At 38.7% G+C, this 264331-nt stretch overlaps 3 protein-coding genes across 7 annotated transcripts; 2 read left to right on the forward strand and 1 right to left on the reverse strand.

Annotated features, from left to right (window-relative positions):
• Positions 1–11476: 11476 nt before the first annotated feature.
• Positions 11477–226352, forward strand: LOC113493028 (nephrin). The gene is made up of 14 exons (XM_026870802.1): positions 11477–13175; positions 66311–66473; positions 116498–116633; positions 169495–169703; positions 176881–176994; positions 182112–182315; positions 182393–182553; positions 212998–213142; positions 213498–213628; positions 221716–221875; positions 223146–223335; positions 223408–223511; positions 223660–223798; positions 226109–226352. The coding sequence occupies exons 2-14, from the start codon at positions 66395–66397 to the stop codon at positions 226275–226277; spliced, it is 1941 nt and encodes a 646-aa protein (XP_026726603.1). The 5' UTR covers positions 11477–13175; positions 66311–66394; the 3' UTR covers positions 226278–226352.
• A 21014-nt stretch (positions 226353–247366) lies between these two features.
• LOC113493029 (arrestin homolog) lies at positions 247367–251668 on the reverse strand. Of its 5 annotated transcripts, none has more exons than XM_026870806.1 (8): positions 251600–251668; positions 250215–250456; positions 249779–249957; positions 249207–249342; positions 248974–249131; positions 248704–248847; positions 248446–248575; positions 247367–248117 (listed from the first exon to the last, which is right to left on the reverse strand). In XM_026870806.1, the coding sequence occupies exons 2-8, from the start codon at positions 250356–250358 to the stop codon at positions 248019–248021; spliced, it is 990 nt and encodes a 329-aa protein (XP_026726607.1). In that variant the 5' UTR covers positions 250359–250456; positions 251600–251668; the 3' UTR covers positions 247367–248018. The 5 variants fall into 5 exon arrangements, with proteins under 5 accessions (XP_026726607.1, XP_026726605.1, XP_026726604.1 ...); XM_026870804.1 differs by lacking the exon at positions 251600–251668 and adding an exon at positions 251280–251412 and having other exon boundaries at positions 250266–250456; XM_026870803.1 differs by lacking the exon at positions 251600–251668 and adding an exon at positions 251280–251412.
• A 1999-nt stretch (positions 251669–253667) lies between these two features.
• LOC113493097 (glutathione hydrolase 7-like) lies at positions 253668–257908 on the forward strand. Its single transcript, XM_026870916.1, has 9 exons — positions 253668–253848; positions 254503–254559; positions 254732–254895; positions 255352–255503; positions 255790–255981; positions 256429–256574; positions 256862–257033; positions 257114–257224; positions 257770–257908. Exons 2-9 carry the CDS (start codon positions 254511–254513, stop codon positions 257906–257908), a joined length of 1125 nt encoding a protein of 374 aa, XP_026726717.1. The 5' UTR covers positions 253668–253848; positions 254503–254510.
• The last annotated feature ends 6423 nt before the right edge of the window (positions 257909–264331 follow it).

Below are 264331 nucleotides of genomic sequence, written 5' to 3' on the forward strand. Positions count from 1 at the left end.
ACGTTAACCTTGCGGTTATCAAGGTCAGCAATTTTTTGTACCGATCTGTCTGTCTGTTTTAATACACTTTCCATAAACTTATAGAACTAATAATAAACCTATTAATTCCTTAACCATACTCATTACTTTTTATAGACATTATTCATATAAATATATATTGGCTGTTTAGCGGCCCCGTGCTGGCTGGTCACACGTCAAAACAATTCAAATTAAAATAAGAACACGTTTTCCTTCTGGCATTACTGAAGTAATTAAATCAATGTATATTAAATCTCAATAATATGTCGCTTGTGTAAAATTTTGTTGTGCTGATGTATACCTAGTGCAAATAGAAGAAAGGTGGAAAGTAATGTAACTCAGTATTTTTTTTTATTTATTCTCATTACAACCAATCCTTGTACAATTGGAAATTTTCAAACTTCATATTTCAACCGTGCCTTTAACTTCAACGAGTTGCCATTTTTACATTTTTGAGCTATTTTTGATCGGATCTTAGTCACTGTTAAAAGTGAACCCAATGAAAATGTATCATATTAAACTATACTTAACGGCAAATCCAAATTATTTTTAAGCAGAAATGATTATTTATAATCCATGGTTTAATTCATTCGTAAAAAAAATGCGCGAGCTTTTCAAGTTACCCTTAAAAGACAAAAGACTAGTTATATACGAAGCTTTGCCCACAACGTTAGCCTTCTTGCTGAAAGGACGGCAGCTAACTAATGGCCACTACCTCTACCACGATCCCGTATACGACGATAGTAGTCGCTGAGGAAACGAGAGCCGCAACATAAGATACAGCTGCGATACAGGTCCATATGCCATCTAATACAGGACTCTATGAGATGGTGAAACGGTTCACTCACGCGTATTTATCGGGATTGCCCGACCAGTTTCGAATCCAATCGGAGTCCTTAATCATGAGATGATGGGCCATTAATCATCACTTACTATAAAAATATGCGATAAGCCGGGTTTAGGAGACCTCAGTAGCGGCACTAAACGGACAAGTCCTAAATATAATGGAACTCATAGTCGTTTTGTTTAGAATTGGAAGTATTACAAATATTAATGTAGGACATTTTTCGCATGTTTGACGAACATTAATGGAAATTGGCTATTTTAATATAGCAATACTGTTTGAGGAATTTTATTGACTTTGCTTTATGTAATAGTAGTATTCGATACGACATTTATGTGTTTTTTGACCTCTAGATATTAGGAATGTCATTGTACGTGGATATTTACTTGTTTTTCATATTTTTCTCTTATAATAGTTCACTTCATTTCATTTCAGTTAAGGTTGAAAAGGCTTATTTCTGATTTTTTTATGTATGTAATATAAGCTTAACGTGTAAAAAACAATTTATTTTGACTAAAATAATATTATGTTAGCGAAATTCATATCTTAGTTAACATAAATTATCTGAACGTATCCGTACGTTGCGATAGTAAGTCAATGGGCAAACTTCGGTTTGTGTTCAAATCTAATCCCGTGAACTATTGTGAGCACGGTCTCAAGTGAATAACGTCGTAACTACCGCCGTTAGTAATGCATGCTTAGTTATGTTATGAAGCGAATAGTTCAACCAAAATCGAATTAAGAAAGTTACACAGAAATTATACGCAAGATTATCGTGTAATTGTTCTCTTTACACGTGTCTGGAAATCTCCTCAATAGCTCTTTATTACCGAAATCCCAAAGTATTAATAAAAACTGTATCTTTTTTAATTAAGTCACTAAAGGAGAGCACGAAAACGGCAAACAGTAAATATTTTCCTAACAAGTCAACACTAAACACAGCTCAATATTACCAGGATCGCAGCACCGCAAAGCGGTAGCAAAACTCAAAGCTACTCCAATGAGACGATGGATAAATATTTAAATATTCATAGCGTGTAAAGGAGAATAGACCGCGACCGTCGACTGAGTAAATTGACAGACACACAGCTAGCTATTTGTGGTAAAAGATTGCGTTTCAAACGCTAATACGATTTTTATATGAAATATCCGGCGCTACGGAGTAACCGTGACGGCGCACTACTGGAATAGTGAAGAGAAAATTATCATAATAATCGATGTTTCTATGTGTATTATGTACTTACATTCTATGACAAACTTTGCTTATGAGTTCTAAAAATTTTCCCGTAGCTTGTCGACACGTCGTCATGTGTTAAATATATTAAAAAACGAAATCGTTACAATGATCAAAAGCAGAACAGTTTTTTCTCAGAATAAATAACACCTTGAAATGTTAACCTGGGAATTAAACTAATAAGTTGTGATTTGTTTCGTGTGTTTACTACAAGTTCAACACTGTTGTTGATCGATAAAGTTATTAAGGAACATTCCGGTGTAGTTATAATTAGACAGGCAGTTGTGCGTGTTATATAGTTGGTCTAAGAGATTATCTGGCTACGAGCAAGTATCTGTTATTAAGACTTAATCCTTTAGAAGCATTATATGTTTATAGTTTACGAATTGGAATTTCTACGATCGTAATTAGTGCTGATGTACTCAAGCGGTTTAGTTTGATGCATGGTTTAGTTTCGGATTTTCTCAAATGTAATTATGTTCTGTAACGTAACCACTCGATGAGTAACTTAAGCTTATAATTGTTGGGACTATTTACGAACATGTTTATTTGTTTTGGTGTTTAATATTTCACAAATAGTTCATTTATCGTTGTGTTAATACGTTTGAATGCAATCGGTAGGTATAGTTTTATTGGATGCAATCGCACCTGAAAAAGTGAAATTTGTATCTCAACAAAATTTAAAAAACCTTTCACTATACAATATTTGCTATCGGGCTTACCTCTGCTATCTGGCCTGACACAATCTGAACGATGAAAAAGAAGCATAAAAAATACTACATTTGAGAGTTACAGCTCGTGTTATCGATATAAAAGATCGCTTCGCATCTCTAGCGGGCGCTGGCGCACATTTCCGCTTGCGTGATGAACGGTCGCGGCGATTCGTGCGCTCGTCATACAGCGAACGTCTATTATGTGCACACTGGCCACTGAGCCGATCTGCTACGTTTGGACTTTAGGCTTTCATGCTCCCACTGACGACCATTATCAGCTGACAGAACTTGGAATTGTTTAGCATTAGTTGGATTCGGTAGTTGTTCTCTAAACACTCTGTGAAAAGGTCACTGATATCTTATAACATACTTTGTTGTATATTTTTTTTAATTTGACATAGAATACTTGAAATTGCTGACATAGGTATCCTACTTCCCTTTAATATAATAAATGTAAAAGTTTGTATTTATGGATATTTGTTCCTCACGCACCCAAACACAACTGCACGGATTAAGACGAAACTTGTATACAGATTGATTATAACCAGAATTAACACAGGTTAGTTTTAATCCTAATTAAAACTTCCGGTGGGACTATTTTTGATTTGTAGCAGGTAACCATAGTTACCAAATAACTATGATTTTAGATCGCATCATTTAAATTAATTTACATCAAAACCTATCTAGTTTTGTGTATATTTGTCTCTTACAGATATATTAATAGAATCAAATAATTGTTTTCTACATTGTGGTTGCAATTATCATTGCTAATATCACGATAATTGCCTCCCATATACAAATAATCGTAAATCCGTGCCGGTAATATGCAGTGTAAACGTTTGCTCGCAAGGCGCCAGGCGCCAGGGCGCGCGATATTAATGTCGTTTGTTAATTGCAGGTTTTCAATGAATTGGTATCATGGTTAGCGAAAGTAATAGTTAATTGCATTAAGCCTATAAAAAAATGCAATTAAATAGATTTTTAACTTTTGTTCTATAACGGGTCCTCAATATATAACATAATAATCGTCCAAATAATATAACGTTATTAAAGACAAAATCAAAAGTAGTCTAAAATATATACATAAAGCTATCCCGGGAATGTCTGCTTACATTATTTTTAATATTCATAGCATCAATCGTCGTGTCCAGAGTACCGTTAATGCTGAGTTTCAAATTAAAACTTTTCATTATAAATCCGCTAAAGCAATTCCAGTATTTGCTCGGCTATATGAGACTGCCAAGACTGAGTTTTCTCTCAGCTTAGCTCAAATATAAACTATGTTACATTTGTATTTTAATAGACGTATGTGTAATATAAATATTTAATCATAATTACCCAGAAAATCGTATTAGTATGATAATTAATTCGTGAAGCCAAAGGTTATGTCTGACTATGTGTTTACGAAGTAAATATACTCGTCAGAATATTTTGAAAACCTTTGCTCTGTGTTAAACAGACAGGGGTGGATAATATCGATGACGAAAAACCTTAATAATTGGAAGCTGATACCTCGAAAACAAAATCGGTCGCAATAAGTGAACCTGATGTTCTGCAACAGTCGGCTAGCTATTAATAATTGACCCGCAGCGATGCAAGTGCCGTACATAGCACCGTTATTCCTTGGACATGCGTAATTCCATTGAGTTTCGGGTACTGTGATCATTTCGTTGATTCTATAATCTTCGAGACTTTCTGTATTTACTTATATGCGAGTTTGTGCGTGAAGTTTTGAATAATAATATTAAGAAATTTCAATGCAAATATAATGTTTATAGTGATAATTTTGGAAATCAGTGACTGTTACAATACTAATAGGAAAATAATTATTTAGCTGTAAATAATGTTGCGACTGGTGTAATTTATTTTATGTATGTAAGCGTTCAGGTACACATCAAAATGTACATGTACTATAACCTTCTCAATTACTGATGTAGGCATTCAGGTCATCGTGACAAAAAGTAAGTGAGCTTCTACTATTCTTTATGACGACAAAATAAGTTATTTAACAGCCATGTTATTGTCATTAAGTCCGTCCCATAAATGTCCCGTCAGCGAACAGTTAACATGGACAGCGGTGTATCGGTAGGAAGGCCGGGCGCGGAATCTGACCGGGGCATTTTTCTCGGACCAACCCTCCGCAGAATATTAACGGGATCTCCAGATACTTTGTGTGCCTCATTTACTCGGGCGCACTGGCAACTTAACGGGTTTTGAAGTATAGGTTGCATTTTTAATCCAGATTAAAAATAGCACTTTGGTTTAAACGTGCAAAAATTGGCAAAGTGATTACTGAAATCATTTTTTAGTTTAACTATTACGAACCTATATTTTAGTTACACGAATACACTGTTCAATTTTAGATAAGGATTTGCCACCCGCAGGATTCATCGAATACCAATTTTTAATATAATAGTCAGACCAAAATCTAAGCGTAGCTAACTCATGAAAACTCCTAAAATAATTTTATATTAAAGTAAGTACAACATAAAATAAAGAAAACAAAAACACAGCAACGAAAGCAAAAAGATATAAGTTAGGAACACATTTCTGCGATTGTTTTCGCTCCCATTAAAATTTTATTTGATCCTGAAAAATTAAAATGTGACCTTTTCACGGTGAAAAGAAACGTTTTTTTTTATGTTACCGGGATTTTAGAGGTTTAATCCGTAAGCCCGAATATGCAGAATTGAAAAAAAAAAGAGAAAATTACACTGCCCGGTGAATGTATTATGTCAGCACGTTAAATGAGTAATTTTTAATTTTTGCTTTATTTTGATTGTTTTTATGTATGCTACGGGGAGTCTTTTGTGGTTTGTATTGTCTTAGTTTCAAGTATTTAATATTTTTATTTTATTTATATCTTTTATAATAGGTTGTCCTAACAAACTTGGTACGTAGGTACTGAATGTTTATAAGTTTTAAGCTGGCCGTTTCTAAGCAGATTAGGCCAGACATTCATGAAATTATATAAAGTTTTTGTCTAAAAAGAGCCTCGAAAAATGAAATTATTAATACTTGTAACTGTATTATATCAAAGTCCTACTAGTAATTAGACGAGACTTGACGTAACGTAATTAATATTCGTTGTAACTTACTTATCTAGTGATGTTCTAAGCGTATTCAGTTTTCTAGTTTCATTAAGTTGATATTCACGGAACGATAAACACTTGTTTTATGTATAGACTGGAATTCATTAATTAAACAGATGAAATCATTTATTTACCATTGTTTGAAGAAAGTATAATTGATCTGGGTAAAAATTAAACAACAATTGATTTTAGAAAAGCTAAGCAACAGTTTTAGGACAATACTTCTGGATTCTTTAAAATCTAGGATATTGTTAACTTTTTTAATATAAGACTCCGATATTTTTATAAAAAAAGAGAGGACTTCCACACTGAGGATTTTGATCCTTGAGCTGCGAAAGTCTTCACAAACAATCAAGTTACTTGCACAAAGACACCCAGTCCCAGATCAAGCATTCGTAGATCAAACACAAAGGCTTGTCCTACGCGAGGATCGAACCCGAGACACATCGCTTATGGTGGATTTAGCCTTGCAACTTCAACCACTTGGTTATTCGCGTAACCATCTAAGTTAACGATTGACAAAATTTTAAAATATGTAAACAGCTCTTTTTCCAAGTGCTAATTTGCCCAAGTATTTACCTACCATGAATAGTACTATTTTGTTACATTCGTTTAGTACATGAATGTTAATGATGTCACCGTAAGGAATTAGGAAGCCCTGCAAGTGGACACTCGTACAGATTTCCAGGCTAACAAGCCACTTACCTGGCGACAGTCAATCAAGATTAGCTGATTGACAAACTGACCATATAAATCAGTTTACAGGTCAACTGTTATTATATTATTTATTCCTATTTCCACACAACAATCCAATTCATTTATCACTTAAAAGATTTTTCAGAAATATTTTTAGTTCAGTTTTTCTGTTCAATTCATAAAATCAATTTGCAAATGCCGAATTTCTATTAATGTTTTTTCACGGTAATTTGTTGCATAATGAAATCATCCGAATTTCGGATTCGGATGATTTTATATACGGATATAGTCGTGGAAATTTGTGCAAAAACCCAACTTAATAAAGTCAAAACAGAGGAATAATATGGAGATATTTCTAATGAAGACTTAATTTGATAATTACTTCTATAAATTTCTAGTCCTATAGGTGTACGACATACAAATATGAAATGCACGAACAAGTAAACCAGGTCTAAACACCCGTAGGCTGTTCGTACGTTGTTTAACCGTGGCCTGTGTATTTGTATCGCTACGCCTGTTAGCCGCGGGGATCAGCACAGGTGAACTGTTCTTGTTGTAACTAAGTTTCGTTAGGCATTAACAGTCTGTACGAGTTGTGACTCTTCAGACATGATTCTAGTGATTGAGTTCATGCAAATGTTCATTATTACATAGTGTCTTTAAAATAGCCTAGAAGATGGAGATGACGCGTTGCAACAGTTACGCTTAAACGGTTTCTGTAAAACCAAAAGCAATGTGTTACTGGTTGATTCAAACCTTATCATGCTTGAAACAAAAGTTTGTTGTCTTGTTTACGAAGTTTGTAAAGTGATTAGCACGGTTTTTTTTTATAAATAAGTTTGGCACTAAATTGAAGTTCAATTAGAACATTTTTTTTTGTATTTGAATATAAAATTGACATCGTATATTGGATAAAATGATAGAGCTAGTAAGGTTTGTTATGAACTTTATCATTTTATCCGATATAACTCTGAAATATCTAACTAATATGAATTTGATACGCCAGCCTGTGTGGGAAAACCTAAATTCATTTATTCAGTCATGCAAAAAATGCGTGTATACACGCTGTATAACATGGTCACAACACGATACAGCCGTGATACAGGATGTAACAAAAAAGATTTTGTCATTTTAAAACACGGGATGAAAATATAAGTTGCATATAAATGTCCAGCCCAAATACGTAGAACACTATTCAATAAACAAATCAGATTATAAAAGTATTTGCAAGCTTTATTTCTATTTGCAACCAATTTCAGTTTAGACTATTTTGTATGCATCAGGGATAGCTGATTAGAATCAAACAATGATGAGTAACTAATTGTGGTTTCTTTTAAACCGTTCAAGTGCTAGTTAGACTCGCGACACTGAGAGTTCAGAACAAATAGGCTAAGATACTCACTTTAATTTATTTGTCACCCAACAAAGTCGTGACCGCAAACCGAAGTTTAACCAAGATCTTTATTGACAATTTTTGTTAAATTTCGACTGTCCAGCTGTCACGGTTTATGAGCCTACAGCCAGGTGACGTACGGAAGAACTGCCTCAGTAGTAGGGTTCCGATTTTACCTTTTTCATGCGGACCTCAAATTCAAAAGACCAATTTCAAACATTTGTTAACAGCAAATAGATAGACATAGATCAAATACGTGCCTATAAAAATGTATTGATCTAAAGCTCACCAAATCAGAAGTAAACAGTTTCTTGTAACGTGTGATCTGATTGATGATCTCACGTCACGCATTATGAATTACGACCGAGCTTAGATAACATCAGACCCCATTACTTTTATGGCATACTAAAGGTTAATAAATGTCTCAGGTCATTATTAAAAGGACCATCAGTCATTAACCCCTCCAACACATTATGGAAGTTAATAAGTATAAAGTATTGAGCTATATCTATCAGATACTTTGTTAATGCCCTATCTTTAGTATACTCATGTTGTACTTTTTGTTTTGGTTGTACTATACCCAAGTATTTCGGTTGACGATCTCAACGACAATCCAATTACGAAGGTAGCTTATACTTAGTCTATTACTTTAATATAATAATGACGTCCCATACTGGACTCCAAATAATTTTCCGAGTAAATCAATTTGGTATGGCACGCAAGTAGGTACGGGACAGTACAGGTATCTTGCGGTGGCGACCAGTTCTGGTTGCTTTCCATATATTATTCAGGACGGTATCGAGCTACAGTCGCTGGGATATTAGGCGGCTGCCGAAATAAGGTGTGACATGACTTAGTGTAGCCTTGTCCTAACCAGAATAGATATTGTCCATGTTTATGGTGTCGTTCTCAGGGGAATTTCGTTATACTGGACGTCGATATCAAATGGTATTTTCCGAAATTATTATGTTTATTCGCGTTGTTGCCATTTGTGATTCTCGTTACGTTTTGCGGAATAAATATTGGTCAAAATAGATTTGGGTCAGCCCAATATTTGTGAAACTGTTTGATGATCACGAAAAGTAACGAAAGTAAAAAAAATATGCCAATTATTAGTTCATAAAAATAATGGTAAGACCATAACTGTTGGGAATTTGGGATAAGTTATGCCATGGCGGCAATTCAACAATAACTTCTTGAATTAGTTGGTGACGTGTTTATATCTTATGTGCTACACAATATAATAATCGTACAATCCACCAACAGTTTAAATCTGGAAGGTCATTACTCTCTCGCACACTTTTATTTGAACCAAGTACAATAAAGTGCATTGTTTTTGCGGCCGCCGGCAACGCACGTCACACCGCGGACACACTGAAATATTCTTGCCACCGCCGGCTAAATCAAATAGCTTTACGTGAATCTCTAACAATTAAATGTAGCTTTGGTATTAAATGGCTACGTTATATACAGCAGTAGTAACTCAGATTAATATGATGCTGTTAGTAGTATAGTGCTCTGCGTATTTACTCTGGTACACTTTCATTTTGGGTAGGATTGTTGCCATTCTAAACATCTACGCTAAAAGTAAATCTAAATCTAATCAACGCTTAAAATCTGGTTCTTTAAAATAGACTTTAGATAACAAGACTTTTAAACTGACTTAGAGAAGTAGTTAGCGGTTCTGTCCAGTGCGACACAATATTTACTACCATTTGGAGATTGTCATGAAGCCGAGACATGCTAGTGGCATTATATCTTGGTGTCTGCGTGGAGTGGCGACGCGTGTGTGACAACAGTTGACACTGAGATGTGTACTCTCCGTCACTGGGGACCACGTGTACTCTGCAGGTCACTTAGCATTAAATACCCTGAGAACTGGAACACTACATATTATGACAGATCAGTTAAACTTAGATCTAGTTAGAGTTCATATATTTAATAAATTATTTAAATAGTTACTCGTACCTAATTTGATTGATAAGGTTCAGATGAATCTTCAAAATATTGAAATTCCAACATGTAAAATAAAATAAAAATACTATGAACAAAAATGCAATCATGTGAAATTCATAAGAAACAGAGACAGACGCAACTATTTACTACAGTTTTGTGAATTAGAGTTGAATACGTACACGACTTGAACAGTTGCGGTACAAAAATATTCTTGTTATCTTGTATAATGCAAATAGTTTCACGAGAACAATTCAAAAGGATTTCCAGTAATTTATAACCGAGTACAATGTTAGTGCAGACAAAACAAACACTTATAATTTATGAATTATAGGAATAATACGTAGAGCTTGCCTATCCATATTTTTAGTAAAAGACTAAGAAATCAATGGAGTTACCAAGCCAGTCATAAATGAGGGTTCAAAACCTTTGTTCACATGAATCTGTGTATTTACTTAGCCATTCAAGTAATATAGTTGTCATAAAGATACACTACATAAAACCTTTTTACCGAATTTTATGGCAATCGTTCAGCTAGTTCAGTATGATTGAGTTATTTATTACAACATATGGAACTAGAAAACTACTCATAACAGCCGTAAAGCCGAAGATCGTAACCCTAAGCTGTACTATACCTACTATTTATAGTATAAGATTATTTTAAATTTCCAGTTCACGAAACGAAAGGCTTCGTATCTATTGGTATACTTTTTTTAATAGTGTTTAGATTTTGATAGACTTGTTTTATTACGATATCAATAAGTAATGACTTCTTATAACTGTCTTTAGCATTTAAACGCAAGACCATGAACTACGTGAGTCTAAAGGTTACAGTACACTTTTCGTAAGCGAAAGTGTATTAGCCAAACTTTTGCTAAATTATGTTGTTCCCCAAAATTACAATAACGAAAAATAAATATTCCAGGTTATTTATAAATAATGGCAAAAGATCGGTAACCTTTCCATTTTCAGATTTCATATTGCAAACATTACAACATGGACCTAACAAACAACTTACCTTTCAAAAATTATGAGTCAATAACAAATAATTTGGGAATCCAATAAGCAGTTTGAAACCTAAATAAAAGGTCGATATAGCTGAAATCGGAGTTTAATCCGGCGTCGTCCGGCGCGAGTCCGGCGCGCCGTCCGATTATAGCGCCGGACAGTGACGGATGACCTTATCACTATTTGACATAACTCTCGGAGCACGCGAATGTCAGCCGACTGTGCTTCTCACTATTTCAGTGGTTCAACTTGTACTATTCAAATGTACATAATGTTTTGATATTTATCAAACCACCTGTCTAGGCACTAATTAAATTAAAGAAATTAGTTTATTTTATCTATTTTAATAGACTACGTTTGGAGAATAGGTGTTAATGAGGAAATTTAATTATTGTTAATTAAATAATTTTATAGTTGTATTTGCCTTTTATCTTTTTTAACAGACCACCAATGATTAAATTTTTAACAGATCGAATTTTTGGGTAAAAACAAACATGAATATTTATTCTGTGCATTCAACACAACAATACTCTTAAAATGTTAAAATATTTATCTGACAATCACAAGCATTAAGTCCAACTGGCAATAAGAAAAATGTTATTCACTTTGTGAGCGCGGGTCCGGAGCCCGCGTTGTTTATCTGCGAAGTCTTTGTCTCATTTGTCATCCCATCGACATTAAAAGCGGCGATCTCCGGCTTTGTGCGCAACAATTCTAAGCACAGGTAAACTGGCTCTCAGCCGAGACACACTAATTTTTCATTCGCGCCGACGGGTAGCGGTATCTCTGTTTGCATCCTATTTACAGCTCCCTTGGACAGTTAAAAGGAGTCAAAGAAAAGCCTATCTTTTCCGTTTACACGTTTGCTGTGCTAACTTCGCCGGGGCATCGTCTGTGCATGTGTGCGTGTGCACGTACGCGCGCCGCGCTGCAGGCGTGCGCGTGTCGCGAACAGGGCTGCCACTGGCCTACTTTGGGCGCCGCGTCCGGGAAATGGGACGTTTGTGAAGATCCCTGACGCTAATTACAAGCTTCCTTTCACACGCCCGATGGAGCTTTTTCGAATGTTTATCACGTATTCCGTATGTCGCAGAGTTTCTTTGGAATTTGGGATTTGTTTAACGTTTTAATCAAGTTTAGAGCGGGAACCCTACGCGTATGTTTGTGTGTTAATGTGAGCGTCAGTGAGAGATGCTTTGTCGTAATGCACACAGCGTCATTAGAGCCGGCAAGTCGTGGGTGCACTCATAAAAATTTCATTTGTCAATCTGCAAGCACGGCTAGTGCGGGCGGAAGGCGGGAGTCGCCTCGTGTGCGAGCACTTACACCCACACACTGTAATATAATACAACAGTTACGAATACAGTTTTATAATAACGAACTGTTAAATAATTAATAATTAAAATGCTGTCGCTTTTCCAAGAAGTATTTTGCCCCAATCCAAATAATTTATTTTACTTGCTGATGGAAGTAAAACTCAGTATTGAACGAACAAAATTGCTACGATCGACATAATTAAAGTGACGCTGAAAATAGCTTTGATGAATATTATCGAATTATCCGGTTTCATATCTAATCTCTTCATGTTTTCGAAACTGAGCAAAATGTCAATCACTATCCGTGGGACGGTGCCTGCCTCAAGCCCGGATTAATTAATCCAAGAAAAAATATAGGCTATAATGTCAAAGTAACAGTGCCTACGTATTTATGTGGAACCATACGATGTTTGTTAGCAATGTGCAATTATAAATAAAGTAGAGATATAAATATTATCTATTATTATTGTCCTCGCTTATTAAAAATGGATATTTCCACAATATAAATAGGTTTAACATTTAAGCACATAATTGCCGCATTCCAGTACAAAAAAAACCGGGTTGAAAACATTAAAAAAATCGCGAATGATTAGTGTGCGCTATCATCTAACAATTCTACCAATCCGAACGGTCGAAATACTCTTTGACGCGGGCCGCAGAAGCTTGCGCGGCGCCAGTCAGTAGTCGCCGCGAGTTGGTGCGGAGCGGATGTGCCGCGCGCTGCTACACACCGCTTGCATATCGCAGCGAGTGATTTGTGAAACGAAAAAATAAAACAACACCGCAGTGAAAGTGCATGTGTCAGTGGATTATGATATGCATCGTGTTTAATGTGTATCACTAACGTGGATTGAAGGTACAGTGTTCGCTAATCCAGTAGTTTACTGTGTCGGCATCTCGTATCACAGGTAGGTGTAGATTTAATCTTAAATTAGAGAGTAATATGAAATTGTGATTACTCAAAATGGTGTTAAAAGCTTTATATAATCATACGCAAGTAATGGAAATTCGATTGCTAGCAGTTTCCTATTAAAATATCACGATGAGTATGCGGATTTTTACTATGCCTGTTTGAAAGGAAACCAACTTAAATAGCGAGCATGGGTTAACTACTTGCGGTCCCGCGGTGGGCGCCAATTTTCCTTGGGTCCCATGTTGGGCGCCAATTACTTTTTGCGCAAAGGCACATGCAAACTTAAAGAGAGTTATTTTGCTAAAAGGTTCAGATATACATTTTCGGCGTATGTTACGAGTTTACGACACAATTTAATTCTCTTAACATTGTAAAAGCCTTTTAAAAATAAATTATTTTAGGAGCATGCATTATCTAATGCCTTGTTAAACAACAAAAGCCTTCATAATCGAGTAAATAAACCTTTTACGTGTGTTTTAACCTGTATTACGTGCGTAAAAAGGTAGGGAACATCGTCAGTCAGAAACATTAAATGTTTAAGCGAATTATCAAAGTATTCGCTGCAACATTTGGCTTTCAATTTAGCTTTTTGGTATTTGGTTCGTCAGATTACTTTATGAGGGTGGGCTTACCTTCAATTCTCTCTGTCTTCGCGGATTTGGAAATAGAAGGAAGCATTTCGTGAACGTTTTTATCATTCTTATAATTTCATTTAACGGGAGAATTTTGGCAACTTCGTTTCTCTTGAATATTGTATGAAAACGTGACTTAACATTTAATGAATTTAATATCACAAGTTTTAGAGTTTATAAAATGTTTTATTCAGTTTAGAAACGAACTTTTTACCGTCCTAAGATTTTCTAGCTGAAATTATGATCCCTATAGTTTTATTTTTGAGACTTACTATGTAACTTGACAGACTGAGATATGATTTATATCCCTAATCATCAATATAAGTAAATTAATTTTAATTTTGTACTGTGTGATATTTGCCTGCAAAGGCATGGTAAAATTATTGTAATCTATACATGGGTGCAGCTTGGCAGAAACAATCGTGTGGCGTGTATAGTTAGGGGTTTTAAAATAACATCGCTACCCACAAAAAAAGATCACATACTTACTACGCATGTATAGGTCATTTTTATTACTTTGGTGAAAATACAAAATGTCTATTAATAGTCTCCTGTCGAATTACAGTGAAATAAAATATGCTGGAGTCCTTCATTATTCAACTTCGCAGCTATTTAATGTCATGGTGTGTGCTTTCAATAATTGATGAGACACTCGATGAGCCTTAAGAATAAGAACCTAAGAACGAGCCATTAAATTAAAATATTTGCGACTGTAGTTTTATGAATATGGATTATCTATTTTTTCCTATTTTGTAATTGAATAAGACTGTCGCAAAAATCACAATAATATTCATGATAAGCTCATTAAACATTCTCGTTTTTCTCAAGAGCCAATATTTTTCTCTTTATCTTTATGCCTGCAGTTTGAACTCCGATCATTACCGAACTTTAGAAACGTGTTTTAAAATATTTGATCAATTTATCCGATGTAACTTTTTCTTGAGCGCACAACGTTGTTCCGAAGTTCGGTTTTATGTAAAATGTGACCGGGGCAGTAGGTTAGCGAAACTTTTTAGCTACATTATGGTTATCGAGGATGATATTAATGCTGCTTTTAAATACTCACTTCGCTGGCGTGTTTGTTCGTTGAGATAGGTATTATAAAACCGTAAATGAATTAATTGTTACTGTTTTTGTTGAATTCGTACTAATGTGAAAACTGAATTGACTGCATGGATAGCCGAAAGATAAAAGTCACCGCTTAATTTTCTGTAGGTTCGCATGTCGTGGATTCGATTCCGCGAATTAGAACAAGCAATTGTGTGATTTACGAATGCTTGTCTTGGGTTTGGGTGTTTTCGAAATCCCCCGCGACACCCGGCTAATTTCTTAATGCGAAAGCGGTTTTGAAAAAAAAGAAAAAAATACATAATTATGTTCCTTTTTGCTGTTTAATTATTTGGGAAGCAATGATGTACAGGTGAGAACAAAGGTTAACCTAAAACAAAGAAGGGCCGTTAACAATTGTCATGTCTATGCACAGTATCATACACAAGCTCATCTTAATATTCTCGAAGACTATAGGAATACAAATGAAAACTATCCCTATTCACTAATTCAGGGAACATGGGCCTAGATTCGCATCCAGAATTCACGATCAAAGGCCCCTTGAGAACCGACCGCCTTATTAAAACAACATCGAAACGTTGATAGCTGTACGAATAGAATTATTATTTCTATTAATAACTCTTACAAATACCGAAGACATAGAAATTCACTTAAAACAAATCTAAAATATTTGAACAGAACTAAATTATAGTGAGAATCTCTTGAGCATGAATGTAGCATTAGAGTTAATTGGGACGTTTTGCCCGAAGACGCCGCTAGTTGTTAGTATATATGTACTAATTGGTTAGGAGAATATATTTAGTGATATTAATTGGACCCCATAGACAGGAGGCACAATCGCTAATATAAAGTGATCAATACAATGAAGGTTATAATTATTGCATTTTTTAAGAAAATCTAACTAAAAACCCGTCCATTTTCATACATTTTTTTTTATTATGATACTTTTCTTTCAATATTCTTCGTGCCTGCAAATTATGAGGATTTCATTGCAGATGTTTTAGGAAATTTATAATAACTTCACAGTAACAACTGTAAAGAATTTCATAGACTTGTGATGAAGTTGTCTCCTCTACGGCAATACGAATAAATATATCTTAAATATTCTTAGCAGAATAGTAACAAGAAATAATTAAATATTTTTGAAGAAAACAATGGAGATGAACGATAATATTAGTTATAAAATTAAAATTCAAGAATCCTAATTATAAAGTTTAAGTAAAACCTGTTTTTTTAGTTTGCTCGACTAAACTTAGCCTGATTTCATTGTATCGAAGAAATAAATAAATTCTGAACATCAGAACTTTACTGAATTTTCTATGAAACTTTCGCGACGGTAAAATTTTCAAGATTGTGAACATTTTTTTGTTTTACTTCTTGATCACGTATTCTCGCTCGGCGGTTTGAGGCTATTAGGGTTTGACCTTTGGATGAAACACTTAATTAAGTAGAAACTGTGGAAGGTATCTCAGTGCTTTGTTCGAAGAATACTATCTAGATTGATTTCATTAAATTTCCAAAACGATTAATCAGAAGTTTCCTAGAAAGACGACAATAAAGTAGACCTTAAATATACTATAACAATGCAGTATTTTTCTTTCTTCTAGATTTAGGTTATTTTATGAGCTGATTTTCTGTTTAAATTCTATATTCTATAATAACTATATAGAAACTGTCAGAATTAATTTTATTAAAAGCTGGCAGTCTTTTAAATAGTCGAGACGTCAGTCCGTCACAAAGCGTCAACTCTTCATTTTTTATTTGATCACATTGCCGTTGATATAATTGATCGGCGCTTTAATTAATGGACAACACTATTGGCCGGTTTACACGGGACCGATTAATCATTCTTCGTAATACTTTATAGCAAGTGTCATCGTGTTGTTTTCATTTTAATTTCGTTCATGGTTTTACAGTGAACGTCAGTTTTCTCTATATTGAATTTTGATAGTAGAGATATTACACAGAAAATTATAATTTTTGACGCATTTTATTGCTCATTTTGGCTTTTTCAGCTAGTCTCAGCGTTTTCAGCGTGGATGTCAACAAAACCCAAATTCTCTTCATTGATATTCCCAGGTATGAAGCACAATTTGATTTCAGGTCTCTATAGTAGTTAGCGCTAACTTCCTATGGACTCATAGGTATCTATGTCGATACGTGCACCGCGTATTTTGCCAGCTCTTATAAATAGGTCAACGGCACCATCTTCATATTGACTAGTCGAAGTCAGGGAACACACGAACCTAGATACGTGAAGTTATTTCGTAAAATAGTCGACAGTTCAGTTTCAAGACGACTTTTTGTTGTTCGAGATCTTATTACATTACTGGAGGGAATTCACTTCATTACTATTCAAATAAATACGTTTCAACAAACTTGTCTATAGTAAATAGGTTACACGGGAACAGGCATTTTTACTAAGCAGAATAATAAGATAGATACCGCACCCATCTTTTCAGAAACATGTTTTTTATTTCTTGGTTGTTAGAACTAAGCTCACACGTGTTTTAATTAAGCTATCAATGGATTCAAAATATCTTAAGGAAATGCCAACACATGAATCATTGATAGCCCAAAAATAACGAAGTTGAAATACATTTTCATCGATATAAGATATGTATATTGGCGCATAAAGTTAAGGGTCGCCATGATCGAAGTCGTGGCACCTCATCGATTACTTTCACAGCCAAGTTACACCGAACTTGTGGGATGTCAATAATTTCCCCATTCATATTACAATTCGAAAGTTCTCGAAACCTCGCCCGAGTATTTTTAACAAATATTTTCATTCGACTTCAAACATCACATCGGAGCCGAAATATACTAAATTGTATCGAGTACAATCTGGGAAATTGTAGCAAATATGTTTCCATGTTTTATTTTACTGTTAACCAAAATTGCTTGTTTGTATTTCACTTCAAAAACAGTTTTCGGAGTTATTAATATTTGATTTTCGTGCAATTTTCGTTTCGCATATTTCTGATATCTTGTGTGGGAATCAACTCTTTACTATGCAAATATTAATTAATTATAGATAACATGCATGTATGAGGGTGTATAGCTTCATTTGCAATAATAATGTCATGAGATTTCCGACCAAGAAAGTCTGTAGGTATATTGTTACGATTTTGAAGCCCAATGTGGATTTATAATAATAATAAATAATAATATGTATATACGGACAACATCACATACATTGTTCTGAACCCAAAGTTAGTTGATTAAGCACTTGTGTTATGGAATTCAGATACAACGAAGGTACCACAAACACCCAGACCCGAGACAATGTAGAAATGTGAATTTTTACATTGACCCGACCGGGGATCGAACCCGGAACCTCAGAGCTAGCGACACCTTGAAACCGGCGTGTACGCCACTCGACCACGGAGGTCGTCGGTTCAAAGAAGGTACATTCAAAGAAAATCCAAAAAAGGTTATGAAATAAGAAACCAGACAAATGGTGAAGTCACCAGTTTATTCAACTCATCTAAATTCTGCTCATTATCATTAAGAATCCAATTCGAAGCAGTTTTCTAAGCGATTTCATGAAGCACATTTGGGCGTGAAATCATTATAGTATTTACTTATCGATAGTAGAGACGTGGGAACGTTATTTGAATGTATTATGAGTATAACAGAACGACGCAGTTGAGCGTTAGATTAATCCTTTAATCCATCGATCGCTTATGCATTTTTCGTCGGATGGCTTTTTGATGACGTCAGCTCGTGCTGTCACTCCGCTTTTGACGATCGACTACTTCTTATGAATTTGATTCTAGTCTAGATTCAAACAATCTTTGTTTTAACTCCAAGCTATTTTTTTAACAATTTATAAATATTTTACCAAAAATTAAATCAGTGAAGTTTACGTCATTCATACTAAAATTATTATAGTCATTAGTGAAATATTTTTCATCGGAATTTCTTTACTTGATTCAAGATTTCCAAGAATCAGTTTCGTTTGCCATATGAAAGGCTAATTTCTGCTTAAAATTTTCTAGGAACGAATTAAAGGGGGAATTATTGTCTCTTCTATTTAACTTGCTTTAAGAGCATTTTGACAAGGACAGGTTTAATAAGCAACGTAAGCAGCAGTATTTGCCAACTGGCGAGGGAGCAACAACGTGACATTTTACATACAAATTTCAACATTCACAATCTCAAACAGTGACTACGACTTGCATGTCACGTTGGTGTTGCCAAATCCAATCATCAAATCAAAAATCATTTATTTGATTGGATTTGATCTCACGCGGCAGAAGCGACGTGACATTTTAAATACAAATTCCAAAGTTCTTTGTGTCAGACAATGACTTAGAAAAACATAATACCTGAAATACATTTCCCTAATAAGAGGCCCACTTGAGCACGGCCAGCTATATTAAGAGCACTCCTGTCAATTTAAGTAGCATTTTCATAAATCTAAAATGGTTTGAACATTGGTATTTTATGTTTTGGTTTTTGACATTCTAATCCTTCATTACTTGTAATAAAAGTAGATATTATTACCTGCGTTTTTTGCAGTTCCGTGACTAAACAGTTGAAACTTCTTTAATGTAGTGTGTGATAGCAAGACAGTATAATTTTTCTCAGATGATGAATTTCTGTTGATGTTATTACAACAAATTTTGAAATTAAAAGTAAAGGTCGCGGTAAAGCAATGGTTGTTAGGCCATACAGTTCTATTTAAGACCCTCAAATTTATTTGTAATCCAACCAATTTGTTTTTGTTACGCCTATCGTTTTAATAAAATGTTTAAGTAAAATAAATCACGTAAATCGGATCAAAAAATTACCATTAATTAATGTAGACATATTAAAAAAATCGTCCAAATTGAGAACATCTTCGTTGAAGTCGGTTAAAAGGGGAAAAAACCCAAATTCTAGCCTAAACACTATGTATAAAAACAACAGCAGCGTGTTTGGTTGTCACCATGTCTAATAAAGTCAATTTACTCCCGTAATGTTTAAATTCACAGGCACACGTGCATGCTACTGACTAGTTGAGAACTTTTCAAATCTAATATGGTTTGATACACAAAAGTTCGGGAACTAAACAGCTGAACCTATTTGTGTGCTGCGACTTTACCAGTGTTAGACGTGGTTTTATTAACGAAACCAAACGCACGATGCATTCACTGTATTTTATTTTTAGTTTGTTGTTTTGATAGTTTATTATGTTATGGATGAAAATAAAAAAAAGACATTCACGATGGTAAAAATTGGCCCGAGAGTCATCCAGAATCTGTTAAATTTTTAGATAGTGCATAAATTACATTGGCATTTTTCAGCCAATTATCCATTAGTAACAACAGGAGGTTTTTTTACCAATTTTATAATAAGTATTATGGTTAAAAATTATAACAATTTTCAAGGCTGGAATGCGAGTAACCCGCTGACTCCACACAATAGCTTGCATTGTATTTCACTCTCAGACACTTGTTTGACTTTGGTCGGCCGTTTTGTTCCACGATAAAGTTTTATTGCTTTAATTAATGTGGAATCCCTTATCCTACAATTAATTGCACGGATTATTTGGAGTGCCTCAAGAGATACCTGATATTAATCTTAATGAACTTGCCTTTTACACACAGGCTGTTTTATCTTTATTTTTGTTTATAACTTTACATAAAACAAAGGTATTATCCAACTGACATACTGTATTATGTGTTATTATCACAAGAACTGATTTATGTCTTGCGTAGGTATAGGCAGCTGTATTTTAATGCATGGAGTAACAAATTAACTCATTCCAAGGGTTTTGTACACAAAGGGTAATAACGGCCTTATTACTAAGGCTGTCTGTCTGTCCATGTAGTTGTATGCCGTCCATTTGCCAGCTATTTCTCCAGCTAAACAGTTCAAATTTGAGACAAATTGTGTATTTCTGATGATAACAACAATTAAAATCAAAATCGAGGACGTTAAAGTCATAAATTTAATGAAAGACCATTTTCTTTGAAAGTTCATTATGAGCTCTCAAGTGTCGCGAATCGATTTTTACGTATTCAAAACGAATAGATATCCAAACAAGGCAAATAACTTCGCCTCTCTGTGTCGGCCAAATATTTTGTAACAGTATCGAACATTGAAGCAAACAATAATTACTCTGTCTCAAGGGCTCTCCAAAAAGTTTCAGCTATATAATTAAGTTGTATTGAACATAATAATTTTCCTCATAATGGTTGATTATTTCTGTGTTCTACCCACAGCGACAAAGATATATTGCTTATAACAAAACCTGCCGTAAAATAAATTATGGAACATGAATAAAACAAAACGGTTTTATTGTTTCATAATATATGTAGATATTTCCTAAACCGTAACCATTTATAAACTCAAACTATTTAAAGTGTAATAATTAAAATCCCAACAAAATATTACTGCTCACCTCGGTTATAACAATTTCCAATCAAAACGTTTCGTTACGAGTGTTTCCCGAACAAAAAGTTTGACCGCTGTAGGTATTCCGGTTATCCGGAGTATTGTTCGGTAGTATATCAGCTGGAAATAATCCTTATGGGAATATTAGGAGTTAATAACCACGTCGAAGTGTAATCACATTATGTTGTTATTAGCAAACATGACGATTCTATTCACGGCTCGATGTCCCCAGCGGCACTTGTGTGCTGCGTTTATGTTCTGCGTGTATAGCGAAGTTCAAATGCAATGGTATTTTCGTCTAAATGTTCATGCTCGTTGTAGTAGTGCGTGAAATATTGGTTAATTAGAAATAAATCGAGATAAAAACATTAACCATATGCAGCTAAAGAACAAAAGGTAACGATTTCGATTTGGATCTCATGTGGGTTATTTCAAATCGAACTCCAACGAACAGAACATAATATCATTCCCTCTTTCACTGTGCTATAAGCTTTCATTGCTCGTTTACCCTCTCATTTACAAAAATAAGTGAGACAAATCTTTTAAGAAACTTCATAAACGTCTCATAATTTCAAAGGAAAAGGCAACAAAAGTTAAGAGTCAGTTCTCGTTCAAAAGAATTATTAAGAGTCCTTGACGTAATTATGAAGAGCTTTGTTGCGAAGCTGCAACTGAACACGAATTACTACTTAATTTAGGAGATGAAATTATAACTGTCCGCGGTCCTTTCCTAACGTAATAAAATGATATGAATAAGGAAAGCTTGATAGTAGCAAACACAAACGTAGCGAATAATATTATTGCAGATGTGAAAGAGACATACCATCATAATAATGTTACTTTAAGTCGTGGTGGTAGACTCCCTGATAGTTTAACCACCAAGCGACCACATACCGTCTTACCACTCATCGCTAGAGACTTCTATCATAAGGTACTTGAATGTTCCAAACCCGCTAATTGATACAAGGAATTATTAAGAAATTACCACTGATAGACCGTTTCAGAATCATTAATGAAATATTTTTCATAATTCCTAAAATATAAAGTGTATTAGAAGGCCGGACTTATTGTTATCTATAAATAGGGTTTGTTTATCCTTAGATAATAATATAAATGTTTTGAACATAATGCGGCCATTACATATTTCGTTGGTCTCTCGTTTGATGGATTTTGACCTTGTTTAACGTACTTATCCTATTACGCCTACTGCCATGGCTTTGACTTTGATTCCTTGGGTCTACGTGAATTTTATTTTTATAAGCTTTGTAAGTAACGTTTTTGCTTTAATACAATAGGAATTTCACTGAGAAAGTTTATAAATATTGTATTATAATTATAAATGTCCTAAGACAATAAATGTTTTCATATTTATTGGAGAGAAATATAACGGCGTGAATAATATTACAATTTTCAAGAGACAAACAAATTATTTCCAGCTATTGATGACATTAATGCCTTTAAAAAGAAGAACAATTAGAACTGAATGTTCTCATATTACAAACACTACTCCAACAAAGCATTACGTTGGCTGCGTAACATTCCCTGGAAATTATTTATAAGATATTCAGCACATTTCTATAATGTCCTTAATGTAGACATATTTCTTCATGAATAAACAAATTTTCTCGTAGACGAAATCGTTTAATTATTGCTTTAATTAATTTTATCAACAATAAATTTTTACTTATTCCCGTAATTATTAAATTCTTTTGTTTCGGCCAAAGTAATTAATGTATCTGAGTAATTACAGTCCGGTACAGTTTCATGTATTATTTTACTTGTTATAACTTTGCTTGGATAAGTTTTAATTGGGAAAAAGTCCAGGTATCGGGAAGTTCATGGGTGCCATTAATTGGGATGTGGGACTCGATATGAATAATTCCCGGTAGTTTTCAAGGAAAACCGACGGCTTTAAGTCTCATTAGTGGAGTTTCACATCCTTGTTTCGTTTTTTCTTTGTCTCTTGGCTTTTGTGACGAGTGCTATGAATATTTTAACTTAGTTTGAAAAGATTCGCCTCACTATTCAATCTTGGACTTTTAACGGATTTTTAATGGTGATGTTTATACAACGTAGAGCAGTTTAGCTCATCATCTTTTCATTTTTTTAATTAGATAATGTATGTTAGAAACTTAATTATGAAAAAACATTTTGTTGGAGAGTTGTAGAGGCAAATACCGTTTCTCCGAGCGCTAAGGCGAGTAGCTCAAATGTATTAAATCTGGCAAGTCGAAGACACCTCACTTGTCAAAAAGTAATGTCATTCCGATACTTTTTAAATTTAAAATTTTTTACTGTCCTGTTGGTCTCGTGGTATAGTGGCTCTGACTGCTACACCGAAGGTCCTGGGTTTGATTCCCACTCAGAACAAATATTTGTGTAATGATCAAGGTCATGTGTTTTGTGTTTTTTATAATTTATCTATTTTATGTATGCATTAAGAATTATTAATGTAGCTTTTGTTAGTTGACTAGTACTAATAATATAAGCTCTGCCTAGTTTGAGACTAGGTGGCGTTGTTTGAAACTTGTGAAATATTATATTTAGTAATATTGTATTCAATATTGTATATTTTTATACGATGTAACATTATCGGTAGGTAGTAGGAAATGCTGATTCCAAAGAGCTCAAACAACAATTACGTAACTCGGTAACAATTACGTTGTTAATCCTAATTGTTTAATTTTAATGATAAAATAACTTTAGTATCACGAAACAATAAACGAATACTTGATACCTTCGTCCATTTCCATTTTACAACACAAAGTAGACAAACCGAAGCAAACAAAAAAAACGTTAGTCTGATAAAAGAAAGTAAAGGGAATGTTAACAAGTAAATAGGTACAAAAAATATTCTAATATCGGTATTCTCGGGGGCTTTTCGGCAAGATGGTATTTTTAATTTAACTGAACACATCTCGTTTCGTTCCTTAAGTAGTTCTTTCCCTTTTAGATCGAGACCCTTCGGTAGTCTTATCACGCCTGATACTGCACTTTTTTAATCAGCTTCTGGATGTAGACTTTTTAATTAATTCAGCGGAATTTACATGTTTATTTAGATATGACTGTGTCGGTAACAGAAAAATGAAGCGATATTGGTTGTTTCATGTTTTATAGTAGAGTTTACATTGGAGATATAATGCTTTATACATAAAATTATGAATATAATTACTTTAAAAACAAGCAGCGTAGTATTGCATTTATCTGGTTATTATCGCGGTAAATGCCCAGTCAGCCCGATGCGCCTTTCATGTTCTCCATCCTCTCGCAAAATATTCCGCTGCTGTGGTTCACCGAACATACATATTTGCACATACATTTTCTTACATATGCTTACATTTAACGTGGAATTTCAACACACACGTAGGTATTTATTTATAATAAGTACACATCGTTCATTCTAACTGTTCGTGGTTTGACAGCCCTTACCCTGATCCTTCCAAAAGAATTCCTCTAATGAACCCACTTCACGTATTGCCTACGTACTCGTATATCCGTTTGCTGAAAACCTAAAACGGGATCCATGTTTATGTTAGGCAACTTTGTGCCATTCTATTTTAACGAGAACTAATTATATACCGTTCTCAGGCGAACCCACTTAAGGCTTACGCAGCAATACATCCATGGTGAGAACTGCACGCCCGTCCCTTTGTTTCCCAACGTAAACTTGGAGGAAATTTGACAGTTTTACGGTATATAAAGGATGTAATGGATGAGAGGGTGTTTAGCTATAATTAGCGAAGCAACGGCGCGTGCATAAATCATGCGACCGTCCATTGTTGGGCGCGCGGAGATCGGCGCGGAGCCGGGGGCGGGGGGGGGGACACTCTTGTAGAGTGCGTAGAATATTCCAACACTAAAACATCTAAACATGAACTCGTTATGAATCGTGCTCGTAAATTCTAGCGCGCATTAAACTTTGAATTAGGTTTTTCAGAGTCTTTTCTTTTAGCTCCATTTATAAAAATAATAGTCGCCTCTTCGTTGCGAACTTTGCGTTTATTTTTCTAGGCTTATTATATTTTATAGTACCTTTCATGACTATAATGCATACTTAAATGATACAACGGTTTACTTACGAGTTACGGGTATATATCAGGATTGCCCGAACAGTTTCGGACCCAGGATGAGTCTTCATTCTTTAACTGACGCGGCGGCGGGGCCGCGATTCGAACTGCTGCTGAAACATAGAATCCTGTTTTAATTCTTGATGATACAAAGAAGTTTCATCATCATTTCACAAAGCACCAAAAACGATACAAAAAACCTTGTTATAATGAGTTGACAAGCTCCAGTCCGCTCCGTATTCGTGAATCAGTCCTAAACTTTTCGTACCTGGCATTGAAAAACATCCGTTTGCGTAGTGCCAGCAAAATGGTACGAATTTTGAGAGGCTTTCACATTTTCGTCAGAATATCGAAATAGGATTGTGTGTTTACTGTATAATGTGATCTGTCCTCTGCTTTTCTTTGTCATAGTATCTACACTATACATATAGTATGTACGAAGTGTTCGCTATAGGCCCGATTCCAGGAATACATGGTACATATGAGCGTACCGAGTGGAATGAGAAATTGAGTAACACATGTTTGTGTAGCCTGCCCCGGATTTGAGTTATGTATACGTTTTTTTACGTAATAAAAGTTATGTGAAGGTCAATCATCGTCTCTGGTGAAATGTTACCGTTTGTTGTATTTTTTTTATTTTTTTTTGTTTTAGGGAGGCAAAAATACACTAATTTTATATTTAGAAAATCAAAATTACTTACTGTAATTAAGTTTTTTTGTAAATACCCAGATAAATTCATTTTGAGTTTACATTGTTACGCATAATAAATAACATTTAAGAATCCTCTGTAGATTTTATAATAGAAATTGTGTACAATCATAACGACACACATTGTTCCTAAATACATGTGGGCGTACGTAATATAATATCATAGCAGATGAAACACGAGACGAAGGCATTAAACTAAATGAATGGTAATAAGTAAAACACGTTTACCGTGAGTGGTTTGTCGCCCACAGCCAAGCCTTCAGCAAACACTAAGCCCTTGAAGCCCACACAACGAGAACTGCTTCTAAATATGTACTGGTACTTGCGTAAAACGTTTAACCTTGTTTTTCTTCAAAGCATTTACAAAAGCTAGTAATCACACTGATTATATTAATGTTAAACAACGTAAGTGTTTTTGTGTTTGTGCTCATATATAAAAAGGTAGGTAAAATACATTGATGTATTAAAAAACCCTATAATATATTAAAAAAGGCGTTTTTTATACATCAATGGCACAGCTAAAACTCTAAATTAAATCAGTATAGACTGCTCTATATCCTAGAGATAATGTTCCGGTACCGTAGGACGAGCTAGAGATAGCTGATTACGCTATTACTCATGTTTGAAACAATACACTTCGAAAGGCATCTTAGAGCCGGGTAAAGCATCGGGGCGCAGCTTGTTCTAATCATAAAACCTAAGTAGGCTGACCTTGCTCTGGTTGCTGGACTATCTTTTTACAAGGTTTGTACATCAAGCATGAAAACGATAATTAGGATTTTTGTAAAGTAATAACTACTGTACGACGAAAAACAACCGCTCGTGTAACATGAAAACTATAAGTTGTATTTGTTGTTATGCAAAGTGGCGCATGTCTCCGTACTATTTCTGCTTTATCGGATAGAACCAGATCCGAAAGATACCGCCCGGTATGTCTCGCTTACTCGACAGATTTATAAGTTCATACTACATTTTAAACGAAGTATGCACTCGTGTTGCTTTCAAACTATTTTCTTTTATGTTCTGCGAATGCTCTGCTCAGCATGCAAAAACTTTATAGTGAAACGTTACTTACTGTATATTAAAGTTTTACAGAAACAACTTTGTTACATGTGTCATTTATATTAAATACGTCGTTTTAAGAATGACTGGCATTTGTCACATAGAAATTACCTATCTGTTTTTTTTGATAACAGAAAGAAGTTAGGTTTTAAGTACACGATATGGAAACACCGAACCTGGGACTTATGTTTTTTTTAGGCAGTCATGTTTGCTATTACTAATTTAAAACATTAATTACGTGCTTAAAGGGTTTTTGGAGAGTTTCTGCCGAGGCTGGTCGTGTTACGGCAGACCCTTGCTTACAATACAGTTTATGCAGTTGTTTCCAGTATGAGGGAAAACCTTATAAGCATGTTTCAAACCAATGTTATGTGAGGTTCTTGTTTAAAAATCTGTCCGGGATAAAAAATTAGGATGAAATAGTATTAAATGCCAAACTATAATATAATTTACAAAAACCCCGAGACCTTTCCAAGCTATAAGAAACGAGCTAGTTGTTACTACTAACTGGTATCAATCCGACATTTCGCATATCTTTATGAATGCAATATATCAGCGCCGTTCCATCTTACGAGCTCTCAAGTGATCAGATAGAGGAGGCGAGGGTCGCAATAAACACATAATAACGCGTGGCCACTCGGGCCGCGCCTCCTCGCAAGAAACGCGGGACGTGGAGGATCGCGGCCGACACGTGCGTGGACTCGCCTCCCCTTCCCCGCGACGGGTGGAGACGGCAATTCTTGACTCGTGAATAACGGACGGTGATTATTTCGAATGGCTCTAGATTTGGAGATGGACGCATAAAAATAATTGCTATTATTGTAACTCACGCAAGTTGCCAGTTACTGTTCGTACATAAAGTAACAGAAACTGGCAGATCCTAATATACTTACGCCCTAACGATATAGTATTAGTGGGGAAATAGAGGCGATGAAAACAGCTGGTGATATCATTTTACTTAATGACTTTTTAATATATGGGTACTATGCAAAAAGACTGTTTCTAAGAAAGTTTCAATTCAATTTAAAAAAAATATATATTCCCGGAATAATATACAAAGTATATTATATTATATTCACCTTCTTGAAATATGATATTGATAAATAAAATGAGTGAAATCTAACTGTTTTAAGGAAACACGAAAGTTTCTGAGAAGTGCAAAGGCGCGAGAGGTTGTGACCTTCAAGTAAATCATATCTGAAGGGTCCCAAATGTCCCAACCCACTTGTCACATAACTCCCGGGGCACGCCGATCATCGGGTGCTATGAAAAATATTCACATATTTCATATCTTACATAAGATTTTAGTTGACGTTAATTTTTGAAGATGTTTCGCTCAATCTTAGTATTCTAATAATATTGCGTATCATTACAATATATTTTTATTTAATGTGATTAGAGTTATTCCGTCATGATTTCATTTAATGTACAAAAACATGAAAACTCTTGTTAAAAATATTTCCCTGTTAGAGAAAAAAATAGAGTAAAAACTAAATGGCACGAACAATTAAAAATAGACATTCAAATGAATGTAGAGTTTTTCTGTAAATATTGTGCATGGTTATAAACAATCTCCCAGCAGAACTGTGAAGGAGAAAATTGTAACAACGCAACGTGTAGAATATTCCCAGAGAATTATCTATTTTTAAAAACACATTTGTCATTGCGAAAAATGTAACCGCGCACGAGTTGTAATATTTATGTAACCTACGTAACCTTTGAAAATGGAGACGATAATTAAAAATGTGCCGCAAATCCTTTACATAATTCAATTGTTGAAAGAGTAAAGCCCGGCTTTAATAATTGATATATGACCGTGGAATTTCAGAATTTCCGTTCACGTTACCCTAATGTTTTTTGTTTGTAGGAGTTAAATTATAGCGTGTTTTGATTTGAGTTACATTCACCTTAAATGTGCTGTAGTTTGTAAACGCTTGTCAAACGAGTTGGGAATTACCTTAAGTGAATACTGTGGCAGGCAGCCGAGGATTTTTAGACTGCTCTGAATAATGGTTGGTCTTTTAGTCTATTTTAAATAGGACATTAGCTTGAATATTTATGTAGTTTTAAGTAAACTTCTAAATATAATATAGGTGCTTAAGTAAGTTAGGTAAGTGTATGAAGTAAGTGATTTATAAAAGAGTCTACATTAAAAAAGGTTTTTTTAACAAATTTCTATGCATTCGGAATCCAATCTACAAGTGGTATCAATGACAAAATATTTAGGCGTGCAGGCATGCTGTCAATAACTTTACCTATACGATGTAACGAATTTTAACATAAAATTGACGGATATTTTCCAACATAAAATCTCTGATGCGAGAGCCTGTTGGAAGTGGGGTGCGGTATTATTTCCAACGCGTGTCGTCGACTGAAGTAACGGTATGATTTTAAATTGTAACATTTACTCACGTTTTAAACATGTTAAATATAAATACAAAGTATTCACAATGATTTGTAGATGTTCCGTATGTTTTAAAGGTGTCTCATGTTTGTGATATGAATACTATTTTTTAAACTTAATATTATATCTTAAATATCCCTTACTTAATTATATATAAGGTCATCTTATCTTTATCAGAAGGGCTGGGCACTTGAAGGTGTATTTTTTCTATATTTCGCAACGCTGTGCCATTTTTTTACTATGTAGTTAGTCTGTCTATTTATTCTGTTAGTTCTGTTTTCCAGTTTTATAATATTTGTAATACATGACGAATCAGTTCACTCTCCCCCACTTGCAGTCTTTATGTTACTACTACTTACTACGTTAGAGTCAGTTTTAATATGATTACGAATTAAGCTATAACAATAAATATAATCTTCCATGAAGCGATATGCTCTTTGACGTGAGTTGCTCAATTTGTCATGGTTGATATAAATTTAATCGACTGCTGGTATCTTTCTTGTCTCTTATGTCTTCCTTGCTTGGTTTATACAACATGATCGACAAATAAACGACAAATCTACGATCAGTACAATAGAACAATTGTTGTGGCATTTTACCGTCAATCTTTCACTTTACCTCGGGTTAATAAATCTTATACAAAGCTGAAAGATAGTTGTGAAGTCTAAAAGCCGCTGCAGCTACACGCGGCTACAAAGTCGCTAAGCACCGTCCATTCAGAGACATTCTTTATTCTCGTATCGAGCCAATAAATAACTTAGCAGCACATTCTTACTTACTCAAAAATATTAACATAATTCACATGAAAATATAAGTCATTATTATTGGCGGTGTAGTGGGTATATATCAGTTTATTTCGACCGGCCGGCCTTTTATTGCCTCGGTTATGGCTTATGGACATTTTCGGCTCGCATGTTACGTCACTACTTGCCAGATATTGAGCAGAGTACGGTGACCAGGATTTTGTATTATCATACGTTGTGTCTGTTGCTTGGATTAGATTTATGTTTTGCAAGAACATTTTTGTTACCTAGTTGTTGCAAAAAATAAAATGACTTATAAAGGTACTTAAAAAAAAAGTTGTTTTAAAACCATTATAATTCAGGAGTTAACAGGTAGCCAAATTTAGAATAAACGTGTTTCAAACATACTCGAAGTCTTTAATCACCTTCATGGTATATTAATTCCCCTCCTACTTCTGAACTCTAAATGCTCCAATTACGTGGAAAATTACCTTAACTTGCTGAATAAAGTGCCAATTGTATTTTCAGTATACAGAATGTGTTTTAATTCAGAAATTTTAGCATGAATATAATATGTGCGTGGTCTCGGTCTTGAACACATATTTCAATTGCTGTATTCACAATAGCCGTCTCTCTCTCTCTGTGTCTCAGTCTAATGTTGACTCCAGGAGAGACAAATAAACGTTTGAGAAAATCATAAACTAATGAGCAGTTTAGAATAATCGGTCTTATTATATAAGCAAAGTTTCTACAAATTATGTCATATATATACAAATCATTATATTCATCATGTCATCTTAATGTTTACTTGCGCATAATGTAATATAGAAACACAGTTTATTCAAAAGAGAGATGGTCACCCTACTAACATGTCGAGAGTAGGCCAAGGGAATAATATATGAGAAAAAATATACACCCTCACTATAACTTTAGCCAGAATACCGGCGCTTACGTTACAGCACTGGTGATATCGTTCTTACCACATTGGAATATGACAGGCTGTTTTTGTAGGCTTTGTTCTTAGCTGACGACATGATAATATTTTCGCCAACCTTTGAACATAGCAGAAGTAATGTATTATCGACATTCGTTAAAGTTTCCTATGAACCTCAACTCAGACTCGCGACACTAAAATTTTTGTAGAAAAAAGTAAGTCGTAAGACGTCATCTATGAACATTTCAGCTATGTAGCTGTTACGGCTCATGAGATACAGCCTGGTGATGGATGGAAAAACAAACTGAAGGACTACGGACCCTCAGTGATATCATACCGTTTTTAAGTTTTGGGTACGGAACACTAAAAACATTACTCATAAATAACTAGTGGTTTCTTAGGTTTACGCGAATGTTAGACGGGCGGACTCAAGTCAGTCTGCCCGTGACCATGATACCTGCAAAGGTTTCGAAACGAAGGGAATCAAAATCTAAAATTAAACCGCGATAAAATCCATAAAAGTAGTTTCATTTCAATCATAATAACTATGCAAGCACTATTTTCTGCATTAACGAATTCGCTACGCGTCGCATGTAGTACAGCTACGTCGCGCGTAGCAGTACGATATGAAATGCTACGATACGCGTAGCATATTACGTTACGGTTATTGACACGAGAATGTTTGTATTTAATAATGATTGATACGTGTCTGTTTACTTATGCACTTGATATTTTAGACGTTTCTTGGCTCACATTGGAATAGCGAAATAAGTATTTTTGCTCCAACTCTCTATAACGTACATTTTCTTGTTGTTTTTGCTGACCTAATCTTCGTTTGCTATTAGTCTTATAGTTTAATGAAGAGTTTTATGGTATGATATTTTTTTTCCTTTTAAAATTTTGCTAAGAATAGGCTTTTACCTTTTAAGAGGAGGCTTTTGGTTTAATTTATGGATTTTTAGACAGACCATTTCTTTTTTTTCGTCTAAAAGCCTTGCATTTTCATCGTATATCTATGTATATGGAAATGAAGAAACAATTAAAAAAGGTACTACAACAAACTCAATTAGTAAAGATGTTCATTATTCTTTTTAATTGATAAAGAAAGTAACCTCAGCACTGTGGCACTTTCTATAAAACAGACATTGTTGGAACTTACTGAGAATTTCACTAAAAATAAACATTTTATTTTTGAAATTATTATTATAAGTGTTGTAGCTTTTACACTATGTATTTATTTTTTTAATATTTCAATAAAATAAGAGTAAAGCACACGATTAGAAGGTACATATTTTATAAATTATACACTTGGTTTACCGTCGAATAAATATTAATTATTAACCGATTGAATTTATTACCCGGATACGTAACCTAGTTTAAAGTTTGACTTTGATTAACCTATATTTCAGCTTAAATAAAACCGCTGCTGCACCAGTCATAATGTGATTAACAAATTCGATCATCAATTTTGTACAACAGTGTCATAGTAGCGAATTATATAAATTACGGTTTATAAAATAATTGGTTTTAGCAAACTGTTTACCCAAATAAGGCGTTGTTTAAATTAAAAGGTAACCAAACCTTATTACAATTCCATATTACGTTAGAACACGTTCTTAATAAATAAAGAGTAACTTGTGAACACTCGTGCGAAGGTCTCCTCGTGCCGACAAATGAATAAAACAAAACTTTCAAACTGCGTCGTTTAAAAGTCCTCGTGATTTCGTCGAGTTTAAACAAAGTTTCTTCAGGCTGGTTCAACCTAGAAATAGAGCCGTGTTTCTCAATCTTAGTTACGTTATGTAAGATAGCTTCCCATACCGAACTTGGTAAGCCTCAAAATTTATTCGAAGACGCGAACTCGTATGATTATAATGGGATGAAGATAAGCTTAAGTTTAATGCTACAAAGCCGATATAGAACGGGGTTCAGTGGTGTGCTGAGCGGCGACGCGGCGACGCCGAACCAGCGAGAGTGCCCGAGAGCGCCGCGAGCTCCGGGCGCGGGCTGCGCGTAGGGCATACTAACGCTAGGCTGAATGTTATATCGTCAAAATAAATTATTGAAAAGCCTTGATGTTGCTTTCCAATTGAATTATTCGAATGTAATGAAACTGGAATATTTAAATTACATCTAGACTAGAATTACATCTTATTAAATATTTTTTTAGGAACAAACGTGAAGCAATAAAAAAATCAAGTAGGTAAGAATAAGTGAAAATAACCCTCAATAAAATGAACAAGCATCCTCCAACACCACAAGGAGTGACTAAATATCAATGATGCATTAACAAGACTCGCGCCGCTCACGCTGTTATATACGAAAGCTATACGCGGATTGGTATTGTTTCCTTGCTTAAACTTTGAATATTCATAATTCACGCACGCTATAAACATTTAGAGTACATGGTAGAAACTCACGTTTGATTACTGACCATTTGAACAGTTTTTGGATTAATTGGAAAAAAAATGATCTGGTATTTCTAAATCCTTTCTCATTCAAAACTATCTCTTGATTTATATGTGTAAAATATTTACAACAAGAAAAATACATTTTCGTACTGCAAAACACGGTTTTATTTTTTGAAGTTTGAAATTTTAATGGTGGATGACCCTACCTGGCAACCATGTTCCCATAAATCAAGAACATCCTTTTTTATGGAATTACAATATATTACGCCCTTGCCGTGATCCGTTAATGGCTTGGCGAATTTTAATGTGGCGTGGAGTGAGAGGGCAGGCCATCAGAATAAATTCATACTAGGCGGTTTTAGACACCCTGTTACTCCCGCCTGGCAGGTGTCAAGTTATCAACAAACATGCAATGTATTATGGATAACATTTTTAATGCTATTTACGACATTTTTATGGAATCGGCGCTTTTTTCGCAAGTATAATACCCTGAACCTGGCTCACCCCTACAATAATTGCTTCTTTCTATTAGGCTTTGGTTTAGAAATGAAAATGACGGCACGACAACAACGATGTTTTATTTTTGGGCATTTCTGCGTTTAGCATGTCATCATAATTGAAACCTAAAATAAATTGTAAACCATTTTTATTCAGCTGAACATTTTTGAAACATTTCGTTGTTGGCGTTAGGGACCGCGACGCGACGGCGACGTCAGTATCACCGTCACCGCTCGCGTATTATTTAATAACCTCAGAGATGATGAATTTAAACGCTGACAATAACAGGTGCGAGTGAGTGTGACGTCACACGGCGTATCAATTCGATCCAGGGGAAATATTGCGGCGTGTCGCGCCCAACGCAAATAAACTCGCTTTTTATTCCATCCGTCAATTTATCGAATTTAGCCACAATTTATTGTTATGTCTCAACAATAAAAATATTTATGGGCCGTTTGTCAGTTTTTTGAGAATTTAGAGCGAGTTTCATATTGATATTATGAATTTGCGACTACGTTATTTGATAGCCAATCTGTGTATTGGTCAATGATTTTATTTTGGAAGGATGATCATTTTAGTGCAGCGATGCAATACCCATCGTATTTTTTGTGTAATGGGATTTTTTTATGGACAAAGGTTTGAACATGTTTTAATAAATATGTTCTGTGAACCGAAATTTGACAAAAACAAATCAGATTTTAGTTGCGGCTGCTTTGGGCTCCACTAAAAAAGTTATTATTAATAACATATTTCGACCTATAAAGAATGGCAATGTCTAGACGTAGTTTTAGTGTTATAACCCGTTGTGAGTCGATCGTTAAACTAGATATTTGAGTCTTCAGAAAAGCTTTCATTTTGAGAATCGGATCGTAAAGTCGAAATATATGTGTCGTTGACTGATTTGTTCAATGACCAGAGTAATCGGGTCTCTGAATTTATGCGACTGAAGACGCTGCATTGACATCCCTAAGAGCTCAAATTATATTATTAAAAACACATTATTTCCATATGACTGAGTTGGCAGCTACTACTCTTGCATGTTTTAAAAATAGCAGGTACGTTTTATAGGTAAACGGGTGATGTATTTTAGTTAGGACGTCAGTTTATCTGTGAAGTTTAACTGACTGAAATATATAATCCTAAAACCTCATATCTAAAACGAAAATGTTGGATGAAAACTAATTTAATCTTCATTTTAACAGGATTAAATGCATATGATAAATATCGTATAAATCATTAGCAAAATTTCGTCGAGCGCTTCGCTTCTTAAGTCAATTAGTCAAAAAGCAATTTGTTCTATCCACCTGGCTGTGTCCAGCCACTTTCTACTCCAATCCTCTTAATTAAACCGTTTGAGGGGTCCCAGGAATTAAGGCCGTCCTTGTAACCCAACTTCCCTTTTCATAACTTCTTTAATTTCGCCGCGGATTTGCGGAATAGCAATGCCCGTTGAATATTCCATCGCCATTTTATGCAGGTACGAATAAAAGTTTTATCGTTTTAAGAGTTCCGCTAGTCGCGGTCATCCTTTTGGGTTTTTGTGCAAGTTCCAGTGTGCCGTACAGTTGGCGCCGGTTCAGGGATGCGTTCTAATTGTACGGCTCGCACTGTACACGCTACGGGGGAAGGCGCCATTTTTTCAAAGTGCTCCGGTGTATTTTTAGCGGTTCAGTGGATTGATCGTATTTTTAGTCTAAAAAAATCTTTGGGTACAAAGTTTCTGTTCAAATAGGTGACAGACGAAAAGAACATTTATTTTTTCTTTCCTATTGCGTTGTATATGTATGAATGTGTTTAGTATTTTATCATTTGTTTTCAACTAAGAGATACTGTAGGTGATACGAATATCTTTCTTTGATTATGACAATTCAAATATTCACATGGAAAGCTCAACATTGTGGTAGTAGCAAGTCGACATAAAATCTTATATAATATTGATTGACATAATGATTCAAGTATTTCAAATAAATACTCCGTGTTCCGAGTTTCCAAAAAAGCAAACTAATGCATACGATTAAGAATTAAATATTCAATGAAATGGATATTTGGAAGTAGCAGGCAGGTCTACTTGGGATGTATTAAAAGGTCTGCGTCGTGACTTGCCGGGGACGTGATAAATATGCTGGCTTCCATCTCATTAGGATTCTGCCCAGGAACATGCTGATAGGGGTCAAGGTCCACTGCCCCACTTATAAAAGGTCTCGAACAGGTAGTGTGGGTATAGATGGAAGCCATCTGTACGAATGATTCGTTGATTTGCCTAGTTACGTGTTCGCATTTGGCTTGCTTGGAAAGGAGCTTCTGACAGAATTAGTTTAGAATGAAAAATGTCTACATGTTCTACGTGGAATATTTCATTGTTCTTTGTATCCACTTCAAAACAATTCAAGGTTACCGCCAGTGCCCTTACAGTGACCCATATCAGCGTACAGGCGAGAGGATAATTAAATCCCATCGCCGCAGCCCCTCCCAAACAAAAGCTCACACAATAAATAACGAAATTAATCCGCTAATTTGTTACGGCCGTCAGTCGCGCACTCGGTCGGGTAGCTCACAGCCCCGCGCGTTACTATTGCCAAGCTTTTAGCGAAACATTTGATTCGGTGATACCACGCTCAAATACGGCAGGTAATTTTAGATTGTTTTAATTAAAGGTTTTAATAGACAGCGCCGACTTGTGCGAGACGATCATGACTTCACGTTTATTTTGCTAATCCTGGCTATATTGTTTCATGAGAAACTCTCAATATTCTATTTTTATTTAAATTATTAGAGTTCGAAGGCGATATCTGTGTGTTTTATAATAAAAGCAGCATAGTTTATAAACGAGACGAATAATTCTTAGTTTTTGTCTAATTTATATTTCCCAGGAGAACACTATCAAAGCGAGTTATATTAGAAACTCCTTGCGAGCTGATCAACCTACATATATATTATGCTAGTAGGTTATTTTGCGAATTTGTCTTTAAATAAAGTCTTAATGCTTCAACTGTTGCTTCTTAACTTCTCCGGTATTAAAGTTAATTCGCCTCGTCGGGCTTGTCACTACTTGAGCCCTATTACAATTTGAAATTCACTGTTATTACTTTATGTAAAAGTTTTCTTTAGACGAGGGTCAAACGGTTTTCAAGAAAATAACTTTTCAACTTATTTTACCTTTAAAAGTAAAAACGCGTACGTCAGATTCTGTACTTAGTTTTGTTGGTAGATTTGTTACTGAACTTTTGAACGTTGGTTAGCCTAAGATTGAGCAAAGCCTAGGTATATAATAGTGCTTTCAAAATGAAAAGCACAGTACTATACAGAGGGAACCAATACTCATCAATATCCCGAAAATAGTAAAACAGTTTCGCACTAAACAAGCTCGCGTCATTGATCTCAGAGCACACTTATTGTTCACGAGTCACATGCTCCCGAGGCTCGGAGGACCTAATGCCTACATCATTACACATACTTCACTTTAAGTAAACGTCAAACGCATTTCGCCGGAGTAATCGATCACAATCACCATACCCCAACACGGTACACGCACATTTGGGATGTAAATGGCACATCTTTATCCCGCTTTTTGCCAAATATCCAAACAAATTTATTCAGTGAAAAAACAGGATCGATCGTGCGACGAAGCGAGCGACTAGTGCCAGCTCAATGTATTGTTCTTGCGAAACTAAAATATTATTGCGCTCGCGTCCTGATTGAAGTGAGGGTGGCTAATCGAGGGTGACGGCAACGGGTTTTATTCGCACATTTTTTTTGGAAATCGTGCTATTTGTTTAGAAACTCTTTCTGTAATGACGGGATTCTACAGAGTAGCGGGTTTCAAAAGGTTCCGGTCAATTTTAATACCAATACTCTTCATTTACATTTGCTTCGACTTCAATTATTTTATTCTAAGTAAAATTAGTTTATTTAAAATGAATCCTCAGGTATACCTACAACCAACCTTTAAAACTTTTGTATATATTTTTCTTGGAGTTTTAAGGTATTATTTTGCTTGGAGGACTTTATATAATTGAAAGAGATAGTTCTTAATACGATGCTCACACCGATTAAGCCTTTGGAAATACTGACATAAGCCATTTGATTTGTATATAATTATTATGCGTGTATAACTATTTTAGCAGAATTGGTACAAAAAAAATGTAAACATCAGTTTCGACGTAACATGCTGCAATTTAACTATTATCACCCAATTACAATCATTCAAACATAAAAATATACAAAGATATTAATAAAATAGATTCCCTAGTTTATAACGTTCAAAGCGGACGATTAATACTTAGCCATTAAATAAATTGTTCTTTATTTCATCTAGACTCGTGAAATAACACTAAACTCAGAACATATCGCAGCTAATGAGTAATAGTGCTGCACTAATTACACTATCAATCAGAGAAGTTTAATTAAAACTCTCAATAACTGAAGAATGCAGTGAACATTCATACAAAACGACACAAATTTATGTGCAATTACTAATTAAAGCCGATATTATTTTTCTTTGAACGATTTATCAATTGAAAAGCATTCTAGGGTATATTTGTTAATTAAACCTATCACAGTTCTTACAGTTCTTTCTACATTCTAAATGTATTGCAAGGTTTTTTCGGACACTATAATATGTCAATTTCATTCACAGTAATCAAGTCAATCACTTTAAGTTTTTCGTACAAGCTCGTGAGTGCGGTTGTATTGTTCCTTCTCTCCAACAAGTCTATGATTATGTAGATATATTCCGCCTGTGTGATATCTCGGATGGAAAGTACCTCAAGTTCAAATAGAAGGCACATTTTACTTTCACAGAACATTTTATTCAAATCCCCTCAGCCATTTAGACGTGACTGTGTAACAAACAGAAATCTAAATATTCAAACATTAAAATATCGTTTTTCATATTTTTCCTCGTGCTTCACCAGAAGTCTCACTCCTCTGGACTTAAGCGAGTCTTCAATGGCTGTTGATGTCTGTCCTTAAGTCCACTTGACAATCGCCGGGAGATATTACTTGTGCATTTAAATTGAGCTTTGAGACTTCTAAATTACAGATTTTTGCAGTTACTGAGCTATGTTAACAAACATTTTTTTTTTGTGTTAAAATTATTTTTACACTTATTACCAGTAAAACAACAAACAATTGTTTAATTAATATACTTTATGGAGCCACGTAGACTATACAAAAGTTTTGGCAAGATTCGTTGAGTAACATTGGCAATCTATTCTTAGGGAATCGTCGCATGAGATTACTGAGTCTGGTATATTAGAAGTGATCTCGGCACCCAGCACCCGGCAGCCGGCAACCCGACGCGGATCGCGGCGTAATGAGATGAACCGGGGTTAGCGTATCAACGACGCGGATGAATGCAAATCAGAGCAGTTCAACGTTCCCATATGCGCGCTAGTTTACCACCAATATCCTGTGCTATGACGTAATTAGCTCATCATTGGTTTGAGTTATTTAAAACACAACTATATGCCAATAAACGACATATCTACCGAGATAAAAGTGACCTTCATTCTTAACTAGAAGATCAATTAATAATTGCAATTAATTTAATGAAAACAACTGAAATTCAAAACCATAAAATAGCCACAGACTTGATTCTTTTTACAGCACTGATTTACGTACAACTTTAGCTCCGTAAAGTTGCAAATAATCTGTATGAATATGTCCTAAATGAACAGTAGGGTTGAATGACACGGACGTCCGTGCTGCGCCGCTAGCGGTCACATGTAGTCCAATCTGCGAGCGACGCGCCGCACGCCCCAACTACCCAGATAATTAAAATATTGAAATAATATCGCAAACAAGCCCTCTTCATAGCCGACGGTTTTATTTTAATAACTGCAGTGAAAAGTGCTCGCAATATGGCCGAGATTTCGTGGAACTCGGATTGTTTTTTATCATATTACACGACCGTTCCCTGAAGGCATATCACGTTTCTGGTTTTAACTTACCGTTAATTGAATAGTTACAGACAAAATTCAATCTCTCCGAATACATTCTTATTGAAATCAGATTTCAACCTCACGGAGGCCACAGAGATTTATTAATTTTTTTAATAAATCTCTGTGGTGGTTTTCACAAAATAGTATAAAAATAGTATTTTGTGGACAGTATTATTTCGTAATTCGTTATGAGTGCATAATTGAAGTGCTACAACACAATTACTTTTAATTAACCAGCATTGTTTGACAGTGCCGCTATGAGAGAAACCCTAAATTAATTTTATATTTTACTTGATAATATAATTAGTTTTGCTTTGTGCATAGTCACAAGCTTTGTTTTGTTTCAAAATCTAAAACTTAAAACTAGAATTATTTAGTTCTACATTTGGTTGGTGGTATGACTTTAGTTTCAGAAAAGTTTATAATATCGCAATGCACTATGCTATTAGCTAAAGAACGCAGAGAACAGTTAAAACAAATATTGAGATGTATTTGAACATGTAGTGTCCAAAATAACAGCTAAAATTGTGGTTGGACAGGCTAGCTACAATTTAAACGTAAGTCCTGCAAAAAGTAGATTTTGGTTCTAGGTAACATTCTATTGAATTCACTAAACGTGCTGAGTAAACATAATGAGGTTGGTATTCAAGCTTTTAGAAATAATAAATAGCTATTTGAACTGTTTCAGCTAAAATTAATCCATTCAACACAAGCAAACCATTATATAAGCTAGACCGCAAAGCTAGCCAGGAACATTCCTGCCTCAAAGTATGTTTTTAGCCAATTGAGCCGCGAAACAGACGCAGCTGATGCTGGAGTGCCAATTAACATGCCAGACAGCCAATCCCAAAATAAATTCATCATTTTAAAAACATAAGCGCATCTGTAACTTTTTATTTTGCTCTTAATTTACCGTCTGGTGAATTAATCGAAAATGCTTTGAGTGTCGTTCTATCCATTACTTTTTATGAGTTTTCTTCGGTTAAAATATTTTTATTGTTATTTATTCCGTACCTAAAGAGTAAAAATGCCGTCTCTGACCGTGCGTCTAACACCAGGTTGTATATCATATTTTTTTTATATATGATATATTTAACAATCATCGAAATGTAGTACGTTTCAGGGTTAGAAATTTATAGGTGTTGAGTGTCAAAATATTACCTCATAGCCTATTTGCGGAATCTTAGTGTCTAGACCCACACACACCGTACCGTTTTTTTAAATGTTACTAAACATTTAAAAATGCAGAAATTTTATTTTGACTAGAATAGTTTCCAACAATTGGACGCCGCATCGTTTCCTTTATTTTTAAATATTATTCAAAACATGATTCTCCTGAACTACGTGAAATAAATAGCGACTCCGTGATTAGAATAATACATTTCTCGTTTAAAAATACCCGACAATATAATCTAGAAATGTCACATTATTTCAGCTTTTGTTTTATGATTTGGATGGAAGGTTTTATCATTTTTGTTGTTTGTAATACCTGTGCCAAGGGCCGTGTTCGTTAAGTACCTATGACAGGTCAACAAAGGCCGAACACGGCTCGAGTCCAAGCCTATCAAGTTTCCAGAAGCGCATTTATATTACAAGAGCAGGCTGAGCTCGGCGGCGGCCTGTCTGAATACGCTCCAAACTCGGAACTAATCCAGTGTATCAGGAGCGGTAATAACACGAGTCTGTTCCCGTACGGAGCATATACATAGAGTCGGTAAGGCCTGGCCTACATAAAGACAGTATTACGGCGGGCTCTGAAGATCATCGATACCGTGTTATTTCAAGTTTCGGAGCAAATTGTAGCGTGGTGTGGGCTTCAAGCGGAGGCGGGGATTGTGTGCTTATACACTCATGTATTTTTTATTTTGAACTTACCATTGGATAAAGTCACCGCGCCAGACCCACTGCGCACGATGTGTCCATATTCGATCCCCGGTTAGGACCAGGACTTGAGTGATCCGCGAATGCTAGCCCTGAGCCTTAATGTCTTTGTGCATGAGACGAAAACGATTGAATCTAAACCCTCCAAGAAAAAAAAAATTGTGCCATTGATGTTTATATTTTTTGTCATCATGACTTCTTTTAATCATCATTATTTTCCACAATGGTATATATTTGTTAGCGTCCGTCACTTGTTCCCCGCACACCACAGTGCCAGCCGAGTGTGGTCGCGCCGGCCGACTGCCAGCAGCGACCTCTTGATCCAATATTATTCTATGATAAATTACTGCTCAAACCCTCTGCCGATGCTTTGTTCCACTCCTCTGTGTTTCAATGGAATTCCGCTGTCATTTGTCTTCCTTTCCTATCTCTGCTTTTACTTAGAACATGTCCAAGTCTTTGTCTATCCATCTTACATAGGGGATCTAGAATCTTTGTACTTCTTGTACTTTCAATATTTATACAGCACATTTTAGTTCAAAAGAAGTTTAATTTGATTAATATCTAAAAGTAACAGAGATTCAGATTTTACTCCTTTATTTAACTACGGCTAATATTAGCAAAATTAACAAAGATTTCGCTCTCCTTGGAAGTCAAAAGCTTAATCATTTAATATGCCGGTTGAGACGGATAAGGAACTCGTGATCAAATAGAAACAATTACCAAGTTATGAAGGAGGGAATCCGCGTCAAATCTCTTGTCCCTGGAGGCCCCATACATTAGTATCGACAGATGTGATTGCATATTCAAGCACGCCCTTAGTTAAGGACGTGGGTCTAAAACACTTATGTGGACAACCCTCCGTGGGCCCGCAAATCGAATCAGGCCTACCAACCCTTAGGGCACTCGATGGACGACATAATTCCCTATTTGCTTGCCCACGAGATTTCATCCTTTTCACAGAAATGACAACGACGTTTGTTTTCCAAAGAAAGTATCGTCTAAGTAAGTGCGTCTTATTAAAATTGGCTGGCATTTGGCTGAGTGGGAAACTATGTCGGTTTACAAGGGTATTTTAAGAAGGGCCACTTTAAATATTAAACGTTACAGATGATAAGTGTACAGTAAAAGATGTCAAGTTATGTGAACAAAGCTGTGCAGGATATTCAAAGTTTTGAGAGCTAAGAGACAAGTATCTTAACAGTAATGTCTACATTGCCTTTATAGTCGAATCGTGTTGCTATATAAAAATACTGAAATCTCATTGAAATTGCAAACTCAGGTAAACTGCATGGCAAGTTGGAAGTGCATTTGAAATAAGAACTCAAGATTTTAACTAAACATCAAAAGTTTTGACTGTAACGTTATCCGTCGTCAAAATGAAAGCGCTGCGAGTAGCGAGAGCGAGCGGCGGCGGAGCGGCGGCGGAGCAGCGGCGGCGGGACCCACCTGCGATATTAAAAGTCACGTCTTATCCTGAACTAGTGGTAAAAAGAAAGGGTAAAAGTTCTCGCTGCCGGCACACCGGCTAAAATATTCACCTGGAACATATTACGCGAGCGAGCCGTGATCTTCACTCTGAAATTAAACAAGTTATGAATGGGAAAGTTTCAAGAACGGGATTTAATAGTCGCGGATAAGTAATAACTGAGTTTCATTAGTATTCGAAACATTTTATGAATAAAGTTAGGGTTATTAATGACACTAGTCGGTGTTTCAGTATCCGTGCGCTCGGCTTTAGGCTTATAATTTAATTTGTGAGCCATATTCGGGGTTGCTTAAATCAATGTTCCTCGCTACAGGCGAGGACAGGTGCGCAGTGGGTCGCCCGATACGCTTTGTCTTCAAATATTGGTCGCACTCTACGGCATTGCTAACGTAGCTATTGCGTTTATTTAATAATATTAAAATGAACAAGAGTGCTGTTAGTTCCTTATATTCGTAACATAAAATAACACGAACGACACATTATTTTTGCGCTAAACGTCACAGTGGAAGCTATGAGAGCCATTTTGCAAAATATTGTGCACTCTAAGAGTCGGGCGCCACAAAGGGGAAGTTTGTTGCGTTTTACTTGCATGTATGGATATGGAAAGTTTTATAATGAAATATGTCAGACATCAAAATTCAATGTTCCTACAGGGATAATAGTTATATTACTGTAGTTTAGAAGAGAATAGGGAGATGAAATACCCCAACATAATACTTAAATACATAATGTTGCAACGGAAATAATTCGATATCCTCTAAATATATTTGTCATGAAACGTAAAAATAACTTTAAAAGTCCACACTTTTTTTGCTCTCGAGTGAGTGAATTCTTAAAAGCATTGGTACGTTAAGTTTCACTGTTGATGGTCCTAACTAACCTAATTAACTTCTGCAAATAAACTACTCAGGAGTACTCTTACTGTCCATTGGAAAAACAAACGGTGAAAAAAGAAGGAACCGAGGTAATCAGCGAGGGATCCTTTATTGAACTCGAGATTAACTATAAAACCTTTTGGATGGAAAGTCAACAGCACAAGGATTTGATTTGTGCGCTCGTCGATCGGTGGCATGCGGAAACACGGGAGCCCGTGCTTGCTCCCTAATGAATTGACCGGTGCCTAATCGCTCGTATAATGTTTGACTGATTGCTCTGCAGCGTGCGCTGATGTCATTTATTTTAATTCTATTGTTTAAATTCATTTTTGTTTAGATTCATGAACATTATTACCACGTCGATAATGTTTGATGTTTATTTAAAATAATTTTGCATAAAATTAATGACAAATAACTGAAATTGAAATACAACATAACATTAGGATATGCGATTAAAATGGCATTGAAATAAATCATAGCTGATAGTAATGTGTGACAATTGTTCACGGTGTGTGTACGTGTAACAAAATCGTCGAGTGTCCGGTGTCCGGTCCGGAGCGGACATAATGTAATACATTGACGACATCTTCGTGCTGCCCACGTTGCGTGACCCTCGTACCTAACCGTTGACCTGATAAAAAGGTGATCGAAATCTGAGTGCTGAGACATAAGCGGTAGCGGGAGCGGCGGCGGAGATAAGAAAATAACATAACTTTTGGAGTCTTCTTTCGCTTTTCCTCTTTGACCACTGGCATTAGTTGCCTACCTTATAATTATTGTATGATTCTTGAAAGAAAATGATGTTTAAAGAGGTGTTACAATAATATGATTTAGTATAAACTCAAAAAACAATCAGCTTCAATTAAATTCTGCCTTCAATTTTTTTTTGTTTTTGGAACTCCCGGATTTATATGTAGATTAGAATTATCAAACAAGTTGTACCTTCTCATGATATATGTCCGTGCATATTATACTACCTGTTCAGGTACAGCACTCGCCAGCATCTCCTCTCAGAGACCAGCCGCCAAGGTCCGCAGATACAGCAATCGAAGCGATTCCACCCGGCTCCGAATAGATTGTCCACTCGCTATCTTTTGTCCCACTTATCAAGGACGACGTTTTGTGAACAAATTCTTTACTTTTTTCTGCGCTGTTCACTCGAATTTATTAAAATAAGGTCTGATCCAATACATTGTGCGTAGTAAATTACGCCGCGATTGTTGATCTCAGATTTTAGGAAAGCCTCCGGGAGATGCGGTGGAGGTCGGAAGTGGGGCGAGTTGGGGAATGCTAACAGCTAGCTCTCTCTGTAATTTAGTAAAATACATAATGAATCAGTTTCTTGCAAATGATATAGAAACATAGGGAAAACACATGGCACTTTATTCTTATTGAAGTCAGTTTAAAAAACGATTGTTATAACTTTATACAATACAATAAGCTGCAGTCTGAAGTATCGCTACAAATGGTCGCATCACAATTTCCCCGAAGCCGGTGAGCACTGAGCACAGACGTCGATCGCTAAGTTAAGAGCTATTAATATAGCGAGCAAATTTCCTGACTCCCTGGAACGGTACATGTACATATTCTGCAGCATTCACACTTCGCCACATTTCCAACGGTATCTCACTCAATTTATCTGCCTCCGCGATAAAGTAAAATACATGTCAAAATTGAGTTTACGTCTAAAAACCAATTTGGATTATCTGATTTGCGAGTTTATATATAAAAATGGATTTTCTGTACTTCGGGTACGTTGTTCGGTGTGTTTGTTTATTTTTCAGAAGCAGCTTACAACAAAACTTCATCAGAAAGCCTTAGACTTAGCCGACACTGATGGCTTATGATAATGTTTCTAAAAACGTTGTTGCTTTTATACTATCGTATATCAGTTGAAATCGTCATATTTCCGGTTCTGTTGTGATTCTGGGTTGGAATACTGTTCGTTGGATTGTTTCCCTGGCTCCAGTTTGCGATCAAAAAGTATCAGTTAGTAATTGTAATACTTATTCTATTACACAATAACATGTAGTACTGGCAAAAGAATTCCAAACAACTTGTCAATAACATTATGATTAACATAGTTGGAATGGCTCAACTGAATGTAAACACAAACGCAAGCCGCACACAGCTGTTCGCGCGAGTCACGCTACTCATGGCGTGTTTGCGCTGGACTTTTAAACCGAGCCGTGCAACCTAAATCAGACGGTTCCGATCAAGTGCCGTTAAGGGCGTGAACCTACAAATTCAAAATCGAAACTTGGCCTATCGGAATCGATCCTCGCGATCGTTCGTCAGCACCGGATTGACTCCGTATATCGACTCCGGTCACGTAGGTGGCGTATCTTTATTCCGCGACCTATTTGCCGTATCGCCTCCCAATCGTTTAGTTCTCGATTGACTTTATTAGTTTTGTATCGATTCTGCTTTGTTACCGTCATTAACGCCAAACGTTGAATCTTTTTTGTGTTCTGTACTCGTGTGTGATTCGGCTTCGTGAGCAAAGTGCTTAACATCAGGAGTATCGTATAACAATGTTATTGTCTTCCGTTTAATGTATCGTGCGCTGTCGGCTGGATGTGTACGCTGGATGGAGTATACGAGTGTTTCATATTCTGTTTTATTATTTGAGAGTCTCCTTTTATGAGTGTTTCGTGGAATTGCATCTGTTTGTGATATTATTATTAGTTTGCAAGTATGATTCAATTTTATTTCTTGAATAGGTACTTTTCTAATTTTATTGGATATCAAAAGACCGCAAGTTAATAAAAACCCTATTTACTGAACTTTGTTTTCAGCATTACATTTTGCCAATGTACTAATATTGTTATACGTTTCTAATATCGTGGTTTTGAGGGTAGCTAGGTGTACTTACTTATTTTAAAAACCAAAATTAAACTTTAAAAAACGTTATTCTTCAATATAAGATGTTTTCAATTATATGTTCTAATTACTCTATGTTACAATTACTAAATGAATAAAACTTATACTACTAGCTACAGCTACCTAGTGATTTAAGACCTCGTGGTAAAATTTGATTTAAGATATCATATTTTTAATAGGGCACATGTTTTATTACTATTTTCGCTACAATTATTAAAATTTATGAACGCCTGCATTAAAGAACTCATTCCTTGTGTCGCTAGAAACATTCAGGTCACATGCTCAAAGACACCCAAACTCAGAACAAGCATTCGTGGATCACACAAAAGCTTGACCTACGTGAGGATTGAGCCTGCGGCGCGACGCGCACTGTACTGCCCGTATTGGCGTGGTGACCTTCAGCGCTCGGCCATCCGTGCAGTCAGATTGTTATTTTAACATAACTTAAGAAATTATTTTAACATTTTTAATTACCACCCCTACTATATCCCGATGTTCATTCTATTTCATCACCGAATTTCATTTCTGATGAATGAAACTTGCCTCTCTTAATCCAAAAGTTTCAGAATCTCGTTTTGATACAAACTACAAACACCTTAGACTAGCCAACTCAAACTAGCAATCACATAAACTAGTCAAGTGTTTTTCTGAATTAAACGATCAAATCACTGTTTAGTCCCGCCCCAAACCTATTCAAATCAAGAGATAGCTCTTTATTTATGAAACAGTTTTAGAAACACGAATCACAGTAGTATATAAAATGCAACAAAAGCCAGTCTTTTCACAAACCGTTGAGCCATCACGGATATTCACGGCGGCATTGAGTGCGCTTGCTTTGTGTGCCGCCGAGCTCAAACACGTTCGCGTTACAGCTTTCTATCCAATCATAGCGTATCGGTGGCCGCGGACCGACACATAACACCGCAATGCCTTCATGTATACATATAAACCTTCAGAACCATTACTCGTTCGAAAAATTAAGTATGTGCGCTGCCTCAGGTGAATGAATTAAAGTCCGATGATATTCCCATGGACTTACTGCATTTAGCCTAAACGTAGCAATTGGCTAACTATAGTAGGTTTATAGTCGCTATCGGATACGAATATTGAATAGTTAACAATACCAGGTTTAACTTGCAAGAATGAATCTGAAGACGAAAATCCACACTAATTAAGTCAGGTGATCAATCTCGTAGTCAAGACATTTCGCCTCACAGTATGATAGATACGAGTACCGACTGGCTGACACTGCAGCACTAAAAGTGATACTAGGATATCAAGCTATTACGAGTTGTCTAGACACTATTATTACATTTAACGAATGATTCTCTTACAAAGCACAAAAGTAATTGACCAGCTCGAACTAGTCAGCGCAAATGAACTGAAACTTAAACTGATTATAGTTAGTTTGGTATTTTGCAAATAAAATTTAGAATAACTAAAAGTTATAAAAACATAATTCAGTCTAATTTAGTTGAAACTCAAAATATGAGGTATTTACATATAATTATATATGATCACTGAGATACACTGAAATATTCACAAAAATATCATAACAACACGAAACGGAATCCATGAAAATTACACTAACAAGTGAAAGAAAAAAAGCCGACTGCAAAAACGCTGTAAAGCCGAGCTCTGAGGTTGTGTTTCGCGTTATGCAAGCAAGCTCCGCACGCCACCTACAGGGTTAATGCTAACGATTTCCAATCGTCCGTATCAATTAGGTCGCTGATCCGGCCATGTTCAATGAAAATTGTGAATTCCCGAACAACAAAGTTAAACAAAAAGTTGAAACACGCTTGTATTGACGACACGACACGACCGTTCCTACGTGAACCTTAACATTTTGTATTTGATTCGAATGAAAATATTCCTGCATTTTAGTTTGAATATACATTGAATTTTATTTGAAAAATACGTGTATAGAGACATGTTTCTGTAGGAATAACATTTTATAATATTCAAAAACGTGGCAGAGGCGACCGGCGTGCCTCGTCGAATTTGAGAGTAGCCTTGTTGACTGGATCTCTGACGTTTTATTTTATTATTTACATAGATTTATCATCATGTATGTATAGAGAATACATATATTTGAATTTAGGTGTACATTACGGTAACCCTCGTTCTGTCTATTCAGCTAATGCTAAGCCCCGACACTGGAACTGTAAAATAAATTATACAACTAATTTGAGTGTCATTAGTTTAATTGGGTCCTTTACAATAGATACTTTCGTATCCAAATCTCCACGATTCAAGCTCCAAAATCTGTAGGTAACAAACCCAGCATCTATTAACAAACATAATCCCGGGGGCGGTCAGTATCCTCGCATATCCCATTAAAGAGGACAAACAATAAATTCGGGATAAAAGTGGGCAAATCCTCCGGGTGGAGCGAGTCGATCCGTCGACCCCGAAAGACTGTCCAGCGTACAGATAAACATCGATAAGGGTCCACTATCAGGCAGCGTGTTCATCTGCCTACTTTACGAAGGTACCTTCTATTTATGCAAAGGTGGGAACTTTCCACTTTTTATGGCACTAAGTTGGACTGAAATATCGTCCGTTTGATATAGGTACGCGCCGACGTGAGCTGAGAAGACCTTCCTTGAGATTCGCTCCCAACTTTAAGATACAGACCTTGTTGTATTATCGCTCTTGTTTAAGTGGCCAGCTAACTTAAACATGGAATAATTCCTGCTTCCAGAAGAAAAGCAGGCCTGCCTATTTTTGTTATATGCTTGAGAGCTTTTAAATCAGTAGTCAGAGGCATCTCTATTAGTACGGAGTTGATTACAATGTCATGAGTTTCAAATTAAAAAAGGAATTACTTGTTTTTTTTTTAAATCTGATTGTAGCGATCACTGTTTCTGCTTGGAGCACGTGCGCGAACACTCAACAATGTCATAAGAACGCTTGTCCGAGAGCACAAACTTCACACAAAGCATTCTTCTAAGTTCGTACGTTGGCGGCGGTTTTTCAAGTATTTTACGTTTATTTGTTTATTATAAGTACACTGTAACATAGATTCAATCGCCATGCATGAAGGTCAAATTAGATTATCCCATACTAACTTTGGAATTATGGCAGTCCCTGAATAAGGGGAGGGATAGCCAGAGGGCTCTTTAAAACTGGTGATAATGGATTTGGTAGACTTTGAAATAGAACTGTAGTTTACATGGAAAAAAAAGGAAATAATACTCATTGATCTATGACGGAATGTAAAGGCGTTACTAATATTTATTATTTTTCATAAATTGATGATATTATTATGAACTCGTTTTGAACATCACACATTAAGATCGAATACATTGAATCTTGTAATCTTTTCGTGACTGGTTGCAAACCTTTCATCTGTATAACCCATTTTAGTTAGTTGACTTTCAATACGTGCTCGGCAAACTAAATCACTCAGATGAAAAATCTAGCTTCACGACCCTGAACATGTTATTACAAAGCTATATACTATTCGATACGTTAAGTTTTGGTGAAACCGGTAAGTATAACTATAGATGTGTAAATAAAAATTAGAAATAAATAAATTGGAGTCCCGGCTTTTTGACAAATGGAATCGCATGTCACTTGGACTACACTGTTATATATTTTTTAAATAAATTGTTATCAGCAAGTACTCTAGACTTAGAAATAGCATTTTTTTTGTTAAGTTATTATATTTTATATTGTTAAGTTGTGAAGAAGGTACTCTTTATTTTTGTAATTCTACTATGCATTCTGTTATCTATCGCTTGGTTCGAATTTGTGATTAAGATCAAGCCAAACAAACAACATCAAATATCTAGTCAGTCCAAGAAGTCAATGGCGTAGAACGGATTTCAGCTGAACTAATAAAATAAATTCTAAGAAAAAATAACGAAATTGATACTAAATTATTTAGTGTTGGTACTTCGTTATTCATGAAGGACTCCTGGGAACTGTATAAATTATTTTTTACTCAGACACCTTTTGTTTTCAATGTTCCCTTTGTTTGTACTCTTAATTCATTCTCCGACAGTTTGTTAGTGAGCGGGTAAGCTGAGCGCGATTAAAACGGAGATAACTTGCGCTTTGTTACGCGATTTCAAGTGTTTCATTTGATAACTAAATTTTAGTTGTGAAGTCGTTTTGTACTGCGTTTTGGCTTTAGAGCTAAAGTTAATAAGTCGCCATTTATTATTCAAAAGTAAAGTTTCTAAAAGTCTTCATAATGTTTATGGGCAATTCCAGAAAAAAGTAATAATCAGAAAATATTAGGTAAACACTACGTCAGACTTTAAAAACAATTGATTCCTGAAATTTGTATTTATGATGAATCTGAAATTTCATCTAGACAGGTCCAATCATTTTTTTGCGAACCTTCTCAAAATGGGGTGTTTATTTCGTTGACCTCCTCGGCGATCGTGACTATTACGGAGTATTACGCCGTGAAGAGTGTTAATAAAATATCGATTGTTACCCTCTCACCCTCGAGGACTTTCGCAACTTCCCTCCAGTACTCTCATGATTTATGAAAATTATTTTCTTTGTCTTCTGAGCTTCGTAACGGTAAAAAGTGTTGAAACAAAATTCTTGAATTTAGTGATTGCTTGTTATGCTCTTGAAGCATTACAAAAAGTTTTAAAGAATTTTGTTACTTGATAAACAGAATAAGTTAAACATAATTTTTTTGATTACCTGTAATATTTAATAGATACAAGAAAGTCCTAAATTGATGTTTTCATATTGATAAATCGAGAGTTTAGGAGAGAAAAAGAGAGAGTTAGGATAGAGTCTTAGGAGTGAGACGATCGCAGTTCTCTGAAAGGAAAAAACACTCTATAGGTATAAAGTCACTTGAGTATGTCAATGAGATGAAAATTTGATTCATGATCATTTCTCCATGAAAATTTGATACGTAGTTATTGTATTGTAAATACGTATCAAAGTTAGTTAATAACCCTAACAATATCAGATATAAGCTTCTAACTGAGAAATAAGTTGACAAAATGGTTCGTTGTGAAAGGAATGTTGTGTAAATTCGGTGAACATGGCTTCTCCTTCCTTGGAGCGGCTTATTTATTTTCCGGTGCTTAAGCATTGTTATGAGTTATTTTTTGTTATTATTTTCCTTGTATACGCTGTCGAACACCACCGTTATTAACAAATGCATGAGGGCAATAGGGTGTTGTCATGCTCTTCTTTTTATTTCATAGCGTTATTTATTCCGAGGAAGACTACCGGTAAACACTAAGCTTTCCTTCAATATTTAACGTTAAATTGTGACCAAGTTATTAAAAACCTACAGTTAATATTTAAATTTTGGCAAACACAAATTTCACATTGGTTGTGATTTCCTCGAAATAATAATTTTGTTTACAAGTGGAACTTGGATATTTTTCTATTTCACTTGACTATATTGACTAATAGTTTTGAAATTAAAAAACTTGTAGGAATTGAACAAAGGATAAAGTTTTGTTTATTTAAGCTTGGCTTCATGTTTAACATATTTTTTCAATACAGGAACAAGTTATGATACTTTTATAACAAGAGTCAATGTCCCGTGGAGGAAAGTTCAATTTATGTCGTTAACTTATTCTTTACTAAAGTAATAGTTTGTTGGGTAAACTTAACAACGGCTTTCGACCAAACTTCGGTCACTTGTTTGCCAACAAACTGTGTACTTCCAAAGATTTATTTCTACGAGACATTCTTCTCGTGATGAAACTTCACTATCTGCAATTTTGAGCTATTAGATACAACGAATGCCAAACTGTGCCAGTGAGGACTAAGCTTAGAACCGCAATAAAACATTTGAGATCCGGTGTAAATGAGCCGTAGTGTATATGTATATACTAGCTGTTGCCCGCGACTTCGTCCCCGTGGGTAGTAGATAATATAAGTTATGATTTATACCTGCCCTGTTTTTTTTTACATTTTCCTTTGTATCTTCGCTCTTATTAGTCGCAGCGTGATGGTTTATAGCCTTAACCCTTCCTCGATGAATGGTCTATTCAACACAAAAAGATTTTTTCAATTTGGACCAGTAGTTCCTGAGATTAGCGCGTTCAAACAAACAAACAAACTCTTCAGCTTTATGTAATATTAGTATAGAAGTATAGATATCACTTATTAGTTTATGTTATTGTGAGTTTAAAATGATATTACCAGGTATCTTATTTGTGCAAAGGAAACTGTCTTTAGCTTATTTAGAAGAGTCACGAGGCAAGCGGCAAGCTGTCCTGGCCATGACTGAAATTAAATAACTCCATGAATAGGAGAGCGCTTCAATTCGTCGCCTCACGACAAGTGTATAATTAAGAAAATTACAGATGCCAACTAAAACAAAACCACCGCGGTAATGGCGGCCTGTGAAAAGACCCTTTTATACTTTTTCATTTCAAACGGCCACCGTTTGAATGGACTTCAGGTCTTTGAAAGGAAATCTATTATGTTGAACAAATTTAACAAAAAAAGTAAATATCTGTTAATTCACACAGTTTATTATGAAATTGTTTCGACTTTCTGCTTTCACGGCAGCTGTATCAAAAGTGGAGGTTTAAATTTTAAATGGATTTATTTGGATCATGTTTGTAACAACCATTTTTATGCATACATTTTCGATGTGTGTACTCAGTCAGTGTAAATATGGCTTAAAATTAATTTATATGTATTTTCGACAAACGGATAATGAAATCTGAAGTCGGGAATTTAATCAGAACCAGATGGCCAACCAACCTCAGGATGATAAACTGTTACAAAGTTTAACCAGTTCTAGCTTCCGTTAACTTAAGTTTGTTGATATGCTGACCTATACAGTATACAATTTATAATGTAGGTATATACCTTTTTTTGCTCAACCTGCTAACATCGTTTAGAAATTACTCAATCCAGTTCACTTTATTTGTAGCTTCAAAGCTCACTTAGTTATTTGTCTTTGGAATCCCCTTAACTCTCGGAATACAAATCTAGAAACATATTATCATGTACCTACTACTTTATGAATAAAAGCTTTTCAGTAACCAAAAGTAGAACAACGTTTGATTCCTGGCGAGTTATTTACGAAAAACAGTTTAAATTCATTGATTTTAAAATGGAAATAATTAATGAGCGACCGGAATCCGCTCAAATAAGGAGAAAATTTTAAATATAAATAATTTCTCTTGTATAAGCCTTTTTCAAAGGTATCACAGATTTTAATGTTGTTTCAATTTTACAGAATTACATCCATCTTTTCTGTTCGCTTCGTTCAGACGCAATTAAACGAAAACTGGATGCCTTCAAAGGCATTTGTATCGAAATGTCCAACTCGAAAATTCGCTTCAATGATAATTATGACATTTCTAAACACGATTCGTATAATGTTTTGGTCTTTGAATATTGGTTTAAAATTGGTTATGCTTTTGAAGTTATGATTGGCGTTAAATCGAGGCCTGTATCGACTTGCTGAACACAAAAATATCAATGCCTGTCTCGATTTTCAAATCCAAGTAAAATTCAACTTTTACAAACATCTCGAATTGACCTTTAATAGATTTTCTCTTAGTTTCAGTTACAACAGGATTTGTACGTTCATTTATATACGTATATATGTAAATCCTTGCCTAGATAGGTTTATTGTCTGTGCATGTGCTGTTGTTGTTGGCTGGTACTATACACAGGATCCGTTGTCACTTGTCAGAATGTTGGGTATTTCGCTCGTTAAGTCCTGTCATAGGTAAAACCAGATCTGAAGGATTAGCGAGCTCTTCCTGGAGCCCAGAGTTATTACTATCATTTGTTGTAAGGGCTGACTGTGGTTTTGGAGTACTTGTAAAGCGCTCAATGTTTAATGAAATAATAGATTTACGTGTGACAAGTAAATTTTCATGTAATCGCTATAATAGGATTACCAACACCTATTATGATATTTTCGTATTTTGGTCGTGTAAATACTACGGTTCACATTATAGGTACTCAACGCCTTTGCCACGCATTATTTTTACCAATCGGCTTTTTAACCTTGACTTGAACCCTCAAGACTAAGCTACAAACGCTGCACTAATGTTGCGTGCGCTGCCACAGGGTCAGCGGGTCTCACGACCTCACTCAAGGTCACACGAAAAGTATACAATCAAATAACAATTAAATGAATATGTTTGACAGGTGTTGCTGTATGTACATAGAGTTGAAACAACACGGCTGTTTGGTTTGGGATTCATATTGTTATTTAAAAGACTTAGATAAACTCCTTCCATTTAAACCACCACTTTCAACAAGAAAATGGCTTTTTCACAATTTACCTACTGTTCATTTCTCTCACCCTTTTAACACTCATTTCTTGGATCATAAGTTGGTTTTTAAACAAATTTAAAAACAGTCATAACCGGCGTTATATTGTAGCAGAACATCGTTCTGCCGCTGAAGCGTGTTGCTCACGTAGGACCGCCGGTCGTCCGGCCGTCCGGGCCGATGCGGCAGTGGTGGTCAAGCACCACCGCAAACGATTACCATAACGAACATCTGCGTAACAAACAAATATTGAAATCCCAAGTTTAAATGGAATTTTGATTTGATTTCTTCGCGGCGAATTATAATTTCAAATAAGTCGGGAGATGAAAAATCTGGATCGGACCATCAAAGTTTCGGACTCGCCCCGGATAAGAGGACGGGAGGTGCGCGGGGCGCCGGCGGGGGCGGGGAGCGGAGCGGGGGGGCGCGGGAGGGGGAGACGCGAGCTTCGCAAATACTTCGTGTTTGGATCGCTTTATGTCTAAAATGACTTTTAATGTAGGTAATGTTAAAAGTTTTAATGTAATACCTATTTGTAAGTTGAGCGCGATTTTTCCAAGATATTTTGAGTGTGCCGAGCTGCTAATGAGATGTTTTACAAGCTCTAATAGGACTACAGTTTATAATGTCTTCCACTTGGTACAAGTATTAATGCAATAACAAATTTTCCAAGTTTGTATCATTGTGATGTCATTTGTGATTACAGAGTTGTAAGGAAATTTTTGGAATTTAAATATAAACAGTCTGAGCCTTGATTTAAACTTGCAGTCATAAAATTATTAACCGTGCCCATGAAAATTGTAGTTATAAAATTGATGTCGTAAAAAATGCATTATTAATTTGTACCATACGCTCCGATCTTTTAATGATGTGAAGAACTGATAGAAGCCATTGATTGTTTTCCACCAGAAACTTCATCATCAAACAGACATCAGGCGAGAACGCAACTTATTGGTCAGAAGTCGTGCTTGCAATTTGATAAGCAAAGTGCGTAAAATCCTTACTTTGCCCGCTAAACTTGGTTCAAACAATCTTCAGGAAACACGTACTGTGTTTTAGAATAAATAAGTGCAGTAATAAGTTATGAAGTCATTGCGATATCTCACAACAGCACATGATTCATGCATGCAGCCCCGCATATGCGGTGCGGTTCATATTCCTGTTGGACTACGCCTCGTTACTCTAGCTGAATGTTTTATAGTGCTCTATATATAATTGTATGTTTAAGTAAAGTCTAAAAATAATGTTAGTAAATTGGTATAAACCTAGAAATCTTTATGATGCAGCGAAACAATTAGTAAACATTAATCTTGTAAGTACGTCAGTACCCTGGCGGTCAGTATTGTACCTTTGTAACGGAAACACATCACAGATCCAATATTAAGAAAAACGATGATCAGCAAAACGGTTCGCTCAATATTTAATGGCCGCTTACGAGATTGGGATCATGAGTCGAGTATCTCCATCAAATCAACTTGAACGACTTAAATGAAACAATTAAGATTGAACTGAGACGACTTCTGAACTTCGCCGAGTGGTCCAAATTCACCCTCCTAGCCCATTAGATTCTTTATAAAACAATTTATGAAATCTCCTCGACTGCGGCTAATCAATTAAGATCGATCTGCGTTAATTGCTTCAAGCTCGTCTTACCTTAGTGTCGGTTTGGGTTCGAAGTTTAGCTGTAATTATCGCGGCGTTCGAGCTGAGTTCAAGCCTTTGTCTTCAAACTTCATCTCACCTTTGTGTTGTAATCCAAATATGAATTTCAAATGTCCCCATCGACTACCCAAAAGATTGTTAGCAAGAAATTTTGCAGGTAAAATGTGAAGTTGTGGTAAAATAATTTTCCTTTAAAATAAAGACATTGAAACATGCTAGGTACGTAAATTGGGACCTCGGGTATTTTTGGTTTATTTCTAATATATGAGGCAAATGGCCTAAATACCAAGAAGTATAGAACTTACCCTTGGTATACACAAGCTCCTGTAGTATTCCATTTAGTCCCCAACCTACGTAGTGACATGCTGATGGATGGATATTTTACTCCAGTTTTGCGGTTCGCCTCACCGATGTACCCAATACTACGCAGATATTTAGGATGCCCAACTTGGAATTTCTCATAGCACTTTGTTCGTGATTGCCCAGCAATGTAATATTCAGTTAGCAATTTGTCAAATCAAATACAGACCTTTATCGTAAACTTGATAGGAGGGAAGGGATTATTATCCAAATCATTAAAACTGACAATAGTTAAATAGAACACTTTGGTACCGTAGCTCAATAAACTCGTAATAACCTCATAAAAAGGTTGAGCAAAATGGGCAGTTCCTCCAAAAGGAATTGTTTCAATAAATACTATGTATAACTAGCATAAAAAGTGTAAAGCACTACCTTCAAATTGATGCGAGTGATCAAAAAGGGCTCAACCCTTTTCGGGAAGTTTTTATCTCCCGTTGATTTCGCCCGTGAGAGTTCCTGATTAAACTAATTTCTAAAAAAAAAATATATCTTTGCATTCCGCATCTCGAGTCCTTACATTTTTTATCTTTCGTGGAAACCCTTTTAAATCTTCAGACTTTTATCACAGCTTTAATTATTTTAAAAGATACAATTTCATTGGTTATATGAAACGGTTTTATCTCCTCCGTGCGATGTCGTGGCCGGTCTCGGTTGGCTGCCTTCCATCTACAAATTGCCAAGCGATTAAAGTACTTACTAAAGTTTAATTCTTTGATTATATAGTAGTAGAAAGTTTGCTTCTAAACAGCAGTTGGATAAACGAACTTACATGTTCTTGAGAGATCTCGATTTTAATCAAGATAATTAGAATATAAGAAGTTTCAAACTTTCGAAATTTAATTGTAATGCTGCTGTCCTGAAGTACTAAGTAGACTATCTGGAATACTGTTTGGGTGCGAGTGCTCTCATAATACTTTCCTCAGAAGCTAGCATTTTGCTGAAATTGCTAACTACAACAGCAAACGAAGAATATACCAAAATTATCTATTTAAAGTTAAGAAAATTACTTTTAACAAAAATTTGCAAATTATATTTTCGAATTCGTTGCTCGACAAATATAATTAGCGTTAAATAATTTTCAATTTACCTACTTAACATAATATAACTATAGTAACTGTTTCATAAACCATAGTGTTACCATTATCACAGGATGTTCCATGCCACACAGAACAAGCTCCGCTCGTTCCACAGCGATGGAATGATCCAACACGGTGGAAGTATCCACTTTCAAAGTCAAAGTATCCATAATACCCCTCCTCCCCTGCGCCCCGCTCCCTCCCCCCCCCCTCGGTCCTGACCTCAATCCCTGCAGCCCGAGCACTGGCTATAATTTGCTGGCGGTCACGAAGGAGCTCGCACGCAGCACACCTCGCGACCGCTGACGAACTTCTATGAAACTTTTGTGTTCATATGTATGTGATTATTGGGAAATTATGAATAATCATGCGAAATATTTAGATTCGTGTTCAGTGAAAACATTGTACTGCTATGTTTAATTCGTATAGTTTTCTGTTAAATCAATGTTGGCAAGTTACATCAAAATAAATAAATAGTCAAGAAACATAAATTGTTCAAGTATTTTATAAATTTATCCTCCACTCATCTAGTATTGGTCAGAGTTCAAACTGTCGAACCTAGAAAAACCTGTTGAAGATTTGAATAATGTGGCAAAGACAATTTTAGACACACATCTGTTGTGTATTTATTAAGATACTAGCTGTTGCCCGCGACTTCGTTCGCGTGGTTATAAGTTATAATTTATACCTGCCTTCTATCTATTTATCTGCCTTCTATCTATCTTGTAGGATTCAGTCAGCGTTTGCAATGTAAGCGCAAAAAATGTGTTTTTTTACGACCTCACATTAGAAACCTCAAAAATTGTATCCTATGTGTTATTCTGATGTATAAGCTATATTGTGGTAAAGTTTCATTCAAATCCATTCAGTAGTTTTTACGTGAAAGAGTAACAAACATCCATACATCCATACTTACAAACTTTCGCCTTTATAATAGTAGTAGGATATATGTAAATATGTTTATCAGTTGTAGAGCACTTATCGCTTTGTTTAATTTGAGGCTGGCTGTTACTATATTACTACAAAACTTGTTCCTGTTACTCACCCGGCTCACGCTTCAGTTTTTATCCACTGTCCTCAATATCCCATGGCTTTTAATTCATATCTTATAACCTCAAAAACATTGGTTAGGCAATAACACTCGTTCCTGGTTGGATTGTGTGAGGGATTGCCTATGGGGTCGTAGAAACCAATATAGTGAATAGCTTCACGTCACTCCTGTCGATCAGAAACGTTTGCTGATTAAAATTGATGTGGAAACTTGTAAGGTCAGTGTGGGCGGTTCAAAATGTCCACGAACTTAAAATACTCTCACACCCACTTGTGTTTAGATAGGATTATAAAAATAGAGGATATTATTATATGACTATTCTAGCTTGTAACGAAATTTTGTTGAACAATTATCTATATCTTTTATGAACCATTCACTCAAATTCATTTTTTTAAGACGTTTTGTTCGCAACTTAACCTAGACACAGAAAAAGAGATCAAAATCAAAAGTTTTTATTTCAAATAGACCGTTTAAAACGCTCTTTTAAAACATTACAATAATGACGGTTCCAAAGCGTCATTCTTATGGAGAAGAACCGGCAAGAAACAACATAAGAAACCATAGAAATCTAAATATTACCTTATTATTTAGATTTCTATGTAAGAAACGAAGATTAGTTAAGATAACGAATATTTAAAATTAATGACTGACAATTAGGTTATGTATCGGCATACAACACTCGTTCTCCCGACGAATACCATGAAACGTATCGTTCTGGTAGTGGAACATTTCGTGTTAGCGCGGCTTTATCGGAACCCCAACATGTAACTGTTTCGACACAACATATTCCCGTGTACACACATACATGATTACCTGTAATATGACGTTTGGAAGCGATTTAAAGTTGTTAGTGTCAATTACGTGTCACTAAATTGACACTACCGCGGGCTTCCGTGTTGTTACTGCCTATAAACATAGTTCTTTGTTTAAATTATAACATCAAATGATATTTTATAGCTGGGTAATGATAGCGCTATTAAATTAATTATGAAGGAATACTTCAACTGTAATAATTATTGTCAAATATATTTAGGTAAATAAATAGCATCAATATTAAAGTAATAGTTATTTTATCTCTATAATTTTATGGATAATTTATTTATGAACCGTTATTGAAACACGATTCTTCAAGCAGAAAGGAAAATCCATCGTTTCACAATTTGAGTATTCCGAGTGTATAGGCCACGTAGCAAGCGCTTGTCTTGTCGCAAGCCTATTCTATTGTTCGACGAGTCAACAGTGTCAAAGACAGCTTCAAGTGATACATTCAAATCGCTTTGAGATCGCATCCTGATCATCGATCCTGCGAGGACAATACCACCGTACAATGTACATTGTTGTCACCTAGTACTCAACAAAAGACTACACGAGACCTACGTGGATATGCGATGTTCGGAACTTATTTCAAACCGTCAAAATTTTTGGTGTAGAAATGTAATTTTGAACCATAGTAAAATGGCCTTAATTTGTTTTTCAGTTTGTCAATCTAAAATGTCTATGACAAACTGTTAACACGGCATTATTATGGAAAGTCCTTGCAAAAAAATATATACATATATATATGAAAAGTTCCGCCAGCAATATTTATTCAGATTACAATTTTCAATATTATGACGAGTTTATGAAAACTCCATGATAAAAGCTAAACTGAAACATTATAAAGCTCAGAACCAAAATAATGTCGCGTTAAACCTATTGTGTTATAAAATGCAGTATCAAAAGAATGAACACACAAGGTAGCCACAGCGAGTCTCATCAGTGGAGGAGCTCATTGATTACATTTCCACACGTCCGTGGCCGGTCAAGGCCTCCTGCGAATAACACCTAACAAACGAGCTGCGAAGCCTGTATCAATCCGATTTATTTCGCTATTAGCTGCCGTTCGTGATAAGAATTACTTACTATTCGATACCGATTTATATCGCCATCGCTGTTTCACGCCGCATAAAAATTCTATAAAAGGTAATAGCTGAAGTTCGACCAAGTTTCAGTATGAAATGATTTTGTAACAGTTTGTTAATGAAACTGATCGGGAAAGTTGCGGGATAACGCCGCGGCGCTGAGACTTTGTAAATGCGTATCCTTGTTATACAGTTTTTTAATTTTATATTTTTTCTTCTTCTTTCTAAGTGATTTGTAAAACTCCGGCGAAGAGTGATATTGATCGAAAGTAATTAGAGTATTCATAATTTATTATTGAAAGTTAAAGACTTGAAGTAGATCAATACGGAAACGTTTTGGTGAAGGTATACCCATATAATTTTTTGAAATATTGGATTTCAAGAATTTAATACATAATTATTTGTTCTTACATTCAGTAACCACTACCTAGAATAAGATTAACTAAGAGTTGCGAATTACTTAGATACAGTTTAACTTAGAAAATGGATTGTACAGGTCAAATAGTCCAGATCGAAATCGAATCTAACGTCAGCTAGGATTACAGTATGCCTCAAACAATACTCGCCGCTAGAAATATAAAGACATAAAATAACGTCTTTTGAAAATTAAATAATGGGAATTTTAATTAAGCAATACGAAATATCCATCTATAACTTCAAACTAAACTTGATTATGTAAGTCACAGCTAACAAACGCTTAAGTAATCAGATAAACCTGGGCTGGGTAATGTCTGTTATGAAATATTAACTCGTATTCCAATAGACATAAGTAACATTTTGCATTGATGTTGGTTGCCGTTTATTTTGCTCACAGCTTATTAGTGCTAGCAAACGCTTTTGAGTAAAACACGTCACTTATAATTTGATTGGCTGGTTAACTAAGTGGAAAACAGTCACTATAAATACATCTATTTTGGCACCTTTGCTAAACATCCATATTAGCTACATTTTACTAGGGTTAAAAATGTTAAAATCTTAAAAATAATAAAGTAACAAGTTAAATAAGGACAGTTAATATAATAATGTAATGCTTCGAATAATTTGTTTCAAAAAAAAACCTAAGCAATTAAAATTTTAAAAAAGGCACGAAAAGTTATGGTCATATCTGAATGAAATGTTTTTTTCTACACCTTTATATTAAGTTAGATAATACCTACCAAAGTATCTCAAGGAAAAATACAGTTTTAATTTATAATGAAATAATTAAAACAACACGATATCTGTAGAGTTTGGAAACAATTCCCAGATTTCATATGCACAAAACAAAGAGACACAAACAAAAACGTGCATTGTTCAGTGCACACTCCAATTTGCCACGTTCACCGCTAGAGGGCACTACAAGCGATTGTTCCGATTATTTCTAGAACAATTTCATTGGCTCTCGATCTGCCAGCTCCGCTGTTACAACTGGCTTAATGGGAAATAGTTTAAGTGTACGTTGCTCAACCTAGCTATTGTATTCAGGGCATTTTTGTGAAATTCCCGATCCTGTTTTGCAGCTTTAAAACAAAAGCAAGAGCTTTTTTATTGTGAATTATAACAGGGTTATTGTGTTGACTTTATTAAAGAAATGTATGTTTTTTTTTTGTTTATCATTGATAATATATTGATATAGTTATTTGTTCATAACATTAAGCAACATTTGCTGTCACCGCCCGCAATTTCTCCCACTGATATTGATACAAACATCGATCATAACAAACACGAACATCTGGCTTCGGTTTAATCAAAATTTCAATCGCATTTGCATTGAGAGTAACAACAGACGAGTTTATTAGAGTTTCGGTGATTTATAATGATTGGCCGCTGTCGAAGCAAATATCGGGAGCGTCTCGGCCATAAATGTCACAATCCATTACGCCGGCCGAATGTCCACATGAGTACATTTGGCCGTAGACTCGACGCGGGTGCTTTATGGACGAAAAAACGCTGACGAAAGCGTTTGTTGGTCAGTGATGGGATATAGGAGGAGGCGGTACATTTTTTAGGTCTATTTGTTGCGTTTGGGTTCTGTGATGAATGTTTGCGGTTCGTTTTTGGTATAACAAACGGTGTAGAAAAGGCCGTTACTTACGACTATTTCAACGGAACAAATACCTTTTTCAAATAGTTTTTTTATCTCGATATAGCTTATTTACGGTGCCTAACAAACTCGTACACAGTATATTATATCCTAGTTAACAATTTAAAACAGGACATAAATAATGGTTTATCACTAATTATGATGTTAATCTAAAATCCGGAACGCTGGTGGTCTCAGAGCGTCCTAACAAATGGCCTCATGCATATAGAACAGAAGTGAGTTACTAAACGTATCGGCTTTCAATTATAAATCAGCTTTGTTACCGAAATGCTCTGGTCCATGCGCGGCGGGTTTAATTAAAGCGTGTGACGCAGCGCCCGGCGGCCGGCCACACGTTACTGCCACTATCTCAGCACACAGCGAGGAGACGTCACGCCGCCTCACTACACTTGCACATCATTGTTTTACGCTTAGTAACATGTAGGATAGAATGGTTACAACGTAGACCTGTATTTCATTTATATTTCATATAATGTCTTGCGTAAACATCCCCGAACTAATAAAAATAACCCTAAAACAAACTAATTCGCAGACGAATTAATTATCCGCAATATATGTAAGAAAAAAGCAGTAAAAGTGGTAATAATCCCGGCGTGGCGAGCATAAACACGAGTCGCATATCCCGCACGTATGAGTTCTGCAAACAAGCCGGTTTGTTTGCCCCGGACTTTGGTGCCTCTCCTAGGACCACATTAATTAGTCTACTAAATTACAATTTAATTTATACAAAAAATATGCTTTCTGATTTGTTGTATGTCGTCGCTTCTGCTCGTAGGAATTAGAGTAGAAAATTATGAATTTATGTTAGCTAGTTATGCAATACCCTTTATGAATAGTGAACAACTGTGCAATCCGTCAGACCGAATATCTGGATACATTAAACTTGCCCGCTTTACTAGACCGCAACCAGCGCCGTCCTCGTACACAATAAAACCCTTTTTTAATGATCACAGATAAGGGCAGTCGCAAAAATTTTTAATAACCATAAAATTCGGTCCTTCTCGCCAAGGCTTCGTAGGAAAGGACCAGGAAATGTTGGATCACGTCATAAAATATGTAACGTGAGTAGTGAGCTGTTGTTTTCGATAACGTACATGTACATGTTTAGTGTGATATTAACTACAATGTCGTCTATAGATGTTAAATAGACTACAACTTATCGGGGACTTTTTTTAGCAGTTTATCATCTGCCTGAAAATAATATTTTTTTTGATACGTTAAGAATTGATATTATTTTTCATGAATGCACAAAAAATGTATTTGCATTTTACTTATAAAGTATGATGTTTTATTTTGTTTCATTATTTGCTCTTTCTATTCTAAAACTAATTGGCTTTCACCTGTTTTCCATCGATCTCTCTCATCGCCAACCTTTGTCTAAAATCAGCCCTCTAAACGAGCGAAATAATCCTGTACCACAAACCCAATCAACCGTCGTCGATATAATTTAACACAACATCCATCGCTGCTCGAGTACGCCACATGTTTATACCATCGCACACTAAAGCGGCGCAGTAAATCGGTCCGAGGGTTTAAAGTGTCGTTATAATTTACGAGGTGCGACGCGGTGGTCCCAGCGGCAGAATTTATTCATGGCGGTAATAAAATCTGTCGTAGTGTCCAGGGAGAGTCCAGGTTAACTTCTTTTTGAAATTCTGCTGCGAATGGAACCTAGAAGATGAATCTGACCTTGAAGCGAACTGTGTATGAAAAGTCCATGGAAATGTAAATAACGTGGAGAATATACCGTCGTTCTTCTAATTTTGAATATGAATAGACTACAAATAATAGGCTTAAATAAATAAAGAAACACCTACATACGAAGTTATTTATCCATATGTCGTCCTCGTTATTTAATTATGTCTCGTCTAATAAGTAGATACGAGTCTGTAAATGTATCTCATTAATACCAAAGGTCATGTTATCATAACCCATCCCAGACTCAATTCTACTTTTAAGTGTCGTACTTAAAACTTCAAGCTTATACTAACAAAGCTAGTATTATTTGAAACTAACTCCTGAAGGTTTTTTTCTATCAATTAATTTAAAAGCCTATTTAAACTACCTCTAAAGTGGGACAATTTATTTAAATGTTAATTTAGTTTTAAAGCTTTACCCATATTTTTACTTTGTGTAATTGAGTCTACATATTATTAATTTAAATCTGCCGATCAACCGTCTAGTTTAATTTAAATTCAATTAGATTCCACACAAAAACATTTCAAAGAGTTTCAGTTTACTTGAATTTGTTGATTTGGAAATAGAGCTCGCTTGCAAAGTGAGTTCAAAGGGAATTTTCATTACGAATATAAGTAAAAATAACATATTTCATGAGATATTAGTGTGTTTCGCCGTAACATAAAGTCAGCTTTTCGATGTATGTTTAAGACGTAGAAATTTTGGAAAGTTTTGCTCTCTAAATCATTATTACATTAATAATAGTATTTTCTGCTACCATAAAACTTTTACAGTTCATCATACGTAGAGATCACCTTAAAATAAACACACAACTGTGTTAGAAGCATCTATTATTTTTTCAATTGAACACTAGCACTTTACAGTAGGTAAAATGTCATGGAAGAAAGACAATTTACAGAAAATTGTTGGTTTTATTCAATGTGGAGGATATTGTTAGTGTAACCTGCTAATTCTGTACTACACAATGAGTCACAATGTAAATTATTATGTGGTAATAAATAAAAAATAATAAATAAAATTAATTACTTTGAGATATTGATCAATGACTTGATAGATTATTGATGTTGCAGTTACGGCGAGGCATGTACCGGCGCGCGCGCAGCGGAGCGGCGTCCCCCCGCGCCCCGCACACGTGACCGCCCCCCGCCGCCGCCATGGCGCCGCACGTTGCACTCTTCCTCATCCTCTGCCTCGTGCACTGCGACACCAAGACCGTCATGCAAGATAAACTAGGTGAGTTCTATTTACATTTTCTGTAAGGTTTTTTGTGTAGTTTGTTTAGTTCGGATTACTGATTCTCTTTTTAGAGTGTCTTGGTAAAGAACATTGTATTCTAGGGAGATCAAAGGCTATAGGGTAAAGTCAATCTGATCCTAAGAATATGCTGAGTAGAAAAAAAAGAGAAAATATTCTTTCACGAGTCCATAACACAACTTTAAAAACTTGTGTAATTCGCAAAAAGGTTAATAATGTGTAAAACGTATTTCTTCATCAAGAGAATTCTAAAAACAGTAAAGTTTGTCGTCTACATAAAATTTCACTAAACATTCATACGGTTCTGCTCCAGAATGAGCAAATCCCGACTTGATAGTTGCACATTAAATTCACGTAATGCACCCAGAAGTGGGACTACGTAACCAAACTGACTCGCTCTCGAATCTCATTAGGACAAACAAAATTATGCTGGCTTTGGAATGTAATCGAGAGGTTTTGTTCACCGCGAAGTGATACCGAGAATGTTCAGAAAATTAAGAGACACTTTGGAGTAGTGGGAATACTTAGAGGTGTTACTTAAAAAGTATCCAGGGTTACACACGGTTCTGATATTTATATTCTTGCCCAAAACGATGTTTTTACGTTTCGGTAATCAAAGCTTTAGTTGCCCTATTCAATGTTTTTACTAATATCAAAGTTTGTTAGTTCTGACTAAAAGCGTTTAAAAGCCATAAAAAGGCTGGTCGTGGCTACAGTCGGTTCCGTACGAGCGATCAAAGCGTCCCGCCGTCACTACAAGTGCTACGCCACACATACAGCTACGAAGCTGGCGCACTGTGTCTCTACACGCGGTTCTACTAGGAGGAATCAGGATTCTGTTTCACTGTTTTTTCCTCAGATTACTATTACTTTACTATATTGGTCTAGATAAAGGTGCTACATACCCGAGATATTACATCAATTATGTTAATTAAAAAACTAGCTGTCGAGAAACCTTTCTCACATTCGAAAAATCTCGCTTATTTTGAATGAAAACAAAACCTTTTTGAATCGAGACCCTCATACAATCAGTGTTTATTTAGTTATCAATACAGACCTGATTTCACAAATGATAAAAAAATAGTCATAGCAAATAGCCCATCGTATATATTCGTGTCGACGGCAAACAACAAAAAAGTCGGTCCGAATATATTTGGAATGCGTACGTTTAGTAGTTGACGTTCTGGGCACGTTTTCATGCTCTTATGGGGATAACGCGTGATCATGGCGAATATCATGCGAAGATGCAATTTGCCAGCTTTTTTTGCCCTTTCAGATATTTTGGTGAGGCGTCGACTTTGCAATCCCCCGCGACGTAACGAATAGTTGTTTAGATTCGGAACATGTCGGCGTCGCAGCAGACGTTCGGGACCCGCCTGCCACTCTTCTCAAACGTGATAGATTACAAATGTCCATTAAGATGTTATGCCATATCGTAACTGGCTAAGACCGTTTACTAAAGATTACTAAAGTTACATTAAAAAAATCTTGAACGTTCTGAGTGAACGTGGAGTCTCTGAGTAAAGAGATAGCAAAGTGGAACGTAATATTCTTTTATACATTTTTAGGGTTGCATAACCATAGACTAAAAACGGAACCATATAAATAAGGCCTCGCTGGCTGTTCGTCTATCCATTCGTCAAAAAGGCTTTATCTTAGAGACAGCGATAACTTTATTTACGGACGGTGTTTACCTATGCAATAGCAACAATACGGTATGGTCATGAAAATGATGGGTGACCGACATTATTAATGTTTTTTTGTTCAGCCACTTTGTACGGAATTCTAAAGTTATAAGCGAGATGTGATTGACTGGTTATATTTTTTCAACTTTTCAAAGACTTTATGTCTATGTATTTTAAATAGATTCAGTTAAATAACTTTTGATCTCAGTTTATTTTCGACCGTTAAAATAAGTTGTAAGTTTGTTCATTTCAAACTTTTAGTAAACAAACTAAAAGATATTCTATCTTTGATTTATTGGAGTCATATTATTTTGAAATCCTTTTTAGATGGGCCAAAGTAATTTGTTACTGAGTTCACAAAAATCAAATGTTTATTTAAGTGAAAACTTTGATGCGCTTAAAGAAACTCAGAATGTGCTTATGGCAGCCTTTTCTTAAGTTTAGTTCAAGTGAAGCACGCCTCCAAATCTAGGCTGATAAATTAATTGTTGAAAGAACACCGAGAGGGCAATTCTGAGAGGGTATTATGGCCCCGGCGGGCCTCTAAACTGGGAACATGGCAGATGGTGACTTCGTGCCATAAAGAACACACAACGGAGGAAAAAATTTGAAAACTTGAAATACGATTTCCGAATGTTCCGTTTTATTGCATTCAAATGCGTTTGCGGCAATAATCTGATCGTTTTACGAGCACGGCTATGTTCTAAAATTTGCAATTGTATTCTGTACCACCGCTCATTTTGCTATAAAAACTGGATTTATTACTTTACAAGCGTCGAGGCATTAACGTCTGATATTATTACGGGCTCTAGGTTATTTCCCGTTGAATAAATAAACGAATTTTTAACTCGGCCCTCGTGAAAAATTGACGAAGTTTGTTTTTTCATTAGATTGCGTATTCTTTCCTTTGGGATGAGCAGAGCTGTAAAAACCGATGGGCTGGCAACCCTTTGATAATTAATTATGTACGCTTGCAATCTTTCAAGCCAATGGATTGCTGTAAAGGTGGCCTGGAGGGGGAAGCGAAACAATTTAGGAGTCTTCTCACGAGCATTTTAATTACACATGCTCAAATATTGATAATGTGTTTTATTCAGCCTAGATTAATCGAATAATATCATGTGAAACTAAATCCAATATCCCAACATAAACACGGCGATAAAATTAGAGTAATGCAGAGTAGGATATTAAGCGGTCCCCACGAGCATTGTAATTATGCCACGGGATTAATTAATTAACCAGCTTGTTAGTCTAATCATTGTAAATCTGCTTCCGAGTGAAAGGTGATGAATACTGTGTAGTACATGTATGTAAGGCTACATACATACATATATCTATAGGTATTTTCTGGCAATGAGAACATGTGTGAATAAAACATGTAATATAAAATGGCCATACATTGTTGGTTGTAAGCATAAGAACATTTCAAGTTAAGTATTTTCTTGATTGTAGGTAGATAGAATACAGGGTATAGATTATTGTTTATTGTGTACCATTCACGTCAACAATTTATTTATAGATTCAATTTATAACTTGTCTATGATATTGAGAAATGATATCGTTGTTGTAAAATTGATACAGACTTCGAAATAGAAAATACTTAAAGAAAATCAAATAAAAGCAAAGTTGATTGTAAAATATATTTTTGGTCGTTATAACTGAAAACAATAGGTTTACATTCTGTTTCAATGTAGCCCTTTAAAACGATATTAAAGTCTGAACGTTTTTTATAGCAAATAGCTTTCGATATTGTTTTTCTAGCTATAATATTAATTTACCGAAGGAGTGCAACGGAACGGTAACGACCAGGTCGCGTGATGACAGACCGTAGTAATTGTAATAGTTATCAAGTGAAGTCTATCTACGTTTTGCTCAGACTGTCTGAGGCTCTGATAACGATCACTCTATAACCGTTTCATTGGTCTCGTTATAGCTGACTTGATAGTCGATAGTGAGCTCTTGATTTGATTTCTATTTCGGTTAAGTAAAGTTTCGGTGAAGGTTTTAAGATTTAGAAACGCTATTTGTTACCTGACCATGATAGATGGAGATATTTTAGTTGAAATACTTGGAAGTTTAATTAAGTAGAATAAGGGCAATTAAATATGTCCTATTATTTATAAAACATTTTAAGTTTAAAAAAATAATGGACTTAAGTTATCTTTAGCTATAGAGCATACAAACGTACACTATGTAGAGTTGTACGATTGTATGTCTTTCGGTCGGGCTTTGGCTGGTTTATATTTGCAAATGGGTCCGGCAAGTATAATAAAGGTTAAAAAGTCGTAACGTGGAAAATCGATCATCGAAATATATTTTTTCGTTTTTCAAGGTTCGTAGCACGGCGTAGCTCCAAATGTCGATATCGCGGAAATCACGTTGTTTTAACGTTTTCCGTAGTTTCTAGCATAGCATAGCTCGGAATAGTCGATATCGTGTTGATAGCAGAGTTTTGTTATTTTTCGTTTCTCGACGGTTCCGTAGCACGGCGTAGCTCGGCGAAGCTCCAAATGTCGATATCGCGGAAATCACGTTGTTTTAACGTTTTCCGTAGATAAATCACCACTCTGTGCTCAAAGTAAAAGTTAGCTGTTAAACCATAGTATCATGAATTTAAAGATACCAATATAATTTCGCTTACAAATGTACGAAAACTAAAAAAATAATTAGAGTTAATGAATATTCATAGGGGTTAATGTTACCATCCGATTGTATGCAGTCACGCACTCGCTCGGTGGCGGAGTGTCGGCGCGCGGCCGCGGCGGGCGACGCGGCGACGTGATTGCCCATCTAGTGAGGCGTGTGTGTTGCGGGCGCGGACACGCACTTACACACTCACATATGTTTTCGTTAGGCGTGGAAATCCTCATGGATAACCCCCCTGGGGGAGGAAGTAGTTTCAAATTCCTACAGACTAAACATAAGCTACCGTGCTGTCATACGTGTTTTTGACGGCACACACACACTTTAGAGTGAAGATTGAAGAGCGAACTACTGGCGACATGTCGATGCCATTATGCTAGATAATTAATTTTATATATTGAAATGAAGCCATAGGTATATACGGAATTTTATATACCTATGCGAATACGTTAATACATAGCATGCCGTCAATTGCTTTGAAAAGCTGGTCGTGCTTGAAATATTGCTTCTATTTCAGGAGGTTAATTCCAACGACCACCATATTCCTGTTACGTATAAAACCAACCAGAAATAAAAGTGAATATGTAACAATACGCGTCTACTCACCTTTGGGAATAGGAGCATAAAGGCCATACGCCACACACACCGCCGCAGCGCTCCATACAAATAACTTACACAATAAAGCACCATCAGAAAGAAACAACGTGAACTCGGTATAAAACACAAAAAGACTACAAAGAGAACAACCAGATTACATTTGTCGATTTACAAGTAAAATTGTGCATATTTCACGAACTTCTGCTACGACTAGGTGATAGCGAGTTCCAATACTTTTTTTTACAAGAATAGGTGTGCAAGTTTCCCTTCTGATAAAAACTGCACACAATGCCAAGTTTTAAAGTTTTACTTTTTATGTTGGAAACTGTATTGCATTTTGTAGTATTCCTCGCGTACTTTGAAAAGTGTGTAGGAGAATTAAAACGGTGATAAATGTGGGCGCTGCGTACTTATTCTTCGCTACGAATTGACGAGGTATTTTTGTGCTCGCGTTTTGCATGCCCACTTTACTACACGGTAGCACTACAGTTAGTTTTATATTCAAACGAATTCTATGACGGCCGGAGTAGTGGAGCGGCTTAGCGTTTAATCTCCGGTTAGTTTATTACTGATCGTGTTTTTGAGTATTTATGTATTTCACGGACTATTTCATCTCTATGAAGATTATAAAAGGTACTTATTACTTGCTCCCAGCTTTGATTTAATAAACTAGGGCTTATTATCTACAGCTCTGGTTTTTCAGGGTTCGTATAAAATCAACGCTAACGCAAAAGAAACGCTGATTAATAACGAAACCACGATATGTTTCGAAATCCAACTACGTAATCACAATAATACACAAGCCTTCGACAGTGCGGCCGCAGGCAAATCTAAATCTAACGAAACCGCTGACATAAGTGGAGTGAGAAAAGTTGTCGCGAGCAGTCTCGCGGCCCCGCAGCCCGCGGTCCCGGCCCCGGGCTGTGAATGACCCGATGATCCCGGACACATCGGGCTCCACACATTCAGCCAAGTTTCTGCTGACGAGGAGCTGGCACTCGATATGCAGTAAAATTGAATTGATCGTCGTCGAGCTGTTTAGGGCCCGCGGCACTACAGCGGGATTTGCTTTATATTAAGTGCCTGCGACTTTGTTGGTCGGTCTGCGGATGTTATTGGTAAAAGAGTATACTTGTTATCGTCTCGAATTTTATATGGAAAGCCCATAACAATCTTGAAAAATTTGCTTTTTATGTAATTTTTATACTGTGTGTAGGTATCGGTGCTAATAATGTCATAAATAAATCTGTTAAAGCTATATACACTGCTAAGGATATAGTGTTATACGCAGAAAACGATTTCCAGCAAAGTGGTATATAACGACTTCATAAATAACAATCATAAAGCGTATTTAATGGCGATAACTATAAAATTCTTCGGACATAACTCAAAGTACGTCGGGAGGTCATTAACATCATGTGCGCCTCCGGACCCGCCATTAGTGTGCATTGTGCATAAACTGCGCTTTATTTAAATAAATATGCCGTTAAAGCAATTAAATTAAATCACGCGAACAACTACCTTTCATTAGATGCAAAATTTGTTGGAAATTCTAGGTTATGGAGTTTTATAATACTGTAGACGGTGCAAGGCTTCAGTTTTACGATGACTGTGATTTATGGGGCAATGAATTTGAATATGAAATTTTGCTATTATCATAAATCGTTTGTAGAATCAATTGTAGTATCACGGCAAATGCATGGCGTGATATTTGTACTTTTGTGCTAAAACAATAGAAAATTATAATGCAATAACTCTAAAGCTGACTTTAGGCAGTAGTATATTTGAATGCAATAACTAGGTAGTACTGCTGAATGATTATATAGGATCTTTTAACATTATGTAAGCAGCTCTCATTTCAAAGCTCTATAAAAAAAGAACTAACAACATATAATTTCTGGTAGAAGAAGCTCCGAGAACGTGTAGTACAGCACAAAAGAACCGAGTAGCTGGCGATGTTTTCCTCCGATTAAACGTGTAAAGCAATTTATCAAAATAAATTGCTTACACGTTGTAGAAATGTGTTAATGTTTGAAATATACAGCACAGCTACTGGAGCTACCTGCTAATTATTAATACATTGATTTAGATTTGTTTTACGTTAAGAAACTATTTATTACTTTGACTCTAATGGATATAATTCAAACATATATTTTGATTGATAGTTTTGTATTGCTCAAGCAATAACAAAATGAATTATTTACAATATAAAATGGTGTTTGTGATGTTGACGAAATATTAAATTAAATAATTACAAGTACGTCTGCAAGGCTCAGCAGATAAATTAGTTCTAAGCTAGTTAGGAGATACATTGTAATAGTTCCAAATATGTAATAACTATTTCCCGAGGCGCGAGGCCGCCCCAATAGCAATACACTTCGATCTAAACTTAACATATAAATTACATAATTACGACACACGCGAACTCGCTTAACATCGGTAATCTCACTTTAAATAAGCACAAACACTGTAATATTAATTACTCAACTGAAATTACAGTTTGTAAAGTGGTTTTCGTAAAGTTTGCAATTGTTCATTACTAGCCGAGGAGTCGATTACAGGCTGTAATTACCGCGAGTGCCAACTTCACTGGTTTAGTTAATCAGCTTGCCTTTTGGTGCCACCTTGCACGATGGATGCCATTTCACTAGTGCTAGACTTCCTCTTGGCATGAAATGGAAATATCAACTATGACCCGAACCCGACATTATTTCAATTACTAAGAGTAGACTAGTAAACAATTTGTCGCATCTAATAAACTTTCCATCAAGCTAAAAAAGCGACTGTTTAGCTTGCTGATACGCTGATGTCAATAAATTCCGACTTCCTGCAGAGCGGTGTTGTTTTGCAAATCATCTGGCTTGGCTGTCAGTATCAATCTTAATTACTCGGGGTGTTTTATTTCACTGACGGAAAAGGTGCGAGACTTCCCAATCGCCTGATGGCATTGTTATTTGGGGATTAGAGGCGCTTATTCCAATGGTGAGGGATCTATAAAATAGAAAAACGCTTTGATTTGTTGCCTTAAGCTGCCACAATAAACAAACCGCTTCCCTTCGGTCTGACATTTACACGAATATACTCGTTAATTGAAACGGTCAGTCATGGTCAATCGACCTGCGGCTATGGGTGCTAAAATGTTTGAAACGTCAGCCATTGTAAAATGTTATGCATGCCGCAAAGCTCGCCACAAAAGTTATTTCATTCTATTTCACCGCGTTATGTGGATCGTTATAAAAATCCTAAATGGCAACGACACGGGCAGAGCTTAAAGCGACATTTATACCAAAATATATGACTCGATTACCATAGTTAAATATAAAGCCCTTCGAGATAAATGCACTTTCGATAGAAAATAGCGACAATAATAAATTGAAAACAAAGCGATCCCGGAACGTTTCCACGCAGATTACAATCACTGGGAAAGGCAACAATAGGGGCAAGAGCACGGAACTGTCCCGGACAATGCATATTGCGGGCCCCGGGGACAGGGCTACCGGCCTTCAGTAATGGATTGCATTTTTTGGAACAATTTATATGAAAACTTTGCGAATGACCAGCAACCGAGATATTCAGCTCACCGAGAGTTCGTTTCATATAATCAGCTGATGCGGGGAGCGAGCTGCCAGCGTAGCATCCCGTCCTCTGCACATTTTTTGAACAAGATTGCCTATTACGGTTTGCTCGGGCAAATTGGGCAGCCCTGGAGGATGCCGGGGGATGGAGGGCGCCGTGTCGCTCGCTAGGAGCCCCGACCTCGCCTGCCTAACCAAATTGCATTTTGATTGTGTTCAACCGCCTTACACGTGGTTGGCCGCAATTATTTGACATTATTACTTTTTATTACAGCAGAAACGTCATTTTGTTCGGATTCATGCTCCAGTTGTAATTTGAATTTCGTCTCGGTGCGCTCTCATTTTCAAAAGTGGAATTTGACTGAGAGATGTTCTGCATTGCGGAGAGGTTTGGTTCCCGACGATGTTATGTTTTATTGTGAAATACATCCGCCTGCTTTATGGATGGCGGCTCTGCGTTATGCGCATCGTTTTATGGCGACTCATGTATGTTTAATGTTTAGGCTTATAAAATATTTGTTGTAGTTTTGTCAAAATCTAATAGATGGCGATATGTCAGTGACGTCATCTTTCTGTATCGCGGTGTTAAGATTTTCAGCCGAAGAATGACACCGCGGTAATATTTCATTAAAGTTGTCTTGCTCTGAAAGTGTGTTTCATTATTATTGGAAGTAGTATTTTTGCGACTTTGTACATGGTCTTGCTCTGAAAGTGTGTTTCATTATTATTGGAAGTAGTATTTTTGCGACTTTGTACATGTATTATGTAAAGAAACCTTTTTTTTAATATTAATAATTTAGAAAAATAAATTATAAAACTTTACATAATAAATATCTATTGATTGATATAAATATGACGGTAGATATTAACACCTACCGTCATCTACGTATTTGCAAACGATAATAATATCGTTTTCAAACATGATGAGATTAAAAATATCTTAACTAATAATATAAAACCCTCGGTCGCCGTATTTAGTACTAGCTGTTGCCCGCGACTTCGTCGTTTGTCGTGGTTAGAAGATATAAGTTATGATTTATATCTGCCCTGTTTTTTCCACATTTTCCATTGTATCTTAATTCCTATTGGTCGCAGCGTGATGATTTATAGCCTAAAACCTTCCTCGATGAATGTTCTATTCAAAACAAAAATAATTTTTCAATTTGAACCAGTAGTCATGAGATTAGCACGTTCAAACAAACAAACAAACTCTTCACCTTTATACATCGTGATTTTTTAGTCGGCTTACAAAAGTAGCCCAGTTCATGTGTCCAATGACTAGAACACGTTCATGATAAAAAAATAGGTATTTATGAGATTTTAATAAATTTAAAATGCAATTTTTATTCAATATTATGATGCAATTTGTAATTTTTTAGAAACACATCTCTGTTGCGAGCGCGGTCCGAGCCTTGTAACAATAATGAGGGGTGCGGGCGGCGGCGTTTTTATCATTTTTAGAGTATATTTCAGATTTCTCATGTTTTATTTTTCTTCGTACTTATTATCTTAGTTGATGCTAAAAAAATAATAATCGCGCTTAGGGGTATTTTACGTCGGATAAATGAACTGGGCTGCTTTTGTAAGACGACTAAAAAATCACCGTGTATATTAGTATAGATATGGATGAAAAATATATTAATCATGCTATTTTAGTCCAAATTTAAAATCGGTTAGTACTTGTGAAGCCTCAAACTGATAAATGGAAATTCATTCAGTCAATTTGCAAAAGGATAATATAAAGTTTTATGCCTGAAGCGATCAATTATCTTATCAATAGAGGTGCGATCTTTCAATAAGAGTTCGTTAAAAATCAAATGGACTGAATAATAACACGTGTCGTTACTTGAAAGGACCGACGAGGAAGCCTTTGCATTTTAATAAGGATTAAAAAAGACGTTTCGCATGAAGCCAATTAGACTCGAAAGGCGCGTTACGGAGCGACGATGGTAATTACCTATATTTATAAAGTAGGTACTTTGCCAGTTCCGAACACTAACTCCATTACAAATTGAGAATTTGCTGAGAACCGAGTGCTACTGGATGTATCTAAGTTTGAAACCGACTGATGTTAATTTGAAGTTTTATTAATAGGTACCGAGTCGGGTTTTAATAACATCGTTTGAGCTGGTCCCTGTACAGATGTGCGCTGCTGACGTCTCTACATTCGGTGTACTTCGAAGTGTAGTGAAGTGAGAACCTATCAAACAAATTCGATAACTACTGCACCACAATGTGTGTTGGAATACATTCGTGTCGTATACATTTACATTTAGATCCATCACACATCTAAGGTAAGTTTTTGATTTTATCGTTCATGTTTAAAGAACACACGAGATGAAAAAAAACTGTATAGTAAAAAAGGTAATCCGATTCCTCCAAACAAAGGGAGAAATAAAAGACCTCTTAGTTATTTTCAAACAAGCCAAGATATCTCGGGCACATTTCTCTCTGAACAACTCGTAATTTGCGACCGTCGAGATGAGACATTGATTTTCAATCCGCTCGAAGTTTTTCACTCCACTTACTTAAGTAGTCGTGAAGATAAAGCGAATGAGACGGAAAGGTTCGCCCCTCCGCAGCTCCGCGCTATTTCGGCTATTTACCGCTTTAGGCTAGCCGAGCCAGTGGCGGTTTGATTCTTCGATAATTTGTGGGTATAGGGATCACTTTCACAAGAATGTGCTTCATTGAAATTCTTCAATATTTTAATACTGTATTGTACGGTACTATTATTTAGCGGCCTATTTATTTACGGCAAGCCAAGTCGCGTGATTAACAATTATTCCATTGTTTCATTTACGATAAACATTTGAGTATTATTTAAAACAAACACATGGTACGTGAACGGTTAAGTTTCTTTATTAAATTCCCATTTTAAATGTCACGTCCACTGTCTTCGGAGTAGTTTAGTTCCAGTCTCAGACGTTTCTATTATTGGAGCAGCAATTTCTTACAAACATTACTTCGAAACGAAAACAAGTGATCGTTTTAAAAATGTACGAAACTAACTCGATAAGAGGAGTCCTCGTTTATTTTTAGCGAAGTAAAACATAAATTATGTACGTTACAATTTGGACACAAGCATTGTTAGACTGTAGAACAAAATGCGGCGCAAAAGGACGCGACCCGCCGATAAATTATTTACCTGAAAACCTAACACCATAAAACGGTCGAAACAAAAGCGGTCACATTTGTTAGGTACCGTGGAAATGTCTGCGAATAAATAATAAATCGTATATGGCCGAAAAGATCCGATAGCACCCATGAATAAGAATAAACAGATGGTGTAACAATGTTGTGCGGGGTTAATGCGCGCCGGCGGTACAGGCGCGTACAGCCGGCCACGCGGCGGCCACGCGGCGGCCAGGAGGCTGCGAGCCTTCCCTTCCACTCCGGTGCCAAGATCGCGGCCGACAGCAGAATTTCTAGTTTCGTACACTTGAGATTTTATTTTCAATGTTTACAACGTTATATTTTTAGAATTGAATTTAATATTTTTGTGAGCCGCATTTCTGTATTTCGTTACACTTTGTGCTAGCGCTTTAGTGGGGCTTTGGTCGTTAGTTCTAACTACGTATAGAAATCTAGATATAGAACTAGACTGTACAACCGGTTTTTAGGATAAAACGAATAAGTACGTATTGGTATACTTTTCAGTTTTAGATCTGGAAAATTGTTGTACTTGGTAGCTAAAAAAAACTTGAAACGCAATTTGAATTATTACACACAGCACCTAAAGTTACCTCTACTAGTAACTTCAAGTGCATAGGCATTACAGTGAGGCCGGCAGCAGGCAGACAAGAGGTGTTCTCGAGTTAGCCAAACACGAGACAATGCGGTAGACTCAGCCAGTACCGAGGCGTCACGCGTCTGGTGCATGTGACACGAGACCTACCACTGTTTCGGGTATTATTAACATGAGCTTACGTCATATACAACCTCAAGCAAACATTTATGCAGATCATGACTAACAAGGAGTAAGTCAATACTATGCCGTTACAAAGTCAGTTGGTTGTATGACTTATAATCTGACCTAAAACCAAGAACGAGACTATCAAAATCAACAATAATTTATATGCTGTTGCTTGTTTTTTTAGTTATCAATTTATTACAGATTTTAGCGCAAATAGCTAAAGTAATAGTGTAGTAGTGAATAAGTAATAACAAAATCATAATTGTATAAACCAATTCCCAACCCAGGTAAGGGCAGAAATTTAAAATTTTAAGATCTTTGTTAAAACTTTTGGGTATATCGACCTCCATCCTCCGGTCGATAAATATTAGTTATTTACAAGTTGATCATGTGTATTGTTTCACTCAACCCGTAATGATGAAGTGGATCTGTTAGACGTCGGCTCTTGTGCTACAATCGTCAGTGTGCCAGCGGTACTCCACAGTGCAGCGGACTCCGGCCTGATTGAATTACCCGGCGCCGCAGTCACTGTACCTCTGGCTCGACTCTCCTGATAAAGCCCCTAATCAAATCATATCGGCGTTTATTCTCTTGTTTAATAACCTCATTTTGTCTGTTTCTAACACAAACGAAGTTGACAATTAGTAGATACTGCTGAAATGTGGATTTGTAAACAATACATAGCTCACGTGATTAATGTAATATTATTTTATTAAATTAAATCCATGCTAATAGGTAAAATAGGTAAAGTTTGATTTTATTTGTTGATTTTTTTGGGAATTTGCAACTAAAATCGTCCAACAGGCGCACTCACAAGTCATCATCAATAATGAAATCTTAAGAAACAACAGTATCAAAATAATATATCGTAAGTATTTTATTTTTAAGCATATTCAACTGATAAAGCTCGACTAAATCAAAAAAATCTTTTTTCTATCGGCAAATTGCAAGGTCTATTCACTTAATTGAAAAACCTTGTGAATTTGAAAATGTGAGGAAAGCCTTCAACCTCAGGACTCGAACGGATTGCAATGCTATTGATGTCAAGAACTTCTATTAGATTATTAAGGATCCTTCTCTTGCACCCTTCTTTGAACTAGAGATTACTTACTGCCGGTGTTACGTAAGAAAAATATTCGTTTTACAGTTCCGCGATTGCCAGTAATGGAATAATAAAGTAGGTATTAAGAACTCTTTGTAATATCTGCTGTCCTAGGCGTCTTTAATATTTAAAGTACATTTTATTTTATATCGAAATAAGACGTCAGATCCAATGCGTCTTATAAATGATTTTTTTAAGAACACTACTCAGATTTTATTATCTTGTGGGCTGTTTTTGTACACAAATGGGATTAACCTTAATTATAATCAATTTTATAAAATTACTTACTAATTTATTTGGCCTAACATTAGTGACATCTTAATTTACGTCCCAACCAAAATGTGTTAATGTACAGCTAGTGTTAAAAGAAATTGAGATGAAAGCGTACTAACTTTAGCAAGCGTCATAATGTTGTCAGCGCTGTCACGGGCAATTGTCTCGAGCGACGTGTAGTCGTGTACCGACAGCGTGCACCTCTCCCGCGCTCTGCTAGCCTGGCACATCACTACCACTGCCAGCTTATTTCATGGCTGGATGACTACTGAGTATCTTGCACAAATAGATAGCATCAGTTCCTTTAAACTAAAAATATAACATGTTCAAAATAATATCACAAACCTGGGCGGCGCGGTGCCACGAAAACAGTGTTCAAGCGTTCTACGCGTGCACAAGAAATAACGACAAGGTTAAGACTTAAGTAACTTTGTTAGCGGACCTTTAAAAAACTTTGAGAAAAAGTGATCACATTGAATGTAATGACCGCTAAATAGGCAATAACAATGCGAGCGATATCCTTCCGATGTTAATCACGTCGTATCAATAAATTGGCGACTGTAGCGACCAGCTGTGTCGGTAAAATGTTGGTATTTGTGTTTTAATATATGCGCGGTCACGCTACCTTTATTGTGCTTTAAGCATTAACATACATACCCTTCGCAGCTAGGACAAACGAAAGTAGCCTCTATCTCCGCTGATTAAGATCTAAGCGGAAGGTAAACGTAAGTGTGTATTCCGGTAGCTGCATTGCCGTTGTGTAAACGACATTGGCTTTTCAATACGAAACAACAATACAATAATTATCGAGAGCGTACACCAGTATCATTTTAACGTAATGAAAATTGATATGACAACTTTTTGCGTTTTATAAATCTGACACTCGTTCATTCAGGAGCGGGGAACATTTCGGTAATGCTCTTTGAGGCATTAGGAGGAAAATATTGATAAATTGTATGCTATATCACTTTTAATGGCAAAATGAAACATTTAATGTTTGACATGTTTATATTTGATCGTTTTTCTCAACTTTCCGGCTGCTATTGTAATGATAAGTAATTTTTGTTTCTTGTGATTTTAACTAGATGTCGGACTTATTTTAAGTTTTGTATTTTTTTTCCATGAATATTTAGCAAAAAGACCTTCAATTATAATGAAGACCTAACGTGAGTTTACGTTTGTATAATTCTCATCAGCCATCTATAAAAGTAATACTAACTCTCTCATCAATAACTCATACAAATAGTTTGTGAAGAAAATCAATTGATCCTGTCCGAACACCATGTCCATTTGATTCACAGAATCAGTGTTTCTCTACAAGGCTCGCAGGCGACACGCAGTAGCGGCACTCCATAAAGCGGGTTATAAAAGCTAGTTTATTATGAGAGTATTGTATGAAATATGTGGGTGTTATTTTTCCTTATCCTTAACGTTATTCCGTCCTTATGTCATGGTGTTTTGGAGGGTTATAGCTCCTTGCCTCTCATAAGTCATTACCGTAAATACCTCATCATCTTGTGATTATGTTTCTTTTTACTTTATATTATTTTCTTGATGGAATTTGTGCACAGAGACGATTTTTCTTTATTGTTAAGATTGAAGGCTTTTTGAGTTATTACCCTGTGCTGCTAGAGTTATTTTCGGAGTATTATAAATGCTTACTTAAGCAATATGAAGCAGGATTAAACATACGTTACAATAGAATTGATCTTATGCAGCGCTTTCGTCAGAAATGCGCAGGTATTTATTTTTAAAATCAATAGAACGGAATTATTCTAGACTTATAATAAATCGAACATAGTACAGAGAACTTGTGTTTTAGAAATGTAAAGTAAGTTTTGTAGCCTGAAAAGTATCTCAAGAACAGAGGTTACTGAATAAACATGTTTGAGAGAAATTCAATGAGTGAAACATAAATCCAGGCTTTATAATTTATTTTGTCTTGTGAGTGCACTTTATAGACATAAATCTCTCATGCAATAAAATATATGTTCCGTGTGGGAATCGAAGGAAGACCGTAAAAGCTAAGCTTGAATCTAAAGCTCTTGAGTGAATACTTAAATCGTGATTGTGCCTTGTTGGACCTAAAACATCGACATTTTAAAATACATTAGTTATTTAATTATTTAGCACGCGACCTGGCCTCAGCTAATGATTAAGGACTCCGATTGGATCCGAAACTAGAATAAATAAATAATGACGATTTTTTTTATAATAATATTCCAAAATTATCTATTTACTTATATTTCGTTAATATAGAAAGAGAATACCTTGTCAAATCAGGTAAAATCAATATAAACGTCCGTAAGTAGGTCCCAGGTCCCAGTCGGCACGAGGTCTATCGAACGTATTGGAACGCGGACACTTTTATGAGGTGGTGTCCCGAGAGCCCCGCGGGACTCCTCGCTGTGGGGACATGTACCACTTGTACACGTTTACTATGGATTTATGGGACGTTTATGGACCGCTAGCTAGTCTCAAGTGTACTCTAATGTTGGACGACAGATTAAAAGTAAAACTCGGTAGCTCTTAATATTTGAAGCATCGTGATTTATAGGACGCAATTGAGTTATATTTTATTGATATGACTGAAAACGGCTCAATATTTTCTGAGATTGGGTACATTTGTGACAGTAGAAATGCTACTTCAAATTCGACTGAATTGGATTTCATTAAAAAAACAATGTTATAATGTATAAAATCTGCTTATTGTCATCAATTCCAGCTTTATTTCAAGTTATGAACCTATTCCTATGAGTATTATAACATATTATTAACCATAACAAAACAAAACCAAGCATCTACGAAATAAACAACCGCGTATCATGTTTTCAATCTCCTAAATAAACAAGAAACATCAGAACACAAAATAATAACATCACATTATTATTTCTGCCACTGAGCTACACAACATATAGAGTTACATCACGTTGTCCGTATAAGGTCCAAAGTTCAAGGTATAACATATTATAGGAATCGGATCCCATAACATGCTCAATAGGGTCTCGGTTTACGTAATCCCGTGATAGAAAAATCGTGTGAAATGAACAAATTCCTCTGAGAGCTACCCGAGTGTTCCAGTAGTCAGGGAGTAAGTCTGTAAGCTCACCATTAGTGAAACAGAGCTTACACTGGTTTGATTCCTTGATTTCATTCAGTTCATGAAAATGTGAATTGTTTTGAAAAAGATGAACTACGCTTCCGCTGGATTTTTATTTCCTCCGGTTTTGTTCCCTCATTTTCTGTTTGAGTTGTCAACATAACTAAAGAATCGACGAATACTACAATAACGTTTGTTACTACGACTGTGACCAAACCTTTCAATGAACTTCCGACAGGCTACACCCTAATCCGTTGTTGTCCAACATTAATTAGATGTCATAAACCACGTATCGCGTAACTCAGACTTAATCGGGCTGAAAAACTTTGCGTAACGCAAACAGAGGGCAATGATTTAATAACGAGTGCTATTATGGTGGGTCATAATTCATTTTCGCATTAGGATGGGGCGCGGCGGGGGCGGCGGGTGTACAAGGGTACGGGGGGGGGGGATCATGACCCACGTCCAGGACTAGGACACCATGATGCTAGTTACGAGACTGTTAAAAGTTGGGAAGAAACCAGTTTGCTCTACATTTTTAAAGTATTCGTAACGATTTCAGAGCTCACGAAGCTTTTTAATTTTTGTTTTTTGGTCGGATAATAATGCGGTTCAGTTATGTCAATTAATTAATTTATTATTTTTACAATCAATGTAGAGATGGGTCTTTTATAGTAAGGATAACCGGCAACAGTGATGGAAATACAAAATTAAATACTTACAAACAATACAATGAAAAAAAAGCGAGACATAAAAATATAGTTGTACCTACAACAGAATTATTTCGTAATCATTGTTCTAAGACCACGTTTTCTTTGTTGTCGCTCTTACGTAAATGTGTTTCATCTAGTAATCACTTAGTGAGCCTTGTTTTTTGAGTTGGCAACACAATTGTCTCAGTATGTCTTGGAATTGTTCTTTTTTTATACATTGTCTTGATGTTTTATGAATAGAAAAGTGAAATTGCTATTTATTAGTAGTATTGTGTGATATGAGGGCGTTGACACGCTATTATTATATTTAACTAGCTGACCCAGCAAACGTTGTTTTGCCTGATAAATTATTTTTAGTTGTATGTATTTTTTCATGCCACATTATAAAAAAATAAGAACAAAAAAAATCATCCAAAAAGTAAAATATTTTTTTTTAGTGTGAGCAACACTTATCACTTAGGGGTATGAAAAATAGATGTTAGTCGATTCTCAAACCTACTGAATACGCATATAAAATTTGGTAAAAATCGGTTGAGCCGTTTCGAAGGAGTACGGGAACTAACATCGTGACACGGGACTTTTATATAGGTATTAGAAGATAATTTCCGATATTTCTTGGTTGCTTTGGAAAAACCTCGTCTGAGGTCTTACAATGATAATATTCTGAGATATGTAAATCTCTGACTGTCTTCGTTCAACTACCTTGCGCACTTAACTAAAGACAAGATTATGTTTAGCCATTGTCAATGTAATACAAAAAGTAAATATACGTCAACAGGTACGAGGGTGTTACCAATAAGTCGTTAGTATAAGTCTTAAAGTATGGCAAGATTTATTTGAATGGTCTAGAAAGTGTTTTACATTTTAATGCAGATCTATACAGAAGAATACAGCAAGTATTAGATACAGAAGAATGCAGCAAATCTATACTGTTAATTTGTAATAAGATGTGAGGTATTAATGTTTAGAATATTTTAATTTTATACATTTGCATGCCTACTGGCAAAATATGGCTGAACGAATGTTACTTTTATGTCACCACTAATGTAATATCCATATTTGCAAATAAATATCTTTTATATTTATCTTTAAAAAGAAAATATTCTCATATGATTTTTGGTAAGATTTCAGGCATTCGTAATTTGCACTTAACGTAACTTGAAATACACTGATTATTTTTTTGGTTGGTTGGTACTTATAGACACTAACATAAACCATTAGTGCTGTAACCTAAACATTAACAAACAACGATCTAACTCATGAACTTAATTACAATCAAGTAATATTTACGGGACACCAACTTGAAACACCATTCACGTTAAACTGATAAACTTACTTTGATTAAATTCACGAAAACTTTAAACTCCAAATCAAAGGACAAAGTTGCAAGTCGCTTGGCATTCTGTAAATTTGCCAAATTCCTGTTCGCAGTGGACCGGGGCCGGCGCTACCTCACACAGACCTCCCGATGTTTGGCTAACATTAAAATTGGTTTATGCAAATGTAAATTACGTACATTAGTAAGTCGACGCATGCGACGCGACGCGGCCGCTAACTACGTGTTATCATGTTTAAGTAAAATATTTAATTGTTTCATTCTGTCTCTCTCATTACCTTAATAGTAGTTCTGTCATTTGTTCTGCTTCCATTAATAATATTGGGGTCAGATGGAAGTGGTGTCACTGTGTGTTTCAGTAGACGTTTTCCGACACGAGCAGTAGGTACGAATTTTAAGATGCTTGTGACCTTCCCGACGCGTGGTACTACCTGTACCACCAGCAGTCAGTCTCCTGCTCATTACTCAACCAAACCCATCCATACTTTAATTTACGAGCCCCTTAACTTCCTTCGTGACGTACAAATATAACCCCGACCGTTAATGTACAAAAATCATTCTTTTATTCACAATCCGATTGAATATTCCGTCTAGAAATCGCTATCGGTTTAAAAACGAACGCTAAAACGGATCGCATAAATTTGCATGACAAACGCGCGCCGCACCGGGGGACATTACTTTTTTTTAAGAAAAATATGACGACCTTCCCCCGATGGAGTTTCCAGGTCTATTTCCATAAATAATAAATAACGATCGAGGACGGAGCAAAAAGTATTTGGTGATATTTATTCTGTTCGCGAATTTTTATCCACTTATCGGGTTTTTCTGTCGTTTGAAGGAATCGTCGGCCCACGACCGAGAGCTCGCCCGCGCCTCGCCCGCGCCCGCGCTCGCGCTCGCGACCCGCGCGCTCCAACCTCCTCATCCTCCCGTATTGCATGCCGAGTGTACCTATCGCTACAGATGTTAAAAGATAACCAGACTTCGTTTTTCTTTTTGAGATTGTTTGTTTGTTAAAACAAAATCAAATGTATTTTTATTACTCTGTGAACGATTCAAACTGTAACTAGCATTTTTTAAGCAAAAACAAATTATTTAGGTATTTCTTTTAATGAACTGAACGTGAACTCTACGCTATGCAGAGTTATATCATAAACACTTCTATATATATAGTAACAACGTAGTCTACGATAGTAACCTTGTTTGTCAAATACAAATTCTGTTCCAAAATTAAAACATAAATATTTATTACATAAACATTGATGCCCTTACCGTATGTACATATGTATATCCATAGCCCACAACATTGATTATAAAGTTTGGGTAAAACACCGGCACGTCCCGTTAATAGTTCCGAGCAATTAATATTGGAAATTAATGACGGACGAAGAACAACACGCATTGACAACGAATTGGAAACGTGATTGCGTTAAGTAACAAAATTACGGTTTTTGTTGTATAATTACTGTTATCGGAAGTTAATAATGGATAAATACTGTGTTTACTTAAAAATAACAAAAATGTATGTCAAACATTTATTATTTAAAATTGTCATTTTACGTAAAGTGACGCTGGTAATCTAATTTGTAATGTCACAAATGGCCTTGTGAACGTCCGTCAAAAGTTGCTGTAGTGAGTTTTTCAACAATTCATTATTTACCCGAAGCTTAATACATTCTTCTAATAGTTACGTGGAGGCGAGCACAAAGAGCCGTCATATGACCTCGTGCACGACTTCACCTGTCACTTGATGAGTGACGTCAGTCAGAGCCGCCGAGCGCTGAGCACCCAGCACCCAGCACCAGCACTGTGCTGACCCACTTCAGTAAATTGGCTTCGAATATTTGTTCACGCAACAATAGCTACAAACAACCCACTATAGCTATCAAACGGAATCAATAACAATAATTGTAGAATAAGCAGCTTTTATAAAAAAAAAAACAATTTAACAGATATAATGCGAACTGAGGGTTCCGTACGAATAGCATGAATAAAAACAAGTTAGAACTTTTAACTTTATAAGAACAAGTTAAACAAGCACATAAAATTGATCATCTCTAAAAAAATAACAATCTAACTATTACAGATTATAATGTAAAGCCAAGTAACAAGCAGGCAGTGCAGACGGACAGACAGTGGAGCTATAGTAATAGGATTCTGTTTTTACCCTTTCAACACGGAACCCTAAAAATACTGCCAAAGCTAAAATGAAAGCTTTTTTTACAATTTCAATACGGGAAAATCTATCATAATTTGCCTAACCATATTTTCTTTAATCTATCAAAATGATACTACTCTGTTTGATTGGATTTTAAAATGTTTATTTTATTTCATTGAATTAAATTAATATTGTTTTTTTTATGAATTAATCAAACTAAACTACATAAAATCATACTGAAATAAACACTTTGTATTAAAGCTCGTTACAATCACAATAAGTAAACCGGGTCAAATTTGTCCCGACGGCTCCGCAGGGACCGACAAAGTTTGCGTAGTGGTCACTGGGAGACCTTGATAAATATATCACAAAATTTCTACCTCATAAATTATACTTAGATACACTACTACTACTACTAGGTCAAAAAATAATTCATGAATGTCGGACTCTGCTACCTTACGTCCTGCACTCAATTTGAACGTGACGTGTAACGCACAAAGTTCATCCACCCAACCAGTTTTTATTCAAGTTACATACCGGTCTGTTTTTCGAGAAAAAGGACCAAAAAAAACACAAGGATAATTTCTGCCATATTCAGAGGAACCCAAAAAAAGTGTCTAAAACAAATTGATCATTTAATTCACAACCCCTGACCCCTGACGACACCGATACTTTGGTAAACGGTATTGAATAAATAATTCTACTCGATCCGACGACAAAAGTTGTTTTCTTTTGTTACGTTACCTTTTGTGTTGGGAAATTACAAACAACCTAATTCGAATACGTTGAATACCCATTAAACTGAATAACAAAAAGACAGCTGATAAATTCTTGCTTAGTTTCAGGACACCCTTTGTTTACACTCAGCCAATTATACTCTACTCCTCAACTGTAAACGCTTTTAATAAGAAAAATAATATTTGTAAACGTGAAATAATGTCAACTATTTAAAGTACTTTTCCTTGTAATATCTCCTAATTCAAAGTTTCACGTTTAGATTTTAGAAACTGTTGGGTTATTACCGTTAAACCATACCCACCAATTATGAACTAGACACTTGACTCTCCAATAACGAATAATTGCTTGAAACCATTCACCTAAGAACTGCCTTAATTAACAGTACAATTCACATCGAAATCTGAGTTCGCAATGTCCGTCTATATTTACCGGCCGGGGTCGGTGGCGCCCCCTGGCGGGCACCGTGCGTCGTTTAATTATGCCGAGAAGTGATTCTCCATCAAAGCCTCCCCGCCAATTACACACGCAAATTGAACCGCGACAGCCTTCACTCCGGCCTGATCAACTGGGATCGTTGGTCCCTGCGCCGGTTCAAGGAATTAAAAAGTATTTCGGTCCAACATTCATTCGTTCGTGATGGAATACATTCCCATTGTTCTTATTGTATTTGTGAATAGAAAATTCATTTTCTATAATTATAGGAATTAAATCCAAAATATACTGAATTCTGAAATTAAAGAGAAACAATCCAACCGGCCACGACACGCCTCTACACACACACACTGATGTTATCTTGAGATTTACTAGGATTGCGGATTTAAGCTTTGAAATAAACACTGCGTTTTATTACAATGAGAGCAGCTCGGTGCTGTGTGGTGTGCGGGCGCAGCGGGCTCGCGTCGTGCGGCGCGCCGCCCCCGGGGCCCCGGGGGATGGACACGTTATTTATACTGACCCCTCTAAATAGGGGATATTCTGAACTAGATCAACGTGCTACCGTCCTTTGAGGAAAACAAAAGCCCCGCCATTTTCTTTTTTTAGTTAAAAAATAAACCATATGGCTATTTGAAACTCAAAATGTAAAGAATAAATCAAATATTAGTATCGTTTTTGTGACCAAACTCTGACCACAGATAAAATGATAATACATTTGTGTTCATTTATATACGGTCAGTAGGTTTCGACTTTTGCACAAACTATGTAAATTTACCATGCCGTCTTGTTTTCATTTACATTGCTAATGCGGTCATACGGCCCGGACACGGTTCGCTGTCGGCCGGACAATGCCTGTTTTCCGGATAAACTCATCATTTTGAACATAAATTGTAATGTCCCGTAAGGTTGATTCATGACAGCGCCCTCACTGCTCACACATAGTTAGCATATTGTGCTTGTATATACTTGAATTAATATTCATCATCGATACTCACATTACTCACCCACGCTTTACTGTTATTACTATTTTTATTTCATCTACAATATTATTGTAGAGTTAATGTACTTTACAAACATGACTATATAATCAACTACTTATAATATCGCAATAATGTGAAATGTTAAGAATAATATATCAAACTTAATTGAATATATAAATACATATTTTAAGATAACGGATTAACAATTTACTCTAAAACATTACTTTGCAATATGGTTTAACAGCGCTTCTGTGTGAGTGAAAATGCGTAAATTTATTTAAACTTGCCAGCTCATGCTAGACTAAAATGCTCTTAACTTAACGCTTTTCATATGGCAACTACGACGCGTAGCAAACATGTAGTCAATTCGTAGCACAGATCACCGTAGCTTCCAAGCAGCGTAGCATGTATTAGTCGCATCTACTACAAAACGTACGTGAATTCAAGTAAGTTTTTTGTGTTGCTTTAGAATAGGAAGCATTGTACCGGTTCTGCGATTGGATACCGAAGCCTTTTGTACAGGGCCTTTTGTAGTAATATGGGTAGTCTTCATTTACTGAGGAAACGGTGGACAAAAATACCTGTTTACACTGTTTTTACGGTGAAAAGTATAAAAGGCGTGTTTTTTAATGAAAATAATGTCTTTTTCACGTGGTAAAATTATATATCTTGCTTTTTAAATAAAGGTCATCGCCCGGCTTGGCCGTACATCAGGTAGATAAATGAACAATAAACACTTTTTCATTTTCTTAATCTTGATAAAACTTGTCAGTATTATTAATAGTCATTATTCAAAAGAATCATTCTCTTTTAAAATATATCCAGCGCCGTGAATTACGTGGGGCTTTTCATGTAAATTTATTCCATCAACTCGGACGTTTTAATAAAAAAAAACTTTAGAAACAAAAACTGCATCTCAAATTAGACTCTTGTTTTTTTTCGAGAAAGTAAAAATGACAGCGTACTTTATTCCTGCTAATTTTAATTTACCCACTATAGGGTTGCGCTTTAGCTCTCTGAAAGGGAATGTTTAGTATTTCAACACAATGACCTAGATGAGATTAGGAAGCCATATGCAGGGAGCCATTAGCGAGATAGATCTGCTGCTGTTAGATAAATAAATCCAAAACGAGTTTGAGAGCGCATTCGAGTTCAGACTCAACTAACTTAAGATTAGGGCGGAGCCGAATGCGGTTTATTTATAGTTGGACACAAACTAGTGACGTCATCGATCTGTTATTCAGAGACAAGTCGCGACGTGACGGAGTGGGCCGCCGGGGAGCAGCACCGCGCTCTAACGTGGAACAAGGAAAAAATAGAAATATGCATTTGCTAGATGTGCTCGCAAATCCGGCCGCGTGGGATGTTACTTCTCCGAGATGAAAATAAGTTCGAAGCCGAAAATACATTCTACATCTGCTGGAAATGTATTCAATTCCATTTAGGTATGGCGTTGTTATAACACGTCGAAATGTCAAAATGTAGAGTAGTGCAAGATTTGGGTTATTCCGGGTTAATCTTCTTTGTGAATAGTACTAATGAAAATATTGTATAATAGAAATTTATTTACTATTACGGATCACGCATTCATGTAACTTCAAGTTTTTTTTAAGAACACTAAACATGTTAATAAATATTTTGCACAAATTATAACTAAAGCTACATTCAATGGAAAAATGACCTAAAACAACATTGAAGACTGAATGAAAAAGTCAATTTGAATAAAATACTATTGTAATACCTTATTATGCAGTATAATGAGACCTTTTCGGTTTGATTACAAGTTGATAGATTAGAATCGCTTCGATAAGAAGCGAGGGCTAATCCCTTATTACAATGGACTTACAGCGTGTTCCCCACATTACATTCTGATAACACGAACTGTTATATCGTGAATAACTTGACACCAATATCACATGTAATTGGCTTTCTGTCTTTAGCTGATAGCTAGTTTAATCCCGAGATATAACGAGGTCGTTTTATCATGTTTTAACATAAAAAGGTACCTAGTTAACTGAAACCTTGTCAAGACACAGGTTGTTTTTAAAGACAATAAAAATAAGAAATGTTCCTTCCTCATGTTTTGTAACAAACAGTTTCGTTTTCAAGATTTTTCTTTATTTATTTCGTATTAAAACTTGTCCCACTAACCAGCGTGCTGTATCTGCTCAGACCCTCGTACACTTGCTCGGTACCCTCACATATTTCCGGTTACAATAACCTATTTATTATAACAAAGAAAAAATGTATATGTTCATCCCACGTTCATCCTCTGAAGCTCTCACGTAACCTCGTATTATTATTAATAATAAAAGGGGATACAGATCCGTCCCACAAAGGGAACAGTAATAATCTTGAATAACAAAAACATACATTTTTATACGATGCCGATGAATCGGAGACTTCTATATAATATAATCGACAATACTTGTTCGTTTCAAATGCATTTATGTAGAGCTGTCTAATTGAAAATAAAAAATATTGTGTTCGGAATAAATCTCTGAGAAACACTTTATTTTTTAGGCTTGGGTTTTAAAAGGGAATAGAACTCTATTACTAAGGTTCTTCTTTTTACCTGTCCGTCTGTCACTAACCTGTATCGCACGAGCCGTGAAATATAGACAGTTGGAATAATAAAACAAATGATTTATTTCTGTTGCCGGTATAACAGCAAATAAAATGAATATCAAAAATTGCTACGTATTTTAACGGAATCCTAAAGTCTGTCTCGTAGTTGACCGGTTTTATTTTATTTTTTAAAAACTCCATTGCATACACAGTAAAATACAGTTGCAGATTTGATAGAAAAAATAACTATTTCACTTTAATTGACTTCCTACTCCCTTATTTCTCACCCCTTCTTCCTTGCGGCACCAACAACTCTAATTACATAAAACCGATATATATCCCCCTTGCCCGTCAATCATGGACATCCTTTATCGACGAGTAACGCGGTTACTTTATGACATAACTGATTGATGTGACTGTAGGAGTTTAATCTCAGATGAGAGTCCGAGACGCGCCGATCACACACAAAACTACCTTTCTGTTTGGATTTTATTTGACGTTCATAGCTTTTGACTTTGTTATAACCTGATAGTATTCATTTTGCTTAATAGAGTTTGCTCAACTGAAAAATAATAATGGATTAGAATATAATATTTTACTACTCATAGCATATTTTTTTAACTGTCTTGTGGTCATGTCTAACTCTATAGTTACATTTTGCAGGTTGAATACCTTTCATAGCGGGGTATCATAACATTTTTGTGTTAAGCGCCTGTGGCTGCTTGTATTAATATAGATGTTCGATTGTTGTGTTCTCTTGTCATGTCTGTATGTAGCTTTGCAAAAATTTCATATTACATCCAATATATCAAGAAATAAGTTCATAACGAAAATTTTACCTGGATGCTTTTAAAACAAAATGGATTGCATCATAATATGAAAAATACAACTTAGATCCTTAAATATTTCACAAAGTATTTTCATATAGTGCCCCATAAGTATAGTACTTAAGTTGCAACTTCATTACACAGTAGCCTGCAATGCACATCAATAAGGCGTACCCACACGAGCGCGGCGCGGGCGCCCGGTGCCCGCTGACGTCACTAAATATCACTAAGGTGTTTCACACCGGCGGCCCGCGCGGTAAACTTGACAGTTATATGTTCACACATGCAATATATTTGTGCACCACAAATAACTTGCAAGCTTTGTTTTGGAACTACAATCTTCTTCCGCATATATGTAAAATTATAGTTAAAATTTTTTACTGAAAATTGGAATACAGTCCACACAATTGCAGAGTTCATCGAACTTTTTACTGAAGTATTTATAAAATTTTAAAGTATGTAACACTCATTTAATTACAAAACGAAACGTGTTCTGAAAATTGATCTGACGTATATTGTAATAATATACATAATATGAAATCACAAAACATGTCTTCTTAAAAATGTAATAAATACATGTATAAGCTTTATTACTAAGCAGCTGTCAACAGAAAACAATTCGTGAGAGTTTCCAACTTCGTGACAGTGAGTTTATCCTGCGACGCGTCACATTTTCTTACGATCTCGCCTCCTTCGAGAATAAGGCCGTATGAAAAATACGCGCGAGTGACGTCACGCGACGTCACGCCACTACACGTTAGCGCGGTGTCTCGCTTTCGTCGCAAATTAATTAATATCGTGTGTGCGACGCTCAGCGCTTATTACATCAACTTGATACTTGTTCCGTATTGTTACTTGTCGCGTTCGTATATTAGATTTTATGTAGCCTCCAATGATGCCAGTATGGGTTGTTACTGCTTATGCCTTCGAATTGATGTATAATGGTTTTAGCAAAGGTATTACATGATTAATGTCCCAAATGCACCATTAAATAATTAAAGAACGAAAAATAAGCCAGTGATTATTCTGACATAAATTAATCCTCATATAATTTTAAATCAAGTTAACCCAAGCAACACTAACACAAACATGTCGTTTTGAGTTCTAAACTTGAACAAGAAAATTGTTCAAACAAAATGTTTTTCATTTTCATATTAAGAAGTTCATTTGTAACGCATTTTGCCGAGAGATTGTGTACATCAAGTGTGTGCCTTAAACATAAAAGCTAAGAGCGTGATATTAAAAGGCAGCTAACGACGTCTATGACAAAGCTGTGAGACTCCCTTATGCAAAGTTTTACACTCGACGGAGACGAGACGAGTGCGATACTTGGTTAACGTTATTACAGTGACAGTGAGGGTCCTAACGACCCGCTTTGTGATACACACCCGAAATAAGGAGCGATCAGCGATTCAATTATTACAGCACTTCTTTAACATCGTGTTTTTAGGATTCCATAACCAGGGTGCAAAAGCGAAACGCTACTAGTGAACTCCGCAGCGCGTTTGGCACCGAGCTGAACCTCATGAACTGCGTTATAGCTAGACTAGAGTTGTTCAATAGATGTTTTATTTCTGCTGCTGTTGTAACAATCAATTCTAAAAATAAAGATGAAGTTTAAGCAAAGGTCATCAATTTGTTGGTGGATGACAAATAAATTTGCTCACAAATTTATCAACCTATTTGTTTATCTTAAATCTATTTATACCGAACCCTGTGTCACGATTCCGACTCGCCCTTGACTGGTTTTTAAAATCTTATGTATAGAAATGACTACGCGGGCGAAACCGCCGGAAACAGCTAGTATACTAAAAATATTGAAGAGCTACACCTTTTTTAAATGACATAGAGTAGAACCAGAAACATGTTTTTTACGATTTTCTCTCCAAAATCATACGAAAAAAATCTACAAAGTCTATCAAAAATGCAAAACATGAATGCATAAAATGGTAAAGCTCTATTTCGTGTTACATTTCACACATTATGTCGCACAGACTCGCCCCACACTTCTAATATATTATTTCCAGCGACACAGACCTCGACTTCAAAAAAAGCGAAAAATTATAGTTCGCATGCATAGCGCGTGTTGCTACGTGACTACCAAAAATTGAAAATCCACTTACGTTGGCGCTCTACTAAAATATCTTAGTTTCGTAGCACTAACAGTGCCTACTGGTAAACCTGCTTTGTTTTCATTCAAAGCAAGGATGGCTGCCATAACGGTGAATGAATATTTTTAATGTTCAGAAGGACTCAGCGCTAGAATAATGTAATAATCCCTTAATCATGATTTGTATTTTTTAACCTCCAAAAAAAATATTAATTTTAAAACCCGGAATTGAATTTGTTTTTTAAACCTCAAACAATATTTATTTTTAAACTTTTAAATATATTTTTTGAAATTCAATGAAATTTTAACCGAATAATTCGGCCGAATACCCCGTTCGGTAAATATTAATAGAATAGTATTCGGTATTCGGTATTCGGTTATTCGGTGAAACCATTATTCGGCGCATTCCTAATAGAAACGAAATGTAAAAGGAACTTCTCTTTTGCTCTTTCCTTAAAGACCATTATATAGATTCTCAGATTTATTTGTTATATTTTGAACCACGTTCCCTGATTCGCCAAAGGTTATTTAATATGATTTTTTTATAGATTCTGTGAATTTTATTACACTAGTTGGACGCATATTGAATAATGTGAACTAAATAACTTCCACGAAAATGGAAAATTATTTCTGCGAATTCATTATTTTCCTGATGCTTGGTAAAACTATTTTCTGCATATTTCTGGTTTTCACAGCTTCAGACAGTGCAATCTGCTTGATTACTCGCATCGCACGCTAGTTTTTGTATCTCGCGGATCAGATGCACCGACAAACATTCTGGCATTGGAACACAAGAGAAACAGTTTACTCTCACACATTAAGCGCTGACCTCTGTGTAACTGATGCGAATTGAACAGGTGACATAATAATTACGCTTTTTATTCAATTAGAATTGTATTTTAATCTAGAAACCAGTCGTTGATGTGTGTTTATGAGGCAATCGAAGATTGAACTTTCCCGGGACATGAGTTAACTTTTTACTTGGTGTATTTCAAATAATTAATGCCAAAATGAAAAAAAAAACTTTGCAGTATCAAACCGCGGCTCTAATTTTCCTGTATACATTCTAGCATGCTATAATAAACACAACTTTCCACTAAAGGTACAGGTTTTTTATTTATTTCTGGTTTAATATCTATTTAATGAATAAAAAAAAATTATTACACAGGATACAGAGACTTAGAAAGTTATAACACAAATATCAATGTTTTCTCACACACAAATTGAGGCCTTTTTTATTATATTGGGGGAATCGTCACTCCTTCGGGGAGGAAATGGGTAGTGTCAGACTTTTACTGACCAAACCTGAACCGCCGTGCTACGTCATCCGCGTTTTTGTGTCGGTGTATGGCAATGCGTTGCAATCCTTCATACACACACAAATTGAGGCCTACTCAAAAAAATGCTCCCTATTGTATATTTAGATAGAAGAGCAGAAGATGTCTTAGGGTGACATATGTATAAAGCCTTCTGCCTTTATCACTCAGTTTAGCATAATAAAGCTTGAACATCTAGCCGTGATTGCCGGCGGTCGTATTATCGGCAGTTAGCCGTTACTTCGAACATCTTAAGTTAATTAGCGTGTCATAAAGCCCTAAGTATTACATACGAAAGCGGTTCGTGGACGTGGTAATGTTGTTTTTCTGTACTTGTCTTGTCGTATATTTTTAGTAGCATTTTTTTTACTAAAATGTTTTGTTAATGTTATATTTCTGCGAAAAACGTTTATTTAATTAACAAACACATTTGATAATAATATAGACGAGTGAATAAAACTAATCAAAACTAAAATGTAAAGCCGAATTAGCCAATAATTAACATATTAGAAAGCAATCATATCAAAGTTGCGGTACATATAAAATATCGACTTCGAAACTTAAACATTTAAGTCGGTTGCACGTGTCACGTGACAATGTAACCCCTCCCCTCCCTCCCCCTCTCACCCCGTATCTCTGGTATCAGTCTGTGCACTTTGCCCCGTCATCCGAGAACGGTATCAGTTGGCCACCCTTGGGCCCAGTTGTTTCCTGTAGGATTTAAAGGATCGACTTGTAAGATATTTTCCTCTTTTTCCACAGCATGGCAATGGATGACAATGTACCATAAAGGATATGAGCATTTTCTTTTTCTTCAACTACTAAAATGTATTGTGGTATTTCCTGAAGTTCATGAGAGTACGCAACGCATGGTGCCTGTGAGAGCCGGTCGGTGCGGACCGACAATGCATTCCACATAGCTTTAATATCTTGAACTCAAATACCAGACGCCCATAAATCTGGCGGAGGTTAACTAACATCACGTGTTCCGAGTGGTCGCGATCCGTACAAAGCTCGGCAATTACCAGCCTAGCAAATTGCACCCTCAGACGGCCCGGGTTCGAATCCTGCGCGACGACGTGTGAATGTCGACGCCGTGTAATTATACACTCCCCTCTAGCACATGATTGCGCTGAATTTAGTGTAACGCGATTTAGTTTTAAGCATTCCTGTAGAGCTTTCTAAAGTATTTTCAAAGATTTTTTTGTCCTCTCGAGACACACTTGACAGTTCTCGCTAGACGCAAACTCTTTTATTTGAAAGTGGAATGGCAATTCTTTTTCGTGGTACATTAATATTCTATTTTCTTTTAAATTTGAATGATGAATTCGCCTCGAGATATTGTGTTTGTTTTTGTCAGCTTTTTGAGTTAAATACTTTGTTGCTACATTTAGATTTATATTCATTTTTAGCGTGGCCCTAATTGAAATGTTGTGCTACAAAATACAACAAAGAGAACTTACTCTGTCGATCCATCAATTACTCTGCGTACCTATTCGGAAAATTGAAAAAATGAAGTTCACCTGGACCTGAAAGCTTTAATTAAGTAAGCTGTAAGATTTCATTATACTGTAAGACCTATTCTAAATACACAAAACACAAACAATAGTTGGGCACACTACGACCACTACTGTTTCAACTTAAAGCCGGTACTCATGTTCACGAGAACTCTACACGACATTTATAATTCGGGGAGCATCAAGACAAACGTTACTAAATAACTTAAAGACAGCCCTTTTAATGCCTAACTGATCTAGACACTTAGGTCTGTATCACTTAGCACAGTGGTACTCAACCTGCGGCCCTAAAGGCTTTCCTTTAGGCCAGGCGAGCCATTCTAAGACCTGGAATTGGGTAATTGAGATCAGTGTAACTGAAAATAATGGCTGTCAAGTGCGCAGGTCAAACTAAGCCAAGATATGAGCGATTTTAAAGGCTGAAATATTTTGTTGAGTATAAATTAGGAAACCGTCAAGAAAATATGTTGGAGCAGTGTTTGATTTACGAAGAACAACTCTTTGTTTTTTAACTTAATTGTATTGCATACATAGCAATCGTCTATGTTTGCGGATAATATTGCAAAATTTAATTTTTAGAAAGTATTACTTTTAGCATTCTTTTTGCCTTAAATTGTAACATCGATTATTATGTGGCTATGCCCAGGCAGTCCTCATCGAATCGGGAATGAATGTAAAATTAATGAATGTAATTAATGCAGTCTCAAGCCACGAATGATTAATGTTACGAGACTGAGAAAAGGTTGAGTAACATTGGTTCCGGCCGTAACATACACGAAGTACCCCGTGTAGACACATTATGATCCCTTACCGAGTGTTTGTAAGGCCCGCGCTCATTATGTTACCGCTAATGATATGCTGTAATGAGGGAAGTGGAAAGTATCAAGTTCACAGAGCTGTGCCGCGCCGCCGCACAGCCGCGCCGCACCGCGCGCTCTGCTCACACCGCGCTCGTGTTGTTGTTATGAATTATTAAGGTACGAATGTACCGCGCCCAACAATTGTTAGCCAATGAACAATTAAACAATTGTTATCAGAAGATTGTCGGTCTTAATTTATTGTTATGTCTGTTGCCACGTGGCTCGTATCCGTGGCCCGATTCTATTATTAACATTTTACAAGTTTACATTAAAGCTCCGACTCACAATACTTTTCGACACAATACCGTCCGCCATTTTAATTGAAAACAGAAACATCTCGAAGCATTATTTTTCTTAATATCGATATAAATAACAACTCGAGCGGAAAATAAAACAAGCAACAGAATCTTCCTGCTGCAGCAAATTGCATTAATAGCCTTTGTACATTCATGCAGAACAAACAATGAACAAAACCTTTGAATTCGCAAAATAAATAAAGACTAATTTATACTTTCTGCTCCAGTGTAAAATGACCGGAGCGAGTCAAATAATTGCTTAGCTCAATTTTAAAGGCGCAGCGCAGCCCAGTGGGCCGTGGCGTTAACATCCCTAGTTAAAGCTGGACATTCATTCGACGAAACTGCTGTCGCGTCGCTCTACGATTTTGTGTAAAATGTCGGATGAGAAATCCCGTGTAGTGAATGGTCAAGGATTGGGGAGTAATGGATACCGAGCCATTGTAGTTCGGCGGATCGTATCGGGGTCAAATACAATGTCATGTCGTGACGTGAGGTATGGCTCGGCTCCGGGCGGCGCGACGTCTTTCTGCATGCCCCGATTTATTGATACCCAGCGAGATAACAAATCAAAGTTATTTTTAAACGGCTCTTTGAGCTTTTCGCTTAATATCAACGATCTTTCTGAAAACTGAAGCATTTTGCAAGTAATACCTGAGCTAATTCGAGTGTACACTGCGTTCAGGATTTAATGCGACACTGGAGCGTCTCCCGGGGGTTACGTCTAAAGTGCACTGACTTGTGCTGCACGTCGGTCGCCTGGCGGTGACGGTCGCGACATTTTTGTCTTATGATGAATGTCTTTCTTGCTGGGCTACAAAACACATTTGTGTTACTGCATTTTATGTTTGCAAAGAACTGATTTATTGTCACTGTCGCTGTGAGGTATGTAGCACTTGTACAAAGACAGATCTAACGAGATCTCTAATGAATTCTTATCAGTTTAATTCGTAGTATTTAACTTTAAGTTAATCTTGTGCTAATTTTCGATCTCACTGTTCTAGATTAGATGTTTGCCATCTACGTTTTTATAAATAAAAACTTAATAAAAAATAACCGCTTTTAGCTCACACCAACGTTATTACGAGTTTAAACAGCAAAAGCCTCTTAGGCGTTGATCACTACGTCATTACCCTAGATTCTATGTTTCAGAATTCGAAAATCAACGAGGTTAGATTTTATGGAACTTAACATTCCTCAATAACTTTGACAAACAGACCCGACGTCAATGTGAGTGCAATAACAAAGCGAGCAAACAGCCCAACAACAGTGACGTCACAACTCAATGGAAGGACGTCGTAAGTGTAATTTTGTGCGGGAAATGTGGGAAAAACGTCGCCTTCCCCGGGGATCGCTCCGAATAAAGTGTACGCGACGTACTGTCGCCCGCACTCTTAAAATGCTCAAACAATTTATGGTTATATTGATAAGATGCTGAACACGAAACTTGGCCGTGATACGGGAAACCAGGAAAACCATTCGGAAACACGAATAAATTATACGAGGGATGATACAAGTTGTAGTTCTGAGACGAGGGGGAGCTCGCTGATATGTGAGTGCGGCCTTCTTACTTGGATATGTGTAAGTTCGTCCTGAGTCCTGCAGAAATAGAGGCTAATATAGAACTTGGCATAAGAATTAAAAAATAATTCATTTCTTACAGAATAAATAGGGCCACTTAGAGTTAGAGCCACGTTTTTGGTCAATGGTCTGAATGGCAGAGCATAAAATTATTTGAATTCAATTAGTATTATAATATAACGAATATTGCAAAGCCCGTGTCAAAACAAATTAAAAATATTTTAATAATAAACCTCGTACGTTAGGTACGTACGAGGTTATAAAATTAGGCCAAACAACAGAGGGTCATGAGGTTACAACTGTCCAAAAACAGTGGAACTCTCGGCAGCTCGATAGTTCTACTAAAACTACGTTTGTCAATCTGTTTGCGGTCACCGGAATACACTCACTAGATATGTAGAGGAGCTGCTAGTCCTCTGTGACGTCACAGTTTAATGTTGACTTGACACACGCTTATCATGTTATTCGATTTGACATAGAATAATGTTCTATTTTCATGAACTTCAAAATAAAATGTAGCCGCATATACGAACTAACTTATAGAGTATGATTCAAAACATGAAACTATAAAGATACTGTGTCAATTTTTGAAGAAGTTGTTCCCAAAATTCCTAGTTCGTGTAACCGATGCGCGCTAAGCTAGCCTCGTAGGTCTAGTGGGTGCGGGGGCTGTGCTGTGGCGGCGCCGGATATTTCATATTATTACAACATTTCCGAACCGGAGGTCTCGAGAACTGGCCGCTGTGGCGCTGGTGCCGCAAATTATACAGTTTGTACTCCACTCTTTGAGACTAACTACTTCGAGTTCAAGTTGATATTATTATAGTTACTAACCGTTTAGAGAATCATAAAAACTTGCTCAAACAGCTCAATCTATTCTTAAATAAATATTTGAAAGAAAAAAGTAGAAAACAAAATTACGTTTGAAACAAACAACAATATTCAACACTCATTTTCTCCAGGAATAGGTTTAAAATGAGCTCCATTTACTTTTTTGTGTGATCTTACTTTTGTTTTTCTTTTTTTTTGTATTGTTAGGATCTATTTTAAAATAAAACGAGATTACGTCAGAAAATCCAATATCTGTATGACTCGTTCGTAGTTCATGATATATTGGGTTGAGCATGATTAAAGTTTATCTGGCAGGAACAAGCCAGCTGATTGGGCATTGCTCGCCACGTACCGAGACTATTTTGAGGTTCGGTAAAAAATGTCGGATGGCTTGTGCATGACAAGTGAATTGTGTTTATTAGTGCGCACGCATTTCATGGGCCGCCCCGTATCGGGAGCTGCGCTTAACTGATTCAATTGTTCCTACAAACTCTACATTGTACACTGTGGAACAACAATCACTTTTTTGTTTTATTCAAATGTAAAATGTTTTTCATTGACATTGATAACGGATTACGTTACAATATTCCAATCGACAGGTTTTTTTTGAACTGGCATCAGCACTTTTCCAAGTTGTTTGATATTGAGAAAAATAGGGAAACAAGTAGTGACAATGCAATATTTAGTAATTGCAAAGCTTTGGGTCGCGTCCGGCCGCGAATCATTTCGGCTATCAATCTTAATAACCGCTTGACGCCACATTGTTTTTCGTTTTCTAGGTGAGGCCGGTGTCAATCAATTTGATAGAAAACTGATAATATTGCGATTTATTTTGGTACAGAACGTGGTCAACTTATCCGATAACCAAAGAAAAAGTTTTATTGTAATCAAATGTGTTGACTGTGTTGACAAGTGAGAGAATCAGTTTGTGAAATTCAATAGGAAGACAAATTGTGTAAAAACCTACCTATCTAATCTTGAGGACCATGAAAGGGTATTCAACTAAAGCTAAATCTCTAACTCCTCTTTGACAACACTTACTTCCTAACCTCGATCTAATAATAAACATTATATGAAAACAATATAGCAACTCCCACTCATTCAGGGCAGTGTTTTCTGTTCTAGCAAGTTAATATTTTATTGGATAAAACAGAAACAACCAAACAATCACATTAAGTATTCCGACATTCTTAAGGCTTGATTTGTGCCCCAGTGCTAACCCTGCGCCGCCGCGCCGGCCGCCGCGGTACTCCCGGCCGAGGCGGTCTCAACGTCCGGCGCACACAGAAACAATACCATTGTTCGCTTTGTCTTCAGCAGTCCTTTGTGTTTATTTATTGAGACGAACCCGCGGTAGCGAACAAAATGATAAATAATTGCTCAAAATTTCACGACTACTGATTATTCAGACATAATGCAGTCGGCGGGTTTTGATTGGCCTGTCAAGGTTAGTTAATTGGTTTGTGAAGGGTTAGTGAATTGATAAATGTATAATGAATGGAGTATTACGAGGCGGCGCTGGTGGTGCGTGGTGGTGGGGCTTCCGAGGAAGACAATCGATCGGCCGGGTCAAGCTGTGCCGCGAACTGAGCTTCCGCCGATAAAATAACGTCTTCATTAGGTTGATGGACGGATGAATTATTCATAAAACCTAATTCATTCTAATTAGAGAAGCTCGAAACATTCTGTTATTGCTAATTTTAGTTCTACAGATTAACTTAACAACAGCGTAGTAATGTGGATATCTTTTAAGTTACTGCTTACATTGTACTAACTCCGAATCAATAATAACCTATCAATTGTCCAACGGCTTAAACAATGGAACCAGTCAAGGTAGGTATAACGATTAGCAACAGGTAGAAGACAAAAGGATAATTATATCCCTCATCCCGCGGCTCGGGTTGGAGATCAGGGCCCAGATACGGTATTGACTGAATTCCTGACTTGTTTCACAAATTCCCCCACCAACCGAAAAAAAGGTTCGATCTAAAATATTCGCAACACAATCCGTTCGCCGTCACTACTCTCCCGCGCGCTATACAAAGCGGGTTTTGAGGGCAAGAGGCGTTAGAGCTGAAGTGGCTCGCCATCGATGTGCCGCGGACAATGCGCGCCGCTCGCCACTTGAGTTTTTCGATCACTCGTATTTGTAATGGCAGACTTTGCACAACATTTTATGTTACTTTTTTGGATGTGGTAGTCTTTTATTGTACGGTTACATGTTGGTGCTAAAAAGCAGTGGATTGTATTTTATAAGATTACAAATAGCAATACCAGCCTCGTTTTCAAATACTTTCAAGATGATTAACATTGTTGTTCAGTAACAAAAGGAAGGTATTTAAGTCAAAACCAAAGAAGCCTACACGTCTTATAAGATTATATATTGCGAACGAAAATGAGAAACGTGACTAACCTAACCGTGTTTTGAACTCTACACGCTGAAAGTGCATTTAAGCACGTCACCTACATCTCCCCACATCTCGGGCATGCGTGCAACCTAATTGCAGCATCGATAGCTCGTAACAAGAGCCGAGCGCGTGCCGTATCGCGCCGCGTGCCGCGTGTGTGCCCCGCACGTCGCGCTCGCCGCACGCCGCGCTCGCCGCACGCCGCGCGCTGCTCGGCGCTCGCGGAGGGCGCGGAGTATTGCGCTATAAACATTTATAACTCCAATTTGGGGCAGGATAGAGATGTAGGGCCGCTAAGTTGTGCCGTTAAGATTGTATGAGTAGATTTCCTGTTGGCCTAATTAAAAAATTGGATTTGGCTGTTAAAGTTTGGTTGAGGTCATATTTCCTATTATTTGTAGGTTTTAGTTTACAACGGGTATTATTGCAAGAAAATAGATTATCATAACAGGTAGTTTAAATACACATAGGTGGAAGGTAAACATAATGGTTGGGTGACAAATTTTGTCAGGGTACACACATTGTGAGTAGGATTGCATATGGAAGGAAGTATGAAGCTCCCGGAGAACCTTAGCAATTACTATGAGAACAAAACGCTCGAAACAAATTCCATATTTAATCAATAGTTTACCTGAAGACCTAAGAAACACATGCAACACAAACTAAGCATATAATCAAGCAAATATAACCCACTTTATTCTGAATAAAATACTGTTTACATGTTACCGTCGGTACTGTACTGTATTACTTAAGATTGCTAATAAGTATTACCTATTTAAACTTACAGACAAACTGTGCAAACAGGTTTGCAAGTCTCAGTAATAAGTTATGTGATTTTTGAAAGAAGTATTAAATCGTTACCAACAAATTTAAGACCGTAGCAACCGCTGCTTATCGGTCTTAGTATTTAGTAGCTGGCCTGAGGTTTCGCCTCACCTCTTCGCCCTTCGATTTTTACTTATGCGTGGTTCATAGTATTTTGATTTATCCAGTTGTGGTGTCACTGTGCATTGAATTCTCTCCATCGCATTCAGGATTTACGCATTTTAATCATAAGCTTGGTCGTTGTGATATTCGTCTTCAGCCTGATCCCGAACCTTGCGTTGATTGATCATCAAGCTCAATCCCGATGCTAATTAAGAAAATGAAATGACATCGACGAAAATGGAAATTCATACTGCATATAACAAATATTTAATTACGTTGCGATTAATATGTAGATAGAATCACCTCCTTAGATTTGTGGTGCATGAATTATAAGAAAAGTGTTTTGTGCTGTTAAAAGCCTTCACACAGGAAAACAATGAAGATGATGTGTAGAGGGATATTTAATATTTCATCAGATATTCGACGCTAGCTTACATATCAGTAATAAGACGGCAAGAAACCTCTCCAAACTTTACCAATCACAAGACTAACTAAAACCCTAGTAGGTTAGGGACATTACCCATTCTTTAAGATCCATATACAAAATCAAGTACGAACACACGGCGTAGTGATGAAGTAGTGTCTAATTACTGACGGGGGCCGCTGCGGGGCGCGGGGTGGGCGCGGGGCCCGGGAGGGGGGCGAGGCTGAAACACTTCATTACCGGTATTACCGGGTATTACCGGGCCGCGATACCCTGATCACGTCATAAATTCGTATAGCTTGCTGATAAACGTGGAGCTGCGATCGCGACGTTAATGATATGTAAAGTAGGTGTTAACACGCGTTTCTTTATATTAATACCTCAGGGTAATGAGTGCATATAGTGAATGATCAGAATCGCATAGGTAATTAGGTATACAAGTTGCATCGTGAAATTCATATGAGACATACCATAATGATTATTTATTTCTTAATCTGCAGATATTATAATGCTGGTACCTACTTACAATTCTTTTCCATGGTGAGTTTCAAGCGGATAGCTCCTTGCAGCTGAGCTACTAAAGGTTGACAACTCCGACATTCTTAGTTATGATAAATAGGCCTATAATATGAAAGTATGGCGTACGTAAGTAATAAAGCTTCTAGACCCAAAAACAAAACATTTTCCATATTTCATAGCTCCGCGAGCTCTCGAACTATTCCAAACTAACATTTTCACAACTTTCACGTTCATGTGGACTATGTGAAGCTTTCTAAATTAAAATATAGCGCGAATTAACTGAGAAACAACCAACGCTAAATACAAGTCGCAATAGTTAATGTGCGAGTTGTTCAGTTGGATGCGATCCGGTGTCGGGGCGGTGCCATGCCTTGGTAATATCGACAGCCCATCAGTATCAGGGGAAATGCAAACATTGTATAATATAGTCGTGTTTCTAAACGCACAGCTTTAACCACTAAAATGGCTTGAACAATCCTAAATAACGTATAAAAGGGCACATTCAATTTGCAAACTGTTTGTCCTTGATAGTCTATCAACTTTATTAAATTTCGTATCGGGTCCTAATTTCAAGTGTCTTAAGTATTTCAGGTTCTTAGGCTCAGCGTAGCCGCCCTCTGAATAATAATTGTGGATCAAAATGATCAGTGAGTCCGAAACGATCAACAGATAAGTTATTAATGTTTCGGAAATGATTTATTCTATTTCTGTTTATCCTGAATCGAAGATATAAACATCTAATACTTACTCGTTGAAAACAATTGAAGGCGAAGTTAGGTTAGTCTACTTATTACAATAACTTGTGGTCCGTATTTATAAATAGGGCTCCTTTCCCAATGTGCAAAACCGGATTCCTTTATAATTATTAAACGATGTGTTTCAATAAATCGCCAGTTAGTTTCAAACTAAGTACAGCTTATATTTGTAAGTACTACACAACTGATACCCATGTTTCAGCTTATCAAAAAACATGACAGCATAGATACTTTACACCCAAACACATAAAAAATCATAGTAGGTACTCATGACCAGGGACCGGACAACCCCACTTTAGAGTTAAGCCGTTTGACAGGGTAACCCGTACACGGGGTAACTCATATCGCAGTGTTACCTTTTGTTCGAGTTACATCCTCGAAACCCAGCGAAATGGTTAACACCTTCATTATGGTAACCACGTGAAGGGGTTAACCCCTTCAATAACTTAACCCTTTGAAGTGGTTACCTTCACGAAAGGCTTTTATTCGTGTTACCCTGAATTACCCACTAAACTTGAGCTGCATACTTGCACCCTAGCGGCCCCTCATTGCTTTACTAAGACTACAGCTGATTTTCTTCTATCGCCGACGCGTCGCGCCGCGACTCGCGCCTCTCGGACAAACTACCTACGCGCGAAACGTCATATAGGTAACTAGCTGTTGCCCGCGACTTCGTCCGCGTGGTTAGAAGATATAAGTTAGGAATTTTTGAACGAAAGCCCTCGAAGATTAATATTTTTCCCCGTATTTGACACATTTTCCATTAAGTCTTCGCTCCTATTAGTTGCAGCGTAATTTTATATACCTAGCCTAAAACCTTTCTCGATTATTGGTCTATTGAACACAAAATGAGGTCAAATTTTTTAGATGAAATTATTTATAATAATTTAAAAAAAAATCGAATACAAGTTTTTTTTCATTTTTTGCATTTTCTGAGAAGATTTGACGGGTGAATTTCGATTGAAAATTAGAGTGTTTTTTTATATTAATTCAAAATAAGGTGAAAAAATAAATATTTTTAATCAAATAAATTACAGCGTATTTGGGACACAAAAAAGTAAGTTTTCACCAAATTTCGTTACAAAAATAAATTTTTGTAAAAGATAAAAATAAAAAACCACAATCTTGGTTTTTTAGATTTTTCACATAAATTTTGAGGTTATGTGAAAAAAATGTAAACACAAAAGTTTTAGATCTTTTTCTTTTAGAACTTTGCCATTTGACTTTTTTCGATACGAATTTTAGTTTTGCCGGAAATTGATAAAAACCGTTTTTTACTCTTCAAACGTCACTCCCACCCTCTTCCCGACCCCAGATCACCCGTAAATTATTTTTCCTTTCATTTTTATAATATTCCCCTCCTTTTCTAATGGGTTTCATCCTACTATCTTTTAATTTGGTTTTAAAAATTATCGACCCTGGTCTACAAGTATAGACACGAAAAATATATATCACAACGTTTGAAAAGTGCGACAAGCAAAATTAAACTGTAAGATCATATCTACAATGATTTTTATTCCATGTTTACAAGTCGCTCGGTAAATGCAACAATGGCGCCGCTGGGCGGTAAGATGTCACGTGCGCTCGTGGTTATACTATTTTCAAACTAATGTCTATGATAAAGAGTGCATATTGCATTGTCTTAGGTTGGAGTGGGTTACCCTGTTACAGTGTTACAGGGTAGTAAAGGGTAACCTGTTCAGAACAGGGTTCCAGTAATCCGTTCGAAGGTGTAACATATGTCATAGGGTTTTTTCTTGAAGCGCTTAAAAAAACCCCTTCAAAAACCCTTTCAATGAGTATCCGGCCGGTCCCTGCTCATGACACAAACATTTTGTCTTGGGTGAGAATCAATCAGGAATAGCAATCAGATCCACTGAGCGAAGACCAGAAGGTCAGGTAAAAATATCAAAATAAAAGGATGTTGAACATAAAGATCTGTCTATCGAAGTTGAGCAATGGTTGATACTGTCATAAATGTGATTAAAGACATTTACAGAAGTCTCAATATTACGAGTTCGACTCCCACTTGACTGGTTTGCAGTAATACGCTGTTACAGTTTCCGCCATTGCATGGTTTACAAATTAACCGAAAGCTTTTAGATTGTATCTGCAACATACAAACAAATAATGTTTAAAGCCAGCAGCTACAATAGGCCCTCCTCCGAGCAGGAGGGAATTTATTAGGTAGCGACTTGAACAAGCGCCATGTTTTATACAGCTTCATGAGAGGCTCTTAATTACTTGCATTTCTGCTACATTTGCTTGTACAGCCTTATTAATGAAGCAGAGCATTTCCAGAAACACGGGAATTTGAGGTCGGAGGGTTTTTAGGATGGTATGCCGGTTAAAACAATAACCCTCACTCTAACGTTACGTTGAACTATGATTATAAATTTGAGGGCTTATGTTTTCAGTTTGCGTAGTACATTACCTGACGAACAATTTGGTGATAACAATTCTATTTTTGTATAATTATAATGCTGAAGAAAAACACCGTGAAGATACCTGACTTCCAAATATTATCAGGTTAAAACACACAAAAGTTGTGTGCATAAACACGTTTTAATTTAAGTATTAAACAAACTGCGTGCTTTACTATATTCTTCGATTAATCTTGTAAGAATTCACCTGTTTGTAGAACATTTTTTTAATATTTCAAAGCCATCGTTTGTGGTATTTAATGATCTATTTTTTACACAGATATTATTTTAGCATGTTCTAAATATTGAATGAAAACCAGCTTGACCGACATTGTAAAGTGTTATGACCCAACAATGTAAAATACTTTAACTTTACTACAGCAATCTCAATGTTTACGAGACCCCAGTAAAAACAATGTTAATAACGAAATTACACAACTTAATCAATTAAGTACTGAACAAAGCATTGTCCATTAATAACGAAAGCCCTAAATTGCGATATAAAACAGTTAAGACGGATAAACTGCGGTTTCTTAAACGCGATTATGAATATTAATTAGGGAGGGCCGTCCGCGGCCCGCTGTCGCCCCGCACTCGCCCCGCACTCGCCACGCAGCCGCCCCGCAGCCGCCCCGCAGCCGCCCCGCTAGCAAACAATAGCAGATGCCCCAATTCTCTAAGTGGTAAAGAATTGCGTCTGGTTATATCGCACAGCCGGATGCGTTCGCGGTTGATAAGCCTTTTGTTTTAAGGACAATGTAGCACAATATCTGACGTTGTTTAAAATAAAAATAGTTGCGAGGGTTGCAGAGAGCCAACACTGGCTGACATTCTACTGATCCATACAGCTGGGAGCACAACATGAAACCCTGAGTAGGTATTAAGGTACAACTACTCTTTTATTTTACCTCCTAAAGTGATAAAATATGTTTCTATTTAAAATTAAAGATCGTAAAAAGCTTTATCACCATATGTACTACAAACAAAGGTTAAGATTTGGCTAGTGTATTTAATATGATTCAACCACTTTTTAACCCTAAAAATGTGATGTGATTCGATTGACAGGAAACGGTAACGTCAACAGCTACTGTCATTAACAGGTCTAATCATGTAACAATTGTGCTATTACTAAGACACCAAGGATGCTTGCTGTACCATTAATCAATTTTTTGTAACAACTTTGTTATAAAATACTAATGAAGATGAATGTGGGAGGATGATTGGAGCGAAATTACAGGCGTAGAGTCGCCTCATCTGGTCCACAGCGCGGGAGAAGCCATCCCCCTAATATCACCATATTTCACTCTTAAACAATCGTGGTATTTTGTGATTGATTGCTCCCCACCGCGACCACCAAGCAGATTAGTCAGAAAACTTACTTTGAACATTTTCATTCTTCTTCCTGCTGGCGGGGTGCCTTTTACTAGAAATGCTTACTGAAAGATATGATTTATATAACCAATAGAATCACATTTCTTTACCTATCCAACAGGCTTATATTTAATAAATCAATGCTATGTACCACAAGTCCACTTTGTTCCAAAATTTGACATATTGGGGATCTTCGAGTATTGATTAATCTAATATTTGTCGTTTATCAAGGGGATTGGAACTTCTGTTACCAACTCCGTTATGACATCGTGCACCTAATTAATTACGCAGTATGACATTACCTTTCTTAATACCGTTGTTTGTTATTCTCAAGTATTTTTAGCGTGAGTAATGCTTCGGGCAAATAATATTATTACTCTTAAGCTAACACCACCCATTTGTTTACCAAATAATTATGGGACATAATTTGTCTGAGTTCTTGTTTGTAAGTTATAAAAAGAATAAATTGTTTTATTCACATTGTTCAAACAGTCGAGTTTTAAATGCCAGTCTTGTGCTTGAGAATAATGTCAATGAAAAATAAACCATCATCGACAGATTTTGAAACTTGAAGCCGTTTTATTACATACTTTCTCGAAAGCTACTGAAAATTAACATTTAGAGTAAGACAATTTAAAAAACTTCATTCTTTTTTTTTTCAAAAAAATTCCTGCTTTTTCCATAAGTTGTAAATAAAATTTTCAACTCGTTGTTTTCAGATCAAAAAACGACAAAACATTATGAAATAATATTTTATCATGCATAATAAATTGTCACATACCTCGGAAAAGTCAACGTCAATAAAACTGAATTGTGTCAATGTGTATAGTGTATAGGTACGTAAAGTTTGTATCGCCTCCAATCTAGGTCCCACACAGCTACCAACAGTGTCTTTAATTTAGTAACCATCGCCGCACACCGCATACATATCTTGCCGCGGTTCGATGCAATTGAGATTCATTGGCTGCGCGCTCTGTCCAGTCAGCAATGTATGTCGCCCGCGTGATTTAAATCGCAATCGGGCGCGACCGAGGTGTCAGCCCCAACAAAGCGCCACTCGGCGGTAATTAAAAGCACAGAGGCCGCCCGTCACACCGACACACTCCATTTGTTAATTGAAATCCGCAAAGATACACAAGCTCGTGTGTGAGGGACCCCCAACTGTTATGGCGACCCTTGCCTTATCTCTACATGTATGACTGCAGTTTGTAATAATATTCGTCATTCCTATCGCTCGGTTACGCTGGAATTGCCTAAAACCTAACTGCCGCTACGTGTCTCAAATTTTATCATTCAAATGTTGGTGATCTACTTAGGCACCTATAATTAAATAATAACTGTTAAATATGAAACGTTACTCACTTAATAACTGAGAAATAAAAAGAAATGAAGTTTTATTTTGTACTTACTTCAAAAACATATAATATTTTTATTCATATAATTTTATATTTCTTCGGATCCATAACAATTACCCAGTAATTACTTTAATCAAATTCTCTGAAATATGAATTCATACTCTATAAATATCTGAAAAGAGAAAAATGTAAGTCTATTGTCGATTTCGAATCACACAGTTTTGTACTTAACATGCTTACTTGAAAATGAGCTGGATTAACGATTTAGTTCCGCGTCCATTGCGAATGAAACAAGAATTTTCCGAATATACCTGGTTTGGTGGAACACGACGGGGCCCGCGCCCGAGTGGCCGGGCTGCGCGCGCGAGCATTCCTCTCCGCCCCGAGTACACTCGAGCACAACGGATCCAATTATATCGAGTACTCATCTCCGACTGACCCTAAACGCGATGCATGTTCCTGAACGCTATTTATTACATACACCATTATACAAACTTCTGTCAAAGTACATATTTTATGAATTTAGGTAATAGATATTGCTAAAGCTATAAGTCACTAGCTATTTTGATTTCAATAGGTCTATTAGGTTTAAATCAAATCCTATTTTTAATAAAAGAATCATGGACCGAAATTAACTGTCCTTGCTAAATAAATATAGCGTAGATTTGGCTTCAATATGTTAATAGAGCGGAAGTCAAGCGTAACTGGTGGCGTCTAGGTCATGAAACGCCAGCCGATGTAATACATCAGCTAGTGCTTTCGCGGCCTATAATCCGTGATTCGTGAGCAATTATCGGTTCAGTAATTAAAAGGCTCCGGCGATGCCTGCTAATTGCCGTTATGTAAGTGGATAGTCCGGCAGCTCTCCGGCATCACTGCGGCCCCGCAGCCACAACAGCCGCCTTCCGACAATTATCACTACTTTGAAAATGAATATTTTCAAAGTTAATTTATAAATGAAAAATTTACGCTATATTTGCTCTCTTTTATTAATTGTTTACCGTATTAATTTCCATTTTGAAATATTTGTAAAATATTATTGTATATTGTCGATGACTTTCCAATAATAACCAATCCTGAAATCCTTTAACGAATTGGAATTTGTTTCATTCAATACGTTTATATGACAACTGCCCCTCTTAATTACTAATATCTAGGGTTGTCCGTAAAAAGTCTGTTTATTGCATTTTTTTGCCGCTGTTATGGTTCCCCACCCGATGGGTTAAAATGAAACCAATTGCTGGAGCTCCGCTGGCAAGGCTGTAGGAACCTTGTTGTCTCGGGAACCTTGATACTAAATAGTTAAAGTTTTCATCATCGCCCAACCGATTTATTTCTTTTTAGGCTATTTGTACGAAACCTTCAGTTGACTGTTTTTTTTTATAATAAATTTTATGAACCTATTAAATATACACACATATCTGTAGTCATAGCTAATTAGAATGTTTCGCACTATTCGAAATTAAGAGTACTAAAAACTGTTTGATATCGGACACATAATTACCAAATATTCAAAAAAACTGCTACAAAGTTTGTAGGAGCGAATAACAAAATTAATTATAAATCAGTGTAAACTTCTAACAAAGCTGACTCTATTTTCCCGATGCCTACAATCAATTAACTGTCAAGATCAATTTGCCTGTTTTTGTAACCAATTTAGTCTTGACATTGTTATATTGACGTGTTATACAAATGGCCGTAACAGCTTCTTCAATGTCGGTGATTAAAAATTCATTCATCTCAAGACGGCGCGTGACATTACGCCGAGTGACAACCCTGCCTCCTCATTAGAACAACGAATTCGGCGATAGCTCACTATGATGCCGAAATATAGGGCTGTCACTCCCTGTTACCATAATTGTTCTGTTTCACTGTAGATTTAAACTTATTGACACGGAATAAGAACAAAGGGTCGACGGAGGTAAAAGGTTTTTGTTCCACTTTTTAAATTCCTTGCTGTTGTTATCTCAGAGAGGTAGAACCGGTGTTTTGTTCGTCTCTCTTGAAATTTGTAGTCAATTCATTATACAGCTCGGCGTCAAACTTGTTAAGGTTGTCTAATGAAACAATTTCATTGCATTTCATGTATAAAGTTTGTCTTTCTTCTGTTTATCTTGGGCTAGCAATCTGTAGTTATATCAATAGATACTGTTCTGTAATACATGTCTGCTACACTCCGAAGTAATTACAGCTAGATTTTCTGAAAAGCAAACGTGATCAAAAGAGCTATATAAACCGTCTAAGAAATACGTGACTGACATGAGCAAGCCAAGTGTATTGTTTATTGAATCCATATTACCTATTTAATTTAGTCGGGAGTGGCAACCCTAAAGCTGCACTCGTAACAAACCGATGCGAGGTGTCTTGTTACACAAAGAAAACTGTACAATTGTTATTTTCTTGCCAAATAATATGTTTTACGATACAAACGTTTTATGTTTATTCCTGAAATGGACTCAATTAGTTCAAAACTGAACACATCGATTGATTTAGTCATAAATAAAGAGCTTGCTTAATTTTTTAATATGAAATTAATTATTATACAGAATTTGTCAGAAAAACTACTGATTTTATTAATCAAAGAATTTTAACAGGTCTGTGGATAAGATAGTCATTCTAATAAAGTGTATTGCGAAATAAACATTTTATGACGTAATTATTCGTTTCGTACCGAACACATCATAAGACCAGGAGAGAGAGAGAGAAAATTATTTAGACCAAAATATAGGCATGAAAAATATTTCATTGTAAATAATCCGACGAGCTGCCAGTTACGCAGCTCCTGAATATAAACATGGTTACAATATTCAGTTGATTAACGCGAAAGCTATCAATGTCCTGTGATTTATTTAAAGCGAATGTCAAATAATAAACATCAAATATATCGCACATATTGCATCAGTTCTCACAAAAACGGTATTTAATCTCTCGATAAATTTAAATACGACAAACAAAACGCGATCCGGTTTTTTGAAACAAAGTCTGCGAGTGAATAATAAAGACAAAAGACTGGAACAATCGTGGGTAAGTTGGCTGAATGGATCGGTTAGACAGGCGGGCTAAACAGATGCTGAAGACATAATTAATAACCTAGGTGTACAAAGCGACGCGACTGGTGCCTGCAGAGTTCTGGCACAATGGCTTACGTGGGATTACTCTGAATAGATTTAACATAGCCTGGATAATACTAGTGCAGATGTATAAGTGAATGAAAGGACCTGTGACCCGAGCGAGTTTAAATTATAACGTCTGCCGGAGGACGAGTGATTTATTTGGCAGCCGCTACCTGTAGTTGCCCTTCCCAAGGTGTTGAAGCAATTAAGGATATCTCCTGCTCTAATTAAAGGAGTTTCAAAACATGCGGCTTTACGGAAAATAATAAAGCAAGTTTATAATTATTAGACCTTTTTCTTGCTCTTACCGGAGTGTGGAGTTACATGCGAAGTATGGGTAATGTGTAACTAAGAGACGAATACAATTAATTATTCAATAGCGAAGTATAAGTGAGAGTTTCATGAGTACACCTCACAATGTAACCAAACATACGCTCAGAGTCAGTTACTAAAAAATACTTCATTTTTAATTACATAATTAAGGTCCTTCTAGTAATTCTATAAATATACATACATACACAACAAGTACTATGTGAAAGAACATGGTGCATTCAGATTTGTCAAGAATGAACTTGCCAATATTTATACTTTTTTTTTCTGTCAATATTTCCATAGTAGATTAATCAGGATTTGCATGCGTATGCAGCACAGCTTATCCACGGAATACAGCGTCGGCATTCAGATACACAACAACAAGGTATTTGCGTCTATTACAGACAATTTAAGTTGAAGCGTGTGACAGACAGCCGGCGTCGCTGCGAACCGATACGAGAGACAACACAAATAACTGAATAACAAAATGAGTTTGTGTCAAAGTATATTATCAATACTAGAGTAGACTGTCTTTATTGTGAATTGTAGAATGCTAATAACCTACTAATTTATTATATGTACATAATTATATCGGGGCAATTGGAGGGCGAACGTAATCGAAAATAATCATAAAGAGAATTGACAGATTTTGTTGCGCAAAATTTAACAGAAGTCCGTTCGAGTGAATAAAATTGCGTCCAAAACTAACATACATCGATGTTCAGAAAAATTGCGTGTATCTATATAGAGGTAGCTACGTCTGAGGCACACAGACTCGCATATAATTGCTGTACGTCGTAGGTAGTGAAGTTGTCCCGAATCCCGGGTGAACTTGGATGCCGGCTTCCGTACCTCGTTATCATAGTAATGGAGTCTGCTGCATTATTGTATTGTCGGTGCTCTCTGCGGGACTCACTCTCTCTCTCCTATTACTTACTATATCAGATCATACGCTCGCTCACGTGTGCTTTGATTAGTTTTCACTGCGCTCCGGTTCATTTATTTGGAAATTTGAAGGTGTTTGTGATAACATTATTTCAATTTGACAGATCAGACTGTTCTGCAGTGAACTGACATAATTTTTGTTGTTCAAAGTTACAAAAACATGTTCCTTTGGAAAACGATTCGGTTTTTACTCATTGTGAGGAAAAGTGGGTCGTATCCTCGTATCTGCTTATTTACTTCTTTAGTTAGCACTTGAAGTATATAACAATAATATAAGAATATGTTTGTTGACAGCGGGTGTGAGGACGGTGGACGTGCAGGCGGTGGAGGGCATGGTGGCGCAGTTCCCGTGCGACCTCGGGACCGCCGCCAACGACAAGGTCTACATGGTTTTCTGGTTCAGGGACGATGCCGGCATACCTCTATACAGGTAGGTTTAGATAACTGAATAAAGTGGATGGAAATATTTCTTATAGTGAACGAAGAACGTTTATCGTAACAACGTAACGTTTACGTTAACGTTGTCGGTAAAACATTGTCTTTAAAAATTATTCCGACTTATCGTAGTCTAAACTTAAATATTAAAGCACTAACACCTACAAATGGTACGCTGAAAGCTAATAAATGGCCATCTGATAATTTAAAAACTAGATTAATATCATGACGTAAAGTTTCACCTTTACTTTCCTCGTGAACAAGTCCTTTCAAAATTCCGAACACAGCGTTTCTTCCAAAGAAACTATCTTAAAAGAAAGTATTCTTATCAGTGGTAACGTGAAAGTTGGCGTGAAAAAAGGATCTTTGACGTAGAGTAGGTCTACTTTGTCTATGGTCGGAATAAACGCGATTCGGTCGCGACCGCCATCGCCCGTGCCCGCACCGCTCACTGCGCGGTAATTATTGCGATAATAAGCCTGCAGGTACACGATTTGATTAAATACCTTTCGTAAAGGTACTGATCTGTGATACAGTTTGTTTTAACTTATCTACGAGGTAGGATTTTATACAAAATGAACATGTAAATTCCACGCCTGGCATAAAATATAACTCAATTTAAAATAAACACGCAAATTAGTTACGCAAAGAGCATGTCACGCACTTACCAACTCGTGTAATATAGTCATTACTACTGAACTTTAAATATAAATTTCTTGCGCGGCTAATTAACACTTGACACCTGTTTTTCATTCACTACATTTAATTCCGCCTCTATTATAAACAACTAAAACTCTTGATCAAATACGATTGAACTGGGAAATATATAGTGAAAATAATAGGTTTAAAATGTCGCTACTTTTAACTGGTCAGTTTTGATAGTAGTATAACAAACTAATGAGCAACGTTCAGGCAATCATGTGATTGGAATCTGTGAACGGTTTAAGCAATTTGTAAGAGTTACCCCGGTTTGTATTTTCAATGCAAGCTCCCGATACTAAGAGAAAGACGCCCCCGCCGAACGAACGGATAAGATTGTAAAACTATATCTGCCTACTACGATTTGATTAAAATAACAAAATTGTAATGGTCTCCTCTCATTTGACTACGTATGACTCTGACCTTGACAACATCACAGTGTGTTTTGTTTCACTGCGAAATAAAACCTTTCCTAGCCGTGGGTTACATTACAGTGGACTGAAAAGGCGGCTTATTCTTTACTCAAAACCACTCGTCCTATTATGAATCTCAATTGACTCGAGCGCCCACATTTTAAACACCAATTTTCCCTCCCAACTTTTATTCTTCAACACCCTTATTGAATTAGGTGAAACCGCTTTTACATTAACTGTAAAGCACAGAATAGCTGTTATTATTTAACTCCTACAAACCCCTTGTTAATTCACAAATTCGGGGTGGTCATAAATACTACAAGTTCCGGGCGCATGTTTTATTTACATCGCCGAATCTGTGCCACTAAGTGCACAAGTTTAGCTCGCGCGACAAAACTCCATGTCTGAAGAAACAAGAGCTTCGCTAGCGTTATAATTAATTCATGGTGAGCTCCGACGCGACTTGCGACACGCGACTTGCGACTTGCGACCGGCGGCAACGCGCGACAAGTCGCAGCCTCCGCAACTAAGCTCCACAATACAAGGCTTGCAATTTTTTGTATACGTTGTTAAAACTGCCATACCAACTTAACGTTTTATCTGCCAACTTGCGATATATACATATTTTTGTTCTGTAGGTGTCCTTACATTAACATTTTAAATAGTTATAGTTGGGCACATCTGCGCCACAACTGATAAAAAGCTCTCCTGGAGGTAATAACTGTAAAATTTTACGAGACTCTACCCTCACTTCATTTGTCACCGAGGTAGCCGCCCAGGCGTAGGTACACGGCCTTGCCCGTAGACTGTTGAAGCAACTAATTTATGCCGTAAAATAAATTCATAATAAAACAATTTAGGAAAAAACACGAGCTAACATGCACATAAGCCGCTTTCCACGGCCCCTTTTAATTTATTCAAGTCAGAAATATTTCATTCGCATAACGAGCTCATTGTCTAACTTTATGATTCCATATTTCCCGTATTTATAAAAGTTACCCTCGGCGGAATTAAGAGACGCGGCGCGCTGAGGTGTCGCCTCCTGTTCATTAGGAGCCGTGTATTTATATAATTAAAGCGCACAATAAGGCGGCCGGGCCGGGCCGGGGACGCCGGACGCCTAACTTTTCGTATTAATTAAAAACGAGGCGTAGCAACGCGTCATCACCTCTGGAAAATCGCGGCTAACCGTCCCGTCCCTATCGCTCCTCACATCTACAAAAGGTCCGGCTAAACTTTAATACGCTTTAAAAGTTCCCGAATATTTCACTGTTTTAGCCACTTAAGACAAATTGCTTCGCCCGTTTTGGGGGTTATTTTTTTCTCGCGAGCAAACTCGTCGGCGCCCGTAATTTCACCGTTCGTTGGTTCATTTCTGGCGGTGAATTTTGGCGTTTTTCAACGGTTCAGCGCGCGTTGGGTTGCGAAGGGTTAGGTTCCGCGCGCGCGACCCTAAGAAATGCTTTTAAAAGTTTTTGGCTTCGTTTCTTCGTCGCACGTACGGCTCGCACGTGCGACAAACCTTACTGAATGCTCTCGGAGTAATGAACGCAACCCACCCTCTTGAAGATTAGTCTTCTTTAATATGAATAAGACGAAGTTAGCAAGACCTCTGTTGAATAATGTGAAAGTCGTCAGAGTTCAATGTTTATCCATTAGAATGTGTATGGAGTTATGGAACATTAGGCGATAAACCATGGTTTGCGCGTCCAAGCCGGCTCGGGCTAATGAAGGCGCGGCGCGGGCGGCACATCGCGCGCGCTGACGTACGACACACATAAATCAGGGATGGTGCGCACGTGCTCGAATGTTTAATCGATTGTACTGTGCCTGTTACATCCCTGTGTTTTACCACAAAATATATTACGACATGACCCAAACGTTTGTTGTTTGAACGTTCATGATCGTTGCATGCTACTTTACATACATATTATATTATTTTACTACTAATAAATTCAGTCCATTATTTAATTACTTCCCCCGATACAGCTATTAAATATCTTTAGTTTAGACAGTGAACAGGTTATCGTTCACTGACGCTGCATACAAGTCCTCGTTTAATCTCGTAAGACAAACGTCAAAGATATACTCCGAGAATACCCTCAGAGAGGCTCCGACGGTTCACAAGCTGGAGGCAAATAATATTTGCTGCACTACACGACCTGTGGGTCCCGTATAACGATAGCGTTATGTTAGTTACGTTTATTGGTTATATATAGATAGGTATTAACCTACTGAAGTTTTTGCAAATTAGGTAGGTATTCGATGTACATAGATTACACACAAACGATGGTCAACTGTAAAAAAGAATTTTGATCAGATGCAGTTTTTTTGCCATGTTCTAAGCATTTTTTAATTATTAAAACTTCTGAATGATCAAAGAAGAGTTAAGTAATATCATTTAACGATTAAAATTAACTAACAATAATGAAAGTCCAGTTTCGTTGCTCAAATCTGGAGAAAAACATAGGAATCTAAAAATAACTATCACCCATGATCCAGTACGCGTGTGTATCAGGAAATATCAGGAAATATCCCGAATTATCGTAAACCATGGCCTACCGATACACGCCGCACGTGACTTTCGGCCAATGCAACCACAAACTAATTTCAACTCTATCACCTTGCCATACAGTCCGTTATTAGAACTTCAGCTATTCGGCTGCGGCGGGAATTATTTACGGGGCTTATAAAGTGGACAAGGTTTTTGCTAGCGATGTTTTTATCGTAATAAGTTAGTTTCAGACTGTTTTATTTGATACGAGATAGTTTTGAAGCGATAAACTCGTTTCAGATTTAGATAGGAAAGTTTTTACTCAACTGGCTCTCGGTTCTGTGGTATTGTGCATAGCTGTTTACAATCCAGAAGTTGTTTAACTCTTCGCTAAAAAAAATGAGGTAATCGTCAGCCATTTTTCTCTTAGAAATAATAGATCTGTGTGGCCATGTAACATGTTTCATAAAAACATCACACGATATCTTAAATGACAGTAAACTTGTCAAATGTTAATAACAACCCCGTACCAATGTATTTGCACACAACAACTGGTACCCTGTTCATACAGCGGTGCGTGATGATAATTTAAGAGGATCGCACAGCGCCGTTAGTGCACTAGTTATCTAAATGATGGCTGGTGTTGTTCCATCGATCGCGGGTCTCGCGCCACATAAAAAGTGATTGGCTTTTGTTTCGGTATGCAACATTACGATCCCATGATCCTATCGCTATATTGTGCAGTTTTTGTTCTATTGGATAAATAACTGTTGGGGCATAGAGAACAGACAGTATTTCACAGCTGAATAAGCCTTCTTTGTACAGCTGTAAATTGTGGTCGAGCCCATAGTTTGCCAATTCGAGTTTTGTTTTTTTTATATGAATAGAATTTGTTGCATTTCGAATTGGAGCCTAGCTATTCATTGCAAAGAAAATGCTGAAAATTGACGATAATTGTTCATCTCAATCAATACGATCATTGACTATCAATATCAACTAATTTACTGACAGTGCGGATTCCGTTGATTTGGCTGTAAATTATTAGAGTCCCACAAAATTCTACCTATGTTCCATTTTCAGTTGTCAGAATTTACAACTTTGTTCATTGTAAACTGAATGGGTGCTTATATTAATGTTTCGTATACAAGAGTAGGGCATTAGGTACCAGAGCCCTCGTATCGAGTGACGCCCGGAAGCTCGACTAAGCGGCGCTCTTCCGACTGCGGGCGCTGGGTATGCTCGACTCACGTGGCTCTAGTAGCTGCTGTGACGTCATCATATGGGCTAAAAGATAAAAAAAAATGTACACGTGGCAGAAAGCACAATCATTTTTATAACACCATTTATCCGTTGAATACGTAACTTAAATAATTTATAGAGAACAGGCCATTTTTTTTAGGAATTCGCATCCAATTTACAATACAAAATGACACCTAACACAGTTAGGCGTTAGACTGAACCTACAGATTCATAGCATACCTCGATTAATGAACATCTCTATCTACATAACTTGAGAAGTAACAATCAGATTTACAATCACAAATTGGCTGCGTTAGGTAGCTCGGCGATTGCCAACTTCGTTAGTTCCGCGTCTGCGTTTCTATCATCCCTTATAACAGTATTATCGGCTTTAAATTAAACAGCTCCCCAAGTAGATAATTGTGGACCTCCTGCCAATAGTGGCCGTAATGTTATTAGCTGGAGAGGCGCTGGAGACTGCAGAACACGGCCTTACATACGACTGACGTAAGGTATTTAATATCTCCACCCGTACTGCTTCACACTTATTGGACGAATTCAATAAAAATGTATCTTCAAAACGTGTAAGAATATTTCAGAATTTCCGTTCAATTTTCAGTTCTTTTCTTAACGAATAATAAGTTGAAGCGATTGTTCCCAAAGGAAGCATTATGCATTATGAATTGCACATTTAACATAAGTACATAAATTTTTGCTGTTTTTTTATTAATCCTAAATATTACATAAACGCGACAGTTTTTATTTGTGGATGAATGGATGTTTGTGCCTCCTTCACGCAAAAACCACTAAACGGATTAAGACTAAATAAGGTACTCAGATAGTTTATAACCAGGATTAACACTTAGGATGCTTTTATCCCGATTTTAAGTTCCCGCGGGATAATTTTCTATTTGTAGTCCCTTGTCCTTGGCGGCGCCCGAGGACAACAGCTAGTCATTCATAATGTAGATAAAATTAATAAAATAAAAATCTATCACACGTTATTCCGTGAGTAAAAACAATGAGAATATACTAGTTACGCAGAGAAAATTCCCCTCGAGGTAACAGGTGTGACTTGCGTTTACGTATGATTTAGAACGAACAAATTTTAGAATTTCTTAATTAAGAGACGTTTATTAGTTCTTGAGCTGAACTTTATAGTGTCACAGAGGCAGGTTTAATCTCTATTTTTCACTGAAACGCGGGTCCCGGCTCGGAGCAGGCGGTAGGCGGTACACGGTAGGCTAGCTAATTTAAAATATTCGCGTTCAGTACAAAGTTTAATTGGAAAACGCGGGCTTAGCGCGGAATTAACGCAGAACGAGAAACTCTTCGTGAGCGCTTCACAGCGCAGCCGCCTCCTGAACGCTGATCGCTGCTATTTATTGTTCTAAATTACATCCGTGTTGTGCCTGCTTTCACTCCGAGCTGGTTCAATATCGCACGTGTCGCCCAGGTATCAGAGAGTATTCAGATATGATATGGTTTCTGATGGTTGCCTGTAGGTAATTACAAACTACATTTAGGTTTTGTTTCGTTGCAATCAAATAATTACGCCCAATAACAATATATTGAAATAACTGTAATATTATTCACACACTCATTGTCATGATGAATTATTCCTATTCATGAATTCAATCTGGCGATCAATTGAATTCACCAAAAACTACAATGTTATTAGCGTCAAAAACTAATGCAACATTAATCGTATATTTACATAGTAATGTTTCAATACGCGTTCTCTATTGAATTAGGTTTGCGTGAATTATGTCGTGTTGTTTGGCCACGATCGCATTGTTCATTATTCAGTGTTCATTACTCACGAGCGAGTATTCATTGCCGGCTCGAGTGGCTGGGCGGGATCACCCCTCCCTACATAATCAGTAATGTAACTCCACTCAGCCCTTGATTCAAATTTATTGTTAAGGCGGTTTTATTAGTTCACCGGTGTTGGGCGCAGGTAACATGGAGGTATTATTTTTACAATGTTCGTTATGGCTGGCTCCTAAAATATTGGTCTGTCTTTCTACGCCTATATGATATCGCGAAATAAATTACGTTCAGTTCAATAATTTACGGATAGTCGTAGATTATTTATACATAAATAATATTACCATATAGTGTTAGCACTATAAGAAGTTTTTATTTTCACTTCTAGAAGCAAAAAGGATCTTCAAAAATAAACCATTTAAAACAGCTAACCATGTTACTCCATGAACTCTACAATCAATCGTCAAATTATAATTGCTCACCTTTTAACACCGACGAAATATCATTGACTCCATAATATTCTCATTTTAAACCTTGATAAAATTGGATTATATTTGATTGGAAGTTAGTTTAGTGTCGTATCACGTGTGTTTCGGGGATGCTCTCCGGACGCGCGCGTGCTGCCCGCCGCGCCGCGCCTCACGGCGGACAACTACGCAATCACTTGTTTGTGAATTTTAGCTATTACGTGACAACATCTTATATAAGTAACAATTGATATACCTACTAACCTCATGATAGGTTTAGAAGGTGGCCACCTTCTGGCACTTTGTAATGAAACGATTGTATCTTATCTTGTTTAGTCGCGGTTTATTTATGTTCTCAAGTACCTAGTGCACTCCATACTATAAAAAAGCTTGCGTAATCTTTAAAAAAATAATCTAACCCACTCAATCCGTCTCAAACACCTACACCTGTACACTGAACTTTATGTTCAGCAAATACGTATAGCATTCACGTAACATTATGAGCGGCGCTAAGGAATATCAACAACCGTCGCAGTATTATAATACAGCTCCGAGAAACTCGCTCAGTTCTACTTAACAGCTTCCCCGGCGTATTATCTAACCCGAGTAGTTCAAACTTACGCAATAACTATTGATTTAATTGGTTTCATAGACTGGAAGGCATGTATGCGCCTTAGTTCGCCTCAGCCACTCTACAATAATCCGCGGCATTGTTCGCAACACAAAGCTCCGCTCCTCAGGTATTAACTGCGAGGACTTAAATTGAAAATTTTCGTCGTATCGGGAAATAATGGCCGGCGCGCTATTGGAACACTGGGACACATTATTGAGTTTCGCGCACTCCTGAACAAAGATTGCGACCGTGTTCGTTAACGAGTTTAACACTTAAATATAACTAGCTTGTTAGTGCGCCTTTTAAATGTTCTTCTGGAACAAATATGTCGGGGTCGGCGTCGTACAGACTCTCACATGATTACTTTTTAGGATTTCGTAACCAAAGCGTAAAACGGGACCCTATTATTAAGTCTCCTCTGTCTGCTCTTCCGTCAGCAGGCCGTATCTCATGAACCTTGATTGTTACCTACAAGTAGGTTTAAGGAAAAAAAATCGCTCGAGTGACAAAACGTAACAACCGTTGCTTGGTGTCTTTCTTTATCTTAATCTATCTAACCAAACACGGTTCATGAGTTACAGACTAGTGATAGATGGATGGACAGATAACGGTGCTAGTAATAGGTTCGCGTTTTAACATTGGAATTTTAGATACGGAACCTTAAAACAGAATAAAATAAATATTTACAACAGACATGTTTTTTGTACGGAAAAAGGAAGTGGAATCTACTTCTCACGCGTAAGTCCGACTCCGACATGACCAGCATATTTATTATTTAGCAAAAAATATCAGAAATAAGTAAAAAAGTACTGACCCAACCTCGGGAAATAAATATATATGACGACCAATAATTACAAACAACAAGATACAAACGGTGTCGCGCTAATACGTATAGGATTACCGTTATTGCTAGATGTCGCCGAACGGATGTGACGGAAACGAGCGGCTCGCACCGATAATGGTGGCGCGTCCCGGCCGGAAGCGCGTCACACGTCTGACCGAGCGCCGCGCCGCGAGCAGCCAGTGTCACAACTTAGTCTCTCGTGACAACCGCCGCTAATCAGGGGATAATGAGGGGACTTATTACTCTATAGTTTATGTAAACATGCGACACAACATCATTATTAGTTATAATGAAACATGAGTTCGTCACTGTTTTTATAAGGGTGTGGATACAACATCCGTGTTGTTTTCACGGATGTTCATCCTGAAAGCTACCTTGACGACCTAACCTGAAATGGATTAGAGGTGAGTGAAGTCGTTATAAGATCATTGTCGAGAGCGAGCCTGCAGTAAATAGCACAATCCTCGGCACTTATCATATTAGTTAGTGTAACATTAGCATAATGCCGTCAGCGGCGCGGGTCAGCTCCCGCCAGCCACCGCCGGAGATAACCTACTTAGCTGAGCAGCATTCCTACGTAATGTCGTGCTCGCTGGCCAGGGTTTAGCTCCGCCGATGAAATATCGCACACAATCTCGCTTGAAACCGGAGTAATTTAAACAGGAATGATTTATGTAAGTAGGCGGGCATGATAACGTGTTTCACTGAAGACTATGTTTATATTTTACGTTGGTTTACGAAGCCTTCGTGAATGTAGATTTAAGAAGGATAAAGAAATCATTAAACGGTGTGTTTACGGCAGATCGCTAGTGAGCCGTTGCGTAATAAAAAGGTATTCTAGATAAGTCTATGTCTGTATAAGACTTTATTTTGTGTATGATTCGCGTGTGCCGACGTTACGTGAACTGCCGGCACGGCTGACAGGAGCTCTTACAAAAAAGTGGCAATATTTAACATGGACTCATGTCGTAGAAACTAATAACTTTCATTAAAATCACTTTAATATTTTCGAGATTAAATATTTACATTTCTACATCTAGATTAAACTTAACATAAAAAGAAAATAAACAATTCTTCATCTTAGATACAATATTCATATCTATTATTGGTACGCGTAATCTCAGACACACAGATAAAATCGTAATACGAAAATAGGCTGCTAAACTTCATTTAAATGTTCCATAAAGTTACAGTGACGGTAAAGAATCTCTAACATCTCCTTATCAACAAGAAATAAATCCAAAAGCTAACGAGGCTTGATCAAAGCGAACGTCTAAAATCAAGAAATTAGAGTGTCAAAGGTCATCAAAGGCAAGTAAGCCCACACAAATCTGAGTGGCGGTAATAATTCGTAATGAACATTCCCGACGCGTGCCCCGGAATATGAACAACGAATTACTATCGAAATTCCTCCGGTACCATCACCGAACTTCAACTTTATTAGCGGAGTAATAAAACTTTACGAGTTTCTCATTTGCACCAGGCTTCCATCTTGATTCGAATTTACCGAAAATCAATTTTTCAATATCTTTTGCTATCTGGCTCACATTCGTTAGGGACAAGATGTTAGCATAATATTTAAATCATTGGCTTCCTTTAGAGCACAAATCAGGCGTATATCCTATAATTATTTAAGAATGTTTGGATATAACCCTTTTCTATGTAGATAGAAACTGCAACGATGCCGGCAATTATTTTCTCACCGTGAAAGTACTTTTACATAAATGATAGGGATTGAATATTTCCAAAAAACTGTAAATCAAACTGTAAAATGATTGTTAAATTCCTTTATATTTGAATTAATCTAAACTAGATGAAAGTGGAGTGGGCGGTGAGTGCTGCCTGACGGACTCTGCTCGCGAAGGCGCGGCACAACTTACAAGTGGACCTTGGAGCTTCCAGCGCTCGAGACTCTTCACAATGATTTGAAATTACTGATCCTGTCTACAACTACTCCGCAATGTTTCTTAGCTTTCAAGTGTTTCCTATAGAATAACTACAGGCGAGACTTTTCTGTTTCATGTTCAGGTATAAGTACCTTCTCCCACAAAGGTTTTCAGATAATGAACGTCTTGGGAAATCTTCACAGAATACGAAATACTTTTAATTTGTTTGTGGTGTAATCATTAAAGTGAATTCGATATTTTTCTATTTAGTGTCTGGCAGTAACTGTTAGCATTATCATTAAAGTTGAATATAAATCTTAGTTGTAATTCAGGCCCATAAGAAACGGTGTTAACGATCCGCCTCTTGCGCTCGTTCAGATTCCCATGGCCGATAACATAAGCCCCATTGTACAGCGCGTTATTTTACTAAGAGGTCACCCAGAAATGGGCCACTCCATAAATTAGTTCCGATCTCGGATTATGAAGCTCAAAATTTATCCGGAAAGTTATAGCTGTAAGATTGGAAACGTCTGAATATCTGACGATGGAGGAGGCACTTTTGTGGATTAATCTGATCATTAATTTAGAATGACTAAGCCCTTTTAGATATTCGATTATATGTTATACGGATTACCGGATCATTTTGGCGGATTTCGTTCTTTGTATGCCGATGGTTATCGATGTTATTGAGTTGGCTCGTGTTCAACTTAACTGCAATAGCTACTGCGATCGTATTTTTTTAAGTTTATAAAATACTCTATTTATTTTAGCGATTGTGTCCAACTACGATGTATTTATGGTTTAGATTTTTTTGGAATTTGAAATTTATCTACTAAAATGAAACAGTAAGGATTCAGAAAATCTATCTATGGTATGAGACTTGACTACCCACTGGTGATGTAGTTTTATAAAATTGAATAATAAAAGCATACAAGCTTAATATCTCCAAAGCCAAACAAAAGTGATACATTTTGTAACAACCGCGAACATTGCACATAAAACTGTAAAAACTCGCGTCTTTTGCACCCAAGCGGCTAGTTTGATAAAACAGCAAACAAAAGTCAGACAAAGTACAATAGTGGCAAGACAAGTGTGTAATATATATTTTTATACCCGGTGGGCATTGTGCGGGCCAACGCCGGCTTTGTCTCGGTTTAGCGGCTCGTTAATCATTGTGACGCGGCAGTGGACGCGTGCCGATAAGCGGCGACACGCTGCTGGCGACTCACTCCGGCCACTGCCACCTACCTATTAACACAAAAAATACTATTATGACGGAAAAAATATTATAATGTATTATAAAGGGACATTTCCTATTGTCCCTTCCATTTGGAAAGCTACTGCCGGAAAACAGTTAATAAATCGAAAAAGTAGTAGCACCTAGTCGAGATATTTTAATATTTCAGATGAAGGACAGTTATTATTCATAAAGGTGTAATTAAAAGTAAGGAAAACCTAATTGGGCTATTCTTCTAGGAAACAAAGTTGGCGATCAGCGAAACTTCAAAACAGATTTAGTCTTAACGACAAACATGAAACAATAGCAGCTTGCGAATGGCGTTACCTACGTTAAATCCAGTTTCTCCGATACAACTAGCCTCGTCATCTGGCAGATTACTTTATAATAATTCCCGGTCGGATCCTTCAAAGTCCTAATATTGTCTTTTGATAAATAAACTAAGACGTTCTCGCAGCTGAGACTCAATTATTATTTCATTACAAACAGCCGTTATTACGTTGTATAGCGCCTTGAGATATCGCGAGGAAATGAATTGTATCGTCTCTACGGCCTTGCGATACGAATATAACATAGAATTACTACAATGCCTTAAATGTATCGCTTATCGCTTTTCATCCTTGTACCTAAATTTAAAATAATTTGTGAAAGACGCGTCATTTCAAATTCTAATTCGGAAGACTAATCCTTATTGATATTGATTAAATTTTATACCTAATTTTGTTAAGTTTTCACTTCTTTGGCGGTAAGGACATTGTTTGAACTTTCGATTTAAACACATGACTTATTTTAATTTAACATACGACGTTAGCTCAAGAGAAACTAATTTTCATAATTCAATAGTTGTTCTTAGAATTAAACTTGATAGTTTTGTACCTATGTGAATTGGACCTAAAATAGTTCCTTGGTGAACTCCCACCGCAAGTCCAACTATCACGAAAGTAAATCATATGGCCTCGCAAGTAACTGGAAACAAGGAGCATTGTGCGGGAACAAGGAGGTTTGAAACAAGGTCAAGCGTAGCGTCGCATGTATTGTCTGCGCCTCTCCAAAGTCCAGACTTCACGCAGCGAGTTTCAAGAGGTTTTCAAACTGAATTCAATTTCAAACCATGTTTATGACAGATGAAAGAACGTTTTGCTTGTGCTGCTGGCGCCGGCTTATAGATGTTTACACTAGTCAGAATGGAACGAGTATGTACAATATTTATAAAATAAACTGCCAGACCTCGTGTTACCTTGAATGTCAGAGTGATCAATTACAATATTTTAGGAAAAAAATCTTGTGATATGTGTTATTATAATGGTGTTATTGAAATCGTTATTGAAACGAATAATTTATTGTTAAGTTGTGGCGTCCTGCAAACATTCAATATTAATCTGCTACCAGGTATTTCATATCACAGTCGTACCTTGACTCAATGATCAATGGCCATGAATAAACTATTTAATGTTCAGTAACGATATTTCACTGGAAGGCTTTCTGTTTTTTTAATCAATATAATATAAAATAGTTATGTGCTCTGGTCTGAGTGTACACCGGCGTTCTGTTTAATACAAAGCTTGAATGTTGAATAAAAGGTTTTACTATTTGAAAAATAAATATAAGGTAGTGTGTTTAGTGCTCTGTCCACGCCCGCGTCGTAACCGGACTAGAAAGTCTAATATTTGAAGGAAATGGAAATGTTATTGTTGTAAGCGATTGTAGTCGTGAGGATGCAGGTGACCCCCCCCCCTCCTTCAGTCCCCGCCTGCACCCCCGCGTCCCCCGAGAGCTGCTAACTCAATGAGTGGGGCTGGCTCTCCGTGATCCCAACACAACGCGGATCTCAGATGACATCCACGTTCGACTGTGTACACAGATACCTTCAGCGTCACTCGCTTCGTTTTTAAATGCTTAGTATTGAGCACAATACGTAATCATAACAAGTACTGTGTGCTTTCTAGATTTCTGCAATTAAAGAAAACAGATTTTTGATTTTGTATTGGATAATTAATACATCATTTGTAATGTGACATCTCACATGGATCTCTTTTCATAGAGTTATAATGAGTTATTGACATCTCTGTCACTAGATGGCATGACACATCAGCTATTCTCCGTAGAGTAAGCCGCAGCAGCAGCAAATAATCCCGATCAGTGATTAGCGAGCGGGCAGCTTCGACATGTAATTACGATAATTGTGTTATCGGCTGATTAATAAACCAATGATTGTGTGCGCACTATGTTTGTTGTTTTTCGAGCACGAGCCGACACAAACAATCCGTGTTAATCACGGCCCGATGTTCAAATGTGATGTTGTGATATCAAAACCAACGCACTCGTGTATTATTAAATATGATGTTATAATAAAATTATACAAAGTGTTGACAAATGACGCACGCTGGAAAGGCCATGATTTTATTTATCAGTATTGTTTTTTAGTTTTGCTGTGACCGTGAGCGATGATTATCATGACAGCACAGTACACGTCACCTTAATACATAATCAGAGCACAAACGAATCGCGCTGGTTCCCGTGACATTTCGCTCACCCCGTTACAATCGGTGACGCAAGTCACATCAAAGGCCTAAAAGAAAGAGCTCCAACGATAACATGTATGTAACACAAATAAGCGCGCGCTACGCTGTCACCCCTTCCGCACAGTGGTCGCACTCGGGCGCACCATAACTCATATTTCCAAGCGACGGGACCTATTGTGGCGGTTGTACTTTTTTTCGGCATTCGACTTCGCAACATGATTGTTTAAAATCACAGAGCGTGTGCTCTCTGATAAGATTTATGTACTGCTTCTGACACTTAATTTTGTTCCCGTTCGCTACTTGACGTCGCGACGAGGATTATGGTATTTTTTTCGCCTTCTATTTTCATGTTCAATGTTAGCGATTCGCTGTATGTATTGACTTTGACTTTCTATTATATTTCAGGTAAATAACCTAAAAAGTATTATCCAGTGGTAAGTTAAGATTTGTTTTTATGTCTGAGTGAATTTTATATTTATGAAAGCTCAAGGTATAGAAGCTACAATTTCTTGATTTTAATTTAGGAAAGATAATTTAAAATTCATATAATGTATTTTAACTCGAATATCAAAGGAAAACTGCTTGTAATAAATTTGTATTACGTTACATAATTAAGTAGGTGGAGCTCATTATTATTTTTCTTAGTAGCGTATATTACGAATAAATCTTAAAAAGCGCTTTTATCAAAGGACTTATTTCCATTGAATCTGCAGCAATGATACTTATTATACTTAGACAATGAGCTTTTGCCAATTATAACATAGCTAATTAAAAGGGGCCTCTCAAAGAGAGCGGCGCTGAGAGCCCTCTGATCTAAGTCATACCTGTGGCTCCAGCACCCCTTATCAACACTTGTAAAAGGTAACATCTCTTCAAAACCGCTGATTCAATTTTGTTGAAATTTTCCTGAGTTTGTCCAAAATTTTATATTAAGGATTGATGAGTTTTGGCGATAGTACCGACCTGCGACCTCCCTCTGTAAATGGTAGATGAGATTATGCGAGCATCAACGGTCTCTTTACACATTGTTTTGATTGAGGTTTTAAAATGTTTATCTCTTAAATTGAAAAAATGTTTTGACTATAATTATTTTACATAAATATTTTGTATCCTAAGGCCGTCTGAAGAAGCTCTAACGTAACTAGGTCTAATTAGAGCGCGTCAAAATGTATTGAACAAAGTTAATAAGAGCTTTGAGATCGGCTTTCCGTGTAATTAGTAGTTGTTGTGTAGTACAAAGACGTCGTGTGCGATGGATCATATCCTCGAGGGTAACAATAACAAGCGACGGGAATGTTCCACTCGACGATCTTTTGTTACGACTTCTAATTAAATTGCGGAAGAATTCAGGATTAGCATCTCACGTCTTGACGCGGATTACTTCGTCGGTGCGAGCCCGACAGCCACCTTCACCGGCTTCTAATTAAATTAATTAGATATCCTACTGAATTTTGTATATTCCGTCTATGCTCCAGAAAATATTTACTGTAATAACTTTGTAAACGGTTAATCATTTAGCGTACTTAGCATTGTTTTTAAAAACAGCTGTTTGCCGATTTTCAACAAAACGGTTTATCAAATAAATGGTCTATTTGAAGTGTTGCGTAATATTGTGTAAAAGAAAGCAATAAAGTACTTTTAACACTGAAATTTCAGTAGCAATATATTAGGACAGAGTTGCCGTTAAAATTCAAAGCGGACGGAACGGCGCCCATATTTTTTGGCACCGTATCATCTGTTATTTAGACTACACCGTAATACGAGAACGCTACGAATACTTTACGATGTACAATTACGATGCGGAGGGGAAAAAATTAACATTCTAGCTACATACGTTTTGTCCAGTTATTCGACGAATGCGGACGCTCGGCCCTCCAGAGGTCTACAATTTGGGTGAATTGGTGTTATGAGCGGCGCGGCTCGCATGTCCGCAGCGAGTTAGCGCCGCCCCACTAACTGGTAACTGTTTAAAATGGCCGTGTTCAACATTTGCAAACTGCTGTTACCGACGAGTGCTATTAGACGCAATCTATACTTTGTTTTGAATGTATACCTTCCCAGCGGCACTGGATGCGTCCTGTGGCCGCACCAGAACCCCCGATGTGTAACAGACTACGAGTAATAAGTTTCAACTCTGTAATTATGGCCGCGCCACTGAGAGCTAATACAAAGTTATATGTCTACACACGTGACAACACGCAAATTGCTTTGCAGAAAAATTACTTTGCTGAGCTGAAATGGATTATGAGGAGAAATGAAATGAAACGTGTCTCAAGTTCTTATATTTTAAAGCCGGTCATCGATAAAAAGAACAATTTATGTCAGCTAAGTGATACTTAAAAATATTTTTTTTAAATCCAGCTCAGCATTTGTTTGTTGCTCAGCATGGTGGCACCTAATAGGTATGTAATTTAGAAGTAATTCAGCAGTGCGTCGGTCGGGCTACACGACGGCCGCGGCAGTTATTACCGCGCAGTTTCAATTACGCTGCGTCACCCGCGCGCCCGTCTGGCGACCACTTTACATACGTTTGAGTTCGCGCCCCGTACTCCAGCACCGCTGCGGTGGAGATGCGGAAAAATTGGCGCGAAGTGTATTTAACACTGCTCCGTGTTTCACGCAAGTTTTGATACCCATGTGTGACACTGGTATTGGCCCAGATTATATTTAGTACTAGTTATCTCCACCATGCTACCTTCGTAAGTCGTGTAAGAGTATTATGAATTAAACATAGTCATATTAGTTTGTAACTAGGACTTTGGCTAGAGAAGGATGGAAGGTCGTGCGCTGGTCAGACCCCCTGCGGTCAGGCGTCTAGGAGAGTTTACCACAACAGTTCAATAGAGCTTGTGGTAAAGCTGAACGTATCAAACTTGAACACTAGTGAACAGAGACTCTACGTCTCGTGGAATATAATATCGAGTGTTGCATATGGAATTCCCAATATTACATATAATACTGTCTTTACACCGCAATGAAACTAAGCTTTTTTCCATTGAAATAAACGAAGGGACTAACGAGTGTGGATGTTACCTTCAAACAAGAGTGCGACCGGAGCGCGGACTCTTGTTAGCAGTACGAGCGCTTGTTATCGCTGGGGGCGACACTCGGCGCGCCGCCCGGCCCGGCTCGCTCACGCGGCCCGCGCTCGTGCGGTCGCGTGCTCGCGCCCGACGGTCGCTAAGCGGATCTCACCGGCCTACTACAAGTTTAATAGCCGCTTTTAGGAACCAAACCGAAACACAACGTAATGTCGGTGAATTACGAAAAACTTTTTACCGCTTGACCAAACAAAAATTGTTTTGTATTCGCATTGTATTGTTTAGCGCGGTCTCGAGTAATTTTGTAGGCAAATGTGTGTTACAACAGAGCTAAGATCGAGTTGTGTTCATTGACAGTTTGGTGTTGGTATTTTATTGCATGCTAATGTGGAAGAATTAATGGCGGAGAAATTGTAAATGATTTATACCAAACACTATGACACAATTTTAAATTTATCAATCACTGGCTATGAAAACGTTTCAAAACTAAACTTAGAAAATTTTAAAAATCTTTCGTAGTAAGGTGTTATGATTTCGATTAAGAACGTTCAACATTTCGCTACATATAAAAATCAATTACTGTGGAGCGCGGTGTTTCCTTTGCGAGGACCGCTCTATTATGTCGCGACGTTCAATTACCGGCGCGCCTTAACTAGTACCTGAGGCAGCGGCGAGCACAATGCGCGGCCACAACACCTCGCAATCACTGCGTTTTAAACACGACTCTACCTTAGTAATGCTACTGAGCGTTCAGGAATTTGATCATCCACCCGAGTTACCTTGGCTATTTTTTAATTGTTTTTTTTCCTTGAGTTAAACTAAACAACTTAAGATATTGCATATAAAGAATAAACTGCCTTCATTTATTGTAACGTTTTTAGTTCTTAAAATGTTTTGAACTAAATAACTCCAAACTTGTGTAATTTTTTTTCATAATATTCTATAACACAACTAATCAGGCGATAAAACTGTCCAGCATGTCATTCATTATTTTATTTCAATGCCGATATTATAAAAGCCCTCTCCATATAATTGGGCTAGTAAACCGGCTATCCATTATTATACGGGGACGTACAAAACCGCGTCTGCTTAGCACATCCATTAGGCATAATTGCGGCGCAGCGTCGCGTCGCCGCCGCGTCGTCCGCGCCCCGGGAACGACCCCGGAGCGGGCCGGAGCGGGCCGGGAGCGGGCCGCTGCACGTACCGGGACGGGCGAGCGGGGCGAGCGATTAATGAAATTTGGAAACGTGGGACACTGTTGACATTAGTAGGTTGTCGAGCAAGCCACTTGATTGATATAATTTTCAAAGTCGCTTATGTTGGAGCCGTGAGCGATAGAGGTGATTTGTCATGGATGTCGTACGTGCGCGCCGCGGCTGTGCTCGGCTCCGTGTTTGCTACTACACTAATTATATTCAAAGTTAGGGTACGTATCGTCCCGTGACGTATGACTGTAGCGAGTCTTATCTAAAATTAAGCTAACGAGAGTTATCGTAATCTACATTCATTTTTGTTAAAGTTATATTTTTTTCCGTATGGATTTTCTCAAAATTTTATCACTTTTACATATTTCCATGAAGATTTGAGTTTGGCTAACTAATAAGACTAAACGTTAGCGGTAATTGGAGAATAATAAAATACCTAATAAAAATGATTTTGGTAGCCTCAGTATGTAAAATAATACTAATAGGGAATTGTAAACCAAGAGTACCTAATCAGAGGACATAATGCTGAGCACGTAACGGAGGCGGTCACACATTACCAGCTTACATTCAATCATGAAATATAAAGTCTCTATTTGTAGGCGTTTGATTCCAGTGTTCTGTCGACCTGAACTCTAACGATTAATACCCACCATTAATCATACTGCCCCACTTACTGGACACCGCCAAAACAAATATTGAAATAGTCAACACTTAGATTTATGACAAAAACACCATAGTTTAATAATTTCACGGAAAAATACTAGAATTACCGCTAAGCTAACACAAGTATTGTGGACTGATAACATGATTAAAACGGAACCCACACTTCATTGGATTGATCGGAATATTATGGAATTTGTGTTGGAGTTACTGCGTCAGAGCAGCTATTTGAATTAATTACAACATACATTCCACATAGGTACCATCAGTGTAACTAACAAAATACGTTTTATATGATAAACGTGATTGTATAAAATAATTAAAATTAAGTAAACACGTATCAAAACACGATCAATTTGTTCTGTTATGATAATTTCATTGAGAGAGTGAAAAGTTAAGTATTGTGTAATATTTGAACTTTGATTCGAATATTTTGCTGTGGTAGAGTTGGTATTGCTTGCCCCTGCTTATAATCCGATTACTTTCTCCTAATTTAACTTGCCGCTCGAACAGTACCGACATACAGTACTTATTGCTAAAGCTCTCTGCAACACTTGCGAGGACATTAAATAAAATAATTTGCCGAAAATAATCCATTTATTGTTCTGTTTGTGTATTTGGTTCATTTGAATTGAATGAAGTGAAATTAAATTAAATTCGTCACAATATTACTAATTGCTGTTTCGGTTTTATTTACTTTAATAACGACAAATGTGGTGAGTTTCATATTTTCTGCTATATAAACTATGTGATTATCATTCAATACAGACTATCGATAATTATAAATTATTATTTTCGTCACAATAACGCAAAAACTGATTTTATTAAAGAGCTCACGTTTTCAAAAGCTGTATACATTTGTCTGTACTAAAGCCTACTCAGATATAAAATATATTTTACACACGTGATTTTCTTTACTAAGTAGGCTAAACCGATCATCCGGTCTTTTGTGCGAGCTTTATCCGACCATTAGGTGACCGGGTTTGAGTCAAGGAAAGTCCTTTGAAAATATTATAACTGACGCGAGGAACATGTGATATAGCAGGATATTCATAGGCACAGCAGCGAGGCGCGGCGAGGCGGCGGCGGTACGCAATCAGTGTGCGTAGTGGTAAACCTTTTTTATATTTGGCGAGCGTACGTGACGGACTGGCACAAACGTAGGGGCCGCGTGCCTCTCGCCGGACTGGGACTGTGGTTTTGACGTGCAATACGTGTATTTATTGCATTCGGTGGCATACACCTGAACCAGCAATGCTCTTCACCTTTGCCTTTACCAAAAATAGATAATTTAAGCAACTTTACAAAACTTAGCTTGTAATATTGTCACATACTATCATACATGGAAATGGGTGAACTCATTAAACAATGGTGGAAACTTAAGATTCAGCTAAGAGCCTGTATTGTGCTGGTCTCGTTCACTTTTTGCCGTCATTACAGCGAGGCCATTACTGAAACTGCTCACAATTCCGATCACACACTCTATGAAGAGGTAGAATGACCACAGCGCTTGCTTATGTTGTACATGTCGACGTTGCTATACTCGTACGAGAGAGTTATTACTGCCTCGTGTCTGCGACCATATTCATCACATCGGTATTGGTGACCCCGGCCGCAAGCCTTGACATTATTTTCCTGCGAACATTGATTTAAAACAATACCAATTTTACGTGACCATTTCAGTAAAAACAAAGTGTATTTTGTTACAATCGAGTTCCAATATCGTGCGATCGTTTAAGCCGATACGATTAATAGATAAAGAAATATCGGCAAATATTTCTGGCAGCGCGCTCGACGTTTGGACACAATCGAGACACGGCTCGCAACAATCCCTAGTTGAAATAAATGCTACAGTTTACTGTAACCGAACAACCAATTCGTCAAATGATGTTTTAATTTTTCAAACTTCAGTAAAAGGAGGTATGGGTTTCCATGAATTAAGATTCTAGTTATGCTATAGAAATTGATGTAAATCACTTTATATTTATTAGTCATTAGAAAAAAATTTAGTAAGCTGTAACGAGATTAGGCATTAAATCAAAAAAATACTTCTTCTTCGCCAGTCTAAAGCCATTTTCCAGAAAGAGAGGTAACATTTTCGGGGCCTAATTGTCGATAAAGCTGAGCACATCCATCATAATTGAAGACAAATCGGCCTTGAACGTTAAAATCGGTAATATTCGCTACAAAGTCGTGGATCATTACGGAACGCAGTAAAACTGTTAATTTATGTATTCCGTGCGGATTGATCGGCTGGCGGCGAGTGCTAATTGAGTCGGATGTCGGTCCGTGAGTTATACCAGCCACTGGGAACCGCGTAATTATACGCTGAACCTCATTGATTTATCGCCTTCTTATAAGCTCTGTTAGCGGCTCCGTGAACTTTAACTTGCTGCACTAAAGCTGACATGTTACGTATCTATGATCACGTATTATAAGTTATCATGAGTAACACATATTTGAGATGCCTATTTTTGGCGTACCTAAAACACGCTTAAGCGTTTACAGATACAAATCTACTTAGAGTTCATAATATATATAAACACCTAAAAAGATTCGCATTCTTAAAGCTGAAATCCAAAACGGAATCTAATCTAAAGTCCAAGATAGCCTAACGGTGCAAGATAAGCCAAGTGTTTAAAGCTATAAGAGAACAATAAAGTCAGCCCCTTGTCCAGTAATTCTTTCAGAGGAGACCCAAACGATATAAAAGTGCGTTTAATTACACTCCAGTGACACGTGACCACCATTATTAACACTAAGGAGCTCATATAGATAAACGGGACATTCATCCCGCGCCACCCGCGCCGCTGCGACGGCACCGCACTCGGCGCTCTCTCGTGCACGACGTACATTGTTCCTCAACCAATTGTAACAAGAGGCGGGCTGCTCACAGAACGAGCAATGTGGTTTGTTTAAAACAATAGTGTAGAATGTCGAGGGACGTGTAAGTAGCTGGCGTCTTCATGAGACTCGGAACGGGGCCTGCGAAACTAAATGTATAACGCTGTCCGTACTTGTGTGTGTAGCACCCATTACTCGCTGTTCCCCGTCATCCGTGATGCGAATTAGTCGCGGGGACGCAATGTATGACGTTTTAAGCGAGTCGTTGGAGTACAGTTGCGAGTTTTAGTATGAGGTCCGGAAACAGGCATGTCTCCCTGGTTGTGGTAAATGGTTTCGTAGAGGACGCCCGCCGCCGGTACCCTCGAGTTCTCTCTAGCTTTTATGTTCGCCTTTGGATCCCGAGAGTCGAGAGCCGCGTTATAACACTGTTAAATATATACTGCTCTTAAAATAAACTTGGACTCATTGTGGAGTGCGGCGACAGTAGAAGTTTTCAAATACTTGGTTAGTTGAATTTCACGAAAGAGGTATTTACTTAGTGACAATACAAAATGATGGATTTAGGGAAATCCAACATGTTGTACCGAATAGTACCGATACCTCGCAAGTATAGTAATGGTATTAATGTTTCACGTGTTAACCCTTTCTAAATTAACTCCTGTTGAGCTCATCTTCTTGTGCTGCAGTATTAGAATACCAACAAGCGAATCAACTCTGCAACCGATCCTAGTCGTTATCACGATCACGAGCACGCGACAGATATCACACTCGTGCTCGTGCAACATCCAGGAAACGATTTCCGAGTGAACAGTTATCGTCCCATCTGTATTTCCTGAAATTTAGTTTTTCCGTAAACTTACAAGGCTCACACGACTTAGGTACAGCAAACAGAAGAAAAGGAACATAATGTTTTAATGGTCTGTTTGTACCAGCCTGAAATAATTTGTGAATTTTAGTTCAGAAACATCTTCAGGTAACTATTAACCGTACAGATTTAATTTTCATATTCTCATTTAAGGACGTTCCAAACTAAATTAGTGATATCTAAAGTGACGTCGGGCACGTCGCGGGCGCGGAACTTTGACAAATGGCCGCCTTGTCCGCGCCAGAACGTACCCATTGTCTCGAAATATGAGCCGGAGCTTTGTTCGACCTGCCGCCGTCACCCCATTACAGCCATCCGCGATACACTCCCAGACGTTTCTCAACGGTCCCGACACTGACGCAAATGTCACCTCATTTGCCTACCTCTGTTTTTGATTAGCGCATTTGTCTTCTGAAGGCCCGTACTTTAGTTAAGGAATTTGTGCTTTATTGAAAACCGTTCAGTGTTATTTGTCAGAAGTTTCTATTTGGGAGGATTTCATTCTAAACTACTGACAAATACATTCTAGTCTATCCTTATATTATTCACCTGATCTACTGAGATTCCATTACTTAATTTAATATTCTATAAATAAATTATTGTAAAAAATATTAAAGAGTGTGTCCTGTGGCATACTAATTAAATAAATATATCACTACAAATTCAAAAGAACGTTAACTTGCTTTAGATCCCAAGCGCCCGCTGCCAGCAAACCGACTAATCCAATAAAGCATGTATCAAACGAGTGCATATTTTATTGGACAAACACGCGGCGCAAACACTAGCGCGTCATGTGACACCGCAATACGTTAATTAATAGCGAAATATCATAATGCTGTGGAGGACAGGGTTGGCGGGCGGCTGCTAGGTGCCGCCGAGCTGGCCACTGAGCGGGCACTTTGAGCATTTTATAGCTTAGCATTATCATTTTATTAATTAAGTTACTTTTTGTGAAATTCGTAATTAATGCATTACAAAAGGAAAGTTTTCGTAACTAATGAAACTGTAAAATATAGCATATGTAATGTTCTCGTTTTCAACATTGACGAAAATAATATAAATAGCAAATTTATGTTCAGTTGAAGCACACTAGCGGGGGCAAGCAACTGAAATCAAATTGTTTTTCAAATTTGAGTTTAGAAAAGATTTGAGCAAGTTGATATAATCAGTCCGTAGTTACTATGAGATCCAAGTAAATGCGAACTCGTGATATCTGGATAATGAAATAAGTCAATTAAACGTGTGTCAGTAATGAGTAGCATGCGTGCAGCCCTAGCCCGGCGCGCGGCTCGCGGCGGCCCTAAACCGCCAGCAACAGATTGTTGGACAACAATGTTTAGACGAATTTTAGCCGCGCGCCACCGCGCCATGTTTTGCTAATGAAATTCACTCGCATTTGGACATGCATGACCGAGTCATCACTTGTAAGCGATTCATTGGCTCATATACTTTTGTATAAAATGTATGAAAACTGATTCTGTAGTAAATGCAATACATTTAACGGTAAATAAAAAGCAAGCAGCTTAGATGATAAAGGCTTATTTTTATGTGGTTGAAGCACTTGTTTAATAAAGCATCCCGACTTATTCGGCATTAATTTTCTTTACTTAAATATGGTATTTTCTATTAAAGTAACTTAATCTGGGTTACCCCTTAAAATGAAGTGAACTAAAACCACCACTTTCCGCTTATACCTTACGCAGTACTGCACACGTGAGATGAATTCGAGCGATAACTACTCACGCACCGATTAGTTCGGTATGACATGCTGATCGACCTGTACTCCGCTCGGCGAGCCTTTGTGAATCCTTAGAATACCATGAACCGTTACCGCCATCCTCCTCCCCGAGATTAGATGTCGAACTCACAAAATAATTGACTATTATGCTGTATTCAAAAAGATATCCAAATACTTCTAAAGTAACCTTTTTCACATTTCTTTCTGCGTAGCAAAATTGTTCTCGGAACTTCAACAGAACATCCAGAGTTAGCTTTCAAAACAACGACAGAACCCGAATGATCGCGACCCACACATTCTACGAAGCGCTCACTCTGAAAAAAAATACATCGCCGTCAGTCCGTAAAAAACGAGGGAAAACTCCGTAGCTTTCGCAATAAAAACCCCGCTAATACCAAAACTGGCACAATAATAATAATTTGCATGTGAAGAAAACGCCCTGCCTAAGCGAATTTATTCTCTTTTTCAGCGGGAAAGTGGGAAATTCACACGCCTCCGCCTCGCCCGGCTCCGACGAGTCGCCTTTTATTACGGACGCCAACGAACTAGTAAAGCCGGCTCGGTTTTATTTCTGAACAATAATGTCGCCGATACAGATGCTCGTTCTGACGCGCCGATACTTGATCCCGACCACTCCGACTTTCTTAACCTATACAGTTTTATTGCACCCGCTCAGCACCACGGCCGTCTTAAAAATATATATGTGCTGTATACATACCTAACCATTCATAAACACTTTATTTATCAAAAATCCCTGCATTAATACAAACGTAGCTTTATAAAAGTGCTTATTCTATTTATATCATTTTGAGCAAAACTTAGGACGTAATCATTTCACATAAGCTGCTCCACAAACATTTCTCTTGAACGTTTATAGTTCTCGCATCCTTTTTCTTTCGATTTGATTTCCTTTAGCCTTTTCCTCGGCTTCCGCCGTTCTTCCTACTTCCTTGCCAATTGCGATAAATTACACTTTATTTTTAACTCTATTTCTAAGAGCATAGAGTCCATAAACATGAAGATTTATTGTGTAATTACGGTCGCGGCTCGCGGGCAGACTGCCTCATTCCTTCCTTCACACATCTCGGTGTTGGCGTTATACTTTCAATTTTCGCAATGATTCAGCGCTCGCTTTTATTTCCCTGCCTTCAGACCTCGCTATTGGAACTATTTTTTGTGGCTTAGTGATGACGTTTGTTTCATAGAATAAGGTCTGGTACGTTTGACTACTTGCTACATTATATTCATGAATAGTGATTTGCAGTATTTTAACTTTTTGCAATACTGAATCGCCGTTTGTAGACTGAATCAGGCCCGAACAAGGGGTTCGTGCTTGAAGACAATTAGTTTAAGTAATATAAAAAACAAATAAAACGTTTTATTTCAAACCATAGGAATATAATTAAGTGCTTAAATACCACAAGACTCACATGAATGGTGGGTTTTCCACATGAAGTCATAATTTCAAGTGCTCCCACAAAAATGTTACGTTTCGCCGCGTTGCATTCACTTTACGATGCAACTAACATTCCGAACGTGCACGACATGCTGCGTTTAATTGCTAAAACTTACAGAATAGCTTTGTTGAAGATTTCTGATGAATTGTACGACTATTTTATATCTGTGGATTTGCATTTAGAATACAGAGTTGTAAATCGCAATACGCCTGTTTCGTAAAACACACGACATTAAAATTAATAGATATAACTTGACTGTAGTTCACTATCTTTCTTCAAATGAGTTTTAAGACTATATGCCTTTAGTATGGTGTCTATATACCTACACACAGTATGAGTCCCCAGCTGTCACTCGTATCGCTCCGTCTGTCGCCGCGTCGTTCGTCATATTATTAGAAGCCAGTCAGCCCACCTGCTGCCTCACCAACACTTCAATTATTAGTCAAGCGCATGATACCCCTGGTATAGTTAAATCTATTATTTATGTTTATAAAATAAAAACTTCTATACAATTATTAATTATAGAATTTAAATTCTTTTTTCATTATTTCATACTTACATTATCATATTTAGTTGCAATAACTTTACGTGACTACAAAAGATAAACGATAAAAACTTATTTCCAAAATGACCAATAAACACATCCATGAAAGTCATCGCTTAAAGCTCATTTTAAAAAACAGGGCCTTCAATAGAATATAAAGCCTCGCAATCAGACTCCGCTCTCCTACAAACTCAACAGAAACTGAAGCATTTAATCTCACTATATTATAATTCACAGCAATGTGCTACGACCATCCAAAATGAATTTGTCTTTTTGCACACGCCATTTAAAACAGCACTCAGCGAAATGAAAATGTAATGATCCCTTCAAACGAGAGACATCTCGTAACTTGTTGAACAATATATTTACGGCGCGATGCGGTGATCGTCAGACACGGCGCGCGGCGCGACCAGACGCGCGCTACCCAGCCACAGTTGTCGATGACACGATGTCATATGGTGTTCCTTCTTTGTACTAAGGAAAAGGACTTCATAAATAATTGTTGTAAGCATATGATATTAGCACTAGTACTACACACTAACACTTTAGAGAAAAGTGGAAAACAACTACATAGTGGATAAAATATGTAAGTAGTATGTCACATTCTGTTGGAGTAGTCGCAAAATACAAGCTCAAGACTTATTTACGACTCGCAAACTTCACATTACACAACACATCTACTCGAAAGGATTTATCAAATGGCTTCCATACTGCTTGAGTTTTATCGCAGACAGTCGTCAGCCTTGCGTTTTGTCGCAGTTGGCTTTGTCAGTCGTGTACATGGGAACCATACCTTAACAATTTGAATGTAGCGCGTGACACCTGAGCTCACGATTTTGTAGTATTTTTTACTATGTGACATTTGTGAGGACGGCTTTGATGAATTTACAAACGCAAATAAAGGTGTAGGTTTATTCTGCCTGCACTGTGAATAGAACGTGGGAATACATTAAAGATAGGCGAACAAATACTGTTCTAAAACTGAATGCCCGTAACAATAACGGTTTCGACCGTTGATAAAGCTTCCTGATATTACGAATGTATAATTGGACCCGCAGTTACAACATCTAAAATTTAGACAAAAGATATAAAATGTCGCCCTTCAAGGGTCCAAGGTACTAAAATCTACAGCAGCGAGGCGGAGTGAGGGGGGGGGTCTATTCAAAAACTTTCGCTCAATTACACGCGCGAGACTCTAGTTTAATTCTGAGCCCGTGTAATAAGATTACGCGTAATGCGATTAGGTTTATTACATGGCGTTTCGTTTAGCGCCCTCTATTGTGAATGCGGTGAGATATAATCTGTTTGCTGGTCATAATTCCGTAAAGACGGCATTTCGCAGGTAATATGTGAAAGCAAGAATAACACGCCATACACTCGGGTAATTTGCTTGTAAATAATCGAGCCGTTTTATTTTAACGAGAACCGTTTATTTGCACGCAGATAAAAGTTGAGTCGTCCAGATTTGCTCTGCTCCATAAAATAAATATATTTCCTAGTTTATCTGAAGAGAGAGGAACATAAGGTGCCAGCTGGATGTGTTCCCACGCAGGTTGTTGCTGCGCGCCGCGTCCTTATGTTATCGGTGATACGTGTTCTCACTTGCATTTATTCAGTAATTGCAGCAAAATATTGGATTCTTGTTTATCTTGACACACTTTCCCGTTTACCAGTGTTCACAACTAGGTATCATTAAATTTTACGTTAATTAACTCTTGTAACTTGCGCGCAGTGACAAGTGGGTTACACACACTCGTAAAATTACCTTTTGGTATAATTGAAGCTAAAATCAGGGCTTGGGTAACGTATAAAATCCTAATTACAGTTCCCTAGAGCTAATGACGTCGCATTTATTGGCGCTTTTCAAATCAGTACCGTTGGGCATCAAGCAGCTAAAGTTACATTTGAAAGTTTAAAGTGACCGTTGGAACAGCCCAAATCGTGCCGCGGCGGCGTTAAAATATTCCTAGTTTTTGTAACGCGAATCAAACAGCAGCACTGCGAACAGTTGCAGCGATGGCGTGATGCACCACTATAACAGTAAACCAGTGAAGCGGTCTCGTGTTAACCCCCGTCATATTCATAAAACTATAACTGCCCTGTGTTCCCGCTGAATGCATACAGTTTCAAATTAGACTTTGTAAAATATACGCTCTCTAGGAACTATTCATTTTTTTCAGAGCTGAGTCTTTGAGTTAAACTGTTTGAATTTTCCTTGCCTTCCATGTCTCGCACAAATAATGCTCTTTGATGATGGCGCGGTGGAACTGTTGCAATCCTGCGTGTTCGTGTGATAGTTCCAGATGTCTGTTAATTACAGTAAAAGCTCCGGCTGGACAATTTGTCCGTGAGAGTGTACTTTGCCAGTAGCTGGTGGATCGATGTGCCGCTTGTTTCTCACACACAACAATATTCTATTACAACCAGAATCGTTTACGATGTGAGGAGTATTGTTGCTCGAGCGATGTCCGCTTTGGAGATGGATAAAGATATCTAAAATAAATTCGGCTCACGGGGGACTTAATCTGAAATGGGACGTGCACTTGCATACGTTCTGCTAAATTAAATATGTTTAATAATGCGTCGTTAGCTAAAAGGCTTGAGTAATGAATGATCAATCAGTCGCTAGTCGTGTGGAGGGCACGTGCGTCACGGCCAGGCCACTGTTATCAAGCGCTCGTCACTCGGCATCTACGGTACGTTTACGACTCAATCCCATTACCTCGGCAGTCGCTGCCCTCCAGCCCGACCAGGGGGCTGCCCCGCCTCTAAGAAAACAAACAAAAATTACAACTTAATTATTGTTTCGTTGGAAAGTTGTTATCTTTTTAATTGTTTTAATTGTGATTTAAGGTTGTTTTCACTTGATCTGTTTGTTTGGACATGCGACTGGTGCAAATCTTGCTTGGGGGCTCAAGAGTTAGATGTTTGTGTAAAATTCCATTTTCGAGTTTCAGCATTGTTTGTTATTATTTGCAGATTTTAATGAATGGTTGTTTTATGAGTTCCATTTAGGTGTAATTGCTTTTCCGATGTGCCTTCTCGCGTTCATTAACTTTAAAACATGATTTCAGTTAAAGTCAGAAAACAATTTACAGCAAAGTGATTTTAAAAAGAAACGTAGGAACCTAGTCCGCGTCTGCGATTTCACTTAAAAGTAGTTGGAACAACACTGTACAATGAATTAGGAACATTATCTTTTCAATACGAAGGAAGCCAGTTAAAAGTTGTTCGGCAGTTCCTTGGTGGTGGAGTGCGCTAACTGCTTCAGAACCGGTGCCTCCGCATAACTGCGCAGTTAATTTTCACTAAAATAACATTCTGGCTGCAGTAGGCACGCGCCAAGTATAAGACGAACAAATGCAATTTTAAAAAGTACAATAGGTTGCTGGTATGCGCTGTTTCTTAATAAAAAAAAGCGCTGGTTCTTTCTACACATTGACATACGTATTTGCATTATTAGCTCTGCTAACATCAATGTTATCAATTTAAAAAAATAGTGCAATGTTTTTATAAACTCAAATAGATAAGCTTTAAAACAAGCTTCAAATAAAAATGTGTTGTCATTTGAAATCAAAACATAAAAGTGTGCAGCAGCGTACCTTTCACAATGTTTCGTGTCGGCTGTCAGCGCAAACTTGCCGGTATTTATCGCCTGGCAAGTTTCCTTGTCACCCCGCTCCCCCCCCCGCCCGCCTCTCACCCCGGGCCCCTCTAACCGACCGGAAAACTATAGCGAGTTCCAAACTGATGTCTTACTTGATAGGCGACGTCAACAAGTTCTGAATACCGCTGGAAGTTGCTGCACCCGCCACCGCCGTGAGAACGTTTAATTGGGCGCTTTATGGAACACATCCAGGTTAAATGGATTTGTGTCTGAATATGTGCTTTGTGTTCTAATTCCGGGTGTATTCTTAAGTATTTGTTAACAGTCATTATTATTATAAATAATTTATTTAGTTCTTTTTAGACTATAAAAAGCTTAATTATAAAATAAATCCACGTTTTTATTGTTAGGTAGATAATAATCACATTAATTAACAGGCTAGATAATTATTCCCAGAAGTGAATTATAAAGACAAGAAAGGCCCAGAAAATGCTTTACAAATTGATCTGAAAACGTATCCCACAGAACAGTACAATAATTATACAATTCAAAAGCGAGATTACAACGATAATTCCACATAAAATGTTTCTTTGACGGCGCGCCCGAAGTTTTCAATATAAATTCCTATAAAGGCTTATCTCGGGCTTGAATGTGCGCCTAATCTCGCTTATATATGTATATAAGAAGAGATTACAATAATGTAGTGAGCCATAAATCGTAAGATCCCGATATGGCTATAAAGCCGGTTTACGAGCCCGCCATGGAGACGCGGCTCACTACCAAACGTTTTACTTTTTATTGTTTTCTAATATCTGATTCATTCTGTTACAGACCTATTTAGTCACTCTTGAAGCCTTGTGATACATCTAGTTTTATTGCATCGGTGCCTTCTATTGAGAGGTTTTTCTCCTATTGGATCAAACGTTTATTTTATCTTTAGATTGACGATTTCTCCAAAATATGTTTCCATGATTACTCATTAAACTACAGGACTGACTTTGTCATCATCCCCATTGTGATTTGACTACTGATTCATTAACCTATTGGGTGGGGATACCTCCCTGCGATGTCTTTAGTAGTGTAGTAGGTACACCTACCTTAATTAATGCTCTCATATTAGTAATAGGCAGTTTTACAAATAATGATTTTGAATTGTATTAACAGATTCGATGGTAACACTATTATTGGTAAAGTTCCTCCACCATGGCACACCCACAGTGGTCCACATTGGCCCGCCTTAATTACTATAATTTCTGGTCCAACTCACTCGCAGCTGAATCTCGTTTGAATTTGAGCAAACTGTTCAACTATTGGACAAATCGAAGTTCCCAATGTGAAATATGGAGTTTCTGATTAAATCGAACATGTTAGATTCATTGGTTTTATTGGTAACTTAATCTTCTCATGAGGCTTTTTGAATATGTTGCTCAGAACGTCGGGGGTTGAGTTGTCCAGCTACGGATTATCCGTATCCCTTATCTTAGGACCTTGTGGAGACTGTTCTTCTTTAACCTTTTCATATTGATAGACTATTTTATGCACCTCCGCGTTATGTATTAGTGTCATCTTCAAAATCCGCAGCTTATCAAATGTGGAAAACTCTAATTTCCATTCAAGATGTTTTGTATGGCTTGATATGTAGGAATCAAGACGGGAAATGTCCTCAAATCTCTGGTCTTATGCCAGCGCTATCACCGGCTGACATACTCGTATTTACGTTACGCTGAGTCAGCTTGCACTGCGCTAATGTAGGTGCAGACGAAATAACGAAGCAATTAAATTTGTGTCATATTCTATTTACTATTTTGCTTGATCTATATTTGTTAATTATATTTTACTAGTGAGAAATAATAAATGTCTACTTATTGTGGACATGTGACAATGGGAATCCTTTATTATTCTCATAAATCACACCACGACAGCTGATATAACATAAGCATGTCATGTCAATCTGAAGTAAAAGCTTATGGAGTATTAGCGACAGTTATGATTGCGGGCAGGCGGCGGGGCGCGCGGGACGGGGGGGGGGCGTGTCCATTAGCGGCTCGTAAAGCCAGTTTATTGCGATAGACCGCCAACTTTCTGATTTATACCGCATGCCCGAGGTGCTGCTCCTCACATACTTACCTAATAGAGATCAGAAGCTCATAGACCCACTTCATAAGCTGCTCTACCTGCGACGGAGGTCGATTAGGTAATGTTTGTATTCAGTTCTTTTATTCATTTGCCTTTTCACTTATGTGTATTATTATATTGTGCTATATTTAATCTTGGGAGATACCGTAATTTAAAATGAATATCAATATAGTTTCAAGTTTCAGAACAACGTGCTGGGATAGTGTAATAGGGAAGTTTGCGGCATTTCTCCGGCCTCGCAAGAAGCCAGCGCCAGGTTCAAAGGAAAATTAATTTTCCGTCTTGTTACCTTGTATTATGTTAATCGTATGCATAGGTTCTGCCAGTGCTTTAGGGATTTTGTGTACTAACATATTGTAGTCGGAAAATCAATAATCTTTACATGAATATCCTATGTTCATTCGAGCGACGGGAAGAGACCATTCTTGTAAATCACAAACAACACAGCAGAAGGCTGGCGATGGCCTTTTATATTTCCATGCCTAGAAAAGTAGCGATTCCTGTGTTGCTTAAGGTATTTTATGGTTACTATCACTAATTATTAAACCATTGCTGTGAATTCGAGAAAATAACCGGTACTTGAATTGAAAACGACAATTATATAAACAAGCAATTAAAATGCGATCATAGATTAAAAAGCTCATAATCCGGTGTAATAGTCGCGAGTGCAGCGCGCGGTGGGCCGCCTGCCCGTTTGCGGACCACAGCCGTTTGGTCCCGCCGCATTGGTCCCGCCGTAATGATCCCCTGTAACGACTGTGGTCTCCGGCTGGTCACCTCACCGACACCACACTGTTACTGTGGTTACTATAATTCTTTTGGCGATGAAATGGGATGGAATACAAAAATTGAAGTAAAAACTTAAATGACTAGTAATTACATAGTAATCAACTATTTTAAATGTTTATTTTGAATGAAGTACATAGTATACCTGTACAGGTTGCACTTCATAAAAAATTTCATACCTTATAATTTGTAGAGAAACGGTACAGGAACGAACACTATGTGCTCGATAAAGAAATAACAAATAGTCCTACCCAGCAGTCGGAAACAACAGAGCGACTGTGACATAAAAATCAATTCACTGAAAATATCTTTCTGTTCTCTTTAACAATTTCGTTGGAAGCTACTTACTTTTATTACCATTCACAGTTCTTCGGGGACTCAGAGGAGGCCTGACTCCAGGCGATGTTCAGGAACGCTGATTTAAGTTTAATGTTTAATTTATATGCAAATGGCGGCAGCTTTCTTAACGCTTAGTCTACCTGATACCAACTTACGAATTATTTTAACACCTAGCTGACTTCAACTGACTAGTTCATTTTAGTTCAAGACACACATATATATATATATAAACTACAATATTTTACACTTACTAAGTAACGAAAAATATAACGTAACTGTATATAACGTTATGTTAATTATATCTTTGTGAAGTATTTTGGTAGGTGGAGTTAGGTTTTGGAAGTTTATTCAAAACAAACGACTAAACCAAACTAGCTCAAAAACAGTTCGCAACAACAAGATTAATAGCCGAGCTAAACTAACGTGTATTATGAAGTGACGTGAGCTAGGTATAAACTTTACCTTGCCGACGCCCTCATATTCTATTTGCTTATTATACACAACTTTATATGGCCGTGACACTTTAAGGCCAGTTTCACTATGAGAAAATGTTCAGAGTACCTGGATTCTAAATGTTTACACTTTGAAACAATGTTAAAGCCGAATTATCAGTAATCATCAAGGCACATCAAAATCAGCTTTTAGTTAACTAAAACTTCTTAAGTTTACATTTGACAGCACATTTTACCGACTAGTTCAAAAGAAGAGGTCATGTTTTCTTAATTTTTGTCATCAGTTATTCCGCGAGAGCAAAAAACTTGAACATTTATATTATTATAAGGATCCCACCAAACAATCCAAATCCAATTACTGAGTTGAGGATCCAGGCGCCCTAGCGTGACTCTATTAAATTGTTTTGGCAATTAGCGCTAATTTATTCAATTCCGTGTCTAGACCCACACTGCCAGTTGTTAATAGTACAACTCGTCACACCACAAAACTTCTGTACGAACTTGTTTATTTGCGTTGTTTTGAGGAAATAATACTATTGCTACATTTATTCATGGGATAATGTTAAGAATTATTTAACCGATTGTTATGCGATAAATATTGTTACTGAATCAAAACGTGATATTGTACAGAGCAAGTTGAAGTGCCTTATTTAGTCTCGCTGCTGCTCCCACAGACTATACCGTAGGTAAAGTAATAGGGGTGTCACTTGGGGCTCCTCCTGTTAATTCCGGTTTACTGGCACTAAGAAATATGGCCACTAAAGTTTCCAATACAGGTGCGTACCGCGCCAATCACACTATTTACGACCTACTAAATGTAAAACTGTACATACCTAGGTGTAAGCTATACCTGAAACGCATCGTTAAAACGACGGCACACGCTATCTGCAAGAAATAATGGAAGACAAAGGCTGGGGGAATGTATTCGTACTGCTGCAGGTATTTTTCAAAATCATATTTATTCAGACTAGACAGTTTATATGCATGTCCCATCAGCGATAACTTGCATTAAATTAACGCAAAAATATTATTACATTAGCTACATTTTGACTTCTTAGATTATTTTTCTATTCAATCCTAAAATGAGATATTGTCGTATCATTTTATGGAGAAAATAAAACAAAAGCAATTTCACGTGACTAATCAAACCGAGCTGATCGCTAAGGAGTCGATCACAGTCGACATGAGCAGAGCCACGCCCACGCGCCATTCGCAACAACGATAAAAAGGGTAATGGAAATCCAACGATAACGCATTCATAAAAACCTATACATATCCTGAACACACATTGTTAACAAAACGCAAACGCTTGGCTGAACCACCTTTGATATAGCGGCGCAGATAAAAGAAAAAGAAAAAATATAGAATATCGTAGCTCGTAATACGTAGCGGAAAAAACGGTTCAACAAGCCGAAAGTGATTTTTCATCCGAGTTAAGGCGAGAGTCATCAACATCGCGATAAAGAACAAAACATGTTTGAGTGACTGCAGCGAGTCCGCGCGGCCGCGGGGCGTGATAAGCAGCGCCCGGCTCCCGGCTCCCGGCTCCCGGCGCCGACCACCTGCCCGCCTGCCGACGCCTACTGTGCATTCATGCAAAATGCTTTCTTCTAACTAATTTGTTTAAACTTTTATAATTCAGTTTATTATATTGCAAATGTACCCAAACATTAGGCACTTACCACTACAACTTATTATTACTTTTATAGAACTTTACAATCTCTAAGAAAGTCTTTCATAAAGATGTCTCAAATTGTTATTTGTGAACAAAACTGGCAATTACTTTTTATGTATAAATCTTGGCGACAGTGCGGTTGAGTCGACGGCGGCACTAACAACCTCCCAACTATTCGCATACGAGTTCAAATTGCTACACACCCCAGACGGTAACGGGAAAGTTCATTATAAGAAACTTGGAGTAAAAGAAAAATATATAGTTGAAACACTTCCATTGCGCTGAGAGCTGGCATACGAGTAGTTTGAACCGAGAGCCGGGCAACTTTTTGGTGTAAATCTCTTGAGTAGGGATCGCTGTACAGCTCATACTTGTACGGCTGGCTATGCTCGCGCAGATCCAAGCGTGCGACAGACGTGACCAGCTCTCTTTTCCTTTATTTCCGTAATACGTTCCTTGAATACGGAAGTAAAACCGTTTACGTTGCAGTACTTGTTAATAAATGCACTTGTATAAAATCACAAAATTCTTATCGCAATAAGTTTGTATAAAATTTGTTGGGCGCGATGAATCACGCGACACAAATAGCGCACGTAAACCTCATAATTACCAAGTTAAACACTATTTTTGAATATCTCAATTAAATAATAAAATCTGTGTAATAAAAAATAAATAAATTGGTAGGAGCGCCGTGATCGCGGGCAGTTTATCACGCGAGCGCGGCCAAATCCCGCGCGGCCCTCTGCGTGGGTTCTTAACTCTGTGCTTATATAATCGTCTGCTAGAGTGAAATAAGAAACCGTCAAGTATACACATATTTAAAGAAAAGCTCACTTTATAAATAAAATAATTTTAAACAAAATGATTAAAGTTATGTCATGTAGAAAAAAAAACAATAAGGGTGATTATACAATAGCAATTTGTTAGGCCTTCTTTATGAAACATTAAATTTTAAAAATATGATAATGGTCATAATATAAAAGAAATTTAATGAAACACATGCGTCGAACAGAAGACTGGCAGGTAAAATACGCACATCATCGTATGAAGTGGGCCGGTCCACTCATTATGGCGGGTTCAGACGACGCCCGACAATTTACCGAATGACAATGAGCGACAGCTAGGCTTTGTATTAGTTACGTCAGGGCAGAAGAGGGGAAAGGGTGCGGGGCGCGGGGGCGACGGAGGGGGTCAGTGGCTGCGTAATGGCCGAAATTACACCCCCCTTTGATTGGACCGGCCTTCTGATTGTGAGCGATGGAGTGTCTAACGTTTCTTGCTAACGTGCACCCAAATCAAACGATACCTCGGACCCGTAATGATACAACTGTATGAATAGTCAAAGGTTTGCTGAGCGGAGCCTCAGCTCATGATCGTAGTCGTTTTGTGACAGAAGCGTTCACAGTCATGTTGCTGATGGATATATTTTATTCACTCTAATGATTCTGTTTCTTGCTGACCCGATTCGAGAGGTAAGAGGGGCTCTTAGTTACGCTCACAAGTTTGGTGGTACTTCCGCATCTGTTGATCGTTAGTGACGCAGAGCAGTGCCTCACAGTCACGTACGAGCAGAATATACGGACCCCGAGCTACCTCTTAACACTTAAAAAAATACTTGATGTGAGATAACACTTTGAACGTAACAATTTCCAGCACAAGTGCGCGCGCATCTTCTACATGCGTGGGAAGACAAACACCTGACAGCTTCTCATCGTAAAATTTCTCAAATAAATGTACATCTAACAACTTTAAGAAATTCATCATGTTCATCAATGTTATTTCAATGGAACTTAACGAATAAGATATTTTTGTGGTACCAACATACTGCAAAAGAAAAAAGATGATTCAGGTACAGGTCAGTCATAAGTAACTTAATCAATCCAAATACGGTTAATACATATTACGGCCCGAACATTATGTTCTAACTTTCCTCCTTTTCCCGCAAAAATTCAAGTAAAACACAAATTCGTCCACAGTTTCACCTCACTGCTGTATTTTACAAATAAATAGTGGTGTATTAAGTTTGGGAGGTAGCAAGCGGCACTCGGCCAGTTACTGAGGCTCACCTTTACGGCGCGTACAGTTTGTTCGCTAATGAACTAAAAAACCAGAGCTCCGTAGTTCCAGCGGGCGCTGGCCGGCAGACGGATTAATGTTCTCATTATCCTTTACCATTTACATTTGGCTTCAACAGTACGAGAAGCAAGTGGACTCGGCCTAAGGCCAGCTTCACATGGATCACCAATTCTAATTATAATAGAATTGTAGAAACGCGGAAAGTTTACATGGAATTATAAACATTCAATACAAACCTTATTAACATTTTAAGATATTTTCAAGTTAATGACACATATTGTCACATCGTGGTGTATTTTTTCAATCTGTAATAAGAACGGATCGCTCGGAGACTACCATGGGTAAAATTTTATAACGACAGTTGATTTTTAACACTTTTTATAAAACGTATGTTGTTGTATTATAAAAACGTCCTGTCTCGATTCTCGTGAACTCGTCCTTAGCCCAGTCGCGTGTTTGCTGAAGGTGACCTGTGCACTGGGCAGCCAGCATTACGGCGGTGCGGCGGCGGCCCGGCGGCTATTCAATCGCGGCCCACAATTATACTCGCTCTGTAATTCACTTAGGCTTACATGTGTCGATTTGCGCCGCAATCATTGCGAATTACGAACTAAGTTGGAACAATCACGCTACTTAGATTACACGCTTAGGAGAATTGTTCTGTACAATCTGCGCTATGTTCTTATGGAGTTCGTTGAATTCCTTTTACGTAAATTTAAGGAGGTTGCCTATATTATATCAGTAAAGGAACTTTGTAGGATCTCACAAAAATGTATATGAATTACGACTAAATTATTAAAATAAATCAGCTCTCCTATCAGTGATTTTTTTATTACCTCAATTGACGAAATTTAAAACAAAAACCAGGCACCAAACACTTGACTGAAGTGCATTTCGGACTCGCGAAACTGAGAGCTTCACGCAACTAGTCTAGTTTAGCGACGTTCATGTTTGTGGACCCTCTAATTTATGACCGTAACAAAGTTTCTAGCCTGATTGACTAGCATCTGTGATAATTTCACTTGTATATCACAAATCATGAGATACAGCCTGGTGCCGGACAGACGGACAGACAGCGGGCCCTCAGTAATAGAGTTCCGTTTTCGTACGGAACCCACTCTTGGGTACCTACTGGTGCTACAAGATCAACATCTTAAACATTAAATCAATCAAAATAAGATTAGAACCGATAAATATTTCTTTTGTAACTAGACTTTGTTATCATGTTCTCACCGAATCCAGTATGACAGCGATGAACTCGTTAGAAGCACTACTTTTAGTGTCATTCAAAAGCAAAACATTACGGTTTGATAGATTTTGAAGTAGAAAAAAACAAAATGGTATAGAATTGTTAAAAAAATACACTTACTGGTCTTACCGTCTTGTTTTCGTAATCATTCTACTTACAGATATAAGAACCGAGTCAGGTTTCTATCTTCAGGATACAGTTATATATTAGATTTTTACGCGAATTAAAATACGTCGCTTGATAAAATTACAAATACGTATTTTAATATTTTAAACCGTAAATTACAAAAAGGTAAGGTTACAAAAAAATGTTTTTACCCCACTTTTTCTCACCGCCATGACACTTTTTATTAAATTACATTTCCATTTCACGGACAGATGCAACCCTCCCCTTGTGGCGGAATAATAAACTCGTATTAACAGTACTTATACATAATTATGTTTCTACGTAAGGGTTGCGAATATTATACACAGCAGAATAGAAACTTCTGGAAAACTCAAGTAAAATGCGAAGAGTTAGAAGGCTTAATAGAAATAGGGGTTGGTCAGCGGTAAAGGTCTTCTATACCTGGGATTATTACTAACAATAGCGGCACATATGTTTATTTCTCTTTTATGAGTTGAGGAAAATACTTTCATACGAATTAACTATATTTATAACCTTTAATCGTCTTCAGACTAAATTATTTATAGTTTGTTGGTGCTAAAGTCTCTTAATGGTTAACCGCATGAAATACAGTTAAATCCGCAGAATAATGGAAACACTTATATATCCGCAATACCAGCACATCTCCTATAATAGAACGTATACCTGTTCACTAAATACATTACTGGTAACACACAGTAATAATCGGCTCGACTCCCTGACAAACGCTCAATGGTCTTACTCACAATGGAAACGCTCGAACGCGCTTCTGAGTAATCGTTTGGCCGCCCGCTGGATTTGCGGATGTTAATTGATTAATTATTGCCTTTTCTGTTGGCCGGATAGATTTGTTTTGCTCTCGCTTCTAAGTATAGATAAAAGTGGGTGTTTCGAAGGTTTTCTTTTATATCTTCTAACACATCTAAGTTTCATCTGTTGTAATATATTATTATTTCTTTAGTTACTTTTGCCGTTTTGTAGGGTTTTCCTTGATTGTATTACTCTGAAACACGAGTTTGTAAACATTCAACATGTCTGCAGTACAATAATTTTGATTGCAAAAGTTAATGGCGAGGGTCCTGTCACGTGTCGTCCCGACCCTCACAACAGGCCGCCCACGCATCACTGTTGCGGGGTTTATCGCCTTTGCCTTAGACAAATTAAATATAAAACAAATATCTATTTATAGCCCAAGTTTGAAATGTATTTTGAATTGTTTTTAATACTCAGCAAAAACGTCTACGTTATCATATTTTCCTCGACTTAAGCCGATCAAGTAGTATCCGTTCAAATTATCTTTCTGATCATAACTACAAACCCATATTAAAAAAAAGGAAACAGCCAAGCTTATGGCTTTAATTAAATTTAGTCAAATGCTTCTGATTGCAAAAATCCGATTTTATCAGACATTTTCCAGTATCTAGTGCTTTGCAATGTTTATGCAATAAAATAAAATAAATATTGCCAAAAATTGGTTTTGACATAAATCAATGAAAGCGTATCTATAAGCACATCCATATATGCTCGCAGCCCATTACCGTAGTCATGAGCAAACAGACAAGCGATATTGAAAACTTAATATCCTGAGCGAAATGTTTCGCTGTTACCGAAGTTATGGTGTTCATGACGTAGGCAAAATGCCCGTCTATCGGACAAATATCCGACAGTCCGACAGGAAGGGATAACCTAGTTCTGCAGAGATTTGTTTCAGCCAGTTTGCAGTTGCGCCCGCGTGGAGTGCCTATAACAAAGCGTCCTCTCAAAGTCCGCACTACGGGAACTCGCTGAGCACTCGCCCGCCGCCGCGGCAACGCTCATTGTTTTTGTTACACAAAACTTAGCATCCAGGATTATTGCAGATTATAAAAAAAGTAACTGGAAAAGTCTTTTTGGATTTTCTTATAATTTTTCGAGAACAATGGCTATTAAAAATAACGGCAGTTAATTTTTTTTTAAACGATTCTTTGGATCATAGATTCACGATTATCATAATATAAATGTTATTGTATTAATCACACTCAGGGATGTAACTAATTTAATACCGTAGCACGCAGATCGTAACATTTGCTTGCGACGTAGACTTAGTATGAACTGTTGCTTACTCAATCACAAACTTGAGAACTAGCGAAACTTATTAAACTTATGTTAGGTTAGGCCTATGTGTCGACGAAAACCAACAGAACTTGAGTACGCATGTAAAATTCACAGAATAATGTAAGTAGATTGTGGCGGTGAAGTGATAATGAGTAGAGCGCGCGTGGTAGTCGCCGGACAGTTTTGCACTGTCGCCCGCGCTTCGCTCAATCTGATCGTTTTGAGCGAATCAGCCGAGCGAAGTTTTGTGTTCTAAGCGCGGGATTTACTAAATCCAGCTGTATTTCCATATACTGCACTCTGAATATGAAATTCTGTAACTTATTTTCTAGTATTGTTTTGTGGAAAATACCAAATTCAATACAACGGAAGGGAAAGTTGTGAAGGCGCTATTCGTAAGAATACTTAGTAATGCAACGATTTATTTGCAATTTCGTTGAATCCAACCATGCTTTATTACGGAATACAACATTTTTGCGTCGATGCAAACTTCAATCAATAATAACAAATTAGTAAAAAAATAAAATTCTAATTATTACGAACGTATTTCCTAGCAATGAATGGTTTCCACCCAATGTGTTATAAAACTGAGTAAATTGTAATTAATTTCCAATGTTAAATAATCGGTAGGTACCCGCCGCTGTACACTGCAGCCGACGCAATACAATTAGGCACACATCATTAGACAAAGGCAGGTAATGCGATTATAAGCTGAACGCATATTATTACAGGCACAATAGGCCGATTGTCTCCCTGCATTGTGACACATACGATGCACCCGTAAGATAATCCGCTCGCAATCACCCGGACGCAGCCGAGTGAGGCCGAGCGGGGCAAGCGGGGCCGCGCACCATTACTAATGGGAAAATAAATACTTTTATTTTACAAATTATAGGAATACTTTACTTTATAATGGCTAATTTTAATTTATGTAGTTTTTAGATTATACAAAAAAAAACTACTTGTCAAGGAAACGTAGCAAAAGCTTTCAGGTAAAGAGCTTACTCTCACTGTACAGCTTCTGAATTGGGGATATCGACATTGAATAAGAATCAAAATAAACAATAATACTTTAAAATAATTTCGTTTCATAAAGTGGAAGTAAACAGAGTGGTTTAGTAGCACATAGCATATATATTTTTAAATAAGTTAAAGCATTGTTGCGCAACAGAAACAAGTGTGCGAGAGTTATCTAAGTGGCGCAGATGGAAGTAGGTTAATGCATCACGCACGATAAGCATCCTGCAGCCTGTGGCGGGGGCTAGGAGACGGGCACACGTCGTGCTGCCCACGACAAACAGAATACGCGGTTTTATCGACACAAGTAAAATACTAAGCCACAGTGTGACCAAACCTTTACCTTGGAGCCACGCTTAGTCTAACTGCATTCGCATAGATCTGTTGAATATAAAGGTATTTTTCATATAATAAGTAATGCAAAAATTAAAGCATTCTTCAAGGCGTAACCCGTTAATAAGTTCCTAAAGAAATTAAATCTTTTATTATAATTACCGAAATAAAAAGATTATAAAAGTTAAGTAGAAGTACTAAACTAATTTACTTAAAAATTCGCTTATTATTTTTTCTTACTTAACTAACACGAAGTCTGCTTAGTTTCTAAGTAAATAATCTAATACAATTTTTAAGTTGAAACTTATTCAAGTGAGTTGCTGAAGATTAAGTTAAAATATTCAACTGTTGCAGCGAATACCTTCGTAGTGGAAACACATTTGCATAATATTGTATACCGGGCACCTTAAAGTATTGTCCTCGCCCTGCAGATTTCTTTAAGCAGATGATAATGGGACTATGAACTTCATCACCAGCAACCACGGGTGTGTGCAAATGTGAATACTACAGTACACACGTTATCAAATGTGTAGTACGGCCAATAATACAAGCCAGCAGATTAACCCGTGATGGGCTCAAGAGTAAACCTTTTTAACAATTTAACCACAATTTAATACATATATAAGATATCGGTCATTCAAATGCATTTAATCCTTTGATTTTCGCTAAAACTCAAACGTTCGCATCTTGGTTGGTTGGTTTATTTGCCAAGTAAAATATAGTAGTATAAATAAAGTATAAACATTCACGTTATATCAAAATCGAAGCAGTTTAAAAATATGCGATCATTTTTCCTTTGACGACTTTTTTATTCACAGTGATAAACTATATGAGTGTATTATTCTGGAATTTGAATAAAAAAATAACGAACGCTAATTAAAAACCAAAAATAAAATCAAAATATCCGAAAGCATGACACTGAAAAATAAATAAAGCTTAAATAGTGTTCCGTCCCTTGCCTAGAATACGTAGAGAGTCTGTCTGTAATACATTAACATCATTAAGTAACAAATACTCGAACATCATTCGTTTCACATTAATGGCGAGTATTTCATCTAAGTGTCACGATCAAGGCTGAGCACCACATCCTTCCTATTGGTCCCCATTTGGTGTAATATGCCAATAAATCTGACTCTCTCCGTAGTACCGTTTCATCCACAATTCGCTGTGGTTACCGTAAGGTATATGGCCCGGAATGGTTGTAATTGGTGACGCATAGTAACTAGTGGTTAGTCCCCTCACTATTCAATAGGGGGCGACCGCGGGATCGATTTGGCTATTTCATACATAATTTAACACGAGTTTAGGAGTAAGTACTGAAGGACTGGACGTCTCAAGATTTTAGGCCTTAATGAACTGGCACACGCCAAGTATTTGCAATTTAAATATTCGATTTCAGCGGTTTTAGTCAATTTTACGCTAGATATAAATTGCATATTTAATTCTCTTGAAGTAGTAGTGTTTTTATTATGTGTCCGCGAACTACTACATGATTAGATTTCCAAGTGTATTATTGTAATTATAGCATGCCTTTAATATCAATTTTTAAGTCCTGTACATTCGAAACCGAAATTTAAGTGTATTCCTATGAATCTACCATAAAATAAAATCTATGATGTAACTCTGTTTGTTAACCTCGTCGCGGAGCAGTCCGCTCCCGCCGGCGCTCGTGGCGCGCGCCGCTGCGTGTCGTGTTCGGCCGGCGTTACGGCTGGAGATGGACTGTTATTTGTTCACATGCTCTCCGCCTAATGAATCGCGCCTCCTCTATTATAAGATAACAACACTTTCACCAGATTACTGTTACTTATTGGAATATTCCGCTGCTTTATGGTAATGCCAGGTAGCGTGATAGGACAGTGCTCAAGTAATGGGATTGGGGTTCAAGTAAGATATAGAAGTACTTTATCGAAAGTTATACATTATTAGGTGTGGTATGCTAGCTCGGTTAAAAGAGACATTAAAATAGATAGCCTTAGTTCTGTTTTGCAGATGTTTTACTTGGATAGTCCTTGAGTGCTGTTGGAAATAATTTTAATTTAGTCGAAGAACCATCGTGAGTTCATTTTAAATTTAATTCCGGAAACCGTAAAAGAAGCTTTTAGTTTTGTATAAATCATTGAAAAGCTCTTTTATCAGAATTTAAAAATAATCGAAAACAACTTAAGAGCTAATAACAACCATACAGCGAAGCAGAATACGTATTAATAAATTGACAAAGTCCAACAAATAGGGGCACGCAAGCCGGGCGCTCCTCGTGATCTATTAGCACTAAAAGCACAGCCACATTTCGTCGCATAAAATCTCTCTCTTAGTATTTTTTCAGGGAATGCATTGTCCGGCAGACGGATTAAGCTTCAACACATTCAATACCCGATACGGACGTTTGCGATGTCAACAGAATTTCAGCGGAGCGGAGCTTCAAAAAGCTTTGTCGGCAACCGTTTTAAGAGCGTTGTGTAGCGTCGTGCGAATCAAGCGAATGTATGGGTAAACCCGGCTTTGTAAATGTGCAACACGACGCAACAGAATATTCTAGATTGATATGTCTCAAGTGATTTGCCACGGCGTTCTAAACGTAAGGATATGAACACGGACGGAAGGATATTTATTAAGAGCTACAGACACGAGTGGTTTATATTATTATTAATTTAAAATTAAAAACTTGACGTTCTTGGCAAGATCTATTGTAGATTTATAATTTTGTGACGTAATAGAAATTAACGAAAAACAATATTGATATTTTCGTTTTGACGAGAGGTGTTAATTGGTTAATAAAACTTTTATTAGAAAACTTATCCCCTACTCAAATTGTGCGCAAAATAAGCTTTGTTCTCTTTCCTAGAAATTTCTCTGCGAGTCGTAATTACGAAAAAGGCCACTTACCACCACGATTAAATTTTTGTTTTGTTATAAAAACATCGTATACATCATATGTATAAATTTCAAATGGTATGCTTTCATGGTTAATGAGATACAGACTGCATCTGGTAGCCTTTGCGACTGGGTTTTGTTCTCACCTTTTGAGGACAGAACTCTAGAACTGGCAGCTGTAGTAGATCATCATAGATGATGTTATCCCTACATGATCTTTCGTTGCACAATATACCTTAATTTGGCAAACTACCGCAAACGGGTTTAGTACTTTAGTGAAGGTATAACGCGCGGTGTTTGTATCTGCTTGTTATGCGGCGGTGCTCGGCGGTCGCCGTTACCTGTTTGTTTCTGCAGCTCGCAATCGATACCACAACGACCTCTCTGAACAGCTCATTATGGAGAATACTTCGCTCGCTTCTTATTTAAATACTTCGCGAAAGGTTTCACGATGTTCAGAGATGTTTCTCATGCATTTTACCTGTGTATTGTCCTATAAACTTATAACAAGTGAATCCCACTTCAATTGCATGTCGTATTTTACCCATTGGCTATCATGTGCCACTATATTGACGTTTAAGATGTACGTATGAAATGACTGGGCTAATCCCAGACAATCTTAGGAAAATAAATATAAAATCTTTTTTATCTAATTCATATAAAGCATATACTTCACGTAGCGTCGATAAATAAAGAATAACACAACGTACACAACGGTCGTGCAAGTCTTCGTTCAATTTATTATACTATAGACGATTCTAAGTAAACAGAGCGAGTCGTGGCCGTCGCCGAAGCTTTATGTAAACGTTTGGCCAATAGAAGGATGTCGTGTACACTTTGCAGTGACCGACGCCACCGATCGACTAAATATATAATTCAGAGCGCACTCAAAAGGGAGTAATAGAACTACTTAGTTCAGCAAACCCACACTTAAGCACTCATACCTACTTAAATATCAGAACAAAGACCACTACTTGCTTACTTGGTCCTTTTTATAAAATTTTGGCAAAAATTCTTGTACATCTTCCATATACAAAAAGTTTTCCTGGTTTACTTTACTTGAATAACATAAATAACAGTGCCACATAGAATTATGCGCGCTCCTTGGCCCCGAGCCCCTTGGAATTTGTTGATCTATATCAAAACATTAATACTTCATACAGTTTACACAGAACGCTCATAATACATGCACTATTCAGGCACAAACAAACGCGAACAAACATTAATATTTATGTAAATATCAATTAACATATTAAAAGGAGGTTGTATGAGGTTGTAAGCAAATGTAGCGAGCAGCATCGGGCGGCGGAAGCCATGCATCACGCGGTGACGTAGGAGGGGCGCACAACAACACATGGACTACATACTCATACCCGTGGTACGGGGCCAGGGACGAGGAGCCCTGAGGCATACACTCAAACAGGATTCACTCTTAGAGCTGTAGTATGAGGGGACCAACATTAAAAACGAATCAGAAGTGACGGGTTGTGATGTTTTTAATAATGATACCATCTACATTTAAGGTTTTTTTTTTAATTTATTAACAATGGATTTGAACGTTTATTCTTCTCCGTTACCTATTGTTTCTGTTCAACAACTGTTTCAGCTTTAGCTCATGTCAGCTAATTTTAAAGTTTATCGCTTCGCGGGGCTCCCCGCCGCAGGACGCAGGAACAAGCTGCACATTTATCACAGGCAGTGTCTTGGCTGGCACGTAACATGGAACTGTGACTGGCGGCAGTTTTTCGCATTTGCATCCGTATCTGAAGGTCGTTTGTTCCTGTCGCGCCGCCATCGCGCCATTTGTAATAATACGCCAGACGCGGCATTAACGCAGACTGCGAGCCGCGCTGCCTGTGACGTCACATGCACCTCGCTGTCACGTCACGTCATACGTGGAATTCGAACGTTTTAGTTACCATGACGCTTTATATTTAATGTTACTCATAACTCTATTTGGTACGTCATGTATTTATGAGTTGAACTGGTGTGTCTAATATCTAATAATACATTGCATTTGATTTTCACCTAAATGTTACCAACAGCCTGGCAGAGTTTAAACTAATAAAACGGTTATCTAAAATATTTATAATACTGATAGTACATGGCTTACAGTGTAATCTAGTACCTATTTTATAACATAAATAACGATTGAGACAACTTTCTAGGTGCCATATTCAAATACATAACTATAAATAATTGTTAGATCTAGAATGACTTTAAAAGATAATATCGACTAAATCAAATAGCTACTACAATAATCCATGATATTTCTGGAGAATGTCAGAGCTTTGAATAAATAGTTCAAAGCTTAACGCATTTACTTCAATTTTCAGAACATTCGGTGTAGTTAGTACTGATAAAATCAGTTCTCTTTGACAAAAGTCCATATCGATGGACTTTTATGTGTATATTTATATAATAATATTCCGGTGATATGTTGCATGGAGTTTTAATTAGATTGTTTTTTTTTTCTATCTTAACCTTAACTAGAAAAGTATTGTACCTGCTTTTTACGCTAGCCCATAAACAAGAAACATTTTGAAGAGCCGCGTTACGAGCTCCAACGACACAATTGACGACAAGTCGTAACATGTGCTACCGGCGTTGCATGAATTCTTTCATCAAGCCTGCCGACAAAAACATTGTCAAATATCCCTTTATGTTTACTGGTGAACAAACAAGTTTGTTTGGGTCCCCGCTCCGCCCCGCTCCGCCGAGTCGCTCGCATTATTTACGATGCTGCGAAAAAATTATCCAATGAACGCGCGGAAATTTTACGCTACGCAAGAACATAGTCAACGGTCTGTTCGAAGAATTAGTTAAAATGTATTAAGGGGAAGAAACAATAGGCTAGTGGCCCTAAACGTGGAGCAAAACACATCTGGCATAAAGGCACCTTATTTTAATTTGTAATTCAACAAGAACACCTAACTAGCAGTGAGACATCTTTCGCCATATTTAACAGTTACACACTGCACACAAAATCTAATTTATTAATCTAAACCTTAAACAGTAAGCGTATTATCAGGATATGTTGTATAGTAGTCACTTCAAGTGACTTCATCTTTCATCATGAAGAATCTAATCAAATAACCTAAAATGTTCACACACTAAAGAACACTAGATTGCTAAAGCCTCAATATTAATCGTTCGTTATTGTAAATAAATTGCATTAACATTTGAACAATGATACGTTACATAGCGGTAACAAAATATTCCCTAACAAAGTTGTGCACCTGGAAACGGTTCTACATATTTAATTCCCAATAGATTATAACGGAAATATTGAAGTCGTTATAATGTCCGGGATACGGGAAGACAAACTTTTACAGCAATAAATGAAGTAAGTGGCGCAGTATTAGCTGCTGGCGGAAGCACGCTGCCAAAGATGATGAAGATATTATATTATTATTCAGAGAATCGTGAGAGCAGAAGTAAGCCGATTTCCTGCTTGCTAAAGCTAAATGAAATTCTCAAGTTTTTGGACAGCAATTGTTCTCGCTTTAATGTAGTGCTGGATTCTGCGCAAACTGTTGGCTTGAGAAGAAGCTGTTGATGTTGGCGCTCGCTGTGACGTCACTGCATTATAGGATTATAACAAACTACTAAGTCATAAGTATATATCGAAATAGTATTGAATAGTAAAATCTACTAACAAATATCATTTTATGACGCTCCTAGACATGAATGTATTACCAGCGTGAATGTTAGATGTATCATTTATGTAGCTGTCTCAAATACGATGGTCACATAGTTACTAGCATTTTATTTTCTTGTGGAACATTTCTTGTGTGGACGTAGTAGAGTATCCATATCGCACGGGAGTCACGTCTTTAGTAAATATCGAGATGTGGGCAGTGATACGAGCCTTAATGTGGCGCTATGACGTTCCACAACTTGCTGCTAGTACACCGTGCACACGCCGTCGTGCCGGGCGTTCGTACAAGTTGCTGAAGTATTGCTATGACTATCTAGTTTTGCTACTTCATTATTTTTTTCCGCTCAGGGGACGTCTCTATACTTTCAGGTTAATCGATCAACTGTCAGCTGTAGTCACATCCGGGTAAGATATGGTTTAAAAGTAATGTCGAATGTTCTTTTCAGAATACAAAACTACTCGTGCAAGACAATCTGTTTAATTATTTTCTCAATTTCTCTAAAACTTTTATTTAAATACTAACCGATTTGCTGCTCAGCCACAGCTCTATTAGTCTTAATAGAGTTTTCAGAATAAGTTAAGCATTAAAAACTGGCGTCAATTGTCTTGCAACGTAGAAACATTGTGTAAGTCTGTGAGAGAGGAATGTCGCATGGAGCATATTAGGGTGGTGACGAGTTGAATGGTGCCACTGACAAAGGACAACTGAGCGCCATTCCGCGCTGAGCTGAATACGCGATGAGCAGCTGCTTGCGAGTCCCGCCACTCCCGGCGGCGGCGCACAGCTCTCCGCTACACATCAGTGAATGACTGAGTCAACGCTGATCACGACACTTTCGGGTTGCTCTGTGTTTCTTTCTGATATAAAATGATCATAACTGAGAAGAATACACCTTTTACGTATGTACCTACTTAATATACCATTTTAATTAGATACCGCGTCGGAAGCACCCAACAACTTAACAGTTCCGTAATTAATTCCCGACGTGTAATTATCCACTTAACAATTCGGTTTACGCGACACATTAATTATCAAAAACATAAAAAAGCGTCAATTTAAATACTTAAATAATTACCAGAATGTTATTACACATAATAATAAATTTCAACACATAAATAAAAAGTCTCTCGCTACATTTTTGTATTTTTCTTTCCCTTTTGAATTTTCCACGTAAGCGATTACACATTAAAATCATGGAGCATGTGAGGTTTCGTATGATTAATGGTCGCTCCTGACACTTAATACTGCCCTTGTTTATTCTAATGTTCGCAAACATAATGCGGGCGCCGCGCGTCGAGCGCCGAGCGCCGGACCCGCGGCAACACAATGCCAACGTAAATAACTCCATATTCAAACGAGTTTTTATCTAATAACCACACAGACATGGTTGACATTTCAATGATACTTACGCATTTTATAGCTACAACATTTTGACATTTATTTATACAGAGTTAAACCACGTAGTTGTTGCTATAATTTTAAGAGAAAAACAGGAAAAACGAAAATGTATGAACTAAATTATTCGGTGAAATGTCACTGGGTGAGATTTATCATTTACTTTTTCATTTGTGGACTTAAAGCATTACACATTTATTAACAGGACTTGCGCGCCCAGCGAGCTGTTAACGTTTCATTTCATGGGACCGAAACAAAATTAGTGCAATTCGCTAACGGTTTCTACTGTTCTGTTTAATTACTGTTGCAAATATATTTCTTATTTATACATAATTTAATATATCATCACAAAACTCCACTAATATATCTTTTGAATATTCACTTTTTTCTGATCTCACTAGTTAACTCCAAATCCGCCTCTCAAAATAAAAGAGTAGAAACGCAGATGAATGAAATTGGTTCGTCAAACATTTGCAACCATTAGACGTACCTACACTACCTACCTCTGAAGGTTTTTTTAAGCTAATTGCAGACACCCAGCACGCAGTACCAGCAATTTATTACAAATAGAAAGTCTTAAGTTATCTCATATGCTTGTGTCCCGAGATCTTTAAAGTTTGAGCTTTTCTTAGTACCTATGTAGATTGAGCTCCAAGAAAGCCTTTGCAAATGTTTGATTTTACTTCCCGGTTCTGTCTGAGAGTAACGTTTTCTAGCGAATATTCATTTTTCACTTGTTATTGGGGTATTATGATTACATAGGTGATAGTGTTCGCTTTACTTCGGATTTTTTTTTATCTGGTCTAATTCCCTCTTAGATCTCTCCATCACTTAGGTGTATAGCCTCCTGACACGACTGTTCTCGTACAAACAGCACTCAATATAAGCGCATTGGATTCACTAAGTTTAAAGTTTGCTAAAAACGGTGCAAAACAAGCAGAGCACACTTTAATCTCGCGCGGGTTATGGCAGCCAATAAAACCTACGCCACTAGATTTTCCGATTCGAGTGACGTCATTTGAGTCAGGATATTAAAGTATTTGCATTTCCCGCTGCGCTCCGAGCAAACAAAGATGTCAGTGTCACGCACGTAAGCGACATCGGTTGAAAGACAAACGATTTTGAAGGATACCTCGGAGTTTTCTTCTTACTCCTGAACTGAATTATGTGTTTAATACCTAAGTCTTAGTAGTTATTGTATTTATATATTTCTTGTTCAACAAATTATATCCAGTAATTGGTTCGTCTTCTATCACATGGGACGTTATTACCGTCGGCGGCAAACAGTCGCTAGTAGTAATACACATCTGCCTAATCCCCGGGGAAATCATGGGCTTGACATTTATATTATGATTGCGAAACACAAACTTCCCTAGATTCTGTATCTAGATTCCGAGGCCTTAAAACCTAGGCCCGTAAAAATCCCAATATCTCCCAATGCTATCAATACAGGCGAAACGAACGCCAGTTATTTGTGTTTACGCTCAATGGAAAAATGTGGGGAATATTTTTGTCAGCGGCAGGCGAGCACCGCGCGCGCCGGCCGGGCGGCCCCCGACCGCAGCCCTGCCGCCAACCGCACTATTTCTGCAGCGCATGATAGATGATAATTGTACTAGATATACAGCTACAGAATGTTTGTGCACTACCATTAAACCATAGAAATTCACAAACAATTAATTATTAACTCTATCATTCTAATCTCCATCGACTCATACACCGTTTTTTTGTATCTTTTAATAAGAGAGTATATATAGTTTTTTGTAGGTCCTAATGGAGAGATGGCAGTGGAAACATCGTCATTATTGTTCGAATATGACTATTTGTGAAAACGATGTAGATAAAATGTTTACTGCGTACTTTGACAACGCATAACAGTCTATTTCCTAAACTAGGAAAATCCATGCAAGGTTCATGTTTTGTCAACACAAATTCAGTAAATATATTAATATTCCACCAATTCTGCTTATGCTTAACCGACGATGTAGCATATGGATTTTCATTATTACTATCTGTTTAAATTTAATATTCCGTCCGAATAAACTTTATATATCATATATTATTATAAACTCTATTTTTAATAGTAGAGGGTAGAGTCGAATGACGTAATTCAAGTTTTCAGTAAGGTCTGTCACAATGGGCTCCGTGTGAGCTTGAGCGAGTTGTCCGTCAGCGATACATCTCGCCTTATCAGCACACGCGGGTGTCGCCGATACCGCGCGAAGCGTCTCTCAAACTTTATTGATGGCCATTGTGCGCGCCGGCTGACGGCCCGCCTGACAGCCTTTTTCAATGTGATGATGTGGATATGTTAGGTTTGAATTGTGTTTGCGTTGTTTTGTCAACTGTTTATGTGGTTGTAGTGTGTGTTACTGTACGATAGTGTACCAAGTTTCGCTCTGCCAATAAGATCATTTCCGCTTCACTGGCGTATCTAAAGTATTCTGTAGTAACACGATGTTAACTGTTTCAGTTTCGACGTGCGCGGCAAGCACCTGTCGGAGGCGCGGCACTGGTCTGCGCCGGAGGTGTTCGGGCCGCGCGCGCACTTCGCCACGTCGCCGCCGCCCGCCGCGCTGCTCGTGCGCGACGTCAAGCGCCGCGACGAGGGCGTCTACCGCTGCCGCGTGGACTTCCGCAACACGCAGACCACCAGCTTCAGATACAACCTTACCGTAGTAGGTCAGTACTCTTACGCAATAAACTGTAATATACAACTTTATTGACGGGAAAGGTACTTATAACACGAGAATAGTTTTTTTCCAGAAGATTTTTATTAATTTTATCAAAGCTTTTTTTTCGTGACAAAGTTATCATACTTATTTATTTATCCGAAAATACAAGAATATCTCTTATTCCGCGGGCATTGATCCCTCCGAGACTTACCAGAACGATCATTGATCACTTCGCTTATTTTTTGTGATCGCGAATTTAATCCATTAAGTCTAGTCGCGTCACGTTGTTTTTATTCACCTCAGATGTCTATTAGATTAAGTATAAAAAGTACGGTCCTTATAATAAAAGTCGAGTCTGAAGACTCTTGAATTACTTACCTAGCTATTCGCTTTAAAATATTGATATAAAACATAGGTATATGAAATCATAGGTTTGTAAATATTATGACGAAAGCGAAATATAAATCGTAGGTAGAATGTGATACATCTACGAAACCGTATGAAACAAACACGATAGGTTAACAAGTACAATCCGCATCCAGTGAGTAATGAGTTCATTTGATCCGGGATTTAATGAACCCTCCATCGCTCACGCACATCAAAACAAACAATTAATCAGTAGTTTATCAATTAACCGATCTTGTTTAGCCGTACGTATCCGTGCAGCTTAATTGTTCGGTGGTTGTGCGTAGTGTGGCGGCATGCGCTGCTCCCTGCGCCCTGGCCCCGGGCCCCGGCGCAGGGCCCCGGCACCACTAGTGTAGTGGCGGAATTTACGCGAATGCCATTGTTCGCCAGATATACGGCGTTCCTAACAAGGTGAGCCTGTAAGGTGTCTGACTTATGGGATAGACTTACTGCCGGCTTTATTGCCACTGCGCCAGTGACTAATGTATGCCCGATCTCACTCTAATGTTTGGCTACGGCTGAATGCTGTTTAACTGCGAACTGTAAGCTTGTTATGTGTACGTCACCTGAGACTGTGAACGGGAAACTAAATAAAGCCATGTTACAAAAGTCTTGCTTAATAACGTTGCATCCCATACTTTAATCCGACTCTACTAAAAAAGGAGGAGGCTCTCACTTCTTCGAAAATAGAAAGTTAGAATCTTCGGGCTATGTTAATATTTTATTTTGAAGTGTATGTATGTTCGATAGTCATTAGTATTACACTATCTGTCACGCTCGACTGAGCTTGAATTTCATATAAAAACTATTCTTAACACATAGCCAAGGCAACTGTGATGGGCCCCGGCGCGGCGTGTTCCCAACTTTTTGCAGCACAACTTGAAGACGTAGCGAATAATCGATTGTCGACAAACTTGTGGAATGTTCAATTAATGTTCTCAGTGTTCGGGGATGCTTCATCATCGCTGTTAATTAAATCGATTTATTAATTCTATTAGAGCGCTCGTCACTCAACTGTTTCAATGTGTGACACTGACTTTCCAATTGACGTGGAGAGTTGACTCGTTTAAACGTTGGCAAACATGTTTACTGAAATTCGCCGAATGAAGAGTTGATCAGAATCACTGAGTATGAATGACGTCCATATTGTGTTTGTTTTTACATGCGACATTTAATTTCGGTAATGTATTTCTGCCGCTTGCGATGTTGTCGACAGTTTCACATTATGTTTTCCTTTGAATCCTCGCTGATTCAATTTTTCTACGATGTCATTTAATAGGCGGAGTTGATTTCTGATTGAATTTGTTCGACCTCATATGTGAATAGTTATCAATTGTACATGTGTATAACATCACAAGGGAAAGTTATTGAGAAATTGAATTAATAGAATAATACTTATGACTTATCTGCAAATGCAACATCTGGGGATCTTGTAAAAGGTCGAACGATCGAGAAAAAAATAAGTAATTATGACGAATAAAGAGACTTTATTTTCTTTGTACCTCGATTACAAAAGTACATACATAAATACATTTCTTGATGAGGATTCTATAAAATTTCACAGGAAATACACAACGTTTTATTTGAGGTAAACAAAACTGGCCTATTTGATATTTGAATTGGATTTACAGTGTCGATGTAAAATCCAAATATTGACCGTGATCCCGGAGGCGTTAAGCATGGCGCTCTACACGTTGTGTACCATATACCTACTGTGCACTGCAAACTGTGTTCTACTCACACATGAAGCGTCGTACAACGACTAGCTTTTTTACGGAAACCTATATGTAACATAAATAAAGAAATTACACGACATGTATTTGATTCCTCGACACGCTTGCTGTTTTTGGGATAGTTTACCAATTTAGAGATACATGATTAAAGTCGGGAACCAGGTTGTAACCAGGAACAACGTGGTGCGAATACATCAAGTGTCACATAGAAGAGATGAAGATCAGACTCAGCATACGCGCGAGTGTGTCTGATTTGTTACAAGTTTATTCGTTTGTTTCCACGGCAGGGGCTCATGTGTACAAGCAGTTGTCACGCGATCGGTAAACAGCGGCGACCTTAACAAATGCCATGTAAATGCTAATCGTCGATTGCTCACTCGCTGAAGGTGAGAGGTTCGTAAAAATGTCAGCCATGTTTATTATGTACGCTCTCAGCCTCGAGACGCCTCCCGCGTAGGTACTGCGGCACCTAGAGCTCTAGTGGAATGTCAGCAATGTGCCCTCAGCAACATACGGGGTTCTATACGCAAATATCAATCGGTTAAGACAACACCTGCCTGATTCCATGAAATGAGGTTTATTTAAATGTATCATAGTTTTGGTTTGTAGTACTAGTTCTTGAAACAAGGAACTAGAGCTACCCCTTGAACCACTTCAGGTTTAATTATTGACTATTTCCATCGTAGTTCTACAGCGGCCTCTAGTTACAGCTTTTAAAAACTATTTATAGTGTATCCTTTGACTTTAGGTATTGCAACATTTCCGAGTAGCTTTCAAAATGAAGCAATTTATTTTCAAGAGCAATTACGTCGTCCTGAACGGTCAACTAAGCTATAAAATATTAAAGTAGAAAACATCTTTAGCAAGATAAAGTATGTAATTATGATAGGATGAGGCTTGTCCCTCCGCTATTCAGATAACGGCTATTCGCTCACCAAACGACAGTTTCCTAGGCCCTAAGCTTACCCAAATATCTTACATCGCCCTCTTGACAAACAATTATGTAGATTTTATATACTTTTGGGCAGTTTTAGATGTTAAAGTATCAACTTGTACAAGATACCTACTTCAGTATGACTGCAGAAGTTAACACTGATAAAGAATTCATTTATTTTCCTTTAAAGTTAAGCGCCCTGAAGTGTTGGGACGGAGATAACGATAAATATTGACGTTAATGTCGCCTTACCGTCTTATAGAAATATTCTCCGTTTACAATGGTTACCGCCTTACTTCTACTGATAAATATTTTTAAACAGGCACATGTAAACGAAATCAAGGAAAAGGGAACGCGTATTCCGAACCAAAACATTTACGACTAATTAAATTCAGTGAAGTGAAAGGAAACGAGCAAACCAAAGTAATATAATACGTTCAGTGTGTTCGCAAGACTTGATACAAGTCGGACTGATCCGACCTTGTTCACATCACCAAATTACAGTAACTACCGGCGCGCGGCGGGCACATACCTACCGCGACTACACATGTAGGGCTATTGAAGAATGTGACCTTTTTGTTGATACATTAGCTCTAGTAAAAGCGAAGGCATGGGTTAGGACTTCTAGGTATGCGAAATTAGAACAAAAAAATTTGTCACCTGACTTGGCCAGGAGCAGGTTACAAATAAGGCTACATACAAAAAATATACCTACTTGCAAAAATACTGAAAAACGTCTGTGACTCACTCAAATTCATAAAGAGCAATGCGTGCAGAGTAATGATCGGAGTTCAGCAGATAACATGATTATAAATATGGATCAAATATGGCGGATACAACTCGATTATTCTTCTGCATTTCTCAATATCATTAGTGTAATCCAGTTGTGACCCGATTGTAGGCCAAATTGATCACCTTAATACCAGTTAACATGACCGTTTGTGTTACTACTTACATAAATAGAATAGAAAATTATTTTTTTGAACACCGCAGAATTAGGGTGTAAGTATGCAATTATTCAAGGTCTTATATTTAAAATTGTAAAGGTAGGTAAATAAATAACGTGATGTATTTTTATATAGCCGGTCATCGAATTGCCCAAAAACATTGTTAACACCTGGATTTTTCCTGAATTGTATGAAATATAGGTAAGTTAACCAAAGTGTTTAGTTTAAGCACTTTAAGCTAATAGACGAAGAAATCCGAAAACCTAGTATTTGTGTCACGGCGCAGACCGGCCTGGACAGTATTCCGCCCGCCGCGCGACGTGCACACTGCGACGTGCCGCTCGCGCGCCGCCGCCGCGCCGGTTCCATTTCACGGCAACTTTAGCAGGCTCGTCCCTCCGTCCGGCTCTCGTACGGAACGTGTTACATTCGTTATCGAGCGCGATCGCTTCACAATCGAGTTTAAAACTTTAAATCACTTTGTGAAAGAGCCCGATCTCAAGGGTCGAGATCTGATTACAAACTGTTGTCTTTCTATTAGCCTCCGACGTTTTTGAACGATGTCGAACGAATTTCAATGCAGATTGTCCCACTCCTCGTTATCTGTTTTAATTTATTTCAAACATTTCGATGCCTTATCGTTTTAATTTGCTATTCGTGTACTTAACTACTTGATCACTTTTCCATTTAACGCTTCGCCTAATCTCTTAACAATGAAGTTTGGCGGCTAAAGTATACCTAAGTTCGGGACAAAAGAACAATTTTGTTGGGGGATTTAATGGATAGCTTTGAACTCACGAACTTATCGTAAAAGGACATATTTTGTTGAGGATACAAATAAAAAACTGTGTAAAGCTGGCAACGGTTTTCACTGACCAGAATTAACCGTTCAGGCTAGTATTAGAGGCTAAAGTTAGATTGGACGAGGCCGCTGTGTCGAATGTAAAACCCAATTGGGCTTTGATGCTTTAAACGGCGCCGACCGAAATAGCCCACCAGCGTGGCGGAATGGACACACCTCTTGCTGCAGCCGAGCCACGCGATTTTAGACCTTATTATATAACAGCACAGAGTGCTGAGGGTAGAAGCGCGGAGGACCCCCGTGTGGGTAGGCCGATGCTAATCGGACGAAGCTGTTAGCGATCACCTGCGTTGTATTGAACTGATTAATTGCTATTAGTTTCGACGGCGCCGGTGCCGATATTGTTTAAAGTTTGATTTAATTAATTTACGCAGCTACAAATGTCTTATGTAATGGTGGAGTCGTGCAACACATAGGTACGTGAGTTTGTTATTCATACAAATTATTTTTATTTCGCCAAAGTTGACGATACTATTTTTAACGCCCGACGTAAAAACGACGGGGTGTTATAAGTTTGACGTGTGTGTGTGTGTATATGTCTGTCTGTGGCATCGTAGCTGCCAAACGGGTGATCCAATTTTAATGCGGTTTTGTCCAATTTTTGGTTTGGAAGGTATATCAGTCTCGAATCTTGGCTATGTTTGGTGGAAATCGGTTCAGGTCTTCAAGGTCATCAGGTCGTTTGTTAGGTGTGATAGGAATGTTAAACTCTCAGTCTGATATTTGAAGCATTAATGTCTTCTGGAACCACTTAGCTGGTCTGCTGTTAGGGTTCGAAGGTAGGAGACGTAACCCTGGTCTACCTTTTAGTGGACCCATCGAGTTTGAGCTCATTGAAATTGTCTTGAATAGCTCTCTTCATATTTCTAATTTGGGTCGGGGGATTTTAAATTATAAAGACCATATGATTAAAATTAAATGAAATGTTCTAAAAGTGTGGGACCAAGTCACAGTTTATAGATAGAATTAATTTTTTTTTCACGTATTAAATGTAAATTTCAAAAATAAAGTCCTCCATCTTTTTTTCTTGTAGTTACTTAAAGCAACAATAGTAATTCGGCACATGCGAATATTTCAAATGTCAAACCAATACGATTCTTGAGATGCAAAAAAGTAACAGGCGCACGGGGAGATGAAAATACAGCGGTGCCCTAGCAACAGGGTTCCATTTTGACCTATAGATACTGTAGATAAAATCTTATTCAAGAACATTCTCATAACAGGTTCTAGGTTAGTTTTAAGGAGTTACTTAATCACTTTATAAATAGTAAAACTCAGCCAAAGCCACTAGACTAAGGTTATTTCCAAGCCACTTGAACGCAAGCCGGCTGCGTGCCGCCACTAAACCGATGGAGCGGTGGAGAGTCGGCACAACTCAAACTCCAAACTTCAACAAATGATGTTTGATGAACAACTTTTTCGTATCCAAGCTTAAATTGTTTATGTTTACTTAAGTGAAAGTCTTTTTTATGTAATCTTAAGTGAAGTTCTCGGCGTGTGGTGTCCGTGAGCGGCGTCGAACCTGAATAAGCCCTCCTTAGAGGCTTAAGTGTAGGTTGTGGCGCCCAAGCAGGAGCAGGGCGCGCGGAGCCGGCTAATGAAGCGAGATTACTTCCCCGCTGGAATACTGACCTCCACCCATTACTATCGGTTAATCGGAACTCATGGTCAAGCGGTACTTATTTTGGTTTATACTATCACCAATAAAAAACATCTACATTATTACATCCCTTCTACATTGCTTTTCTATTTCCTACGGAGTTTTCTATTCTATAATCAATTAATAATTTTTTAGCAGTTTTATCTTTTTTGTACAAATTGTGCTCATATGACAACCACACAGACTTACTGAGTGGTAGAGGTCAGAACGCCAAACACGCTGTACACGACTATGGTCGTGGGTTGGATCCTCGTGGTTCAAAAGCATTTGTGTGATCTATGAATTCTCGTTCCAAGTTTGAGTTATTGTGCTTGTGACTTATGTTTGTGAAACCCCGCGACACAAGAATTAAGTTCCATAGTCCGCGAGACGTTATTGAAAAGGCAGCAAAGAAATGCAACTTTCGCATACTTGATCTTTTCTTTCCTCTTCCATAATTGATTTTTTCTTAAAATTTTACCAATTTCCTATTCTGCCTATTCTTGAATAGATCAAAAATAATGAATAATATGTATATTAATAAAAGAGTAACTTATGTAGTTTCTTGCCGTTTTAAAAGTGCCTGAAAACGGCCTATTTGAAACAAAACTTTTGACTTTCATACCAACTCAGGTTTACCGACAATGTATATTTGTTGCAGTGCCACCAGAGAAGCCGGTGGTAGTGGACCGGTGGGGGCGCGTCATCAACACCACCACGCTGGGCCCGCACGAGGAGGGGGACGACGTGCTGCTCACCTGCCGGGTGCTCGGAGGTATACCCACTCTCTTGCATGATCTATATGTATCTAAGTCATGAATATTGAAATATAAACTCTAACATAGATAATTTTAGATACTTATTTGAGTGTCTTCTTAGAATTAAAGCCGTGTTTCAAAGAAATAACCTAAAAGATCCTTGATCAAGAAAGTGATGTTTCGTTTTCCACCGTCATTAGTGGCGATGTACGACATTGTCAGTTGTTATTCGACGTAACTTCCTGTGTGTTCCCGCTCTACTTGGACGTACCAGCGCATGTTGCGTCAGAAGTATTTGCGCAACAGTATCTGTAGCTTGTTCTGTTTCGTCTGAACTCATTGTTTATTATCTTAATTAATCCAAACAAGGGCACGAGGCCTGCTATTGGGCCGGTGGCAGTTTCAATCAGTTCGCGTCTCACAAATTTACTTAGATCTAATAAATTATGATCCGCGCACAATGGATTAGCCTGATGAATTAATGTATCCGAATCCTGGAAATGCCGACATGAATTCCTAATAAATTGCTTTAGAACAGGTGGCTCCTCGCGGTGCGCCGCCTGTCAGTGGATGACGATGGCGGCTCCGAGAGCTCCGCACAACACTGTAGCGATGCGGATTGTGTTCCGTCGTCCTTTGTTACTCAGAATCAATGATTGCTGATTATTCAGTCACGATTATTATATTCAAAGATTGATGCTCCGTAAAACAAGCGAAACAAAAGCACTCGGTACTGAAGCTATAATAAATTCTAACTTAGGCTCGCATAGGATAGCATACGCATAGGGTAGTTCAACTTTGTATTTGATTTCAAGTGCGTCAACAGTTTCATCGCTCAATCCAATACACAATGTTTTCATCACGTTTATGCTAAGCCTCGTATAAAACATAACACACTAACACGTACCACAGTTTTGTTGAACTCGCTCCGTGTCATAATCGTAGTAATATATCTGATGGATGTATAATTTACACAACGACGTAACACAATGTCTGAGGTAAGTATGTCGTACGGATGTGACGTCACTGGAGGCCCGTGTACGAGTGTTACTCAGTACAATAACTGTATTGTCTGTGTAATGGCCATTATCCGGAATGACCGTATCTCGGCTATTGGTGTAAATATTCGCCGGTTATGTGATCGTAATGTGACGCTCCGTCTAACACCTGATGGGAACGAACGCGCACCTGCGCCCGCACTCCGCCGCACTCCGCCGCACTGTAACACCGCTCTGAACGGCTTCTACTTGTAGAACATACATATAAGGATAATAAGTAAGGAACAAGTTATTCTTTGAAAACAAGTTTAACTTTTATAGCTATATTGATAAGTTAAATATTTCAAAGTAGCATAGGCTGCTTTGAAGGATGTTATTAAATTGATTTAACTTCATTTTCACAAAAATGTTTTGAATAAGCTATCGGACAACAGTATTATGTAATTAACAAACCAAAGTTTATTAGTTACAAAAGTTGTTTTTGTTATTGCCGTGTTTTATTTCCGAGCCCAACCGACTCGACCGCAGAACAATCCATGGCGGCCACTTTTATCGTCCAAATAAATTTCAAAGTAGACTTGAAATAATTCGGAGTGTAACATTTGTAGGCTACGATAATATTCATCTGGCGCTGAATAAAATAACAGAGACGGCTGCGCTCGCTCCATCAACTGTGCGATGGTTTTATGTGCCTCGAGTAGGTACCCGCAGTACTCAGGCACAGGGGAGCAGCTTGCGCAGAGAATTGGACATGGCTTATCCCGAACCGAAAGTAAACATTCACATCAGAATGTAAGTCATCGACTACTGAAGGTTATCTCAATAAATGAAACGTATCTTTAATATAAAATAAAAGTTAGTAAGGTCTGATAGACACTGACGTGCTACCACTTTAAAATTTGTTTACATTGTCCAGTACCGATATCGACACTCCGCCGCGCCGGCTCGCGGCTCGTAGCTGCCCGAGTCAGGGCGCTACGCGGTGCTACGCGGCGCTACGCGGCGGTTGTTTGCTCAACTCTACAGCAGAGTACATAGGAACGCTTTTATCGCCACAGCTCGCTTTTTACTCAGATTTATAAAACTGCTCCCGCTAAGTGAAGAATGACACGCTTCCGTGATCGTCCCGACTTCATTTTTAACTTGATCAGGAAATCGCTTGCTGAAAACAAATATTGTCGTAGCTACTATTATAGGTACTCTAGTTACTAAAACTTACTTATTCTTCGTTCAAGATGAATGATTAATAAGCTGTATAACCAATTGCGCTACCATGACAGAAAACTGCGAATATTCTCTTCATACGATAATTATCCTGATGCCTTTAGATGTGTACTCAACATATTTATTTGGGTACCACCCAACCGATTTGTTTATCTTGAGCTTATTTGTACGGAACCCTTAGTGTCGTGAGTCTGACTCCCACTTGACAGGTTATATGACTTTCTGTAGTTATATATAATTAAATAAGTTAATCAATATATTATCTGTAAAAAATCAACTGTCTGACTATATCTTATGGTTCATGAGCTAAATGGTTGGCTTGTGATAGATATATGGACAAACAGTTGAATTTATTAGTAGCATTTAGAATTATTACTCTCGAGAAAAGGAAACGAAAAAAATCTTTTTCCGGCAAGGGTGGGAACGATGGCTCACAATAAATGAGTGTTTCTATTTGTAACCGATTCATTTACTTTTCTCAGTATCATCGTTTCAATATAACTAGAATGTCCTAAAATATGAATTAGTCTCATTAGGCATTATTCTCGATAAACACAAGTTTGTGTAAATGCAGCGCCTGAGGGTGTATTTTTCTTCCCCTCGTCCGAATGCAGACACTGAAACGCTTTTATCCAACGAAACACGATTCTGTGGATACAGCGGCAGTGTCAGCCCATCAATATGCGGGGAGGAGATGAAACAAACACTCTTTGTACCGAATCCCTATGATCATTTCAGTACGGTGTGTCAAAGGTTATTACTCCCGCTAATGACGTCACGGGGAACAATGCATCACATTATTAACCACATGGAACCAATTCCAAGTAATGTGAACAAAATATTTGCGTCACAAATAACTCATTAAACAGTTGACAACCCCAAATGGTGCCAGAAGTTAATTAAAATAACGGTTCAATTTTGACAGCTTATTTAAAATAAAAGATAACACAATTTTTACATTCGTTAGGAATAAAATAAATAACATTTTTGTAATTATTTAACATTTCATGCGCTGCTAATCTTACACTATTGACTGGGTTTCTATACCAATATTTAAGAATGATTATTGACGCTATTGGCAGTTAAAAAAAGTTAATGATCAGTTAAAATCGACAAGTTTAAATTAACACAGTTCCAATCAAAATAGATTTCAAAAGATTACCGTATACTGTCACAGAATGAAATTTGAATTGACGGGAGGCCACCAAATTTGCATAATCGAGAAATTGATTGAAGCGTATTCCCTGAAAATACGGTCGAGAGAAAAAAGATATTCAATTCTTGTGAACGCAGATGCCTTTCTAATGACGGGGGCTCCGAGCTCGACTTTGTTTCCTGACGGCTGCCAGGGTTTATCGCAGAGCCTGTTGCGCCGCGCGCCTCAGTAATGCGCCGGTTTTATGAACACCTGCTGTCAATACTCATCACAAAGTGACCTTTAATTATTAATACTCAAATATGACTAACCTGAACACATATTTGTATTTTGTTCTCACCTGTGTACCCTTGTACACACACCTTGCAACATTACTTGCAAACTATGGCAATGTAGTGTTTCACCCCTAAATCTATATTTACCAAGACGATATTGGGACCGTACCCAGCTTCGACATTAGCAAATTACTTAATAAATCTTGACGGGCAGCGACCGCTCTCAGTTTGTACAGCAAACACCAAAATCCAATACAAAGAAGCGTCGACGTTGTTTATCAAAGGGAAAAACAAGCGAAACAATAAGCCGACCGGAAGCTCTCGTACTAGGACTTTTGATTTAGAAAACGTACCGCCGGAGCGCCGGAGCCCACGATAAATTAGGCCGAGGTCCTCACAATAGCCCTCCTGACCCCGTTCTACAATTATGAAAAGGTGGATTGAAAACTAGATCAATTTTCTGCAGATAGTACAGTGATCTGGTCACGATCCAATCAACACCCGAAGGCAAGTTCTGAGCTGACGCGTCGGCATCTCGTTTGATATTCTCCTTCAAAGATGTTAATTTCCGCATCTGACGCCACACACAAGCAGCTAAACCGCCTCCTCAACATTCGAGAGCCACGCTTTGCAGTTTGTATAATCACCAAGCCGGCTTCCACAGGCCGCTCACCAGAGCTATGTACATACTGTAAGTGTGTGTATACATAGAGGAGCACTGCTCTCCAACACTCCCAAATCGCGACTCACCCCAAAACTGTGTAGCAAACGTGTATTTAGCACACAAATCCAGATTAAATCCATTGACATTTCGAATGAGATCTTCGTGCAGTACTCGAGACATGAACTAATTCAATTTACCCAAAGTGGATCCGAGGATAGTGGAGCGCGGTGTCCGGGCCCGAACAAAAGCGCACACACTCGACAAATAAACAAGCAAACAAAGGACAAAGGGCCACTGCGCTGAAAGAGAATGCCTTCGCTGAAATTTATTTACGTACCGTAGGACCAATGAAAGCATTGGAAATTGCGTTTGGCGTTCTGTAATCGTTATGTCTGTGTTTCGTAAAACGAGTGCCTCTAAGATGTTTCATTTTATTTTAAGTACGAAGCCATGTTGGAAGCTTTACAGATTTTCATTTGTAGTAACCCTTTCATTTGTCTGCTCCGAGGTTGTTTATATCACAATGTCGCAATCTATTTAGTTGATCGACGAACAATCAACCAGATGCTTACGCAGTTTTAATACATATTTAAGTAGTTATGATTATTTTCATACAGATTGTCGTCAAGACGAGCTGCTGTTTTAGCTTTCTAACAGCGAATAAAATCGAACGTTATGTACGTTATATTGATATTCATAAATGATTGAGATGGGTATTTGTTGAGTATTTTACGAATAGTCTTTCAAGTTCGAGAGACGCATCAACTCGAAAAAAACCTCGCAGCAGGTATTAACAGTATCTCGTAATTTATCGTAGGTCGGCCGGAGCCATCAGTGCGCTGGCTGGTGAATGGAGTTCTAGTGGACGAGGAGTACGAGCACAACACAGGCGACGTGATCGAGAACCGCTTGCTGTGGCCCGCCATACGCCGCGCCGACTACGCCGCCGTCTTCACCTGCCAAGCCACCAATTCACACCTCGTGCCGCCCAAGGAGCTCTCGCTGGTGCTCGACATGTTCTGTGAGTGTCACATATCCCAGATATTGTGAGTGAACATATTCCATTTATTATACATGCCTTATTGATGTGTTGTACAGTGAGACCTCTGACGGTGGAAATAAAGAAGCCCGCGGAGGTGGGCGAGGGTGGCGCGCTGACTGCAGAGCGCCGGTACGAGGTGGCGTGCGAGTCCGCCGGCAGCCGCCCGCCGGCGCTGGTCTCCTGGTACAAGGGCAAGAGACAGCTCAAGCGGATCACGGTCAGTCTAGCAAACATATTATACATTCTCTATTTTTAGTCTTATTCCTTTTGTATATAGTGCGTTGGCAAAGCCCGGCTGACCCTGGCCTCGCTACTCATTGCCAGCGGGTCAGCGCGCGCTAATTGGAAGGTGTTGGTGCGGAGCCGCCGCATTATCGGCTTACTGCAGGCTAACATACGTTACTGATCGCCTGTGACGTAACCGCTCACTAATCAAGATATACATTATGTGATGTTATATTTTTCTTATTGTAGATGATTTTTCTTGTTTAACTTAACCCAAACTTATAAGAACGGCGACTGTCATTGACTGTTAAAGTTTTATGATAAAGGACATGTGTTTAAAGTGATACCAGTTACGTATTCTTTCCTTGCGTTAATATCGAAGCTGCAATTCGTGCATACCAATCCATGCATAGAAAACAAAAACAGTACAACATCCTTTAATGAGGTTATAGAAATTACGTACAGGATTACTCTTACATGCGAATTTCTATGTGGGTGCGACTCTGATGATTCTTTTCACTAGTGGAGTACTAAAATCTCGGCACAAATAAATCACTTTTTATAAAGCAAAGTTGGACCAATAGGCGGGTCGGTGGCGCCGGCTAATTGGCGCAGAAGCCGCTAATCCTGCCCACCCCAGATTTATCACGGCGCAACTAATAGAGCAGCTAAATATCGAACAACTTCCCAAGTTCTGCAGGAAAGAATCGCACAAGTTCCAGTTTGTTGGGAACGCCTGCGATGCCGGCAGAATTAATTTTCTTAAAAACTAATTTATAGTTGATTGGTATTACCATCGCGATAATAAACGACAGCCAAGTTAGGCCTTACCGCTGTGCTCAAAATCCGTTTAATTTTTGCACATTTCAACACAAACTTTAGTTAAGGTGGAAAATAATAACTATGATTTAGGGTTACGTGCACAGCATTACTTAACATTACGGTACAAACATGGAGAAAGTTTTAAAACCTTGGCCCACTAACAGCCAATCAAAGTTTGAAGCAGATCCCGACACATGATCACCGGTTAGATAATTAATACCCTGTAGCGCTCGGCGATCCGTTACGTTTAATAAGCACCGCGGAGTACCACCCTGGCAGCGCTTGACGGCCGGTCGCTTAGCCGAGTTTGCAGATAAACTTTGAGAGATATCCACGCCGCGATACATGTTTGGGACACAAGACAGGGCCCTGAGTACCTGTTGTCGAATAACGTGGTAAAGACGTTTACTTTTTTTTCGTTTGACGGTCCTTATAACAGTCAAACGACATTTGTTTTGTTCACGTCATGTATTATTAAAATAAACCTATTGAGAAACTATTTAATTATTTCGATAAATTAATCGTTGACTTTAGAGCCTGTTTTACGTCGTGCATTACTATTTATTACGATTTTAAAGCTTAAATAAGGTATTTTGATGAAAATTACTAATAACGGTAGTTTAATGGGTATAGAAGATTTTTTTTTTTAATATTTCCTTTTTTTAATAAAAAATCACTCTTTATGTTTCGTTCTATATCAGTACTAGTGTATGTCAATTAGTTCATCCTAGAATGTATGAAGTATACTAAGATTAACATAAAAATAACAAATTAGTTTTTATTACGAGAAAACAATAATGAAAAAACTCGAAGTTGAAAATAAACCAAGCAAATACAAATTTTAGAAAGCTTATGCTGGAATATTATTTCAGCAAGATAGCACAGGTTTACAATATAGTGTGGCTTAGTGCTCGCTTAAATCTGACTACACGGCAAGTTGGCTGGGGTCCTTAGTGCACATAACTGCCACGCCGTAGTCTATAACTTCACAAATTATCTCACAAAACCCAAAAACTTGTATTAGCAATATGATCGGTTGGCAACAGTGTCGGTTGGAGGCCGGCCAGCGACGCCGGACGTCCATCATGGCCCGGTAATTACCGCCGTAAGCGCGCCTCGTAAAGACGACGGTGGTCCGCACCGGCCCGGCCCGGCCCGCTCCGGCCCGCTCCGGTCGTTACTCAGCGTGCATTGAGATTTAAGCCCGATGACGCCGCCGCATGCGCCATTGATTCCGGCTTCATCACACCAGATCATATCTGCAGGCTATATATCACTGAGAGTCGCGCAGTTAGCAGCATTCCGTGACGTAGCGCCAAAAGTTATGGTGTTCTGTTTCATTAGCTTTGATGCAGTATTCGTTTTAACTGTTTTTAATTAAAGGAGAGGATATTAAGATGTGCGATAGTGCTAATAATAATTTCCCACGTATTAAAATATTTCACTGCTCCTCCAGTTTAAATTTTGCAGCCGCTCTTAAAGGAATCAGAATCTCTCTTACATGCCTTTATAACGCTCGTCCAGCCTGTTCCGAGAGCAGCTCGCACGCCCCTCATATCGGCGTTACCTGGTGGCGGCGTGGTGGCGGCGCACGTGCCACTCGACTCTATTCAAATTGGATCGAATAAAAGTTCTATCGGATCGATTATCGATTTAGTTTGTGATCGCGTGCTTCCGCACAGCCGCGCTGGAACCGCGCCAGCCTTCTTCAATGCTGTGTTATAATAATCGAATGTATTCATGATTATTACCCTCACTTTAATTATTATTGCGCACCGTTTAGCGCTATTCTAGTCAGTTCTACTGATTGCTATTTGAACGTGGAGTTTCGTACTCGCAGATTAAACTTGCTAATGGCTGTCATTATTATAAGTGAATTATTTGACTATATAGTTGAGCTACAAGCTTACTACCTGCTACATTACGCTCTTGCTAGGTACAGATTATTTCAAAATATGTCCAATAAACACTCTGCGCAGCCTGCGGTTGGGAAAGGGTGGTTATCGTCCGCTGCTCCTGTGTAGTATGGACAATTTGTAGTACTTATAATAAAATCCTCGAGCCAATAACAAGTTGACGCCCGCCCGCGCTATTTCAAGCAATTCTCGGAACTTGTCGAGATATTTAACAACTCTTAACTGTATTTCGTTCCGTTCCGCGAACGGTAACGCAGTTTTAATAACAACTTCTATTTGTTTTTGATTTAGATAGAAAACAATTAAACCTCGTATTCCTGGCAAAGCTCCCCGTCGTTCTTCGAGTTTGAACTAGGCTTTATAAAATAATCCAGTGTCAAAAATGCAAGAATTCATGCATCCGGTAGAAACACATTACCGGTGTATCATCCAAATTGTTGTATAATGCCGTTATATAATTTAAACAGCTAAGTCAAAAAAAGACATCAACCACCATTTAACGCTATCTTAGCCTTTCAGTATTTGGGATTTATATTTATGAAAAGAAACGTCTGCAGTTAATTATTTATTTAATTGCAAATAAACGAGGGTTTTCAAAATTCCGAGCTAGTTCCTGCTACCTACAGGAGGTCTCCCTTTGAAAATAACATTTACAAGTGCTATTTAATGTTGATAACAAGCGTTGTAGAGGTCAGATAAAACTGGAAACCGACTCGATCATAGTTGGTACAAGGGAAATAATTATGCTAAAACAAAGACTTTTAGTTAGGCTGTTTAGCTTATTCGTTACGTAGATTGACACAAACAAATGCACTAACAACTTACAAGAGTAAGAAGTTCCTCGGATAGCTAAAGTGGCACTTTTATTTGTTTTACAATGGAGAGTAGCTGGAAAATACATATGACATGTACATATATAAAGTATCTACTGAAAGTAACTACTCACATTAATCTTTTAATTTGTGTGGAATGTGATGAAAATACTGAGCGGCTCTGCCTCGCCCTTTCCTTCTTTGATCATTTTATGAGAGTTTAATGAGGACAATTTAACACGCATTCTCGACATAAAATATTCTTCGCAAATATCGAATACATTTGGGGTTTACTTTCAACGAAAATCAACATTTACGGAGTTTTATCCTTTTGTTTCAATACGACGGCAGGTTCATAAAAAGTGTGAACTTCGGTTCATTACCAGGTTAGGTAAAGTTATTCAAAATGCCTATTATAGTAAAATGTTAGCATCAGGCTGTGGTTTGGAATAATGCCCAGTAAGTAGCTCCAGCCTCGTTATCTATTACATAGTAATTAAAACCACAGTATTTGGTGTACCATTAAGCGGTCCTGCCTGCCTTTAGTAAATGCAAGCTTATATTAATATCATGCAAATATGTCGTAAATAAGAAGATAATTATTTTGTATATTTATCGTTTAGGTTAGCTTAGTAAATAATAATAATAATAATAGGAGTATTCTTCTTAAGCAACTCTTGAATAATCCCAACATTAAATAAAGCCTTAAACGTGCGTATTTGAAATACTACACGCATAAACAAACATGTCTACTTTCAATAAACACATACCAGGAACACGTCATAATACTTTTGTGCTAAGTGTACAAACCTAAGCTACCAATAAATACCGTAGCCGGTGGAAATGAATGAAATAGGTAAAATGAGTCCAATCTATACCGAGCATTCAATTGAAATGACTTACAGTTATCTCGGCAGACGTAAGCTGATAGTTTTTCCGTAAATCGGTGTGAACGGGGGTGCGGAGGTGCGGGGCGCGGGCCTAGAAGCAAGGGTGCGGGGGGCGGGGCAGGGTTGGCTACGAGCCAGCGCTCACATAATTATCCCCTATTAATCTCGCAGCCAAATCGTTGCGAACGACAATAAAAAACGAGTGATAGCGTTAACTCCGAGATGGCACTCTGTATCGAAGTAAATCAGCAACACTGTCTTGTGTTCACTTCTCTGAAGAATCTTGTCGGTCAATCTTAATCGACACAAGATCTATTTAGTACTACATTTTTCAGTCTCTACAATTGATATTCTAGAGGTTATATCTATTGTCTAGGTTCGGACAACATGTCCAATAGAAAAGGTATACGTCTATTTGACAAACATTTCGTAAAGGACTAAGCTGAGTACACGTAATCACACACCTTTTAGATAAGTTATAGAGCCAGATAATGGATGAAGGTACAACACAGTAACGTTCTCGAAGGTTACGAGTTTGAGAAACAGTGTAATAATAATCAATATGTAGGTAAGTCGGTTAATAAACAAACGCGGAGTGGACTCGGTGAGCTCCACATTATTCATAGAAGCAATTTAGATAACGCAGCGCCAATATTTGCGGTATTCCCGGGTTGTGGCGAGCAGGCCGCTACGAGCCGCTGCGAGCCGCTACGAGCCACTACGAGCTGCTACGAGCGCAGTGCGGCGCCGCGGCCGCCTCGTGCGGGACTCCACTAAAATCCTATTTTAAACATGCCTAGTATCTACTAGTAAGTCTATTTATTTAATGTCTTTGGCGGTTATTATTATACTTTCATTTAACAGGTAGTTGACTTATTTTAAAGTAGCTCTAGAAGAATTGTCAGTTGTATTATATTAAATAAAAATAAACGACTTTTTTTTAATTTTTTTCTGCAAAACTTGATTTCAACATTAAAGTCAGTTGGTTTTCTGCAGAAAACATTCAATTATCATGATGACAACTGTTTTAGTATTTTTATAAGTTAATTTAGTAAACACTGCACCGCGCTTTAATGTAAGTCCGACGGAATTCAGGTTAACGAAACTGTCGAATGTGTGAAAAATTGTACAAATATTAGGCGAGCTCCTGACGCAGCGCTATGGTGAAAGCGTTCCATAGTTTATTCTACGCTCTATGATTTATTAGTTTCTAAACAAACATCACACAATTTGAACGGCCGTCATCGACAACACACATACACATACAACTATAATTAATTCCCAGTAACTGATTTTAAATAATAGTCAGCGAACGTCTGTGGTTGAGGAATGATATGAAAATTAAATTAGGCATGATTAGTAGTCGTATTCCTAAATTAAATGGTTATTAATTGGCTGGATTGAATTGTTGATACTCATTAATGGCGAACAATATTTATACACCGTGTGGCTTTTATTAGTCCGATGTGGATAATAACCGTGTACACTCATTTATGTTAAAACACGCATATGTTATGTTCGCACAAATTATATTATTAGTTATCCATATTACAATAACAGCTCTTGCAATACCATAGAGCTAAGCGGAGAGGGCATAATCTCAGTTTTTTGACGGATTAGTCATTTAATCTTATTTTGTTGTGTCTGAGAGATACTTATTATGCCATAAGCTGCCTACATGCCTGCTGTTATATTTGCTGCAGCCATTATACAAAATACATTTTTTCAGGGCACTACAAACTTCAATTAGATTAGAATATTCTTTATTGTATACCATGGAATTGTTGCAGAGGTTCTTAATACATACAGTGTTAGGGTACAATTATTTCGGCGTTATCGCTAAAAGAGATATCTTTCAGACAAACTTATTTCATTTTTATTTATTCACTTTTTCATGTGTCATCTTATCAGGAATACAACAAAAACATACAATATATACGAGTTGAATGACGTATAAAATTATAAAAGTCTATAAAAGGAGGTATGTTGACACACGCACTTCTAGTTCACCGAACAAGGAAACGCTGTACAAATAAAATTTCCCCTCCACACTGGAACCAACTCGTTGGCGCCCAAAATGACTGCCGAAATTGCTTTCTTAAATGCAAATGAAAGTAAACAGGAAAATAGACGAATAAATAATTTACTCAGCAAGTCGCAACTCTTCGCCCGACGCTGCCTGCCCCCCTCCCCCCTCCTCATCTCGCACACTCCCCTTGCACACCCGCGGTACAGAGCCGCTAGTGATAAGATGCAGCGTGGATACCTCCATCCTTATGTGCAAATCGATTGTCAGATCAAAACTTAGCTTGTAACTGAGCCATACCCGTATGATAAGACAATATAATAAACACCTCAAAAGAATGATAAGAGATGATCATGTCATACATTGTCTGAACTCGGTTCTTCTTCAAACGTCATAAAAATATTGCACATAAAACTATGCCAATATACAAATGTACAATGTACAGACTGAAACTATTGATTACATCACATATATAGAGCATTGTCATACAAATAAAATTATAAAAATATTATAACATTCGTTTTTATTAATTTACTTAATACTATTACACACTTATATACCGAGGAAGTTTAAAAAACCAAAACTTTTCCAAAGATCTTCAACTTTAAGATTACTAGTCAATTGCTACGCCGTAGCACAAAGCTACGACATACGTAGCACACACGCTGTCGCCCCAAATCGACACCATAGCCATCCGTAGAATTATGCAGAGGCTTTGAAATATTTCATGAGGCTCCAAGAAAAAGTTCAGGCCGACGTGTTATCTTATTCAGTGACGTTCAATGGTTTACTTTTATCGGCCGAACAAAATACGTGCGGACGTCTCACTCCCGCCGATGAGTTGCACTTCCTGTGTCATTAATATACAACCTTCGTACGGCGATAAAGTTGACTGGTACGAACCTCCCACCTCAAGTCAGAATGCCTAACGATGGATGTTAGGTTGCAACTTGAAGATTTTTTTGCCATTTCAGTATCTTAATTCTAAATAACATGAGAAAATATCTTATCAAGCGTGTTTTTGGAAATACAAAAAACATTTTAGTCCGTGATAACCTAGCGATATGTCCATTTAACTACCAAGTCAAAGATCTTGGGTTCAAAACCCGGCACGCACCAGTCCTTTCGAATACATGAATTTATTACAGAGCAATTACCTATCATTGCCTAAAACGTTGAAAAAAAAAAACTGGAGAAAACAAGCCGATTTATTTTCAAAAGGCAAAAGCCTCACGAGTGGCTTACATTCTGTAACCAGGTTGTAGAAAACTATTCCATAATTGAATAAAAATAATAGTTATCAAATTACTTGGTTCAGATATACGAATCCTAAAAAAGCATGTGCGCACATGATGTATCTTCCAGTAATGTGTAACCCATATTCCAAATGTCAATCGGCCGCACAAAGCCCGACAACCTTTTCTATCCGTTCAATTATAAAGTCGTCGTCACTACAACAGGAATGCGACAACGTATTTTAATCTTCATTTTTCTCGAGCCATTTCGTGGTTCTCGCGACGAAACGAGATCTGTCACATACAATAGCGGCGCGGTCTGACCCGGCGAGGCCTGCGTGCCCGGCCAGCCCGACCGCACTCCCTTACAGATCTGTCATGAGATTATTTCATAGCAACTACGCGGGGCCGCCGCGTGCCCGACGATACATTGAAACCTGACGTACCCTTCAACCCTCGTAAGCCGGTGCATTAAGGGCTCACCTCTCATATTAACAAAGAGGATGCCAGTGATTGGATCCCAGTTATTTTCGCTTTAATGGTTAATCTTCCGACCGTGACATTTTTACTAAAGTTATTTTTAAATAATATTTTTTTTAAGGAAATATTCTAATCTCTACCTTTGACTACTTTGATTGTGTTGATTAAGTACTTTACCGAGAAGTAGGGATGATTCTCAACCAAACATATTAACAGCTTTCGGTTTAAATCAGATTACCGGTTTTGATTCAAGTAATTTAACGAGTTACCTTGTTATCGAGTTGATCCAGTGCTGCTGTGGTCGGGCATTAATTAATTCCTTTTTATCGTTCGGGTTTCTCGGAATACTTCCAGTTTTAAAATATTTTTTGAGTACAAAACTAAATAAACCTTTTGTAAAACAGAATCTAGTGTAAATCGGGGTCATATATATAAAAAAAAACAACAAAATATAACTTAGTTGTACGTATCACGTGATAAAATCAACCAGAAAAATTACCTTCACACTGATTTCTGTCTTGCTGATATCATAATTTTTTTTTGTCAATTTGTTTATTTTTCGCTTTTTAGTGTAAGTTAGCTCGCCGTGTCAACACATGATTAAGGACTTCGATTGGGTCCGAAACTAGTCAGGCAACCCCGACAAATACGCGTGAGTAAACCGTTTCATCATTATTTTCATTATTCACTATTTTGCAAATAATGAATCATTCTCACGATAGTTATTATCAACATTTTCTAAATATTTCCGTTTATTATAACATTATTTGACAAAAACAATTAATTTGTATTGTTTCGTTTAAAAAAAGTTTTATGTAAAAGCTGATAAGAAAGTGCCACTAGGTGTGATGTGACCGCGTGTGCTTGCTGACTGTAGATGATATCGATTATATCAGGAAGCTGTCAGCAGTCACGTAGCCGACATGTGCGGCCGCGCCGCTCGCCTGGCGGGGCGCCAGCGCGCCCGGCGACACCCGCGCGGCACAGCTCTGCCGCGAGTGTACAGCAGACGTGCACACATGTACACTCGTCTGGTATGTCTGGCCTTGCCAGGAGACCTTACATGAGTGAATAAGAATGTTTCATTACAAATGATAATAGCCAATTATATATTTTTTTCTATTTTATTGAATCCTGTACTTATGTGGTGTATATTAATAAGTAGTATTAATAATATTGTATCTATCTATGTTGGTGTTTGCTATAGTATTCGTATGCGCTTAAACCATCAGTTATCAACAAGGCCTCTTGGCACGAGCACCGGTTATGGCCATCGTAAAAGATATTAAAGTTGAGCCGTGATCAGCCCTAGTCGGCTTCCTCACAAACTGGCTCGCATCACTCTACACAAACTTACAGACGGATGACCGACATTACGCCGCGTGTCATCTTAGTCCGTCCACTAGACCTCGTAGTAAGTGCCGAAGTTCGGGACGAACTGCCGGCGACTCGACGAGATGTGATTGAATTAATACACTCGCTATGTAAGGAGAAGTGCATGAAAATCTAATAAACTAGTCGGGGCTCGATATTGTAATCCTCTTAGATGTGAGCTGTGTGTTACTGGAGGCTGTAATAACTTTATGAATAGTATTTACATGTCTGTGTTGGATTACAACTGGCTCGTCTTTAATCGAACCGTGTTGCAGAGGAAACTGTGACGTGATGAAATCTACAAACTCCTGATACTTGCGCACATTAAGCTAAGCTCCAAGTAAAAGACATTGCAAGATTCACTTTAAAAAATATAAATCTTCATGTAATGAAAGCTTATTTGCATATTTAGCTTATTACTAGACACCCCAGCAAAGGGTACTTATGACTTTAGTCTATTTGCTGATTATCCATTGTCTTCACTAACCAGTACTTGCGAGATGACGTTAAACATTGTACGTATAAGAAGAACAAATAGTTAAGTGTTTTCAAGGCTAAGGGTGTGGCCACACCGCCACAATACAATCACACCCTCGCGTCACTAAGTGTCTAACTTTTGTGACAGCTGTCGATTTCCCCGGGGCCCCTCCTCCCCCCCCCCCCTCCCTCCAACTAGTCCCGAACTATCAAGCTTCTTAACATGCAATACTGATATAATAAGGAACTAACAATTGCGCCTCAATTCAAGAGCAAACATTGCCAGCGTTATAAATCAATCAAAACTTTAGGTAACTTCAGGGTTATACGAGAGTCCACGATGTGTAGATGAGTGCGGCAGTCGGAGCACGTCCGAGGAGTACTGCACGCGGCACTGCACTGATTCACCAGCTGATCTCATGTCGAAGCCGTTATTAACGAGTTCGTGAACTCGGCCTACAATTTTATGTATTTTATTGACAATTAGATTTTGCGCATTGCGTTTCTTAATCCTGGTCAACTTGTGTCGCTAATGAGTGGGAGCCCCCGTCGATCTCATGACGTCGTCACACTATCGTTAGCAGCCCGTAGGCGAAAATGTGGCGGGTGTATACCGATTGCTCTGGTACTTCGACTCCGGGATAAAACCCAGCGCGTATCGATACCACCCTAAAACAATAGTCACACTGGTATTGTTGTCCTCGCACCCCACTCCGCACCTCTACGATGTTATTGAACTAAACACATATTTGGGATAGCGCAAACTAATTGACAGACAGCTCAATGGTAATACCACACATCATCACAGCTCCCTTACCTTGATTTTGAGAACTGATAAATGCGTACTAGGTACATTAGTAAATGTTCGTCAATAATGACGTATTTACGTATTTGCGGATTTAAAGAGTATTGAATATGAATGCTACTCTAAAAGTAAACTTGAATTAATTATAATTAAATGCCTCAAACTTTAATATAAATTTCCGTGAACCGTGAAAGTGACTCGAAATTTCCCAAATACGTTTTTGCCATTCAGCACGAGAGGACTTACCTAAGCAGTTCGTTAAAGTATTTAGAGAAGCGGCGGCTGCAGGCGGGCAGAGCGCGTGGCGGTGTTCATTAGAGTGGAGTCGCAACATAAACAGCGCAGCATCGCGCGCCCGACATGAACCTAACCTGATTGCGGGACATGCAGCTTGTCACTAAACACTTGCATACTAAACAGACGCCGCCGGGAGTCGCCGGGAGCCACCGGGAGCCGCCGGGACACGCGGTCAGCTGCTCCGGGGATGATAACCTTGTAGCTCTCCTCACGTACACTTCTTAATTCATTCAGAAATGTCTTCTTTGTATCAATAACATTCGCGGTTTCCTTTTTCTTATCAATTACTCTGTTGTATGAGAAACTGACACGATTTTTATATGTCCAAAACAAATTAATCTTTCTAATTCTGGTATAAAAAACAAAGCAGGCTAAAGCACGTTTAGAGTTTTAATTAAGGCGCACGGAGTGTAGCGACTTTCTCGTGGATATTGTTCCGCAGTCAATGCCAAACAAAAACGTTGATATTTTCCAATCAAACGTAGCAAGCTTTCCCCGGCGATATTCTGTTTGCCACCAACACGGAAATATACACAAAAGTTACGCAATACAATATACATTTTCCTTGTGGGAAACAATTGGCTTCCGCATCGTTACCGCTTGGTAAAGGTCAGTCACAGGGGCTTACGGCAAGCCCCGCGAGAGGACTAACTTCCTAACTGATTGTAATCACTATGTGTAGCTTTACTCTTTTGTAAGTAAATAATGAATATTGAACTTACATACATGGCATTATAAAGCACACAGCCCTTCACCGAGTAACATAGTTCCCGCACTCTGCGCGCGGCTATTTGTCTTCCGACACAAATGATACCGGAAAGGCAAATACACTTTAATAAACAATATTCACATCTCGATATCATTCAAATGTTCATTAATCTCGTAATAATGTCGACTGTCTCTGCTTTGCACGAGAGTCTTTTTGTGACGAGTAACGTTCACACAAGGCATTGTCTCCAACCACATCACGAGTTAATTTCATTCTAGTTTAGGGTATATTTATTTATATTTTGATGACTTACTATTCATTAAATCGGATTGATAAAACTGTTAAGATATTAAATATTAATTTACTTATGTTCTGTACAACAATTACAACATTTTTATTGAAGCTATCAGCTCACCTCTCAGAGCAGGAGCAGCGCTCCGCCGCGGCGCCGCGCCGTCCGCCACGCTCCGTGCCTGCTTATGATTACATTTATTATATTATTGGTTCACCAGACAGACGATGGAGATATTCGACATGATGAATTGTTGCGCAATCCTATTGTGTAATAATGCTGAGAGGGGTTTTATAACCTTGAGCAGTTGAAACGAACACTTGTTGATAAAATGTCGGAAATAATTTAATACAGTATTACATTCAAGGCGTAGAAGATTAATATAAGTTAGTTACCATTCTCTACAGATGTTGAGATTACTTAGTGCCGGTGTGAGATTAAGGCAGTGTTGAGTCGCGGAGAGCCTTGTTTTCTAATCCATTAGGCTCCCGGAGTGAACCGTATCGCTGGCATCCGCGGCCGTATCTGTGGCTTGGCCTCAATATTTAATCACTTAATGAGGCCAGGCCGCAACTAGCAGAGCACTATCGATAACCTATGTCATTATTTTAAGTGCTCTTACTCGTACTGTATTTTGTTTGCATACTATTGTGATGCATACTCTGGTGACGTACAGGGTGTCTTAAATCATTCAAATAGCCTCATAACTTACACGTTTCTCTTTGAATCAACCTAAGGTCACACACTTAACTTCGACACTGAAGTAAGCCACTACACCGGTGAAGCTCCGACAGCCATGTACTCTAGAACGACCACTTCAGGCCGTGTATAAGTTATGCATTGCTGCGACTTGCTGCCAATACATATCTCATCCTCAAGTGTATAAATACGCAAATGATTTAATTATACTTTGGCATAGATAGTTTTAATTATGCTATTTGATCTGTTGCAAAGTGCAAGTTGTGTGATTAAATACTCTAAAAAATGATGTTAAAGTATTGAGTGACAAAATTTTAATTAAAAATCCTAATGTACCATTAAAGTACAAAGCACAAAGAGGAAGTAAGTGACTTAATAACGTGTAGAGAAGGTCCGCACTAATACCAGTGTCTCGTATCCGCGGCGAACTGCGATCGGTTATAAATACGGCCGTATATCACCGTGTCCGGCTCGGAGCGGTCCGGGCCGGCACCGGCGGTCATTATCTCCAGGGGCACCAGGAGAACAACATGTTGCAACACGATGCAACTGCCCATCTGTACAGACACCGTAGTGGTACAAAAACTACCTTTGATATGAGACTTTGTCAATCTACACATTGAAAACTCATGGACATGCGATTTTTTTGTGTGTGAGTCTTAAGTCACTTTGCTCACCTAAGGCCATCGTTTTTGATAATTTAGTTTCGCCACCCAAAAAATGAAAACACTAGCTTTAAAAGCTTGGCTCGTAGCCAATTAACAAAACTTTAAAAGCTTATTACAAGATCTAATTATAAAAAACAGACAAACAATTACATGTATGCGAATCGCAATCAATGTGTCAAACTAATTAACTTGCTGACAATTGCCATCTCACTGGAAATCTTAAGGCGTACTAAAGTGGGGTAATATTTAGCTTAATCATAAACTGCTATCGAAAACTGTTACAAATATAGCAACAATGTTCCTAAGCTAAAATTTGTGCAATAGGATAAACACCTTGGAAGTATTTGCAAGCAGCAAGCGAGACAGTTCGGCTGTACGAGCTGTACCTGCGTCCGCTAACATTACGCGATAAATCCTTTTCAGCGGAGAGTGGAGCCGCTCACTCATCGCTTCCGACTCAACGAACCATAGCACTAAATTCATCCTTTTGACAATTTTCAAGTTTTTTTCGAATACGTTCCATGTTTAGAGCGCACGTTTGTATCTACGAGTTAGTTCAAACTATTCCTATCAAATACCAAACTTATTAAAACTTACAGACAAGGAGTGTGACGTGTGACGTGCTCCACTGCACTTATCCCGGAACGAACTCCCTGACTAACTCATACCGTATACATATACATACCTGTATTTAATTTCAACTTGCTTCTTAATATTTTTTCTTGCAATTTTTTAAACATTTTTGGAATCTCTATGTTATACTCCTGACCTGAAACATAATGTAATGCTTTTAAAGAATTTTATTGAACATTAATTTTCTTTCAAATTGTTATATTTGTGATTGGTAATTGGCGTTTAGTACTTGTAAGTGTTCTGCGCGGCGCGGCGGCGCGCGGCGGCCGGCTGTCAGGTGCTGCCCGGCGCCGCTACGTTAACTAGTGGAGACAAACTTCGTAACTGGCGCTGGCTGCTGCTACATTTTTCACGAACAAACATTTATTATAAAACTGTTTTAATATTTGTTCCTCACGGACTTCCTCTTAAGCAATTGATATTATTAAACTCAGTAAGTTTATGACCAATTTTGAACACCAACCAAAATATGTTTTATGATAATACTTTGTTAAATGTCCCTGAAATGATTATTTGTTTCCATTTGACTGCACGGATAGCCGAGTGGTTGAGGTCATCACGCCAAAACCACTTTGCGCGACGTGTCGCGGGTTCGATCACGAATGCTTGTTCTGAGTCTGGGTGTCCTTGTGCATGTGAATTGTATGTTTGCGAAACACCCCGCGACACAAGGATTAATTCCTTAGTGCGGGAGTCGTTTATTAAAAAAAAAACATTAATTAAATACTTGTTATTTAATCAATAGCAATGACGCAATTGAATTTAAATAAATACATTTTTTGATGTCCAATGATGTAAACGTTTGTTTACAAATTCACCTTGAATTTTGGATAGATTACTTATTTGTGAGAAATAAAAAAGAAATATTCATTTGAACCCGGCCATTGTAAGTAAGCTTAGAATACGCAAAATGCAATTGAATCTAATGAGCTAGGTTCAGCACGCCTCACGTGTTTATTCTGAGAATCGAAGGCGATTACCGTGTGAGTGTGATCGTTGAATACTGAACACTTCGGACCAATGATCTGGAACCGTCTGATGTTGCTTTGACAAAACTATAGAATTACGTAGAGTCCCTTAATACAGCGTTTACTACGTACGTATTACCCTAGTCCTTACGTTAGAAGCCAAAGCGAGGGGAATATTTTGTATAACAATAACACAAATATACGCATTTCAATAAACTAAGTACGTTAGTCAAGACACGTAATTATAATTGAATTCTTTCTGTGTATAAAGGAAACATAGTAACAGTGATTTCGTATTCAAAAGAAAATCTCGGAGAAATTAAAACAGGCCTGAATTGTACCCGGGGGGATCCAATGTAGCAATGAATTGGCGCGTACAGTACTCCAACCGCGCCCGCTCCCGCTCCCGCTCCCGCTCCCGCTCCCGCTCCCGCTCAGTACTTTACGGGCTGCGGCAACGTCGGGCGCGAGTCGCACGTCACACCTCCGGAGTGATGTCACAGGCGCTTAGCCAGCGCGCTGTCGACCTGACTAGAGGGACATGTGTACGAGCAGGACTTGTTTGTAGTGTTGTGATTCCTGAGGGATTATATATTGGCGAGTTCAATATGTACATGTGAAGCGGAAAAAAATGTTTTTCTTTAGTGTTCCGATTCGTTTATGATTACACACGAGTATTTATCGGGAGAGCCCGACTAGTTTCGGACCCCCGATAATATACGTATCATCATCGGACATCTCGTCTCCGCTCGATATATGTAGGTAGGTATAACAATTACGAACACGTGCGAAGTCCGAATACTACTTGCGCGTCCCTAATCTAAAGCTTTTTTGGATTTATGGCTTTGATATGAAAGGTTTACGTATTCTTATGTATTAGCAACTTTAATAATACTAAGTACGGCTAGATAAAATACATTTTAATATTTCACGATCTGTCTGTTACCCGATTATTATTAATTGTTTAATTTGTATTTTGATCAGGCAAAGCAATCGTATAAATGTAGTGAGCACAGCTGCCGCAGCATTTCAAAATGATTAAAATTAAAACCATCGACATTCAAGTTAAAGTGCTGAACATACTTTATCAAATCTCATTAATAGTGGTTTCTTAGGTTTACGCGAATGTTAGACATTGAAATGAAACTACTTTTACGGATTTTATCGCGGTTTAATTTAGTTTCATTTCAAAATCTCATTAAACAAAACAAAAGTGAGAAGGCAGGTTCAGCGACCCTCTCTGTCAGTATAAAACACGACACAACAAGCGCCTGTAGCGAGCGTGTGTCCGCGGTCCGCGAGTACAGATACCGCCTCTATTTCCAAGGAGCGCGCGCACGTGACACTTAACGCAAACACCTAACACTTTGTTATTAGGTTTTGTGAACTTTATCTCGTGCTTTAGCTTAAAAATACTTGGCTCGTGGTGCGCTGCGGCCAATCGAGCCCGGCTTGTGGGATTAGCGCCGGTGAGCGGCTCCGGCGCAAACACCGCGCCCCTCGCCCCTCGCCCCGCGCCCCGCGCCCTCGCTAACAGAATAACTTAATTGGAATGCTTTTGTGTGGCTGTGTTTTAGGGTATTGCGTTAATCTGGAAGTTGTCCAGCCTGCTCCGCTACATTGCTGCATGGTTTCAAGGATAGTGCACAGGGCAAAGTTGTTTAGTGCGATTAGGCCTAGTGATATGGTTAGCTTTGAGCTGTTTTGAGGTTCTAGAGTTGGTTCATCGGCTACCAGGTCAAAATGTTAACGGTTTGCACTCATAGCTAGACCCCGCTGTCAATGCTTAGCTGAGCTTAGCAGCAGCCCCGCACGCCCCCCTCCCCCCCGCGCGTCTCGGTAACACCACGCTAGCTGTCGTCGTCGCTATTCTATTGCAAGTTTAGTTCGCTCCAAACTTGGCCGCTTTTAAGCCGGGACTCGCTTGGCTTTAGGAAATTTACTAGTTTCAGCTATATTAGACCGGTATACAAGGATAAGTGCCTCCGCTAAACTGCTGAAGTTGTTAACAGGATTTCAAAGGTTTGCGTAATTTGGTATGCGGTTTCATTAAGCAGCTAAATACGATTCGCCGGAGCGTTCGTAGCAACGTATGCGTCTACTTTACATATAAGTACATACCTATTCTGATTATTATGAATGAAAGCAATCGAGATTGTTATTTTTTCGGAAACTGGCCACATTTTTAACTTTTATTTTATTTATAAAGCCCCGAACAGAACACGACGAACGGAAAACAGAAAAGAAACAAATGACCGTTTCCTTCGATGTCGCGAAGCGAGATTTATAAGTGGGCTGAGCGCGCGTGTGGCAGGGCAGGCGGCCGGGCGCGGGCGTGTGCGCGCCGCGGGGAGCCAATAAAACATAACCCATAACGAGCTGTCGATTGTTTTGAGACGAACAGAAGAGCACCGAGTTCTGTTAACCGCCTCGCCGGAACTTCCCTATCCCAGTTTTAATTGAAAACGCTGTAAAATCTATCGCTGGCAGATGCCAAAGTTGTGCAACGGCCGGACTCCATATAGTTCTAATTACAAAATTCAAATCGCGCTTAAACCTACGGAGTTGATTACAGCGAGTGTCGGGGTGTAATTTGGACATTCCAGAGCGCCCCGGCAGGTCCCCGGCCGCCCCGGCCGCCCCGGCCGCGCTGCACGGCGTGTCGCGTCACGCCGCGCGCCGCCTCGCGCTGGCGCCGCGCCAGCTGCCAGCACGAGCTGAGCACACTGCGCACCTCACGCGTGATCTTAGCTCTCTACGATAATAGCTATTTGCAGTTTCTTTTTACATATTATTTCATACTCGGATATGGTTATTAGCCCAGCTTAATCGGCACTCGTAACTCAAAACTGTTATTACTTAATCCCATACAGAAAACTACATTTAGGTCCAAGTAGGTTGCGACACTGAGTTTACAGTTTTTATTTGATTTAAGTGCTAGTTTGCATAGCATTATCAAACTTATAAATGCATAGCTTTTGAGATGTTCCAGTTAAGTGGTTTTCACTCATTCCTTTCTTTGAGAATTCGTAACTTGGAATTAGTAGTTTAAAGCGAGTCCTCTACGAGATAAAGTTTAAAACTTCTCTGAGGATCGCAGTAAGTCTCGCATGTTGCAGTTAATAATATGTACAGAGTGCGGAGCGGGGTCTCCGTCGCTGTCCGGAAACTTCCGTCCAGGCTAAACGGAACGGTCGGGTGAGGTGCGGCTCAGCGCGGCTCCGGCGCGGTCCGACGCAGGCCACCTAAATATGTTTTAGTCAGCTGTGTTTACATAATTACTTATAAACTCGTAGTTGCTCACCAGTAGTCTTGCTCAAAACATACGTTTTAAATTAGGTACTAGATTATAGTTTTAAGTAGGTACTAGAAATAAAAATAAATTAGTCGTTTCCCAATTCATTTTAAGGGGTTTGGCGTGGTGAATTCAACCACTCGACAGTCAACTTATGTATTTTATTTTTTTCGTTTATTTTCCATGCTCGACAATATTCACTACATAGACATCCCTCAGTGTATCTTCTCTAGTAATGTTGGCGTCGGTACATACATTATCTATTAAATAACTCTACAATTCCGTACCAGAAGACTAACACAACAGCTCTCTCGACAAGCAATGTGAGGCACACAATGAAGTTAATTTCTTAAGTTGCGCAAAGCGTGCAGACCTCTCGGTGCAGGTTCCCAAGCTGGTAGCACTCGACCAGTTCCATAGGCCACACCACCGATCATATCACGAAAAACTCAACATTTGTCGCTCGGTATACTGAGAGAGAAAAAAATTGTTTGTTTTTAAACTATGTTTATGAGGGTTTGAGCGATAGTTAAAATAATACAACGTAAGGCTGATGGTGCGGAACACTACAATTCAATAATAACACATAGTTTAAAAAACTTTCACCTACGGCCTGTTCGCATACCTCAAAGCAAAAGAGGTGATCGCTACAAACAGAATAAATCCCTACTAATATTATAAATGCGAAAGTAACTTTGTCTGTCTGTCTGTCTGTTACGCTTTTGCGTCTAAACCACTGAACTGATTTTAATGAAATTTGGTACAGAGATAGAGGGGACCTTGAGAAAGAACATAGGATAGTTTTTATCCCGGACTTTTGAAGAGTTCTCTTGAAAACGCGATATAACCGACCTCGACGCGGGCGAAGCCGCGGACGAAAAGCTAGTGAATTAATAAATACCCTTAACAATGTGAGTCGTACGATAACAAAACACTTTGTTTGTTGTCTTCAGTACATTGGCTGGAGCGTTGGCTCTCGCACTAATACGCAGTTAGCATCGCAGTAGCAAGTATGCAGCGCCACTCGGACACAACGAGGGCCGCCACTTGAGGGCTGCCACTGCACCGTCTCTCAATCAATTTTTGAATGTTTTTTTGCTAGTGCGTAAAAATTTAACTGGAAAGGATGCACAAAGTGTTAGGTCCCTGTCCCTAAACAGAATTACTTACACAGATACCTACCTTAGTTTCTTGGATAAAAATCTAAAATAAGCTCGCATAGAAGTGCAGTCTAACTATTTTGGCTTTTAAGCACTTTGGTAACAGATTTGGCTAGTCTGTTAAAACAATATACCAATTTTAATAACCTAAGCAAATAGTTCAATATTAATAAAATGAAGGCTTCCATAATATGTAGATATATTGGACTCCCACCAGTCCAGTCCGTCGGGGCAGCCCTGGGCTCGCCGAGTGCTCCAGGAGCTCTCCGCGCAAATTAAAACCGAGTCAGATATTTATTTTTAAACGCTCCCCCGACGCCCGCGCCGCGTCCGCTCCTCGCCCGCGTCTCTCACACCGCCACTATTTGTACACTTTCCACTTTTGCCTTATATTGTTTAATTAGGATGGAACAAAAAGCCTATTATATTTCAGTGGAAGACTGGGGATTTCTTCATTTGTTTAATGTTCTTAAGTCTGGCAAAGCTTGTAACCGCTGCATTTTCAGGACCTAATTGTGCTTGCTTTGTTTCTCTTTAGCTTCTTAAAAAAGTGAAGTCTTCTTATGTTTAAATTCTCTGAGTATGCTTCTTGTTGTAAAATGAATATTCTATTGTTTCTATTTTATAAACAAATTATAATATCAAGATAATAATTATGGTTATAATAAAAGAACCAAACATTTTATTTACGGCCTTAGATTTTCAGACATGTTATTTTTTTACTTTTGTGGTAAAGCAAAATAATAATGATTCCGAAAGTTTTGTATTTGTGCGACGTATTTTCGCATTCTTTATAGAAAGTGCTACGAGACAGGGGAGAGGCTCCGATCGCGTCAGTATAATCACGTGTTCAGGCTCTCCAGCGCACAGCGCACTACCCGCAGTAAGCAGTGTCGCTAATTTTGCTGCACTAGTGTCGTGGAGAGCCCTCTAGGATCGTTCCCGGCCGTAACGAGTCGCCGCCCGCGCGCCCTGCCGCCTGCCTGCACACTGCACGGTACATGATAGGGATACTAGATACACTTTACATAAAAACGTAACTTTAAGAGCAAAAATTAAAATTGTCTGAGAAACAAGGTTCTGATCACTTGACACATCTGACCTTCACTTTACTCACTGATGCTTATTGAGTTATGACTGAAACCGCACTTAAAGTTTGATGCCGTGTTTGTGTCAGTGTGTGGATGTCTTTAAGTCAGCTAGGTACTCTGTTTATAAAAGCCGGCGACGTGATAAAGTGAGACCGAGTGAATGAGTAGAGACAGGCGAGTAGTGTGGCAGGAGAGGCCGCGCCGCCCGGGGGCGCTGGCAGGTGTTTGATCACGTTTATCGTGTGTTGAGGGCCTATCTAGCTGAGCTATTCGCCACTTGTATATAGATAGCAAAGCTTAACGCAGAAACAACTATAATATAATGATATGGATTATTTAGGTACTTTCAAATAATTCAATTGATAAGTTTATGCAAAAATATAATATATCGACAAAAAAGGTGTTTGATACACGCGGCAGGTAACATAATACATTGATGTAGAGTAAAAGTGAACTGTCCAAAGGAGCACGCGGAGAGTCGAAGGTGTGCTGCACGCTGCGCGCTGATACTCCGTGTTGGCTAGCCGCTGGTCGCCAGCTGGTGCGCGCACTGTACTGTACTTACCTATTCATGGATAATATTTTACAAATGTCCTCCTAATTGAGTGACGCGTTGCTGCGCGCTGGACACAGTGAGTTATAATTTCCGTCACCAGAATAATGTGGGCGTACGAGAATCGTCGTCACCCAAATATTATTTAGAAAGATCTGAATGTTTTGATTTAATTTAAAATTTATATTTTCTGTCCTTTATGCCATTGTAGCCTATTTTGATATTTGTCAAATACGTCGTTAGACAATAGTTATTTTTACAAACAAGACCTCGACATTTGAGTACAATATAAGCTGAAGAAAGGACAACGTATACAAACGATAAGTAAGCGAGTCGGTCGCGACAGCAGTCGAGCCGCAGTAGTGGCGGACGCGGCGAAACGCGCCCTAATTAAATTATATTTATTTGCGAGCTCCGACTCTTAATGAAAACGGCCGCAATTTGGAGCGACCAGATAAAATGAAGCACCTTCGTGCATAATTTAAAACGTAATAAATCGCGATGAAGCACGCCTAATTAGACAATAAAAGTGAAGCAGTTGTAGTCGCAGCCGAGGAGCCCGCCCGCGCCGCCGCGCACGTGGCGCGACACACGGGTACTGATTCATTATGTAAATGAGTGATACTTGAAGCTCTAGTGCGGATTTAGTGGTGGCAGCTTATTGCAAACTAGTCGCAGAATTCAACTCCTAAACTATTACATTATGTACAATAAGTGAATCCGCTTGTCCCGTTTTATGTTTATTTTATAAGCCCGGTCTCGCTCCCATTACCACTACGTCATAACAAGAGTGTTTATTTTATTTTGTTTACATATTTTCATAATTTAAAACAAATTAATATAAAAAAGATATTTACGCTGTGATGATGCTGTTGTGGACTTTCGGTTTTGCAAAAGGATTCGAAGTTGTTCCAAACTACTTTCTTTCGGATTGGATTTAGAAGTGAATGCGGCTGTAGCGCCTCGTGTGGGGCGAGGCGCGGGCGGGTCGCGGGCGGGTCGCGGGCAGGTCGCGGGCGGGACGCGTGCCGGCCTGCGGCGCGGCGCCGGCGCTCGCTCAATGAGCGCTGATTGCGACCAAGTCGCCGCGACCTCACACAACTCGATTATTGGCGCTCAGTGTATGTGATTAGCTTAAACTTACCGACTTACGTATTAAACTGCACTAACTGGTGCTGTGATATTATTTATTTAAATGATAAAATACCAAAATTACAAGGGTTTATGTTGCTGTGTTAGGGTTATATTTTTATCTTTAACTTTGATTGAAACAAATAAATACAAACTCACATAAATCAACAACACATTTGTGCCCACAATTAGCGGCAAGATGGGCGGAAGGCGGGGCGGCATTATGACCGCACATGATAACAGTTTCATCAAATGAGCTTCTTATTTAGTAAACATTTCAGTCAAACGGATTGTTAGCACAAAATAATGTTAGACACGACCCACGAGACAAGTAGAGGTTACCGGCGTGTGAAATACATGGGGGAGGGGGGAGGGGGGAGGGGGCCATCTCATCAACTAGGTAACCAGATAATTACAATATTATGTGCAATATAACGGTGCCAGCTGGAGGGTAAACTATTAACTTGTTGAGCCCTTTAAGCACAAGGAGGTCAATTAAAGCAAACACCTACCGAGAGATATTAGCTTTGAGACTAACCAACAGACTCTGGAGTCTCATATACAAATCTAATAGGTACAAATACCTACTGGATACAATTGCGCTAATATCCGAATATTCAATTATTTCGGGATTCAGTATTGATACAACCACCAGATACTCCACCACAAGAGTAACCACTACACTGCTGTTAGTGTTGTTGTATAAATATTACAGAGAAAACTAGGTACCTCATTTGTGCTTGCCCTGTGAAAATAATATCTATGTGCTATATGTCAATTGTATATTGCTGCCATTAACAAATAATGTCGTGCTGGTTGTGGACGCTAAGACGACCGCAGCCCTCAGGTGCGGCCACCAATTACCCGGTGTTTACGCGGGCACGTCGACAAACAGCGCCGTTTGCGCGACTCTGCCGCACACACCGCACCAACCGCACGCTGCCCGCTGACGCTGATCAGACAACCCGACATCAGAATAAAGTAATCGGTAAAATGTGAATCAGACTGGCGATACTGTGGATTCCTTATAATTAGAATAAAGGAAAACGAAATGGTTAGGAATTGTGGTATAAAACAAATATGAACGTATAACAGACAGCGATATTTCAGTTATAGGAAACAGTAAGAAGAAACCTAAATTGCATTATGTAATGAAATATTACTATACTTATTAAGTTCAGGCTTCTATTATTTTCGACAAAGTTAACAACGAGTCTGATCCCGTGTCGTCAAGAGATCGAATATACATAGCTCTGAGCTAATAATGACGTGTGTCTTAAATCGGCGTGTATGCAGAGAGTGTATCGGTCGCGTCTGATTGTACGCAGAGCTCCCAAACAAGACGCTCTGTTGGACGAGCACTTAGCCGACAGCGTTATGATAGCTTTGTGTTTAGCAAACCCTCGGCGGCGCTCAATTACAATATAGTTACAGGCGGCCACTGATCTCGGATTACATGTCAACAATGACCTGATCACATATCCAACGGTCAGGTATCGAGCTCAGCGTTACGATGAATAATACAACGGTTTCGCATTACTGACATTTTTTAATTTAAATTAAAAAATAGGATATTCAAGATTTATTATTGAAGCTAATCTAATATATAAAATTCCCGTGTCACGATGTTAGTTACCGTACTCCTCCGAAACGGCTTAACAGATTTTTACCAAATTTTATATGCGTATTCAGTAGGTCTGAGAATCGACCAACATCTATTTTTCATACCCCCAAGTGTTAAGGGTTGCCACTAAAAAAATATATTTCATTTTTCGGACGAAATTTTTTGTTTTTATTTTTTTATAATGTAGCATTAAAAATACATACAACTAGAAATAATTTATTAGGTAAAACAACGTTTGCTGGGTCAGCTAGTCTAATATATAAAATTCCCGTGTCACGATGTTAGTTACCGTAGTCCTCCGAAACGGTTCGACCGATTCTTATGAAATTTTGTATACATATTGGGTAGGACTGAGAATAGAACAACATCTATTTTTCATACTCCTAAGTGATAAGGGTTGCTCACACTAAAAAAAAATATTTTATTTTTTGGACGAAATTGTTTGTTTTTATTTTTTTATTATGTGGCATTAAAAATACATACAACTAGAAAAAAAAAATCGGCAAAACAACGTTTGCTGGGTCAGCTAGTTTGATATAAAATTAAAGTACCTAAGTAATTAAAATTTAGAATTATAGGAACTAGCTATTGCCCGCGACTCCATCCGCACGGACTTCAGTTTATAGACTGCGGTGATTCCCGTTTCCGAGGGAATGCCTAGATAAAAATGTTCATTACCCCCTTAAGATCAATAATGAACCATATTTAGGCCAATTTCCACGCCGTAGTTTATTCCAAGAAAAAGTTTCATGAATACAAATTTTGACCCCCCACAATAGCCGCCCTTACCACCCTTTTTCCAGTAAAAAAACATATGCCTTTGTCAAGTGCTAGACAGATTGTCTCCCGTACCTCTTTTCATAGTTTTTACACATATATCTAGGTCTTGATTTTAGATGCTCATTTTGGAGTACCTTTTTTCAATCTATCCCCCGTGGAGTTCTTATCAACCGTCTTTTATTCGTGAGGTATTAGGTAATCGTGATGTACAGTCGGTGGCTGTGTTGAGCTCCGCCGAGACTTCCTCCCGGACCACGCACTCGAAGCTGAAGATATACGAAAAAACTTAACTGTTCGTCGTGATTTCCCGAATGGTTAGCACCTAAATACTAAGATAAGCACAACATAAAAAGGCTTTATGTTTAAGAACATCAGTAATGATAAGTATCTATGTAACCAGAAAAATTATCAGTCAACACACTGCTGTCTAAACAACTGCCGACCACACAGTCTAGGTGTGTAACTGGGGAACGATGATCATGGCTAATAAGTAATATCCACCTGTACTTTACACTGGTCACACACATCATACATTTTACGGTGTAAGTAGTTGACGTCGCAGCACTCAGACTCCAACATAATTAGCAGTCCTGTCGAGAGAAGAACCAGCGCCTGCTCGCGTCTGACCGATAATATAATCAAATGAAACCGTTTATTAAGATTCCTTTTTTAGAAAAATACTTTAATCGTCACCAATACTTCATCATAACTTAACACGTTGACGTAAAATTTAATATGCAGCTAGAAGTACTGGGAGGCTTGCAAGAGCTCCTTCTCTGATTGTAATGCCTTAAGTGTGAAGTTAATTAGTCACAGATTTATTTCTAATACACATTTTATTTTTAGGTAGGTTTGGATAGACATTGGACCTGTAGATATTTTATTTCGTGTTTATATTGGTAAGATATCGTGACATGTCGAATCAATATATCCAGCTATAATAATATTTATGATCATATTATGATCATACATATTATCATAGAAGATGACCGTATAAACGTTTGTAATTAATTCCTCGAAATACCAAGTCTTGTCGTCGTTGCCGGGTTGATCTCGCGCGCGCCTTCCCCTTAACAGATAGATGACGACGTCACGGCTACGCTATTGATAAATGTGTGCCGCGCACGTAATCAGCGACGGCGGACATAACAAACACTCCGGACAATTTAAAATGCAATTACCGTCCGGAAACGTCGCTAATTAAACGGAGATATTCGTTAATGGCCCTGACGCCCCCTCCCGCACCACCGCCTGTGCGGGGGGGGGAGCGCGTGCCCGGCTGACCCCGGTCGGACTTGGCTTCAATTTGTAATGACATTACCTTCGCAGCCTTTTTTTTGTTAAAGGAAGGAACGATTTCTTATAGAAGTCAGTTACGTGAAACTGATGAGGACCTATCTATTACCACGCGGCTGCGGGAGGTGGCTACGCACGTAAGCCGAACACATAAGTTAATACCTCGGTTTCACTTGCGGCTGGCGGCGTGTCCCTCCTCTCGCTCTTGAGTGTAAAGCCGATATGACGAAAACAGATAATTTACCTGATAATGTGGTTACGACACATAGGTGCCACAACACTTCTTGAGAAATGATATTTTTTCTTTACTTATTTATAACCTTGGCTGAGACCTAATTAAAATTTGAATATAAAACAAAGGATTGTTGAATTAAAAGCTTTAGCACAACATGGCATTCTGACTTTATTATTTATGGCCGGCTAAAATAAGTTTTCTATTTAAATATTCAGTGTCGCCTCCGCCTTCCCCTCGCGCCGCCCCCGCCTCGCACCCCGCTCTCGCCCGTATTCTCCAGCGCCTTCTTGGACAAGCGATATCATCAAACTCACCATCACGTTTTCCTGAACTCTCAAATAAAGGAAGAAACTTCTCTAACAGCGGAATGAGGCTGGCTTGGAACCGTGGAAACTCTTGAAGTGGAATGTGTGGTGGAAGCTTTGCTAGAAGCTAGATGTGAAATAAATCTGACAATATTTACAATTACATCAATAAACACTTGTATGAAATAATTTGAATCGTATCAGGTCGACATAACGGGAATATTATGGACTTAAGATTGTAAGCTATCTTAAGAAGACCACACGATACTGTACTTTCTGATAAAGTCTCAGCAAAACATCTGACATCGTCTGTAATTTTCCGTTGCCTCCGACGCTGTTATCAAGTCACTTGGCGCAGAGATCCTCGCGCTAGCAGTCGGAGCACGGCCCGCCACTACAACACACGTTCAATTCACAGCTTTTTTATCATTATACTCGCAAAAGGAAAGGATATTACAAAATTGATGATGATTAAATTACATTTTATTGGTGCTGAAAGTATCACTTTAGACATTTATTCATTCACATTTTACAAGTTAGGCAAACATGCTACAAAGTACAATCCTTGAACTTCAAAAAATCATATATTCCTATACAGTCCCGTATCGCCCACCCTTCACTGCTTCCTGTGTCTAGCTGGAATAAGGGGCAAAGATAGGCATAATCACAAATCTAATGAATACTTATATTTTATCCATTTTAGTAGTGAGAGTTTTTACGCTGATTTGAGAACTTGATAACAGATTATGACCGTCATATCTGAGATAGATACTGTAACTATGGATACTCAGAAATGGTAAATTTATAAACTTTTTATATTCGTGAGTTACCTACAAGTAAATATGTAGTTAAAAAGGGCTGAGTAGCCACCAAAGATAGGTTGCGCAGGTGTTTTGAAAAATTATAGTTTTCCACATAATAAAGGTCCGGATAAAATAATGCGAGTAAACTTAAAACTAGTGGCTCCTAAACCAAGTCATGATACAGTCCGGAAGAGCGCTCACATTTTAAACAACAAGGTTGCTACCATCATAAAGTGTGGAATTATGCGCGCAGCATGAACACCGAGCCATTCAGCGCTGCGCCACGCACACTAGCACACGCACACAACACGCTTTACAACACTGCTTGGTAAATGGTAATTGTAATATCTCTGGACAGAAGGACCAAGCAGAGTTAGTCATAAGTCATTATCCCCTAATTTGTTAACAGTCATATAAATGACCAGCTGTGGCCCGCGAGCATGCCGGCTACAACTCGAAAATGATCCCATGGGAACATACCTACAATCGGGATAAAAACTATCCAATGTGTTATTCCTGGTTATAAACTGTCTGTATACCTGTATAATTTCGTCAAAATATGGTCAGTGGTTTTTGCGTGACATTGGAACAAACATCAATACATACAAACATTCGCGTTTATTACATCAATACGATAATAGGATACCTAGTAGGATGGATACGCAGAGTGCGTATTTCTTGTGTCCATAATAAATATAGTTCTGAATATACCTTTTGTTTACTTCTGTTCGGTGTTTCACAGCTCCACAAATCTCGTAGTCTTTCATGAGTGTGTGTGTGAGGTAAGTCAGAGCAGTGAATCAGTTGTGTGTGTGTGTCGCGAGTAAATATGCGCGGTGATCGCTTAGCTTATTAAGCAGGCGCGCTGGCCGCTCGCCAGCGACCGCCGACTTATGAAACTGCACAACACACGCCGACTCTGCTGTGATTAACATTTTTGCTGGTGCCGCCATCCTCTGAACGAATGGCCCGACCCGCTTCCTTCGCACCGATTGTTTTTTTTACGAGTGCTTCGTTGAGAAAATTAGTTCTCAACGTCTTAGCGAGCTTATCTCGGTAATAACGAGCTTAGTGATAGCTCTCCCACCTGAGTCTACGCTATTATACGGGCACTTTTAACTTTATATTCCACTTATCCCACATAAGTTGCTACCAGCGATATCTATGCGACTTCAGTTATAATAAATTTAACTATCTATCTGTCACGTAGGTACGTAAGTTTTAAGTATCGTTAAGTCTAAGGTATAAGAACAAACATTTTAACAACATGCCATAGAGGGTGTCACATTAAAGAACGAAAAAATACAGAATAATTTGGTATCGTTATAGTATCCATTGAGCGCGGTGCTCGCGCGTCCTGCACACTATGTATCGCGCACACGTGACACGAGTCGCGCCGCGCTCTCCGCGCTCCGCCGCCTAACTACCCGCTCTGCTACGATTTCCTCTAAGATATGCGAAGTTTGTATTACGAATTACACTGTATTGCGTAGCCAATATGCGTGCTACGTGAATTTAGTGCCTACGTGTAACGACGCTACGATGTTATTAAATCATGTAGAGAATTTGGTTGGAAGTGATTTATTTGATAAATCTCATTTATTATACTTACTTTTTATTAAATGTAAGTTATTTTGTTGTGTTTCACATAACAAAATAACTGCAATCTTGATTCAAAAATAAAGACGTTCACCATGGGCACCTCTCACGCAGTTTGCCTTTTTTCTTGAGCTCGCTACGTAATTTCACTTCACTTAAAGCCGCTTTATATAAAATTTAAGCATAAACTAAAAAAATATCAGACGGTGGGATCGTGCAAACTCACTGGAAAGTTTACTTTGTATTTGAATTGACAGCCAATAATTGTTATAATTGGTTGTGTGATTTATATTCGTGGCAGAACGCATTATTCGCTTAGTTAAGTCTTTTTACTCATTTTTGTCAAGTTAAAACAAAATAATAACGTGCCATAGTAGTAGCCACATAGTATCATAATCAGATAGAATCAGGTTTGCTGTTTTAGTTTGAAAATTTGCAAAGAGGGAGTCTTCTCTTGGGCCGGCAGGAACTATCAGCTGTGACAGCCCTCGCGGCCCCCCGCGCTGGCCGCAGTGTAAGCCTGTTGTGTTTCCGGCTCTATTAACATGCATGAAGCGAGGTCTCAAATGAGTTCACTAAGAGATGTGCCGACACCTACACATATCAATTTAGTGAAATCTTTTGTTGGTACGTGTGGCGTGGGTGGTATACATTATTCATCGGAACGACGTTCATTAAGTGCTCGTAACGAGATTAAACTGAATAAATGAATTTGAATGGAAACAAAATATTCAGTACGTAAGTACTTACATATCCCCCCTCCCTTCCCTCATCTGTTCTCGTCGCCTTAGAGACGGTCATGCCGTATGTGACGTCACCTTCGCTCACATAGGCTTAGTAATGCAGGTAGTAAGAGCTTTTATTGGTTGGAAGTCTTCGTTTCACGAGCAAAAGTGACAGTAACGCTTAGTAAGTATATACGATAACCGTTACCATCAACAAGTCCTTTTAACATGATAACATCGCGCGGAGCTTTCAAACATCACAATGTCAAGTCGTAGCGACAGATATGAAACGTTTTAGTAATTTGTATCAATCTGAAGTCCTCACATCAGCTGCATGATGTGAAGCGTAACTAGTGCGATTAGCGCCGCGCCAACGCAGTGGCGGGCGGCGAGCGGAGAGGCGCGGAGCGGTGCGGGCCGGAGCACAGCGGGCCGGAGCGGAGCGGGCTGGTGTGACGACGATTGATACGTAATTGACGAGCCTCGAGCCCACTGGACCGTCGCCTAACGCAATTTACTTGTTACACCACACCGACTGTTTATAGTAAATACAAACTATTTAGAACCACCAATTTAACTGTCATTGTCAAAGTTAATAAAAATCATACTCTGTTATAGCGCGAGTGCGAGTGCACCCGTTTTCCAGCTCTCTGCCACTCAAGTTGAGGAGAATGTAATTTAATAACAATCCGATGTGTCTTTAAGGTTTTTACAAAGTAATTGTTTTGTTCTGCAGGAGGAGCTGAGGGATAACCTGACGGTGAGCGTGATGAGCTTCGTGCCGACGCTGGACGACGACGGCAAGCCGCTGACGTGTCGCGCGGAGAACCCCAACGTCACCACGCTCAGCATCGACACCTCCTGGACCATCAACGTCGTCTGTGAGTAGTCACTCAATAGTTTCCTTACAAGGACAGTAACATTATAACGACGTATCTTGTCATACACCATGTTAGCAAGAAATCAACACACCCAATCATTCGTATAAAGCACACAATGTTGTAAGCAGCCAGTATGTTCTTCTCTCTGTGCGGACCAGGCGGCGCGCCGCACATACGCACGGTCAACTTATTGCCTCTATGTATGTCGTAGTTAAAGAACGGCTTCATTATTAAAATTAACCGTTCACAAGGCATTTACTGCCATCACATAGCTTAAGGTATTGGCGATTTTTTAGTTAACAGTGGTATGGTAATGAGTATATTCAAGATGATGTATGAGGGATTTTGCTCGCAGACCCTCCGGTAGTGCGACTGCGGCTGGGCAGCTCGCTTGCCGCCGGTGACATCAAGGAGGGCGACGACGTGTACTTCGAGTGCCACGTGCGCGCCAACCCACCCGCGAGGAAGCTCTCCTGGCTACACGACGTAAGTCTTCATCATTAAAACGTATGTCTTGAGGGACAGATGGGTGAGGTTATCATTTTAACCTTTCCTTCTAATAGCTATGAAATTCTAAATGTAATTTTACTTAATCCATCACCAATGCAAAAAAAAACAACAATTGTGTATAGAACGGCTGACGAATAAACCGGCGGTAAGGGTGGAGAGAGACAAGCTCGCTTGCGGGCCTGTCTGACGGGGGTAAAGTAATAGACGACAATGTACGGTCCGATAATCGCTTTGTACGGTGTTGCTCTGTTTTAATCAGCAATATACAGACGGGCGGCACACATTTTTTTTTGTTCCGCTTCACCCTTTCAGGAGCAATCAGCCGCGCGTTGTTACACGGATCGCGACACGCATCACCGCGCCCGCCTCCACTCGCGCCGCTTTTTTCCCTGTATTGTTGAGGACGCGCACTGACGCGACCCACTTACCGGCCGCTCCGCACCGCTACGCACCGCACCGCTCCGCACCGTACCGTGCCGCGTCGCGTCGCGCTCGCATCTAATGCGATTGTTTCCGATTCTGCATAACTTTTTATCCGAGTGACGTTGATACGAAATACGCATTTCAATTTCCATAATTTGTATGTACGCTTCTTGCACCGACCTAGATTTGCATAAACATTTTATGTAATAAATAAATGCATTCTACGGGAATATAATAAACTATCTGCGGATTTGCGGCTCTTCATATATTTGACAAAACATGAGGTAACTTAACTTCAGCTGGAAAATAAATTGGAACAACAGTTCAGTTCCTCGATAAATGAACGACGCTGACGTGAACAGCCGAGTTTGTTTAAGACAACCCAAAACTAAAGTCACCAAGTATGTAGATCGGGATAACTTTAGGTACATCGCATTCTTGTAATAAGGAAAATCGAAAAAGTAAATAAGAGTGTTGTTTGTTGGCCGCAATGATGAAATGAAAATGCCCATCGCGCGTCATTGTGGCGCGGTGACGTATGACGCGCGATATTATTCGCGTGATTTTTCGCGTTACGCAGCGTCCATTTGTCGCGCGGCGATGACACGCCTCATTGTTTTATGTGTGATTGTTTTTGACAAATGGCGGGCGCAGCGTCGCCGCGCGAATTAAAACACGCATAATTTACAGCGGTCTTTTTGTGACGCCGCACACATATTGTGTACCACAAATTATCACGATCACTATTCTCTGTTAAATGCATACCCTAATAATATAATAATATCCTCAACGATTTGGTCCCGCCGGCAAGTGTTAGAAGACATTAACCAGGTATTGGGACATATTATTTCTGTAAATGATTGAATATGCTTCTAGCCACACCCTATGGGTAAATTGCATGAATTATTTAGAAATGCTAATGATGACGAAATTAACTACGAAGCGCTTTACGTAGGTACTATGATTGGTGACAAAGTCGCGGTCCTCACCTAGCTCGGTACCGGCGCGGCGGCGGAGGGTATGTTTGTCGCTTGTAATGTATATGGAAGCCGTAGTAATGGCAGCGCGGGCGCGGACTAATGGCGCGCGGTCATCTCTGCGCGGGCATGTGCGGCAGCTCAGAAGGTTGATTATAAAAGAAACCTGTTGTCTACCGTAGCTATATGCCTCGATGGCCATAGACCTGGCCTGGCCTAGGAACTTTCAATTTATTACATTAAACGAAAAATAAGGCAATAAACTAACCTTAACATTTAAATTAAATTAAATCAGCCGCCTAGACTTAATGAAATTAACTCGAAAAAATCATGTCATAATATCCGTTGAGCCGTTGCCATTGGCGAATCAAAAATAAAATAAAACAATAGGTACCATTTAGTGTAATGGAAGTAAATGAAATGTTTGCAGGAATATAGTGTTCACTTATGATGATAAATATGACTGTTGATACTTGCCACTTTACTGAAATAAAATGGAACTTGTGCGCATCGTCTGCGCCGTGGTTCAGCCTGAGAGCGCCCCGGGACCGCCTAAATTATTCATCATTAACGTTAACACTGTCCAACGTATTAAAAGCAAATTGACGACGGACCCATACATAAGTACATAATATTAAAATATGTACGCGCAACTGTGTTCCAGTTTAGCTGCGCGATATATGCAAATTTGGAAAACACCAATTTCGTAAACCACAATAGAGGTTCGATGCAATATCGACATTCTATATTATGTGGGACACGTTATTGGTATTTATTAAATCTGATGGATGGATTCCAAATATATGGTTTAAAATAAAACATCGCGCTTTTGTCATCCCTGATCATCAACTACACCCGCGCTACATCTGCCCTCACTGACAGTAAGACGCATTATGTATGCTATATTGGACTGCAACATGGTGTTTAGCAGACGTTTTTCATGTTCTTGGCGTTTAATTCAGGTAGTCAATTACGGATTTAGATTGTAAAGCCACAAAAATGCGACGTAGGAAAACCAGAGGACAGAAAAGCTGTAGTCTGCGGTAGCCTGCTGTCGCGGCCTGACGTGGCCGAGGTGCGAGATTAACGAAACACTTGTTTCAGACCATTTTGAGATATATTTAAATAACTTGTGGTCTATTTAAATCAGAAATAGGTATATTGTTGGTACGAAAGTGAAAATTTGTAACTTCTTAGCTAGTTGTTTGGAAAAACACTAAATACATATGTTTTTTTTTCTTGAACAAAGCACTTGATCGGTTTGTTTTAATAACCACCAAAAAGCTGTAACCAGTAGGTGAGATCGTCATAATATACTCGTATTATAATACACGAAGCCGCACGCTGCGCGCTGGGCCGCTCGCTGTGCTGCCCGGCTCTGTCCCGGGGGACTCGTATAACAAAACCTCAAATGTTTCTACTCTCGCACGAATAATTCTATTGAGCCCTTTTATTTATAATAAAACTAGCTGACCCAGCAAACGTTGTTTTTCCTAATAAATTATTTCTAGTTGTATATATTTCTTAATACCACATAATTTTTTTTTTTTTTTTACCGTGACCAACCCTTTACACTTAGGGGTATGAAAAATTGATGTTATCCTATTCTCAGACCTACGAAATATGTATACATAATTTCATAAAAATCGCTCGAACCTTTTCAAGAACTGTGAACTATTTTATGAGACGATTTCATAAATTAAAATTATAACATATACTTTAAGATCAAATCTAAGTATCTAATCATGTGGCTTTCTCTTCCCCAACTTTAAGAAGGACATTTTAAGAGCTTTTATAAACATCTTTACAAATATACAAACGCACAACTGTCACGCGTCCATTGTTTATTGCCTTATATGATGAGTTACCAACGTGTAAGCTTATTCAAAGTTCTCGTACCTACTTCTATTCTGTATTCTATAAAGCTGAAGATTTCGGTTACAAGTCAGTACCCGCGGTGACCCCCCCCCCCCTCCTCACTGCCCCGCCCACCTCCCCTTCTATTAACAACACCCGATGAGCTGTCACAATAATAAGACGCCGCATAAATTCCACGTCTTAAGCCATCATAAATTTCAGCCAAATTTATATATATTATAATCTGAACAATTACTCAGGCGGAGTTGGTGAGCCGATGACTTATACCCGGCGCTCTGCGGCCAGCTGCCGTCGCTCCTCGTTAATGCAAAATCATATTTTATTGTGCAGGATATAGCGGCAGAGCCGGAGAGCGGAATTAGTTCATTCTGATTATTAAATTAATATCTACTCCTAGCTACGGGCCCGTTTAATGGGTCGGCGGCGGCGCGCGGCGGCCGTTCTCTGATGACTATGACCACCAACTCTTACCGCGCTATCAACTGTCATCCATTGATTCTTGTTCTATTATATGCATAGTCATCGTCCTATGGATATGTCAATTAATCGAGCAAATTAAAGTCCCTGATATTTGTGACGTACTCTTAGGCACCAGTTTGAGACCGTATATTAAAACGATTGCAATAATAAATATTACTGCTACTATTATTTGATTTCGGGTAGTAGCGGTTGCCATTACATTTTGTATAATAACGTGGTGTCAATGCTCACACAAAATACTTAATCGCTTGGCAAGACTTTACTCAGTAAACTGAAGATTGGCACGCTAGAGCTGCTGGTTAGCCCGACGGGCTCCCAGCTCCCAGCCCGAGGCTCTCAGCACGGAGCACACACACGCAGTGCCCCGCACCAATACAGCTATGAATTTATAGAGGTTCAAAAAGTGGTATTATTGCTGCTATAAACTTGCGTTTAAAATACTGTGGAAGTATATACTACTCTCAACTATCCGACGTAGAATGTGTTTAAAGCGAATAAAAAGTTGGAAGTGTTATAACAACGAGTGAGGCGATGGGGAGGTAATGTGCGCAGGTGTTGATGTGGAGTCATTACGGCAGGCACGTAAACCGTGGTCTCTGCACGGTCCGGGTGAAAACGGAGCGGCTAGCTAGTTCAATCATCTACGATACATGAGGATTTTGCTTTGAATGCACTGATAAATGAATGAAGGTTCACGAATTCAGCTGTGCTGTCAAACTACAAAAAATACATGAATTAACAGAATGTCAATATCAAACTGTGCAGTCCCGCGCATGCGACGTCTTCACCGCAGGCGAGTGTGCAATAACGATGTAGTTTAGCGCCTTAACGACACTAAACCGCACGTTTTCCGTCTGCTTCGATACTCTCTTAGCATATAGATCCGTGCTCAACGCAATAACTATAGAAGGAACTACGATTATATACGAATACAGGACTTTTAAATAAAGCAAGTAATATGAGAACAGTCCGACCGCCAATTCCTCGTGTTTGTGATATGGCGCTCTATATAATGGCGCCCCAATAAGTTCTAGTGCTCTAAATAGTACTGCTGTGTGAGTGTCGCTCGCTCAACCTATACTACAAGTGCCAAGTCGTTGTGTCGCCACTTCGAGTATTTTTTCTAATTTGTTGCGCTGTAAGACTCAATAACGACAAATACTTAAATGTCCTGACTCGAAAATAAGCAAACCGTATTATCAGGTGAGAAAAACCCTCTATTTCTTCGTTAATGGCAGCTATTTCCTGAAGGGCAGTATAGGCGAAGTGCGGGAAGGTAGGGGGGGGGATCCCTCGCGACCTCCGTGATCATCCACGAGATTGTGCTTCAATGAAACTCGTCTGCCTCATAATGGACAAGCCTGATTGAATCAGTCGCTCTCCATTCACGCGGGATGGAAACCGAGATCAAGATTTTTCGGAACGTTTCCTGTAGTGTTGATGAGAAAATATCCTTCACACTGTTATATATCTGCTTTGTAATGTCCCCTAACCGAGGAATTCCTTCATTGGAAGATCGTTCGTCAGTTTGCTAAAATAAAAATATTTTCATGATTATCAAACCAATTAAAAGTAAAGTATTCATATGTTTTATAGGAGTATGACCTAATACTTGAATGACCCCGGCCAGTAGTGGCATCATAAATCATCCGAGATAATCTGTCATATTCGACCTACTACGTTGCTCAACTTTTCTAATTTGAAGATCTCAATTCCGACACTAGGATTTCTAGGTTCATGATGTTTTCCAACCAACCTTCTGAACGGTTGCTGTTTCACCACGAGGACGTATAATGTAGTCTTTAGTTCATTTTACTATAATGGAGAATTCTGGAAACTGGCCAAATTAGGCTCGACTTCGAAATACATTACCTATTCTAAATTCAAAACTTGTCTTACATTATTTAGAAGAAGTACGAACATAATTTGATTACAACATTGGGCTTATGAATAGGACTTGTCGTCGGGTCCGCTCCGCACCGCTCCAGCGACTGCACCTGCTACGCGTCTCCGCTTATTGACGCTTTGTTTACATGAAAACAAAACAATTTATATTAGAAGAAGTGATTTATGATGTTTTGTTTTGAATCACGACCCACCAAAAGCGCATTTTTCACTGTAATTTAAATACACACCGGTCGACAATCGTGAAAAAAATAATTTACATGGTAATGACATTGTTATTAGGCAGTAGAATTATAACCTTTTAAACGGTCAATCATCAAGATGATACGTGCAAGATTAAACGTACGAAATATGTTTAATTTAATTTCTTTCTTGTCACTGTAGGCATATTGTTGTTTTGATTTGAAATTGCCGAAACAATACAATAAACTGAAAACTTATAAATAAGCTTGATGACCACGCACATAATTATAATTAATTTAATCGAAGCGATGAGCCAGCTCGATAGTATTTATATTGAAGTTATGATATTACTACTAAATTTGGAAAAGCGTCAAAAAAGATATCCTCATCCCTGCCAAAGTCGGAAAACGTGCCCAGAAGGCTGGCTGCATTGCCACGTTGTATGGCAATGCTAATTCTTTGGGCAAAATATAGACCAGCCTTCTGATCACGTAGAGTCGACCAAACGCTTTGCGAGTTCTTTATAAAGAACTCGTGCACCTGGTCCCCATGTCCCGAACGTTTCGACCCCAAACGGCTCAAAAATATAATTACCAACAAGGTTATTATATTTCCGCCGTTTTCCGCGGCTCCAGCAGCAGCGCCCGGCGAGACCGCTGAACTTAGAACATGGGATGGCGCGAGGGTGTCGACGCATGTCGCGTCCCACACCAAAGGCCGACCCAATTTCCAAGGCAGCAATGACATTCCGTCAGGTCTCTTACCATCGTTGCGTACCAAACCATTGGGTTCTAAAACGGCAGGTACACCAGCAGTGACAAGAGCACGACGAATGATGTCATTAATATTTGCATGACGCGGTATACGCCCCGCGCTCCTGCCGCAGGACAGGCCATGATGACCAAGGCAATCGACTCTTTCACCGCATTGGCAAAGATGAGATGCGACACATTGTACACCCAAACGCAAACCAATGGCGAAATAATGCATATTTTTCTTTTTATATTAATTCGGAAAATCATTAAAAACTCTCCAACAAACGCACAAACAACGAGGTGGTACGCAGTGTGCCCCGATACAAAGGTGAAAGCAGAATTATGTTTTTATCTGGACCGAAAAGCCTGTAGTACTAATTTCACGCAGCTTTCGAAACGTCTCTTTTAATTTCCCCCTTTGTAGTGGCAAACAACAGAGTCGTCGGGATAAACAGTTCTTTTTCTGTATTTTACTTTTAGAAAAAAATATTTTACATCGTTAATTATATTATAGGTTCATTCTAAAAATGTGCGATGTGCGTACCTTCTTATAATTTTATTTTGACATCGCCATCATTTTTTATTCGTGTTACTTCAAAAAGATAAATAAAAAAAAACATATATAGCCAGCCAAGCATCTATTTAAAATAATAGTAGTAGTAGGATGAATAGTTGTAAAATTACTATCATGGGCCTTTGTCTGCCAGTCCTTAAACATGAGCTAACGCGTCAGCTCAATATTAAATAGGTGCTTCGGTTAGTTCAAATACTGTGACTTTTTTTGGATGCCTGACGGATCTCGATGAATACGCATTAGTCAACCGTCATTAAATAAATAATTATGAATTCGCTCACGAAATACATCAACTTCCAGACTTAGCCGTTTTTCTCGAAACCGACACGGCAGGGGAACACCTCTTGTGGGATGATAAAATATTTTTGTTAAAACAAAAAAAAATATAATCAGTCGTCGACTACGTAACGAGTACCTTTGTCCGCTGGAGGGGCGCCTTTTGTAGGGCGGTAATGGGGGGACCCTTTGTGTAAATATATTCTAGTAATTGTGCCCCCACGACGTCCACCTCTCGTGCAGAGGCCCTCAGACCAGGACATTTACGTCATCATAATATCGCAGGGATATTTTTCGTGTAACCCGGTGATAGACGTGGATTATAGAACGAAACTGCCTATCTGCTCCAAGGTTATTACATTTTATCCCTTGTTTGAAATTGAATGACATCAGTTGTAGTAAGTATGTAGTTGTATCATTTAATAATGAATCACCCTAACGATATTTACTATAAACATATAATTTACAATAGTTGAACGCGTGACTCGACCATGCAAAGCATTTTTGTTGTCAATTCGGTCAATAATATCTATGTAAATATAATGTTATTAGGTTTAATTTTGTTTTGCCTGATATCTGTCACAGTTGTATGTACATTACTTCGTGTTGCAGGACCGGCCGCTGGCGCACAACGCGACCGCGCGCGTGTTCCACAGCAACCAGAGCCTGGTGCTGCAGAAGGTGACGCGCCACAGCAGCGGCCGCTACGCCTGCTCCGCGCTCAACGCCGAGGGCGAGACTGTCTCCAACGAGCTGCTCTTCCGGGTTAAGTGTAAGTTGCTCTTACGATACCTCCTGCTCACAGGATTTGGCAGGAACTATGGCAAAAAAGGAGGAACAATGCTCAGAATTAATTAATCGCGATAATACGTGGAGTATTGTATCGCGGAAAACAAGCCGCGGAAATCGAACCGGCATTGTAGCTGCGGCATCGTACCACGCCGCGCGCCACTGCGCCCCCATCATTTTTGCTTCGATATCTTCTCAAAAGAGAGCTCGAACGTATGCGGTATGCGAGATCCAACTTATGCCGGTGCCGACGCTGAAGCAAACAACGTTGTTCGAGATCGAAAAATAATACGTTTTGACGATCGAAAAATAATCTAAAAGCAAGCTGTAGAAGGACACCTAAATTGTAATTTCATTTCATTAAGTCGATTCAATTGATGATTGATTGATTTGATTGATCTTATCACAGTAATATAATAGATTATAGTCCATGTACAGAGAATACAGTTGCTAATAATTTTCCCCGGAAGCCGTAAGCAAGATAATTTTTGCGTAATGTGAGACGTCACCAATTACACGACAAATAGTCTCACCTGATGGACATCAGCCTGCCTGCGTAGTGACGCAGGTGGTCGCTCTACTCCTCGGCTCGTTGTTTTAAATCGTCAGTCTGTATCCACCCCTCCCCCCCTCCCGCCGCGTCCAAACCCCACTCCGCTCCCGCGTGTCATCCCCGCACATGCCCCAGTAATGGCTGTCGATCTATTTAGCCAATTGTAAGATATGGCTCTGACAAAATAAGATGGGAATTTTTAATGGCGAACATAACTGCGAGTAATGTCGCAATAAATATTCTGTGTCGCAAGAAAAAGTATTCTGTAATGAAGTTGCTATTATTACTCACAGCCTTCGAACCAATTGTATTCATACTCTGATGTCATTACTCGTAGCACTTAATTTTGACAAAACAACAAATTACAAATTCTAATTGGAAGAATGTCTTCAGATCTCAAGTTTTAGGTAGCGCGTCTAGTTTGACGTACCTATCTAGTCGAAGTTCCCAACCATAAACATTTGATGACACAGTGAACCATGTATGTCAGAGTGGTATCAAACAATTTATAGGATTTTGGCTTTGCTGTGCTGGCCGTCGCCGGTGACGCGGGCCCACAGCGTAGTTGATCGCCACCGTTAACAAGTTCCCCTCTAACGACACCCCTGACCTTCACGGTTCAGGCAGTCAGGCACACTAGCTTAAAGTAATAATGTATTTGTACCTTTCTTTATGTAATTGTATTGTGGTGTTGTTGCAGACTCGCCGTCGTGCCGCACGGGCGGCGTGTCCGTGGTGGGCGCGGCGCGCGGCGAGTCCGTAGTGATCGTATGCGAGGTGGACGCGGACCCGCCCGCCGCCGTCTTCAAGTGGAAGTTCAACAACTCCGGCGAGACGCTCGACGTCGCCGCCGACCGCTACACCTCCAACGGCAGCGCCAGCAGTCTCAAGTCAGTCATCAACTTGACTTTAATGTGCATATTCATCGTGTACCATCATTCTGACCGGGCTCTACCCGACAGGTACACGCCAGTCGCGGACCTAGACTACGGCACGCTGTCCTGCTCCGCGTCCAACGAGGTGGGCGCGCAGCTCACTCCGTGCGTTTTCCAGATGGTGGCCGCCGGTAAGTCGTTAATTTTGCCATAGAGTCGTATAACATCTCATCCGTTGTAATATAAAAATGAATGCTATCGTGTGATAACTAATGGGCGTACTTAAAGTTGTGTGTTACTTGTATTCCATATTTTGCGTTGTACGTTTTGTGAACGCAGGCAAGCCTCATGCTCCGCGCAACTGCACGCTGTGGAACCAGACGTCGGACTCGGTGGAGGTGTCTTGCGTGGCGGGTTTCGACGGCGGCCTGCCGCAGCGATTCCTGCTCGAGGTGTACTCTGACAGCGCCGTGCCCAGGTACACTACCCACTTCATATCAACCACAGTACAAAACTCATTAGCCGAGTTAGAGGGATCATATTGCATTCACCTTCATTAAACTAGTTTGTACCGAGAAAGTCGACGCTCATCTTGTTACGTTACGGCAACCTTCACATTAAGCTCCAAAAACAGACGAGGTCTTTCACTACCGACGAGTAGGAGCGTGTGCGGTGGGGGGGGGGCACCAGCATTGTTTTTAATATTACAGAGGCAATCTGGCCCCTCAAGTTGCGCCCTCGGTGACGTGCACAGACTTAACGATACCGTATTATTACAAAATTCCTTTATTATATTTCCCCGAACGCACCGGCTTAAGTGAAATAATGTGTATCGGAACCGTAATGGATATGGAAAAGCGGCGCGACCCAACGCGTTTTATTATTTTTATGAATCTGACAAAAACGAAAACCTTATTCTGAGCCTTTAACGTCGATACGCTCAAATCCAGTCACCTATGGTCATAACTGTTACGTTATTAAATTGAGTTGTGATGATTAGCCTACGAGTAGCAGCGGGATCGGCTCCCGCCGCGTCTCGTACTCTCGGGTGCGAGTCTGCTGCTACCTGTCCTGCATCGCGTTGCTACAGCTAAGACGTGCAGATATTCGACCAGAAATCCCAAAGTGGAATCCCGTGTAAACATTGGGGCCTCATTAAAGTTCGTGAAACAACGTTAATTATGAATTAGCATGTGGGGCAGGTTTGGTCCCCGCTCGCCGCGGCTCTGGCTTACCTTAGAATACGTCATGGACCTTACGTCTTATTTGGTATTCAAGTATTCAATATGCAAAGAAATTTGGTATTGACGTCCGATCAGTTGTGGCAGCAGCGCACTTCCGAACTGCTTTCTTGACAGAATAATCCCCGCCGGATCATGTCACTAAAAGGTCGTGGCCGCGCGTACCTTAACTTGAGAGTGGAATGATATCTTTGAAACAAAAGCAAATTCATAATAACTATGAAAATATTCTCCTAATAATAATATGTCGCATGTCACGGCGCCGCGCACCTCCATTGTAATGAATGCCAGTTAAAGGAGAAAAATATTTTCAATAAAAAGTAACAGATGATAACGTTCAGTTCGCCATTAGCAACAATAAAGCGGGGATAACGAGAAAATGTTTTAAATATCATACACTTTATGACGCCGTAATGTGCTTGTTAGGATCCAAATCGGGCGCGTCTACACTTTTACGCGCAATAAAGTATCAAATAATAATTAGGTGACGTCAGCGGTTGCCGTTATTACGTTACTCGTATCGTATAATTATATCGGCCACCAAGTCACGAGTGCGACTCCCGTACATGCGCCATACCTTACGCCGCTCTGCCAACATAAACTTCTAGTTTTATTACATCTATGTGTTATTATATAATGGTCCTCCCATCTCATAGAGATTATCGCCCAGTCAATTAATACTTATCTTAAAAACAGTCGTGTATCAGATTTTCTTTTGTTGCTTCTGAACTCGGTGAAAACATTGAAGAGGCGATGGTTAGGTGTTCCGACTATCTAACAGTTCTAATGTTCCGCAACTTACATATTTTCCATATCACCTTTGTTACCTATTTGAAAATGCCTGTAATATCAATAATAGACATAGTAGAAATAAATATAAACTTCATATACCAAAACAATGCACAGCAATGTTCAGTAAAAACTCGTATTGCATGGCTATTACAATTTATAATAAATTACCTAATAACTTTAAAAATGAAACATTGAACATATTTAAAAAACAATTATTTGCCATGCTGATTGATAAGTGTTACTACACTGTAAATGAATACTTAAGTGATACAATGTAATATATGTGTTAAAATATGATTGTATAATGTAATGATAATTTTTCTCCTGAAATTTATCTATAAAATATTTATACATCCTTTCGCGTTATATAATTTTGGCCTATATTTGTTGTTTTTTTTTTTAGTTTATAAGTTTAAGATTTGTACACCAGTAATGGTAGAATACAAGATATTAGTTATAATATGTAACACCTTAATGCACTGTTTTCTAACAAATAAATTTATCTTTATCTTTATCTTTATCTTTATCTTTATCTTTACTAATTTTCTATAAAAGAAAATTCTTAAGCATGAACAAATATTTAATAGAGTTACAGTATTGTCAATGCAAATGCAAATTTACAGTAACTTACTTTTAAGATGTTAGACTTTCTCAATGCCTGTTGTGCGATTCAAATAGTATTTTGATAAAAATGTTGTGTTACGAAAAGTTTAGGTACCTGATATTTAATTATGGTGCTTGTTTCCTGTACGCAGAGTGAACCTGACGTCGGACGAGCCGTCGTGGACGGTGCGCGGGCTGGAGTGGGAGGTGCGCCACCGGCTCGTGGCCGCCGCCTTCAACTCCAAGGGCCGCTCGCCGCCCGCCAGGCTCGACGATCTGCTGTTCCGGGACCCCGAGAAGAGAACAGGTCAGTGCCTCTAATATCATACTGTTGTTCATTTGATAAACATAAAACTATCTGACTATAAACGACGCAAATAGCCACTCTTAGAGCTGCTTATTAAGTAGCTTACTTAGTAAAAGGTAGGTATATTTGGAGGCTATCGCTTTGTCTGGTCATCTTTAATGACATAAAAGAACATGGTTAAGAGTCTGTCATTACATTCAGTTAATCGGTCATCGCCATGAACACCTGGAGCTGCATCGAAATCATTTAAGATCTTTAAAAATATGTAGAATGTTAAAGTGATCGCCTACAACGTTAATATGGATTTCCAAAAACTGGCGCGACATTTAAGTACCATCATTAAGTCGCCATTGAAACATACGAGGGCCAGCACTCGTCTATAACTAGTTTTTGTTCTAAATCACTCAGCGAAACTCAATTTGGAGGGTAAAGGGCGGGTCCCGGGGGAGACGAGCCGAGCCGGGGCACACTAAGTGGCGGACGAGCGGCCTTTATTCTCCGCCGGTTAAATAACCAGGGAATATTGTCCCTGCCGATATCAGAACTGAGCAGGTTCAGCACCTGGTGCCCTACCCATATAGCCCTCTGAGGGCGAGCGATGGTTTGTGGTAGCGCAGGCGATATACCCAGAGATACGGTAATTGAGTAATGACTAGCAAACTAATCAAAGATAAATTCTTATCGTGCATAGGATCTCTTATCGTCGAGCTTCCTCAAATCCAAATAAGCGGTAAGGTTACTTCTGTGCCGACGTCGGCCATCGATCGGTGCACAAGTAGGCCGCACCGTTCTGCAACCTCAAGATAATCCCATTTTAATTAAACGCGCTCGGATTTACCGGCGTGATTAATCAAGAGCCTCTCCTCGGGATGCCTTGTGTGTCCCTCACCTCGCATCGGCCAACTGCAGGCATCACCTAGCCTTCTTACCTTTCAAGCTTAGTAGCAATAAGATTTTATTATATTCTATTTAAACTTTAAAGTAACAATTGCAATATACAATACCAAGCTGCGAATTTCACAGTACTTGGCAAAAGCATGAGACAAAAACAAACATTGATTAAATCATGCGGTACTAAGTACCTCATACTTTTTGAAAACTGAATCCAATACATACAAACAAAACAAATACGTGAAATGATACCAGCTCGACAATGAACAAAAGTGTATGTTGTCGTTGCGTATCTCAATTTGCCGTCGATTTAAACTCAATTTGGTTATTTGTTCATGTAGAACATTGCAAGGCATCAGTGAAAAATCTTCTGTTACACGACAGAAATAAGTGGGCCATCACGCGAGCTGTGAGCTGGTGCGGAAAAACTAATGCGCGTGCTATCGACGTCGACATGTGGGACCTTTAATTTCTCGCCTCGAAGGACCGAGCCCCGGCCTAAGCTTTTTTTAATATTGACCGTTTGATTTTGTCCGATGCCAGACTTGATTTCGTAAATTGACGGGATTTACAAAGTTTACCCCTTTAGGCCACCGGTCGGACGCACGTAATTGTTGATGGGATCAATTTCTAAATATTCGGCTATTAGGTTCTGTCGGGGGACTGGTCGCAAAAAGGAGACAATCTATGTAATATCGTTTTATCCCATTTCGTCGAGGTTGAAGTAATGAATCTGTTTATATCAATGAGCGATCATTTTGGGATGCGCAGCCGTCAAATATTAACTGTGTGGAGGTAACGCCACACAATTCATCTTCGTTGACAAACACGTCCGACCGTGACTAAACTCGTCGGCGCTGACGGCGGCGGAGCCGGATATTTATCACGTCATCGTTTCATTACTTTTTCACAACAATATTAATAAATAAGAATCCAAAGAAATTTTAGTTTTACCGCCTTTTACATAATATTACTGAAATCAATTTAGATTCTTCGAACAGTAGGACAGTAGGTATTTCTGACTGAATCGAATGGTGGCTGTCGCGGGTTCGATCCTGGGTGCATGTGAGTGATTTGAATGTTTGTGCAAACCCCCGCGACACAAACTTATACCATAAGTCTACGACTAGTAAACAATACGATCGAAGCTAGCAGTAGTGCGCGGACTATGCGATGCGTGCGAGTCGTGCGGTGCGGCCGATCTGTGCGACGTGTCTGTGATCACACAACAACCAATTTAGATAATCTATAATTTATGAAGTGGTTGAGCCGAGCGCTGTAGGAGCGTTGCCGGACCGATCCTACGCTCAGATTAGTCCTAATCGTTTCGGTTCGGGCTCGGATTAACTGTTAAACAGATTTTGTGGGTATAGTATACTTGAGGATTATCCGAGTGATGATCGAGTGATGCTCTAATGTGGTTTGTGGGAATGTCGATATATATAATTAATTGACACCGTAATAAACACAATAATTCGCATGTTTTTGTTGCGATGAAAACAAATAATTTAACACTTTAAAATGCATTAACACCAACGCATGGCAGGACGTGGTGTATTGCTCAGATGTAGTGGGTAACATGCAGAACAGCTGACATGCCCGCAGACGCACGTGTGACTAGCTCCATGCGGGCTTGTCGCGTCACTCCGACACAACAAAGAGATGCACGCGCCGGCGACGTCACTTCATGAATGATTTACAGGCCGCAAGCGTCACGCCTCGCCCGCGCTCATAAATACACGACAAGCTAATGTTCCTCATCCACCTGATTCACCTCACAGGCTGTCGCCAATGCGTTAAGTAAATACCCCTAACTAATATAAAACTATCTACCCAGTATGCGAGATGTCGCTCAACTCGTTATGATGGCTCCTTTGATCTTGGACCCCTCGTGAGCTTCATCCCAGGCGCGGGGTGTCGGTTTTACATCAGTATGAATGAACAATAGCCTATTGACATTACACGCCAACCCCACCCGTAGGTACATCTAGTAATTGGGCTCTAAAATCTGCGCTACACTGCTCAATCAAAGTAGGAAATAGCACTTTTGAATACGATGGATTTAGACAAAAATGATGTTAGGAAACATATCATTTTTATTTGGTTGGCGTTCGGCCGGAGCGGTCATTTGTTAGCCGGCTATTTGAGCCGTATTCAGTAGAGTCGAGCCGCTAGCTCGTATAAATCAACCGCTTCGAGCCGTCCTGCCCGTTGAAATATGATCGCGCACCACTCTAATCCGCCTTTTGTTTTAGAGCCATTACACCCGGCCCCAAGTCAAGCCAGCCCACTTAACATAGTGTCACTGGCGTGCTACTGCTCCAATATAGCTAACAATATTTTTCCGTGGTAGATGTCCCATCCCATTCCGGATTAAAGTTCTTAACAATAGCTCTGTATGTTGGACCTGTATCCATGTATCCGTTTGAGTGCACGGATAGCCGAGTGGTTGAGGTCACCATGCCAAACCGTCTTTGCGCGTCGTGTTGCAGGTTCGATCCTCGCGTAGGACAAATATTTATGATCCACGAAGGCAAGGCGTAATTGTGCATGAGATTTATATGTTTGTGAAAACCCCCCGCGAGAAGGCTTCAATTCCTTAGTGCGGGATTCGTTGTGTCGGGATTAAATAATTACTGTATAACTATTGGCTGCTTTCCATTAAGTCTATATTTGTATTTCGCCATTGCTCTAGAGACTGACTCCACGCAGACCCCCGCCACGCTGGTCTCATCGCCTCTTAAGATTCACGCCGCGCTCGAACATACATTAAAGGAGGCGATAGATTCCCTCGGAGTGCAACATTGACAACTTTCTTCCCTTTTATAGAGCTCTACGTACAATTTATGACAGACATTAGCAGTAATTTTAGAAAGTATTCCATGTTTATTTTGTAAGCTTGGAAGTTATTTTTTTTTGTTTTCTTTTTTTATCGACTCCCGCACTAAGGAATTCAATCCTTGTGTCGCGGGGGGTTTACAAACATACAACTCACATGCACAAGGACACCCGGACTCAGAACAAGCATTCGTGGATCACACCCGCGACACGACGCGCACAGTGGGTTTGGCACGGTGACCTCAACCACTCGGCTATCCGTGCAGTCAAAATTTATTTTATTGAAAATAATATTTCTCCCTTGTTTCTAAGCTCTAACACTAGCTTTCACTAGACAACCGATAAACATACTTATATATTTTTTAATGCATATGTCCATATTGTAGATAAATTACAGAAACAGAACAAATGATCGTGCTCACCACACAAGGATTTGTTCTGGGTGGGAATCGAACCCACGTTATCATTATATAGATCAATAATAGATCATATTAGATCAACAATCCAGGCTGATATAGTTTTGTTTTACTTTTATTTGTTTCATATTGTCTCAACAAATATACACTTAATTCCTCTGTAACGGTTCCTAAATACTGTTACATGTTGAACGTAGGGATGTGTAAATTGATTTAAGAAAATTGTGCAGAGATAAATTAATAAGAGAGGTAATAAACCTTTAAAGAATAAATAATGTGTGTATAAGTCGAGTGACGCGCTACCCGGTTCCTGCGAGTTCTTCGTTAAAACAGTGTCCAACAGAGCGGCGGTCGCGTCGCCAGAAATTCGTTATGCTTTGAATCAGATTTTCGGATTAATTACGAGGCGTGGAAAAATACAATAACGGTGTAATAAATCACTGATAAAGTGCAATGAATAATGATTATTCATTTCGTCGTCGTTTTTACGAATCGGCCAGCGTCGGAGATGATTTATTGGTCAGTGCAGCGGACGGCGCGCGGCGCCGCTCTGCAGCCCGCACCCCGCGCCCCGCTCGTCGCTCGATGACTGTCCACCTACTGTCGACCTTCCTTTGTAAAAAAAACCTATTTACAATCACAAAATATAAGTTATTTGTAAATAAAATGTACATGTATCAAATACTGGGCTCAAATTCGTTAGTGCAGAGGAGAAAGAAGAATTATATTTTTATTATTCATCATACGAAGTAACGATAGTAATATGTGAGGGTACAGTTTGGAACGCGCGTCGCGTCGCTACAGCAGGGCCGGCCGCGCGGAGGCGACGCGTCGCGGCTGCGGGCGGCCGTTTTCTAACTTTAATCATTAATACCGGCCCTTATGATTAATATTCACATTAATTTCACACTAATTGCCTGTTTCTCAACAACTAAATATTATGTAGATGAGAATTGCAAGGTGAATGTAAAGTATAACAAACAAGTTGTTATATAAATTCCAACAGCGAGTCGAAACACAAGTTTGTTTCGTAACGCAACAGCGCCCTTGGCACATTTTGTCATATCTAACAGCTTCATGGGCTAAGTAGTGCAGCCTACAATTTCTGATGAAAGTGAATCCTATCCAGTATCTCATAACATATTATTACGTGACAGTAACGAGTGCGCGTTACAAAACTCTTAGTTACATACGTTAAATACTGCTTCTTTGCATGGAAAAATCAGGAACAGACGGAAAAAGAGTGGGCTTTACCGCAACATATCTAAATCTGTAAAAATACATTATTTGTTATAAAAACTAGTAACAGAAGAATGTGGGAAGCCACTTGTGACATTTCAGGAGAAAATACCAGTCGGAGCAGTCGCAGTGCGCCCTCCTGAGACACGGTGGAAACTAACAAACCAATAACTTAATAATATATTCTACTCCAGTAGCTGACTCTCCTCGACAGCGCGTGTGTGAATACAGCTCAAAATGTTTTGAATGTTGTTCATATTGGTGCATATTATGTTGGATTTGATCACGAAACTTCCCACGCTCACCCTGCGATGAACACATCCACTTGTGGCTAGTTCTGCTCACAACGGTAAATTAAGCCTTTATTATATGTATTATCATAAAAGCTATTCAACCGCAAGTCTCTCGTGACTCGCTCCTTGACACTGTCATATTGTAAAGAACTGTTTCACCTATGTTTTCAATAGATATTTTACTAATAAAATATGATAAAAAGTTTACGCCACGCGACACACATTAAATTTGAGGAATAATATATTATAAAGTATGTAAAGTGTTCTTTTCAAGCCACTTTAAAATGTATGGTTATGCATTTTACCACATGAAAATATCTGTGTTAGACCTATAATTAAAAAAGGTATTTAAAAGTTCATCGAAACGTGTTTCATTGAACATTCAGTATCCACGAGTTATGTCCTCTGACGAGCGCGCGAGGCGGTCCGGTTTGATCCGGTGGACGCCGGCGGCTCAGCGGCCGCTAATCCCGGCCGTCCCTCTACCCAGCTCTCGCTATCATTTGCAAACACTCGCGTGTTTCACTCGTATGTATTTTACACAATTAAATTGTGGTTTTCAACGGACTAAACCCATGATTTGAAAGTGCAGATGTTAATATCTGCATTTATGTGGGTCACGTGGAACGTGGCCGATATAGATTGCTAGCAGTCCGCTGCTACGGAAATTATTAATTAACTGCCATATTGGGATAAAAATAATTCTAATGGGTTGATTACTGACAAAGAGCTGTTAAAGAAACAACGACAACATCGCCTCCATCGCTCTACCAGTCGTCTATCAAAACATGTCAATAGCGATCTCAAAATACACGAAACTAAAACGCGAATACCTGAATAATGTAATTCCTTTTTAGTTTTTATAGCGCGGTTTAAAAATGTTCCGCGCGCTGCACAGTGGCTTAGTTATTTCAGCGCCATCATGTTTATGAAGGCACGGCGGCGGCGCCCGCACCGCGCCCGCGCGCTGCACAGACTCGCTTCACACTTTGACATTGACTCATCATATACATACATGGCACACTATCTTTCTTTCTTAAACTCGGGAAATCCTCATGGCCTTTCTCCGCCCTGGGGAAGGTGGAGAGGTACCATACCGTCTATAACGACCGGAGTGCTTCACACTTCATTTCGGCCTGAGATCACGGGCCGGCGATGCAAACTACTGCGATCCCAGGCAAATATATGGCACACTTGACGCAACGCATTTCAGCCTCTATGGTCCATTACGTCCTGCGTTATACTTATTCATGTATTTTAAACAGCAAATTTCCTTGCTCTTTATTATGTGCCTGACATTATAATTATTGGCATTATCCTAGTTAGTTAGACTGCACGGATAGCCAAGTGAGCGAGTGAGGTCACCACGCCAAAACCACTGTGCGTGTCGTGTCGCGGGTTCGATCCCCGCGTAGGACAAGTATTTGTGTGATCCACAAATGCTTGATCTGAGTCTGGGTGTCTTTGTGCATGTGATTTGTATGTTTGTAAAACCCCCCGCGACACAAGGATTAAATTCCTTAGTGCGAGAGTCGTTTTTTTAAGGAATAAAGAATAAAGTTAGTTTCCTAATCAATCGCTGTATAGGCGAGATTGGGTAGAGTTGGAATGGGGACTTTGTGTATTAATTAATACAACAAATATATGAGGGTTTTAAAATAAGCCTGAAAATGTCGGAAATTCCGTGCATGCGGCGAAAATACTACATGGTTTAAGTGCCAGCGAGTGTCACCGAGTGATACTTGTATAAAACATCCATTAAGGGCGGCGAGTACTAACGACACAGATCTTTCGATACACCAACTACCCGTCCCGGTCCGGCTCGGTCCGGCTCCGTCCGGCCCGGTCCGGCCCGGGCGGGGACGGTTTCAATTAAGTTATGAAGGTAACGACGGACGCTTCGGCCGGACTTTTTATATAAAATGCTAATTCCATCTCCGCGCCGGCTGAATCGCGATTGGATATCGACTTGCACTTTTAAATTAAAAGGACGAGCGAAAAAATCACGCCATGCTTTATCTACAATTCAAATAACGGTTCTGCAAAGTAAATGATTGTATCTTCACAATGTTTTATTGATAGAGATTTGTTATAACCCGACGAAGTCACAATTTTATTAATGGGGATCGTTTACATATCACGATTGCATTACTCAAAAGGCCAGTCCAAAGAAATACCGTGCATTGGTTTATGCATTTCTATTCGCATTTAAATTGTCTGGATTTCAAAAGAGACTGTGACCCCAGAGTTTGTTTCGACATTTCTTCTCGAGGTAGTCAGATAGGAAATGTCAATTCCAGCGTCCTCAAAAAAAAGTCTTGTAAAAGTGGTGATAATATCCTACTCACAGAATAAATGATTTCATTTCATTATTGGTGGAATAGGTGTTCGCATGATTTAGTACTTCAATTTAATTCTTTGTACAGCGACGGAGGCGCAGCTGGGCGTGAGCGGCGTGGTGGGCGCGTTCGGCGCAGGCGCGGGCGCGGTGTGCGCGCTAGTGGCGGGCGGGTGCGCGCTGGCGCTGCGCCGGCGCCGCCGCCCGCGCCTCGCCAAGCCGCCGCCCGCGCACCTGCCGCCCCTCAAGCAGGACCACGACGACGCCGAGCCCGACCTCATACCCAACAACTATTGTAAGACTAAACTTTATACACATACATAACATTCATACAACAACATACTCACGAACAATCCATGTCCTGCCATGCTTAAAGTCAACTCGTTTTCAAGAATTATTTAACTGTCTCAAAGAAAAGTATAAAGCTGTGCGAGCAACATCGAGAATTATGTTTATTTAGACGCACACTTATAATCTTACATTCATCGTAACGTTAACCAACAAGCGGGAAAATATAAAGGTATTTTATCTACAACTTGAATTCACCTCCTTACTTCTTTATTGTTTGATAAGTGAACAGTCCAACATGTTGTCTGCAAGTGGCAGTAACCTACCTATACAGATATACTTATAAATAAATGTCTCGTAAGCTAACTGGACAGTGTATGCAATCAGTCCATAATGAATGTCTGGCGGAGGGCGGCGGAGGTGCTGCGGAGGACATGGATAGGGACGAACTAATATCGCGCCGGAGGCACTTCACTCCGGTTACGGTTTATTCCGCTTTAACTGTCTCATATTTATTTATCCAAACTATATTTAAGCGTTGGTCGACCAAGTTGAGATTTGTCTCGTTAAGTAGATTATTCTTCGAATCAAATTCTTTTTTGCCGAGTTGAAAGACGTATTTCCGGATGGTAGAGTCACATTTTCTCACCTTCAACAACTTTTGTCGACAATAGCGCCGCAGACGGTGCGGGTACGCGGGGTGGGGGCGCCGCTAACGACGGCTCTAATTAATATCTAATGTGGATCCGACTCTACGACCAAGTTCGTCAGGAGCCGCGACTATCGATCGCAAATTAACTCCTGCACGCGCCAAACATTATGCCTCGCATTAACGAGTTTCAAAGGATCGTCAAACTCGTTCTTGTTTAGTTCCCACATAGTTGCGAGATGCATGAGGGCTTTACGCCCCTTTGTCGCATAATGAACATTTTAAATATTCTCTAAATTAGCTAAATGCCAGCTCACTGCCGTCACTGCCGAACAAGGCTCTCCTGCTATGATAATTTGATAAACGGCAATTATTTTTGCCTTAAAAACAGGGACGGTACAGACTTATTTCACATCATCAACAACAAACGAAGTCAACAAAATGCATGATTACATCGCACGCAGCGTCCTCGAGGGTTGATCTTCATTTGGGCAACTTCTTCAGTTCGTAAATACGAAGTTTGTTCTCACTACAAGTCATGTTGTATGACATTTTTACAGTATAAGCTGCGCCAGCGACTTCGTCTGCGTGGAAAAGTGGCGACTTTATACAGATAATGTTTTTAAAGTCTTGTAAACAAAGACTGAAAGATTAACTCTATTGCTTAGGCTCTAGGGTCTAGCCGTCTGTGCATCCGTTCGTCTGCCTGTCACCAGGCTGTATCTCATGAACCGTAATAACTGTCTAGTTGATATTTACACAGATTATCTTTTGATATAAAACACTTAACTTAATGAAACCCCCAAAAAGTAGTTTTTATTTGTATGTATAGGTCACAATTTTCAGATTACCAACAAAATATGATATAACGTAAAATTGATAAAGAAAATGTAGGAAAGGTCAATCAGCGGAGCGGAAGCGATTGCCTAGCTGAGAAATTTATTAGATTCCCTCACAAAGAACAGGACCCCCCCCGTGCTGCCTCCCTCTCTGCCGCACGCTGCAAGGCTTACTTCTCTTGTGGCCTATTGTTATCAATATTGCATATCGCGGCCGCCAAGCGTCGACCTTGCCCAAGTCTTAGCAATAGCTCTAATTTTCAACGACATAGTCACAGAGCGATATGATATTACCAAGTATTTTAATTATCACAGATATAATACTTTATTTATTATATTACGCTTTGTTACTGCGATAACTGCAGTTATCCAAATAATTATGTTTTGAACACTCGTAGCTCTTATTCGTCGTGCCCGTACGCGTATGCTGTAAGAGCTACTTGTTAACTTAAGTAGGTGACTTAAAGGGGCACGATTCCGTTACATCACTACAAGCATGAAAGTGTTGCCAACGCAATCAGGTGCTACCCATTCAAGTACTATATTGAAAATATTTGGGGACGGTGCGACGGCGCCGCGGCCGCGGTGCAGGCTCCGGGGAGCACCTCGGCGGGTTCATGAATATTGATGTAGCATCGTGAATATTCAGCGCGACACTCGCAATTGAAAACACGCCGCAAAGTGCGCCGCCTCCGCCGTAGCGGGTGAGCCCCGTAGCACCCAGGCTACGCTGACACAAGCTACACATCACTACGGTGAGACGTCGCAATCACACCGAGCGTGGTTTTCATGTTTAAAAATGGCAAAAAAGTTACATTACACAACTATTACGAAATAGATGCAGCTGCTGCAAAAATTCTGCTCACATTACATAAGAAGGCGAACTTTGTAAATTCAAAGCTTCGGCTTAGCACGATAATAAGGGATGATCCGCTTTCAAGAGCTACAAGCTCAAACGCCACCACGCAGATATAATATTGAGCGACATCCTAATCCAAATCGCTTTTAAGCCGACGTTTTACTCTAATTTTAGCGCGGCAAAAACTACGCGACAAACAGAATATATTACTTTTCCAACTATCACTTGGTATTAAGTCGTCAGGCGTCGATCAAGCGACCCGCGATACCCACTTCCCTATAATTAGCGGTTCCCGTGGGGCTTGGGCGGGCTCTTTGTTAATAGCCTTAACAACTGTATTATAGACGTGGTTGATAATAAAATGGGCCTTACACAAAAGGTGTGAAAGTTGTCAGCACTGCGGTTGTCGCGCGGCTCCAGCGCGGCAGCGGCGTGACTCGGGAAGGTGTGCGAGTGAACCTATTAATGAAGCCAATTTGAATAAACTCGGCCACACTAGACGGTGCGCAGTGGAGGAGGCTGGCGGGGGGAGGGGGCGGAGTGCGCGGGGGGTCTCGATGCGCGCACCAATTAATTATTTCTTGTGTCCTGACTTACGCTCGCCTCCGTCTTTGAATGTAGCGATTAATCAGGTTTTTTCTCGAGTGGGATAAATCTCCGGCGTTGAATCTGTGCGGCCGCGGAGGGGGGGGGGGGCGCAGCATGTTTATGTCGCTAGGGCCGGCCTCAGTGCAGCCTCCTGTGGTACTGCGATGAGGTCCACTCATGCGGATGATTACTGTCAGTCCTAGGCATTACGTCATACGAGCACATAAACTACTGATCTCTTTTTTCATTCATGGGTGAATTTCAACAGGTCCAAAAAAATCTTCATTTCCGTGGATTTTTTATTCTTCAACTTTAGAACAATAAAAAATAGTGTTTTCTCAAGTTTTCGATCAGATATGCAGTTTTGCTTAATATCTAGCAGATAGCTTAAAAAACTAACGAGATATACAAGATTGAAAATTCCGTGCCACGGCGATGAAACATGCATGCACGGCAATGAAACAGGCGTCCATGGCAATGAAATGTTATTATAGTGTACAAGAATATTTAAATGATAAAGTTAATCATTGAAACAAAAATAAATACTATTAATTTATACGCAATAATAATAGAATATAATGTGTAAAAATCCAGTCACACATGATATTATTTTTATAATATAACTATAAATAGATACATTCCTGTCTAGTGGCGAAACAAACATAAGTCACGGAAATGAAACACGTGGCCACGGCAATGAAAGGAAACTGTTTTACAAGGCACGGCGATGATATTTTTTTCATTCCCGTGTATTTTTTTTCATTGCCATAGCAAATTTTGTCCACGGAAACCACGGAAATGAGAGCACGGCGATGAAAATCAAGGGGTATAATTCAATTTACTAAAAAACTGGTAATAATTCACAGTAATGAACACTTTACAAATAAGCTAAATATAAATGGCATTGTATTGAATGCTCAATCGAGATTAAAAACTTATTGAAATAGAAGTTAGACCTATCCACGGCGATGAAAGAAAAAATGTCCAGTACCAAAAAAATTGAATACTTTTAATTATAGCTCGAAAACGCAGGCACGTACACACGTCGTTCCTTGTCTAGCCTTTCGACGTTACTTATATGCAACGTTTAACGCAAAACGGGAGCGACGCAAAACGTTAGAATATGCAATATTCTCAAATATGTTTAGGACATGGCGATGAAAGGTAGTTCTGGGACAAATGGTTTTTTATTAACCATACGTTGTATTGTGTAAATATTTGAATAAATGTATTCCGAGTCAATACTCTAACTATTCACGAACCAAATAAAACTAAGTTTTAATATAAATAACGATACATTTTTGATCAATGATGACTTTAATACATCAAGGTGAGTCGTGGACAAACACGGCGATGAAAGATTATGTGGTTTAACTTTTTTTTTTGGAAAACCTATTAATTATATTAATAAAATATTTAGTGCTACAGATAGATTTTTATGTCATCTACCTAAAAAAAAATGTTAGAACATTATAACAATGCTTTTTAGTACCGATTTCATCGATGCCACGCAATTTTTGGGTCCGGGAAATTCACCCTCATACACCCACCATTCATGTCCACTACCATTACCACTCTTGGTCACCTAACTCACGCCAATATTGTACTAGAATTGCGACTAGAATTCAAATTTTAATCACCTGCGTAAAATATCACTACTCAGTTATATCAAAAATAAGTAGTTGGTTTAATTTTTAGATTTATCGATATTCATTTTAGCGACTTATGTATAAATGTAGAGTGTTGTGAAGGTAACGTGTGGTTTGGTGTGGCAGGCGAGGCGGCGAGTGCGCCCAGCCTGGCGGTGTCGTCGCCGGGCCGCACGGCGCCCGCGCCGCTCGCCACGGCCGCGCCGGTACGTACAGACATTACTATATTGTATTATATCTAGCGGAAAACTAATTTACAAAATACGTACTTATAGGACGTGCATGCTTGGTTACAGTTTTGCTTCCAAAAGCTTCTCGCATGAAAAAAGAAATAATTACTAGGAATATCACAAAATAAAGTACAAGCCAATTCAAAACGTTCTGATTCTGACGTCAGTTCACTCTAGTCTGTTAGAACAAGTTCGTAGTCAGGGGGTAGATAAACGTGGGCAACCGATCAGGAAAGATTCCACTGGTGTCGGAGTGTGGGGGGTTCTATAGCATCGCTAGCCATCAATCCCTACGAGTTTGAAAAAGCTGCGTGCCGATGATTAAAAATAAATGTGAGTGTCTACTTAAGAACCCTGTGTTTAACTTAAGCATAACGACCATGAATGCGACTGCGCGCTGGTTGGAACACACAGTTGCCGCAGTCGCGAGTCGGCGCCTCCTCATCGCCGCGCCGATTAAAACATCGCGGGCTCTCTTCGGCATTCAACTTTATCGTATTTATACGAAACTTTTATCAAGAATTTACTTTGCCGAGTCCTCATCAAATAGAAACATGGAAGTTCATCTAACTCAGTTACGAACCGATAAAGTAATGAACGAGTTGAATTTTAATACTGACGAAACTCGGCGAGCGACGGCAAAAGTCTTGTTAAAGGTTAATGTAGAACGAGTCAAGCTACAACAAGATGGAATCAAATGAAATAAACACGAAGAAGAACGGCATGCAGCGACTCCACTAACATGTGTGAAGGCAGCGGTGGATCCCGCACTGGACTTCACTCAACTGCATCTGCGCCCCGTATTACTACTTCGGGATGACATGTTTTTACCATTTTACCATTTATTATTATTCATTCCTATAATTTTCCGATAAAGATTCTGTAGAGGCCGTATGTATATGTGTGATGGACACTGAGTTTTTAACGTTTCTGGCTTTCAAAAGCAACGCGATCAAAATATCGATGTTAGAATTTATTGATATTGGCACAAAAACTGATTTGACAGTAACGTGAATGGGTAGTACTTTCTCTGATTCTCATTGCAACGCAACGATCTTTGAAAAGATCAGATTGGATAAGACTTACACTCTGAGTACTTAGAGGTGTAGCTGATGCCTTCTCCTGGAGTCTCAAAAAAAAGGTGTTCGATGGCAATAAATCTATCCCACCTGATTAACTGCACAAAGGAGCGAGCTCCCGGGCCACCGGGGTCTCAGCCCGCGGGCCTCGTTCCTAACAAGGGACTTTAATTAAGTCGCGATAGTTTTGTCACCACATTCTTTTGTCGCGTCATGTTGCCGTACGGGCGCCGTGACATAGTTCGCACCCCTTCAGTGCGTGTCACTGTTTTGAATTAGTTTTAATTTGGCGTTATCGCGACGTGACAATGGCGCGGCTAATTCGGGAGAGATGCGTCGCGCGATAGCGATGATTACCCGGCTAATGTAATGTAATGTAATTCGTCGCAGTGGGACGCGCGCGCGACGCTCACCTAATTACACCGCACTGATTGGATGGACGCTGTATACACTCCCAACAAACTACAGAACCTCCATTCCACTTGAATGTCTCAAATATCAAGGCGACACTTAAACCATAAAAAAATGAAATGGAATATTTACAAATTTACAATACTAATGAGTCAATAAAAAGTTCAGTGAACTAGTTTCATTATAATGGGGTTATGACTCAGTCAGTTATTGTCGGACCTTCTGCACCACCAGCAGGACAGTCTTTGTTGCGTGCCATTATACTGCATGTCATTTGTAAATGAACATATTATTATCTATGTATTCTGTTTTATTTTATTGTATCTTTGATTGCTGCGCTCCCCGACTACTACAGAACGCTCCCTCTGTGTACAGAACGAAAGCATATTGCGGGTTCGATCCCCGTATTCCCCAAGCATTTATGTGACAAATATTTATCCGATCTCTGTGTTCTATGCTTTTGTTGTATTGAATATTTTAACATTATATTCACTACCACCGGTCGAGTGTGCGACGGTACGAGGCTACTGATTTTTTGTTTCTTACGCTCGATGCACTTTTTCCATGTAAATATTTTGCACACGACTTGTTTATACCTGAAACAGAAACGAGTTGTTATATAAACTACATATGAATTTGTTTGTTTATGTTGTGATATTAACAACAGGCTTGTAACGGTCCCGGGGCGTCGTGGACATGGGGCGCGAGGACAGCGAGCACCGGCGGTGTGGCGGGGGCGCTGGGCGCGGGCGCGAGCGGGGGCACGGAGGGCGCGGCGCGGGCGCTGGGCCGGAGCGCGTCCGCCACGCTGCGCGCCGCGCCCGACCTCAACGTGGACGCCATCAAGGAGAAGCTGCTCGACCACCGGATCCCGGAGTCCTGCGTCTAGTCGAGTCGCTCCCGAGCGCGTAATAAAGCTGAATAGTTTGTGAACCGTACATCAGACACTCGTGTGTATTTATGTCCGTCTCGGTACCTCCGTTCTGGAGTGCGTACATCAGAATAAAAATATACCAAACATTGTGCTGCTGTTCGCTCGGAGGTCTGCGGTGCGCGACTCGTCGGCCTAGTGCGGGTGTGGTGCCAGTGCGAGAGGTCGCGCGGACTTGTCCCTATCTGTACATGTTGTAGCTACTAACGTTTCCTCGGTGTCATCTTTCCCATCACGCTGCGGTGACGGGGTTCTAAGTAGGTACCTAATCATTTGTTTCATTCTCAGATGTAAATGCATATTTATGTCTGTGTTTTCAGGAAAGTGATTGTCCGATTTTATGATTACCAATGCAAAAACTTTTTACTTGAATTTTATTTCCAGTATTCGGTTTACTTGTGGTGAACTCTTACACCTCGTCCCTACTACAGCTACTTATACATTATTTGTATATGTATACGGTATACATAGACAAAAAATGAGTGAATAGTATAGTGATACTTATAGTTAGTAAAACATAAGTAAAAAATCGGACAATCTCTTCAGGGGGCTAAAGTCGTATTATTTCATAAATTCCGCTCCTAACTGTTTATAACTTGAAGATTCTTACAAAATTTATTATAAATCGACTGTCCTCTAATAATGTGATCATCTGAACACCTACATACCTAATTCTATGGCGTTCGCAGAAACTATGACTTTACGGCTGCCCCTTTCTGAAATTCTGTCATTTAATTAGTGAAATCTGTAATTTTATTTAATGTGTATATAATAGGAAATAAGCGACTGAGTCTTTGCCACTTTTTTACATGTCTACGAACTTAGATAATAAATTTACCGATAAATAAGTACAATAGGTAAATCTATTCATCGTTATCTGTATAAAACTGATTTTATGTAAATAATGTTTGTACTCGCTCTTAAGGTTTTACCGGCGGCCCGCGGTGGTCGTCGCGGGCCGCGCCTCTTGTACAGATACTCCTACGTGATGAATGTATCAACTCCGATAGTGTTAAATAAATTTTAATGAATTTGACATATTACAATAAATCGAGTTGGACTCTTTGAACGAGGCTGTTGCTAGTCGTCACTATTTGATTTTATCAAACTTAATGTAAGCATTGCAAAACGCTTTACGTTTTCGTCACTCACACCAGACAACTGTCGATACTGGTCCTGTCATATCAAATGTTGATGTAGAAATTTTATAATCTACAAACGCTATTTTAGGTATACAGTGAGTAAAAACAACTTTACAAAACTCTTAGCTCAGTGATACCAGTCTGCAGGGCTGACGTACGTAGCTGGTTATTACCTATCGCGGGGCGTCTACAATACGTGTATACTATGAGATCACAAGCTGCATTCAGATCAGATTCCTATCGTGGGTTTGACTCTACAGTTTTCCGGAAAAAAATTGTCATCTTATTTAAAGTTTTATAATTATTTTATCTATGTCTTATCGTACTACTAGTAGTAGTTAACAGAAAGATACATATCAGTAGCGAGTGAGGGGTCCTTGTACTCTTGACGATATCATATCACACCGTTGCGGAGCGGCACATATCAGGCAGTCCGTGTCAGACGAGAACGTAGGCGATGTAATGCGGAGCTCGAGTACGAGCCGGCACCGCGGCGGCGCGGCGGCGCGGCGGCGGCTGCTCGACTCACAAACGGAACGTATCAGTGTAATAAATATAATTATTGTTAATTAACAACAGATGCTGTCACGTTCAGTTACAACAGACTGACATTCCTCAAGTTGTAGATAGTAACACTAGGTAATTAATTTGTAAGTACGCGCCGGCGGGAAAGGCGGCGCGTACGTCGCCGTGCCCCGCCGCGACACTCATTTGTTATTATAAAGGTTTAAAAACAACTCAAAGAGTTCGCCCTACTGTTGATATTATTTATTTTGAACGAGATTAAAGGTTGTCTTGGAAGTACTATTGTGTTTTATTACATCACAAATATTTCAAGTATATAAGTAAGAAGCCGCCTGCCACACGACTCAACTGCACGGTTTCCTCGTGTTTATCAGAATGGCCCAACTAGTTTCAGAATTAACCGGTGTCCGTAATCATGAGTCGACTCGCTGATAGGGTTGCAAATCAAACTTCGACTCAAGTTTTATAACAGTTAATGTTTGTTGTCGCTTCTCAATTAGTTGAAATATATTAATGTTTTCACATAGTGTTCCACATAAGATGAGTGAAGAAGAAGTTAGTAGTAGTAAAATTACTCGTATGTACAAAAAAAAAACCAATATGAAACATGTTCATTATGCTGGTAACTTACTGAAAATTCAAAATCAAAGTCAAATTGGATAGGAGTTATTTGAACTGCTATCCAATTTGACTAATGAAACTCTCTTTGTCTTCTTTTCTGATAAATCCTACCTACCAAATAAATAAATAGAAAATGTTTTGTCTGTTACAATAATTGAATAAATTGAATTATAAACAAATTAGGTAAATAAGAATAGACACAATATCAGACACCGAAATAATCTATGATTATCGATCATCGAATTCACTTTATAATTATTTTACAAACCTCCGTTGTACAGATTGAGACTGTATTGTTTCCGTGCACTTACTGTCGGTGCCAAACAGTTATTTTTAGACAGTGTTTGTTTCAGACGTACCATCCTTATTCCGTCTGATAACTGATTCGTCCCCAGTGGGTGCTCACTCTCATAAACAGCCAAGTTTGTCATTGTATGTTTCAGGAGCTTTATTTTAAATTTTCTTGAGCACGTCTCAAAGCTAGCGACATCTCGTGGCGCTGCGCGACACTACCGCGGACTTACAGCGCCTGCCTCACACTGGCGCAGAACAGCGCGGCACTGGCCGAGTGATGGCGCTTCGCGGCACTACGTGTAAATGTGTTATCTCATGATAAGTAGTAATTATTAATATAACTTACGTTTATTTAAAGAACTTACCATGTTTCCTTAGTTAGTACCTGTTAAAAAAATTACTCAAAAAACTGCTAACGGTGAAGTAAAGTTAGAAATAACTACATCTTATTTAGAATATCGACCTTTTAGGGTCTTTCATAGGTCTTTCATGTAATTACAAATTTTAATAGATAACAGTTTGATTTAATTTCTCATTTTTCTAAATCTATACCTAAAAAATGAATATTATTTCGGAAATTATATAAAAACTGAAATTACGGTTGTGGATCTCGTTGCATGACACTTGAATCTAAGTCCACATGTTTCTGGTATTATTTTATACTGTGAATCTGAACCGGGAATCTAGATGAATGGATTTAAGACACAAATATCAATGAGAGGTCTCTCAATTGTTTTATAAATTATAGGGAATAGTGAAGCTGTTGACAGACCATAGTGGGTGGTGGGTGCAGTGCTGCTCCTCGTCGCGCGACTCTTACGGGGTCGCATTGTGAGGTTCCTTTGAAATGTCCCTCAGCGCTTTGTTAAGTATCCTTCAAGAAGTTGCTCCACGCGACTTCCTTCCGTTACTTCTTCCACTAGCCATCATTGTTACAAGGATTTATGTTGCCCCAGTTGAAAACTTTCGACTTGATTCACATAATAGAGCGCATGCAATTTGTCTCAACAGCAAACTAAGTTTAGATGGTGCGATATCACAGAACGCGTCACATTCACTACAAGAGCAACATCACTCGTTGTTGCATGATTTTAGGATGTGAGTCGGCTTTGTGGATCCTGAGAGGATGACAAGCCACATAGGTATAATAACTGAGGAGGGAGTTTCAAAGAGAAATCGACAATACGAAGACGAATCTTGTTATACTTCGTTGTAAATAGATCTTTGTCCAAGAATTGATGAACAAAAAAATAAAAAATCATTATTTTTTAACAATTAATCTTTTTACATAGAATCCTCATTTATTGATTGAATACAAAAAATAATCAAATAAGTAATTTTAATATTTTATTATGACGCTCCACACGTCTCTTTTTAGAGTTTAAACGGATTTATAGAGTTAAAGGTTAAATACAAAAGAAGCATAATAAATGTTAATGGTTGTCCGCGGGAAGCCCACGTAATCATCACGGAATTAGGTGTCACGCCCGCGGACTACGAAATATTATACATTCAGCACTGTAAACTTAGGACAGTAGGGTTCACTTCGGCATGCACAAAGTTGTCACGAAGTATTATTTGCCACCGGAGGTTGCGTAAAATGAATCGCAGGAGGGACGCGCGGATTACTGCCGGGGATGTGACGAGTGTCAACGACTTTCCATTAAAATGATGATAGCGGCAATAAGACGGAAGCCAGCGCTGACTCGTGCCGCCGAGATACATGACATGTCCTCGCTCAAACACAGGTCATCTTAAAAACAGTTTTATGTCCTATGTACCGCATTGTGTGGGTATTTTTTGTGAATTTAAATTATAAGGGTAGTGCTTAATTAAGTAGCCATATAGATGGTTGAGAGCAGCTATATTAACTCCACATCTATAGTTTACACCGATAGCGAGGTCTGGTGATAAGCGATTTCTCCTTAGAAATGTAAATAATGTTAAAGGGTACTTACTAGTTACTGATGCCTCTCGATAATCCGTCGGTTATCTGTGCTAGCACTGATATCATTAATATACTTTGCAATAACAAACTTAATGAAATCATTAATATTAGTTAAATAACGCTTTGCCTGTGTTGTGCATCAGTTACTCATCGTGTGGGCTGACCATGTCGGCTGGGTGTAGGTCAGTGTCACATGCTCCACAGGTGACACGCTGCGCCGGCGCACACATTTATTGATAACTAAACTCTATAATAATACAAATCTCAAGCTATCGCTCTCACTTGCCTGATGCAAAATCGTCAAGTAAACAAGAAATATATTTTAAGAAGGATCATGAGGCGGATTCGTCATTATTTAATCATAACGTTTATTTATGTGTTTCGTGATAAATATGCGTCATTTAACTGACAGTTTAACATTTTATTTTGGTGAACGAAAAACCGTTATACGACAACCATGAGTTGAGAGTGATGCTGAGAGTATGATTTTCATACTGTGCTGAAAGTGTGTCACGGTATAACAGAGGCTCCTGATCTTCATAACTAGTTAATTCGACTGTATGCCCCTAGTAACAACCTTCGTGCTCGGAAACAAAAGTCAATATAGGTAGTGGTTGTACAGCCTACCTGTAGAACGGCTGGTCGAACGTTGAATGCGCTCGGAATGTGATCTGTTTGCAGACGACTAGAAGTTGTTCATGAGCTTGTACCTAAATTACTCAGAGTTAAGCCAAAGTTACTTTGTTAAATTACTCTAAAATTATATTTCACTTGCTTGGCCCGTGTCGAGGTCGGTTATATCGCGTTTCCAAGAGAACTTTTCAAGTGTCCGGGACAAAAACTATCCTATGTTCTTTCTCAAGGTCAACTCTATGTCTGTACCAAATTTCATTAAAATCAGTTCAGTGGTTTAGACGTGAAAGCGTAACAGACAGACAGACAGAGTTACTTTCGCATTTATAATATTAGTAGGGATTAATGAGTTGTACTTTAAATTATTAGATTATTTTCATTTAAATAAAAGATAGAAAATATTGTTACTGCTCCACTGTGGTTATTTTCTTTTGTATATATTTAGTGAAAGTAAAATGAATTTAGTTAGTGTAAGAGGTTTTGTAAGCCGTAGATAGTGTAGATACTAATTTTTTTAAATAAATATATATGAAATGTTTTCGGAAGTCGACCCCGAAACGGTAATGGTTATTCCTAACGTTAACGTAACACTTACCTACGAGTATTATAGATAATTGTCTTCCCTTCTACATATATTAAACTCATTTTAAATAAGGATTCGAAACGAATAGTTTTCAAAGTATTTACCTAAAAACATCATTTGATTTTAGAGATAAATTCAATAAAATCACATTTGAGCGAGATCTTTTGTTTTGTTACTTTTTAAAACAGGTGTTAATATATAATTACTCACGGTTAGTTGTAGATCAAGAATTAATTAGATATAGATTAGTTAATTCCTTTAATAATATTTTTATATTCGATAAAAGTAATAGACATACAAGACAAACACATAACTGAATTAAGTGCGAACTTAAACTTGAGAGTTGAAAACACATCCCTATACATAAGTATACATAGCAATACAGTAGCTAGATTTGAATAGACATGATGGCGACGGCCTTGGGCACACAAGAACGGCTTCTTGGACTGCGTCCTAGCGCCCCTGCTGCGTCTAGTACACCTCGACGCTCTCCTGGTGGTGCACGGTGTCCTGCCGGAACATCTCCACGTCCGCCTGGCTGTCTGCGTGGATCATTTTGGCACGACCCTCCTGCACATCAAATTCAAATTATAAATATAATGGAACAATAAAAAATTAAATGTACTTTTATTTACCACAATTACAATTTTATTTACCTTACAAACAGGACCCGATAAATATATTTCTAAAGCGTAGACTAGCTTAACCAAAGAACACATCGACACGCCTGCATCAGACAGATGACACGTACTGGTACACAGTGGGGCCCTGAGACAACACTCTACATGTATGAGTAGTACCGGAGCGCGGTGCGAGTGGTGCTGGTGCAGTAAGTCTCCGATCCACTTCTCCATTATTTATCTGATTCCAGAAAGTGTTTTTGTGTGTGTCGAGTTACCTTGGGGTGCATAAGGATGAAAGGCAACTCGGCGACGAGCTCGCCGCTGATAGCTCCCAGGTACAGCTTCACTTTGGCGCTGTAGCTCACCACGATGCCGAATGCATCACGCTGGTCCGGGTCAAGCAGTCTTCAAAAAGGTTTAATATACATTCACTACAATTTTATAGATCGAAAAGCCCTTGAAAGAAAGTCCATAGAATGTAATTCAAATATTGACTTGTAGGTGTCCTAATTCGAGGGGAGTGTGAGACTCACAGTGTGGTGGAGGCGAGCGTGGTGTCGGAGCGCTTGAGCTGGCCGTCCAGCGCGATGCCGCGCTTGTCCCGGTTGGTGGACAGCGAGGGCGTCAGGTGCAGCACCTTCTGCAGGCTCGAGCCGGGCTGCAGCGGGCACCCGTCCCTGACACACAAATACGTGCGTCGCTTATTCACGATCATACATTTTTCTATTAACAGTAGCTAATAATAGTGTTTATGAAGAGAGCGTACCATCTAAAGGATTATAAAAGCAATTAAGAGAGCTCACTGTGTCTCGATGCTGGCGACTACATTGCGATACTGTCCGTTCTGGAACAGCACCACGTCGACGCCCTGCTGGATGCAGGCCTTGATCTTTTTCACCACCTTATTACTGTGGTTGCGGACGCACATATTCACCGCTACCGTCTCACCGTGGATGTACAGCTAAAATACATCACAAATTTGGGTATAAGTTTCTCCAATGACATCTCATATGTCTTATACCTGTTATGAACTTACCTGCTTATCGAGCGTGAGCTCCAATTCCAGCTGTCCGGGGGAGAGCACGAAGTCCTTACGCACCACGGTGCAGGGCTGCGGCCCGGGCTTGGCCGGCGCGTACTGGACCTTGCGGATGCCGAGCGCCACCGTACTCCTACACATGGGCACAACACAAATACACTAGACAACCTTTAACAGAGGCGTTTGGACATGGATCTTGACTTAGACTGTCACCGGAAGATATTATTTCAGTCCCGAGCGTTAAGTATAGGCCGCTGAACTTATGTAGATCATTGGATGGTGCAAGAGTGTTGATGCTTGTCGCGTCTCACACTAATGGCTAACCCAATTTACATGGCAGCAATGGTATTCCATCAGATCTCTAACCATTTTTGCGAACCAAACTATTAGGTTAAAAAACAGTTCCACTAGCAGCGACAAGAGCTCGATGATAACAATTTTTAAGCAATTCGCGGTATACTCCCCGCGGTCCTACTGCAAGACAGGCCATGATGACCAAGGCAATCGACTCTTCTACACCATTCTGTATATCGTAGTAGCTCTTAGTATAGTGGGTGCAGTGTACTGACCTGCGGTGCGAGCGGTCGATCTCAGAATCACCGACGAAGATCTTGACATAGTACTGCACGCCGCAGGGCTCGCCGTCGTCCTCGAGGCCGGGCTGCAGGGTGACGGAGCCGGGCGCGCCCGCCGGCACCGACAGCCGGAACGGCACCGCCGTGTCGCCCAGCTTCTTAATGAGGCGCTCCTAATACAATACATTCATATTAATAACTTAAAAAATCTCAAATTAAGTTTATTTAGTTTTTCAGCTCTAAATTTATGTAGCTATGCAAAGAACGTTGCACACGTTAGGACAATCAATCCAAATTTTCACATCTACATAACTACGAGATATTCTTGCTTGCTATGTTTTGTAAATTTTCTTTAGCCTGGTGGCTACTGTAGATAAGATGGTTCATATCTACAGTGTGAGACGAGCCACTCCAACTAGAGATACTTAACACGAAAAGTGATATGGCTGCAGATGATCGAGGCCCGTGCAGTGTTCGGTACCTGCACTCGCGACAGGTCATAGTTCCTCTTCTCGGGCGGCGGGTAGATCTGCTCCGAAGCCAGGAACAGTTCCTTGTAGAAGTTAAGGCCCATGACCTCATCCTCCTCGCGCCCGTAGCGGAACGTGCACACCAGCTGCCCGAACACCTTGCGCCCGCGCACATACTCGTCGTCCAGCAGCACCACACCGTCTGTGCGTACATTATCATTACCTTTATTTAGTCTGAATTTTAATTCTGTTTAATAACCTGTATTTTTCCACTACGAAGTATTTTCATACTTTCATAGTTTACAGGAACAAAATCTGTGTAAGTTATTTTAAACCCCGACTTACCAACGAATTTACCAACCCCTTATGTTAACGTTTATTTTGGGCGTGTAACAGTTGCCAATTATATTTAGTTTTTTATAAAAAAAGAATTCATTAAAAACTTTCTTTTTCTCTAGCCCACTGTGTCCTACTGCTGGGTAAAGGCCTCCCCCAAATCACCACGATTCTCTATTCTGGGCCGCATGGTACCAGCCTGCGCGGTAAGTGTTAGGGTCGTCTCGCCACCGCTGCACCGCTGCCTAGGTCGCCCACGACGACGCCGTTCATCCGCTGGGTCCCATAGAGTGTTGACTTTTTCCAAGCAGTCACTCTTCTTGCGGCTGACGTTTTACATTAAAAACCTACGTATAAAAAGACCAGAAAAAGCAAAAAAAGTACACCGTTTTGTTTGTGTGGAATAAAATTAAAACCGAAGCCTTAGTAATTTAATGGAGTATAGTATTATCCCTCGTGTTCGGAACTCCTGTACATCCATACGCGGGTTCAAACAGTTTAGTTTAATACTTTTCAAGCTTTGTTTTCTGTTATCATGATGCTGAAGAAGAATATTTGTATAATGATCAAAAGCAATAGCCGACACACAAGATACAGATTGACAATAATTAACAACTTCAAAATCACTCTCTACCGTCTAGTCGAAAGGCTAAATGACGTGAAATCTTAATAGTGCAGAGAGGTCAGACCTATTGGCTCCACGGTAGATATATGGTCGATGAAGTCACGTTTGGCCATGTACAGGGTAATTTTGCCATTAGGAGCGCACTTCTTAAACACTTTAAAATTGTACACCATGTTGCTAGTTTGAGGAGCTGAGAAGTGATATCGTTAGACACTGGTTCTGTCCGTCGGTGAGACTGCGCCCGCAGAACCTCACTCATGTTTATATAAGGGATTATTAGTTTGCGAGGCTTCCGAGCTCCACTAATCTCATTTAGTTCATTAGCGAGTCGCGTGACGCGGCCGCACTCGCGGGGGCGGCTCTCGCCACTTTGTGCTTACTCACCGGTTATGAAATCAATAACCCCAATAATAAAATGCAAATACTATTTTGAAGAACACTTTTTTAAAAAAAGTATATTATTTCTAAATATATCAATTTGTGATCGGCAGTGGTGAGTTTGGACTGGCATTTTGACAGGTAGCCAATTCCTGGCCCCTACAGTCAAACATATCTATAGATAGTCAGGCTGCCTTACTCATAATTACGTGCATAAATTAATTATTATTGCACGATACAGGTTAATTCATTAATTTAATTATTTTGTAATGAGGTAAAAAACCCGCCTACTCGTAGATTTCTCAACATAATTTCATTACGAAAACCAGTCAGATTATGTTACAAGCACGAAATCAATAAATTGACCTCTCCGTTTTATCATCAGGCTGTCTCTACAAGTCTATATAAAATCATCGTCGCTATGAGATCAGCGTTTATACCGAGGAGCTCATGGCTAAGCTGCAACTGCACAAATTAATCGGTCACAGGTTAAGATAAGCATGAAACGATCGGCCTGTGGTTAAGTGACTATCAATGTGATAACGAGTTCCTCCGTCCTATTTATTGCTGTCATTTTTAAATCTTTGACAGTTGTTGCGGGTACTTAGAAGCTAGTAAGTCTGACAATCAGTTTTACTAAATCTATGGCTTGCTCTCAAAAGGCTTTTATTCGAACTGATAAGCTCAAATTCGCAAGAATTACCACTTCGCTAGATGAAAAAGTATTGGCTCTTTGGCCAGGATCGAGATTCGTCCAATCGACAGACAGAATATCGATGCCCTAGCCTCCAGCGTGCCGTTACGAACACAGCGAGCGCGACCTTGATAATGTATTCATTGGCCTTGACAGTGTTTCAATCTATTTCTCTAGTCGCGCCACCCTGAAATAGCCCGCCGCTGTCACACGTTGCGTCCGGTGTCTATTTATATGTATGCCTCGAATACATTCGGCTCGAAGATCACATGGCACAATAATAATCATACTGTCTCCGTGCAATATAACTTGTTACCTGTTAAGACAATAAACAACATTGTGATAGTAGCGAAAAGTCTAATGTGGTATTGAAATGAAAAGATGCGAGAGAAAGAGCGATGACCCTAATGGTAGAAGAAGGCGTGTAAAAATGAACTTATCAATCACGTTTCTAAACCATTTTCTATAGAATTTCATTTAATAAAAGAAAACTTTGGCGTCTTTTTTGCCGTGGTTACGCATTGAAGTATTTTAACACAAGAATTGTGCCACACGTAACACGTTTTAGCTGTGACCAAAACAATTCTTGCTGCAAAATCTTATAGTTTAAACAAAAGCAAATGGTTATACCTAATAGGTACTACTTAATTTTTGAGTCTGGGTGTCCTTGTTTGTGATTTGAATGATTTTTTAAACTCTCAAGGAGTAAATTAGGTGAAGCGAAATTCGCTTTACCAAAAATCCACAATACTTACTGTTACTGATCATACGTGAATCGATATATGTAGAAGCGCAACATTACTTCAGAGCTACTTTAACAGCGTAAAATGGAAAGTTGATCCAAACCAATAACATACATCAAGTGAATTGAACTAGGAATGTTAGCCTAGCGTCCATTGACCTGCGCGTGCGTTGACTTGCGCTCGGCCGCGACGCGCCGGTGACGTCACCGCTTCGCAGCGCCGCGCCCGCTACGTCACCCGCGGCCGAGAGCCTCGCACTTCCTTCAATGGAGTCCAAATCTCAATACATTGTTGTCATTATATAATTTATCAAAATAAAACAAGTGTCAAAGGTAGGTAAGGTAATGACAGATGGACTCTTTCACAGCTTTGATCTGTAGATATATGTAGGTAATTAATTACCTATTGTAAAACATTCTTATTTTCAACAAAAACTGTGTTAAGTATTATCATTTAATAGCCTATTAATGTTTTCGCTTCCGCGGTGTCGTTTCTCTGAGATGTATCAGTTTCTGCTGAGCCGCGAAGAGGCAGTTGCCCTCCCCTCCCCCCGCTGTTCCTCCCCCTTCCTCGGCGCTCGCCTTTCCCCCGGCGGGCCCCGGCACCGTTAGTCTGAGTTGTAGAGTCCAGGCGACGCTCGTTGTTGACGTCTTTAAGAGTGTGTGTTGTCTTCAACTCGTAGCTTTGCTCTGTGGCGGGATGCTCTCGCGCTTCCTTGCTTTTGTTTTGGTGAGGAACTGCGTGATACGTTTATCCCTGCAGTCTCTGAGAAGATCCTCAGACCGCTGACCGATCAACTGTAACGCACTGACGCACAGGTATCCATTCAAACTTAATTACACATAACACACACACACTGTCGATAAAACCACAATTAAATATATTTATTTAATATTGCAAATGAGTAAGACGACACGTCAGCAGCTCAACTTTAAACAACACCGACGCCAGATCGAGTTCGAGTGCACTCATGTTCTCTGGCCGGACTATTGTCGCTACTCATGTTTACACTTCCGGGCCTCTAAAGCAAGTGAACAGACGTTACCAAGAAGTGTAAACGTGTATCTAAAATCCCTGCATATACCATTACTAAAACCTCAGTCCTCCTAAGCTTAAGATTACAATCCAGCTAGAGGTACTGAGACCTAAAAAGGCGTTGGAACATAGAAATCTAAGTAACAAGGTAACCTTAACAAGGTATTCCCTTGTTATTTAGATTTCTATGCGTTGGACTATACTTAGTATTAACCCGTACGTGGCTTCCTGCTAGCTGTGAAACCAGGCATAAAGTTTTGTAAAGTATTACTCTGACTCATAAGAGGTGATACGTCTAGTAATGAAGGCAAAAAGGTCATAAACAGAACTACACTTTCGTACTCCAAGCTATTGGTTCATGTACAGACGAATTTTATCAGATAATACATATGTTATGTAAATATTATCCGGCTAAGAGGAGTTTGGTTACGTTTCAGTGGGCACCATGCAGAGCCCTGACAGCCGCGCTAGCCCGGATTCGCATCTCACAGCTGGTAAGTCTGCCACACACGAACCAGGCGTAACATACTATCGTAAAGTTAATAGTAAAAATAACCGAGAACTAGCGATAACTATTTAATATTGAGATGTCCTGGACTGTTAAAAACGACCTCCAGTAACTTTCAAATCCCGTAATCTACATTTAAGTATGTCTGTGGTGCACAGGCGGCGGCAGCGTGGAGCTGCGCGAGGACCTGCCGCTGAAGGCGGGCGCGGCGCGCGCGCGCTGCTGCGCCGGCGGCCCGCGCCTCATCCTAGCCGCCTTCGCCGCGCTCACCGCCGCCATCACGCTGGCTCTGCTCACCCAGATCTACTACGGCGACTACGAGGTACTCGCTCCACATTCATTTCTACTGCACTTATACAGTGCTGCTGTCTGTCTCCGTGTCCGTCCAACTAGCGCCAGTTTCTTATGATTCAACTGTATTCGACACAATATTTTCTACTGATGACATATTTCCCGCTATAACGAAAAACATTCATACAAATTAGTAGAGATGGGCCGAGTACTCGGTTGTACTCGTTACTCGGCAAAAGTGTTACTCGACGCGTCTCTACAAATTTTATTTTAACTATATTTTTTTATTTGGAATTTTTTTCCAACCAAGATGAGACTTTGTTCAATCCGTTTCTTAAATGTAAAATATCTAAAATGGTAGGGACATAAAGAGAAACCGTGATTTAAGCTCACAGTGCATGTCATATCACAGCCCAGATTGAAATGATCGGAGCTATCAGCTCTTTGTCCTCCTGAGCTCCGATGAGAGTAACGAGCGCGTGTACAGGTGGTGCCGCACGGCAGCGTGTCGTCGTCGGCGGCGGCGTGCTCGCGCGCGGGCACGGATGCGCTGAAGGCAGGCGGGCGCGCGCTGGACGCCGCCGCCGCCGCCGCGCTCTGCCTCGCCGTGCTGGCGCCACACCGAACCTCGCTCGATGCGTATGACACACTTCCTTATTTATGTGTTTCTTTTCCTTCCATTTTCAACGTAGCATCAAAGTTCCTTTCAATTAGTCAACGGAAACTACAAAGAAAACTAAAGCTTATCTTACAGCATACGTACAGCAACATACGACCACCTTACAGAGTTATCGTGGCCGAGTATTACTGGACTAATGAAACGATAAAAATGTAGTATTCTGAACTCTACCAACTGAGATATACTTATTAATTATTGCCGAGGACGAGAATAAATGTGATGCCAGCAGATACTTTTCTTCCACAGGAGTGGTGCTCTGCTGTACTGGGAGTACCGCGAGGCGCGTACGCAGCCGCCGGTGCTGTTCGAGTGGGGCGGGGACGCGGCGGAGGGGGGCGCGCGCCCGCCGCGTCTCCTCGCGGCGCTGGCCGCGCTGCACGCACAGCTCGGCGCCTTGCCCTGGCACCGCGTGCTCGCACCCGCCCTGCAACTAGCTAGGTGCATACTAATAGAATATAATCATTTATTTCAGACGTAAAAGTCCTAATTAACAAAATTCAATCATACTATGGTCATAATCAAATTAGAGGTAGCTATGTGAATTTATTAGTAAGCACGAAATGCAGGTTCGATCGTAGCACACTCAGAGTCAATGTGACCTTTTGAAAGTTAAATAGATAACATCTTGAGGAAACCTGGATACCAAATATTGGAATGTGAAATCGTCAACTGGTAGGGATCTAGCGTGGTATCTGAAATCGTAAACCGTGCCTGTACGGGATGAGGCTTCTGCCCAGCCGTGGGACGTATATAGGCTGCTACATAATATTGTAATCATAGTAAGTACCTTAGTAGTCCTAGTTCATAAATCTCGCACTGTGCCGGTACTGAGTCTGTGGCTTTATGGTGAAACTTAGACTAACAATAATTATTATTGTATAACAGTGAAGGTTTCTTGGTGTCTGAGGGGCTGTCAGCGGCCGAGGCGGCCAGTGCGGACGCGCCCGGGGCGGAGCAGCCGCCCGGCGCCAACGTCACGGCGCCGGCACTGGCGCGCTACCTGCAGGCGCTGCTGCCTAACACCAGCGCGGGTACCCCATTACTCACTTCAATTATTGCTGGACTCAACACTCTACAATGTGCTTATCTATTGATACATTTTGTCGATTATAATTACGCGAGGATCTTTCTTTAAAATCACTGTAAAATTATAATCGAAGGGTAAAGCGCCACAACCGTACCCTCAGACATGAGCTAATGCATCGATGAGATGATAAATTTATTAAAGTCTACAACAAACGCCTAGCAACGTTCGGCTCATGCGAGCGAAGGTGTGAAGCTGTATTCGAGGCAAGCATGACGTTTCATACTGTGACAGAGCTGACGACGACGTGGGGCACGGGCTCGCAGCTGCGGCGCGGCTCCCCGCTGGCGCAGCGCGCGGGCGCGTGGCGCGTGCTGGCGGGCGGCGCGGGCGGGTCCGCTGCATTGCGCGCGCTCGCGGCCGCGCTCACGCCGCCGCCCGCCTCACCCGATGACGCGCAGCGCAGGTCATTCCTAGCTCTTTGTTTGTAATGCAAAATGTACTAACAATGTGTATCAATGATGTACTGACATCCTGTGCTGACAGGGTGCTGCTGACGCTGCAGAGCGAGGCGCAGACGGGGGCGAGCGGCGCGCGCGGCGTGGCCACAGGGCTGGCCGTCGTAGACCAGCGCGACACCTACATCGCACTCGTCACGTGAGCCGACACTGTCCCAACTTACCTGTCTAGTCTCATTTTACAACCTTCACGACATCCGTTTGGCATTAGTTCGAGTTTAATACGAACTCGAGGGATGTGATGTCTATTTGAAGTCGTTAAATGATCCTATACGAAATCAAAAGACGTCCGGTTCAATAATAACATCAATCGTTGTAATAATAGTGATTTGGCCGAATACCGAATATTCGGTACAAAATATATTATTAGGCTTGTAAAAGAAGCTGAAAAGCTTGTTTTTATTTATCCCAAGTTACCATTCATAACTCATAACTAACAACAGATAAATTTTGCTTCTTAAGGTACTTATTGTAAACAGCTTAGTTTATTTAATTGTAACTTGTCGCAATCCGCATACCGAAATCTAACCATCCGTAGCATCTCTAGCACCTATGGACTGCGTGTATCAAGACGAAACTCTACTACAGATGATATCTATCGTCGGCCACTTAGCACAGCGGGACTCGGGTTACACCCAAAGCTCTCCCACTTGTTAAGATGTTTGTATTTGTGACTTCTCGCAGTGGGTTGTCCGTGCCGTTCGGCTCGGGGCCGCAGACGAGCGCTGGATGGGCGCGCGACGAGCCGGCGGCGCCGCTCGACCTCGCGCCCGCGCTCATGCTGGATGATCACGTGTGCGGTACGTACCTGACACTCCAGTAGACGGAAACGGAAAGATTGTTAAATCTTAAGAATTGGTTACTTTAAAGTTAGTTTTGATGTCCATGCAAAACTAAACGGAAACTTGAAACACATGTATAGGCACGCGGTACGTGCTGGGCGCCGAGTCGGGCGCGGCGCTGGCGCAGGCGGGCGCCGCGCTGGCCGCGGAGGGCGCGGCGGGCGCCGTGGAGCGCGCGCGCGTGGCCGTGCTGGCGGGCGGCGAGCTGGCGCGGGAGGCGGCGCGCGCCCCGCCACCCCCCGCCGCACTGCCGCCTACCCCCGGCGCCCCCGACGCGCCCGCCGCGCTCCACAACGCCTCGCTGCCGTACGCGGCCGTCAACCTGGTGCAGCAGCGCGCAGATGCGCTCGCCTCGCACGCCGACAGCCGCGGGGGTGGCCTGGCTTCGCGATTCTGATCTCAATCATCCATTTTGGCATGTTCTGTCAGGGTAATAATGAAATTAACGTTAGACGTTAACTATTTATTGACTTAATGGGTCCAAAGATTACTCAATTATCTTCTAGTCCGTAGCTCTTATAATTAAAGTAGCAAGTGTTTAGTTCACGGCTGCTGCAAATGCCCAAACTACGGCAAATGAAGACTTACAATTAAATGAAGAATTACAGTATTAATGATTTTGGAAATCCGATCGGTCCTTTACTCTTTATTTTTTTACCTTGTACCTAATAGTATTTGTAATGTTTTTCGTAAATCTCACTATATCTCATAAGATACAGTGAGATCATTGATATTATTTAAATACTAATCAATAGTCTTCCTTTTGTATTAAAATATTATGTAAACCAATCTTTTTTTTAACTAGCTCCGAAACTGCAGTTTATATGCTTAATAATAATGTTATAAATCTAGTGGTGGCATGCAAAGTGTATGCCTATCAGAATCCTTATAATGTTGCACGGTGGTCATTAAAGGTAACTTATAGGTATTTAATTTCAGAAATCGGATCATTTGAAAAAAATATTCCCTACAACTGCACAATCCTTTCCCTCTTTATTTTATGTATAAGCGAGCTACCTAACCGACATTTTAACTACGTAAATAATATCAATAAGTTCGTGCAATAAAAAAAAACTTGCGACTTATATCTAGTCCAATTGAACACACCCATTGGCCATTACGTATCTAATGCTAAGTTTATTTAGATGTACTTTTAATAAATAACATATTTTATAAAACTAAATTTGGAAATATTTATGTTGTGTGCCCTAGTGGGAAAACTGTCTCAAGTTCTTTACGAAAATTGTGGTGAACCTGACCAAATATAACTGACGCCACTTGATGCCACTTAAAATTAATGTGTAGAACTAAAAGCCTTTATTAGTTTATTTTGCCTAAGATCGCCACGTTACTGAAGCTTACCTCCAAAGTGACGAAACAGACATAAATAGTAGACAATACACAGAAAAACTGGTGAAGGAAAACATCGCGAGTATACCTAGATTCCAAATCTTACAATCTGAGAACCAGCTTTGTGATCAATGCTCAGACCTTGTCTTCGCAGAAAAAAGTCTGTGCCTGGATGTAAGGGCGCGTATTTATTATACATTACACTAACCTAAAACACATTAGTTGCTTACTCTCCATTATTCGGGCATATTTGCCATAAAGACAGCATGAAATATTTTTTTCTGTAGTTCCCTTGTTACCGCGCTAGATGGAGTTGTTAAGTACGGAAAATCTAGATCGTGCGATGGTCTTATTTTTACATTGCTAGCTTTGTTCAGAAGTTAAGCATGAAGGAGTTTTTTTCAAAGAGCACTAAAGGTATCAACACAATATTCGTTATACAAATGTATGTGGCATCATAAAATCGGCGAAATCAAATGCGACAACACTATCAAATATAGTTACGTATGCTACATATACATTATGTATACAATAAGTAAAAACGAACAACGTACCAGAGCCAACCAATGAGATCGCGAGGATGATTAATATAATTGCGCATTAAATAACTTTGAAGTAGTTATTGATGAAACGAAGACGATAATACTCATAATAATAAAGTCCCGCAGAGTGAGCTGTGCAGTGCGCGCGACATGCTTCCAAACAGCGGCGTGACGTCACCCAGAGCGCTGCAACACTGGTGCGCAACGCAGTACATGTGCAATACATGTATAAGTGGCAGCACACACACACGCACACATCGCTGTGTGTGTGTGCGCGCGTGTTGTTGTTATTGTAGAATGCAGAGAGGGCGCGCGGCGCATGCGCGTGCGTCACTCGCCGCTCGACTACTGTGACTGTTTACTCTGAACAGTTACACAAGCTGAATGTCGACCACTCGTCATTATAATACTCGCAACAAAATATCGTTACGTAAATATTTTTGGAGTTAATCGTTTTATTGTTGACTGATACCAGTGCTACTTAAAGATATAATATACAAACACGTATTGTTTGCAGCACACACCTCACGGCCATAGCCAACTCAACCAACATTCCTTTCTAATTCAATAAAAAGCAGTTATTTATAACTACTCTTCTCTTTGTTTATCTCTCATAAGCAATAAATCGTCATCAATAGCTTCTGTAACGTTAAATAACATATTTTATTAAAATAAGCTGAGACGGACTGGAAAAAGAACATGCAATTGAATACGGTGCCAAGTATTGATTTAACAATTACACATAATTTTTTCTCACAGAAAATTTACAGAAACATAATAATTGAAAGGAGAGTTATAAAGGGACACCTTTTCCTTCAAGCAATCTCTTCGAGCACACCTCTGAGTGGATAAAGGAGAATTAAGAAGTAAATAATAAATGTAGACGTGTGTGTGTACTAAGTTATAGCAAAAATAATAGGACTATCTATACTATTTATTTATGGCCAAAGAGAAAGGGATAGGAGAACAAAGATAAACCATAATTATTGATAATAGGTATGGTAATGAATACAAGAATAAAAACATGACAAATGAAATTAAGTGGACAGGTAATGCTCCTTTATTCAACTGTTGCACGCTCTACTTATACAGCGCGTGAATGTAAATTGTCGTTTTTCGTATTTAGTTCCTAAATATTTATAAACAAACTAGCTTTTCGCCCGCGGCTTCGCCCGCGTCGAGGTCGGTTATATCGCGTTTAAAAGAGAACTCTTCAAAAGTCCGGGATAAAAACTATCCTATGTTCTTTCTCAAGGTCAGCTCTAGGTCTGTACCAAATTTCATTAAAATTAGTTCTGTGGTTTAGACGTGAAAGCGTAACTAACAGACAGACAAACAGACAGAGTTACTTTCACATTTATAATATTATAATATATATTATTTTTAGGGATACATAAGTTCATACATGTATGTATTACCTAATTGATGTCTAAGTATTGTTTTACTAGTCCCTGTTGCAGGTCTGCGGGCAAAAAACCTTAGAACGATACAAAATAAGTAGTACCCATCTATCTATACATCATCCATCTATATAATAAAATTGTAGAAAAGTGAAAACTGTACATTAAATATTTAAAAAAAAAGAATAATTGCTGGATGGTCTATGAACGATTCCGAAGCCGAAAATATGATTTTTAGATTTTTTGTCTGTTTGTCTGTATGTATGTCCGGAAGGATCTCCGAAAGTACTGGACAGATTTGATTTAAATTTTCAGAGAATATCAACAAGAGGTCTGGTCAACATACTTTTTGCTTATCATCTCGCTTTTCATGACAGGAGTTGAGCAGCTTTTTATATCTATCGCCAAATATTAAATTATCTAATGAACTACTGAATATATTTCGTTCAAATTTTGCATGAACATTGTCGAACACTTGATACAACATATATACAAAAACCATGACGCTACTATGCGGGGGGCTTGAGCAGTAAAGTTTGGACTGAATTTTTGGACCCACCCGTAACATCGTTTAATACAATTATGAAGTGTTTCACCCAACTTAGTCATTAGGTATGCATAACAATAAATTAGTGAACGACATAGTTATTACCTCGGTTCATCATCAGAAAACATCGTGTGTGAAAATTACAACTGTCTGGCTATCACCGTTCCTGAGATAAAGCCAAGTGACAGACAGACTAGAAATAACTAGAAATATTTGACACCAGGGTAGTATCGTGGTATCGTAAACATGTTTGATTCAAACATCTGATAATGTTTGGGGCGCTCTGTAATCATATTAAAAAATGAAATAAAAAATTTAGAAATAACAAAGCAAGCTTAAAATTAAAAAAGAATATGTATAATAATACCTACATTTAAAAATATGTATATTTCTTTATTTCATGATGTTGAATGTACGTTTTTCCATATTGCGTTACTTTTTTGCGATGATTGTCATTATTAAACTTCATTGTTTTTCACATCTTGATAATCACGCAGAAAAGCGTCGCGGGCAAGAGCTAGTAGAAATCTAAATAACAAGGTAATTTGAATGTTATTTAGATTTCTATGGTAGTACCTTTGTACCAACTTCATAACTATATGGGTTACTTGTCGTATGTTGTGTAGACACAACAGAGGCTCTGTTGTGGCTTTTTTATTTTCTAGTTTTCCTCATTCACTTTGCTCTCGGCGAACGAGCAGTCTAATCTCATGTACAGCGCGATTACGCTGCTTAGTCGTGTGGTTAAAGAACAACACTCAGTTCTGACTTGACAGCAGAATTCGTTGATGATAAAATAATTAATCAAGCTCGACCTTATCTTATCTTTGCATAAATACTCTTTATATGTACATTTCGCTGAAAATAAATAGAAAATCAATGTTAGTAGGCACGTAATAAGCTTAGCAAAATGTAAACCAACATCCTTTTCAAGCAAATGTGTTATTTTTTAAACTAGTAGAAAAACACGGATATTCTTAGGTATAAAGCGGAGCAGAGCGTCGCTTCAGGCCAGTTCAGGCGCTGATCTGTTGTTAATGTGCATTGATTTGCATGCGGTACAGCATTATTGTTATTGTGCCATTGATCCCAGCCAGGAATAGAAGGCGGCGTGCGGCATGCCTCACGGCGACCGCGCGGCCCGCGCACGCACCTGTCACTTAAATCACCATTTTTCTCAACTCATCTCTACTTTTAATCGAAATAGATAGCGCATTTTACTAATATTTTTTTCTTGAACTAGTTTTATATTCTTTTTTCAGCAGTGTCTTTTATCTTTCACTTTGCAACTAAACATAACGATTAATAAGGTAGCAATTTATGAAAGCGAAGACAGTTTCCAAGTCGTAACGGCGCCGTGTATGGCGCTGAGACACGGAGGATGTCCAGCCCCGGGCCACACCGTGCGGCGGTGTTTACGCACCGACAGCGACGTCACTAATCTTTACGATGAAATTTGCACGTGGAGCTGTTTACACGTGTCGTCGTCACTACCGAAGGTCAACCTCGATAACTACTTGCTATTATTTTCTCACGGACATTCAAATGTAGTACGCAATGTACTTTTTACAAATGTTGAATTGTTCCTACTATTGCATCGGCTTCACTTGTCAATAACTATCTGAGTTAACGCTACGACTCCTGATCATCGAACTCTACACGCCTGGATGTCATTAGATTGCCTCTGTATCGATGATTCTCGACTCTGGCCAGTAATTCAGACACCTTCTTGTTGTAAGTCACGAACTTGATTTGTTCCAATGTTCAATCCGTGTAATTTACACCATTAGACCTCAAACGAACATACAGACAAAGACCGTAACACTCAACACTCGCACGTCACGCAATCGAGCAAAAACAAGTATTAAGCTTAAATGTATATCCCATTTGTACAAAGGTAACGGTAATAAATAAGTAAAAAAATTACAGGAACAACGAAGTCTCAGATCGGACGTAAAAGGGCTCAACGAGAAGGAACAGACGTGAATGGAGTTATGTGTCGGCGCGCGGCTCTACCTTCATTGCAGTTGCAATCGGGCCGAAACATAACGGGTTGAACGACGACTTCCAGGCGTTACTGAGTCTGGCTCGCAGGCAACACCTGCACCAGCTACCAATCTCTAATACTGTGACATGACTTGTACTTGTTGTGAATTCTTATAAAAAGACACTAAACATTTTCATTTTGTGGCCAATTTTCTATGTTCCCGGTGTAGTATGGGGAGTAAATATTTTTTTGGTGTCCGTTATAGTAGTTAGGAAGATCAAAGTCGAGTTGGTTGAATATACAAAATGCAATCAAAATGTTAAAAAAAGTCGCCGGCGTCACCTGACCATGTTTTTTAAATGGCGTCTATATACGGCATGAACAACTTTCTTACCCATAAAATAATTCAAATATTGAGCATTTCAAAAATATTGTAATAACAGTAGTAATACATGAGAAGATATACTACTTGCTTGCTTTAGTTTTCAACGTAAATACTAAACTTACTGTCTAAATGTGACACATACGATATGACATGTCGCGTGTGCTACATGACACGGTCTTAGATGAGAAGGAGG

This window comes from Trichoplusia ni, chromosome 4 (genome assembly GCF_003590095.1).
Source record: "Trichoplusia ni isolate ovarian cell line Hi5 chromosome 4, tn1, whole genome shotgun sequence".
NCBI classification, from domain to species: domain Eukaryota; kingdom Metazoa; phylum Arthropoda; class Insecta; order Lepidoptera; family Noctuidae; genus Trichoplusia; species Trichoplusia ni.

Excerpts from the sequence above, each read along its gene's own strand:
- LOC113493028 (XM_026870802.1), top strand. The coding sequence starts at position 66,395 with ATGGCGCCGCACGTTGCACTCTTCCTCATCCTCTGCCTCGTGCACTGC. Across the intron at positions 66,474-116,497 it reads CGTCATGCAAGATAAACTAG|CGGGTGTGAGGACGGTGGAC; the intron begins GTGAGTTCTATT and ends GTTTGTTGACAG. Across the intron at positions 223,336-223,407 it reads GGCAGCGCCAGCAGTCTCAA|GTACACGCCAGTCGCGGACC; the intron begins GTCAGTCATCAA and ends TCTACCCGACAG.
- LOC113493029 (XM_026870803.1), bottom strand. The coding sequence starts at position 251,388 with ATGGTGTACAATTTTAAAGTGTTTAAGAAGTGCGCTCCTAATGGCAAA. Across the intron at positions 250,457-251,279 it reads ATCTACCGTGGAGCCAATAG|ACGGTGTGGTGCTGCTGGAC; the intron begins GTCTGACCTCTC and ends ATGTACGCACAG. Across the intron at positions 249,343-249,778 it reads ATCGACCGCTCGCACCGCAG|GAGTACGGTGGCGCTCGGCA; the intron begins GTCAGTACACTG and ends GCCCATGTGTAG.
- LOC113493097 (XM_026870916.1), top strand. The coding sequence starts at position 254,511 with ATGCAGAGCCCTGACAGCCGCGCTAGCCCGGATTCGCATCTCACAGCT. Across the intron at positions 254,896-255,351 it reads TCTACTACGGCGACTACGAG|GTGGTGCCGCACGGCAGCGT; the intron begins GTACTCGCTCCA and ends GCGCGTGTACAG. Across the intron at positions 256,575-256,861 it reads GCTGCCTAACACCAGCGCGG|AGCTGACGACGACGTGGGGC; the intron begins GTACCCCATTAC and ends ATACTGTGACAG.